Raw genomic sequence first — 250927 nt, 5'->3', positions numbered from 1 at the left:
TTTTCAGTAAAGAGTAAATATATTTCAACCGAACATTGAAAAGATCGTAATAAATTTCAGAAACCTGAGTTTATTGAAAAATATTAGAAAATATATTGGTAAAAATAGTGGTAAAAATATGGTAAGGAAATTTCTTACCTCCATGGTTGAGGCAGTCTCGAGCTATCCAGGTCTGCGTGCTCCTTCCTTCTAGCGCACTGTATAATTTTAGCATTTTTATTACTTCGAAATCTGTCAGACCAGTATCCTCATTGTTAGCAAGGAAAAAGGTGTAAATCAGTTGGTACCACTTCGAGAATGTATGGTAAAATCCAAATGCTTCCAATTGAAAATATTGCAGAACTTGGATTGTTGTGAAGTAATGCTCTTTTTGTGGCAGCTCATAGACATACAAATGTCACACTGCATGCAACTGTATCTGTGTACTCGCATTAGTTTACTTTTGGATTTTAACTGTACCATCGTAACTCCATACATTAGCGAAATGCGTATGTTGGGGGAGCAGGATCATGGCTGTTAAAACTGAATTATTTTGTTCACGATTTCTTTAAAAAATGGGTTGCAAACAGTACTGACATTCTTTACTGAACGTTAATTGCAGATTTTTCATTTTTGTCTCATTGCAATAATAAAAACTATAGGATTACTTTTGTTTGCGACAAGTACGAAACTTCAGATTTGCCTGAATTAATATTGTATATTATATGGTTTCCAAAGGTGAGGCTTCTATTAATCACGATTGACTGACCATGAAATTATTTCAAGTGTGAAATTATTCCCCTTGATGGATTCAGGTACTGAGCCTGATAATGTGGAAGAAAAAATTACTTTTGATGAAGGTTTAGCATTAGGCCGGCAGTATCAAATTTCTGGAAACTATTTTGCAACACATTGGAAAATAGTAATGAAAAAGAAAATTTTAAAACAATAGAAATGCTAATCAAAACGTAATCATTTAAATAACATTGGTGTGTTTATTTAATATTTAAAAATACGAATTTATAATATTAAATAATCTATTAGTTGGTTTTGTAATGTGCAATTAATTTAGCGCTGGATCTTGGATTTTTCTGAGGTGGGGCAAAAACTTAAAACTGCCGCCCTTGCCCAATCTCCTTAAGTTTCTCTAACAGGTTTTAATTTCTTAAGCACAGAAATAGGTAGGCTTTGAGATTAAAACGTAAAACCCAACTTATACTAAGAAATTCTTTGTGCTATTTTTTTTTTTTTTTTTTTTTTAAATATAAAGGAAAGATGCATACTAAAAGTTATGTTTTTAAAAAGCCGCTCGACTCCTCGTAGAGGAGCCGCCTTTCTGGTATGCTTAGCTTCGGATTCAAGCATGAGTGCTCCTAATCCCCAAGGCCTCACCACTATTCGTTTTCCCGCTCTAAGGTGATCAGCCGTTCCGTATTCATTGCACATAGGTTAGCTTATTTGAATATGGCAAAGCCACGCACAAGGGTTATCTGCCTAAGAGGACGGATGCTTTCGTGCAGAACTATTTAAGGGAAACTTGCTTCTATTCACGTTACAGGTGAGAGAAACCAACCATGCAGCCAGCCTGTTCGCCTACATTTCAATCTAGGCCAGGTCGGATTACCAGTATTCAGTGGTTTGAACCACTCGGCCACTGGTGAGGTCATTTATTCATTTCTGTGTGTTCCGCAATCAGGAAAGGGAGGGATGCCCCGTAGAGAACTTTTTAATGGAAACTGGCTTTTACCCACATCATACATAGGGAAAACGTCCATGCAGCCAGCCCGTTGGCCGGTACTCCGACCGAACTACCAGTGTTTAGCGCCCTTTACCGCTCGGTCGCTAATGCGGCCATTTCTACAGAATATGCAATTGAATTTTTTCATCTAAGAAAAAGATTAGCATTCGTACTTCCTGTCTTGTTTTTCATGCTTCTTATTACTGTCAATTATCTTAGGATATCTGTTCTTTTTATGACTCCTGTTGTGCTAGAACGTGATATAAAAAAAATCAACATTAATTTAATTGCAAGCTGCACTTTTTCATGTCCAACATTGTGCTACAAATGTCTAGAGTAATTTACAGTTAAATATAAGAGTTCTAAAAACACGTTTTACGGAATAACCGTAAAACGCTACAGTCTCTCAGTCCACATTATGTCGAGTTTGCGGGACTCTACAGTAACATCCTAGTTATTCTTCTTTTTAAGCTTTCAAATAACGCGATCGTGTCGTAAGAAAAAAAAAAAGAGATGTGTTAAAACCTCTTTTGCCATAAAGTTTAATTTTTTTGTAATACAAAATAAGTTGATTATCAAAGATATATTGATTAAATAGTTGCTTTCTTTTTAAGCGGAATGAATGCCGTCAAGATAGAAAGGAAAAAATTGTGAACTGCTATTTTCTCAAACTTATTTGTAGCAATTATATCATCAATATATTTAAAAATGTAGGTAAATTAATTTTTTATTAACTTGATTAAGAGATTTTTGGAAGTGAAATTCCTTTGTGAAAAAGGAGATTGCAAATTTGTTTTGTAAAGGTCGAACACGTAGGACCATGTTTTATTTGTTGAAAAACTGAATGTAGTTACCAAAAAGTGCGCAATTAAGATGAATTTTCGATTAGTCTTCTGTAATAACTGTGAGAATTTCAGGAAAAGCTTATGAGTTACGACTGTTGTAGATTTTTGTTAATGAAAGAGATACAGATTTTCAAAATCGCAAAATTCACCTCTTTTGCTTCAACAGTTTTAAGTGCAGAAAGAACTGGAACTCTCTTGTTAATAATCCAATTGTAACGATGCTCTTTATTAAAAAATTTTGTAAGCTTGACAGCAAAACTGCAATCTGTTGCCTTTTTGTAGTTACTAGTACCATTGGCGATAAAACGGAATTTAACTGGTGTTTAATGAGATTTGGGTAAGGCATACCGGTTTGAAAATTTGTTGCAGTCTGTAACGGCTGAGATTTTAATCTTCGGTGAAATGCTTTGAACTTGTTCACAGTTGAAGAGACGCTGGAATTTATCTTTCTGTAAGCATGTTAGTTAAGTTCTTTTTCAATAAGTGAGACTTTTTTTTTTTTTTTTTTTTTTTTTTTTTTTTTTTTTGAAGTGATACTGAAAATTTTTATTAGCTTTGTCAACATTAGTCAATTTATTTGATAAGATATTCAGAAAATTGATTCTGATATTCATGTTCTTCTGAAAACAGATATTTTCCATTCTAAAAATGTAGTAGTGAGAGGATTAATTTTACAATTAGTATAAACAATAAATTCAATCAAGTCTTTTTCAATCGAGCTGAGGCAACACTTTTTTTAATTTTGTAAACTGGTCTAAATTTAATGTCAAATTTCACAAGCTGTCCTCCTAAGCTTTGTAAGCCATTATTAGTCTTTAATTATATTCATATTCCCTGTAATAATATGACTATGGTGTTTATGAACAAAAGGAAGATTTTTACATAAATGATGGCATTAGGATCTAAATTATGGGGATTAATTATAGATTTGCTTAAAGTTTTGTATATTTAAAACAGAGCACTGCTTTGTAATTGGGGCTAGGAGCAGATGCTGATGCAACCTGAACATTTTGCCAAATTTAATTCTCTCGCAAACAGGATGAAGAAAGTTAATTTTGCAGTATACTTTGTAAACCATTATTTTGCTGTTTGCTAATTTATATTTACAAAAATCTATAATTAAGTCATTCGAAACCCTTTATAATCATTTTGGAAGTATTCTTGAAGTTTCAGCAAAAGTTTACTAATAAAGGTGTGAGCAGTTTTAAAATAATTTTAGTAAAAAAGGCAGTGTTAAGTAATTTTTCAAAGTTACTTTGAAGCTCTGAAGTAGCTCAATGTCCTAAAGTAAAAAAAATAATATTAGCCTCTCTATTTCCTTCTCTTTTTTCTCTTACAGTTTTATTATTAAAAAGTTTAAAATGGCTATAGGTAATAGAGTTAATTGAACTTGTAGAACTTTGTGCATATGTTTTAAGTCCATATGAATAAAGGGTTTTATGCTGTAAATTATAGAGTGTTTTTCTTATAAGTTGGAAACCATATCCAAAATTGAAATTTTAATGTTATCGAATACATGAAGCAGAAAATGCTCCAGTTTTCCTGCTGCGTGTCCGAAATTCTTAAATTTTGTAGGATGCTGATGAAATTTTTTAAATATGTGATTATTTATTCTTTGATTGACAAATTTCTTTGTTTGACATATATATAGCTTAGATTACAGTTATTTCAAATAATTTGGTAGTTTTAAAGTTTTTCAAAGAAATCACTGTTTAATTATGAGGTGTAGAATTAAAACTTAAAGTTTTTATTTAGAATTTTTACTTTCTGCTATCTCAGTTTTAGTTAAACGAGACAAAGTTAAAAGTAAAGAGGGAGCTAACCTACAATACACTTAGATTTCGTAAGGAAAACTAAAGCTTGTTTCCTGGACAGTAATAATCTTGAAAGAGAAGTCTTATTTAGGAAAGATGCGCCGAAAGCTGCACTTAATAATTTAAACAAATACTTCAAAATTAAAGTAACATTGACTAAAAAATTAATAATAAAATCAAACGCTAAAGTTGGTTAAGACTTAAATTTTATTTTTAACAAATTTAAATTAAAATTTGATTTTTTAAATAATGATTATACAATCCTAAAAATTTGAGATGTATTTAAACTGGAAATTTAGATAAATGAAACACTGTAACTAATTAAGCATACTAAACTACTTTTTTACATGGAAGAATTATCGGCCGCCTGGAATTTGGGCGTACTCAGATGGAAGTATCCGAGAAACTTGGAATAGCCCAAAGTGTCATCTCTAGACTTTGGCAACGATTCCGAAATGTTGGAAATGTTAATAGACGTTACAGTACAGGTCGCCCAGGAGTTACAACGCCGAATGATAACCAGTATTTGCCAGTAACTGAAAAAAAAAAAAAAAAAAAAAAAAAAACAGACGGAGCACAGCATCAGACCTGTCTTGTCAGCTATCTTCAGCCACGGGTACCATAGTTTCAAGGCAAACCGTGTACAAACGTTTGGGACAGATTGGTGTGTATGCTCGCAGGCCTGTCGGTTGTGTTCCGCTCACGGCAACTCACTGTCGCTAGCAGTTAGACTGGAGTAGAGAATATGCAATGTGGACATCGTTGCAGTGGGTTTCTGAGATGTTTTCCGACGAGTCGTCCAGGTTTAGCTTGCAGTCTCATTAATATCGGACTTTCATATGGAGAACTCCAGGTACCAGCTACCACCAAGACAACATCACTGAACGACAAAGTTACGGTGGTGCAGAGTTGTTGTTTGGGGGTGGAATTAGAGCTCCAGAACAGATCTGCACGTTCAGATCGAAACCAAGGCAGGCCAGATTTATCGGGACATTTTCTGAAACAACGTGTATGTTTGTTTAGGGGTACCATGGGCGCAGAATTTGTATTTATGGATGACAACGCCTGTCCTCACCGTGCAAAAATTTTAAAGGAATACTTACAATCTGAAGATATTACCCGTATAAAATGACTAGCATTCTCGCCCGACTTGAATCCGATAGAGCAGGTGTGGGATATGCTTGGCGTTATATGATATCAAGACGTTATATTTATATGTTGTCCTGATCAAGTTAGCCCTAATAGGAAAGCTGCAACGACCTTAATAAAAGCACACTGTGTGGTTGTGTAAGGATAGGTATGGTCTGAATCAGTGGTCGCCAAACTTATGAAGCTTCTGAGCTACCGTACCGTTTTTAAATGCTACTGTGAGCTACGGAAAAGAACTACCAACTCCTTTTTTAAAAAAACTTTTATTTGTTTATTGCTTATAAACTTGCATTCCTAGTAAATTTTAAATGAATTTTAATGAAATTGTATATAAAAAACTGAAATTGAATTGTAAATAAGAAAGAAACTTAAGTGTAGTCAGTAATAAATAACAAATGTAATAACTGACTTTTTTATCAGTGAGGAGGATGGAACTCTTTTTATTTTTTGTCACCCACAATTTTCTTAATGTTGGGAGAGTAGGTAGTGCCTGTCATTCGAATACAGTTGTCCAAGTACTCATGAGTTAGTCTGTTTTTGTGCCTATTTTTAATAAATTTCATACTGGAAAAAGAAACCTCATACAGATATATAGAGCTGAACATTGCCTTCACTTTGAGACAAACCTGGACCAAAATTGGGTATTTTTCTTAAGGAACAAGAGGCAAACTATTTTCATAGCTTAAAGAAAGCCCTTTTACAGATAAATCATTTTGAAAATCAATTAGTTCCAACTCCACTGCAGCAGTGTCTTTTTGTCAACATCAGCTCAGTGGAGGAATCTAGGCTAAGCAACTGAAGATGTCCTCGAACCGAAGATAGTTAACGCGATCTACCGAAGATGCCCCTGAGAGCTCCTAGTAGCTCGCGATCGACGGTTTGACGATCACTGGTCTAAATAATAAATGGTTTGCAGAATTTTTCCATTACTATGTACTTCTGTATGCACACATTTGGATGCAGCTACCTACATCTGTCTCTTGAATACATTTACAAACAGAAACAGTGTATACAGAATGGGAATTGTTAAGCTGTGAGCTGAAATTTAATGCTTTTATGAATCTTGGGTAGCTCTGCTGCAGAGAAAGAGTATTACGGTTTATATTTTGGAAGAAGAAAACTCTGCGCTGAAAGTTTCGTGCACAGAGTTTCAAGTTTCCTCATGATGCACTTTAACTTTTTATGAAATGCAGATAGTTTAACGAGAAATCTTTTGTGAGCTACCACATTTTCTGAAAGTCTGAGACGCCATATTTCTGTGAATGGGCATAATGTCTGGTAGTAGCCGAGCTCTTTGACCTCACCGCATACGCAGATAATAACGTCCACAATACTCTCTCAAAGAAGAAACCTGGGAATGGCCCATGTCCCGTTGCGAATCTCGTGAGGCGTGAGTATAGGTCCAGTCTTTCTGTTGCTGTATAAGGTTATTATATATGTTAATCAGTTCTTTATAATTTCAGCCTTTACTGTAATTTCTCCCTTTCAGTAAAGGAGAAATTACAGAAAATGAAATGAATGAGTTAGATAGTATTTAAACTGGGGTTTTGGGATTGTAAAACAGAGCATGTTTCTGGCCTGCACGTGCACGCCACGTCAAATTCCTTACAGCTCTGCTAAGTTGTAATTATTTGGCTTTGCGTGATATCGCTGCTGACATTTGAATTTTTGAATTTGATGCGCCGATAGAGTTACTGCGCCAGATTAGAGTAAGCTTTGAATTGTGTAGTCTCTGACTACTAGTCCACCTTCGAAACGGAATTTGACTGTTCCTTTAATTGCATCACCACGAGCTGTGGTTGACTTTGTTAGCTCAACAAAGTGCATTTATGTTTTAATTTCTGTTCAATAAAAAAGGTTTTTAAAACTTTTTCATGGCTTGCAGTTATTTTAAACATGGCGATAATTCATTTAACGTCTGATGGAGTTATAGTTCCAGATCAAGTAAAACCTCATAGTTGTTTTATGGAAGAATTCATGGATTCTTCTACCATGTGGGACTGTGTCCCAATCTTCCTTCCAATGAGTTAAAGCTGCCTTCCATGCAGCACGTTTAATGTTACCCTTAGGAAGAAAGATGTTAACGGAGTGCGCCTCAATATTGAAGGCTGCCCTCTTTTGCAAGAGCGTCTGCCTCCTCATTCCCCTGATATTCAACATGAGCCTTGATGCAAGAAATTGGATGGGGCGGTGCCTTGGTGCTTCGTTGGTGCAATAAATTTTGCGTTTTCGCGATGAGCGGGGACGTTTGGTACGGGCCCCTTAAGGTAAAAGTTGTTGACAGACTGTCATTGAAGAGGTTGGTGTAGCATGGCCTAAGAGCAGCTGAGTCTATTATTGCCTGCCTCAGGGCCGCTACCGTGTTTGGGTATTTAGTAACCCTTTCATGCAGATATAGCTAATATATGCTATTTAAAAAGATAGCTGCAAACCACTCGGCCTTCCAGCTTTTATCCACCTTTGTAAATGCTGATTGCATTTGTCGAATCTTGGCGCACAGGGGACATATTTGTGTATGCAATGGCCCCGCCATTGTGGTTGGCTGGACGTGTCTCCAGAACTTCTTTCTTGCGTATTCTGCAGTGTCGTACAAATTTCCCTTGTAGTAAGCTAATTTTCTCAGAAATGGGACCTTGATTATCACTGCTTCTAGGATGGAATTGAAAGTGATATTCCGCAGGTCTGAACCCGCGCATGATCTTTAAATGTTGACTAACTATTTCTCTATTGTGTACAACTATAAAGGTACGGTCTGAAAGATAACTCCCAAACACTTGCAGCAGGTTGAGACGTGTGCGCTGTTGAGAGCTTCCAGTATGGCTGGTGACCACAAGGAATCGAAGGAGATTTTCTTTGTTCTTCGTTTGGTTTGGTTTACTTGATTATAGCAATGCAAGTGACAGACACCTGCCTGAGGAGATGGATGCCTTTGTGGAGGGCTTTCTGATGGGAACTGTCTCGTAACCACATTACACTCCTCGAAAACGACCACGCAGCAGGCCATGTCGAATTACCCATGTTCGACGACTTTACTACTCAGCCGCTCGCGGGGTCTTTCTTTGTCTTTCGCTAAGTTACCTCTACTTAAGTTATAAAATGTTATACTTAAGTTATAAATGTTAATGATACTGTTAACTTTGTTGTTTGGGATTTTCATCTCTTTCGTTAAAAGATTATTAAAAGCGTAAATTTTCACGTTAAATGGACAAATTTGATGTCAAAATAAAGCCCGTCTGCTAAGACGTCTTTTGATATAATTTACAAGTGGGTCCGACTGGAATTTCTGGAGTTAGCAACATTTTTAGGATTTAGCTGTCTTTGACATGGCTGTTTAAAGCTGAGCTACGAAGAATTCAAGAAAGAGCTTAGAAATATTCCTCTGGATTTTGGAAAATCCGAAGCTGGACTAACTTTACATCTCCGAGACTTATATGGACATAGCACACTCGACAAACAGTGATTATATTGGAAATTTCATTATTTACAGTGTCATCAAGAAGCCATTGGAATAAGCATAGCTAAGTTTATTTACCTTTGATATCAATACATTTAAATTGCCTTGTTAAGCTATATTTTAATTATATATTTATTTAAAACTTAATTAATATTTACTCTTATCAATAGTTCTATAATATTATATTGTATTTGACTTTTATAATATATTGTGTATGAATAATATAATATATATAGTTTATAATATATATAGTGTATGAATGTCGGTTAGTCTGATTTAGACCATTTTTCCTCTCAATTGTTAAATTTATTTATTTGTGAATTCCTTTAATTTCAAATGTTTTAAACATCTAAGCCTTATTGGTTGCCAATTTTAAAAACAGTTTCTATATTACATCATAAAATTAATTATTTCTTAATAATATTAGTTGCCATACTGTTAAAATATTAATCTATCTTTTATTTTCATTACTTAAATTTAACCTGAATTTCAATACTAAAATGCTTTAATGTTCAACATATTCTGGTTTCAATAACAGTGTTATTGATAGTACTACAATAGTGTTATTGTGATTCTTTTCAGCATAACTGAATTTTACACCTTTGTTGCTTAATATCCCTCAATTTAATTCGAATTTTTAAAAACAATAGTAACATGATTATTTCCAACCACTTTCACACCTGTTGAGCCTAATTTCAAATTAATAACACAAAAATTTAATTTCCTTAGGATTTACATAGAGTTTTGTTTGACTTCGTTCACTTTACCACTAAAGTCTTTAATAATGATAATTTCAATAGTTTTTGCCTATTTATTGACACTGTGAGCATTCTGTCTAATAATAGTGTCTCTTTTAATGCTTTTCATTTCATTTGCACTTAATTCAATTTTTAATTTATGCTGTTATTGTGTACATATTACTTTTAAGAATTATTTATTACTCATATACTAAATTATAGTACTATTGACATAATTTTATGGCTACTTTTAATATCTCGGTCTCCCCTACTACATCCTCTCTACTTATTAGTGATATTTCAGTTTCTAATTACGGACTGTCTTCAATTCAGAAAGATCCAGATAGTTATAGTACAGAATATTTACCAAAGAGAGACACGCAGTTGAATCAATTCCTAGGTGCAGAGAACGCAAGACATAAACTGAATAAATCAGATCAGAAATTTATTACTGAAATTCTGGAGCTTTTCCATTCTGGGGTTCTTCAAAGAGACAATCAATTGACCAACAAGGCTGCTTTAGAAGCTAAGTTGGAAGCAGTGCACGGACAGTTGAATTCCCGCCAACAAACTTTGGACTTTCTGGATCAGTCTTCGTTTCCAAGGTTGCCTAATTTGGATCCTTTAGGCATCACTACATTGGAGGAACAACATAAACATGAAGTACCCTTTACACTAGTCAAGAGAAAAAAGAGAATCCCAAGGAAATTACCTTCTGAACACGTGCTTATAGTCAGCTCCAAAATCCAGGACCAGTCTCCAAAACAAATTAAAGACCACTTGGCCTCAACCTTATAACCAAATCAAATTACTGTGCCTATCATCTGATTCGACCCACCAGATCTAAGGAGCTTTTAATTCGATGTGAAAATAAGACTCATTTAGAAAAGCTTAAAACTACGTTAACTTCAAGAGAAGGTTTTAGTAATACATTAAATATTCGAGAACCTCAAACTCCAAGAAATAATATAATAATATTCGGAGTTCCCCATCACCTTAAAGCAGAGGATATCACAAAAACTCTTCAAGCGCATTTTCCTGCAGATAGCGAGAACGTTATAATACCCAGTACACACCTCTCAACTGCTCAGATACTAAAAATAATTGGATTGTCAGCCTAGAAAGAAGCTATTACAATAAAATAGGTAGCCAGGGGAGAATTTATTTTGGCTTTTCGTCTTGCTCCTAAAGACGACATATAAGGCTGGTTCGTTGCTACAATTGCCAAACATTGGGACACTAGCCACCAGTGCAAAGTAGCACCTGTATGCGTTATTTGCTCCCATACTCACGAACACTTATCAAAAATGTGTAAGGATACTCCAAGCTGTATAAACTGTAGAGTCTCAAACGAAAAAGAGGGTACTTCATACGACTGTACTCACTCGGCAAATTCAAGATCATGTCCCACGTACAGGAAAGTTTTACATCTTATTCTGCAAGCGGAACAAGTTGAGATCCTTGCTGTTATACAAAGCACAGTTTTAACTCATTAAAAATTTACCAATGCAACTTACAATGCTCCTCTGCTGCCACAAGCCTTGCTTTTCAGCATCTGCTCGAATAGAACACCCCAATAGCTCTCTTACAAGAACCATATCTTAATTTGGATTCTCTTCCCATAGGCTCTACTTTGCGTAATAAAATCTTTTTATCCAAAACTAAACAAGCGGCCGTAGTCTATAACGGTCCTTTGACACCAGTCCAATGGAGATCCACAAATCATACCATTTCAATAGTTTTAGAGTCATTGGAAGGTCCTATTTTATTCACCAGTGTTTTTTTTCCTCCAAGTATAAACATAGAAGAATTGCTTTTTGAACTAGACTTTATAAATCATAACCCATTTTGCAATATTTTAATAGGAGATTTTAATGCGTCGAGCACCTTATGAGGTGCAGAAAACGAATAGATCTGTCCCACTAATAGACTTCATCGGCTCCAGTCATCTCTGTATTATTAACCACACAGACTCACCTCCTACCTTTGACACAATCAGAGCTAAAGGTGGGCCGGACACGACTTTGATGTCTCTCTCCACATCCAATTTAATACAAGACTGGACAGTCAGTGATGTACCCACCCTCAATGATCACTGAGCAATAATCTATAGTCTTTCATCCAAAACAATTACTCTTCATAAACTAAGATTTAAGACGCAGTATGGAGGTTTAAATAAACTCAGAGGCTTTCTAGGATCTAGCTTAAGCTAGATCTTTTGATTAATAATTTGGGAACTTGCTATATACAATATGACCTCGAAATTGTCTATGAAGAGATAATAGGAACAATTCAAAGTGCCTGTAAAGAAAACATTTAAACTAAGGAAATTCCAATCGCACAAGGTACCTCCTGGTGGAACGAAAATCTTTCCAAACAACATAGCAAACTCAGAAAATTGAAAAGACAGGCTTAATCTGAAGCATCCTTGACACACAAGAGACTACTCTTTCAAAATTATAAAAAACATCAAGCAATCTATAAACGCGCCACTAGAAAAGCAAAAGAGGATTCTTGGAAAAAATACTGTACTTCCACCAAAGATATTTACCGCTCAGCATTTCACATTGCTATTAATAAAGTCTTTAAACCAAATCTGATCCCTGCGGAAATCAACCCCGCGGCAAAATTCACTCAAGAAAATTTACATATGATATTGAACGGCCTTTTTAAATCGGACAGTAGTGAAGAAGATTCTATTGCACAATTGGCATTAAGAAATTCATTTACTCACTTCAATCCTTCCTTTTCGCCTTCAGAATATCTACCAACACTATTAGAAATCAGTAGAATTGTTAAAAATCTAAATTTGAAAAAGGCTCCAGTACCAGATGGAATAGATAACAGAATAATTAAGATGCTTTTGGAAATCTCTCCTAGATTGATCCACACATTAATGCAAACTTGTTGGAAGATGCAATACTTCCTGAAAAGCTCTAAAGTAGCAGAAGTTGCACTGTTTCATAAGACTGGTAAAAATCCACACCTCATAACTTCTTATAGACCAATCTGTTTAATCTCAGGTTTTGGAAAATTATTGGAAAGGATTATACTAGAAAGATTGCAATATCACCTCTTACAAAATGACATCCTGAATAAATCACAATTTGGATTTTGAGAGGCAAATTGACGGAATTGGCTATATCGAAATTTATGGAAATAGTATGCAGAAATAAAGATAATAAACAGCATTCACTGGTTGTTAGCCTTAATATCCAAGGGGCATTCGACTCATTATGGTGGCCGGACATAATTAATACTCTGGTCACCATGATATTTCCCTCTGATCTTATTTCACTAATACGAAGTTACTTAAGTGATAGAGTTGTTCAAATTACGCTTGAATCTGGACTTATATATATAAATTTACAGAGGGGATGGCCGCAGGAATCATGTCTAGGACCAATTTTGTGGATCTTAGTTGCAAAGATACGTTGTTGAATAAATTTAATAACAATGCTCGCTGTGACTTGATAGCATCTGCGGACGACTTTTTATTAATAGTCAAAGGCCGCTCAAAATTGGAATCAGTAGCACAACAGCAATAAGTAATTGGGCAAGAGAACACAAAATCACCATTTCCTCTTCAAAAACGCAAGCTCTACTTATTGGGGCTGAACGACCACTAAGGAGGAAACCGTCAATAAAATTTCAGGGCATATCAATCAAATTTACACACAATTTAAAGTATCTAGGAGTATTTATTTATTTATTTATCACCACTTAGCAGGCTTCTGACCTAAGGTGTATACCAAGCAGAATAGTGCCTGCTCAGCAGGAGATCAAGTACAATCTAGCAGTCGCCACTACTAGGGTAGGGCTGTACATATTTTTTAACAAAATCAGACTACATGCAGTAGCAGTATTTCAAAAACAAAGATAACTTGCATTCATATCCTACATATAATTCAGGATTATAAGTTGGTACTTAATGTAATAAAAAGAAAGTTGCTGAATAAATTTTAAAAATACTTAATATAATAAAAAAAATAAAATAAATTAAGGGAAAAAATAAAAATAAAAATTAAAATAAATACAGAAAAAGTAATATAAATAAAATGAATAAATATATGTAAATAAATAAACGTAAATATAAATAAAAAATAAATAAATGAATGTATAAAAATTAAAAAAAGGATTATACAACGATTACTTAGCTATTTGATGAGTACGAATGCCGCTATTGTATGAGTACTTAACTAGTTGATGATTGTGGATATCTTTCTTTACAGAATTGTAATATTTTAGTCAGTTTAATAAGATCTCCCTTAGTTTTTAATAGGTGTGAAGTCTATTGTTCCCAGTATTGATCAGATGGCTTGGTCAAGTGAAAAGGTTTCGTAAGACAACAGGAAAAGGCATAATGATCCGGAGTTCCCTGCTGGCCACATTCACAAAAGTCCAGTTCTGTAATACCAAATCGATAAAGATATGTTATGAAAAGTTCATGGCCTGAAAGAAAGGTTGTCAATGCAGAAGAATATGTAAGCATCTTATAAGGTATTTCTCCCACTTCCCTAGCGTGCCTTCGTGGTGTAACGGTAGCACGCTGGGCCGGTATTCCAGAGGTCCGTGGTTCGATTCCCGGCGAAGGCGGTTGCTAATTTTTTATCTCTCCAGCTTCCCAAAAATCCTAATGACTCTACAAGTGGCGCCTGAACTAAAAAAAGTGTTGTGGATGATGATTCTCTGCACCCAGGATTTGGCGACTAGGTCCCCTAAAACCCTAGTCGCCCTTTAAAAAGAGGAGTATATAAGGTATTTCTCCCACTTTCCTAGCGTCCTTGGTGGTGTGGTGGTTCTGCACGCTGGGCCGGTATCCAGAGGTCCGTGGTTCGATTCCCGGCGAAGGCGTTTGCTCATTTTTCATATTTCTCGCTTCCAATTAACCTAATGACTCTACCATCTTATTAGAGACATGGGGACAAAAACGGAAAGTCCGTCTTCCCGTTGTTGCAATATTCCATCTGGATTGCCAGTGATTCATTAAGTGCTTATAAGTAATCCTTTTAAGATAAGAACTTGGCAAGGGCAAGGGATGTTCCGCCAAGTTAATGCGAGTTGCTGCTTGCTTGGCAAGTTCGTCTGCAAGCTCATTGCCAACTATGCCCGTATGTGCTGGAACCCAGGATAACCGTGGACGAAATTCTGACATTATGTTGAGAAGTAATTTTTGTATTTCTGTCACTAACGGATTTCTGGAATTTATACCACCAATTGCCTCCAAACTAGATAGAGAGTCACAGCAAGTATGAGATTGTGCATCGAATCTAGAGGAGAGTTGAATAGCTTTCTTTATTGCTGTCAATTCAGCTTGGAATATTGAGTTATGATCACTTAATCTTCTTTTCCAAGCGTGTTTCACAATATCATTTAGCAATACACACAGACCACAGCCTGTGCCTACTTCAGTACGCGAACCATCTGTGTAAATAAATGGCGATCCCGTTAATTGGCAACTGAGGAGATCTAGAGGAAATATAAGAATCTAGATCACTATAGGAAGGGTGGCAAAGATAATCTGAATTTTTAGTCTCGTAGTCTGAAGCTGAAAAGGGAATATTCCGTACAGTGATATGTTTTTCAGTCGTAATATACAGGAATTTATTGCTTCTCGCTCAGTCAGGTCGAGAGGAGGAATACATTTTTGTATATTTGCTTGCAGAGCTGCTGTCGAAGTTGTGCGGTACCCTTTACTGATTAATAGAAGGGGCATTCTTTTTATGGAGAGAAGTTGACGGCGTTCATGTTTAGTTATAGAAGTTGCCCAGACACCAGCACAGTACAAAATGATTCTTTCTGTGACTGTATGATACCAAATTTTTAGTAAGGAAGAAGAGACACCCCAGGTTTTAGCCGTGGTCCGCATCATGTTATTATTCAAAATTCCAATTCGATTCTTAATATTTTTCAGGTGCGGCAGCCAAGAAAATCTGGAGTCAATTGTGAGACTTAGATACTTTACTTGTTGAACTACCTTAATAGAAGTGCTATACAATTTAATTGTGGGCTTTCATTTAAGAGGGGCTACAGCTCCAATTGTCATAGCTTGAGTCTTAGAAACTGAAATGGTAATTTTGTAATCTCTACCCCAGTTGCTGATCTTATCAAGGCAATATTGTATTGTTGATTGTAGTTTTGATTTCCCGTTTACAATAAGAATAAAGTCATCTGCATATGCTATGATAGAACAATTTTATGTATTTTTGAACTTCTTGAAGTAATGTGTGTGTGTGTGTGTGATTATGGCAAAGCCTCGAGGGCTATCTGCCTAAGAGGAGGGATGCCTTCGTGGAGAGCTTTCTAAGGGAAACTGGCTCGTATACACGTTACACATGGGGAAAACCACGAAAACGCCCATGCAGCCAGCCCGTTCGCGGGATTCGAACCTCGGACCGAACTACCAGTGTTCAGCGACTTTACCGCTCGGCCGCTGGTGGGCTCTTGAAGTAATGAATTTGCGACCACTGTCCATAAGACAGGACCTAAACATGAGCTCTGAGGGCATCCTCGATGCAATATTTGTGCAACAATTTCAGAGTCTAGAGTAACTTGAATAGAGAGGTCTTGAAGATAGCTTTTTATGAGGTCTACGAGATCTCCTGGACACTCTATAGTGACCAAGGCATCAAGGATGTCTGGCCACCACAGAGAGTCAAAGGCTCCTTGAATATCTAAGCTAATAATGAGAGAGTGAAGATTCTTTTCTCTGTTGGCTCGAATAACTGAAAGAAGACTCGAAATTGCCTGTTATGTTGATTTGCCTCTAAGAAAACCAAATTGCGATGGGTCCAGAACATTATTACGAAATAAGAAGTATTGTAATCTACCCAGGATAACGCGTTCCAGAAGTTTCCCAAAAGCTGGGAGAAGATATATAGGACGATAAGAAGATGCTTGGACAGGATCCTTGCCTTTCTTGTGAAATAATACCACTTCTGCTCTTTTTGTATGTAAAGGGAAGTGTCGGGGTCTCCAACATGTATTTATAAATAATACAATAAGGTCCGGAGCAATTTTAAAAAGCATTTGAATGATAGCATTATCTATGCTATCGGGCTCTGGGGCCTTTTTCGGTTTAAGGTGTTTTATTATCTTTGTCAATTCAGATTTATTTGGAGGAGGTTCAGTAGACTGCCTATGTGAAACATAGTTATTAAATTTGGCTCTCAGTTTTGATTGCTGTGCTGTGTCATCAGCTGGTGGATCATTCTTGAAAAGGGAAGAAAGAACGAATTTTATTGTATCTATTGGTGACTCAGCCATTGGGAGCCTTTCTGCTGGTAGAACTGTGGGCCTGAAGATCTTATCTGTGGCGATTTTGAAAGCTGTCCCGTAGGTGTTCACTGTTTTTGTGCAAAATTGCAGCCAGGAATCTTGCTTGGCAGATGCAGTTTTTCGTTTAAAAGCAGCTTGTGATTTTTTATAGTTAACAAATAGGTCACGACGAATAGCAGGGTCACTTGTTGCTTGTGCTTGTCTTCTGAGTTTTCCTAAATTTCTGCGATCCGTAGATAAGGTATCAGACCACCAAGAAATACCAGTACGTGTGTGAGTCTTTTTTATTCGGAATGTTTGTCGACATGCTATCTTACAGCATGCTATCAGTTGGCTGTAGACGTTGTCTGTAGCTGTATTGCATACTCTAAGATTCTCGGTGAGTGTGTATATAAAAGGAAGAAAGTGCCTCTTTAGTTTTGTACTTCCACCATAGAAAGTTTTGAAGCGTGTTTTGAAAATTGCAGTGAGGGTGGCATGGAAACTAAAAGTAATAGCATTATGATCACGTAAAGTTATAAAGTCATGGACTGTCCAATCTTATATTAGCGGTGTTAGGTTAATAGTTGAAAGTGTGAGGTCCGGCCAGCCTTTTGCACGAAGAGTATCAAGAGTCGGTGGAGAATCAGTAGAATTTAGAATCACCAAGTGATTAGATTCAATGAAATCTATTAGTAGAGCTGATCTTGAGTTTCCTGATGTAGCACCCCATAGCGAGCTTGATGCATTGAAGTCTTCTCCTAAGATGTAATTTTTGAATGAGCATAGTTTAAGGTAATCTAGTTCAAATAGTAAGGAATCGATATTTTCACTGGGTGGAAAATAAGCAGAAACGATCAGAAAGCAACCTTCTGCTGTATCCAAGGCTGTAGAGATGATATGTTCGGTTGTTTTCCATACCATGGGAGATAAGGAGCCATTGTAGACTATTGCAGCCAATTTATTGTGAGAGAGAAAGATCCTGTTACTAGAAGTAGAACCAATTAGTCTGTTATTTTTAGTAGTATATGGTTCTTGAAACAGGCTTATGTCCGTTTCCAATTCAAACTGCTTCTGAATCATATGATTTGTTGCAACTATGGATCTTTGTAAGCTACACTGTAGAAATTTCAGGCTTTTGAAACTATGAAGAGAAGTAGAACTTAATTCTGATTGAGGTTCCTCAATAGTTGCTGCAGTTCCCTTTTTAAGTCGGGCATAACTTGGAATTAGCCGAGTGACTGCAATCAAAATGGGTACCTTTATTTAGGTTAGGGTATCTAGGACTATTAATCAACTTCCGCCTCTCTTGGATCCCTCACCTTAAATACATCAAAAATAGAGTCAATATCTCTTGAACCAAAACATGAAGAGAACAGCAGCAAGCACGTGGGGAGTTTCTTCCAAAATTTTGAAAAATTGGTACACCACAGTAGTTGAGAAAATAATAGGATACTGTTCAAGCATATGGGCCTCTTCCATTACTACTCATGAAAGAAGACTGCTACTATCACTACAAAGGTCATTCCTCCTACAAATAAGTAGAGATTATAGGGCGACTTCCACGTTTTAACAGGATTACCTCCAATAGGTCTTGTTATGGAAGAGAAGCAACAATAGCCTGTGTTTTACGACTACATTCATCAACAGTCTTGTGGGGCAAGACCTATCATTTTTCGGATTTTGAACACAAAGACCATAACTATCTCTGTCACCCAGCAAATAATGACCTTGATTACAATATCCACCTCAATAATGTTCATACAAATAATTGTCCAATACAAATTTACACGGATGACTCCCATGTGGACTCTGGTACAGGAAGTGGATTGTGTGTCTTTGGGGATAATTTGCTTTTACACACATGGAGACGAAGACTAAACGTAAATAATTCTATTTATCAGGCAGAATTGCTAGCAATAAAGAAAGCTGTTAACATATCTCAACATATGCAATACTAAACACATATAATCTCAGACTCTTTTTCCAGTCTAATAGCCTTAAAGAACAATAAAACAAGAATCCCATGGTTTATAAGATCCAGAAATTATTACTGAGTTTTCCTATTCTGCTTCGTCCTATTGTCTCATGGACACCAGCCCATGTAGGTACAGTGGGGAATGAGTTGGCTGATTCTATGTAAGCAAAAGCTGCAGCCATGGGAGTTGATCTCTCAGAATTTCCTCTTCCTCACTCGTACCTTAAATGATGTACTATGAACGATCTAATGATTATCTGGTAAGAGCGCTGGTTTTCTTCCTCTACTGGTCGAAGGACTTTTAAATTCATACCAAAAGTGACTAATCGCCTAATAACGGGAGCATCTGCAATTACCACCATTTTGTCTGGACATGGTCCTTATCCATCCTATCTCCATAGATTTGTATTAAAAGACAATGATAACTGTGCTTGCGGGATAACTGGAACCCCAGACCAGTACGCATTTCATTGCATACTGACAAATAATTATCATCTTATTGAGCCAGAAGATCAATTTTTACCTCATTGGACAAATAAGATTGTTTCCAACATTATTGATAGGAATAAGCTTTTTAAATTATTTCATATTTGTACAGACTTAAACTCTTTCTCAGTGACTATTGAGGACAATAGATAAAGATAATATTTTGATACGTACTCATTATTCAAGGATCTCATTTAAATATGCTTATCTATAATTCTCTTAATTAATTTCTTCACTTCAGTGATATTATTATTAATTGTCATTCCATTAAAATGTAAACAAGGTATAAACTGAATTGTTATGACCTGTATTTGTAATATGTACTGTAAAATACACAACTTAGTAGTTGTAAAAGCAACATAGCAAATGTATTTTATTACTATCATAGTGTTATTTACCCAATGTAATATTATATAACATTAATAATATATTGTGAAGTGTATAATGTTATATATAGTATAAGGATTGACTATATTGGGCTTTGCAAATTGTAAACTTAATTATGTATTATATTTTTCAAAATTCAATTTCTAAATCATATACAAATGTCAAATGCAAATGTTCATTTTGTATGAGTTGTTGTATATGTCAAATTTTAGGTTCGAAATGGAGTGTGGAAATGGAGTTTTAGGTCAAATGCAAATGTGCCTTCTGTGAAACTTTATTATGAAATTAAACTTTATTATTTATGTATATATCAAAATTTTAGTTTAAAATTGTATATTTATGCTGATATTTTCATATAATGTTTCTTAATAATATTGTACAATAGTTTGTAATACTTTATTATATGTAAAAATTTAACTTCAGCATTATTTTTAAATAGTACATTTTTTAATAATTTAGAATCAGTTTAATTTTAATAATTAATATTTTGGTGTTTCCTAATTATGGTATTATGTAATAATGAAAAAATAAGAAATATTATATTATTGTCTGAAGTAATACAGAGATTAAATTGAAATGAAAACTGCTCACCTGATCTGCCGGCCCTAGCTACGGCATTTGTTTCCATTTAGATAGATTAAATTAATTAAGATGTGTTCATTTTTTATAGTTTCGTATGAATAAATCCAAAAGTACTTCGACCGCGTAATAATTATAATTTCTAATCGGCCAGTAGTCCTGTCAAAGCTGCACACGCCTGTTGTAGGTCATAAAGCTCTATCAGCTGTTTATGACGCAGCTGGTAAGAAAGCACAGAAGTTGGGTCATTGTAGTGGAATCACCGCAAAGAAATTGAAAACAAATATCATCTGTCAGTTTTCTACTTTCGTAGAATTTCCGTCCTCGCATATTGACTTAAATGTGAGACAGAAGTACAAAGAATTGTGCGAAGAAACTTCCCACAATGCAGTGCTCACTGTGTTTGAAGTAGAAAATGGAAACCGAAGGAGAAAACTAACCTCCACTGGTGTGTAGGGCTATGGAATGCGATGAAGGCAAAAGAACATTCCTTTCATCATCTGGATGTCCATTCATGTCGCAAGATAAATCTTGGAGCCGTGGACCGGAAAGGAAAAATTACAGGAAACTGGATTTTTACGTAAAAAACTACGAAATTACGACTTCTGTGGGTCGTCTAGAAAATGACGTCAAAGCTAATGTCAAATTCTTCAGGGGTAAGGAAACACAGCGTAGTTTTTTTTTTAATATATAATTTTTAAACCTCTTTCATTTGAAATATGTAGTCAGTCAGTATTTATCTTGTTCTTAAGTTTCTAAAACAAAAAGTTTTCTAGTCAGCTGTCGGTAATTAAGTATTCAGCCACTGATTAGATAGGAGACTATTAAACGGATTCAAAGTTGTCGAAAATCGTTATTAAAAGCAAATAATTGGCATATGTTTACTTATTTGCTCCCTTTATATACAAGCTTTATTTAAATCTCATTCATTAATATTTTTTTCATTTCACCGTGATTGATAAATAATGTCTACGTTCATGATTTCTCATTAACAATCAGATAAAATATTAATCTACGATCAGAAATATATTATTATGTCAAATCGATTTTTAAAATGAGGTTTAGCTTGGAAGTGAGATGACGTTTTATGTAATTTTATTTTTTAACTTACATAAATGCATTTATTATATTAAAAATCTCATCTAAAAATTGTGAGTTAGTGGATGGTCATTCACTCTGTACGAATAACATTTCGGTTCTAATTTTACTGGCCAACGCTCAAATTTATAATTGACAATTTTCTTACAACAAAACCGGAATAATAGTTGTAAGAAAAAACAATATTTTAGATCTGATTAAATTAGAAAATATAAGTTCTTGTGGCCCCTTTTTTATAAATTTGTAATTATTAATAAATATGTTATACATTGCTGATTAATAAATGCGCAATGTACACTGCTGGCCACCCAAATTGCAACACCAAGAAAGACATGACATATCACAACAAAATTTATTTAGTAGATAACATGTTGACCAAGTATCAAATGATTAAATTTATAGACTTCTGTGAAGTGTGGTTCCTTCCAGAATCAGTAGCCAAATTAGGCGCCATTGTTGGAGATCACCGCTGCCACACGCCTCGGCATTGATTTAAAATGACTTTGGATGTGTTCTTGGGGTACAGCAGACCAAGCAGCTTCCACACGTTGCCAAAGTTGATCTGGTGTGGCAGCTTGGGATGTAATCTGGGTCAATCTTTCAGCAACTATGGACCACATGTTTTCTATCGGCGAAAGATCCGGAGAGCGAACCGGCTAGGGAAGCAATTCAATGTGGCGATTGACGAAGAACCCTTGGACAATGCGTGCCACATGTGGTCGCGCATTATCCTGTTGAAATATGGCTGTGGGCAAGCCCTGAAGGTAAGGAAGGACAACTGGCTCCAACACCTCAGAGATGTAGCGCTGGCTGTTTAAAGTACCGGCAATGCTTACTAGAGGAGTGCAAGAGTGATATTCAATACCGCCCCATACCATAATACCCAGTGCAGGACCAGTGTGGCGTTGCATAACGCAGCTGTTCAGCATCCTCTCTCCACAGTGTCTCCAGACTCGAATCCGACCATCGTGGTGTTGCAGACAGAAACGTGACTCGTCATTAAAGACAAGTTCATTTCATTCTCATTTCATTCTGCCGTCCATATCCTTCTGTCATTGCATGATTGGCGGCGGAGACGTCTGTGGTTCTGCGTCAAGGGTAGACGAAGCAATGAACGTCTTGCGGGCAGACTACTCTGCTGTAAACGGCGTCGAATGGTACGCGCAGACACTGGATAATGCATTACAGACTGAATGTACTGTGCTATGGTTCGTGATGTGACTGAGCGATCCGTCACTGCCATGCGCACAATGTTCCTGTCATCACGTGAAGTGGTGCACTGAGGTGGACCCTCCTGCATCCAACGGTCACATATCCGCATTATAGTTGTTTGGTTTCGTCCAACACGACTACCGATTTCCCTGAAAGATAATCCACACTCTCGGTAGGCCACTATCTTTCCTCTGTCGAACTCGGATACTTGATCAAACGATGATCGCTGTTTACTACGAAGCATAATTGATATTTTTTTTTTTTTTTTTTTTTGAAAAACCACAAGAAAAACACATTTGCCGAACTTGAAATCGTCGAAAACTCCAAGCCTTAAATAGCGCTTTAGCGCGTGATGTGCGTCTGCGCTGAAATTCTAATCATTTGCATATCTCACCTCCACTAATGCATGTTGTAAATTTCATGTTATTTACATGCTTCCTTCAGGGTGTTGCACTTACGGTGGCCATGAGTGTATTAGCACTCACTGCGATTTGGCTGTTGAGGTTTTAATTAAAACTAATAACTATATTATATAATGTAACAGATCATAATTAGCTCGGTTTCAGAGAATATAATGAAATAAAAATTCTTCACAATTAATTTTAAAGAAAATATAAACCGTATAAATGAAATGGAGTGCTTTGTAGTGACAATTAATTTGAAATCATTATTCTAGCACTATCTGGTATGGAACTTCATTTATTTTTAAAATTAAGTTTCTAGTTTATCTTTTGTGGTTAGTAATTAAAACGCTGAATAGATATAGAATTCATTTTAATGAGAATATTTTATATGAAATATGTGAAAAATTTGATTTTATCTCTAAATTTTGGGGAATTTTGAATTCTGTGAAAATCATAAAGGTGAGCACAAAATTCAGTCGATTCCTAGTCGTCGAACTTTTTGTGTTGATATTAAAAAAAGAAATTAATATGGTACAAATCACTTCTGAGAGATTTTAATTGTTTATTAATTTGACTTCGCCATTGCTGTTCTCTATGTGTACAACTTTGTATCGTACTTTGTATAACGCCAGCAATCTGATGTAGGGCCATATATAGAAAAAAGGCGTTTTAAAAGAGCGAGGCATGGGAAAATTCACCTACGATGACGTGGAATTTTAAGTAAAATCATGTTAATAGCGTATGTTTGATAGATGACATTGATAAAAAATAAAATGCTTTTTGATTCCTTACAGGCAATTAGTATAATAATTATTTGGTTTCCTATTGATGAAATCAAAAGGCAATATTCAATCAAAATACTTATCTAAATTTAAATTTACTATTTTTAGTCGGGGCGGGTATTAGGAGATTGTGCCGTAACAAAGGGATTCCAGTAGTGTAGTTATAACTGGTTTGATTTGTTTAATTCCATGGCCTACTTCACTCAAAGTGAATTATGAATTAATGTATCGAATTCCCTCATGCTATTTATTGTTATAGTGTTTATAGTGTAGATCTGACAATAAATGTACTAGAAAAGTAAAGATTTATAACAGGTATTAGGGCGAAAATGGTAGAGGTGGTCATTCTAGAGAGAGGAAAAATAAACAAAAGGGCAAAGTATGTATATGTACAATGCAGCATACAGTATAACCTGTGCGCAGTTTTTCTATTAACTTTCGCACTATTTATAATGTTATTCAAAAAGAAGAAGTAAGAAGGCACTGTTTTATTTGAAAAATTCTTTAATTAAATTATGTATACTTAAAAATGTTTGAGATTTAAAGTTAATAAACTTAGAATTATTTATATATTATTAAATTTAAATGATGTTCAAGAAATAACACGAGAGTGTTCAGATTTGGAAGGAATATGACAAATGATAGAAACATGATCCGTTTGATCCTTTTCTGGATTCTGTCGACAAACAAAACATCCTAGAGAGAAATTCTAAACAAAGAGAGTGGAATAATCAGTGGCCGAGTGGATAGGATCGCTGAATACTGGTAACTCAATCAGGTTTCATATACCGGCAAAAAGACTGGTTGCATGGGTAACCCGAATACAGGCCACTTGCCCTTAGAAAACACTCCCCGAAATCCTTCCTTCTCTTAGGTGGACAACCCACTATGGGATTTGTTGTAATCCAATAAACCCAATTTTATTTAAAGAAAAATAATATTAAATTCCCTCTAAGATGATAGCGAATACATATGGAAAATTTGCTATCTGATCTCTATGCTTAAGATTCCAGTTTAACAGCTGAAACAGTTTTCAGGCAAAAAGTTACGATATATCTACAAGTTAAGAATTTAATGCATAGAAAATTAAGAAACAAAATATAAAATTATATGTTTAAAATGAGCGGTTAATGCTCATTTTAAACGATTATGCGAGCAATGCCACAGACTAAAACGGACTTGCTATGATATCATTCCATCATGTATTAGCGTCGAATGGAGACTTTCGCATTTATTTAATGAAGAAGATATTTACTTATTCAAGTCTTAGATGTTTAAAAATTTCACTGAATCTATTACAAACGAAACTTGCAAAAATATTTTTTGAAAGTGAAGTGGCGATTTTCTGTCTTTCCAGGGCTCAAACGTTTCGTAGAGAAACAATATCAGCTTCCTTCGAAGCGTTAAAATTGATTAGATCTCATTCCGAAGTTTATATTTTGTAGGATTTACAAGCTGCGCATGATAAGATTACATACGCAGGCCCGGATGGAACTAGGTGTGATTGAAAAGAATACGCAAAATGAATTCCAAAGAGAACAAGTGCTAATTGCACCTTTACGAAATATTATTCTGAAATACCAACAGGTACAGAAAACGAAATTCTGAGCAAACAAGCAAAAGATTCGACACCTCATTCGGGGAAGGGAAAGGATGAGTCTAAAGCAACACATAATAACAACACTGCTTAGAAGTGAGGGACGACACTTGTAGCAGTTCCTCATTTCAATCAAGAGTCAAGAGTGGACGTAGATCTGTAATGTAGTGATAACTGGATTGAAATATGCATGGTGCTACAGAATCGAAATGTTATCAGCATACTGTGCAGATGTAGTCTACGTAGGTTGAATACAGTATGTCGGTCACATGACTATTAAATAAAATAGGACAAATAACGTGTCCTATATCACAACAGCTAAAATAGCATGGCGTGTTATGTGTGTTTCTAACTTAAATGATAAAGTTTCTGTCTTTTAGGTTTAAAATAGTTTTCGGTTAAATAATGCTTGTGACAATCCCCGAAAAGCTCAGGAGCGTTGGTAGATCAGAGCATCCAGCCACATAAGACCGAAAGCATTTTCTGCATTTTTGAAGTTTGTTTGCTTAACTGAACATTAACTGAACACCAGCTAAACACTATCTGCCTAAGAAGGACTTCATGAAAGCCTTTTTAAGGGAAATTGGCTCGCATTTACATGAGGAAAACCATGAAAAAAATCCATGGAGCCATCCACGATTCGAAACCGGGTTGCAAAACCACTGTTCAACGGTTTAATCCATACGGCCACTGGGTAGAGCTATATCTGTGAAGTGAGTATTGGTCATGAGTTTTGTTTGCAGTTCCTTCAAAATATTCTCGAAGACCTGGCAATGTTAAGAAATAATGTTAAAGAAATTATAGTTGATTTCTGACTCTAAACTGTGAATGAATAATTTTCCCTACAAAATAGAGCAAATACTTTATAATTGTATAGTTAATAATCTTGGTAGTCGATAAAAGTAAATGACAAATATGTAGCTATGGACTTTTATAATAAAATATAATTTATATATTATTATAAAAGTAAATAATATATAATTTATATATTACTATAAAAGTAAATAACATATAATTCATATATTATTATATTATAATAATATATAAATTATGTATTATTTATATATTATTATATTATAATAATATATAAATTATGTATTATTTATAGCTATATAATTTATACTGATGCTGAATAGAAGTTTTGATTGTAGTGCGATTCAATCAAAAGGTGGGATTGATGTTGCTTCCACGGTTGCTTGTTTACACGTGCATGACGTTCAAACACATAAGTTTCTTTTCTATGTATGGCAATCTCTTTTGTTGTTCTATTAAAAATAATAGTTAGCCATGAGAGGTTTGACTTTCTATATGCTTGAATAAATTTGTATAATTAAAAGGAGGAGTCCTCAAATTAACCAAAATTTACACGCAGCAAGACAGCCTTAACAGCCTGCCAGATTTCATTTTGAACGTGATTGTTTAAAACTGCATACATTACATTAGTGATGAAATATGGCAACCTGTTGATTTCCTATTCGAATCGGGGAAAGATGCCTGTAATTTTAGCTAGTTCGACGATACTTTTTAAATAGATTTCTTAGCATCTTGTTGGTAGGACGGGGGATTTCCTTGGATTTAGTTTGCAGTTGCAGCTAAGAGCTTCCAATGGAACGGTAGGCGAAATGTTGTTGGTAAGTGGTGGTGTAGAGAAACAGGGGTATTAAATATTTTGCATGAGAGTGTTATATTATTTATGAGAAAGTGTAATCGATATTCATCAGCAACAATATCCGTCTGCACGAAGCTGGAACTGCACGACGATATTTAGGCAATTTATTGGAAATTATCTGTTCTTTTTCCCAGCAACTTTTGTCCTCAAACCTTGCATCGACGGAATTTCCCGTCTTTATTTTTCTGTGAACTTCAATATATCAATGAACTTCGTTGTAACGGAACATTTCTGAAAAAGAAATCGTTTTGTAAAATTTTGTATTTTTGTGTTAAATTTTGGGCTGCTTCGTGCTTCCATTCATGCTTTACTTCAAAGAATAATATTTTCGTATGAAATGTCTTAGATAACAGAATAAGAAGTTAAAATGTATTTATATTTCGATGTTTAACCAAAGTACCGCTTAGACTGTATAGTGGTTAGTGACGCTGACAAAAAATACAAATAGAACTGGCTTTAAATCCCGGAGAAGGCTTTGGTATTTGTAAGCGCATAGTGTCTGTGCTGCAAGGAGGCACTCAAAACACAGAGAGCCAAGAGTCCTTGCGATTGATTGGTGATAAGGTAAGAGAGGTGGCAAACTCTCGGAGAAGCAAACCAAGTGTTGTCCTCCATCAGAATTCGGACAGAGCTTAACGGTTAACAAGGCCCGGCGATCTTGCTTCAACCTGTACCTGCCCGTGGCCTTCGAGATTAGATGGCCTGGTCAGCTGCAGAATCACGTGATTTGACGTCACGTAAGGCGTCTGAACTTTCACCCTTCGCACTGCATTGTGTGGACACTGCAAGCGAAGACTTCTTATTACGTTGATTGCGTGCTGTATTTTTTTATTATTCGTGTCTTTTTTATTGCTAAATTTAAGTAATGTTGTTAAGGATATTTTCGTTCTTAAATTGAGATTACTAGTTAACTTATTTGTTAACAAGAATAACGATCGACATCTATGTAGAGCTGTCTTCATCATACCTGCACGATGTTGCGTTCCAGCATGCAAATCCAATTACGATTTCACCAATGAATAAGTATTCAAATTTCAAAAAGATACGGTAAAACGGGATTTATGGATCAAAAAAATTCCAAGGAAAATTTTTATTCCAAGTGATCGCAGCGTTGTGTGTGAAAAACATTTTCGAAAAGATGATATTATTCGCTATGATTATTTACCAACAAACGAAGGTACTTTTATTCAGATGTGCAGAGGGCATCCTAAATTAAATAACGATGCTTACCCATGCAGTTTTTCTGGTTGTCCAAAATACTTATCTGAAAGTCCAACCCCTCAGAGGATGAGCAGGGAGGAAAAAAGAACTAAGATGGAGAAGCATATTTTTAATGAATTTTTGAGAAAGGACAAAATAGCATCATTTGAGGATTTTTCTTCTATGTTACCGAATAAGTTAAATATTTCAGATACTTCAAATATTATTTTACACAAATCTGCTGCTGGTATTTATATTTTATTGCTCAGTTTTCATCCACATCCTAAAATTGAGAAAAGTATCTTTGTATCACTTCATATGGATATAGCAGTTTATCTAGGACATGAAGTTGTTCCAGTTAAAAGTAAAGAAGAACCAGTAAAGAAGTTGAACAGCATTCTTTACTGGTCAAACTTACCGAGATATATGTACAAAACATTAACATGTTTGATGTTCATGAAACTTGTTTAATGTGTGGAATTCCCTTTTCTAGCAGATTAAAAAAAAATAATGAGCACCATTTCAAATATTTGTTTAAACAATTATACTAAAGTTCTTCAAAATAATATGCATACAAAAATCGATGAAAGAAAACTTAAAAAAGTCAAGAATACGTGGTGAAACGATATGAGTATGTAAATGACATTGTTTTATTTTTTAAAAATAGTGTATGATGCAGTTCAAATATATTTTCAATAATGTATCTTTTACATTTAAATTTATTAATCCTTTTGCTGTTTCCTTATTATTTGATAATACTTCATAATTTTTCAAAATAAATTATCAATTGCGATTAATTATTGCTTCAGTATACTAGTACAGCTTGCACAGTATTTGCTAATTAGACAGAAATGATGGTTTGTTCTATGTATAGTTGTTTTGCGGTTTTCGTTGGCAAATTTATTGATTTTACGCTTTCGCGAAACATTATATGGATGGCTTTTATTTGTAAATATATTATTTATTATGCATCTACATATAAGTAATAATGTAAATATTATTATAATTATTGCTATAGATAACATATAAATATACGAAAATTATTCGTTTTCTGTAATGGTGCAGCAAAATTGTAATTTATTTAATTTAAAAATTGGGGATTTAAATTTTTTCTGTGGCTTTTGAACTGCTATTCATTTTACTAGATAGTAATTTAAATGAATTAAAAATGCATTTGCATAATGTTTGGAAGCTCTGAAATATTTATAGTTTTAAGGAAAAATAATTTTTTATGTCTTTTAATTTGCTAAATTATATTTACTTTTGTTAGTGAATTATTTATATTTCTAAATCTTTTCATTCCTTTCATTCCTCTCCTTCTCAAACTGTAAAGACATTTTTATGTTCATAAATAACAGCCTTTTTATTTACTTATTCCAAAACTTTCTTTTTTGAGTGTATCCTAACAAATTATTACAATACAGTGTAAAAAAAATGCACAAGATAACCTAAAACATGGCATAGAAAATTTCGTTAATATTTCTTAAAAAATAATATTTATTAAGTTATTAATCTTAACTGCAAATGAATATACGACCTTTTATATACGTTTTCCAGTCAAGTCTCTGGAAATTTAATTATTATGCATTATTAAAAACAAAACACTCTAAACATCGAACGAAACGCTCGTATTCAAATCTGAAGCAAAGAAAGTCACGGAAGGATCGGACGCCTTTCGTGACGTCACTCGTAGCTAACCAGGCCATGTTATCTCGAAGGCCACGACCTGCCTCAGCAAAGCAGATGAAGTGAAAAATCTTCTGTTTCGATTTTCACTCCGTGATAGAACAACCTGTGTTTCGGAGATTCAACTGAATGTTATGGTTTAGATAATTACAGGTTAAGTTTTTTTTTTTTTTTTTTTTTTTTTGTCACATTGACAAAATGTCTGTGAAGTTCAACCCTGTTTTAGTTTCTGCTATCATTACTAATATTTTGAATTCTCTTAATTATACAATTTTAAAGTTCTTTTTTGAATTTGGCGGTACTTATTGACATTATATAACAGAAACTGAAAAAAAATTGCATAGCTTTTTTTAGTTCCAAATCACACCCTGAAATTTGTATAGTGCTACATTTTTTCTATGAAGCTGTGCGCATGCAATGAGCCTCCAAGACAAGCTCATGACAAGATTTTGCAAAACAGCAGTAAAAATACGATTTTAATTTCTTTGTAATACCATAGTCAACACTTGTTTTTTAGCAGAACCATTTAGGTTTTCTATGCGTTATGATATTGCTAAGTATGCTAAGTAATTAAAGTACTTCTCTGTTTGAGTCTAAAAACTAGAAGAAATGATGGGTATTCCTATAAAAAAACCTATCTTTTGTGATGAGGGCAATGCTATTTAAACATTTATCTTGTTTAAAAAAGAAATCACACAACTTTTAGAGAATATCTTTAAGACCAAGTGTTCACTAGACTAAAATTTTAGTGAATACGTTTAGTGAATATTTGCTTTTAAAGCACAATAAACAGAATCTTTCAACAAATAAAAATGCATAATAATAGCGTCTAACATGAACTGAATAAAGCTAATATAAATATTGCAAAAATTGTACCATTAACGATATTTTGGAAAAATGAAGGAAAAAGGTTTTTTAGGAATTCTTTGAGCATTTCATCTTTACTGCAACCCACTTTCACATACTAACCCTAAATGAATTCCCCGTTAAACTTTGATTGTTTTTATAACGAAAGATTTGATAAGGATGCTCAGAGTTCAGCATATTCTATCGGAAACGATGATCTTGCTTCTCTGAAGCCGCATCCATATTTTCTGTAAATTTATCAGTGAAAGCAAAGAAAAGTACTTTAAGGGACATTCAGCATCCCGTTTGCGGAAGTTTTTGGTTAATCTTTCCCAAGTTCTACATCCTTTCTTATCTTGCGCAAATTAGTTAATACTGAATAAGCTACAGCAACACAATTATCGGTTTTCCTTTCGAAGTGAATTTATTGTGGAATGATTTTTCTTTACCTATAATGTCCAAAGGAAGTAGTTTAGAAAAAAATCAAGGCAGCTTTTTGAAACAATTAATTGTAAGAAGTTCTCTTAAGTTCTGGCTCAAACACTGGAAGATTTGGGAATGCATGTTTATTTATTGTTAATTAAATGAATAAATTTAAATGTCTGGCAAGGTTTTACGAATACCTAATAAGAAAGCCAATACAAAGGTGTATCAATACAAAGGATTTGCAAGTACCTAATAAGGAAACCAATACAAAGGTAAAGGATTTGCAAGTACCTAATAGGAAAACCAATAAAAAGGTTAAAAGCTTCAAAAGTAACTGTAGATTGAGCATTTACAACTTAAAATGACTGCATAATTGATGGACGGTCATCAGTTATCCACAGATGATATGCAAAGATTCTCTCTTTCAGGTAACACTGGAAGTAGACCGCACCTGTCAAATCTGAAAAGCATAACGGCCATGCTGAATAGCTAAAGCGAGAGATCAGAAGTCTCAGAAATGCCTTTTGAAGTACAGCCGTACTTGTGTTTGCCTTCAAATCATTTTGTTAGAACCAATATGTATCCATCAGTTGTCTTGCCCGTAGTTCTGGCGATCTTCATAGTTTAGTCTCAATACTGGCAGAGCGTCTGTCATAGTCTATCATAAACTGAGCTTCTGTTATAGAGCGTATTTGATTGAAAGCTTCCACAGCAGCAGACCGCAAGTGTATCTGCCACTAGTCCATGGTATACTAATTGCCTGACTCTAGTTACACATGGATGTAGCTATGCCGCACATAAGCACGTGCATTCTGGCAAGGCTGCCATCTCAAACTGGTAGATAAAATATGCAGCATATTGTACGTAACTGGACCGAGGAGTTTGTTTATAACTCTACGTAAACGATTAGGAATTGTATTTTACTGAGTGTCTTAAAATATTGTCTTAGAAATCCAGGTAGATTTTATTAAAGATGACACACTTTTACATGCAAATGTTTGTAAGAGAATTAAAAGTTAAATATATGTATATTTAAAAATTATCCAATATTTTTCAGAACGAACATGAGAGCCTGACACCCAAGCAAACAAATATAAATATCATTTCAAGCAAAAGGCAACGTGGACACCCAAATTAATTTATGGTAGACATTGGTTAAGAAATTCTATATTAAGAAGTAGACCGATATAAAAATATTTATTTCATTTGCTGTCGTTTCCAGTAGTCTCATAGAAGTAAACTTGTGAAATGTTCCCCATTTCAGAAGTTTCGAAGCAATCTACGAGGAAACGGTTTAAATTGGTTCTATCTGTAAAAAAAAATTGTTCACTGAGCATTCCTTGCATTAATAGCTAAAATTTTACAACTATTAAGTAAATTTACACTTTTTCCTAAATTCTTTTGAGTGAACTGGGCAGTTATAATATATCCTTTGTTGATACGATTGCGAAAAACTATCAAACACCATTCTACGAATTCAATCAAAAATAACAGCAACTTCCAGGAGCTTCTAATAGACTTGATTCTCGTAAGCACCTGTTACTGCTCTTCTATGAAACAGTTTTTCGCAAGGGAATTCCAGTTTACTTATAAACTAAGTAAAACATATCCAGTCACTTACATTGGAAGTTTCGCTCCATTTCTTTAAATTTTTCTTTAATTCTAATTTATCATAATATAAAATATTGTGAGAATCTGAGAAATTATTTGACGAAAGGTTGTTTACACATTATACAAAAAGGAACTTATCTAAATGAGATTTAGTTTCCGCATTTCTTTACCAATGAAATTAAGAGCAATTACTCCTAAATTATGGGTTACTACAACGCACTTATGAATTTAATTATGAAAACTTTATGTAAATCTAATTTTTGTTATTAGTAATAAATAATTGTATATTTATCTGGTTATAGTTAATTTATTACTACATTACGTTAATGTGAGATTCTCATTCTCTCCTTCTTCATTTCAGAGGAACTTACATGTGCGTTGTTTTATAAACTATGATTAAGATCATAAAATGAATGGCAAGGAAGGCTTATCTGCTTAAGGGATGCCTTTGTAGAGGATTTTTAAAGGAAAACTGGCTGATAAGCTGTCATGTAGTCAGCAAGTTCTCGGCATTCGAACCTGCATCGAACTGCCAGTGTTCAGTAATTTTACCGCTCGTTTCCTGTTGGACATTTTATAAATTAAGGCCGCGTTACTGAATAGTTTGTAAATTACTGACGAAAAGTATTACAGAGAAGGAAACTAGAGACAGGCAATTAGTATACCATGGAGTGGTACGAATGACTTCAAAATACTTAAGCTCGCAAAATCATCTTTAAAACGTTATTTATTGTGTTCCGACTTCCTTAGTAAGCAAAGGCGTTTTTAAAAGATTACATTTTCATACCATTTTTCACATAAATAATCTTTCTAAATATTTTAAGAGCTATAAATATTTAGTTGCAGAACTATTTGAAACTGAAAGGTGTGAAAGGACTGTGAAAGTTTTAAAATTTATTTGAAATTGTTTTTCAAGTTATATAGCTGTATGTAATTAGATTAAAATGGCTTTTTAATATATAAAATAATTATTTTATTTAGAGAAAAGCATTTAAATTATTTAGAGTTGCAACCGTCTACAGTCTCGCAAAAACCGATTCACTAATTAACATATTCTGCAATAAAATTTTGTTGAGAATGAAATTTTAAATGTCATAAATGAAACTAATATACATACGGAGAGCAAAACAGCTGAAAAAGGTAGTTGAAACAAATATTTAACTTCTAGAGACATTAGGTTACTTTTTTAGAAGCAGGATTCATGAGAAATAAGCAACGCCTTCGCCGAAAATCGAACCGCGGACCTCTGGATTCGCGCCCAGCGTGCAGACCACCACACCACGAAGGCACGTTAAGAAGGCGGGAGAAATACCTTATATAATTCCCCTTTTAAAGGGCGACTAGGGTTTTTAAATATAGTCCAAAACCTGCTACATCAGGTACGAAGTCCATTGGCCAGTTAGGTAGGAAAAATAAAAACTTGGCTAAATATGGAGAAAAAAGTAATAATTAAATAATATATAAATGCTCTACCATTTTGAATAGTGATGGATAGTGCGAAGTCTTTTATGTTTTTGCTCTATGACGTAGTCATAACTGCCTAATTTGCTAATAATTTCCTTGCTGTGTTTGTCACATTTGAGGAAGAAGTTATGCGTTTCTGAGTCCGTTGGTTTAATCTTTAGATTATTATGTAAAGTGGAGTTTCTTACGAACCAGGGAGAGTTGGCTATGATTCTTAAGGCTTTATTTTGGATTCTATGTATTTTTAATTTGTTCGTTCGAGCGGTAGCCGTCCAGGCGGGAGAAGCATAAAGTAAGATAGGTTTTATGGCCTATAAATATAAAACTCTTTTAGTTGAGATGCTAAGAGATGAGTGCCTGCCAATTAATGCATAAACACTTCCGAAAGCTTTGATTGCTTTTTCGCAGATATAATTAATATGATTTTGGAATGTTAATTTTCTGTCTAAGTGAACACCCAGATATTTGACTGAGGTGCCATGTGATATTTCAATATTATTAAGCCTCATATTTTAAGAGGCTTTCTGGTGGGGTGTTTCTGAAAATAAACAACAGTAGATTTTTCAGCGTTAATTTTGATCTTCCAGGTTTCAAACCATGGGTAAATGTTATCGAGGACTGCTTGAAGTTTGGAGATAGCTTTATCAGGATTCAAGGATTTGCTTAAAATCACCGTGTTATCGGCATAGCATGCGATGAGGGCAGGCTTCTTTAAGATAATTCGGGATATCGTTGATATACATATTGAAGAGCACAGGTGCTAAAATACTACCTTGTGCTACTCCTGTGGTGATGTTTTTGATATCAGTTAAGGAATCCTTAATTTTAACTTGGAAGGTGCATGACTGAAGATAACTGGCAATGAGAAGTATGACTTTTGGTGGAAAATTATAACTCATTAATTTAATGAGAGGGCCTGGATGCCAAACTCTGTCAAAGGCTTTTCCTATGTCGATGAAGATTCCCACGACAGTCTCCTTTTTGTTAAAACTTTCCGCGATATGTTCTACTATAGAGGTTACTTGCTGTATAGTGGAGAACCCATGTCTGAATCCAGACTGATGATCTCTAATAATGTTATGATCTTCTATGAAGGTCTGTTGATGATGAGACGTTCAAATAAGTTTCTTAAAGCTGATTGTAAGCTGATTGGACAGTAATCTGAAGTTTCAAAACCATTCTTCTCAGGCTTCTTCAGTACAAAAATAATGGCGTGTTTCCAGTTGCGTGGAAATAGATTTAATCTTAAGCAGGAATTAAAGATATTTGTGATTTAAACAATTCCTCTTCTGGAACGTTCCATGAGTGCTTTATTAAAGATGGTGTAGAAACCTGCTGTTTTTCTAGAATTTAATTCAGTAAATAAAGATTTAATTTCATTAGGAGAGGTAAGATGGTTTCTTTTATCTTGATGGGCGGAGAGAAAGTCGGCACATGACTACAGATGAGCGAATCGTTTGGGTTGTAGAACTAATTGACGGCAAACTGCTTTTCATACGTATCGGAAAATTTATTAGCAATATCTAAAGGTTTGTTAATTATTATATTGTTGTTTTTAGTAGGACTAATTTCCGAATTATTTTTCTTCAAGGCCGTTGCAACTTTCCATATGAAGTGGTGGATGTGCGAAAGGTTACTAATAAAATCTTGCCAGCTAGAATCTTTATAATCCGCCTTTAGTTTTTTGAGCTGCCTGGATGCTTGATTCAGGCGAAGTTTGTCATTAGGATTTTGCCTTCTCTGTAATTTTATTTTTGATATGAACAGGTAACGTAAATTTATGTACGAAAACCAGAGATCTAGAGTTGTTAATGACCGATAAAATATTGTTGTTAAGTACTTCTATTGCAGTTTCAGTTTCATTGCAACCTTTGACATTATTATTCATAGAAATATTGTTATCGAGAATGTGGTTGACAGTTAATTTTGCTATGTAAAGGTGGTAATTCATGGCCAAGTTCCTGGAGCGTATATCTAATGGGAAGATGATCTGAATTGAGTGCATTATCAACACTGAGATAAAGCTTAATTTTAGAAGTAATAAGTATATCCAAAATATCAGGATTAAAGGATGGGTTGCTAAAATAGTGGGTAGGCTCCGTAGGAGCATGAATTCTGATATCGTTAAATCAGCTGTAGTTATATAAGTTAATTCCATTCTGATTTGTTCTTCTGGAGCGCCAAGAAGGATGTTTACAGTTAAAATTTCCAGTAAATTTTTCAAAATTATAATCTTCGGGGGTTTCTTTCCCATTTATATTTGAATTAGTTTTCGTACGAGAGTTACTTGAATTTTTAGGAGGTGCCGCGGCAGCAGTGGCGTATGATTGGCTGTTAGCTTAGTTGAATTATTTTTGATTAGCTCCGAGAAGCCGACAGAAGTCTTGCGGATAGGTGCCTCTTCATTTTCTGTTATCTTCGAACAATCAACGCTGCATTCCGGATGAAGCCCTTTGCAGAGTATACAAGTAGCAGCTATGGTTTTTACCATTTTTAATGAGACACTCTACAGTTTTATGAGAATCCAAGCATCTAACACAACGCAGGGGGTTGTGGCAAGCTCTCTGAGTGTCGCCGTATCTCTAACAGTTGAAGCACTGCGTGGGATCCGACCTTGCTCTTATAAGATACAATTCGCACACATATATCTAAAATTTTGCATAGTTTCCCTATACCTTTTCCTGCGTCTGTACTCGGAGCGTCTGTGTAAAAGGTGGATAGATTTATCAAAATGCCATCATGCATTCTTTGTATTTGTTTGCAGAGCAATATAGAAATATTTTGAGGCTCTATATCTTCCTTTACTTCATCGGCCGTGAAAACAGATTATAAGCCTTTTATAATTATTCTTAGACACTTGTCCGAGCTTAGAAGAAAAGTATGAAACAGAATTGCTTCCCTTTGAAGCTCATCTTGTAGTTTTCGATAATCGTTGACATCAAATACTTTAATTTTGAGGTTTTTGCCCTCAACCTTTCCTTCAACCTTGTCTATTTTAAAATTTTCTTTTATCTCTTTTGTCAGATCCTTCCAATTAATGTTAGGTTGGGTGATTACTAAAGGGGGAATTTTCCTTGCGTATTTTTTCGGTTGTTGGAAGGGAGACTTATTTTTAGAAGCAGAATCAGTTTCCTCCATGTTATTTTCATCTAAGTGTTCCTTGTTTGAGAGGGAATCGAATTTAGTGCTTGTTTTAAGGGGGAGGGAATTCATCTTCTGATGAATTATTCCTTTTTCTTAATCGTTTGCGAGGGGCCTGAAGCCAATCTGAATTGTCTGAATCAGTGTTAGTTTTAGTTTGTGAAACTGTTATGCTTTCGACTTTACGCCTAATTCATTCAGTGTTAGGATTCAATAATACAGAGTTGTAATAATCATTAAGTTGCATTCTTAATGAGCGAAGCATTCGTTCTTGTTCCTCTGCAGGAACTCCATTATTTTTCTCATTAATTAGGTGATTTAAAACAGCGATTTCTTTTTCGAGCGTTAATTCTTTATCCATAGTCCTAAGCTAGACATTCAAATTCTTTTTCATACCGTCAGCCATGACAAGCAAGAGTCAATAGATCTTAAATGCTCTTTCAGCTAGCGTCGTTGCATCGCGAAAAAAAAGCAAACGAACATACTCACTCAATATTCAAGGTTTCTGAGCCAAAGCTTCACGTTCCCGCCTTTTACGAGCAATTACTGCAAATACGCAGGTAGAAATTTAAAAAAAAAAAAAAAAAAAGTAGAATCACGTGTATGACTCTCAAGTACTGAAGTACTCGAAACTCGTGCTGTCATAGCCATGTTTCTTTCAAGAAACTGCGATACGCGATACTGTTATTCTGGGCTATACTGCCTAAGCAGTACTTCTCAAAGCAATTACAGAGTTCCTAACGGAACCTTGGAATGAATGGTACATTGCGGAAAAAAATATGGGACCAGCTCCATGTTTTCCGTTCTACTGGTCGGATTGACGAAACTCAAATTGCGTTTTTCATGTCTCGAAAGCGCGACTTAGGATATGCATTAGATTTACAGTGAGAATTCTTTAACACGAAACTGACGGGACTGAAATATTTTTTCGTGTTAAAAGAATTTCATGTTAAAGGATATTGTAAAATTCAACAAAATTAAGATTACATTATATATATATATATATATATATATATATATATATATATATGCATGTATTTAATAAAAATCAATAAAACAAAACCATCTACAAAAACTTAATTTAATGCAAAATTGTCAAGATTTTTGAAAAACAAAACATTTATTGAGTTTTTGGAAAATCTGATTTTTTCCCCCTTTTTTTTAGCATCAAATTGTCAACAAATTGTTCGATGTCATCCCTTTTGTTATTCATTTCACCATTGGAACGTGCATCTAAATAACTACGCATACTTTTCATGATGTTCCTCATTTCGGATGACGGGGGAACAGAAGCAGCATCATTCATTTCATTTGGAATCTGCATCAATGATATTTTTTGAGCTTTGAACAAAGTACAAAATGTCTTTGTCTGCCGTAATTGCAGCTGTACACACATTATCATCATCTAGTGCAACGAATTCTTCCGATGATACAGTAGAACAGCCCAATAATACAGAAACTTTCTCAAACATTTCATTAAGTGCCGGTTCAGTTTCAATATCCTCTTTCTCGATTTCTTATGGCGCGAAACAAACTCACTGATTTTTACACACACTGCTATATACCGATCACCGAATTCCAAAACCAACTGATGAGAGATGAGATCTTTGTTTTTGTGTGGCGTTTGTAGGGGTGGAGAGTTGAAGTAACTTAGATAAACAAAACTGACTCGTGTCACAGGCTATTCCCAGGGTATTTTAAAGCCAAGTTATCTTCCATTCTACGGCACATATGAAACTATATATCTTTCATTCCACACCCCTCTTAAATCTCGCCTGCGTGGCTGGTGTTTTCCGTATTTTGTTCATTCGCAGAAGGGAAATCTTTTCGTGTTAAACGATTTTCGTTTCGTGTTAAAAGGGGAAAAAATGCATGAAAATACATAGTTGTTTGTCGGGCCGTTGTTATTTCGTGTTAACCGATATTTCGTCTTAAGCGTTTTCGCGTTAAACGTATTTCACTGTATACATAGCATTGTTTTAATATAGTTATTTTGACATAAAATCTGACTTTTTCTGAAATGACATGCCATTTATTATTATTATTATTTTTTTTTTTTCGATTCTAGGACTCAAATTATGCCAAATTGCCAAGTTTTGTAAAAATCGCACGAGGAGTTATTAAAAAATTAGCTCTCAAAATTTTAGCTCCTCAATGTTAATTGAATTCGGTATATTTTCTTAATATCTTTTTTTTACTAAACTTATTTTATTCCTCCTTTCACATTTCGAAATTTAGGTTCATTCCAAATAAAATTCGTCCATTTTTTTTTTTTTTTTTTTTTTTTGTGATTTACATTTAAAATTTCTATATTTTATAAGTAATTTTTATAAATTTTTCGAAAAACATTTTGAATTATAACCTGTAAAATTTTTATCATCATCTTAAAGTAGATGTATTTCTAGGTACATCTGCAAAAAATTAGAATTTTTTATTCAAAATTTTCTAAGATATACATGAATTTACTTTTTGGCGCGTTTTGAAATTTGGCATGTTTGTTATAAGCGATAATAACACCATTTACGCACTTTGTTAAAATTATTTCAAAGTATGAAAGATGACTTTTTATTTTCCGCTTGTCTGCAATGAAAAAAAGGAAAGGAAAATAAGTTGCTGTAAATTAAGAAGTTCGCCAAGTTAATTATTTCTTGGCGCAAACTGAGAAAAATTTTCCTAAAATTTTGAGTTTCTGCATAAATTTCGCTCCAAATTTTACAAAATTCAATATTTAGGCATAATTGGAGTCGTGGAATCGAAATATGGAAACAAATCAGCATGCCAATTGAGAAAAAGTCCGATTTTGTGTTCAAATACCTATATTAGAACAATGCTATATATATAAATCTAATATATATCCTAAGTCCCGCTTTCGATACATGAAAAACACAATTTGAATTTCGTCAGTCGGCCCGGTAGAACGGGAGATATAGAACTGTCCCTTTTTACTTCCTTGTACGAAGTAAAAAGGAAGTATTGTAATCGCGAAAAGTTTCAGGCAGCATATTTCAACGAAAATATCCCATTTTGACCTCTTTCAAATGTAATTTAACGATGTACTTCCGTGATATATGTACGTAAGGACAGAATAAAATACTCTTTTCCTCCAAAAAAATTATAAAACTGCTTTAAAATGAATTCTGAAGAGAATTTTTCGTGGCGTCTGTACGAACGTATGTACGTACGCACGTACTTACATACGTACGTATCTCGCATAACTCAAAAACGAGTAGCCTCAGAACGTTGAGATTTTGTATATAGGACTGCTATAACATGTAGATGTGCACCTCGTATTTTGGTTGCAATCGGCCGCACCAAACGTATATAAATATATTTATATATATCCACTCTGTTACCCGGCTCAGTGATCTCAGTTTCTTTACTCTTATATGTTTGTAAATTGTACATTTTTTGCTTTAAAAATGATTGAATTATGTTGTTCTTATCTTCCGGTTAAGGTTTTTATGTCTTTAGTAAATCTGTATGCAATACTTTTAGAATTATCAACAATTTTATAATTGTTTAAGTGCCGCTAAGCCTAATAATGTTTTTGATGGCGGCCCTTTGCTCTTGTTTACATTTGAAACAGCAGGATAGCGGATTTGTTGCCAATATAGAGAAACTTAGCTTCGCAACAACAAAGATAACGCCTTCATTTATTATTTAAATCATGCTTAATCTTTTCTGGAATTTTTTCGAGGAAATAAGCCTTTAAGATTGACTTCGTAATTTTTAATACAGATATTTTGAGTTTTTATGTATTTTTGCCTTGTCGCGAAGTGAAAACTGAATTAATTGAATGAGAAATACTCAATCGTCTGTGAAAAACTGTTTCTTTTTTGTTTTGTTTGCTTAATTTCTTTTATACATCGTTCTAGCTTTATTATAGTATTTGAATAGAACATGTGGCAACGATTAGATAATTCTTTAAATGATATAAATTTTGTGCATTCTGAGTTATAATACGAACGAAATATAATACTGTTAAGTGAACCTAGCGCCAGAGTGTCGCTATGGTAAACAAAGTGAATTTTAAAGAATGCATTTATTCTATTGTGGTTTATGCGGTGTCGGCGAAATAGGTTTAATTCAATCTAATAAGTTGAAATGAAATGCAAGAAAAAATGCGTATAATTTAATATTCCGTACAAGGAAGTCATGTGGTGTACACATTAGATTTTGTTTTCGCAGTGAACATGAAATGTGTCCGTCGTAGGAGGTCTTGGATGGTGAGAAGAAGAGAAGAGGCGCTTTGCTTCTGTAGCAGCTAGCTACGTCACACGTCTGGTGCCATCTATAGCACCAGGAGAAAATTCAGGTGAGTGGCGGGGAAGATGAGTGTTTTTCAACTGTGAGAGTAGCATCAACTTCCAGGTGACGGTGTCCAATCCACGCAACACAACAGAAAGGAAATATCCAATATTTAAGAATTTATATCATGGAACCTAAGAGACAGTTCGGCGATGAGTAGGTGAGCTATGAAACCGCATGTCAGGTCTCTTGTCGTAAAAAATATGCAGAAAGAAGCATGAAAAATCGTCCACTAAGATTTTATAATTTAGGAGTGCAGCGAAGCAATAGTATTGGCTGCTATTTTGTCGAATTTGGCATTAAGCTTGTTTAGGTATTTCATTATCGTGTCAATTTTCAAATCATGGTGCAGATTTTCATTTTGTATAAAGTAAAGGCCACTAGTGATAATACGAAACAGTTTGTTTTGTAGACTCGCAATTTTCAGTTCATTTTCTTTCGCGCTTCCCAGACTGGTGACCTGTAAGTAAAGATCAGGCGGATGATAACCTTATAAAGTCGTAACTTACGGGCAAGATCGGGTCTTAAGTCACTTGAGCTCTCTCAAGATCCAAAAGCCCTCAGCTCAAGTACGCTACGAGTTAATTTGCATTCTGGTGAGAAAGATTAAAATCATAATAACTGGTTAGTTTAACATAGGAATTTTACAAGATACGAGTTAAAACCCAGCTAATAATACCACAGTTAATTTTTCAGAACATATTTTTTGTTTGCAGAAATGAAAGCAGCGGTACCTGTTTTAATCAAACAAAATGAAGATGTGAAAACGTAAGCAAGATATCTTTCTATCTTCATTTTCTAACTGAAAACTTTATTTCATTATACGAGTCGTATTTGAGTATTCATTATATCGTATTTGAGTAAGTTAAAAGAAGCGGTTATAACTTTTGTAACACTTAGTATCCAAATAAAGTATAAATTCCACAAAAATTTCATCAGAAGTGTCTAATTTTAGATAATTAGTTATTTCTGGACACTGAGAGGAAGTTGCTTCAAGTTTAAATCTTTTAAAATTATTCACTTTCTTAAATTTACTGGAACATATAACTTATACTGGGGAAGTTGCATTAAGAATAACTTGATGCTGTCACGATATCTGGCAGAATTAAAATATTACGTAAGGTCTTCATTTGATGGAAAGGTATTTAGAACTTGGCTATTCTTTCTAAATAAAAAAATTAAACAATCAAGAAAATTTTGAAAAAAAAAAAAAAAAAAAAAAAAAAATGGCGATTAAGGGAAAAAATACAGAAATTATTTCAAAATTAGAATAGTATTTTTTACGTTACTGTTTATACTATTTCAGAGTTATTTTTCGGTTTTTAAAAAGATTTTTGAGGATTTATTTATTTTTATTTAACCAGTTATTTTATGTTAATAATTTTACACTCTTTCTTCTTTTTCGTTTTCTTGCCAGAATGCAAATTTTAGCTCTCGCGTATTCAAATGCGGTATAAAGAGCTAGTGTTTAAAGGAAGATTTTTAGATGGTTGAATCAGAGCATGTTCCGTCTGCTGATGGCCACGTTACTAGTTGAATCTCAGCGACAGCTGTCTGTCTGCGGCGTTGCATTATTCTTGCCATCAGAGCTTGTCACGCCGTTTTTAGGTTTGAGCCAAGTTACGCATTATTCATTCTGTGTAGCCTTTGGCTAACTTACGACTTAGTTTAAATTTGAATTCATTAGTTTTGAGTTACGCTATAAATGTTGGCTGTTTTTGTGAGTACAAGAAGTGTCTTCTGTTAAGTTACTGAGTTTCAATAAAAAGGTCTTTTACACACTTCTTACGTTCTCTGTCGTCTTACTGAACATAGCCATAAGTCGCTGAGTTTCAACTTGAATCTTGAATTAGTTTATGCTTCCAAAGAAAGTCATACAGATACTTTTCGATTTTTTTAAAAATTTATACGGCGCATTATAACCCTTAAGGTTGTGCGCCAGAAAACCCGTCACCACCATAATTTAAAACTGCAAATCATTACTTGTAAAATTTTTCTGAAAATGTAAGTCTAGGGTTAAACAAATTGTGAAATGAATATTTTGATTTAAGAACATTAACCACTAATGAAAGTACAACTATAGTTAATTCAGCTGTATCTAGGGGCATGTATTTACCTCTTTGCCTCAGGTGAAAAAGTATCTAGACATTGGGCTGCTTTTAAGTGTAATTGTTTTAGAGCTTACATAACTTTACATTTATTGGATGATTAAATAGTTTTATACATGCCGACCCAAAGCTAGAAAAACACCATATGTTTCGCAGAACAAATCTCTAAGAATTACTTACTGAACTGAACAAAAATTTTTCATATTCAGACAATTATACTTTTACAATACTAAGACAAGGCGCTTACTGATAGACCAGTGGCTGAATTCTAAAGCGTAAAATACTGGTAATAGAATACCAAACAACTGATTGGCTTCGTTTGATATATTTGATTATGACAAAGCACGTGAGAGCTATCTGCCTACGGACATAGATGCCTTTTGTGGAGGACTTTCTAAGAGAAACATGTATTGAATCTACGTTACATACAAGGAAAACCACGAAAATGTCCTTCGCCTGGAATAGGACCCGATCAAAGTACCAGTGTTCCGCGACTTTACCTCTCGGCTACTTGTGGATTTTCCACATAACGGACTGACTCAATGAGATTTTCGTTGTTTTTTCTGCGTGCAAAGTAAAAAACAAACAGATTCTTTTTCAAAAAGTTCTTCCTAAAGGCATCTGTCCCCATAGATCATTACTTTATTTCAAAACTTTCAGAAATTATCTACATTATGCAAATAAATATATAAAATAGTGATAGTTTAAATTTTGCTTATATTATTTCGATAAGCCTGCCAGAATTTTGTTTGTTGTTTCAAATACGCATGCCAAATATTCCCACACATGTGTGTATACCTTTAATATAAAGCCAACAAATATCGCTTCGAAGCTGATTTTCAAGATACGTTGCTAGTTTCAGGTAATTTTAATTTTTATTACTTTTACGCTTTCATTTTGAGTACAACTTATGCATCCGTTGATAAAATAAGATAAATATTTCTTTAATGCCACAAGGGGTTATCTTCCTGTTGTAATCTAGAGCTTCTGTGTGTTTGCGACAAAATATCTGTGCTAGTAAGAAGGAGATTTTCTTACTCAATTGGTTCGTTTGAAGAAGTGTAATCTGTGAAATCATTCGCTAAAGACGATCCGTCAAATGTAAATATTACGAGCTCTTGAAAGCTCTGTCGGTCCACCGCGCTGACAGATGATAAGAAACTCACCCAACTTTTCAAGTGATTTTGCTTCGGCCGTTGTTCGATTTCGGTGTACTGAGATGAACGTGTGAAAATGTGCCGTGTGCAGAAGTGTCACATTTTGTTAAGGAAAACCAAATCGTCAGTTTTTTCCCTGCAATATATGCGTACATTTTGATCTGTGACAGAAGCTCAAAGTTCACAAGGTATTTTTAGTTACTTTTATTTATTTAGAGAAACTTCCAACAATTTTTGATACCATCTACTTTTAGAATTTCAGAAAATCATAAAGACTGGAAGGAATTCTTATGTAGGTAGCTGAAAATTTTCAGTTTGAAGATTATTTTTTAATCATTACACTTTTCTTGTATAATAAACCGATATTTTAAATTATCATTTAATTAAATATATGCCAGCAAACTCAAAGGCTCTTCCTAAAATACCTTTAATTGATCTTAAGAAAACATAAAACTGTATTGCGTATAATCAAAATTTTCGATTATAACAGTATTTTTACCTTTAATATGACTATTTAATATTCCTTCTGCATCGCTTAAACTGAAAAATTATGTACAGCTATTTCAATGAGTTAAAGCTCTGAAAAATTACCCTGGCAATGAAGGCTTTACATAAATATTGAATCTTGTATTGTATTGCATTGATGAATATTTTGTTACCTTATTTTTTATAATCTACGTTTGTATGATGCTACAGATTTAGATTTTAATGTGGTTTGGCAAAGCATTAAAATAATCTGATGTCTAGTACGGTATTTTGGCCAAAACCAGAACGTGATTTTCATTTTGCTAGCAATGTATTTTTACAAATTATTTTTCATTTTCGTGTCTCTGTTACTTGAGAACTTTTATATCAAAATTTGCTGCTTATCTATTTTTCCATCTTATATTTGAGAAGGTTTTAGTTTTAGCTGCAGTTTTCAGTTACGCCTTTAGTTTTGAGCAGTTTTTAGTTGCAAAATATTACGCAGTGATTTATGTTACATATCAAATTGTGTCCGAGCTCTAGTAGGTAGATGCTCTAAATTTTAAGTTTCTGCAAGTTCTCTTGTGTATAAAAATCAAGAATATGGATTTAAACATTTCTGAATTTGCTTTTGTTTGCATACTTTTAGTTGGCACTTATTATAACGGACTACGAATGTTTGTTTATATCAACCAAATTTCAACTAATGTTTAGTAGTCAGAATAATAATAACGCAACCAGGGAACTAGCATTGCTTGGGGTAGTACCTTGACAAATTTATAGGGCGTAAATCCGTTACACTTCATGTATTTTGATTGGTGTGTCCATGACGAAAATATCTAATATACAATTGCAATTTAAAAATATATAAATTTATCTGTGAATAAATGTTCGCCTAAGTTTGAAGTTTAAACATCGCCGTTTCTGATTTCATGAAATTAAATTTCACTTTTTTTCCCCCTGCAATATATATCAGATCTAATATTTTATTTTTAAGGAAAAAAAATTGAAAGTAATTTGGTGGGATTATTTGCATTCTGTTGGAGTACTGTATAATTTAAGTAAGCGCACTCACTGCTTTTAACATAAATACGAGATAATTTCCCTCAGAAAATATGCATCCCACCCTCTGGGAGGATAGCTCTCGTGAACTTTCCTTTAATCAATTAACTAACCCACCAAATTGTTTTCGGTTTTGGAACAATATATGAAGAAGATTTTTTGTTTTTACATTATGCTGAGAATGAAGTCCATCAGTGACTGAGAAAACACAAATGAACATAGATAACTATCCACCAGGCGATTGAATGAAATGGAGGCCTACAAATTATGTGATTTTTCCCACACACCGTGAATATTAACTGGTTTTCATTAGAAAGTCTCCAAATAGACATTCCTGCCAACATAGGGCCTTCAATTTGCTATGTACCTAAATTGATTCCTATTATGACGAAACATTACGCTCGTTTTACTGATGACAAAATTTCACAAAGTCCCGTTAAATAAAATAAAATACGATAGGAAAAATAACTTAAGTTTTATGAAATGTGATATAAATATTTTTTTTTAATCCGCTTCTTCAAAAGCACACTAATGTTATCTGAAATCCACGGAGTGGTTAAATTTCCTAAACGCTAGTAGTTCTAAGTTCTGCGATAAAACGTACCGGCTATATTAGGTTTTGATGATTTTATCGTATGTAATGTAAATATGGATCATATTTCCTTAAAATATCCTCCACGAATGTATACCTGTATGTACATAGTCTTAGCGGGCTTTGCTATAATCAAATAATTTAGTCTATCTATCGTAACCTGAGCCAAATGCTCAAACTAAACAGGAAAGAAGCATTTGTAAGGTGTTTCTTATTCAATAGTTCTTATTTCAATAGTTATCAAAATATGAATAAGATAAATTTTAAAAGGTACCTCATTTGGTGGATTGTGCTTCCAGATATGAGCGGTTAAGAAAATGTATGTATAGAAGTTTGCGAGTTGTTTTAAAAGATTTTGTTTTAACTTGCTTTGACTGAATTTTATTAAAAGCATTAAAAGGTCGCAGTTTTCTGTGAAAAATACAAACCTTTAATACTGGAATTAATGACAACTTATATAAAACTCATTCTACTAAAATGAATTATTAAATACTTATGGCATTCAAGGGAAAAAAATGTATATTCATTTGATACTTACGTATTAACCCGTCGACCGGGAAACTATCGCCAAGCAAAGCGATTTAGCGCCATTTATGGATAAGTGTGTCATAATAACAGAATCATAACAGCTGACCTTTCGACTGATTCTAGATAACGCAGCTGTAACTATATATATGCACACGTTTGGTACCGCCGATTGCAGCGAAAGGAAAGGTGCATAACTAGATGTTATAGGTCTCGTCTACAAAATTTCAACGTTCTACGGCTAATCGGTTTTGAGTTATGCTTGATTCGTACATATGTACGTACAGACATCAAGAAAAAGATCCCTTTTGAATCCGTTTTAAATCTATTTTTACAATCCGTTTTGGACAAAAAAAGTCTTTTATTCTGACCGTACCTACAGATGTCACACAAACAAATCGTCCAGATGAATTCGGAAGTGGTCAAAATAGATATTTAAGTTGAAATTTAATAACCGAACGTTTTCGCGATTGCAATAATTTTGCGTAAAAATGACTGGTACTTGTGTAATATCCCGGCGACCACGAAATTTGGCTACGGGTCGAACCTTGAAAGTTGGTGGAAATACAGTCAAATTTGAGCCAATGGTTTATGCGGAATTCTGAAGAAATTGACCCTTCTTTATTTAATAAATAGTGCCTATTCGACCTGCTATGTTTTTGAGCTTCGTAAAAAGATTTTCAACAAGTTCTACCATTTTGTTAGAAACTTCGATTTTATAAACTCGATACGTAACGTAACTCGTACCATTATAAACTCGAATGATATATTAATAAACTCGATAACTTCGATAAACTCCCCGCAAGTCGAATATAAATGTATTACTGTTTTGTCAGCCATATTCGGCTAAACAGTGCCCATTAAAATATTTTTTTAATAGTAGAATCATGACTTTGAAAATAATCCACTGCCTGTTATTCTGTAGAAGTCAGGTAAAAAATGTTAAAATTTTTTCAAAATGCAGTAAAAATACGGCAATAACAATTTATATCCTTATTCGTAAAAACAGGTTAGGTTATTTAATTACGGCAAAGCCTCGAGGGCTATCTGCCTAAAGGGACGGATGCCTTCGTGGAGGACTTTCTAAGGGAAACTGGCTCGTATACACGTTACACATGGGGAAAACCACGAAAACGCCCATGCAGCCAGCCCGTTCGCGGGATTCGAACCTTGGACCGAACTACCAGGGTTTAGCGACTTTACCGCTCGGCCGCTGGTGAGCGCCATATTCGTAAAAACAAAAAGCTGGCTTATCGTTAATCAGATATACTATATAAAGGCAGGGTCCGGACGTTAAAGACAGGTATGAGAGTGAGAAACAATTGAGGATACACCTTACTTTTACTTGATAAATCCAACTTTCAATCGAAATAACACATTAACTAGAAGTGAAAACGTACTTTTATTCTTAGACATAACAAAAGGTTTAATTAGCAGTAAAAATATAGAAAAATCTAAAATAAAAATTTTCAGAGGCATTTCAAATAAACATAAGCAGATTTTTACCTCAAAAGAAGAAAAAAAATTGAAGAGACACCAATGAAATTTTCGTTTAACTACCACTAGATTTTATTTCTGCTTGCTACTATCATAATCTAAGTTTGGGCAATTTTATCTCACACTTTTTCGACTGTTATTTTTGTCTTTTGAAGTTGGTTATGTGAATTTAAAGTCGCAATTTTAAATGGAAAAATGACTCCTCGGAGAGAGACCAGTATTGATGTAAGAAAATTTATGTTAAGTTTATTCAAGAAAGGAAAATCTTATCGTGAAATAGCTGAAATTGTCGGTAGAAGCCACTCGTGTGTACAGAAAATCATTGGAAGATTTAAAAACGATGGATTAATTGAAAATAAAAGTGGAAGAGGAAGGAAAAGTATTCTGAGTGATGTAGCCAAAAGGGAAATTTTGAAACATACCAAGATTGATCCTAAACTAAGTACAGTCAAACTAGCTGCAGAAACTTCTCGAATAATGTGCAGAAGTGTAAGTATTGAAACTGTGAGAAATGTGATTAGACATGCTGGATACAGCAGTCGAGTAGCTAGAAAGAAACCATTTATAAGCTTACAAAATCAGAAAAAGCGTTTGGAGTTTGTAAAAACTCATCAATTGAAGACAGATAACTTTTGGAAGAAAGTTATATTTAGTGATGAAAGTAAATTCAATATTTTTGGAAGGGATGGTCGTCGTACCGTTTGGAGAAAGCCGAACACCGCTTTGGATCCAAAAAATTTACGTCCTACAGTTAAACATGGTAGTGGCTCCGTCATGGTTTGGGGTTGTATGGCTACAAATGGGGTAGGAAATTTAGTTTTTATAGATGGCATAATGGATCATAAGCTTTATATAGATATACTCCAATCTTAAAGAAAGTGCAAAAAAATTGGGTTTAGATGGAAATTTTATATTCCAGCACGACAACGACCCCAAACACATGGCACATAATGTCAAAATGTGGTGTCTTTTTCATTGTAACCAGCAATTGAAAACACCCCCACAGTCCCCTGACATCAATGCCATGGAAAATTTGTGGGCCACACTCGAAACAGCGGTCCAAAACCACCAAATTAGGAACAAAGCCCATTTAAAGAAGTGTTACAAGAAGAATGGGATAAAATATCTCCAGATACAACCAAAAAACTGGTCGAATCGGTACCAAGACGTTTGGAGGACATTCTAAAAGCCCAAAGGGTATGCAACCAAATATTGAGCCCACCAGCAGCCGAGCGGTAAAAGCCGCTGAACACTGGTAGTTCGTTCCGGGGTTCGAGTCCCGGCGAACGGGCTGGCTGCATGGGCGTTTTCGTGGTTTTCCCCATGTGTAACGTGGATACGAGCCAGTTTTCCTTAAAAAGACCTCCACGGGGCATCCCTCCCTTTCCGTGTAGTGCCTAAGGGCGGAGCACGTAATAAATAAAAAATAAATAAAAAACCAAATATTGACACTTTCTTTGTATGTGATATATCACAAAAATTTCATTGGTGTATCCTTAATTTTTTGAGGTAAAGATCTGCCTATGTTTATTTCAAATACTAGTGAAATTTTTAATTTTAGATATTTTTTGTTGACTTTCGTTATTTTTACTGTAAATTAACCCTTTTGTTACGTGTGAAAATAAAAACACGTTTTCTCTTCTAATTAATGTGTTCTTTCCATTGAAAGTTGGATTTATCAAGTGAAAGTAAGGTGTATCCTCAATTGTTTGAGCGACTGTATATCCCTTACAGGTAAGGCCTTAAAGTCCGTAGCTTTAAAGACCGGACCCGGCCTTTATTTTCGCAATCGTTGGTCGCAGTCATATACTACTTCCAATTATAGAAGTGCGTTAGACGAGAAAAATATTCATGTTTTGGCAGTGTTAAATTAAAATAAAGGAAAGAAGATTAATTTTCGACGAATAGCAAAATCTAACTTTTAATGCGGTCTCCCAGTTCCCATACTTAGATTTGAGGAAGTTTTATACTTGTTATGAAAAAAAAATAAAAATATAAGAAGTTTGATTCCCGTACGACAAAAATTGACCGGAATTTTTAATTTCAAAAGTTTCACTTTTTAATGTCATTTTCAACTTGCCTTGGGGAATCGTTAATTAAGTTAGAATAATTCGAGGAAATAAGTTTAACTGATGTGCAACTAAAAATGTGTATAATTTTACAGGCCATTCAAGGAAGTCATGTGGGGATGATGATGATCAGATTTTTAGTTTGAATGATCAACTAATAAAAAAGGCAAGTAGAATTCAAAAGAAAACAATTTTTTTGAATTGTGAAAGCAAAAAGTGAAAGAAATTTGATAATTTAGTATATAGCAGTTTTATATAATTAAAAAGGTTTTCCATCTGAAAGAAATAGTAAGTGCGTATTTTCCCGGCATATTTATTGTATATACTGCCGATAACATTGAATTGATTATGCGTATAGCATCCTTTCTTGCATCATTTTCATTCACTAGCAATTTATAATCAGTTTGCAGGAAATCTAAGTCTTCATACACAAGTTTAGAAACTAAAAAACATTTTGAACTTTTGAAAAATTGAAAAAATTTGAATTTGAATGGAAGTGATTAAAAAGTAATCTAAAAATTATCAATGCCAAAACATATAGCGAAATGCAGACTTTTATTAAGCTTAACTGAATAATAGGAGAAAATAAAGCTTAACTGAATAATAGGAGAAAATAAAATTACTAGAATCAAAGTACTTGACAAAAGAACTATGGATACTAAAAATTTAATATGATTATATAATCTCAGGTGATGGTTCAGACAATGGCTGACTGATAAAAGTAGCTGAGAACTCGTAGTATTGTCCTGCATTTGATTTCTGGTTACGAAATTACTTAACTCTGGAGTGTTTCTCATACGTAATCATGAATGTTAGCCGGTTTCTCGCAGAAAGTCCTGCATTCAAGTGTCCCGCGTTACACAGATATAAGTTGTTTTGTGCTAAGTTTATAGTAACTTTGTGTTTTGACATACGCGTAATTACTAATCGAACTTTCGTCCGCCTTGCACGAAGACATCTCTTTCTTTGCGCTGATGATCTTCAATTGTTTTGATATCATTCACCGTCAAAAAAGAGAGGCGGGTTTGATGATTCATTGTCATGCAAATACTCATGAAGAATGGAAAGAGAACTGGTGGAAGGAAAGTTGTGTCATATTGTGAGTCTTTGCTCAGATAGGGATCAACCAAGCCGACGCAAATTTGTTTTTATTATTTCTGTATGATATAAGAAAGTATTTGAAATATTCTGAAATTTTATGAGAAAATTTTGCAATTCAGTTGTAGTTAAAAGAACCCAAAATTTTGCAAGAGTTCAAAATGACCAGTTCCATTACATCAAAGTAGTTGGCTTAAAAATGTTGAGAAAGAAAGATATAATAGGAGAACAAATTTATGAAAATAATCATCTGTATATTTCTGTGAAAGTCGAAAAAGTTTATAAAAGTAATCTGTTTTGAAAATGAGTAAAAATACTCGAGTAAAAATACTCATTATAGAAACTACCGAGCTATTCAATTTGGCGCGCTTCATAGTTCTTGTACTTAAGGACCTCAAGTCATGAAAATCTAGATTGAGCACACATGGGGGAGAGGGAGGGAGAATGCAGTGTTACGGTACACACATTTTGAAGTTAAGCCAATTTTCTTTTTATTTAATTCACATGAAACTAAAAGAATGCCTCGATGATACTTTGCCTTGGATGGGAAACAGAAAAGTTATACTTTTTTTACATATTCCTCATACTGTTTGTGATACTTTTAAACAAGCAGAACTCATTAACGATGCACTTTTAAAATACATATAATTCTTTTTTTAACATTTCTTAATAGTCTGGGTAACTGCCGAGTTTCTTAAAAGCACTGGTATCAAATTTTGAATTCCAGACACTTTAAAAAAACCATCAACACTATGACCGTAGTGAGTCCAAAAATTGAGAATACATCAAACTTTTTATTGATAAATGTAATTTTTAAAGCAAATAAATAATTATTAAAAAGTACAAACCTATTTTTATATCGTAATCTTGATGAATTTCATTTCCGACCCAGAAAAGTGAAAGTTAAAATTCTTGAAAATAAAATTTCGTGTAGCATTTAAACTAAACATTAACAGAATTTTGAAGGGCGGGGAACTAAATACACTAAAAAACTTTCTTTCATAAATATATAAGGGCTAATATTTTGTTGCATGTCAGTTAGCATTTATTATTTATTCCGAATGTCGTAGGATAGACTAAGCTAAATTTTTACGTGCATCTGAAGATATTTTATTCCACTTCTCTTGCAGAGCACATGCAACATTATCTTTACTTGTTATTTTATTAAGCTGTATGTTGAGAGCGTGGACCACAGATTTTCAGTGACGCTGGTTGTCAGGAGACTTAAGGTTTGGTTTATTTAATTACGGCAAAGCACACTAGGGCTATCTGCCTAAAGGGAGGGATGCCTTCGTGGAGAACTTTCCAAGGGAAACTGGCTCGTATACACGTTACACATGGGAAAAACCACGAAAAAAGCCCATGCAGCCAGCCCGTTCGCGGGATTCAGGAGACTTAAGAAGAGTATATAGTTGCGGCTTACTGTGATAACGATAACATTTTCATTTGGGGTCATTCTTTTGTTGAAATGTTAAATTTTCCGTAAACTTAATAGTTCTTTCCTTTAGTTTTAGTATATCTAAATATTTTATGTGGTTCATAATACAACCAATGAAAACAAGCTTCCCAAATCCATTTGCGTCCATACCATAACAGATCCACCTATATGTTTTGCCGTTGGATATACGTTTTTGAGACTAACAAAAATGGTCTTCCAACCTTCAACTCTCAATATATATACATGAATCTACTCATATAGGAGTACATAATAGTAAAAAAATATAGCTGCTAATATTTTATACATAACCAAGGGAAAGATGTTGAAAACGGAGATGTTGATCGCCGAAGGTATTTGATTCCTTTCAGTCCAACTTGATTCCTTTCAGTCCAACTTGATTCCTTTCAGTATTTCTCTTTGGGTATCTGTGTGCAGGATTTCTTTTCTTTCTCTTCTACTTTTATTTCCGACCATTCCCTCCCTTTTGTACTTTCCAATTATTTTCTGAACGCACGTATGACTTCGTTCTGTAATTTTAATGATTTTAAGATAAGATTTTACCATTCTTTGATAAACCTAAAGCGAACGTTCCCACATCAGTATTGGATTTTCTTCCAGGTTTCATATTATCTTCAAAATCAGATTAAAGTATAACAAACAGGCTGTGTCGAGAAATAAATAATAATGATACGAATTTTTCTTTAAGTTCACAGCTGAAAAAATATCCGTAATTAAGCGCTTCTTTCGGGAAAATATTCTTAATTTTTTATCGTAAAATTTGTTTGATAACATTCTTTAATTTCATAAATTATCGATTGTAGTCTAATGTTTTTACTTTTAAATTTCGTGAACTAAATGCCTGCCTTTACATATTATAGCTTTGCTTGAAATTTGCTAAATTAAATATAAAATATTGCAAAAAAAACTGTATTCTTAGTTTCTGGACTCTCTGTACAGCTTCTATGTTATGTTAAACTGATAAGAATCCATCTACTTTTACTACTCTTATTTTAAATAAAGCAATTTTTAATGAATTTTAAAATTACCTGTTTTGCCGTTTTTAGTCTTCTTGCAATCTATTATTTTTCAGTTTTCATTTCTTCGTACTGTATATTATAAAGTTATTTAAAAAAATGTGTGCTACTCGCAGGTTTATTTTGACGTTTATCATTTAATTTTACCTGAAGTTGGAAGGAAATCTAATTTTGAGGGGGAAGAGAATCTGCTTTATTTAGAATGAACTTTTAATAATTTGAAATTTTGGTTTTCCCACATTTGCATAATTGCTTTACTCAACTAAATTGGCATAACTGGCCATTAAGACTAAGCGAAAATTCTGTCTAAAGCTGCAAAATGTTGAGTTAAAATTTTCTTTACTCTTTGTGAACACGAGTTTTAAATTAAGTTTTAAGGAGATGCTTAAAATACTCAAGGGCAGACTTATTAGAATTGATCAAGATAAGAAGTTAAAAGAAACTGAAGAATGAAATACCCCATGTTATAACCTGGAAGATCCACGAACTTGATTTATGTACCGAATAATATACCATTGTATACTTTGCATGTAAGCAGCTATTGCATTCATTGGTTGGCACAGAGATTTTGGCTCTAAAAGACTTTGATCAGAACTTAAATACGTAAATGTTCGATTAGCTGTAAAGCGAAATCACCTTCCACTCGAAGATAACTGCGCTTAACACCAAGGTCACGTAAATTGTTTGTATCTTAGATAACATAACGGCAAGCAGGCGAGAAAAAAAAAATTCTGCAAATGTTTGATAGAAGAATGAAGTTCATTTTGGATCTTTGTTTTTTTTTTTTTTTTTTTTTTTTTTTTTTTTTTTTTTGGCCTATATTCACAATAGATGTATTCTAAAAATTTTAAATATGTAATAAACAGTTTTATTAAACTGCAAAGAGTTAACAGGATTTGCCGCTAGTTTTATCTTTCTAAAACGATATGCTTTCTTTCGGTGTTTTGAAATGTTCCGACAGTTTTCATATCGTTCTTTAGATAATATTCTAAATGCTACGTGTTTGCAGACTATTGAAGTGCGATAAAGGAAGATATTAGTAATCCTGTTTTCTTTCAAAGTATACACCTTGGAAGTTTGTGGATAGTTAAACTACAGGGTGTTCAGTGGGTTTATATTTATTAGATTACGGCAAAGCACTCGAGGGCTATCTGCCTTAAGGGAGGGATGCCTTCGTGGAGGACTTTTTAAGAGAAACTGGCTCATATACAAGTTAAACATGGGAAAAATCACGGGTGTTCAGTGGGACAAATGTCTAGTGTAATGGTGAGACAACCTGCTGAAAAATACAGCTATGGGCAAATGTGATTAATCAATGTATCGAGGTGGAGTCTAACTGTTGCTGTTTGTTCATGGAAGAAAAATGATCCTAAAATTTTGTCATGCAGCATTCCCTACCAAACATTCACTTTCGGGCTGTCCCGTTTCAGCTCTTCCTTGTAACACGAGGATCTTCTGATCCCTGAATCCTCACATTATGTATTAATTAAACAAACACAAATTGTTAGGGTCTGATGTTCGGCGTTTGGTTTTCTCCGCACATATTGTCGTCCATCACTACCGAAATTGTTAAACTTCCATTCGTTGGAGAAAATAACTGCGTTCCAAAACTCATCTGATAAATTAACATGGGATTTTGTAAAATCTAACATCTTTCTCCTGTTTATTTCTGAAATAAAAGGTTTTTTCCTCGTTGTCCTTCCATAATAACGTCCTTCAGGTATAACATTCCGTGTAGTCTGTACATTGAAAGTTTTATGTTAAGTATTAGCAACATTTTTGGCTAACTAGAATGCACTTACTTTAGGGGTTTTCCTAACCTCTTTGATAATGCCCGTTTTCCCTTGCAGAAAATATTCGAGGCTATCCACTCGTAATGTTATTTTCCGTCGATCCTATCTCGTTGAACATTTTTACAACACTTATAAGAGTAAATCAACTTATGATCAGTTGTATTCCTATAGCACAGTAAGTTAAACCCTCAGTTCTGAGGTGAATAGTCATGTTTTTAACATTAGCATCCAAACAAGTTCGACTTCGAAGCCATTTTATCATAGTATTAGCAAAATAAAACGTTTTAAAAGTTTAAAAATGTTTAAAACGTTTAAAAAACGTTTTAAAAGTTTTGAAGTAGCACTATAGACTTTATACTAACAGGGTTTCTCATCAGTTTAAACACGTGACCTCAATGTAACAAAATTTGCATAGCAGTTAGAACTTTGCCAGATATATTTTGACATGCAAATTTACATTTTTGCTGAATATTTTGCGTAAAAAGCATATTAAAATGAAAGTTTGATACAAATTTGTGTGTTTATTAACTCCTTTGTTCGCTATGTCCAATTAAAATTTTCATAGCTAATATGATCAATTGTAGTAGCTAGCTGTAATTATATAGCTAGCTACTATACCATATCAGCTACATTTGCTAGCTAATATGATCAGTTATAGGCAATTGCCAATACTTTTATCTACTGTATGTACTACTAACAGGACAATTAATACTGAAGTTCTTTGACAGAAGTATAGTATTTTACATTCCTAGTTGCAAAAATCTAGTAGTTGGAAGCTATTCATCGCCATATTGAATATACAGGTGACAAGTAACGGTAGACAGGACGCCAGTACTTTGCCTTTAATTTTATTACGCAGGTGAATGAGTGAGTGAGTGAGTGCACCGCTATGATGGCTTCCGACCACGGACATGAACCAAACGGAATTATATACCATCACGGCGGGGAAGACTCCAGAGTAACAAGGTTGAATATTATAAACTAATAACAGTTTTTACATATTGTTAACTACAAGGCACTAAGCGTTATTCTGGTTATCTGCTTTAAGTTCTGAACTTTTGAAACATTATAATATTATCCACGGTTGTTTCTGCTTAGGCAGTGTCCTGAGATTTTCTCTATTTTATCAAGGGCTATTCTGTTTTTGAGTGTGTTAGTCGTCCACATTGCCGAGGCACAGTCCGCTGGTTTCTTCAAGTGCCAGGTTCTTGTATGTACACAATGGAAGTAATAATGGTCCGTGTCGCCTTCCTCTCCGCATTCGCAGAAAGGAGTATCCCTAAGTCTGAATCTTTTCAGGTATACTGGGAATGGTCCATGACCTGTCAAGAACTGTGTTAGGCTAGCACAGTGGGTCTTTATTTCCATGTTAACTTTTGGCAGTAAGCGAAATGTCCTTCGTCCTACCTCTGCCTCTGTCCATCTACTTTGCCAATTTTGTAGCAGACTTGTCAAAGTTGTTCGCTTAATATGAGACCAAGGAAGTTTAGTTGGTCTTTCTAATATATCCGTGCAGTTGGCTGCCTGCTTGGCCAGTAGGTCAGCGGCTTCATTGCCTTGAATCCCTGTGTGAGCGGGAACCCATTTTAAAGTGGGTCTTTGCGAAATAGGCATTGTCAGAAGCTGTTTCTGAATTCTGTATACCAATGGACTCCGGCTGTTTTGACTTGCGATAGCCGCCAGACTTGATGCCGAATCACTGAGTATGGAGAATTTCTCCTGTTGACATGTGTTCGCATATCTAATTGCAGCACTGATAGCTAGAAGCTCTGCTTGGTATACCGAGTTGTTCGAGCCTAATTTCCTTTTCCACTCGAATGTTACAACTCCATTTTCTGGTCTACAGAAGGCGCTGCCCGTGCCGTTCTCAGTTTTGGAGCCATCTGTGAAAAGGTTATTACTGTACCTCTGAATTGGTTGGTCGTTTATACTGATACCGTCAGAGAGATTGAATGCTGCTGGATGAAAGTTATTGCAGTTGTTTTGCTCCTCGTAGTCCGAGTGGTGATAATTATGACCCCAGAGTGTTGAAGTTTGACCCAGCCTGGTAACCCTTACGATAGCTGCCTCCCTTTCTACTATCAAATCTAGGGGAGGAATTCCTGCTAGTTGTTGCAGGGCTAGTGTTGACGTGGTACGGTAGGCCCTGCATACTTGAAGTAGCTGCTGTCTCTGAATAGAGAGCAGGGATCTTTTCATATGAGAGGTAAGTTCGCCACCCCAGATTGCTGCTCCATAAGTTATTACTCTTTCTGTAATGGTTCTATGCCAAATTTTTAGTAGCTTAGATGAGATACCCCATTTATGTGAAGTCATGCGTCTCATAATGTTGCTTAGGATGCTAATTCGAGTCTTAAGATTCCTGACATGTGGCATCCAAGATAGTCTGTTGTCGAGTAATAGCTCAAGATATTTCAATTGGGGGAAACATTTTACCGGCATCCCATGGAGTTTAATGCTTGGGTTGCGTCTTAGCTGCCTGCTGCGTCCTATGAGCAAAGCTTTAGTTTTCTCTGCCGAAATCTGAAGCTTATGTGCTCTGGCCCATTGGGAGAACAGATCAAGACAGTATTGCGATCTCATTTCGAGGTTACTCCTTCCTGCCACAACTAGCATAAAATCGTCCGCATAGGCTATGATTCGAGCGTATTCTACGCTCTCAAACTGACGAAATGCCGAGTTTACCACTATATTCCACAGTGTTGGTCCAAGGCATGACCCCTGTGGGCATCCTCTAAATACATTTTTGACATAAATGCCGCTGTCTGATGTCACTTGTACACTTCGATCTTGAAGGTACGAGCGAAGGATGGTAATAATGGCTGTTGGGCACGCCATGTTGTGCAGCAAATTTATTACGTCTGGCCACCATAGGGAGTCAAAGGCTCCCTTGATGTCAATGGCTATTGCCAGTGAGTGCAAATTGTTATCCTTGTTCTGTTTGATAGTGGCCATTAAGTCTTTTATGGCATGTTCAGTTGAGTTGCCCATTCGGAATCCATATTGGTTGGGATGCAGGGCGTTGTTCCTTTGCAGGAAGAAGTCCAATCTGTAAAGAATTACTCTTTCCAATACCTTACCGAGCGCTGGCAGTAGACAGACTGGCCTGTAAGATGTAGGTTCTGCCGGAGTTTTGCCTGATTTTAGGAACAACGCCACTTCTGCCAACTTCATATTTTTAGGAAAGTACTGATGTTTCCAGCAAGCTGAAATGACCGCAAGGAATAGTTTTGGGAATTCCCGGTGTATCTCTCTAATGATGATATTATCAATTCCATCCGGACCTGGAGCTTTTTTGGGTGCCAGAGTACGTATGATGTTATCCACTTCCATTTGCGTAGGAGGGAGTTCGTCTCTTCTGGTAACTTGGCGAAATTTCATACTGTAGGTTTTTCTCGCTTCCTCTTGCTCCTCTAAGAAATCCTCTTCATCATCATCAGGAAAAACTGCATTTATGATCTCACTGATTACTTCGATGTTGGATGAGGCAGTGCTATTCACCATAGGCGAAAGGGTCGTAGGACGAAACACCTTGTTACATGTTATCTTTTGAGTAGGTCCAAAGGCTTTAGTGACATTACTACAGTAAGTTCTCCATGAGATTAACTTGGCCTCTTTAATTTTTCTTTTATATAAAGCTCTGGCTTTATTGTATGTTATCATTTTGAGTTGCCGTAGATATGGATCTACCGTGGATTGTGCTTTTCTGCGAAGTGCTCGAACTCTGCTCCTCTCTGTGTTAAGCTCTGGTGACCACCAGGATATCGAATGTTTTGCCTTTACAGATTTCAAACGATATGCTTTGTGGGCAGCTTGCACTATTTTTGTAATTAGTAAGTCGTAGAGATTATCTAAGGAGTTTCTGTCCTGGCAGTTGTTGAAATCTTTGATAAATTTCTCTACATGCGCTCGAATGTGTAACGGAATGTAAAACGGAATGTCCTCCAAATGCCGTTTTGAATCTTTTCTTTATTATGTAGTCTATAGGAGTATCCAGCCTGTAAGTAATAATTTTGTGATCACTGAGTGACGGCAGGTCACTCACTGTCCAATCTTGTATGTACGGAGTTGTATTGGGAGTTGATATTGTTAGATCTGGCCACCCTCGAGCTCTAGATGTTTCAAAGGTAGGCGGTGAGTCCTGAGCGTTGATGACACGTTTCCCGCTATGCTAGAATACGCCTCAAACTGTAGTTTGACAAGGAATGCAAAGGAGTAATAGTGAGTGTAATAGTAAAAAAAAAGCGTATTACTATGGAGGTGTGCTGTGCAACCAAAGAACTTATAGAATTCACGTTCTTTGGTGCAAGTGCATAAAAAGAGGAATTTTGTAACATCACATAGATCTTATCTGTGTTAGAAATATCTATCTAGAGATTCGTTCGGTGAACCTTCTAAGGGAACCTAACTGATATTTGCGTTATAATGAGGGAAACTATGACTAACTTCTATGGATACAGATTATGAAGTTGTTTAAGCGGTCCAAAAGGGGAACTTCATAACCTGAATAAGAAAAATTAAGCCTCTGAGGACTTATGATTTTGATGAGCTTGCAGATGAAACTCCGAGAACTGTCAAGGAAATGAGGTAAAGTGGTAGACCATTGTCTCCAAATGCTGCATGGAAGCCAATATGGAAAGGGACGAGAGATAAGAGTGACGCCACACGTAAAGCGAAATACAAAGTAAAAGATGTAAAATGAATATAAACAATACAAGTAATGCAAGCAAAATAAGTTATACAGTTATTAGTAGCTCGTGAATTCGAAAATGCTACAGTAACTGAAAAGAAGTATATTTAAGGAAATAAGTAGAAGTCGACAATCCAAGCTAGGTTACGCAAATGCGGTCTTTCTCAGCATATAGATAACAAATGGTTTGACAAAAGTACCTTCTCGAATGATTTGGTAATTTAGGTCATCTGAAAAATTTTCAGCATCATTTTTTGCAGCTAAATCCAGTGTTGAAGAAACTCTGATTAAGCTTAGAAATGTGGTTCCAATATAGAGTCTGTTTTCAAAGAATCATTGAAAAGTTTGTTTCCAATCGGGTAATGAGCATTTACTTATCTTCTCAGAAACTTATTCTATACTATCTGAAGTTTGTGGAAGTCCGCATCTGAGGCTGAGGACCAGGTCGAAAATGCATGGTATAGAATTGGCCTTATAATGGATAGGTAAATCCTTCTTTTCTTGTTGAGAGGCAGCCTAATTTTCGAGAAGTATGGAAAGTTGGTTGGCGATATCGAAGGCTTTTTCTATGACGAACTTAAAATGATTGGTTAATGTGAGTCCATGGCCATAACTGTATGATAACCCTACAGGTAGCTTAACATTATCTAAACGGTTCAGAACTTTCCCAAATATATAAATAACTTCTTGCAGTCGTGTGAGAAAGGAGTCCGGGGTGAACTATCAGTATTTTGTGCTTTCAGCCATTCGACTACCGATATGCCCTTTGCTGATGCTAATGAAATACCCTCATTAACTTTCCATGAGTTAAAATATTTGCTTTAACCCCATCAGAATTAATGATCAGTAGATTGTCGCACGACCATAAACCTGAATAGTTAACTTATTTAATTATGTGGATTTAACTATGAAACTTATGAAGAAATACTTTATTGCTGTTATTAGAATATTAATCAAACTCAACGTTTCGTCATTTTGAGCTGCTACATATTATTAGCAAGATCTATCAAACTTAAAATCTCGTTATTCTGAGGTGATACTGTAAAAATACTTAGAATCAGATAGAAAAACGAGATTTAAATTATCATACTTAATTAAAACTCCAAATGAAGACACTATTTCAATTTAATGAAATGCTTTGTGGTTGTAATTTTAAAGTTTTTCGGTTTCTATAGGTTAGAAATGCTGCTAGTTGTAAAAGAGAATTAGGGATAGTTTATAATAAGTTACTGCTTGGAGAAATACCTTATGTAATGTTTCAAGAACTTAGTTTCATTGATCACAAAGCTCAACTTTAATCTGCATTCACAGTTCTAGAGAGTAAGCATGATTTTTTTAAATTCGGTATTATCAAATATAAGAACATTATTGTATCAAATATAATATTATAAGAAGTGTTTACGTTACGAATCAAAGTTTAAACTGAGTGTGTCAGAAGTTATTTTAACAGAAAGTGCAATGTTCTTATTAACGCAAGGTTCTGAAAATTAAATGTTCAAAAGCTAACTAAAAACCCATAATATTTTAAGATGTAAAAGAGGTGGTTACAGTTTGCGGAATAGATCGTTTCCTAGAAAAATAGAAAGCAGACACCAGTGTATGTAAATTTATACTTTTCGGTACTTTCTGATGATCCGTAATCCGTTTTCAACATTCGATACAACTGCAGTGTTTTTATAGCACTTTTCGAGCTATACCCGATAGTCGATATGACATTTTATTGATATGGCAAACCGGGCATACGGATACGACTACATAACCTGTTTATGTATACGTGGATTTACATTCTCTACATTCGAAACAGTATCCACTGGCTGTGAAACTATAAATATCTGCCGTTTGGTTTAATTTCTTAGCGAACTTACAAAGGCGCCAATGAGTTAGCGATTTTTCACGAGTATGATCAGAATGTACCGAATTTTCATTCATATTTTGAACTACATGTAGTAATGCATTTTTGTCTACGTAATAAAGTGAAATCATTTTAATATATATATTCTTATCATTTTAAAATATATATTCTTAATGATATCTGATAATTTTTGATTAAAAAATTAAGTTTCATTAGTATAACTGAAACATGTTTATATATTATGTGCTTTGCCTATTGTATTTAATAAGGAGCTCTACTATAAGTAGTAAAAGGGAAAACTTAATAATGAAATTCTTATAACATACAGATTGCAGTGGTTTATGTGTATCATTCGTTTTTAATTTTACTTTAAGCAGTAATTATTTTTGAATTTATTTAAGCAGTAGTTATTTTGAAATTTAATTAATAACAATGGCATTTTTACATTAAAAAAGGGGATTTTTTAAAAAAATTTCTTTAGGGCTTTAATTCAGCAAGTTTCGGTTCGTAGAATTCGCAATTTTAGTAGTATTTTTAGCTTATGTAGGTAGGTACGAATAAATATTTCTCATTATTAAAAAAATATTAAATTTCGATATTTTAAGAGTTTCTCTCAAATAAAAATACTCTGAAGTACTTTCTCCCGTTATTTTTGGATTTTACTCTTCAGCTACGGAAAGATGCTCATAATAAGCTGCAGCCCTTGCTTTGTAAAGACAGCTGTGTTATGAAACAAACAGAATGATCTAGAGATTTTAGTAAATAGCTCATGATACTATTTGTTCTTCAAAAATGCTTTGAGACTGTTAGAATGATATCGGGAAGTTCTTTTGTATTTACTTCACTGAACGAGTCTTATCACTGCGATGAAACTTTATTGTGTAGCTAAAATTTTTATCAGCCCAAACAATCCTCAGTTTGTCATTGGTTGCAAATTTTGCTGATTGCGTAAAGGCGATGATGTTATTTTGGCTAATCTTTGGAATATGGTAACAGGTAGTTTGGCGACATTTTGGTAAGGCGATAGCTAGTACTTTAGCAGCGTACATGGATAAAGTCAAGAGTGTGCGCAATGCCATTTTTGTGCAATTCTGGGATGTTTTTTTAAGTGAAAATAGGTCGACGTGTACATGGATACCGTGTATGCGCAATTCTTAACAACGCGGCAAGCAATTTGCGATTCTGCACATTCTCCCAATTTCACACCTAATCTTCGTCGTGATTAAGCACTTTTGTTCCATAAAAGTTCTAGCATAAGCGTAATTCGGCTAGCAGATTGTTGGAAAAAAATGTTGAGTTAAAAAAAAAATATGCCTTTACTTCGTGAAAACAAAATGGCGTCCAAACAAAAACTAGCAGGTTGCTGTAGCAGGGTTGGCAGCCAAATTTTCGCCAAAAAATCGCCAAGTTACCATAATCCAAAGATTAACCGTTATTTTCGTAATAAAAATAATAAATTGAAATTAGTTTTTGTGCATAATTTTTAATATTTTAATTTTATTAATGGCAAGTGAGAATCAGTCGGCGCCGCTGTCGTGCAAATGTCTAGCGAGTGCCTTTATGCAGTGACGATGTTAATGGGGAGACTGCTTATGGTTAACACTTAAAATGAAGTATTGTTAACATAATAATATGAAAAACGAAATAAATTACATTTCATCTTTCAATTTGTCTAAATGTGCAAACATTTTGTGCTTTGTTAAAACCCACACTCAAACATATTTACTGAAGAACGATACATACATACATTTATGTTATAAAAAAAGTAACACTGCAAGCTAAGCGAAATAATTCACAGCCATTTGATAGCAAATATATTGCTTAACACTATTTATTACCTTAAAATTAAGAATACATTAATTTACGCATCTAATAAGTTTGCACCGAATAAGTTGTTGTTAGCATCGTTTACGACAAGTTTCAAACTGTGATTACAACAGGGCACAAAAAATGCTTTAGGATCGATATCTAGGGATATATGCAAATTATTTTCTGCACACCGCTATGCTGTTGCCAATGATGTAGCTTAGTTTCAACCGGCGATGCTACATTTTTTCCAAAAGTTTGCAAAAACTGCAGTTCATGCATAAGATCTATACTATTTATATCACTTTGATTTTTATCAGTTAATGCTTTTTGCAGCTTTTGGCATAAGTTGAGCTGATCTTGCAAATATATGTGAACGAAAATACTTGATGCTGATGCGTATATAAGGGTAGACGCCAGTGCCATAGACTCGTTCGACAAATTGCTTAATCCTTATTTTGTGTCTATTGTTGCAATCGTAATAATTTGTACAACATTTACCTTTTTTGCGATTTTGTTTGGTGATTGCTTGTTGTTATTGTTATTCGACATTAAAAAAGGTAAGTGCAGTTACATATTATGCTAAACTTGGGTTAGTTTTTCAGAAAAGCGACGATTTTGAGTATAATTACTCTATTTTATTTTTTTTCCACGAACCATTTGTTTAATAAACTAAAAATTACCTTTCGAGAAGAAAGGATTGACATATTTACGGAGTACCACTGAATTTAAAATATATGAATATGAGATCTGAAGAGAAGTAAAAATTACTAGGTTATTCTGAAATTAAAAATTGTCATTTTCCGATTCTTAGCTGTATGGAAAACCGAAGAAAAATGTTTCGTTATGTCATTACGTCTTAAATACATACTTTAAATTTGATTTATTTATTTTAATAAACAAAAGAGTATCTCGACATCCTTGAATTATTTGGTGTTTATCTAATAGTTCCTATATTTTCCCAGCAATGGTTTTAAGATATACTCAGTTTTTCAGAAGTAAGGTAAAATATTTCCAACAGTGACTTTCTCAGTGTTTTTAAGTAGAAGTGTTTTACGTAAGTTCTTATGATAGTTATTTTCTACTTTAAATTTTACTTCCACATTTTATGTCTTCATTTTTCCCCAAGTGTCGGAAGAAAAACAGAAAAATACGAGTACTATCTGGGTACCAGAATTGAATGAAGAAAAAGCAAGCGTGAGACTTAATAAACCAGAACTTTAAAATTACACAATTTTTCTAAAACAAAGAGAATACACAAGCTGACGCTATTAGCATAAGTTGTCCATCAATGTCGTCAGCTACCACTGAAAGTACCAAAAGAACCTGATAATCAGAAAGAGTTAGTGTTTTCACGCTGAAATTACCTTCAACTTCAATGCAGCCGGTCGAAAAAAACAGAAGAAATACTAGTGACATCTATAAGCTGTAGATATACATTTGTGCCTGATGATTCCGGATTATGCCGAAATCCATTATTGCTATCCCAAGTTCAAGCCTTAATAGAAAATGGTTCTGGGTATTATCAAAAGCCTGGTTTCCAGTTTGAGTTTCCCAAAAGACAAAAATGGACGTAAATATTTTTAGATGTAATTTTGTCGAATCTTGCCAAACAACGAAAGAGTTCAAAGGGATTGGTTGCTAAATTCTGCTGAAACGAATTCTGCTTATTATTTTTGTTGGAAAATTTTTAACAGTTTCAGCAACGTAAAATTAAGTAATTCTGAATTTAATGACTGGAACCACTCCAATGAGCCCTTAAAACTTCATGAAAAATATAAAATACATTTCCGGAATCTATACCTTCGGTCCGATTTCTTAGAACGATTATGAAAGAATAAACCAGTTGATATGGAATCTCAAAATTTAATAAAAAAGAGACTAAGCATTAGCGCGATGTTATTGAAAGAATTATCTATGCCATTCAGTTTTTAGCCAAACAAAACTTAGCCTTCCGTGTGTCTAGTAACAGGCATCAGCATCACGTATTTTCAAGTTCAAATAAGACAGAAAAGAACACCAGAGACGAACTCATGCCCCTGATTATAACCTTTCGGTCAAATAAGACATTATGCTAGGAGGAAGGGGCACTAAGACACGAGAAGTTTGTGGTTGCGCAGTTAAACCTCCAATCCCTAGAGGCGATCTAAAAGGCCGCTAACCTATCGGTCGAACCAAAGAGCTAAGACTAAGCTGAGTCGATAGGAATACTCAGCAACTCGCATTCCACGCCCCGTCCTGGAGGGATGGTAAAAACATCTGCCATCAACAGAGGCCAAACCCCCAGACAGCAGAATAAAGTCACTTAAACACTGCCAGACAGACCGGGCTACCAATCCGGTCTGCTAACATCCGGCCCTAACGTCATGGTATATAGACGTCTGCTTTTGGCGCCCCCAGGGGGAACCAATGAAGGATATGAATATGCAGTTTTGAGGCTCCAGGCGCCCACTGGAAACCTCAAGCAGTTTAAAGGCTCTCTGAATTCGCTAACTCCACCGACGGGGGTGTTTCGCCCCGGACAAACATGAATATCAGACTATATAGCTCCACTACAACCAACAGAACGGACAAGACAGTACCATATGGTCTCTGTCGAGTCTACAAACAAAAAAACCAACAAAACAAACCAAACAAAAAATGTCATTAAATACTAATGTAAGACTTGTTGCTCTTACCATCGCAACCGTAATACTAAGGTTGGAAATCACTTACCGTATTATAAAATTTAGTTTTACATAATGCTTATGACAAGCTTCTCAAACAAATTATTAAAATTTTGTAAGATAAAATAAGATTTATATACGTTCTTGCAAACAAAAACTTTCTAGATATACGTTCTTATAAACCTGATTTTTATAACAATTTATCAGTTTCAACTTTCCTGTACAATTATTTTTTTCTAATTTTGAAGTATTATGTAAATGTATGTTTTTTCGAATAAGCAAATTAAATTTGCAGTATTTCTATTAACTTCGGTTACTCGTTGTAAATCACATTATATTGAATGCTGCCCTATGGGAAAACCCAAATTTTGTATAATTTTCAGTGTTCCCTCCCTTCATTAAATGCTACAACTGATTCATTTGCACCTATATAAGCAATTATTTGCCCTAAGCTGCTTCTTTTGTGACATAATTTTCATACATTAGAATAAAAAGATTCATTGGAGTCCATGTTCTACCGTCAAGGCAAATTTAAGAAATTGGATTCTGATAGACATTTAAAATTTTTAAAATTAAATTAAAAAAATTACTATGTTAAAAAAGGAAAAACATTGCACATAGCATTTAAGTTATGATGAGTATGACATGAATTAGAAGCATAAAAAATTGACATGATAGCAGACATAGGGCATTTAAATCAAAAACCATGGAGTGAAGTTCATATTTTCTTTTATAACTTCATAAATAATTGTCATAAGGAAGAATAAATTGCTCTGTCCAGTACAATAAAACTCTAGAAACTTATTCTTTTAACCATTTTAAAGGTGTAGTGTCCCCTTAATAATTTCTTTGATTTACAACAAATTATACAAACTCTAAACTTGGTAGTGGAATTGATTCACATAACGCGTTGACGGGGATTTCCTGCTTTAAAAGATTTGTTAATATTTTAGTTCTAATTGACTTACGAAGGTAATATTAATAGGTAAAGTATCTGCATAAAATAGTGAAAACATTCTTGGCATTTTATTCTGATACGGCGTTTCTCTTTCTTATTTTAATGCGATTACTCTTAAATTAATTTACATTTCCTTTCCGTCAGCTTAGTACGCTTTTCTGACCCATTAAGTACCTATCACATATGCTTCCGTTACGTGGGAGTGGCGAGCGGTAAAGTCGCTGAACACTGGTAGTTCGGTCCGAGGTTCGAATCCCACGAACGGGCTGGCTGTATGGGTGTTTTCGTGGTTTTCCCCATGTGTAACGTGTATACGAGCCAGTTTCCCTTAGAAAGTCCTCCACGAAGGCAGATAGCCCTAGTGTGCTTTGCCATAATTAAATACACCAACGTGGGAGTGGACGTCGAAATGGACATTTCTCAGAACCCGCACATTACCAGGAAACCCACATAGCTAGGTTACCCATTTTCACTTACTACAAAGACTTGAACGCCAAACAGTAATCGATTATCTCTCAGATAGGGCTCGCATGACCCTTCAGAAGCAGAAATTTTGTCTGATTACTTGATCTCTATGCGAGACAGAGCTGCAGATGGTACATTTTCAGCGAGGTTTCAAAATATCCCGCGTAGCCGGGACATGGTTTCCGTAGCTAGGCGGCCCGTCTAGCAGGGAGTGATAATCCCTTTAGCCACCTACGTCTCCTCTTCTCTCAGCTCACCGAATGAATTCGGTGTATATCATAATTCGAATATCGTTATTAACCTCCTATCGCAGTTAAAAACGATATTCGGTATCCATCTAATCACGGATATCTTTATTAATTTTTGTATGCTCTTTCAACTGTTCTTTTCGCCATCGACGCAACAGTTGAACCTGGATAAGAAGAATGATCGTTCAACTTTTTCTTTCCAGCCGATAATTGGGCAGCCAACCACTGGGTTCAGTTATCTTTTCGTACAGAAAGCCCCATTGTTGGAACTACTATTTCATAATTTAACGCGCTTATGCCATGCACGCCGGCTCATACAAATCAAATATGTATAGCTAAAGATGGAAATCTGATGATCATTTAATTGTCATTAAGTTTCCATCTACTAGTTATAATCGTTAAATGTCTAGCGAGGAAGGCACCATGCAAAATACTCAGGTAACTCAGTTCTGTACATTATTTACATGCACTGAAGGAAACAAAATAGTTAATACAATGTACACGGATATACTATTATAAAGATACTAAAACTATTATAAACACACAAATTGTAGCAGAATACACAGTGATGAGATCTGGGCGTGGTAATAAGTACATAAATGCTTCTAAATCAATACAGTTAAAAGTAAGGCATAAAGTTACCTATAACATAATTGGGTAAAAGAACAATGTATTGGTACAACATTAACAAGAGAAGTATATTTATAGCGGTAAATCGTACAACAAATCGATACATTAATGCATAACTGCAAAAAAAGTTAAAATTATGTATAATAAATAATACAGGGATATAAAACACAATGTAAATCCTCCATTTGAAGAGGGAAGAGTACATAAGAATACACAAATATGCATAGCTCCAGGCTCTTTGTTTGGGAATTATTCCAGACTGTCAGCTATACTCTTAACAATGGCAGTACAATGTCTTATGCGACTGAGCGCATATTTATTTTTGCTGGTATTCCTGTCCCATGCTTGTTGGTGGATGATGGAGTGTCCTTTTCAAATAAGTGTTTTGTATACGGCAGTCGAATAAATCCACAGATGCAAAGGTCCGTTGTTTCGTTACCCAAAATTCCAGTTTTGACCGGTACTAACTGAAGCTTTGTCCTCAGACTTTCAGGAAGCGATCGTTCAAGTGATTTAATCTCAGTGTAATGAAAGTAGTAACTATGATGAAAAACTTTAATATAATTTGACGTAATTAAGTTAATTTTGTTTTTGTACAATTCGGCTTCAAACCGCTTGCGTAAAAGGCCAGTATCATTTCCTATCACATTAAACAGAGTAATTGCCGAATAGTTTGTGCTCACAGTTCGATAGGGCTATTGAACATTGGAAATTCATCTGGAACTTATTTTGCGGCAAACAGGCTGCTTGCTTTTGGATTCGCAATTTTTTTTAGAGTTAAATTACGAGTTAGTTTACCTTACGAAGTTCTCTGCAAAATCCTTCTCGTGTGTAATGTAAATACGAATCATTTTTCCTTAGAGTTCTTCTCGAAGGCATTCCTCTCATTAGTTCGCTGGCCTTTGTCGTAACACGAATAATCTAATTCATTCTTATCTTCCGTGTCATCATCCTTGCTCTAATAGTTAGCCCTCGAGTGTTTTACCAAATCAATTAATCAACTTATAAGATATTTCGCTTAAAAAATACAACTTAGTCTTATGACGTTTTAAAAAAAAAGCTCTCGCTACAGTAATAAATAACAGTGTATTAGACACTTTTGGTTTTGCTCTCGGTTTTTGAAGTGTTTTTACTTAATATTATCATTTAGTATATTGATGGAGCTTAATTCATCAATCATCTTGATTGATTCACTAATGATGAAATTTTCTTGGATATGTTTATGAGAAATCTCATTTAGTGCATAAATGATAAATTACAAATATTGCGCAGAAGATCGAAAACGTTTCTATAATATGTTTTTGAAATAAAGGTAAACTATTTTTGGTAAGCCATGGAAGACGTTGTTATGTATACCAGATACAAGCACTGTATGATTAATTTTCAAAAGCTGATACGATCTGAAAAAAACCTTTGAACTTATCAATTCGGAAGCACTTGTATCTTCTCGAAACATATTTCACCGCAAACACTTATCGCTATCACTGACGCCACAGCAGGCAGACATACTTAATTTTTCACATAAAGCATTCAAACTTGTTTCATTTCTCTATTATATAACAGTTAAAATGTGATGAATAGATTAGTTAAGTGTACTAATACTTTTACAATATATTAAAACAATAAGTATTTTTATTTGAATTTCATTATCAATTTGTAGAGATGTAACATTCTGCTGCTTAAAATTGTCAATTACGATCGAAGTGCAGAAACCGCGAAACAGATCTAAACTACGAGATGTGCGAGGAACAATGCTTTCGCTCTTTATAGACCAAATGGAATCGTTTTAAATACGTGAATATGTGCCAAAGTCCTCCGTGAAAGTATCCCGTTTTAGGAAGGTAGCCCACGTCCGCTTTAATATAAACTGTTGAAACACATATAAGGTTAGTTAGTTAGTTCTAAGCACTGGTCCCCATAGGTGGTTGTCCCCTCATAGCCCCCTCATAGCCATATGGCGCTGTTCTCATAGCCATATGGTGGTGTCCCCTCATATGGCTATGAGGACACAGGCCAAGACACAAAGCATAACCAAAAAAAGTTAACACAACGGAAAATAACCTTAATAAACATCTAGTAATGAGTTGAGATCATACAATCGCACAAAACGAACATAAAAGCTATATATATATATATATTAAAAAAATGTAAAGCAGATACATACATTCCAAACACTCTCGGTGAAATAGTATATAGATGTGTCGTTTTCATTTCTGTGTTTTTTCCTAAGTTTAAAATCTTTATAAGTTTTACTTTCAATTAGTTATTATTATTCAAATCTTTATATTATCAAAATTCATCTTAAATTTATAAGTTACTTCAATTATTTCTGTTTTCAGTATGACTTTCTGCTTTGTTATATCTCGATACCAATATTCTTCTCATTCTCATTCACAGTTTGCATAATATCTCTTGCAAACATTCTAAACAATTTATAGTTACTAAATAAATCCTCAAACTTCGCAAATTTATATTTTCCTCTCACACTTCCAGTTAGGCAACAGTCCTCGACGAAATACTTTGAATCGCCGAATTTATTACAAACTTTACATATATCATTTTCCTGGAGGGGGAACCTTTTTAAATAAGCAGGGAACCTTCCATGTGCAGTGAGAATTTGATTGACATCTGAATCTCCTAAAATTCGCATTTTTTTTTTTTTTTTTTTTTTGCTAATTTTTAAACATTTTAGATAGTTTTTGTTTCTTTCAGAGATATCCTACAAATTTTTCCAGTCTCTAATAAGGTTGTCTTATATTATAGTACATGTCTTCTTTTTCGAATCTTGAATAGAAACCTTTTCGGTTCCAATCCCCAGGGCGGTATCTTTCGCTAGAGCATACGCTCTCTCATTCCCATAATGATTAGCATGAGCTTTGATTCAATGTAAATTCATAATATGCTTCTTTCGTAGTTCTAAATATATATGCTTGATTTCATTAACAATATTATTCTTTTGAAAGGGGCGGGAGAGCGCCATAAGAGCAGATAAGGCATCTGAGTATAAATTAATGTAATACCCCACGGATAATTTCTTGATCCAGGATAAAGGCCATTTTAATTGCCAACAATTCTGCTTGATAAACTGAATTTCTTGGTTTTAAAATAAACGTTTTGTGGTTGATCTTTAGATTATGGTAACTTGGCGATTTTTTGGCGAAAATTTGGCGACCAACTCTCCTACAGCAACCCTCTATTTTTTTTTCCCCGCCGCCATTTTGTCTTCACGCTTCCAACAATCTACTAGCCGAATTACACTTATGCTAGAAATTTTATCTAACAAAACTGCTTAATCATGACAAATATTCACTGCAAAATTGGGAAAAAGTGCACAATACCATACTCCTTACGCGTTTTTCAAAATAACACATACACATAAACCATGTACACGTCGACTTATTTTTACTTAAAAAAACATCCCAGAATTACACAAAAATGGCATTGCGCACACTCTTCACTACATCCATGTACACTTCTTTTTTCTCATAAATTAGAAAAATTTCACGAAAATGCATGATAATTTTCTGAATCTTTAAACCCGGTAAAAAGAACATATATGAAATTACCTGATCGCGAAAAAGTATATACCCTTTCCAAATATGAACATTTCCACATATAAAATAAATAAAATATCCAAAAACTTTTACCTCTAAATCATCTATTATATTATAAACGTCACCAACGAATTCATACCGCAAGCATTACTACTTAAAAAAAAGTCCATGGAAATAATTTAAATACTTGTCAAATATTTAAATTATTTCCATGCACGTTTACTTCAACTAAAACGTATACCAAATTCCTACAAACATAAAATTCACAAAATAATATCATTTAATTAAAATATCACTAAACCATGTACACGTCGACTTATTTTTACTTAAAAAAAAAAAAATCCCAGAATTGCGCAAAAATGGCATTGCGCACACTCTTTACCATATCCATGTACACTCCTTTTTTCTCATAAATTAGAAAAATTTCACGAAAATGCATGACAATTTTCTGAATCTTTAAACCCGTTAAAAAGAACATATATGAAATTACCTAATAACGAAAAAGTATATACCCTTTCCAAATATGAACATTTCCACGCATAAAATAAATAAAATATCCAAAAACTTTTACCTCTAAATTATCTATTATATTATAAACGTTACCAACGAATTCATACCGCAAACATTACAAATACTTAGTGTCAAATATTTAAATTATTTCCATGCACGTTTACTTCAACTAAAACGTATACCAAATTCCTACAAACATAAAATTCACAAAATAACTATCATTTAATTAAAATATAATTAAATTGAAAAACACTACTTAAAATATAAATAAGCACATACATTAAATTAATAGAAATTAGCTTACAATCCTAATTACTTTAAATTAAATCATTGCTAATAACAATTTTCCCAATAATACCAAATTACTTTACTTCCACCTTACATTTAGAACAATGCATAAAAATAATATCCTCAAATAATTAAAAATACTAACTTACCTAATCTTCTTCAGAATCTTGATTACGTGTCCAATAAACTTTTCTTATTGCTTCCGCTAAATAAAAAGCAAGCGTATGTGCGCCTGTTTCAGGATCTTTAAAATCATACTTATAGTTCACAGCAAGGTACCAGGTAAAATAAATAACTTAATAAAACATCTTTACTTCTATCTCGCACAACTTTAAAGAAACACTTATTAGTACCCCTTTCAATCCCACTAAATACCCATTTCGAATTCACTTTAGTTAGGGCCATGGGATCCAAAAATTAACGAACACTGTTTCACACAACACAGAATAAAGCCAAATACAAAATTTCCAGATTTTTTCCCGATTCCCCCCTTTTCCGATTAAAGAACCGTAATTCGTCCATTAATATCACATGACACATCCCATGATCTCTCATTTCCCTCACACAAAATAATGCGTAACCTTTATCGCCTCCAAAATGTTGCCAAACTACCAGTTACCATATTCTAAAGATCAGCCCGTTTTGTAATCAATTTCAATACCGTGGAAAAATACAACGAAGGCACAGACGACGTTCTCCGCAAACCCCTGATCCATCTGTATAAATTTCAATTTCTCCAGCTGAAATATAGTCTTTATCGTAGGATATACCGTAATATTTCGGTAGGATGGCTTGATCTCAAATCATGTTCAAAAAAAGCCCGCTGGTAATTGCTTTATCTTCACAGACTATTTTCTGTTTTAATATTATATTTCAGATAAAATTTGTCATAAGTAAATTTAAATTGTGAGAAAGGCGGTACACCAGCGAGTAAGCACGCAACGTTTGTCGAGACTGTTCTAAATGATCTTGTAATTCCAGTGTCCAGGCCCATTGCAATGAGTCTAATTTCTGCCTTGTCTTAGTTCCCCTGCTCGATCACCCCATGCGATAATACTATAAAGAACTTTCGGTATAATAACATTTTTGTAAATATCCCTGAGGGTAGAGCTTTTGTCAGAAAGAGTGATCGGAGTAAAAGTATTTTTATATAATAATTTAAAATTTTTTCTATCTTTCGTTGTATAGACTTAAAATGCTCTATAAAATTCAACTTATCATCGATCACTACACCCAGGTATTTAAATGCATTCACAAATTTTATTCTTTTTTGATCATATTTCAATCTGGGGGTTCTGACATTTCTCCTTCCCCGAGGGAAAACATAACCATTTGTTTTTTCAATAATAAATCCTATATTTTGCTCAGTACTCCATTTTTTAAAAAAATTTTCAAGCAGGTTAAAAGTAGCCTGTATTTTTCCAAGGGAGTCTTCTGTAATAGTTACCATAATATCATCGGCATAACAGGTAATATTCGTATCAGGTACATTTTCACATATAAGGTATTTCTCCCGCTTTCTTAGCATGCCTTCGTGGTGTGGTCAGCACACTTGGAGCGTATTCGAGAGGTCCCTGGTTCGATTCCCGGCGAGGGCGTTGCTCATGTTTCACATCTCCTGCATCCCAAAAATATAATGGTTCTACAGTGGCGCCCGAACTAAAAAAAGGTGGTGGATGATGATTCTCCACGGCCGGGATTTGGCGACTGGGTCCTCTAATCCCCAGTCGCCCTTTAAAAGGGGGAGTATATAAGGGATTTCTCCCGCCTTCTTAGCATGCCTTCGTGGTGTAATGACCAGCACACTCGGCGCGTATTCGAGAGGTCCGAGCCCTGGCGAGAACATTGTCCATTTTTCATGTCTCCTGCTTCAAAATAACATAATGTCTCTACACTCAAATAAAATAATTAAAACAGTTGATAAAATTTCTTTCTGAGCATGTTTTTAACAAATGATATGTATTTTAATGCAATTATAAATATTTATTTAATTTAATATTTTTTCAATAGTATTCATTACCAAAAAATTATAATTTTTCAGTAAAATAATTTCTAATCTTACAAATAGAAATACTTGAAATTAAAAGCAACTGCTTTAAATAATTTAACCTCAGCCATTGCAATTAACCAATACACCTCTTTTTGTATAATCTTACACTTTGGTATATTGCTATATTTTGTAGCCTTTCATTCTTAGTGTGGACAACAATCCGCATTTATCCGAGATAGGATTACGTAACAAAAACAATTTTTTCAATCACTTTTCAATTTCACAGCTGCACTCAAAATACCGTTCCATTCTTTTTCATCTTTATTTGCAATCTGTCCATCCTTTCCATACTCTCCAGCTGTTTTCTCGAATCAAGAATGTTTTCGCTCTGTACTGTTAGCAATATGATGAAGATGTTTGCCTTTTATAATGATCTTATTAAAATGAGTACACTTACACCAGCACTGTTTTCTTTTCAAGATCTCATTTTGACGCTTTTAATTTTCGTTTATTAATTTCTTTTTTTTAATTTTTATGAAGTATATCGAAAATAGTTTTTCAAATATAAGTAGTGTTTCCTGAACATTGATAAAAATTTAACTTCTCTCACTTGAGTTTTAAAACTACTGAAGTTTAAAAACTAAAGTTTAGATTTTTTGTCCCATTCTAGGTTTTTGACATTAAAATTTATTAAATACTTTAGAATCCTCTGAATAATCGCATATAAACTATTATTTTTATGTTATTTTTTAACATAAGTTTACAACAGACATTCAAGTACATTCAACAAATTTTTTTTAATGTCCGTTGCTTTCAGTTTATTGAATTAGACATGAAATTTTGTACACAACAGCATCTGTCCGCAGCTTTTGGAGCCACTGCATACATAATGGCCAAATGGATAAAGCTGCTGAAAACTGGTAGTTCGATTCGGGTTCAAATCTCGGCAAACTGAATGACTGCATGAAAATTTTCATAGTTCTATCTATGTGTAACGTGAATATGTGGCAGTTATCCTATAGAAAGGCGCCCCATTAAATGATCTTTCCTTTCTGCAGAAAATCCTTGCGTGTTTTGTCATAATGTATTATTGTAATCTATTATTAGAGTTTTATCATATCGGTTGAATAACAATACATAATGCGCTCATAAACACTGTTACCCGTAGGGGGGGGAACACGACTGTATGAAATGCTTCATATGGATCGAAATCTCGATAGTGGAGGGGTCAATCTGAATATTAACCCACATCATTTTTCAATGTGTTTAAGAATAATGTTGGATAATTAGCGTATATATTGATTCATCAGTGTTCTTTCATTATACAGTATTTTAGTGTTAATGATATAAAAATCTGATTCATAAGGAAATTTAATTCTATAAAATTTAAAAAATAAAAATGTATTGGGAATTATTTAGAATTTAACTCCCGTATATTACTTCGAATTTAAGCCGCATTTTTTTTTATACAGATTTTCAAGACGTAAAATTAGGGTGAGTTTTAATAAAGATACAGGAACTCCTGAGAGAAGAGCTTACAGTTAATTGCATACAATACATTAAAATCTTGATCATGAAAGTACGTTTGGCTGCGAAAACAGGGCATTTAACGCGACCCTGAGATGTCTTCCACGGAAAATCTTAATTTTTGAAGGACTGATTACTTACAATTAGGAATCCGATTGGATGAGTCATCCATCAACATAAACGAGCAACATTTGCTTTTTAAGAGTACCCAAACTGTGTCATTTGCATTATGGCAGTCACCTACTTTGGTGACGTTTTGATGCGATGCATAGAGATGAAGAAAGAAATATTTTCTCATTAGGTACTAAATTGAATACGTGCAACAGCTGTGACCTTTTTTCATATTTCCTTATGACCTGCTTATTCTTCCAAAATAGTTCCTTCTTGCCAATATTTTTTACCTATGATATATTTAAAGTTATCGAGGTATTTGTCGGAGAAAGATTTTTTTCTTTCAAGCGCTATCACTAACACGTAATAAAGATTAGAGCTGATGATAAATTTCACTCTGCTTTTTCTCTTTAAAAGAAAGTTATGAGATAAGCGAGAAACTAAAAGCTTCTAGTTTGATTTATCTTCATTTTTTTGTTGTTGTTGTTAGTCCTTTGACAAATGTGTTTACGTACAGGCGGTGTTGACAACAAAAATTTGTTTCAGCAATAATTATATACGTATGATTTAATTAAATGTGTATGCATTAAAAGCATTCCTCGAATGAGTATCCTTTTCCATCTTGCAAAGTTAATCAAATATTTAATCCGGTAAAAGCCTTATCTTATTTAAATATATTTCACAACGTCTTTTATCTTGAATGAACATTGAATGTCTATTAACATGCTTAGAATTTTAAGTGATAGTGATATAAAGTATTCATCAAAAGTAAATGTAGTAATACTGCACATATTCTATAAATTTGTTCGTGTTTTCAATAATTATTTATACAAAATCAACTGAAATGTTGACTTGAACTGTTTTATATAATGCCAGTTTGAGATAGTAATTTATAGAGCTTACTGTTATTTAATATAAAATGAAAAATTTCATTTACAGCTTCGTTCTGAACTTCTTGTGAAATAAATAGAATTACTTACTTGGTAAAAGGATAAGTTACTCTTCTGAATCATTTTAATATATTTGCCTTAGGTACTCATTGTCCACTTGCATTTTAATGCATGTGCTTGTATTTTAAGTAATAAGAGCACTCTCTTTTAAAAAAATTCGGATCTTTTCCGTTATAGGATAACATATGCCCTTTTCTCCTCCCTTCCCCCTGCCCACCAGCGGCCGAGTGGTAAAGTCGTTGGACATTGTTAGTTCGGTCTGAGGTTCGAATCTCGCGAACGGGCTGCATATTTCACAAGTGCATATCAGCGTAGCCACTGAGGGAGGGGTTTCGAAAATGGACCAATGAGCTTCTATTGTTCTTGTGGTGTGGTGTGGTGTATTTAATTATGGCAAAGCACACTAGGGCTATCTGCCTAAGAGGAGGGATGCCTTTCGTGGAGGACTTTCTAAGGGAAACTGGCTCGTATACACGTTACACATGGGGAAAACCACGAAAACGCCCATGCAGCCAGCCCGTTCGTGGGATTCGAAACTCGGACCGAACTACCAGTGTTCAGCGACTTTACCGCTCGGCCGCTGGTGGGCTCTATTGTTCTTGTGACGCTAAATCTAGGTGCAAGTGAACGTATGTTGTTTACGTTTTAATTTGCATTTGTTTCGCAGTTATAAATTTATAGCGTAATAGTAGAAAATCTCATAGCGCTTTCGTTTTATGAGTTTAATTAATCGCTGACATTTCACTCTCGCGATTTTTATCACGCATTAATATTTGGATTGATGTTCAAGGCATATTATCTCTCTTTACATAGAGAAAATGATTCAAGCTACAATTAGCTTCGAATATTATGCATTTACTAACCTGTGGATTAAGAGAATTCAAGTGTATAGTTCTTTTTTTAATTGAGCTGAGGAGGACTGGAAGTGTTACAATGAATCTAATGTTTTCTACTTCAGTGCTTGCATTCCTTTGATTTATAAAGTGTAAGATTCAGAATACATATTCTGTATGATCTGGTTATATCCATTGTTAACGTTAAAAATTATATATGAATGAATTGAATATATTCGTTGTGAATAAGATAAATTCATTCTGTTTGCTGAATATTTTTTGTGTAGACGGTGCATTTAAGAATGAGCAGTTATTAAATGTGAAATTTAACAAGCTAAATGTATACGAATCCAAATTAGTAAAGTTCACTTTGAATAAAATTCTGCATTGGCTATTATTATAGAACATCTTTTTTATATGGACTGCAATAATAAGTGCTGACATCTCTCTCTCTCTCTCTCTCTCTCTATATATATATATATATATATAATTGGTATAAATATTTTTCTCTCTTCGCATAGTTTTATGTAAAGATAGCATTTGGGCTCAGATGTTTATCACATATTTCTTTATCTTATTTATCACTTATTAAGTATCATTTCACATGGATATTTTTGCGGAGTATCCTACATGTGTTTGTGTTTATTTCAAATTCTTTCAATCAGGTAGTAAAATCTTCACAATTGCTTACATTTGATTTAACTTCGCAATGAAAATTTTCAGAAGAAATCGACGATGCTTTAATAATTTTGTAGAGAAAATTGCGTGGCAGAATATTTTCAACCACCTTGTTTAAATCTTAAAGCACGCGAAAGGTCATGTGACATGACAGAAATATTACTGGATGCCCACTGGTCCATCCTAGAAGCCACTTCCTCGGTGGCTACACAGATGTGCACTTGTGAAATATGCGAACGGGCTGGCTACATTGGCATTTTCATGGTTTTCCCCATGTTTAACGTGTATACGAGCCAGTTCCCCTTAAACGACCTCCATAAAGGCATCCCTTCCCAGTGCTTAAATTGCACCGGAGCCCGGCTCCGATACTTCTCAATTTTTAAGATAAAATATAATTCTAGCCGGAGCGCACCGGAGCCCTAAATAAGATGAGCTCCGGTACTTCTTTTTATAAAACTGAACGACAATTTCAAGGGAAAAAAAATAGAATTCCTAACGTTTTAATTAAACAATAAGCAGACTTTGCAATACTCTATTTCCCTAGAAATACGAGCTCATGAGAACACGAGACGTTGAAGTAAATTCCCCTCACTCGCATGCGGGAACCTTTCACTTTAAGAAGGGCAATTAATTTGGGGAGTTTGTCTATGAACGCGTAAATTTCTCGCCATGCCATCGTATCTAGTGTATTGTTATCGATGGTTACAGTTAGTTATCCTCGCAGGAAGGAAAATTTGTGTTCTTAAATGTGCGTTAAGTGAGAGCGAGTACAATAAGAGTGATGTACTGAGATAAACTGCTCAAGCACGTCCTATACATCGTCTTCCTACGGTATCCACTAATGTAACCAAGTAAGGGTGGGGCGAAAAGCTTAACCAGCAATTTTACTTTCATCCTTAGGAGGCAGATTCAGGACTCATTTTACCATTGACACACATCCGCTTGATGGCTATAATTATATCAGCAAAGAGCCGCGGTCAAAGAAAACGTTCTCTCTCACCAAGATTCCCCTCATTTTTTGTTTCCACCCACTCATACCCTCATTATCTGAATTTTCATCAGCTATATTTTAAGTATATTTAATTTTTGTGATGATAAAAGAACTCCGCCCCCCTACGATCAGAGCTTAAATTGCGCTCACCGGATCCCTGCTCCGATGCTTCTTAGTTTTTGTAATTAAATGGTAATTCTAGCCGGAGCGCCCTAAAATAAAAAGGTTGCGGCACTTCTTTTATGTAACTGAATAACAGTTTCAGTAGAAATTTTATCTCGAAAATTTTATTTTTAGCAATAAAATTATATTAAAAATCGCTTATTAAATTTTAATTTATCTCTTTACATTCAAATCAATTTTAATTATTTAATAATTATTTAATAATTATTGATTAAATAACAATTTATAAACATTAATTAAATAGCTATTAATTGATTTGACTGTTTAATTAACTGTTTAATTTTAAAATTATTAATGAGTTTAATAGTCATTTTATTTATTTATTTACTCTTGTTCCTTTTTGCTGACGGTCTTCCCTAGGGCTCCGGCACTTCTAATCTTAGAAATTAAGCCCTGTCCCTTCCTTTAGGCAGATAGTCCTTGAAGCTTTGCTATAATCACATAAACCAAACCAAACCTCCCACCAAAAGAAGATACATGCACCATCTTAATACTTCCACCAAGATAACGTATTCTGAATTTGAATCACAAGCACTTTTTATTATATGTACTTCTAAAATTAAAAAAAAAAAAATACAGTTTTTACTTTATGTGCTTCTAAATTTAAAAACAAAATGCAGCTTTTACGTTATGTGCTTCTAAATTAGAAAAGCCATTTGAATATTTTTTATGTATTGCTTTTGTTGCGATGAAATGTGATTGAATTAGATACACATCCTCTTTTTTAAACACAAAACTTGTATTAAATAATTGCACAATATAAGTATAAACAAGAAAATGACATATAAAACTTGCAAATGCGAGAACAGAACAAAAATAATGAAAAAAAAGACAGCATTCCAGCTGCCTTGCGAATGTGATCGGCTGAGTCCGACAGTTCAACTGAATTAATTTTGAATTAATGTTCTTTGGCATACTGCTAAAAGCGAAACAGAGTCAGGTTTAGTTGTTCTGTTCTGGTGCACCGATATAGTTTTATTTCCAATAATTTCAATGTTTAATCGAAAGCGCATCTTTAGGTTTTCAACAAAATCGCAATCTAGGGAATTTAAGCTGATTCGGAAGTGCGAAAAATACCGTTGATTCTACATGTTCAAAAAGAGGGCTATTAATTTAAAGTTAAATTATATATTACAGCTAAATATCTTATAAAAGAAAAAATATAGTTTCTAGTCACCAAAGGCAAATTTTCTTTCAGAAATCGCCATGCTTTCAGAAATCTTTTCTTTCGACAGGCCGGCCCACCAACGGCAACGGCCGAGCGGTAAAGTTGCTGAACACTGGTAATTCGGTCTGAGGTTAGAATCCTGGAGAACGGGTTGGCTGCTTGGATGTAACGTGTATGCGAGCCAGTTTCCCTTTGAGAGTCGTCCGTCGTCCACGGAGGCATCCCTTCCCTTACACAGATAGTCCTCGAGTGCTTTGCCATCATTAAATTAATAAAATTAAATCTGGACAAAGAAATGCTTCTTTTACAAACTATTGCCGTCTGCCCTTTGAAATTAATTATAATCAAATTATTTATGCTTTATGTACAGGATGTAACGGAATTGATGATCACAACTCCAAGGGGTGACAAAAGTAGTAAAAGCAAAAATTTTTTAACACAATATGTGCTGGAATGTTAAATATGAACTCGAAGGCGCAGCGAGTACAAAAATTATGGAGGGCGAAAAGCCATTTTAATCAAGAATCTTTAAGAAATAGGGTTTTACAAGAATTGTTCAAATGAATGACCACAAACTGCAATGCGTGCATCCCAGAACGAGACAGAATTATTGGCGTGCATATTATGTACCAATAGCTGCGAGGTTATTTCTGGCGAGTCAGGAGAATCCGTTCGCATCTTATAAACGAGATATAAATTAAGTTCTCAGCTACAACTGCAATGATGCTTTACAAGGTTATTTGATTTAACCCTACAATACAGTGCGCGCTTCTAATGCTAGATATGAGGGAAGAGGACATGAGACAATACCAATTAAATTTCTGATAGAATGATAGCCGTCAACTTTATTTTATTTGTACTCTAAATTTAGTTTATAGTCAGTGTATTCATTAACACGTTAAGTATGTACTAATTCTATATCGCTTAAATCATTACGGTATGATATATCTTTTTGCAATAAAAAACATGACTTCCAGATTTCTTTATTCTGGACTAATTTTCAAAGATTCAATTTCCATCAGTTTTAGACATCTTTGTATTTTAAGTTACTACCTATTGGCAACTTTACCTGTTCTGGTGTATCTTTCGTCTTTTTATTCGTAATTTTACATTTTCGTTCCATCGGTCTGTCCTAACAGATTTTCAAAAATGCATTTTGAAAGTTTGGAAAGTAGACAAATATCGATGTATCATAAAAGCTCGTTATTTTCTAGAACTGTTTCACTATTTGCGCATAGAATATTAGAAGCTAAGTTTTTCACTGTTATGTGTTTCCGTGAGCAGACTTAAATATAAATTATATATTTCTAAAAGTAATATTTCTAGGTTAGAAAACCTTCATTGTAAGGCATCCTCTTCTGAGGCAGATAAGCTTTGCCATAATCAATTACTAATATGCTCTAACTTCTGCTTTAAATAGATAATTTGACCATTTTGACAAATAATATTGCATAACTGTTCCTTTCAGTGTAAAAAATGGTTAAAACCAAATGAAATTGTATTATTGAGATATTTGAATACTTTTATTTCACGAACCTTCATATTTCTACTATGAATTGAAGTTATAGCGAAAATGTGTTCGAATTCTTATAACTCTTCTCTCTTACACTGCTTTTTTTTTTTTTTTTTTTTTTTTTTTCTTTTTGCACAGAAAGAAAAAATAAACCCAGTTATAAAAGAAAACTCATTTGGAATGGATAGGCCACTTTTTTCAGGTAGTTTGTAAATATTTGGCTGACTCTCGAGTGATTATTCCTTTACGTTTATTTTTTCTAGTACTGATGTTTTTTCAAATATTTGTATATATTGTTTCCTAAATACAGATGGAAGGAAAAACACCATTTTATGAATAATTATTAGTGCTTGAATATAGAAAAACACTTCATAGCTTATCTGCTATGGTCAGCAAAGGCTTCATGAAATGCTTTCTAAGATGAATTAAATAGTTATGCTGCACATAAGGAAAAGAGCGAAAACCTCATGCAGCCCCGAAAATCCCGTTCAGTTAGGAAATAGACTTTATTATGGGAATGAAATTTACAAATTTTTAAGTTCGATTTTAAATGGCTGATAACTCAAGATAGCAGAATTCTTTTATACCGTAACTAGCCACTATGCGGCCAGCCTTCGTCTGACTTTTAAATGTACCGAAAAAATGCCTAAAGGGAACACCAAACATTAAATTTAAAAACTGCACAGAAATTTACTCTGCAGAATAACTTTATAATAAACTGCAAATTTTAATAAAAATGTATTACATATAAAAAATTACAATGAAATAAGTAATATCTCTTAATACAAATATTAATTATCCTAACAAATAAATTAATCATCTTGCCGTTTCCTTCTCTCAACAAACGTCCATTATCCAAGAGAAACATTAAATTAAAAAACTGCACAGAATTATCGCCCTCATTTTTCCGAGTGACAACAGCGCTGATGTCAGCAACAATGGCAACAGTTATATATTAAAAATGAGAATTATCGCCCTCATTTTTCCGAGTGACAACAGCGCTGATATCAGCAACAATGGCAACAGTTATATATCAGCAACAATGGCGCGCCATTTTTGCTGATATAATTAGAGAGAATTATCGATTCGATGCGATTTCATCAATAAACATAAAAAAAAAAAAAAACTCGTTCGAATTTTGAAAAAAAATCCCTTTGAGGTGCACTGGCTCTTGTCTAGATGCACCTTATATGTACCAAATTTCGAACCGTGGGTCTATTAGCTTACGCGCAGCACGAAAGAAGGACACGCAGACAGACTGTTCCTTTTATTATATGTAGAGATAAGACTTTTTTAGAAATTTCTTGTTATAAGAACATAAATAAGGAAAACGTTATGGAATCTGCTCCGCCACTTAACTTTTAATAATACACCGCATAATTTAAAATAAAAATATTGTTAGTTTACTTTTAATACATTGCATAATTTAAAATTAATACATTTATTAAATACTGTTTTCTAAAATAGGTTTTATTACTGCATTAGCAACAATATTCCATTATTAAAATTTTTTTTCAGTAAGGGAGAGTATCTGATACTGAGATTGAATTAAGAAAATACTTTTATTCTCCATCTATTATTAAGGTATAAACAAAACGCTAATAAATACAATTTTCAGACATTCAAAGTAATAATTCTCAAATGAAATTATGCTTTTCAAATTATATTTCTTTGATTACAGGAAAGGCTATTTCGACTTTGGAACCTGATCGTTATTTCACAGAAGACATGAATAATAAAGAAAGCGAAAGGATCCCCCTGTAAGCACTTTTATTTCATAAAATATTTTGATAAATGTATATTTATACTGTTACAAAGAATATTTGGATGCGTAATTAATAAAAATTTTTAATTATGAAAGATATTTTTAGCAGTATGAACCTGAATAAAACCTATTTGGAAGTACACAATTCTACAAAAATTCGTTATCGTATGAAAACATTTAACAAAATTCACTAAGTTATTATTAGAATTAAACTAGTTTCAGGTTGAATTTCTAAATCAAAGTATTCGGATACCCGACAAAGATGAGCTAAAATTTTTATTTCGTTTTATATTAAATTACTTAGATCTTAGTTAGCGTTACCTTACTTTCATGTTGTCTAACTTTATTAGGAATTAAATCTATTAATATTTGCAAAACATATCATTCATCACAAGCATTGAGTTATCAAAATGTAGGGGCCGCGCACATAAAACTTATTCGTTCTAATAAATCTGCTTAAACTAATGCTGTAAGAGTGTTGTACTTGCAAAAGTTGCAGTACAGTTAAAAAGGGCAGCGTCCGTTGATCCCTCTATGCACTGATGCTCTTTTCGGCACTCAGCTATCGAAAACTATTAAATATAATTTTCAGAGGTTTACAACATTGGTTACTGAATTACATTTACACATTGCTAATACATACTTTTACCTTGCAGTGAGTTAATTTTTAGTGCATGTTACTTATGCAATAGCTCAATTGAAATTGAATTTTTTATGTATTCAGTAGTCAGTATATTCAGTTACAAACTCGACGTGCGCAAAATATATTCAGTAGTGCATTGCAGGTTAGTGGTGTATTTCTATAGTGGACAGATATGAAGCAGTGTACTTTTTTTACACGTTGGAAGTGCATTTACAGAGTACTCATTGCATGGTGTATGTTTCTGGGTGATGATGATCAGGAATGATCTTTATATGCGAGTAATGAGTTACAATACATACTGTCTAGCTTTGGTCGTATAAGTTGTTTGAAATGTCATTGATTTTATTTGACATTTTTATTGCTCTTGGGTGCGTTGTATGTTCTCGGTAAACATGGAACTCGGCGTTTTCACATCATGCGCTGCACCTCACGAGAAATGGTGATTTCGTATTTGATGGCATTCAAATAATATGAGAGGTGACCTGGTCCACCGCATGCTGAATTCATGTTGTTTTTGAATCCAAACCTGTACAGGGGGAGATGCAGTGTTTCTTATATAGCTGCGCGGTTCCTGACCACATTTTGAACAACACTATCGATTTTGGGGCGATGAAACATGTTTTTTTTTTTTTTTAACCAAATTTTAAGTTGGATCATTGCGTTTTTAGTTCCGGTGCCACGAGCGGAATGTAGGTCCACCAGCAACTGAATAGTTGCCGAACACTGGTAGTTCAGTCCAAGGTTCGAATTCCGGCGAACAGTCTGACTGCATGGGCGTTTTCATGGTTTTCCCCATGCGTAGGGTGTGCGCCGAAAACATCGCGGAGAAAACAACGCAAGGAGAAAACGTCGTGGTACAAAATATCGTGGGAGAAAGAAAGCGGTTTAAAAACTTCGCAGTTTAAAAGCATCGTCGTCGAAAATATCATGGTAAAAAATAAAGCACCTATAAATCATCGCATGAAGATAACATTGCACACATGCTTTTTTCAGGTTTTAAAAGCTGTAAATGTATTTTCGCATAATGTTTGGTAGCGCAAGAAGGAAAGCGAGATATTTTTACCTTTTTATTTTATAGTTTGGAATAAACTAAATTTTTGCTGAAAATTAAGAAGGAAATTTAGGAAGGAGCATTTAAAAATTTAAATTTAATAGAAAATGAATGAAACAGCACTTTAGAGAATTTTAAATTATTAGTTAATTAACAAAGATCATTACTAAATTAATCTTTTATAAAGTTTTACTTATAATATTTCATGAAAAATACAGTATAAAAATGTTTAAAAAAAGGAAGATAAATAACTGTGTGAGGTTACCTCTATAAAAGGTGCTTAGTTAATTATCAAATTACTTTCTTTCACGTTCGTTAATCTGATATTGTTTTGATGAAAATTATATATTCTTTAGTTTCCGTTTATTCTTCAAGTGCCGTTAACATTTCTTCCGCTTCCAAATCTTTATGCGAATATGCATTTACAACTTTTAAAACCTGAGAAAAGAATATGTCAGATGATTTGTAGGTGCTTTATTTTTTACCACGATAATTTCGACGACGATGTTTTTAAACTGCGAAGTTTTTAAACCGCTTTATTTTCGACAGCGATATTTTGTACCGCGATGTTTTCTCTTTGCTTTCTTTTCTCCTACGATGTTTTGTGTACGCCTTGCGTTTATTATTATTATTATTTTTTGCGATGTTTTTGCCATGAAGTTTTCGGCTTTAACTCCTTTTTTGAATATCTGAGATCTTGATTTAATATTAATTCTGTGGACAACTTACGTATAGAACCTGGATGGAGGGACCTGGATGTAGCCGAGTGATTAAGACTACTAATCTCTGATAGTTCAATCCCTGCTCAAATCCCAATGAACAAGCTGTCTACATGGGTATTTTCGCAGGTTTCTTGATGTGTAACGTAAATACGAGCCAAATTCCCTTTAAAACAAATCTTCCATGAAGACATTCTTTCCCTTTCTAATGTCATTTTCCACAGTTTATTCAGTTCAATCTCAGTTGTGATGAAGAGGAGAAAAAGCAGCACACCATGCAGACGCTAATTCGGCTATACACACTTTAATCATTACATTGAATATATTTATGTTGTTTTAAGAGAGGAGTCTTTTTCCGATGTTTATGAGATTAGATGTCATACATGTAGAGAAAGTAATTATAAATGATTGTTTACTGTTGTATTGACCAAATTACAGAACTATACGCACAAAATAGCAATACCTTGTTGTCGCATCATTCACGAATATAAAACAACTAAAACTTTATTGAACTTGAAATTATAGTATGATGCAGAAATCATTTAAAATTTTTCCTGTTCGTGAACTGGAAGGATTGCCAACGGATTGATCACGAACGCTGTCTGATCCACCGGGTTGCATTCATAAATTCTTATTCTGAATAACCTGCCTGACAGAGAAAATGCCACATAATTAAAAATCAAATGCACTGGCATGCATATTTCTGTGGAAGTGTACACATAATACAAATGATTGCATTTTCAAGCTAATAAGACGATTAGTACACTTAATATAAGCATCCAAGCTGAAAATTTCCAGCCCCCTCACGGCTATAATGCGGAGATTTTTTGCTACTTCCAAATGTAAAGGACAAAGAAATTAGGTAATCTGAATATGGTGAAACACACAAAAGTAATCTGCCAGAGAAGAGAGATGCCTTTTTGGAAGACAGAACAAACTTGCTTTTATTAAATTACACATAAGAATACAAGGTAATACTTATAAAACATTCTATTTTTATCTGCAAATGGACAAGTTCACTGGGGCTTCTTGGAGGGCCTTAATGCTGTTAGTAATTCTTTGGGCGTCATATTACGGAGGAAACGAAGGTTGTTGTCATAATTATAGGTCGGATTTGGCAGCAATGACCCAAAAAAGACTGCAACGGCATAGAGGTCAAAAGCAATGACAAGGACGTTAGGGGACAATAATCATCATTATATGACGTAACGTCGTACCTGCCCCACTGTAAAAAACTAGACATTTTGCCAAGTGTTATCACAGGTCCCAGATCAACGCGGATAGTTTCGCAAAAATTACCTGACGAGGAGCTGGTATCCAGTCTTCCTTTACGAAAGTCGTAAAAGCTTGATGGTGTCGCAGTAGAGTTGCATGGATACCGAAGGAAACACTATAGTACTTAGCATCAAATCTCCCTTTTCCATTTATTCAAATAATCGGCGATGATTATTTTTCCAAATCATCGGCAAGTGTGGAGATGAAGTGGTGATCACCATTTTCGAGAGGCACACGGTCCGTCAATGGAGAATGTTTTTTTTTTTTTTTTTTCTTTCTTATTACGTGCCCACCCTTAAGCACTAGACGGAAAGGGAAGGATGCCTCCTGGAGGTTCTTTTAAGGGAAACTGGCTCGTATCCACGTTACACATGGGGAAAACCACGAAAACGCCCATGCAGCCAGCCCGTTCGCCGGGACTCGAACCCCGGACCGAACTACCAGTGTTCAGCGGCTTTTATTTTTTTTGTTCGGCCGCTGGTGGGCCCAAAGTAATGGTTTAGAGTGTCATTAGTGCTAAAAGCCATTCATCTCTAATGTGTAATACATACACATTGATGGGTACCCACTTTATTGAGAACATACTGCGGCTCCATCTTCCGTATTTTCAGGGCACTCCAAAGCCATTTTTCAACAAAATATCGCTCGGCCATGCACTATTGCCCTAAGCCTGAATGGACTGCAGTTTGCAAGTGCTCCTTCGGTAATTTCTATCTCTCATCGCTCACTAACTAAGCATTTGTGGAACATCATCTCCTCCTTCGCGAAACGAAAATGTACTGGAGGATCACATCAGCAACGCATAGTGCACAATATTACAGGGTATGTTTCGGATATTCATTGGTTAGATGCAATGACGTGTTTAAAAATGGATTGCCGGGAATGGCCATGCAGTATCTTATTTATGCCTTGCATGTCAAGTGTCGTATTAGCTATAGTATATCTTCGAAAATAAAATTACTTTTTAAGTGATGGATAATCTATCTATAATCTTGATTATTTGTTTGTTAAAGTTTGATCTGTTGCTAACAATTTTTTTCATGATGACGCATTTTCGTGTTAGGCGGTATAGTTGTTTATCTGATCACGAATTAGTGTTAATAATGTTTATTTAGCAACCATTTTCAATGAAGAAGCTGCGCTATTGAAGGCATTTTTGGATAACTCGACGAACATTTTATTACATTGAATAACGATATTACTTTGAACAAAAATAAATCAATTTACTTTTCGAAAATATTTCCCTGTAACAGAAATAATCTATAATACCGGAAACATCGCCCCTTGATTTCGAAATATTTTCGGTATTAGTTATTTTTGGAATTATGATGGTGAATAAATTAGCTAATAGGAAACATGACATTTTGTCATTTGTGTGCGTTTTTTAATTTCAGGACTTTAAGTGATAATCATTCAGGTACTTATGAATCTTTTGTGTCGCGAGACAACTCTATTATCTATTGCTGCCATGGTAATGCCGCAGATGAATGCTGCAATAACGTGAACGGTAAATTGCCAGATATGTCCCCAAACTCCAGACGAGAAAGCATTTTGGTAAGCTCTTGAAAATTCCGTCTTTCATTGCAATAAAATTTACAGTTTTTATTTGATGATTATGTGACTGGTTGTTTTATCACCTTACTAGACAGATTCTCATTGCCATGATGAAAACGAGGTAGGAGTCGATAAAGTTGCTCGACGTCGATTAGTGCTAGCTAGTGTTCTTTGTTTGCTTTTCATGGTAGGCGAAGCCGTTGGTAAGTCCTTTTAATGCTTTTAGTTTCTGTATATCTAATTCATGAGATATCTGTTCTAAAACATTGTTTTGTTGTGCATTTAGGTGGCATTTTAGCAAACTCGTTGGCCATCGCCACAGATGCTGCGCATTTACTAACGGATTTCGCAAGTTTCATGATAAGTTTGATGGCCATATGGGTAGCATCAAGACCAGCAACTAAGCGTATGAGCTTCGGATGGTACAGAGCTGGTAATATGATATTCTGAAGGTTTTTTTTTTTTTTTTTAATGTAACAATTGCATTTACGTTTCGGATTTGCATGATATGCTTATTTTATAACATGCATTATATGGATTTAGCATCGCATATTATATAGCATTAAGTAATGTTTCTATTGCCTTTTATGTGTATTACCATTATACCTGGAAAGCATCTGTGAGGCAATTCTGAGCCAATTACTGACGAAACAATGTAATAATGTCTCTTTAATTTACAGGAATTACAATTCTTAAACCTTGACTTTAAAAATCAAATTCATTAATTTTTAAATCTTAATTATTATTTAGTCCTTTCCGTAGGTAATTCCAAAAACTTAGAATACACCAACATTTCAATTGCAAATACAACTTTCAAAGTAAATAAGATTTACTGCTAAGTGAAAATATTTTTTTTACACATAATGGATAACGTAATAGATAGGTTTGTGACAATTATGCAGAACTGAAAAGCAATTCTTTAAAACTGAAGCAAATTAAACCTTTTAAATAAACAACTTCAGTTTTTTTATCTAAATATGTTAAAAATTCTGGAATCATTTTAATTATTTCAAAGATGAAAGAAAGCCATTCAATTGCTTAATATTTTAGCCCCGATAAAACTTCAGATTTCATAGCACTAAATTCATTAAGATAGTATTTTATTTGTGTATGAGTGTATATTATGCCATTCTTCTTGCAGTATTGTTTCAAATGACATTTAATAATGATTTTGGTAACCTCGAAGTGGACGAATGGTTGAGACCGCTGAATATTTCGTAGTTCATCTTGGCTTCGAACCCAGCCAAATGAGTTAGCTGCATGCTTGGTTTTTTGTGGTTTTTCCATGTGTAATATAAATGCGAGCCACTTTCCCTTTCAAAGTCATCCACGAAGGCATCCTCCGCCTTCAGCAGATAACCATAGTGAGTTTTGCCATATTCCAATAATCATGATTTTGTGCTTTTATACATATTTTTAATTTAGACGACTAAATAACATTGCTAGGATAGTCTAGGAACTGGAAAGGGTTTGAATAGTTCCTGCTTACATTTGTAATTGAAACTTTGTGCTCCATTTCGTCATCTTATTGGAATATGAAATTTCCCTCAGAGCCGAACATGATAGCACATCCTCTGATGTTTATGTTCATCGTATCGAAATAAATCGCACTGTTCGTGATGGATACACGCTTTCATATTTTGCTTGCGACTATACATCCTTGTGCGGATCACAAGGGGCAAGTGCTAGATCAATGAATGCTGGTACCCAGGTTCAGATCCCAGCGAGCAGGCTAGTTGCATGGAAGGTTTCATAGATTTTTCCCATGTGTAACGTGAATAGGAGCCAGTTTCCCTTAAAAATTCCTCCACGAAGGTATTTCTTCCCTTAGGCAGATAACCTTCGTATGCTTTATCATAATCCAAATAACTTAACCTCATGTATCCTCGCGCCACCTCTTGTCATCCTACTCTGAAATTAAATAACTTGGTTAAATAACTGCTTTCGGTTATCTTCAGACAATCGACATTTATCTTTACAAACAGTATTAAATTCCATCTCGTGCGCTAAGAGTTATTCTATTTCTAATATTTTGTATTTTTAGGGGGCTTAGCAACGTCTAAAACTTTATATCTGTATATTACATCCATATATTATCAAAACTGTTTCACATTTGCCGTGGCCTGCTAGATCATCGGACATGAATCCCATAGAGCATGTGTGGGATATGTTGGGATGAGGTCGTCGGGGGGCATGTTGGGACAAGTCGCGGTGTGCTGCAAGAACCCATCAAAGACACTATTAACAGCTTACCTTCCATTTCAGCTGGAGAATATCGTACCATTATTAGCGTGATGTTTCCATTGTACACTCTTCCAACCCATTCGGTCTTTAATACATGTGATCGTGATTTCATGTTCGTAATACGTGTAACGTGTATTTTTATATGTCTTTGCTATGTGATCTAATAAAGCCACACCAACCTCACTCATATACATGTGCGTGTGTATATACAGGGTGTTTCACTATCACATTTTAGAACTTCTAGCAGGGATAAGGTGCACCCGATGATTCGGAATCATATTAGCAATGCAGGGTCGGAAATACTTTCCTGACGCGATGGTGTACACAGAAACATCAGACATTAAAAGACGCCAGTTAAGTTAATATTCGTCTTAATAATAAATTTAAATGAACAAAAGTAACTTAAAAGAATGCTCGAAGTTTCGTCCTCCGACTTCATTGCACGCCTCGCATCTACGGCGCATGAAATTCCAAATATTCCGGAATAATCAAGACATATCTCAAATTTTCCCGGCAGCTACTGCGATTCGTGTAACCAGCTTCTCGGCGTTGTCAACTAAGGTGTCATAAACCAGTGTCTTCATATGCCCCCGTGGAAAGAAAACAAGACATGATTGGTCCGATGATTGAGCAGGCCAACATACTGGACCATCACTACCGATCCACTGTTGGCCAAATCTTGGTGGATTCGGACGTTATGGCTGAAATGGGCAGTTGCCCCCTCGTGTTGCAACCACATTGTCTGTCGCATCGATGCAGAAATCTTTTCTTCATTTAAAAGCTGTTGCATGACTTGCTGCTGAAAGTTTGAGTAGTTACAACCGGTTAGACGAAAAGGCAACAGGCAAGGTCCGATGAGGTTCCCCCACAATGCCGGCCCAAATATTAACCGAAAACCGACCTCTTCGCTGCAGGACGTCTTGTTGTATGAGGGTTCTCTTCCGCCCAGAGATGGTAGCACACTTTTCAAGATAACCATTGTACAAAAGAAATACGAGGTGCATAATCGCTCGGTTGAAGTGCATGGATACTCTGCACGTGATATGGATCAATTTCGTTTTCTCTCAGAATTCGAAACTTGAACGGGAAACCCCAACTGCGTGGACTAAATTTCGCGTACTCAAACGTGGAGTCCCCACAACCTGATATAGAACATTCTCCTCGATTGTTCGGAGTCCGTGTTGATCATGCCGGATTCATGGCAGCTCTTTGAAAGGAACCTGTCTCCGGTGCAGCATTGCAAAGAAATCACTGGGTGTACACCTCATTGCAAGCGCTGTGAGGTTGGCCCACTACAATCTGCAGCCCTGTATGCATGTCGGCTAACTCTGCGTTCTTGTATAGGCTAACTCTGCGTCCTTACGATTTCTTGCAAGAACTCTCGGAACTTTCGTGCAACATCATCTAACGCTTCAGAATTCTATACGTTTCTATAACATTGCAATACGATTCCGGGTAGTTAGGATGCACAATACTCCTCCTAGAAGTTCTGAAATGTGGTACTGAGGCACCCTGTATATATCTACATACATACGTGTGTGTATTTGATTACACGCTTGCAGGCATCATTTTTGGAATTAATAAAAATTAAAAATGATCCTCTCCAGAAACTTGCTCCATACCTGATAAATTCCTTTTGAACTGGAAGCTTCATTACATACTGTAAGTATCGCTTTGCTCCGTTCATGCTGTCGTGGTGTAAATGATTAATATAATCAGTTAACAGTGGAAAATTCTGTCCCTGTTTCAAGCAATTTTTATTACTTTTAAATGATAGTCCTTTCATTTTCGTGCATTTCTAATTAGTCTAATTGTAGAATTACGTTTTTGTTTAAATTTCTAGACAACCTGCTAAGAGTGTAACATGAATTATAGTTTTTGAATATTGTAATTATTGGAATACAACGATATTCTAGAAATAGACTGCTTAAGCTGCCATTATTTACATAAATCATTCATTAAAAAGAAAAAATGTTTTATCACATAAAGGAAAATGTTTTGGAGAAAGCGAAAGAAGTTCATTCATATGTTATCAAGCATTCTTTGTTATTTATGATTAATTCATTTTTTCTACACTTTTTCCACAGAGGTGATTGGAGCTCTGACGTCTGTGCTCTTAATATGGGTGGTTACGGGTGTCCTTGTATATATGGCAGCTCAGAGAATAATAAATGAAGAGTATGAAATTGATGCTGAAATAATGCTTATTACAGCGGCTGTTGGCGTTGGCGTTAATGTAATGTAAGTAATCCATATGGCTTTTCACATCCTTTTTTTATGATAAAAACCGTCTGAGTGACATTAAATTTAAATAAAATAAAAGCTTTTTTAGAACATAATATTACTGTAAGAAATGTCTGCAATGGAATATCCGATTTTCAGGCTGTTGCGTTATGCAAACAAGAAATTTATCATCCACGCGAAATGGCAAGTTTCGCCGATGTAGGAGACATAAGACTTTTTTTCCCTCATAAATTGGTATAAAGCTGATTCTCAAAGAATTGCCTTTCGATGTGGAATTTTTCCTCTCGGATTTTTTACTTGTAGTTTCTTTACAACCGAGCAATTAAAAAGCAATAAATGGCTTTCTTGATAACTATTTTATTTTTTAATAATACATCAAATTGGTGTGATTTATAATAATTTAATTGATATAATATACCCAAATAATATACTCAAATAATTACTAATGTCGAAGGTGTGAAATGAAAACACTGACTGAAAGCAAATATTGCTAACCGCAACTGATAAGTAAAATAAAAAATAATGAAACCCATAAATAAATGCATGTAAATTAATATACATCTTTATTTACCGTGCCTTAGTTATTACTTTATTTGTTTATCATATACCTTTGTTTATCATTTTGAATTTTCATTTCAAGAATTGATCAACTAGGGGCTTCAAAAATAGCATTTTGAAATTCTTGAAAATTGCAAAATGGTGCTGCATCCCCAAATGTTACATTTTAAACAGTTTTATCTGCTTATTTATAGCTTTTTATTAGATTTTTTATTTCTTCTCCGAGTAGATTCACATTTTTGTTTCAAAGAATACTTCGAGCTCAACATTGGTTGACCTTCCTTGCGAGTTATTTCACAGGATGATTGATATATTGCGTGAACATAATTATGTCAAATGTATGAACGCTAAATATGTTTCAAGGCAGATCTTTCCCATAATTAATTTACAACAAAAATATCTGAAATTCAATCAAGATTTCCACAGTGTACTTAAATTTTTGAAATATATTTTTTAATTATCGTGTTTTTGTTAGACACGTTTAGAGCTTATTCTTTCTTTTTCGTTTTGCATTACGCTTCCAGGGCATTTTTTATTTAAGGGAGCTGGCAATTGTTGCTTATATCTGAGGCATAAAAGATCTTTAGTTTATTATCCAAGTGACCTGGCAATTAGCCAGTTCTTAGAGATGTCGCCACTCGAAGTGGCATAAGATCTTAAACTTTCAAATTAAAATAATGCATTTCTTAACTGAGCGATTTAAAAACAATACACACAGTTTTTAATATTTTCTTTTACTTTATTTTTTATGATATATATGATGTAATTTATAACACAGTTAATTCATGAAATACATAATATAGCAGCTAACAATTTTCATGTGCATTTCAACTATTTTAATAAAATCAAGATGTTTTCTAACACTGTGTATTGCTTATTTCAACACAGAATAATCGCTTGCTCGCCGCCTAGCATTCAATATTTATTTGTGTAATCGTTTTAACAACAACTTAAGATGATTAAAAAAGTTTAAAAAATAAAGCCATGAGTATAATAGTTAGTCTCCTGTGAGTTTGTTAAAACTATCTTTTTAGCAAAGCCTGATTTTTCTGCTAGCATGATGTTTAGGGGCGGTTGATTGTACAATCAATTAAAATCCGAAACAAGGCATGGACATTTGTGACTGTAGTCTGTTGATGAATTGGGGGCAATTAAAATCTCTTGATACGAAAGCTTTCTCGAAACGTTGGTGTAGAGGAAACGAGTACGGAACCCTTGAGTACATTGGATACTCTCGGACAAAACTGGGAGGAAGTTTAGGTAAATAACCTTTATGTATTTTTGCTTAAACTAAATCTTGTATTAGGAAAGTATCGATAAAAATGCTGTTGTTTCCGGTAAACTAGACTACATTGGACTATTATTATTTTGATTTAATTACGCCATTGCTATATAATTGTCAAAATTTAATGTTAAAGTTTAAAATATGAAGAATTACCCTTTTCCGAAACTAAAAATGTGTTTGAAAGAATTATATTCCAGTTAAGAGAGAATGGTCAGTTTTATATAGTAAAATGTTTCATCCCTCCTCTTCCTTCCTAACCAATATATATAATGACTTATACAGATTTATAGACATTGGTATTTCACCTGTACAGAATTTATTGAAGTCCCCGTATCGCTACACTGGAGAGCCACGGACAACAATATCAGTGTAGCTGTGGTATTAGCTGCTGCGGTCTTGTCAACACTGCTTTCTTGACTAATATGTTGAAGGGCATTCTTCTTTACACATCTTTCAAATGTGGTTAATACCTCAGCTTCATGATAAAAGAATCGTTGATCATGTATGGGTACAGCATGACTAGGCTCTATCCCATCTTGCTTTTCATGTGTGCGATTTCGTTGACGAATAATTTCCAGTGCACTGGATCGGATGTTTTTCTTAAACATCTTTATCTCCATTGAAACGGCCGGCAGAAGGCCTGGATCTTTCAGCACCAGACAATTCATTGTGCAGAATAATTAAGCATGTTTTCCAACGTCGGTACAGGACAGATGAAGAACTGCGCTAATCTGTGAATGAAGCTTCTCAAAGATAACGGCTCGGATGCTTCGCAACGTATCAAGGACATGGAAACGCATACATTTGTGTGTACTGCACAATGGAGCAAGTACCGATCCACTGGATGCATAGTTCATATATATATATCAATAAAATATTCTGAATAATCTGAAATTAGTACTTACGCATTAACACAACCACCCTAATATAATCTAGCAATTTTTTTCAGATGAAAAGATGAAAGTTACTTATCGGGTGCAAGTTGGTGTTTTCGCGACTTTTTTTTTTTTTTTTTTTTTTTTAAGATCCCAAGCTGTTGATATTTATCATAAACCGGCAAACTTCATATATAAATATATATATATGTAAAATATAAAAAATAGAACAGCTTTGCTCTATGCGAACAAGCAACCTCTAATTAACTTTTCGCAATTTCAGATCTTTTCCCTAGACCAGTATTTTCCAGAACATTCGAGCCTATTACGTAACCGCTTCTATAAATAGAGAATTCGCGCCATTTTGCGTCAGAGAGAGAGATCGCATTCTTCCTCTGCTGCTAAGATCTGTGCCGCTGCTCTTCTGCCTTTTCTCTGTTAGAATATTATGACTCACTGAAATTAATTTATATAGTAAAGAATGATAATAATATGCCTGAGAATTGAATATAAAGATGTGGAATCAAAACAAGTAATTTCTGTGTCGTCCTTGGATTGAAAAGCTTCACTTATGTGCCCGTCTGCCAAAATATTATATATATATAATGTAAGCATGTATATGTAATAAAAGCACAAGTAAGAACACTGAGATGTAGAAGCGTAGCAATGTTGTTTAGCGTTAGATTCATATTAAAGAGGAAAAAGTCGAGACGGATTAATTTCTTTTTATTTAAATTCATATTTGTGGACACAATTCATTTGGCACTCCAATCCTGCGCATTTCCAGAACATTTATGTTTTTGACACTATGGCGATAGCAACGAGCATACAGAAACATCCACGCAGCGTAGAAGTTAAAGCGAAACGGAACGCATCAGTTCAGAAGACGAAGGGAGTCAAAAGTTTTGGTTTACAATTATTTGATTGTGCAAGAGGTTTCTGCATAGAGCGTTACGTAGGATTGCATTATTAATTTGAATGACTTAGTTTAAACTTAATAAGGGCTATTTTTAAGACGAAGAGAGGAAGTCCCCAAATTCGATAAAAGAGGTTATAGCCAATTATTCAGCAATTCAAATTTTAATTATTAAATACGGACTATACGATACAAAAAAATATTTTCCGCAAAATCATTCGATAATTTTATGTTCTGATCTCCCCGTGCATACAGCCCTCTGTTTCCGCTTAAAAATTAGAGAAACTCACAAACCCGGCATCTTCCGCATTGTTAATAGGTTGCCTACCAGACGCATATCATTATTCCCCCTTTAGCGAATTTGTAATAAAAATACTGTATTCCTGCAGAAATTTTACTACAATTTCTTCTATTGCTGAAAAAATCCACGACCGAATATTTTAAAATTGAATCTCGGGCAACAATAAAAAAAAAAAAAAAAAAAAAAAAAAAAAGAGAGAGAATCACGACTTGTCTGTAAAAGACCTTTCGAACATGGATCAGAAAGAACGTTTAAGAAAATGGCGACGTTGTTTGGCTGAAAGATTGTAACGAGCCAAGTTTCCTAAAGAATGTTTATGCGCATGGTTGCCTGCCAGAGTTTGGCACGTTATGGCAATTTTGCGATTTCTACCAAGGTGGTTACGATAATACTTAAATACACTAAAATTATACTGATACTGCATTTTCTGATACTGAAGTCTCGGAGTACGATAACTTCCAGGACATATGGTAAGTTTATTTCCCTAGGACAAACCAACTGGTTGCAAGATTTCTTTCCCTGCGTGTACCATAGACAAAAGTTTCCTTTCCTAAGTTTTCCACAATAGCATTCTTTTCTTCAGGCAGACAGCCCTCTAATGCTTTGCTTTAATGAATTAATCTCATCTTTGACTGTGGAATAAATTTTAGTTTATTTCTTAAAATAAACTAAAATTTTAAAATCTCTTTAAGATTCTAAAATTTTTTCAAACTTTGTAACGTACCTGAATGTCGTCCTAATTGATATTACAATCACCAGAAACTGGCTACCATTCAAAAGGCTCGAGGTCGAAACCTGGATGAAACAAGGAGGTTCTCAAAGTATTTCTTTCCATTTGGGCGCGCCCACCAGCGGCTGAGCGGTAAAGTCGCTGAACACTGGTAGTTCGGTCCGAGGTTCGAATCCCGCGAACGGGCTGGCTGCATGGACGTTTTCGTGGTTTTCCCCATGTGTAACGTGTATATGAGCCAGTTTCCGTTAGAAAGTCCTCCACGAAGGCATCCCTTCCCTTAGGCAGATAGCCCTAGTGTGCTTTGCCATAATTAAATAAACCAAACCAAACCACTTGGCCGCACCCCAGATCATTTACTTAGTTTGGTGCATCTTAGGCAGCGTCTGTATGATGGAAGGCTGATACACAATTTTATTGTGTATTTGTTTTGTTTATCGATTAAACATCTGAAAAAAATAGTATGAATTGCTTCGAGCTTACTTCGTATATTTTGACATTTTAATACAATAATAAAATTCAAATTTAAATTCACAATCGACTTCACTTAATAAAATTGTCGATTAATTGAAGGGACTAGTTTATTCTACTCAAATCCTAAAATTTCACTAAACACACTAACTATAGTCTCTTTGCTTGTTAGAGGCAGCCATTCGTTTAATTATACTATCCGTCTGATCAACGAAATACTTTTCATTGGAAAACTCTAATTTTTCTGCATCTAGGAAAGTTACAAAAGGAGTTACATAAGTAATTACAATTAATTTAACATTTACTCATAATAGACCCTTTTCGGTACGATTTGAAGTAACTCATCTTCATTTCCAATAAATTATATAGTTGATAATACTCGCAGTAGTAAAAAATGGAACCTTTTCTTCCATTTCAAAAAATATTCTCCGCTTGAATGCATAAACTCTTTATAGCAAACGCATTATTATGTAGTCATGAGAATATGCGATAGAGAGGAACTCGATGATTTATCACACCCCTTCGCTGTTAACAATGTAGTTATTAGATAATAACATACAGGGTGTCCCAGAAAATGTACTGCATTACATGGTGTATTAGGAAAACTGGTACCGGAAAATGTCTTTATTATTATTACGGACTCCGGCACTATACAGAAAGGGAGAATGGCCCGTGGAGGACTTTACTTTTTAAAGGGAACACGCTCGTATCCACATTACACATGGGGAAAATCACGAAAATGCCCATGCAGCCAAGCCAACACAGTCTCGAAGAATAAGGCGTGAGCACGAGCAGCTAAGTGGTCAGTGACGTCACAATCAGAAGACAGACTCGAGGCAGCCTAAAATGTCTCCCATAAGCTCAGCCCCCCCTATTTTCTATGATTTGCGCGGTTGTACTGAGCTTTCGCTTTCTAAATTCGAATTCTGCCATGCATTTAGAGCCTAATTTTTATCAAAATTTCTGAAAACTTGAGGGAAGTTGATCAGGAATTGTGAACAATTAAAAATATAAATACTGTGTGTAGATTTTGTTTTCTCCAAATGCTTTGGACATTTGGGTCTCAAACAGTATGTGTGTAATTTAAATAAAATATTAAAATACGTGCTAAATAATAAAAACATTAATTTTAATTAATGATGGGTATTCATATAGTTTAAATAATAAGTATATCACAAAAATTAATGAAACAAACAGTGAGAAAATTGCTGATTTGAAAGCGTGATACTACGAGAAACTAGCATGAAAGAGCAATAAGTACTTTAACAGTATTTTCTTTTCTTTATGACGTATATTTTTCATTTATATATTTCGGAGTAAAGAGATTAAAGAATTTTACTGGGAAAATGCAAAATCAAACACTAAATTTGTTTAATTCAGAAAATGCAAAATGTCTTAAACAGTAAATATGTTAAAAAGTTTATTCTAAATCTGGATTTTTAACAGAAGATACTTTGAGGAATTTTTCTAGAATAATGAAACTGCCACTTCAACTGCAAAACAAATCAAACTGGAACTCTCACTACGCAAGATTTCTGTAAGAAAAATGAAGAAATTAAATTATATAGGCAAAAATGGGCATTATTTTGATATATTCATATAAGAGTTTGCAGTATATCACTTAAAATTCGTAATTTTACTGTTGGTGATCCGTTAATCCCTTTTTTGATTTAGTGCTTTTTTTTTTTTTTTTTTTTTTTTTGATAAATTCGCTTTTTGTTTCATTTAGGAAAAGTTAATCTTTAAACGAAGAACGCGATACACTTGCGAATAACTTAAAACAGAAAATTAAATTATAATCAAGCAGAAAACTCTTACTGAATCTGTTAGATGTCAATTACTCTTATAATGCAGTAAAAATTCTTTCTTCCGACTATGAACGATTCTTTATAAAAGCACAAAATCAGAGATATTTAATTTGTTCAACTACTATTAATCAGTTAATTTCTTCAGAACTGTTTAATCATTTAGACATACGTTTATCAGGGCATTATGCTGCAGACGTTATTAAAAAAAACTGTTTGGGTTTGTTCAAATAGTTAAAAAATTATTTTTGTAGAAGAAATGATGTAATTAAAAAGAACTCTAAAAATCGGAGAGTTCAAATTTTTAAAAATGTCAGCATATTCCTTAACTTAACCATAATGGCCGCATAACGCTATCTTTGATTAACTACTTTGAACTCACTTAAACATATTATTGTAATGGACGCAAATTTAATGCTTTACTGTATTTTACATATTTCTTTCCTGTTTATTTTTTATTTATTAATCCAAAGGGACAATTTGCTCAAAAGGACTATTAATTTAGATTTTGCATTCTGCGTTGATTCACTTTTTAAAATGTTGCCACCAAATATTAGAGCCCTGTATTATATTTAAAGAAATTAAATAACGAAGAATCTGCATAAATGTATGCATGTTTTTGCATTGTGATAAAACAACTGTACCTAGACAACAACAACTGTTGTAAAACCACTGTATCAAATTTTAATTAACGTACGTTTCTACACGAATACAGGCATGTGGAGGCCCAAATTTGGAATTTGTTTTATTATCTATTTCATATTTTGTAAAACTTTAACGAATTTTTTATTAAGAAACTCAGCGATTTCAAAGCGAGCAGTAGGAACGGTGTACTAAAAAAAAAAAAAAAAAAAAAAAAAAAAAAAAGAAAAAAAAGAAAAGTAATAATCTCCAGCGCGCGAGACTGGGTATTGGAAATTTTAAATATATGGTATAAGGTATTTCTCCCGCCTTCTTAGCATGCCCTCGTGGTGTAATGGTCAGCACGCGCGGCGCGTATTCGAGAGGTCAGTGGTTCGAGTCTCGGCGAGGGCATTGCTCATTTTCCATCCCTCCTGCTTCGAAATAACCTAATGTCTCTACAGTGGCGCACGAACTAAAAAAGGGTGGTTGGTGATGATTTTCCTCCACCAGGTTTTGGCGATTGTGCCCCTAATCCCCAGTCGCCCTTTAAAAGGGGGAGTATATGAGGTATTTCCCCCGCCTTTTTAGCATGCCTTCGTGGTGTAGTGGTCAGCACGCGTTCGGCGTGTATTCGAGAGATCCGTGGTTAGTCCCGACGAGGGCATTGTTCATTTTCAATCTCCCCTGCTTCGAAATAAAGTAATGTCTCTGCAATGCTCATTTTAAAATCATATTTCGATATTGCAGATGAGCTGAACTTTATAGTTTAAATGCGAAGAACGTGATATTTAATAAATAAAGGTAACACACAAAACGTTAAAAAAAAAGCCACTCTGGGCGTAATGTAATTATATTTTTATTTATCTATTTGTTTCCTGTATAGTTTGTTTTGTTAATATCTTGTACCGTTTGTCTTGTAAAGTTTTTTTTTTTTTTAATTTCTTGCGTAATTCTAAATTTGTTAATTTTTTGCATGACTTTATTTCTCACAATTTTTTTTTTTTTTTTTACTTATCCTGACTGTGTTACTTAGATTTTCCATCCTGTATTTAAGGAAATGATCAGTAATATATTTACATTTATGAATACATATACAATTTATTCCCTTATAGTAGTTAAGACATCTGTATTATAAGTGCATGAAAATACTGCAAAGGTTTTTTTACTATTATAATTATTTACTATTATAAGCATATTCAAGGACCAAAAGTGGCAGAAAAGACATTATTCAAGAATATAACATTTTGATGAATTTATTAAAATACATTAACGGAATGGATATGAATTTAGTTTTTTTCCCTTTTTATAGTATATTTTTTGAATGAAAGTTTCATTTCATTTATTTCTTAAATTACTTTTTTTTTTCGTGAATTTTGCCTTCGTCTTGTAATTTCTGATAATTTTTAATAATTATTTTATTTCACGCAATCGATTATTTAAAAATGATTTAAGTATTTTGGTATATACTGACAAAAATTGATATTTAGTTACCTATTTAATTTGACATAAAAAATTACTTACCTTTGATAACAAACTATTTTTTATTATTTTTATAGAGTGTACCGGTGTATCCATTTTTAAGCTCTGAAAAGTATCACGATTTTTTTCAAAAATAAACATTTTTCAACTGGAGCAAGGTTTTATTCCCCAGCGAAAAAATTTTCACCGCCTTTCAAATAGCTTCACTTAGTTGCGCACTGACATGTGAACTGTCATAAAATTTTTATCTTTCTTACATCAATTTTCAGATGAATTATACTAATAAATTTTTTTGGCTTTATAACCTGTAGCTAAATTGATTTACATTTCAGAATGGGAGTTGCCCTTCAGGCTGGTGGCGTATCTCACGGTCACAGCCACGGTGGATCTGAAACGAAAAAGCACGGCCATCAGCATGAAGCATCCGGGAAAGACAATATAAACGTCCGTGCTGCATTTATACATGTCATCGGCGATTTTATCCAAAGTCTTGGCGTACTTATTGCTGCACTTGTCATTTATTATAAGGTACGCATGAAGTGAATTCAGTATTTTTAGTCTTACTCTAGAAGTATATTTTGATGTTTCATGATATGCAGTTGATTTCTGCCTTTAGTATTGCTGAGGCTATTTATGATGCATCAGTCTTGACTAAAGTGAATTGAAAAGCAGCCTGTCCAATTTAATAAATTTTAAGTTTGTTTCCCTCTACCAACGAAGGAGCCAACCTTATTGATGTTAATACGTTTTTAGCACTAGATCGATCTAGGAAACATATCTGGTGTTCCTCTTATTTATGAGTCTCAGTGCTGTATTATTCAAATGCAGAATAAAAAAATTTCTATTGGAAGGCATATTTCTAAGCAGATTGCCTTCGAGTGTTTTGCTGCAATTAAGTAGTATTCCAACCATATTAAAATAAGAGGAAAAGTGAACTTATTAGAATTCCAAGTGGAAGTGGATGTGATACCAATTTTTACTTCTATTAGAGGAAAGTTTAAATGGAAGCTCTCGTGGAGTATAACTTTAATACCAGAGGTTGCATTTTTTTCAGGAGCTTGAAATTATTTCAAATTTTATTTAAATTAGCATAGAATGGAGTTTGAATTTGCAGCGGCGTATTAGACGTACTGACTTCAAACACTGAGAATTATAGCATATAAATAGGAGATTTATGAAGCTAACAGCTTGAACTCGTCTGGCTAATGTGGCTCGTCTGGCTGTTACCAATACAGCAGGTATTTCTGATGTACGAAGTCGTATCTGGGTGACATAAATATATCAAGAAAAATGAACTTCGTTCCTTCGTTGTAATCGCAGTAAGAGATAATTAACCAGAAAGGATTCTAAAGAACTCTTATCCAAAAAAATTAAAACAATGCTATTTAAGTTTTCGCAGACTTTTGATAGTCTCCAGACTTCGTGTTTTCTAAAGAAATGCAACCCTACTACTGGCCGAGTGGTTAAGACTGCTGAATACTGGGAGTTCGACCCTAAGCCAACGAGCTATCTGCATGGCTGGCTTTCGTGGTTTTGCCTTGTGTAATGTGAATAGGAGCTAGTTCTTCTTAGAAAATTTTCCACGAAGGCATCTCTTCCCTTGGACAGATAGCGCTTTTTATGTCATGTCATTCAATTAACCTAACCTAAACTTTTGGAAGAACTATGTTTTGGGAGTTTTAAAAACTCGAATAATACACACTGCAAACTATGCCTCTTTCATCGATGAATCAAACTTCATTACTTTTTCCCCTTTTAGTAGAGATTATACGTGGAAAAGTCTTCAAAGGCATATAATGCGGACTCCAGAATGAAGCATTAATGTGAATTGGTGATGGCTTGCGTCACAGTATCGTAAAAATCTCTCAGAACACGGATTGTTTCTGACATCCATATCGCTGCCAATGAATATCGATGTATTCTAAAAGGACTAATTAACCTAGTTCTCAAACGCATTCCAAAGGAGGTGTCATGTATCAGAATGCAAGTTCACATTGCAAAGATAATGATAAAGTAATATGGAGAAAAATGAATTCGTTGACTTTAATACGTACATCTACTATGTCCTGCACAATCTTCTGATTCCAAAACCATTGAACGTGCTTGGGATATGCTAGAGAACAACTTGAAACCAACGTGTTCCACTTCCATCATCATGAAGTGGAATAACCGCTGGAAGAGCAAAGGCTAAAATTACTGTTAATGATTGTGCAACTTGCATCGGTCATTTTTAAGAACACTCGTTTCAATATCGGCCACCAAGAGACCTTCTTAATAAAGTATTATATTCTAGGTATAAGTGTTTCAGATATTTTCATGATTTCTTTATCATTATAAAGGGAATCGCATCAGTTCCTTGGATTAGCTAATGTTTAGATGAGAAATATGACCTTTTCGTGAAGAATCTGGCTCTTATCAACATGAAAAAAAATGTCATTTATATCCCAAACCGTTTCATAAATATGTCGAGATCTTTCTCTATCCGTGCCTCAAATATTTACTTAAAATTCCGCCGCTAAGATAGATTAAATTTATTAATCTCAAACACAGTACACACAAAATTCATAGCAAACTTATCTGATAGCCGTTGAAAAGGAAATCGCTGCTAATATTTTCCGAAAGAAGAAAGACTGTTGATTTGAGTTGTAATCAGGAGACGAATTGAGAAATTTGAGGGATCATAAGTATTTTGGTACTTCACCAATATAACACTTGCTTCAGTTTACTGATCCTAAGCCAAAAGTCGCATGGAAGCTGCCTATATGCAATAAACTACATCTCGATTTGACTAAGCGCACGGAAGTAAATAAAATAGATGCGCGAATATCCAACGAAAACGCAAAATTTATGGTCTTGCTTTTAGTATGAATACCTCAGTAAAATTAATAAAAAGTAAGCAAAAGTTACAAAGTAAGTTAAGATTAAGTTATGTACAAAATATAACAACAGAATTTTAAATTAAAATTTATTGTAGGTAATTAAAATTCATTTTAGGTGAGGAATTGTTCAAAAAAGAAATGTGATATTAAAATCTACGTATCTTTACAAAAACAAAAACAAAAAAACACTCCAAATTTCTTTCTCCATTTAAGGTTGGATATTCCGTTAAAAATATAATGCTTGTTATTAAATTTGGCCTTTTGTGTTTGTAATAAAGTTGTGGTTTTGCTGAAACACGTAAATAAAAATAAAGCACGCAATAAAAGCTCATCAAAATAAGTTTTAATTTTACTAGACTTGCACAATGTTTGATATTATTGATGCAAACAGGGCAGGCAGAGTATCGGGTATCTAGAATCCGTATAGACAATTGAATTTCCAGGTATTTGGAATCCGATGATTGCAATACTATCGTAAATAATTTGAAAACTGTTTACTCTGTGCAAATGGATTCCAGTTTTCGAAAATATCTTCACAGTTTTATGTGACAACGGGTAGATCGCATTCGACTGCACATTAGTGCAAAGTCTTGCCTTTTTAAGACAGTTACTGATAGTTTGTGCCTTTACTGATGTTACTTTATTTGAATCTCAAGCAAATTGGGACTACTAAACTACTTCAGTTTCAAAAAAGATTCCTTGAAAAATTTAGAATTGAAAAAAGTTATTTTTGTGAGTTTTCTAGAGAGTTTTCTTATTTTTTCTTTTGAAAAAAAACTCGCTAAATAAAAAATCATAAATCTAGATTTGCTAAATCAAGATTTTGACGGTTTATATGTTTTACATTATAAGTTCATATATATATATATATATAATACATACTGCTTCTCAGGATGTGGGTGTTTTAATACATTTTCATGTAACAAAAACCTAACCTTTCAATGCAAAGAAATGCACCCATCTCCTGCAGTAGAGAACAGTTTTGATGAACAGGAAGAGCTCTAATCATTTCTGAAGCCAGGACAAAGTCAACTTGTCTAATATTACGCATGATTTAAATTTTGTGAACTAATGTCATTGCTTTTCATACTGAAGACCCTAGGTAGGGTTGAGGTATTAGTAAAATTTTATTCTATAAATATCACTCTATTTTTGTTACAATATAAATTTTGTTGTAATTTCTCGTATAAATAACATGAATATATCTTATATTCATAGTTCTTCCTATTTATTACATGTTTTTATGAGAACTCCTTTCAACATGGGAAAATATTAACTCATACAGACGTAGTCTCTAAACCAGAACCAGAGTTTGAAGAATGTCATTAAACCGATATCCAAACTGAATTTTGGGGACTAAATTTGTAATTAGTTCAAGAGTTATAACTAATCTTTTAATTAGAATGCCATCTTAATTTTTTTTCATTGCCAAGTACTAAAGAGTCCATCAAGCATGCAGGAAATAAATTAAAATTTTATATTAATTTTGATATGCTACGTTGTATGATCTAATTGATTTAATTCATTCATTTACAATTACATAGTTATAAGTTAAATAATTAAAAGTTACTTGTTATTCTTAAAAATAAATTTAATGTTGCTTTGCTTACTGTGCAGAAAAGTAGCGTCACAATGAATTTACGGGTTATAATTTGTAAAAAAAGAAAGTTTTATCAAAAGTAGATTATTTCAAAACATGTGTTTGGTGGAATAATGGTGGAAGCAATAACTCCTCAGAAAACTCAAAATTATGATGTTCAAGGTTATACGAGTAAATAAGAAGCCATAACTAATTTAAAAAGCTGTACTTCATAAAAAATAATTAATATTTTAAGAAATAAGCCCCAAAAAAATCAAATAATCCACTTTACAATGCACAGTCATTAATCTATACACTGATGAGGATTTTTCCTGAAAGCGTCAGATTTGGAATATTTAGCGAAAAACAATAATTTTTTTTTAGCGCACAGAAATTTTTAACTCTGAAATATGTAATGTATTGGCTAACATCCCGATAAACAGCACAGCAAGGAGTACGTTAAAATTTATTACATGACAATGTATTGAAAATATAAGTATCTCTAGTTGTCTCAACAAGTCCCATTTGGAAAGGGACCCATTTGGAATGCATATTCAAAATAACCTTAGTATAAATTGGCACAAAACTCAATTTTTAAACAAATTTAAGTATTAAGTTTTATAGCCAAATTTAAGTATTTGTATCAGTATGCTAGAAATAAATTACTGAAAAAGTTTTCATTGCCGTTTATAGAAAGAATACGCTATAGTGGATCCCATTTGCACGTTTTTCTTCTCCATCCTAGTGCTTATTACAACCTTTGCCATTTTAAGGGAGACTCTCAATGTGTTGATGGAAGGTGAGTGAAATTTATTTCTGATTATGTGCTTGCTTATTTCCATATTTAAAGTATTTCTATCGTTAGATTAATGCATGTGAAAACTTTCATTCACTACAGGTATGCCTAAAGGGATGAATTTCCAAGAAGTGATGAAGCTTATTTACACAATACCAGGTGTGGTGAAAGTGCACAATCTAAGAATTTGGTCTCTAAGTATGGATAAAACAGCTCTGTCTGCTCACCTTGTTATCGGTAAGCAAAACGTAAAACATGTCTCACATTTCCCTTTACCTTTGTATTTTTTCCCTGGGATTCATTTCACGTGCCTGTGATTTCGGCTCTTTTACAAATAGCGGTAAAACTTTGTGCTTCATAAAATTTTAAATATTTTTGTAAAATAAAAAAAAAAATATCGAACGGTATATAATTAACATCTAGCATTATTAAAAGAAAATCTAACTCCAAAAATATATGTATATCTAATTTTACAATAAAACGTTACGTTTTTTAGAACGATGTTACATGTTTTCAGGACAGAAAGAACTTCTTAAATTAAGCATTTCGAGAAGCCCAATTTGGCTAAAAGTGCCATAAAAATTACATTACAGAGTTTACGGACCAGATTTGAAAATGTGAACAAACGCCGAGATTCCTATCAAATCCATGAATTTTATTTACTTCAAGCTTCTTGTCCCCTCCCCCTCGCACAATATTTTCAGTTTGTTAGTTTGCAACAAGCTTCTGTGGAATTTTTATTATATCAATTTATTGCTTTGTATTTCATTTTGGAAAGGGAAGTCTATTATGAAATCAGTAAGTTATAAACCCCTTTTATTTTTAACACAAACTACTACTGGATTTTTTTTTAATGGCCGGGCGCTTTATTTAATAACTATTAGCCTTGCGCCACTACATGGGCCGGAAGGATTGGCCATTGCATTATGGAAGCATCTAATAGGTGACCACCGTTGCCTCGTATGAAGGGACGGACAGTTACAACCATGCCTTCTCCAGGATTCGAACCCGAGCCCATTGCTACGGCAGTAAGGGGCACTAATCACTATACCAGCTGGGCGGCACTACTACTGGATGTTGCACCAATTAGTGGAAAGTTAGATAAGATAGATGAGCAGTGATAGTTTGACCTGGTATTAAATCATGGCGAACTGTTTGGTTGTTTTGGGTATTCGCTATTTTCGTCTCGTAACATGACTAACAGTCTCTCATAAATTTTCGCATGCCGTGCTTATTTGTCCACTTGTGCACGATATAGTCCTCCCTGAAGGCATCCCCCGGTAACCTTGAATGTGCTTTGCCACCGTGATCAGTTAACCATCCAGTATGTGAAGTAATCTGTGCTGCAATTATTATATCATGAATTGAATTAGCTATTAATTATTGTGATCATACTAGTTTTGAATGGTATCCTGTTATAAAATAATGTAACGTTTATCCTTCTACTGGCACAGTTTTGTTTACAGAAGACGGACTCGAAACAATAAGGAATTAAATACAAAACATACTTTTTACAAGCACTAGGTAAAATGAAACATGGAACAAGCAGATCGGCCTCCCCTCTTTAAAAAATTATCTTTTAACAAAAATTTATTTTCCAAAGATTTCTAGGTTTCAGATGTAACAGAATGTCCTAGTGATAAAGAACAGAAAATTCCTTAAAACTTGTCAAATGATACTTCTCAACAATAATTATTTAATACCTTACTTATAGAGAAGGTAATAATTTTGCCAGGCGAACGGAGGAATATCTAGGAAGAAAAATTATTAAAGACTACTACTTCTGAAAATTAATAATTTTATTTAGCTTAAAATGTATATTTAAATAAAGTTTGCGAACTGTTATAAATGCTTTCGACATTCCTGTAGCTGAAAACGTGAACAGATATTGTACAATAAACAAATATTATCCTATCATTATTTGAAGCATTTTCGATTGATGTAAGCTATCATAGTAATCATGATGTTCAGTCGGCATAAACGTTTCATATCCCGAAGATGTATTTTGCTACTGAAAATAGAATAAGAGCAAAGTAAATGTGTTTTTAATATTCCAACATGTTTGGTTATTTGAGTATGGCAATGCACACGAGGGCCCTCTACTTAATAGTGGAATGCCTTCGTGAAGACTTTCTAAGGAAAACTGGCTCGTATTCACATTAGGAAAATCACAAAAACCAAGCATGCAGCCAGCCTGTTTGCTTGGAATCTAACTCGAGTCGAACTCCCAATGTTCAGCGGTCTTAACCGCTTTTCAACTGTTGCCCAACATGTTGGGAATTAGGTGTTTGCCATTTTGAGGAAGTTGTGAGTTTCACTGTTTGCTATATCCATTGCGAAATACTGCGCAGTTATATAAAGGAACAGTATGAAACTATCACAGACATTATTTCTGCACTCCTCCCCCTTTTGTGTGTATGTGTCAAAAAGGCACTGACAGAAGATGAATGAATGGAATAAATCATTCTCATTTTAGTTTTTGAACATATCTGCATTCAACTACATGCTCGACTTTCCTTTGCTTGGAAACAATTTCACCTTGATGAGTTAAATTGATTCTCGCCAAATAAACTGAAATCCTTATCTCACTGTTCCACTAGCGACTGAGTGGTTAAAACCGTTGAATACAGTTACTTCGACCCTAGGCGAACGCATTGACTGCAGGGTTTTCCCCATGTGTAGCGTGAATATATAAGCCCATTTTCCCTTATGAAGTCTTCCATGAAGGCATCCTTAGGTAGATAGCCCTCGCGTGCTTTGCCATATTTAAATTCATCTTAATATATCACACTGTTTATTTGTTTCCTTATACGAAGCAGGATCCTTATACGTCCCAGATAGGAAACCAGAGTTGTTATAATTCGACCATCTTAAACGCAACCTTGGCTGGCATTCTGCCAAAACACATAGAATCGTCCAAAAGGGGCGTTAGTTTTGTTCCGCGAGGTAAGAGGTCACCTGAAAGTTCTCTCTTCGCTGGAAAAAGGGAAAGTCCCCATATCATCGGGTGACGCTGTCGTCAATTGTCTTTCGCGCCTTTGGGTTTTTTTTTCCTTTTAATTACAGAAATAAATGCCAAGATTAGCATTGCTTTGCAACCCAGAAACCAATAATGTTAATTTTTTTAAATTATTTATGAATTTTATATGAACAATCTGTATTTCATTGCTTATTTTCAAAGATAAGGTCACTAAAAATCATGGAGCTATATTCTTTAGCGAAAGTATTCTTTTTGTAGTGAAAAAGGAAACCGTGCAATAGATTTCCAGGGTATCAACATAGGTTACTTAAAAGCAATTTTGTTTCCTTATGTCTGTGCCGTTTTAACACCGTGGAAAAAAACGGGTGGTGGGAAGAACAGAAAAAATCCCTACGATATGATTTCACTCTGAGTCCATCCACCCTATTTTGAGAATAAATCAGTCCAAATGGCGCATGCTCAGTGTCGCGGCTAAGGCGGTCGAACTATACTAATTTCACTTGTCTGGATGTAATCAGATCAAGCCCATAAATCATTATCGTGGCAAGGAGTACAAGACTGCGTCTGTCGTTATCCAGAGCCTTGAACACCATACAGATGACAGTCCGACTTATACTCAGTTCAGCCTTAATTTTGAAGAGCACCCAGGGTGGGCGGACAAGGCTCTCCCTCCCCTCTTCTTCACGTACCACTGCTTCTCGAAAGGACTTTCGGCACTTCACATATTTTGAGTGACCCATGCTGCAGAGACTCTAATCCATACCTTCTCCGAGACTCGAACCCTTCAGTACGGCAAGCAGCCTCGCTAACAACTTTCCCGTCTGGGGCGGCTAGGAAAGCACAGCAACTTCTGTTAATGAACTCGCGTAATTGAGTCTTGATCCTTCTTACTAGAAAAGTAACATTAATAACAGTTTCATTTCGAAAATGCAAGCAAGTTAATTTTCTAGTTATTTCCTCGAATTATCTTAGCAGATATGGATTGTATTTAATTTATATTATAAATTAGTATTATATTAGTGTGCGATATTAATATTCTATTCTTTAACTAAATTAAATTCGTATAGTTCAAAGGCCTTTCAGAATGAATTTTAATGCAGTTAGACTTCACAGTAGTTCCTAATCGTAAACAATCAATAACAGTGCACAGTGAATCGATGTGCCAGAAATGGCACCTGCTTAGTATGATGAAAAAATAATACTAATTAATTTTATTCTAATTTTTTTCTTCACGCAATTTACCGTAAATTTAGAGTCGTTATTATCATGACACGAATAAAAATTCTTCTTAAATTGTAAATAATATTTTATTTATTCTTTTACAAAAATGCTTCCCTTCCTTTTCTTGTGTGATTCTTTTAAGATATATTGCACATCAATTAACCAATCAACTTCCGTTAATGAGACATTGATTCATAAGTTAAAAGTGATTTATAGTAATAGCAGTAAAAATTTCTGAATTTGGGCATTTACCAATAAATATTAAATCCTTTCTAAGATTTTTGATGCAGTTAGACTTCACAGTAGTTCCTAATCGTAAACAATCAATGACAGTGCACAGTGAATTGATGTGCTAGAAATGGCATCTGCTTAATATGATGAACAAATAATATTAATTAATTTTCTACTAAAATTTTTCTTCACGCAATTTACCGTAAATTTAGAGTCGTTATTACCATGACACGAATGAAAATCCTTCTTAAATTATAAATAACATTTTATTTTTCTACAAAAACTTCTCCCTTCCTTTTATTGTGTGATTCTTTTAAGATCTATTGCACATCAATTAACCAATCAACTTCCATTCATGAGACATTGATTCGTAGGTTAAAAGTGATTAATTGTAATAGCAGTGAAAATTTCTGAATTTTGGTATTTAATCCTTCTTAAGATTTATTTCCGAATTCAATACTAAAATAGAAATCTGGGAGTTTATTTATGCAGAACGTGTTGAACAATATTGTCGAAAATGCTGTGTACACAAGCAAACCTTTGTCATAATTGAAAATTAACCATTTTCATTGTTGAATCGCAATGTGCTGCGATCAAGAGCAGAGCTAAAAAGTCTCAAAAGATCATTCAGCTATTAATGTAAATTATTTCAGTTTAAATATGTTGTAATAAGTGCTTTTACTTTATATAAATGCGGAAACTTACTTTTAACTTTAATTTCTAAAATTAGTTACCATGGGTTATCCGGAAAAGTGTTATACAAAATGCCTTAATCCGAATTTTTTCGGATTAGTGGAATTCTACTTACTTCACAAGTGTTAATAAAATTTAATTAAAATAAGAATTAAGAAGATTAAAAAGCTGAATCAAAATAAGTCGGAAGCTTAAAAAATAGAATTAAAACAAGAGCACAGAAACTGGACTAAAATATAAAATCTTAAAATCATAGGAGAAAAATGTTTGAATTTTAACAAATTCAGATATTCTTATTAATTCGAATTCGTTCTGGTATCGCTTAAAACATTTTGGATAACGGAATTATTTAATTGTAGATTGATGTTAAAACTTTATATTTTTCATTTATAGCATCAGGGGAAAATCCGATTACTATTTTAAAGAAGGCATCGAGCATCATTAGAAGAGATCTAGGTGTCTTTGATTTGACGCTGCAAGTGGAGGAATACAGAGAAGACATGCAGGACTGCACTAAATGCAAAGAACCAAAAGACTGAAGAACTTATGTGTGTTTTTGCTGGTGGCAAACACGCATTTTATTCAGAAAATATGGAAAAATTAATGAAATGTGCCGCATAAAATTTATATACGATATCGGCGCTTTTCTCAAACACGCTATTACTCTTCCCGTGCATTCTGGGAATATGACTCTTTACTCTGCAAAGAAGGAAAAGAAGAAAACCCTTCGAATTGTATTTTTAAAGACCCCATTAAAAAAGTTAAGTAAAAGTGAACGCAATTTTCTTATGAAATAAGAAAATGTATTTAGTCATCGTTGTAGCCTAGAAATTGTGAAAGGCTTAGATTTGAGCTCTTATCATACATAAAAAACTAGTCTAAAGATCTCGCTCTACATTGTTAGTAACAGTACCGTCCAGAAATATGCATTAATAAAAACTGCAGGTCTTTTGCATAATTTTAAATGCTTTAACTTGCCAAACAGTTTATGCAGGGAAATGTTGCTCTAAAATCTAAAATGTGATAAAAGATTTGTCATAAAATAGAAATAGGTTTATTATCTGTAACTTTCTGCAATAAAAAGAGATTTTGTAAATTTAAATCAAATATTCAACCTTTCATAAAAATCTCTCAAATTCTAAATATCAAATGTCTGGAGATTCCTTCTGTAATTTTAAATTGCAATGATAATATACAGTTCATTTGTTCGTCTTAGTATGGTATAAATATCACTTATTAGCTTAACATGTACGAACAAATGAACTATATATTATCATTACAATTTAAAATTACAGAAGGAATCTCCAGACATTTGATATTTAGAATTTTAGAGATTTTTATGAAAGGTTGAATATTTGATTTAAATTTACAAAATCTCTTAAAATATTAATATGTAGAATATTTTCGTAAATTTGGTTTACGCCAAATAATTTTCATTAAATTACGTTGCAATTAGTATTAGAAAGATCCCATGTACCTATTTAATGTATTTTATTATGTGTCTTAATTTTATGATTATCTTTGTTACTTACACATTTTATGAGGATTTAGAATAAGATTTATTCGGGGATGTTTGAAGTTATTTTGGCTGAAATGAAGAGAACATAATTTAATAGCGCATACGCATTTAAAAATTTCTGTCTTTACTTCTTTATATAAGTATGGTATTTAAGTCTGGTAAACTTATTGTAATAGACGATTAAATTTATTTTTCAAGTTATTCAGCTACTTGCCTTCTTTCCTAAACAATGATACATTTTTTCCTGATATCTAATTGTACGTTTCTTAACGAATGTTCAAAAGATATTCTAGTCTTAGCATGAGTAGATGTTAGCTACTCATATTAATACTGGTTAACATATGTTTGTTTTAGTTACTGACATACGTAAGTATCACAAATAAATGTTAAAGCAATTATGAATAAAAGATATTCCATTTGATGCATATTGTTACTGCCTTTTTCTATGAATTGAAATTTTCAAGTTTAAATAAATTAGACAGTTGCGTTAAATTATTTTTAACATTTTACCTGATCTCTGTCTGTGTTTATTAATTAATTATGCTGACTGTCTTAACAGTATTGTGTTTTAAAATTTAACTGCTCTTTTTTATTGCATTAAAATAATGAAAACATCTCAAAGGTACGGATATAGATTATTTTAAAGTTTGAATGTTGCAGGATACCCAACATGAATTCCGACGAGGTAAGTGACGAACATAACAGGTTCAATTTATTTTTACTTCAGACGTAACAAAATGTGAATATTCTACATGTGAAGATGGATGATGAACGCACAAACATATGCGACCATGGGAAACAGTTCATTTAACGATTCTTGTGCCATAGAAAAACTGGTGGTAGCCTTGTTGACGATAACTTTACAGCGTTAAAAGAAACAGATCACGGAGAGTAAATAGCTTGGCAAGTGAAGAGAAAAGACATCTTGAAATTTTCCCATCTGTGCTGAGCTTCTTGATTGCTATCTTAAAATTTAAATGGCAATATAAGCTAATAAACGATTTTCTTTAAACTTTCGGGGAGTAGTAACAGGCTATTGTGTTCTTAAACGCTATAAGGGCTATGGTATTCTGCCTCCTTATGCACCCCAACAGTGGCCGAAATACTACACTGGTTATCATAAATTAAGCAGAAACACAAAAAATCACGATTACTGAAAAAGTTAGATGTAGAATTTTATGAAACTTACCCATAGTATATACAACACGTAGTTAGGCATCAAATAACATAAAAAGAAATTACCAGACAATTATGGTAGTATAGAAATTAGCACATGTATAAAATGAACAAATCGAAGGTGTCAGTTTGCTGTAGGAAAAGTACCTGCAATATGAAATATGATCGCCTCTAGAAGCAATACAGCAATGTGTGATGCTTTCAATTATGCGGTCTATCAGTTCCATAGGAAGCAAAATCCATTGCTCTTGCAAGCGTGGCAAGGATCTCGGGGGGGGGGCGGACTGAGAGCAGCTAGACGTCTCGCTAAAGCATCCCAAACGTTCTCGATAGGATTCAAGTCCGGGGATCGAGCTGGCCACTCCATGCCCATAATTGTTTCCTGTTGGAAGATAATCATCTACGATACGAGCCCTGTGTGATCTTGCGTTGTCGTCCTGTAACAGGAAAGCATTACCTATTGCCCCGGCACATGGGCGCATACAAGCATCAAGGATATCTTCTTCATAAACCGGAGCATTCACGATTTCCGTTGGAAAGACATGGAGGTCTGTGCGTCCACCCAAAAAGATGCTACCCCAAACACAGACACTGCCTCTTACGTATGCATCTCTTTCACGGATGTTTGATGGCTGATAACGGGTTCCAGGTTCTCTCCATTCAAATAACGCCTAGTATCTCTTTCTAGACTAAACCTGAACTCATCCGTATAATGAAAAGCCCTCCATTGATCAGGCGTCCAGTGAACATGTTGTCGTGCCCATTGCAAACGGTCCCTCCTAGGGCGTGACGTGAGCGGCACGCGAATGGCTGGTCGCCTCGCCTACAGACCACCTTCGTGAAGCCTTCTACGCACTGTTGACATTGACACCAGCCTTCCGGTGGCTGCAGCAACGGAGGATCTAAGAAGAGTCGGACTAGCGGTTCTATTCCTGCGTGCACAAAATGTCAAATATCAGTCATCGGCGCTCGTCGTAGCAGTTGGCTGTGCTTGGCTGAACCTCCTAGACGCCGAATCTGTGGTTTGAAATTGCCTCCAAAGTCTGAACCACAGAAGGACTCGCATTTGGCCATCTGGTCACTTCTGTTTGACTTTGTCCTGCCTCTAGTCTCTAAATGGCTCTCCATCGTAGTTCAAGCAGGCAAATGATGCTTGGAAGTCATTGTTACGAATTGGCTATCTCAGATTTCTGATGTCACTATCATAGTGAAATATGTCAGCTTGCTCTCAAACATGGACTTTTATGCTCCTCGTAGATGACGTATTCCGAGTGCAGCGCCACTAACTTGCATATTCCAGGTTTACTTAGCTACTCTTATTTGGCAACATATTCAAATTTGACACGGTTTGGCTTATTTTTGAGGGAGTTATCCCTATTTTTGTGATTTTTCCTTAATTTATGATAGCCAGTGTAGTTCCGCTGAACCGAAATACTAGACCGCTGAATACTAGTTCAACCCGGCTCGAATCCAGGCGAACGGACTGGCTGAGTGGTTGACTTTGTGTAATGTGAAAACCACCCATTTCGCATAAGTTCTTCATGAAGGCATTCTTCCCCTTAGGCAGATAGCCCTCAAATACTACTTTGTCATTGGTAAATACCTAACATAACCTGCAAAATGCTTCAAATCGTAGATCTGTAGAATGCAACTTTTCCCCACTATGCGTTTCACTTTCAGGTCTACAAATGGCCGAATATAAATGCCACAGAAAACGGTTGTACGCTACAGGAAGTTGGTACGCTACAGGAAGGAGCTAGCGCAATACAAAAAGCAAATCAAGGCAGCGAAACAAGAGTCATGGCGTAAGCACTGCAGTAACATGCAAGCAACCTATGGTACATTACAGAAAATGGCCACAAATAAGGTTTTTTCAACCCCTACAACTTACCGCTAAAGTAAAACAAGATGCAAAAGACCAGATGGAATTTGATTTCGTAACTCACAGAGAAATAAGGCAGAAGTTTAATAGGAAAAGCTGGAAAAGCAGCAATAGAGATATTACTCTTCCTTCAGACCACGAAGTTCATAATATCATCAAAGCCTTAGCAGACAAAAAAGCACCAGGTCCCAATGGCATAGATAATATCATTGTTAAAGAAATTCACAAAGAATTCCCAGGTTTGTTTCCAAAACTATGCAGAGCCTGCTGGCGACTCGGCCACTTCCCTAGAAGCATGAAACTAGCCGATATTGCACTCTTTCACAAGCAGGGCAAAGATACGTCAGATCCGGCATCTTATAGGCCCATAAGCTTACTGCCTTCAATCAGTAAGATTTTAGAAAAAGTAATTCTGCAACGCCTTAATTTCCACATGTGCAGGAACAAGTCTATAAACGAAAAACAATATGGCTTCTGCGCAGGAAAGTCCACAGATAATGCCTTAAAACAACTGCTAGATAACATAGAGCAGAACAAGGACAACAATATGGACACACTGGTTATTTCGTTGGACATCAATGGGGCATTCGACTCGTTGTGGTGGCCAGACGTAGTCGAATGCCTAGACATCATCAAATGCCCAAAGGAAATCCTGAATCTTATACGCAGCTACTTGCAGGATCGTTGGATACAGGTTACAACGGACAATGATGTACTCAAAGTCAAGTTGGAAAGAGGCTGTCCCCAGGGTTCCTGCTTGGGGCCTACACTTTGGAATCTTGTAGGGAGCACAGCCTTTGATCTCTGTGACCAACAGCAAGGAGTGGGTATCCAGACGTACGCAGACGACTTTTTATTGGTCATTTCTGGTAGCACGGACATTAGGTTAAAGGCAAAAAACGCAATCAATACTTTTAGAAACTGAGCAAATCAGCACAAATTAAACATCTCAGCAGATAAAACTAAACAACTGTTTCTATGTAAGCATGGAGCGCAAAATAGGATTCCCAACATTAAGCTAAATGGAGTCTCTATAAAAAAGGTCACTGACCTTAAATATCTAGGTATTATATTTAACAATAGGCTTTCCTGAGTACCACATATTAAAGAGCTTAAGCAGAAAATAAATCAACTTGGTAATTCCATGGTTAGAACATCAGGACCTTATTGGGGCACTCCAATCACTATGCTCAAAAGTTGGTACAGAACAATCTCAGAAAAGATCATATTATATGGGGCTGCTATATGGGGAAGGAAGCTTCTCACCATACAAAGAATGCAACTTTTGATCATATGCAAAGGTTATAGAACATCCCCAACTGCGGCACTGCAAGTGCTGGCGGGTATCCCTCCACTGGACCTTCTAGTGGAGAGAGAATCACTATTAGTAAGGACATTGCGCCTAGAAAATAACGTCTCTCTGTGGCAAAAGACATTCTACCATACAGACTATGAGAAGCGGAAGCCGATCATGCTTGGACACCCTGCAGATACTGATTTATCGCACACAATATACATGCAATACACGCCGCCAAATGAGAAGGCATTTGCTATTTATACAGATGGCTCAAAGACGGAAAAAGGCACAGGCTGCGCCTACTGTGTACTGCAAGAAGTGGTTAAAACTTAGGAAAGACGACTGGCAGACAAAAATACCGTCTTTTAGGCAGAGCTTCTTGCATTAAAAGCAGCCATCAATTTGGCAAAATATCAATTAGAATTAAAGGTCAACGTATATAGCGACTCTGCCTCAAGTTTGGAGTCCATCCGAGGGCACAAGACAAGGAATCCTTTGGTGCAAGATATTCAGAAAATTCTTCTAAGTATCCCACCAGATGACAGACCTATCCTGATCTGGGTTCCAGCTCATTATTACTGGCAGTATTCCTGGCAACGAAGCGGCGGACCTGCTTGCGAAATCTGCTGCCAATGACTCCAGTAGATTGAAAAACGCAGTAAGTGTTCCGCAGTCCTATTTAAAAAAAAAACCACGCTCAATAGCCTTTTACAAGAATGGCAGAAAAGATGGGAAAGGGAAAGCACAGGGAGGAGAACCTACAAGTTCTTTCCAAAAGTCACGTGCTCAGTTAATACATAAAGCGGAGCACAAACTCAATTCTACACTGGCCATGGTCCCTTCCCACATTATCTTAAGAGATTCGGCATACGAGCATCAGATTTGTGTGAATGTGGTGTGGTAGGTGATGCAGATCACTTCCTCTTCAACTGCCCACAAACCGATAAACTGCATTTAAAAATGCCAAGCAGTGAATACTGGCCGCAATGGGCGGAGAATACCCGCGGCAACAAACAGACGAAAACTAAAATAGAGGAGGTAATCAGGCTTTGCTCAGCAAGATACTAAGAAATTCTTCCCCTCTCTTGAGAAGTGTAGCTTCGCAGCATAATATTAATAGCAATTGAAAATACTACATCAACTGAATATCAACACTAGGAAAATAGCTCACCCCGTAGAATAATAACAGGACTGTAAGAGCAAAACTATTGTAATGTAAGCATATTACTGTCCAGTTTGTATGTACTTGATAAAAATAATATTGTAAAGCAGTTTAAATGACATTGAAAATCCAGTCAATGTGTAAATGAATTACAAGTTTACTTTGATTATCCCAGTAAAAGTATTGTAAATATGAATTCAGATAATGTTTAAATGTACACATAGCTGTCATGATTTTATGTATCTATCATATGTAACTTGTACAAGACAATGATTGTAATCAACATATCTATGCTTATACACAGGCCTTGTATGCCCATGTAATATTTATATGTATATTTTTACACGGAGGAAATTTTCCCTTCTGCCAGGATGACTATTAACACTGTAAGACTTTTACAACAAAGTCAGGTCAGTGGTTATCTCAGGCGGCGCTCAGTATCCAATTCTATGCGTGGTATGCCAGGAAACCACGAAAACGCCCATAAAGCTATCTCATCCTCTGAGATTTGAGCGCGAGGCAAGTTGTCGGCATTCCAGTTCTCTTACCATTTAAAGAAAAGACACGCGAATTTTTTCTTTCTTTTCCAAAAAAAAAAAAAAAAAGAATACTATTTGTTATTTTTCAACAACCAATCGGCTAACAGAATCGAATCCTCCGTCATCGACCATCATTTGTAGTTTCCCTTTTACACGGTAACTCCAAAATGAGCCGTAGTGATCGGCTGTTTAATATTATGTGATAATGCAGAAAAATTGCTCTAAAGATTTGTTCTTGCAAAACGTTTTGAATGTGTGATATGACCTTTAAGCACTCGACCGTTGTTCGATTATAACAATAGATGGACTATTCTACAGCTGTACCTGTTGTTTTGTAGGTTTTCTAAGCTCTTCCAAGGCCACAGACGTCAAGGTTATTAATCATCCTACCACGTCTAAAGACGTCCTGATGTTTTCTTGTATGGCTGCACGTACGATCTCACTTTCATTTGCAGAAGAATGCTTGAAATTGCGCCTTTCTTTCTTTTTAAAGTTGTCTTCCACTGTGCGAGCCAAGGAGGTTAGCATAGTCTTTTCTAACCTCCTTGGTGAGAGCTAACTTCTCGTGTTTTGCATCATGGACCTTATAAGAAATAGACTAACCCAAATGACTTTTCTCCCTCTTCTGACGCATTCCCGGCTGTCACCTTCATCACATCCGGAGAAGTAGGGACAACTTGCAGAAACTTACAATGGTTGGCTATTGCAGTTGGTATAATTGTCAAGAAAAAGCTGGTTGTAGCCCCTCATTTCACAAATTAGAATTTCTCCATATTTTTATTTTTGAAATTGAGATTCATTTTTAAAAATTTAGCATACTTATCAAACATAATTAACGTTCTAAATAATTATAAAGCTATTGCATGCTTTCAGGGCTGGATATTTTTTCAGCTTTTCCTATGCTGTAAGGAAATTTGTAACTACTTCTTTTAGAAAATAATATTTTTAATTTGAACTAATAAAAAATTTCAAACAAGCAATTTTCTCTTGCACTTTTTATGCTTTTTATTGGTGTAAATAAGTAAAAAGTACTACAATATTTAAAAACGAATTTTTGAAAGTTTTGTTTAAAATTCTAAATTGGGCTGCTTTTTTAAAATTATAGATGAATATTATAGCACAATTTCTATAAAGGAATTTTATTTCAATTATATTTCATAATACATCATAGTGATAAACACTTTTGACTCCTTAATAATTTTTATACATTTAATTCTAATATTAAAATTGTATTTAACCGTAATAATTAATTTTGCTTGTATTTTATAGTGATTATTTTTTAAATTTATTTTAGTTCTACATAAGATTTTTTTTATTTACTGTTAATTTAATTTATTATCCCAAAAAGGCTGTTAGTTTCGAAGCGGCATTTTCTGCTGTTTTAGTATAAATGTCCGTCTCTCCTTGCAAATTGTTGTTACCAAACATTATCGCCCTGTATTATATTTAAAGAAATTAAATAATGAAGAATCTGCATGAATACATGTATGTTTCTCGCACTGTGACAAAAACGACAGTATCCTGAGCCATCAAATTTTGAATAATGTAATCCTCCACCCGAACATGGGCATCTGAACGGCTGAATTTCGGATTTGTTTTAATCTATTTCATATTTTGTAAAACTTTAACGAATTTTTGATTAACAAACTCAACGAGTTCAGACAGAGCACTGTTCGGAAAATAACAGTTTTATCTCCAGTGCGGAAATTCTAAAGATATGCTGTTTTCAAATGTATGTGGTTTACGGACGAAGAACATGATATTCAATAAATATAGGTAACACACAAAACGTTAAAGAAAGGTTCCTTTTGAGCGTAATATAAAATCGGAATGCTTCTAGATTTTATTTTACCTCCAACCCCTTCATTACACTCAGAAAATTTTATGCTCCGAATTCTATAATAATATAAATATTCCACTTTAATGTTAATAAGTTAATGATGATATAATCAAATAAATGATTGTTTTGTAATGTTATTATAGTTTTGAAAATCACTGCCTGAAAATGGGCATTAAATTTTTTAAAAAAAGTTATCAGATCTTGTTTAATTTTACCTTATTTATTTCAAAGCATCAGGTACTATCAATCTTATTTAATTTTACGTTATTTGTAAGCAAAATTAAATTCATAAATTTTGTGCTTAGAGTTTTTACTGTTTTACCAAAGTAAAGATGTTTGTACAAGAATTACGCGTGAAAAAAATGCGCGCAATGCACTAAAAAGTGCCTGAATGAGATATATTAAATCCTATTTGGAAAAAACTGTGGCTTTCATAATCTCATCACTGTCCAACGTATCACATTTAATAATTAAAAAGAGTTATGTGATACAAACACCATAGGTTTCAGTGTTAAAGTAAACCAGATCATCCCTACTCTTTCTTGCCGACATGTGGGTGACGCGCGCCCCACCCACCGGGTTAGTCTATGTCTTATAAGGTCCATGTTTTACATGCCCTAACGTAATCTCTGACGTCATGGTGCTGATGTTTGCCCATGCAGCCTTCTTTTACTGAGCTATTTACTACTGTACTGATCTCAAAAACTCTTTTCAACGATTTTGTGTTTATATGTTGAAAGTTTTACACACTAGTGTATATATGCAATATAAAATAGTTCTTTATATTGTGCATAAAATGATCTATTGTATACTATAGATTGAGGTGAAAAAGAACAGCTTAAGCAAAGCCTCCTGACCAAACAATGAAAATAGCCTCGGTATTTGGGTTATTGAGAGCTACTGGTATGCAGAATACAAGGGATATTGTTAATATTAATTTTCAGTTTATCTCATCGAATGTATAAGTTTGTGGCACTTGTGATTTAAGTTTTACTGAAAGTTAGTTAATTTTCTCCCTATGTGTCCTGTCACGATACTCGCTGATATATGCGGCAGGGTTTAAAATTTATCTTAACTGAAAGCCTACCAGAATTCGTCCCGTACTACTGCCGTCCAGATGCTCGCAGACTAGAAATTTAGAGCCATTGTAGATATGGAGGAGTTCAGCAAGTATTAGAAATTAAGCTAGTTCCTATCTAATCCAAAGTGATACTACTCTTTGATCTTAGCCAATAGGCCGTGGAAGATCAGAGTACGTTTTGGTTGTTAAAATCACGTTTTAAACTTTAGCATGCCTTCCAGTCGTTGTTATTGAAGTCGACGAGACGTCACATAGTTTGTTTGTAATTTTTGATTATATTAATAGGAAGTTGAGACTTATGACGTTTTGGTGTTAGTTTTAACTTCGAGTCTTGGTAGTTAAGTGGTAACAGAGGTGATAACTCGCTAACAGTTTTATAAACTGGGAAGTTAAATAAATTGTTTTACTTTGCCATTAATATACACTTAAATTTATAATTATTTAATCCTTTCTGATGAGAAAAAAAATGAAGTGTTATAATACTTAATTTAGGAGCTTTAAAGAATGGAATTTCCGCTTTCGTAATCAATAAATTGAGAATTTAAATGTTAGATTATACTTATAAATCATACCAGTGCATAAAAAATGCTTCCACTGTTGAGTTTCTTTGCAAAACTGGTTTATGCTTAAATGAATGCAGATTCAGCTATGCACTTAAAATTTGATTTTAGGTCATAATTTGTTATAATTGTTAAGTTCCAAAAACCGTATGTGTAGGCAATAATTTGTCAAAGTTTTAATGATAAAATTTTAGAAATTGCCTTTAAAAACAATTATAATAAGGCGATAAATAATATTTCACTAAGCACAAAGGTGACAGAACGAAAAATCTTAAGAGGTCTAATCGCATCAAGGGGAAAAATAAAACCATATTGTATTTCCAATACAGGTATCATTATCCTACATAAACTGCCTTAATAGTTTAATATTTAATTATTGTGGTCCATTATCTATGACTGGTTATCTATACCATACTTTTGTTTAAATACTAATTAAATTTGTGTTCAGTTTGCTATATACAAATTCTAAATATATATTGAGAAATTAATAAGTTTTACTCGTATAGTATTGGTTTATTTATAAAGACTTCGAAGTGTAAATGGAAGGTAACCAAAGAATAAATAATGGAAAACGTCATGCTATGTCTCAATATTGTTGATATATTTGTTGATTAAATATATACTAAATTTTACTGTGATTTCGTAGAATTAAAATTCCATATAGACGCAAAGTGCAAAGAACTGAACACCGTAGCGGGAAAAAAAAGCTATTTTACTAGATCTTTTTTACTTCCTGAATACACAGCGGAAATATGGTTTGGTGTGCATATTTACGACAGAAGCTGCTGGAGAATACTTAAAAGTATGTCAGGCGCACAAAGTTAAATTGTCCGTAAGAACTACAAGCTTTCGGTGAATAAAACGGTTTACTCTTAAATTCGATTATAATTGTGATCCAATTAAGTATTACTTTGTATTGAAATTTTTCGTAAATAATTATAAGGAAGTTATAAACACAAGGAATAAAAAAATATTTATTATGCAATATGTATATCAATCTCTCTCTATATATATACACACACATACACGCACATGTTAAATCTTGCGCACTGAAAATGCCTTTACACTTAAATGATGCACAATATAAAACTGCAATATTTTTCCATTATGTAATATCCACACATAAACTATGACAATGAAAATATATCACTGATGAGGGATCAATCAACAATAAAGTAATGGTGAATTAGTTTTCAGAATGTTCTCTTAAAAGCAAGTATTAAAGAAGTGCATAGAAGAACTGCAGAAAAATATATGTATGATTATGAGATCTTGTACTAACTGATAGTTGAAAAATCTAAATTATCACAATCAGTCTGGAATTTAAAGTTCTTCAAAAACTGTAGCAAGGAGAATTCTTTACATATTGAAAGAAATTTATATCATTAATAGCTTTAGTTTCCTGAGTGCTTAAAAAGTCATTTTTTTACAACACGTACTGCATTTGGAAAAAACATATTATGTAAAATATAAACAAATGTTACATTATTTTGATTTGAAACAATTTTTTGGTTACGTGCTTGCTAAAAGTGAGGAATATAGTTTTCTAATGGCATTTAAATGAAATAAATAGAGTTGTGGGCGGACTGGCCGGAATTCAAATAATAGATATTCTGAGAATATTATTTGAAAAGTAGTGAAATCCCAAATGAAAATATTTACAAAATTCTTATTGGAGATGAAAAATGATTTTTCAGGTGCACTACTACAAGGAAATTACAAGTTTAGTGGAGTAGGAACATAGAAATGTATTTCAAATACAGAACTTAAAGATGTACCTCATATAAATTTTGTTGATAAACCAGGAAATTCTATTCATTATGTGTGAAAAATAATTTAATGCAAAATAAATGTAGACCCCGTGTTTTGTACAATTGCTAGAACTTTGCATGATAGCAACATATAATTTATGAACAAACACATGAACATTTAAATTATTTTACGTCAAGAAAAATATAGTTATGCTTATTTTTCATTACATTATATAAGACTTTGCATCATATTTGATTAAGATATATACTTTTTAATGACTAACCTGCACAATATTTTCAAAGACTAAAAGTAATAGGTTGAAACAGAAAGATGAATGCTTCATTTTTGTAGCGTTACGGTGTCCTAAGTAATGCATTCGTTAGGCATTTCTTGGTTTAAACTGCAAGTGCATGCTATTCTTTTTATCTGCTTGCATTTGAGATAGCTAAAGCAGAATCTCCAGTGGATTTTAAACCACGAACTTCCATACCTTAACCGGGATTTAAGCTGTAGCTGGCTTAGTTAGAACGCTAATCACCGTTTCCATTTGTGAAGCAGTTTTAGTCAAAGGATTGACAAATACAAACCACTCAGAGAATGTTGAAGTACAGACGTTTTTCTCTCCTATCCAGCAAAACCCATTTTAAATGTTTCAGTAAAAATTTTAAAATGCCGTAATAAGCATTTAAATTCTTACAATAGCAGTTTAAAATTATTATATTTCTGACGAAATGATGGGGAAACTCAAGATGCCAATAAAATAATCGTCAGTTGAAACTTATCAGACATATATACAATTCATCACAAATGCACACTTGGGGAATTTAATTATTAGTCCAGCACATAAATTTGTTGACCTTTAGGACTTGCAACAGTAGCCTTGCAGTAAATTTCTTTAGAATGGAACCAGCTGTAAGTATTGTCAAAGACCAAAATATCTGTTAAAGAAAAATCAAAATTAGTTCGTTTAACAATATACAACAAAACATAGATAATTATTACATAATGCTTTGGTACAGTATAATAGCCTCAAAGCAGGGGTGTAACCACAGTAAAGATGAAACACAGTAAAGATGAAAATGATTCCCCTAGCTATGAAAACCGCAGTGGTTTATATTTCACTTTAATGCGTTTGGGATTTTTTCAGATTTAACGAATTATAGCGTATTTGTACTGCTGGCTAGATGGAGTCGGTTTTATATTCAGCTAACAGAACTGTTTTCCCACGACTCAATCATTCTTTTCCCGACTATCGATCAGCTAAACTGTTGAAGATCGAAACTTATCCGTTAGCAATTAGCGTCAAAATCTAACTTGTGATAACTAAACTTGACATAAGGGCAATCAAATTTCTTTTGTTCATTAGTTAGAGGGTCTGTGAATTTAAATACAAATCACTTCTTCAATACATGGAAAGGGATTAAAACCATACCTTCGTATAAAATCTGGAATTGAATTTAGAACGGGGCAGAGAAGCTGAAAATAAGAATCACTTCCTTTTTTGAAGAAAAAAAAAATAGGTGCTTCATTTATTTTCAAAAATAGCCTTTTTCTCAAAAATTCCTTTAACATTGTAAGAAGACATTATAATTCGTGATGTCCAGCTTCAGGCTTTCTGGATGCATTATCAAAAATATGGCTTCTGCTTTTACTTTTACCCTGTATGGGGCGAGAATGTTGAAAATCTTGTTATTTCAAACTTTTTTGCTCCACTATATTTTTTCCGTGGGGAGATTTTTAAGGCTGTTTGTTCTAAACGGCAAAATAACAAAGTTTGCTTGTAAGCACTATTCGTTTTTCTTATCCATAAAATCTAAAATAATTTTTGTTTACATTCAATATATATTTTCTAAACCAGAGTAATGATGGCAATATGCATTTAATAAATGGTATAATTGTGCAGTTATTTAAGCTCGATGCATGAAATACTGTTATAAAATATACACTCTGAATGGAAAGACTGAAAGAGATGTTATCTTAAGGATATCTTGCCCAGTACCTCGAGTGAGGCTGACCTGAGAAAGCCTAAAGTGAGGTGTAAGTATGTTATTCACTTTTAATTCCACAGGCGATTAAGATAAGCCTGAGTCACTATAACATAGGCAGAGCATTCTAACACTCACTTCCTTCATTTTGTGAGAGAAAAACAGTATTAGAAGGAATTATAATCCCTTTGAAGGAGGCCCTTAAACTCGGGTCTTATGTCTTAGTCTGTGATCAGGTCCTGCTTATCTGCTAATGCTGTGATCCATTACGAGAAAGTAAGTAATGAAAAATTTATCTTCATTTATAATGGAAAGCACATATTTTTGAGAGAAAATTTACTTAAGGATTCATGAAATGTTATCCATGAAAAAATTCACAAATACGTATTTTAGATTAACTTACATGTTCCTGGACGATCACATTGGTACATTCCTGCTTCTGTAGCCATATGAGTGTCTATTCTTTGTTCAGGAATTAATTCTTTGGGTGTGCAATCATTACTATTGCTCTCCTTGCGCAAAAGTACAAAACCAATGTCTCGATTTTCAGTTTCAAATTCCCATTCAATCAATGAACCTGCTTCTTCAACGTTCAGTTCTATACATACTTTGGAGAGACGGGCTACAGATAGTTTCTTAACTCCTGGTTGGCTACTTAGGCGATTAGAGCTCTTGGTCATATAATACTCTTCAGGAACCAAACATCCATGCTTTACCTGTGGAGAGGAAATGATAAAATAAACAAGGTAACTTAAGTGCGTGGAATTTTTGTTGCTCTGTTTTAAGTACATAACTTATTATTTGGGAAAAGTTAAATAAAAAAGAACTTCGGAATAAAAAAATTATATCAGTAATTTCCATTGCATCTTTTATTATCATTTCTCCTCTTTAAATACATTTCTTGTGGAAGGAAAAATTAAATTTATTGTTAAATTTGAAATTAAATCTCTAATAGTATGTTTCAAAATGCATGCACTACAAAACATGTGTCAAACGACTATTTCAGTTTAAGAAATTATTTAAGGTATGTACCGCTATAGCAATGTGTTCACAATTGATGGATTTCGTTTCCAATGAGAAAAAGCCCATCTATTCTGTCATTTCCTGTGGGAGTCTCCCTGAGTGGAAGAGGAAGTTCTAAACTGGGAGTTTGCATCTGACTTTCCTCCTGTTTTTGTTTACTCGTCAAACAGAAGAAAAGAATGATTTAAGGCTAGCTAGTGTACTTCTGCACAGACATTTCAGTCTGTAAATTGTATGACATTGTTCCCAAGATGTTGAAAACGAAATTATATTGTTATATTAAATTAAAAACTCAAAAGAACAACCTGTCATACTTTTTTCCATCGGAAGGTTAAGCTATTACAGTAGTACAGATCACACAACACTTTTCAGTTACAATGCTAGAATCTCTCAGTTCTACTATAGAGCAGGAAAGGGAAAGAAGAAAATAATTCCATGCCCAAATTAATTTAAAAAACAGTATTCTTACGATCAAATTTATAAGAACTTTAGAATCATAAGCAAAATGCTTGAAGACAGTGTATATAAATTGCTAAGGAATGAAATGTTTTCAAATATAGATTTCCAAAAACTGATTTTTAAACAGACGAATTTAGTGATCTCATTGTAAAAATACAACTGAAAATTCGAAATTTTGCTGTCAATCGAAATTCAGTTTTGTACGGCATATAAGATTAATATTCTGAGAGCCCATCGCTTACGTTATAGATTTTATGAATTTTTCCAATCAACTATTCATACAGCAATTCAGTTTTTCTAAAATTTCTTTAGAATAATTAGGGAAAACATACAAATTATAAGTCCCTTCCCCCGACATAACCAAAAAATATTTTTTAGTTATGTCGGGTTTCGTATATTTTTACTAATCAGTTTCATATAACTAAAAGGACTACAATCAACTGTTTAAGATTTGCTTAGCTGTGCAATATTTTGAAATATTCTGTATAATTTTGATGACTTGGCATAGTATATATAGCAGCTAGTAAACAGTGGAATAAAGCGAGATCTCTAGTTCTGCACTTCATGTGTTAAAAACATGTGCTATTACTTACTATAGTATTGCACATTGTGTTTCCATCATGATCTGTGCGGTCTCCTCCCAAGAAAGCAGGCAAAACCTCGGGATCAATAGTCTTCAACAATTCGTTTTTCCAGCCATCTGAAATGAAACTTAATGTAATGATTGAAATCAAAACAAAACATAAATTTCTGTGATGTCACCAGTTACACATGTTCAGATTACTTTCACTCGGTTCAGATCCACTCGGCCTGATATCTATTCCTCGATGATTATTTCGGGAGGGGACTTAACACAGGCATCCAACAGAATCATTAGATAATAACATTTAGCATATTTAGATAACTGACGATTATCCTTCACTTCTTTTAGGTGTACATATAAGGTATTGCGTAAAGAGTTAAATTTTAAATATTACAAACTTTTAACCAACCAACATATCTTTCAAGGTATTAATTTATTTAAAGTAATTATTTAAATTTTATTTCCCTTTTTTCTAACAAAAGTTTATTGCACTGGCTACTTAAAATTCGGATTATTTCTATGACAATTTGACACTTTCGAAAATCTTGCCAATCTGAATTTGAATTGACCTCAGCATGTGAAAATGCTTTGTGTATTTCCCGCATTTAACTCACTTGATTGAATTATTTCATTATTATGGATTAAATTTATTTAAGTTTGTTTTACATTTTTTTTACACTTGCACCGTATGCTAAATCAGTAGCTATTTTGCGTTGCATTTTTGGTTGATATTAAACCACATTCTTCGTTTTTAGGCGTTATTTGGCTGGATTACATGAATGAATTGATTAACTACCTCATTTTATTTCACGCCTACAAAACTATAGTTTTAATTTTTTTGCTACATTGAATTATTTATTTAGTAATTCAGCTTCATAAATGTTCCGTTATGTATTATCTCATGATACTAACCCCCCTGAAGAGATATGATAAGATATGTAACACCTTGGTTTAGTTTTTGAATTACTTTGATTAATTTTTGTGTTTTATAGTTTTAAATATCTTACTTTTTTCTACTTTTTACGTTTCAGTATTATAAAGATTATAAGATGTATATTATATTAATATACATCTTAATATATATATATATATATAAATTAAGAGATATTATAAATTTATTTATTGAATCTATATATATATTTAAAGAAGAAAGCCTGTGTGTTTGTTAGCTAATAACTCAGTCACTACTATAGCTAAACTTTCTACCTTTCCTTTATGAGTCCTAGTAAAGGTTGACGTGCACTTTTTCCAAGAAAAAAAAAAAAAAAGGCTAAAATCAGAGATATTAATTAAAAACTCTAAAAAAGCTAATTTTTGCCCGCATTTTTCCGAGTGGCAACAGTGCTGATATCAGCAACAATGGCAACAGGGATATGTCAGCAACAATGGCTGTGTGCCACTGTTGCTGATAGTGAGAGAGAGTTTATTTTTTGGTCGAAATTTTTGTATAGGTTCCATATCGCATCAGACTGAAAAATGTATGACTATGAATCGTATTTTTTTTGCTCAAAATAATTATGTATTTGTTTTTATTTTTGCTGAACCAAATGGGAATTCTATATGTCCTATGAGTATATACAGTATACCATATGATTCTATGATTACGTAATCAGTTGTGGTACATGTTTTGAATATTACTTTGTTTCTTTGGCTTTTTTTGCGCATTACAATGACCCATATTCCTTATGATGTGCAATATGCTAATATACGAACTTAAAAATGTTGCCATGAGTAAAATAATACATTACTCTCAATCTTACTTAACTGACATCTGGTACTTCCGCTAGTGTATATATATACACACACTAGCGGAAGTACCAGATTATATCTATCTATATATATTATATCAGAAGGTAAAAGCTATGGCTTGAAAATTCTTGCAGGAAGGTTTTGCATTAATAATTAATATCATTAACATTAATTTATGATTTTTTTTAAGTTTTACGAAACAAACATTAACATAATTGATTTTTACTTTAATTACTCATTTTCACTCCGTGGTAGAAAATACAAAATTTTCATTTAATATTTATTTGGTGTGAAGACTTTTCACAATATCTGGAAGACGAAATTAATGATTTGTAGTCTCAAGCAAAAATCGCATTAATAAGGACAAGTGACTTTTTTCTAGTATGTTTTTGTTGAGAATTTAAGCTGCTAGGTGAGGGGAAGAAGGCAGAAGCAAAGCCTATCTTTTATTGGAATCTTTTGCCTATTTGTAACTTAGTATCAGGAAGGTAGTAGACCCAACAATAAAATATGCTTAATGAATTAATAACAGGAAGTACACCATTCAAAATTTACAAAATTTTGTTTTTCTGTGGACCTGATAGTCTTTAGCAGTTATCTTGTTGCTTACTGGTTCCATCATACTCTAGTTTCATAGTTTTTAATAATTTTTTTATCACTTTAATTCCAGAGAAGGAGATTCTAGCTTTTTACCAGTGAAATAAAAACGTGTAAGTATTTTCAAATTAAATTCGAATTCAACATTTAATGAAACCTTTCAACATTTAATAAAAGTGACTTTTTTTTTGACTTGCTATCCATTACTGCACGATTATAACAACAAAAAAAAAAAAAAAAAAAAAATGTTTTTTCATCAGTTCACAAAATTCATGCGGTTAACGGGAGAGGGGTAAAGCTTATTTAAAAGGTGAATCTTATAAAATGTACAATAAAAATGAGTTTATTTTAACTCACCTCTGCCATAAATGGTAATTTTTTTCAGCGTTGCACCGGACAGTAAGGGTTTGATGATCGAAAATGCAATGGAGAAGTATACTGAAGCTGAAATAGGAAATATGCAGCTCAAAATTAATATAATTTGTAACTGATAACTGCTTGTATTGTATTACCAAGAGAATAATCAATAAATCTGAAGCAAAAACATCTCTTGTATATGTGAGAAGGAAAGGAATAATATTAAAAATTTAAAAAAAAAAAAAACTTGTAACTATTAAAAAGCAAAATATTAAGGATCTGGTTTATGTAAATAATGCAACCATCAGCTATAAAATTATACGTGAAACATATCTACATGGTTCATAAATTGAATTCATAAGTTCATAAGACAACTGGTAGATTGTAAGCTGGGCACACGTTCTGAATTATGTAATATTGTTGCAAGCATCTTTTAATAATTACACTAACGATGAAAGTATTATTAATTTATTCATCAGAAAGTATAAATTAAACATATTTTAAATAATATCAATCAAATATAACGGGTGGCCATAATTAAACTGACAGTGCTCACAGTGTTCTGTAGCGCGATCTATTTGCGAGAATGACGCCACATTTTGTAGGAAGATTAAACAAGACGGGGGAGGAAGGATTCCGCGAAAAAAAAATTAGTTCCAAAAGTCACCGCTAAGGGAATATTTGGCGCTGTGTAATAGAAAATAGTGTTAACAAATGCAAATCAATACGGAAATTACTTTTTATTTTGCATTCAAATGAGGTTCAATGTGGCTGCCGTTGTTGAAAACCACATATTGCATTTTGTGCACAGTATGCACAACAGCAGAAAGTAACATGTCTGCAGGAATCTTCCGCACAGTCCGTGATATGTTATCCTTCAACGTAGCCAGGTCCTGGACCACTCCTTGATAGACCTTGGACTTAAGGTAACCCCATAGCTAGAAGTCGCATGGGGTAAGATTAGGCTACCGAGGTGGCCATGCAGTTGTAAAGTAGCGGCTAATGACTCTTTCTCTTGTGAATTTCTGTCGTAGCATCTGTTGCACCCGTACAGCAACGTGTGAAGGGGTTCCATCTTGCATGAAAATGATTTCCCCCAGGAATTGTCTTTGCTGAAGTGCCGGAACGACAAAGCTATTCACCATGTGGCGATATTTCTCTCCGGTAACAGAACAGGTTTCCGGTCCTGTCGGGGTAATGTTCTCATAGAAGAATGAACCTACGATAAATTCCGCTGTGAAACCACACCAAACAGTTACCTTTGGTGAATGTAAGGGAATTGCTGTGACTGCATGTGGTGATTTGTCATCCCAAGTTCGGCAGTTCTGGGTATTCACAGTTCCATTCAGGTAAAAGTGGGGCTCGTCTCCCCTTAAGATCATCCATCACGGCCAAGCATCATCCACCTCCATTCTGGCAAGAAAGGTGAGAGCAAAAGTCAATCGCTTATCATGGTCGGGGTACAGTAACTCCTGTACACGGCTGATCTTGTACGGATAGAAGTTGATAATCTTTGGTAAGATTTTCCATACCTTACTGTAAGGCATATCTATAATAAAAGGTAATTTTATTCCGTATTAATTTGCATTTGTTAACACTCTATTTTCTATTACACAGCGCCAAATATTCCCCTAGCGGTGAATTTTGGAACTAATTTTTTTTTTTTTTTTTCGTGGAATCCTTCGTCCCCCGTCTTGTTTATTCTTCCTACAAAATGTGGCGTCATTCTCGCAAATAGATCGCGCTACAGAACACTGTGAGCACTGTCAGTTTAATTATGGCCACCCGGTATTTTTAAGAAGTTAAAGTATAAATTATTGAGAAATACATTTCTTGTTTTGAAATTGCTCAGTTTACAAACCAACTACATGTATAATTTGAAACCTAAATTAACGATTCTTTACATCATCGAAAAACAATACCCTAAGCTTTTTGACTAATTATTTCATACTAAACTATTTGAGAAACCAGGTGGAAGATTTTATCGAAATATATTATTATATGAAATGACAGCTTTTTTCAGCTGCATGGATGATACATACTCTGGAAGCGCAACGAACTTTACCGGCCTAAAAAATCAGAAATATGAAATTAGAAGTTTGCAACTTCAAAATCTTGCAAGTAAATCTAGCCTCTTCACGAAAAATCAATAGCGAAAAGGATACTTCAGAACTTTCACAAACCTAATGACTGCTTTTCTCAACGCATTTTAGATATCTCAACGTACTTTAAACTCATCAATTTTATTCACATTTATAAAGAAACTATTTTACATAAGTTCTCTAAATGTATAATTAGTCTCTAAATGTATATCTAAATGCATTTCTCTAAATGTATAATTAGTTGAATGTAAAACCTTGAACGAGATACAAAAGATTTAGAAACTAAATACGAAAATTAAAAGTAAAAAGGCATAGTTATAAATTAAGTAATGAAATAATAATTATTTTCAGACTTACCATTTATTATGTAAGCAGCTTTTAATCTTTCCGGATAATTTGCTTCATACTGCACAAATAATGCAATTAAAGTCTCTAATGCTGTAAAAGATATTAAGAGGAAGCATTGCTTGAATAATTATTGCATTTACATTTATTAATTACAATAAAAACTATTATTCTTATTAGTTCCAAGACTGTTTTTGGATAATTTTTTGTAGTTCAGCATTTCTTTACTGTTTAATGTTTCACATCTATGTTATTTTACGCGACGATAATTTTCTATTAAGTTAATAACACGCGGTTTTAACACAATGGTTTAAAAACACGGATAATACATAAAATTTATAAAACTTTACGTTGCTTGCAGTTTCCTCGAACTCAGTTATGCTTTGTAGTTAGTACCATTATTTCAAGTGGCAATTGCAGCACATAACACAGAATATGAATTTCTTGATTGAGAAAAAAGCAGTAAATTTAAAAACGCTTACGACAAAAAGAGAATACAAGTCGTATAAGTCACAAGGTGATGACCAAAGGGAAAAATTTCAGGAGCTTCTATATGAATCCACACGAGGCTGACTTTATATGAAAAATAAATTCACCAAATATTGAAACTAAATATTTTATTTTAGTTCAGCAATTTATTGTTTTCAAAGTATTCCATTTTTAAAATATTTTTAACATTTAGTCCATTACAACAAACGTAGAACCCTCACACGAATTTTATTTTCGAGAATAAATATACTTATATTAAATTGATAAACAACAGATGGCATCATTTCAAAAAAAAATGTCAAAATTATTTTTATTTTATTTCATTTTATTTTTGTTAAATTTAGTTGTTGAAGAATTTTTTAAACCCTAGTTAAAGTAATAATTGAAGCGATTGACAACAGATGGCGCCAGACGTATATTCGTTCGTAGACGTAAGTTACTTTTGAAAAAGCGCCCTGAAATTTAGAATCTTCTGAAAATCCTACAGGCACGGCCTGATAACGGCTTGAGCCGACACAGTGGAGTAGCTAGGGTGGGGCAAGGGGGGACATCTGTCCCCGGGCGCAGCATCCAAGGGGCGCAAAATTAATGCTACAAATTTTAGAATGAAATGTTTTCCATTCTTGGAACACAGAAAGGGGCGCAAAATCTTTAGTTGTCCCCGGGAGCTTAAAAACCTTAGCTACGCCTCTGAGCCGACAAGCCCTAGACGTAAGATTCACAGATTTGAAGGCTCGTTAAACCCATTCTGGATTTTTCATAAACCTGTTTTTCTCTTATGAAAATAAAGAAAGGTGGCATCGGGGCGTCACCGTCGAGATCACCTACCTCGATTGGGACGATCGGTGGTGTTCAAGGAATGCTGTGGTTGCGACCCGATTTTCTTAATCGAACTCCACCTATACGCTACAGATTTTCCATTTATATTTAATTTTAAGCGTTAAACAGAGAATTTCTCAAGAATTTTACTGTATTGCAATTAAACTGAACATTCCCTGAAAGGAAATACTAATACATGTCGTGAACCTAAAATCTCGAACGTTCAGTAGAAATGTGTTCTAACTATAGTTATTTGAAATATGCGCATGGCAAGTGCCGAGGAGCATGATTATCGATGCCCCTTGGGATTTCTGGCAAGTTATAGACACTACGTGCGCCAGTGAATAATGTTGGCGTGAAATGGAAAGATGAAGAGAATTAGAAACCTTGAACCTTGATCAAGAAAGCCAAAATAATTGATAAACAGGGAACACCGAAACCTACCGCGTGTGGTCAAGGCAACCCGGCAAGCTTCGTTAGAAAACGTGGTAACAGATTTTTGACTTGTACCGGTATCGTTTTCGTATCATTAGGTAACACTGATACCGGTATTCGTATCATTAAGTCGAGATGGTTTTTTCCATTTGGCATAGCCGCCAACATTTTTAGTAAATTATCGAATTTCTCAGTTCTCTAATATTCACATTTATTAAAGAAAACTATTAAGTAAAATATTTCTCAGCAATTAAATGAAATTTATTCAATAAATAAAACTTAAAATTGTATGAATTCCGTTCCCCCCTAGTGTTTATCAGAATAATTTTTCTCGTTAAATTTTATTTAATTTGAATTGCCTTCATCTGCTGTACACAATCTGTAGAACTTTTTATGAAGATTTAACCGATGCTTAATCAGTTAATATCTGTATTTATTTTTTTAAAATCGATAAATGATACATCATTAAATTATCTCCTCAATATTATATACATTAATTATTAACTTTATATTCTTCGTATTAAAAGCATTTTGACAAAAGTTTTTTTCCTCCTACTGAGGATTTTCTCTGTATAAAAATATGAGAAAATAACAAAGTATCGGCAAAAGAACATAAAATTAAGAATGCCTAATTAAATAATGTATACTGTCCTCCAAAAGTTAAGGAACAATATGTTTTTTAAAGCTCATCGTTACAAAAATTGCAGTAATTTTTGTAATGGTGTATTGTGAATACGGCAAAGCACACTAGGGCTATCTGCCTAAGGGAAGGGGGGCCTTCGTGGAGGACTTTCTAAGGCTGCCATCACACTTCGGTTTGTTTAGGAAGAACAACTGTTTGGAACAATTTTTCTGCTTTGTCAGAGCAGCCAATCACCACAGCTCGCTTTGGGATGAACACAGGGGAAACTGGTATTCCATTACAAGATAACAGCATTCGGCGCTGATAGCTGATTGGTTGAAAACGAAACACTTGCAACTTTTTTCGAAAGAAAGGAAAAAGTCGCAAGTCTTTCTTTCAATAGTAAACCAGGCAGAAAAATTGTCCGAAACAGTTGTTCGTGTGAAACAAACGCCGTGTGATATGGGCCTTAGGGAAACTGGCTCGTATACACGTTACACATGGGGAAAACCGCGAAAACGCCCATGCAGCCAGCCCGTTCGAGGGATTCGAACCTCGGACCGAACTACCAGTGGTCAGCGATTTTACCGCTCGGCCGCTGGTGGGCCCATATAAGACATGAATTTAAATTCTCTCTCCATTACAAAAAGGCCCACCAGCGGCCGAGCGGTAAAATCTCTGAACACTGGTTCGAGGTTCGGTCCGAGGTTCGAATCCCGGGAACGGGCTGTCTACATGGGCGTTTTCGTGGTTTTCCCCGTATGTAACGTGTATACGAGTCAGTTTTCTTTAAAAAATCCTCCACGAAGGCATCACTCTCGTTAGGCAGATAGCCCTAGTGTGCTCTGCCGTATTCTCAATAAATAAAACCAAACCACGTTTTACATGCACGTTAGTAACGATGTTTAAGAAAATATTTGCAAAAAGAATGGCTACCACTTTTATTTTATACACATTAACACATATAGGAGCGGGAAGAAAAAAATGCCAAAATTGTAAGTTTTGTTCACAGGTGTTGATCTTCAATTGTTATTAGCAGTTTCGTTGAGAATGTCCAGGAGCAGTCGATTGCTCGATTCGTTGAGGTGGCGGGCGATCGGATGGATGGAAATAGATATGTCACAAGCTGATGCTGCTAGACTTCTTCCCTCGTGGTCCACCGACTATGGAATCAGTTTGTATGCGAGGATTCTGTGTCTAAAAGACATGTTTCAGGCAGACCAAGAGTTAAACACCTGCGGGAGACCGTTATTTAGCTTTTTCGGCCCGAAGAAGAGCAATATTACTATGCCTATCACGGCATATAATTTAGTAGTAACAGAAACAAGAATTTCAGCTACTGCAGTGCGCAGATGCCTGCACAATACGGGTCTGTATGCAAGACTACCAGTAGTTTGTGTCCTCTGGACCCGAGGACACAGATGCACCAGTTTATATTGGGTAAGAGAAGAAGTCTCCTGGACCATTTAACAACGGGCATCTGTTCTCCGTTTGTACAAGCCCAGGATCACAATGGAGAGTATTTCAGGTCGTCAGCTGATCTGGAGGAAACCAACGCACCAAATACTACCAATTCCACATTGTCGAAAGACACAGTTAAAGAAGTTGTGGAGTAATGGTTTGAGCTGGGATCTCTCTTGGTGATCACATTGACTTGCATGTGTTCCATGACCAGTGTGAGATATCGAGTCGAGATGCTTCATCAATATGTCCGCTCATATGCCACTGTTATTGATCCTGGATTTCTTCTGATGGACGACAATGCGCTACTATACCGAGTTCGGGTTGCTGAAGAATATCTTGAGGGTCACAATGTGGAGTGGATGGAACGGCCAGCTCAATCCCCAGGTCAAAGTCCGATACAACATTTTTGGGACTACCTTGGGAGACAAGGTTGTTGCTTTAAGTCTTCCTCCAAGGTCGTTGGATGAGCTTAAACAAGAATTATTCCATGTCTGAACGTTGCTTCCGATTTGACTGACCGACAATTTAATTGACAACATAGAACGCCACTGCCGCCAATGCATGGCAGCTAGAAATGAACATATATTTTTTTATTAGAACCCATTTGTGCAATGTTACCACCACATTTTCCTCAAAAACGGTGATGTACTATTTCTGCTAGACTGAATTTCTCTGCCAAGAGTGCAATTTTATTTTGTAACTCATGTTTGTGTTGAACTTTAGAAACAATCCATATCGATTCATTAAAGAACTGTTTAATAAACATATCCTCTAAATTCCTTGTTTCTATGTTGCTTCATTCTCAAATTAGACACGAAAAACATGCTGTCCTTTAACTTTTGAAGGGTAGTGTATTTTACATCAGAATCATATTATAAATCATTCAGTTACGCGAATCGTGCATTATAAAGTAAATTTAAGTGGATTTGGAAGTCCTCTTGTACCTTCTTCACTTCTAAGAGCAAAGTTCCTAGTTCAAAGAAGACTCCCAGTTTCTCACGTTTCGACTTTGTAAGCTATGACTTGGATTACATGCTCCATTTTTAGCACATAATCCAAAATGTTAAAAGCTTAAAAAAACAAAAAACAAACAAACAAAAAAAAAAAAAAAAAAAAAAAAAAAATGTTAAAAAATTAAGTGAAAACTTTCATATTTTATATTATGCCAAAAGCTACTTCCCCCCCTTTTTTTACGTTTTGTGTGTTACTTTTATTTATTAAACATCCGTTCTTCGCACTTAAAACACATAAAATTCAATTCAACCGCAATATCACGAAATATTTAAAAACAGCATAACTTTAGAATCTCCATTAGACAGTGTCGCGCGCTGGAGGTAAAAGTGTTTTTATTTCGTACAGTGTTGCCATTGCTAGCTTTGAAATCGTTGAGTTTGTTAATCAAAAAATCCGTTAAAGTTTTACAGAATACGAAATATATAATAAAACAAATTCGAAATTCAAAATTCGAGCGTCCACATGTTTGAGTGGAAGTATACGTTATTCAAAATTTGATGGCTCTAGGTACCGTCGTTTCTTCACAATGTGAGAAACATAGCTAAATTCATGCAGATTCTTCATTATTGAATTTCTTTAAATATAAAACAGAGCGATAATATTTGGTGATAAAAATTAAAAAATGATTCTCTGTTTATAGCAAAACACCACAAAATGCCGTTTTGAGACTGCTAGCTAGACCTTTTGGGCTACCGTATGTTTGTGCTTGAAAAAAAAAAAAAAAAAAAAAACCTATTTGTTTATCTACATCAAATTTCACTTAAGACAAACATACAGAGGATGATATGGGGCCAAAAATAAGGAAAAAATAGTTTTCTCACTTGGTTTATGAGTTGCCTTAGCAAAAGTGTAACCATCGAAGTTGAAGATATATGTCCACTGTTGTACTGGCTTCCCTATCTGAAACATTAAGAACTAGAGTTCACTTACAGTTATATAGTAAAATAGTTAAAAGAATTTAAAAATAAATAAACTGTTACTCAGTTTTGATAACTCCTTCAGTTTTTATCAGTCGGGTCATTTTTCACTTTTAATTCTCTAAAACTGAATATGACTCGAGAAAAAGGAATAACTTTACATATTACTTAGTTTTATTTTTATGGTATTGAAATATAATTTATGAGTTTTATTCCTATCGAACATACTTATTATACATTTTCTTAAGCTAAAAAAAGTAGCTTGTTATGAATTTGGAAGAGCTTATATAATATCATTGGAGATACAGGTGTCTAAAACTCGACATAAAAACTGAGCGGAGACAGAGAACATCGTTAACAATCACATTCACGCAGGAAAGCACGAATAAAAACGGAGAAGTAAAGCTGTACGTCAGCGTTTCCGTTTAAGAAAAGAAACAGGTTTGTCTTATTGAGATTACGGCAAAGCAAACTACGGATATCTGCCTAAGGGAATGGATGCCTTTGTGGAGGATATTCTAAGGGAGACTGGCTCGTTACACATGACACATGGACTCAACGGAAACATCTATGCACCCAGCTTATTTGGATGGAATCGAACCCAGGTCGGAACAACCAATGCTCAGCGACTTTACTGCTCGGCCGCTGATGGGCTTGAAACGAAACAGGCTGCACGTTATTGAACATGGTAGCATGCGACTTATATTAACGAAATTAGAACTCTTCATTAACAAGCTGCTGAAACTCCAAAAGCTTCGATCATATCATATTTTTTTTTCTTATTCATAGATAGATAGAGAGTTAAAATAGGTATAGATTATATGCAATAATGTTTCAATATTTAGTAAAATTAACTATTATGCAAGAGAGGGCGTCGGATTTTTTTCTTGTAAAGGGGGCGATGGTCCAGAAAAGGTTGGGGACCTCTGAGCTAAATAATTATATCCTTTATGTGAGAGATCCTCAAGGTCATCTTGTACGAAACTCATTGCATCTGACATGGACTTCACGGCAAGAATTCCCATCGGTGCTGCTAAATTCACGAAACTCCCACTTATCATTAAAAATATTCTGCAATCACTGTGAATGGTACGAACTTTGAATACCTCTTACGAAACTGTATTCTGTGTCACTCGGTTTTCCTACTATTAAAATCGCTTTGCGCTGTTTTTTGTTTGCTTTCTTGTTGTACCTTTGTGCTTTCTATCTCCTAAGGGTATCCTGTTCGACCGTTCTTTCATGTATGAATATAATTCACATCGACATTCTCTATCCCCCTCTTAAAATTTATACATGTAGTTTTGAGATACCCCGTGTTACACAGAATGTGGAAAATATTGTTAGAGTAAACATATTTCGGGACAAAATTCAATAACTGACTATTTTAAAAAAAATGAGTTAAATTATTATAATATATTATTATTAAATAATATTTACTTTTTTTTTCGGATTTTCTAAACTAGGATATACGTAGCACACGAAGAAGCATAATTCGCTAATAACTAGAACCTGTGTTTTAGGTAGTCTAGCTGCTGGTGCGGATGGCCAGCTTTCTAAATAATACAATTAACACCACAAATGATTTACAAATTTTAAGACAACGGAAACTAAATAAAAAAACGTACTGCTTGAATTAATTACTTTCTTTTTGCTTAAATGTTGCTCTAAACAACGTGAAAAAATTATAAGCATTTGTTTTTGCTTCTATAATACTCGTAAGTAAGTAAATTTTCCGTTTCTGCAGAGACCGCTAATCAGTGGCTTAGTTTCTGTGGTACAGAAAATTGCAAATACTTTCCTTATACATAATTTAAATAGTCCAGCCTGAAAGAAACTTATCGTATTTAGATATTAATTCTGATCGCACTGGACGCTGGTAGTTCGTTTCGGTTTCTGGCAACTGAATTAGATGACTGCATGCGGTTTTCGTGTTTTTTCCCGTGTGTAGCGTGAATGCGAGTGAGCTTCCTGTAGAAAATGCTACGCGAAATAATTCTTCCTGCAGGAGGTAGCCCATGAGTAATGTATAGTAATAAATAACCTAAAATATGGCTAAAAATTCGACGATGCTTGATAGCAATCGAATGTCGGTTGTATGAAGATACTCGCAATTGAGATCCAGGTAATATCTTAATTTGATTTTGAAATCTGGAACACGTTCTCTCTTCTCTCCACAATGTTTATAAAAGGCGGAGGCACATTGTTCCTGTCAGCTTTAATTGAAGTTGCATTAGGGAGTTTGCTAAACCGGTGAGCAGGTTTCAAAGCTTGCAGACTTGAATTAGCATTTCCTGTCTTCAAGGAGGCCCACCAGAGGCCGAGCGGTAAAGTCGCTGAAAACTAGTAGTTCGGTCCGAGGTTTGAATCCTACGAACGGGCTGGTTGTATGTGCGTTTTCGGGTTTTCCCCATCTTTAACGTGCATATGATTCATTTTCCCTTAGAAAGTCCTCTACAAAGGTATCCCTTCCGTTAGGTAGATAGCCCTCGAGGCGTTGCCGTAATCACACAAAACAAAAAACAAAACAAAAAAACCTGTCTTCATGTTCTGTATTATTGCATAGCAGCAAAGATTTTGTGTCTGTTTTGGAACGATTACTATGGACTGATTGCTTTGTGATCATATAACATAATAGCTTTTGAATTTACGGTCCGCTGGTTATATTGATCTATATTGAGCTACTGAAAATATTTTTTAAAAAATTTTTTAATCAAATTTGCAGTTTTTTTTAAAGAGATAATGTTGCATGCAATGACAGTTTAGCAATTGCAATAAGCAAATATCTGCAGAATAAGATCAAAGTAAATAGTAAAGGTAAACGCCTGCAAATCACTTGCATGCATAATTTGCATCTTATGACTAATATTGCGAAAAAGGTAAGCATTTACACAGAAAACGTTGCTTTAGAACATAAAATTAAGTTTACAAGCGGTATAAATTTCCCCTTAAAATTAGAACTAAAAGACAAGCCACGTGATATATTACGAACTTTGTATTTAATAAATAAAGACAAAAATAAATACAGACTCACTTTCTTAGATTGCTCTTTCATTGCTGCTACATCTTCTTCAAAACATTGTATTATTCCTCTGATACATTCATTTCTTTTAACAGACTTTAGAATTCCTGTTTAAAATAATACTGCATTTTTATAATGCACGGCGTGAAAGAAGTTTTAAATCAAATAAAGTTATTTTTTTTACAAAACACATTTGTACAAATAGAGAGACGTCCTTATAATGTAGGAAAACTGACTGAAACTTTTTAATATTGACTATCCTGCCACTAATAACGAGAAATGTTTTTTAAATTTTCACTTTACATAAAAAGAAGCTGTTATAGATCCGTAATTAAAAGGATAATTGAAATAACAATCTTTATTAACTTATAAAGCTAATTCTTACATAAAATTGCTTACAAAATGTGATATGTTTTATCCGAGTATTATTATTTTTTCCTTTTTTTGTGTGGTCTTACTGCAGATTTTATAACTGTCCTATATTTTGTTTGCTGTTAAATTATCGTAATAGTTAATATGACAGAAAATTAGTACTTTCAAGTTTACAAATATTAATTCCGTATATTTTCATTCACTGCTATTTTTATTTGTCCAGTACTCATAGTAGTAATTTTATACGACAATGGCACTTAGCATTAATTTTTTAATAACTTTTAAGCAATGAGAAAACTGAAATCTTTTCAATAAATGCAAAAGGAAAATACTTAAGAATTTCAATGAAATTTTCCATCCAGTCGTAAGCAATAAGCATGAAGCACAAGAAATCGGTCATATGTAAGCTATTTATGCATAGGTTAATAGTGTTAATTTCCGAATACATTAGATAGGTCTCAATTCAAGATAACTCAATAACATTTTTGGCCGTGATCTTACAGACAGCATTAAGCACAGCATGCGTTTACTGAATATACCTTTGGAATCCATGTTTCCAAACGCGAAATATCGTACCGGGCATCCATCTTTATCGAAGCCGATTCTAGTGAAAGGAAGATACTTGATCGCTACCTAAGGGAGATAAAATTAAGAATTTTGTCAGTATACAGATTGCCTTCCGCAGCTGAAAATTCAAATGAAAACAATTTAAATCATTAAGTAAGTTTAAATAAAAGTTGATCCATGAGCTAGTAATTTGCTACGGGGTTGTGGTTGAAGATAGTTTAGGAAAATTTTAGCAGGGAAATTAAGCTGAGTTTCAGTTAGAATTACAAGTAGGTTTAATGCACTTACCTTAAAAAAAGGGGGGAAATGTCATCAAATTAAGCCCAGGATTTAAAGGATACACAGGATAAATTAATTGGAAATTCTAGCATATTCTAAATCAGTTATACTTGAATTTCGAAAAGAAGACTTTCCTTCTTTTACGTAATTTTGTAACGAAACCACGTTAAAGTTGTTTCATTCTTGACAAATGTGGCATCTTTTATTGAAACAATATGGCGAAGAGGTTATGAAAACTGGGCTTTCGGTAAAAGTTTCATGTTTGATAATTGATGCAATAAATACTCGGGTACAGGACCATTTGGCCGTAAATATCGAGTCATCAATTGGAATCTTAATGTTCATAATTTTCAACCAAGCAAGTACATCCATCAGATCACTGACAGACTTTCAACAACATTCTCCTCTCAAAACTTCTCTAAAATCTCTAAAGCTTTTTTCTTTCGAGTAATATCAGATTTGTTCTCATGTTAGAAGTTCCAATATTAGGAAGTTCATTTCTGATTTTTGGAAATTGATCACTATCATCATTTTTTCCCTCTGGGAACTGGAGGTAGCCTTTAAAATATGCTATATATTACCCATTACTGTTTGCACACTTGGGCTTTACGATAGCTTGAAGCATACTGTTTAGCTTGAAGTTCAATAATCCCCTTTATATTTGAAGCAAAAGATAACAGGTCTTAAAATAAATATATAATTTACTCACACACACTTGGGAATATCATTTATTGCTGTATTATGATAAACTTTCAAACTTTGATCTAACAAAAAGTCAAGTTAAACAAGTACTCAGAATTTATTAGAAAATAAGCTAATCAATCATTTCTAAATCTCAGTTTATGGTAAGTCAATCAGATTTTGCTATGCTCTGTCTTCATATGAATAATGGCAAAAATTATTATAATTCGGAAAATTTGGCTGAAGGTAAAATTTCTATTAATTTATAAAGATGATCTAAAATAGCAAATTTAGTGAAGTTGCATAAGCTGCATATAAAATTCTTAAAGGAAGGAAAACCTAGCACGATCAAAATTTATTCCAGTCTTTAAAAATTCCAAATTTCATCAAAGGAGCAAAATTTCTCAGATGACATAACTGGATTCCAAACGACGTATAAGATTTCATTGAAAATCGGAGTTTTTAAATTGAAAAATCTCTTTAAAGTTCATGAAAGAAAATGATCAGTTCAAAACACAGAATTGTAAAAGGGTTACTAGTCTTAGCAAAAATCTACTGATATTAAATTAAACGTTTCTGAAATTCATTTGGAGTTCAGAATTCCTTCAAATAGTATGTACGTTCAAAGTTCCTCAACTATAACTGCGCAGGTATAAAATAGGACGTTCTTATAAACATGTATTCAAAAAGCTTAAAGGCTTTCGTTAATTACACCCTCGCGCATGTCATGGTCGAGAATCGGTGAAACACCGGAATATTTTGCTGGAACCAGGGCTTAATTTCTAAAATTAGATGTGCCGGAGCCCTATGGAAGACAGTCACCAAAGAGGAACAAAAGTAAATAAATAAAAAAATGACTATTAAGATCATTAATAATTTTAAAATAATAATTTTAAAAGTAAATAGTTAAATATTACGAAATTAATTAATTTTAATAATTAATATTTGCCAATTATTATCTAAATAATGATTATTTAATTAAATAAAATTAATTATTATAGTTAAATACTTAATTAAAGTAATTAAATGATTAAAATTAAATAAAATGGAAAGAAATAAATTAAAATTTAATAAGCGATTTGTAATATAATTTTATTGCAAAAAATAAAATTTTCGAGATAAATTTCTACTGAAATTGTTGTTTAGTTACATAGAAGAAGTACCTGAGCCTTCTGATTCAGGGCTCCGGTGCGCCCCGGCTAGAATTAAGATTTATCCCAAAAAACTAAGAAGTACCGGAGCAGGCCTCCGGTGGGCTCCGGCGCAATTTTAGCTCTGGCTGGAACAGCTTACTTTCAACGAAGGATATCCCTTCTGAATCTAACGTCTTGAGGAAAAGTAAGTGATGATGCAACCCACAGCATAGACTTGATGACACAACATAGACTTGAGACAACATGATGTATGGAGCATATGGACTCAGCGTGTTACAAACATGTGATTGTACTCACTTTGTTTAAAAATATATGTTAAGAACTTAAGTTATTCACATTCTGAATTACTACTCACGCTAAATAACGAGCGCCGCAAATTAGCACAAAAGATAATCTTAATCTGAGATATTGGGTAAAAATGTAAACATCCATTCGGTCACATACAGAAAATAGTATTAGTCGGCAGCAGTCGAGAGGCAAATGCAGAATTAATTGTTAGTGTTTGAAGGTGGGGGTGCAGATAAAAGCATGTTCTTTTTAACTCGCACCAGCCGTGGGGATATGGAATGGAGGGAGCAGATAAGAGTAAGCTTTCCATTTCCTTCTTTTGTTGCATGAGGGAACTTAAGCAGGCAGGATGGTTTTTGCGCAATATTTACCGCAATTCTTGATTTCCTGAGTTCCGATCCACTCTCGTACTTGATCTCGGATATGGCAGAGGATTCGATTTGGCCATTTTTCTTGGAATAAAAAGTCGACTAAAATTAGTCACATTATTTTCTATTATAAGGAGTAATTTGTTTTTATAACAGTATTAACTTAGAATTTAAAATAAATTAAAAAAAAAAAACTCTTTCTAAGAACGCATTCTTTCCGAATCTAGAATAAAATGGTTCTCATAAAAAGTCAAGAAAATCTACGGTTAATATAAAACATTAGGGTATGATTTTAGTTTTATTTCTAATATTTATGCTGAGCTGTTCAAAAAAGCATTTTTAGATTTTCATCTTTACATAAAAAGTCTACTTCGTTTACTAAATTTATAATGATTAAAGAAAACCGTTCATCATGTGAATTTTATTAAATTTATTACCGCCAGTTTGCTTTACGCGCATTTTTGCTGTACTTCAAATTGCTCTTCATGTTGAAGATGGCAGCTATTTTCCATGAAAATATAATTGGTTAAATATGGTAAAGTAAGCATTGCACTATATCGCCCTAGGTTGATTTCTTCCGGGGGTATTTTGTACATCAGTCAAAGCATTTAGTAATTTGTAATCAACTAAAACGTTAAATTGACAAATTTAATAGAATTTTGCTTATCGCAACAAAACGACGCAATCTAAATTTAGAGCCTTCTTCTAAACATTATTTCGCAGATTTGATTATAAAGAAATATCTGCTATTTGCATTCACACTGCAGTAAAAACATTGTAATTCAAATAATGAAAATCCTTCTTAATTCATAATAATAATCTCACATGATACTGAAATTTTTGCTACTGAAAGTGCTTTGCAGAAGTAAGAATAAAAAATTTACACTTAGTTCCATCTGCATTATTTAGACTGAATCATTTTACTTGAAACCATTTTATCCGCTTTTTTTTTTTTTTTAAATTTTATTCGTTATTTTAAAAGTAAATTAGTATGTGTTTTTCTCGGTACCCTATAAACATCATTTGTTCCATTTCACAAAATTGAATGAAGAAAGTTTTTTATTCAGTTTCTTTTAAAAATAAGTTTACATTTGTTTCATTGCAAAGAAATTACAATAATAACAAGCTAATAATAATAAATAATAAACTAATAATAATAAAAGTAATAATAGTTTCAACTGTACTACATTCTTTTATTTATATTGCCCTGTAAGGATTATGTTAATTTTATTAACAGTTAAATTTTGAGTTAAACTTTCTTTCCTATCCCTTCTTAATTTCAACTTACCACTTCCAGCCAGAACGTAGTTTTAGAATCACGTTTGAATACAAATTGAGGAAGAGCGGTATTTAACCGCGAAGTTCTACTGTCTTAAGCAGAGAGAACCAGAGATTCTGGCTAGCACACGTCTGCCTTTTTAGGCTACTCTCTCATAAGATATTACCTCAGCCGTACTTTAGGCCCTTAATAGCTTCGCAGTCAATTAGCGTTTAAGGGGACAACTTCGTTAGAATCTTAATAGATTCGGCTATATCTTTTTAGTTAAGATTAATTAAGTTTTAATTCTTAGTTTCTAAGTTCAAGCCCTAGTGTCGGCTTTATTGTAAAACTCCAAGACGGAGTTCTGTTAAATCTCATTTAAGTAATAAAGAGTCTTTAACTCTTTCCAAGTTTTAATTATTGTCTCACGAACTCAAGCGATTATTCGCTTCTAGTTCTTATTCTTTACATTCAACTGTAACTTAAGGTACACAGTGCAGAATCTTACAGCCACATTAAATATTTTAGTGCAGTTTGAATCATAGTTACGATTAAACTATATTGTTTTTGGGCATTGGTTATGAAAATTTGATGAGACATCCAAAATTTATTCATCTACTTTCTAAGTTAAATTTTACTGCAGAAAATCTGGAAAATATTATTTATTTAAAAGTAAAATTACATTGTGAAGTACAATATACAACATATACACATGAATTAAATTTTAAGAATAAGTATTCCATAAATAAAGTTTAAGTATAGGTTTTCCCACTATTTGATATTTTAATTAAATGGTTGATTAATTAGTCAAAATTATAGTTTTTGTTAAGGAAAATGAATGCTGAATTATATATATAAACCCATTTAAATAACAGGAAAATATCCGGACTTCAGCTGTTAGAAAACAACAGCTAAAGTTTTCATTTAACCTTAATTCTGTTAATCAGATTTTTTAATTAACTTCAGCTTTTTATTCCAGTGAAAAATATAAATATTTATCGATTGAGAACCAGAAAATACAGAAATTTAAACTCCATGTATAGCTCAGATTTGATTTGAAGTATATGGACGATAAGTTCTTTAAAACGTTTTCTTAACTACAGCATCAGAATTCCAAATATGCAAAATAATTAGGACAACAGTGAATCTTCAAAAAATTCGGATGCTTTTAATTATCTTTTATTTTGCGGAAAATCTTTTATTGCGAAAAATTATCTTTTATTTTTAATTACTTTTTAAGTACATATTTACGCAATGAGAATGAGATGGTTTTATTTCAACATTTTTTGCCACTTTAATTTAAAAAAAAAAAAAAAGATTATACACCTAAACATCTTATTTCCATAAACCAAAATATTTCCTACACCGACAAAATAAAATAGTGAAATTATTTTCTTATCTTCTTAAGAGCAAAATCTATATTTATTTTACGTAAAATAAGATAATGAAACTTAGTTTTCATTTATATAGATTCTGTAATAAGAGTGCAATTTTATTTTTGTTTGTACTGTACAAGAATTAAGCAAAGAAATCACCTTTTGTTTACTAAAATCAAAACTCCTAACTAAGTTCTGTTTATTTAGAACCAAATTAATACTTGTATCTTATTAACATAAAATAGTTAAATTCTAAAATTAATATAATGTCACGTTATTAAATTTTTTTCCTTTCCAAAATTTATGATTTGAACGAAAAAAAAAATCTTAGTTGAGCTGTTTTGCTGCGAAAATTGGAAGAGCAAGCGAGTCGGATAACTTGAATTTCAGATATGTTTAAATTTAATCTACATGAAATTTATATCACCAGGAGGAGTTCTAGTATACTAGCAGAGTTGTAAATAAAGATTAAAAATGTAATTTTAGTTTAAAACAAGTCAAATTTTTATATTAACAATAGTTCCTTTCAATACAATTTCATAAGAAACAATTTACGCCCTTTTATTACTAAAATTACTAATAATACTTCTTATAATTTAGATTCGTGTTGCACATCACTTTCTACATATACCACAAACTACAGAAACATAGATAATAAAAAACTTACTTTGGCTGGGGCAAAATCCGTTATGATATTATCAATCTGATTTGCTTTTCTCCACGCGAGATGCTAAAGAACGGAAAGTATAATCAGTATTTATTTTTTTCCGCTTCCTATGCATTTTTAATAGTTCATTCGCTATTATTTTTTAAATGCAAGGCTATATATTGAAATCAAGGGAAATATTCAAGTGTCATATATCAATCTTCCAACATAATGGTTTCATGTATTCAATTAATATGTAAACTATAGTATATAAAAGGCAAGATGTAAATCAGTTTACGAATAATAAAATTCTCCTGCATTAGGTTCATATACAAGTTGTCTTGTTTTGATTAATTAACATTTAATTAGAATAAAGATTTATATTGATTTAAAAATAAAGTCTGCTTGAACACCTCTCTAAGCAGTAAGGACTCTTCTGCTCTGTTTACTAGCGTATTTTAATTTTACTTTTTTTGTCTGTCATCCAGAAAGCGCAGAAAATTTCATGCTTACATAAATTACAATCTTTTACTTTAAAAAGAAGTTTGCTTTATTTAATCTGAAGTGATAACTAAACATTGGGACTTAATTTTGTAATCTGAAGTAACTTGAGCCAATTCTTTACAATGTTATATGTTAAAATAAACGCACTGCTTTGCATTTTGTAATGACATTTTCAAACATGGAAAACTACGATTTGATATGAGCAAAAATGATCTTAATGAATTTAGTTTCCTAATAAATAAATTGTTTAGGTAATAATTTGCCCATTGGAATGAAGTGTTATCAAAAGAGTATTAGCACGTATTACTAACTTTTGTTTAAAACAGCAGATTAAAAGTTATTTGCCAAGGTTTACATTAAAATGTTATTTTTATCAAACTTAATACATAAGCCAAAAATACATTTAAATTACTAAACTCTTGAAAATTCATAAATACCACTTACATTCCTAAGCATATCTTCTGCTAAATTCACATTGAAATCTCGAGCTGTAAAAGAAATTGCAATAGTTAGAATAAAATACATTCCACTTTAAATAAAATTTTACTAGTGATATAAAACATGATTATGTTCCAAGAAATGCTATTCATCTTCAGGAGAACTTTTACCATTTTCAATTTAACCGTTACTGTAATGATAATGTCACATCAGGTTTTACATCAAAGTACTGATTTTAATACTGAAAGATCTGTTAATTATATGCACGTGTAACTAGCATCGTCGGCATGGAAGCTTATAAAATACTTTTCCATGTGCCGCTCAAGTATATGCTACAAATGATACAATAAAGGCATTCCTGGGTATTCTTCTGGAGAGGCACTTATTTCGGCAGGCTTCTTAAGGTATTGAGGGTACGTAAAAAACGTCGATCGCAATGGTCCGTGCTATCTATCATGGTGGTTTCCAGAATATGAGTTTCGACCTAATAGTGGGTTGGGGGACAGTTTTCGTTGGATCACATAAAATTTTGAAAAACTTTTCTTATTTTACAATAGCACTAATCTATTTATAATTATTTTAATTGCATTAATCATATATGTTCGCATTTAATTATTTCATTATTATTTCACAGTAACTATGCACTTGTGAATCGCGAGCCTACAAAATGGCCGTAGAACAGTGCAATATGATGACAGAAAATATGCACTAGCACAATGTAGATAAAACTGGGTTATTACCGAAGCTGTGCACTGGATTATTATGGAGGTTGTATGATAAAGTCTCGCTGAAAAGCTTTCAGAAGAATAAAGACCTGTAAAGGCCCGTCTACACTAGTGCAACTTACAGACCAAGAAACGTATGCGAACTTGAAGACTGCGTTTTGACAGAACTAGTTTCTTGTGCGGAGGAAACATTTCGCTTTGGAAATTTTGAATAGCATTATCTCCTAGATTGCTTATTTGTTTTATGCAATAAATACTTACACTTTTACCTCAAAGAGAGCGATTGCTGCATTTTCCCTTTTATATAATCTAGCTTGCGCGCGTTTCTAGGGCTTAAAGTTCTGCTAGTGTAAAAGGGCCTAAATTTTGATGACCTGTACAAATGCTGCTGCAAGTAGTATCATTGGTCTTCTTTGTCATGGTGGTAAAAATGGTATCCTTCTTCCCTTCATGGTAGGAGCAAAGTAGGCTAGTCAGTAGTAGCGAAACATTGCAATTCAAGGTGTTTTAAATGTAAAAAAATCCGCCTATCCATTACTGGCTGCAAAAGAATGCATGAATGGATTAAGACACTTTTTTTTTCAAAGATTGTTTTCATTGAAAAGGGAGAGTCAAGTGCTGTGTGGTTTTAAAACACTTCCCACATTCGACATCTCGTATTTAATAACTCATACGAAGAAGGTAAGCGTTAGTGATGAGAAGACGCAGATTTGGAAGGATGCGGATAATTCCCTTCCCGCTGTTCTCTCTCACTTTCTTGATGACAACGAAATCAAGTATGTACCGAAATAGGACTGGGCCATATTATTTTATTACAACAAAGCATTTCAGATTAGCTATTTAAGAGAAAGAATGCCTTCGTGAAGGACTTGTTTAAGGAAATTGACGAGTATTATGCTAGATTTGGGGAAACTGAGGCATGAGAAAGTTAAAGATGAGGACGATGACACGCAAGCAAGAACGTTACGTAGATGAAAAGTTGATTAAGAATTATAAGCTTAAAATATTTTCACAGCAATATTCTTATCTATGTCTGCACAACATTTTACAAAATATCGTTGTATACAGGATGAAATTTTAAAGCTTTGAAGACCCTCTTATAAGCAGACAGATATTTAAACTTTTGTTATGACATCACATTAATATATTCACAGCAATTATGTGATAGTATACGTATTATAATTTTTAAATGTTGTTTAAATTCACTTTTATGAAACGTAAATTATGTTTTTAATTTTACAGTTTTAAATTTTATGTTATGTTTTTAATTATGGTCGGCACATCAAAAATATGACTAATTAATTTCTACTACAACTTTGACAATTTGAATACATTGTTATTGTATGGATTTGCATCTTATAAACAAGAATGGATCAAATTTATTTGAACGGATGCACAAGTACTATATAATTTGGTCTTAATATATTATATTTATATCTTATTTCATTAAGTTTCATAACTACCATTTGCCACAAATTATTTATGTTTTTCGTCTTGCAAATAACTTAAAATCATTGCTTCTATACAACAAGAGTTTTTGCTGAGAAGTTTGCGATGATGAGCGTTACTTTTTGGTTCTATATAATTTATCATGCAGTTATTGCCCATAAATAAAATTATTCCTTTTTGAGTGGAAAATGGCGTCTGCTTAAATTTTTATAATAAATTAAGATATCAAAATTTAGCAGAAAGTTCTCTTCAGCATTAATTTACAAAAGAAATGATTATGTTTACTAAAGTTTTAAATACGTTTTTTCTTTCACTGAAAAGCTTAAAAATTTCGCAGATAAGTTTTCCTTCGCAACCGATATCTGCTAAACATTGCGCTATACACTACTCTATATGTTTGCGAAACATACGTCCATAAAACTATTAGTTTACTTTCAAGAAATAAACACTTCCTTAAATCTTTGGTTTCCCCTTCCCCCTGTTTTAAAGTCGAATTCTTAAGTTTGTCAAAAGGTCCTTTCTTCGCCTTAATCTAAGAAAAATTTAATAATAACCACAGAACGATACAAAAAGAGATCGATAACCTTTTTATTTAACCATTTGAACCCGATTATCTTCAAAAATTTTTGGTCAATAAATTTCATTTTTTAGTTTAATTTAAACGAATGAAATTCGTCTAGAACCGGATATAGGCTACTTAAAAAGTCCGAAGAGCACATATCGGATATCGCAATCATCATAACAATACTGCGCTATTTTTTCCTCTTTTTAATCTTTCATTCTCTCACTTTTGTATTCACGTAAACAACAAAAATATTTTCCCTGCTTGAAGAACTTTCGAGAAAGCCTTGAAACTTTTCTGAAAAATGCTCCAAGGCCTAGAAAGAAATGAAGTACGGTTTTCGAATATGGGCGTCCTCTGCTTTTTGACAGTTCATTTCTCTACAATCCACTATTTATATTCTTTTCATCTATATCTGGGAATCATAGATTATATGAGTAATCTACTCTTTAGAAATGTTCATTTAACTTGTTTGCTTAAGGAGAAATTTCTAATTTACATAGTTTTCTAGATATGATATTCTACGTATTTTACACATACACACACACACACACATATATATATATATTGCGAGATCTACAAGTTGGTCAACTTTTAATTTAGTTTGGTCAACTTTATTTAAAATGTCATATCTGGAATTTAAATTATCTTTACAGCTTCAGCTATTTTTTCTCTCTCCTTTTATATATATATTGTTTTGTACATATTTTCTCTAGTTTTATTAAAATGCTATTCAGTTTTGTCACGCATTTGTAAGGGATAATACAAAATGTTTCAAAAAGATTTCAGGGCTAAATATATTTTGAATAGTTAGTCGAAACCCGTGGTACCATTTTAAGAAATATGTGAAATAAGGTAGGCCTACAGACTGCAGTAACCTCACTTATATATCCTTCTAAAATATGTATTAAATTTTTATAGCAGCCCGTTAGATGAGAAAAAGGGTCAATGAGAAATTTTTTCTGCAGCCGAATTAGTTGGAGACGGAGATTTTATACAGAAAAGGTCAAAATTATCCGAAAGTTAATTAAAATTTTCCCTGAAATTAAGTAAAATTTTAGCGGAATGTGGGGCTATATTTCTACATGTGTTAAGCCTTTCAGATGCAAATTTCTAAAATATAACTTTTCCATCAGGTATTCCCATTTGTAGAAATGTTAAAATCCGAGGTTCTGTATTCAAAAAAATTCATTTTCGCATTGCTCATAAATTTCCATTCTTTCACTCGTGTGAAAGTAATTAAAAAGAAATGAATGATTCTTTTTCCTCTCCCCAGAACCGGTTTTGCGTATAATAAACCGAAATGTAAGAAACGGCTTATTAACTGAGAAGTTTTTTTAGAAGGCTTTTTTGAAACATTAAATTTCGCGTATCTTTTCTGAAAAATGTTACGTGGCCAAAATTAACGTTATCTGGAACTCTTGGTTGACTCATTTCCTAAACTTAAACTGCTGATCGACGACCAGCTGCTCGAGAGATATTTATTCTGAAAACATTTCTAAAACTTTCTGTAGTGTGTTATTTACATTTCTGTGTAGAGAATGTATATTTTCAAGTTAAAATAACGACCTATTTTCAATAGTGCTGCGATCCCTAATCTGTTGAATAAGTAGGAGACGTCTTTGGTGTTTCCTATTTGCCTTTGACATAATTTTACAAAATTATGTACCACATATTCTTATCAGACAACGGTAAAGTGCATTAAAAACTGTCTTATGAAACTAAAAAATAAAAGGCACTTTAATACGCCTTTATTTCATCAACGAGGACAAATACGGTGATAAAAAAATTATAGAAACTAGACCTTTAGAGTCGATTTCAAGTATAAAAGCTAAATTACTTTGAATGCTAAGCGATGTCTTTCTTCTTCAGAAGCAAATTTTTCTGCCAAATGAAGAGAGGTTTTTCTTAGATGTCATCTTAACGGTATCTTCTTAGTGCACAAGAAAGAGGTAAAAATACAGATAGTCAATCTCCACGGACGGATTTTACGACTCCGTAAAACGAATTGCACGGATAAAAGTTTTCCCTCACCCCTTCAGACACCTCAGGTGTCTTCCAATTTTCCGAAGATATCTAACAAATTTCTTCCCATTAAAAAATTTGTGGGATTACTACTAAATCTTACTTTTCGAAGCCAAATATTAGTCAAAATGCGTAAAAGAGAAATATAACCACGAAAATAAAATTACAAAATACAAGAAATAAAATATATTAAGAAAATAGAAGTAACAATTAATAAGCAAACTAATAACTGGAATAACAATAATAAACGCGAGATCTAGCAAAGAAAATAAAAGGTATTAGTAAACACAAACCTTGGCACTAGAAACATATTTTATTAATTACAATGATAGGGCAAATGTTTACAGTATTATAAATTAGATAATTATAAAGTATGTAATTTGGTTCTTGATATGTGTACATATTATTCAACTTGGAATTGCCGCCGAGCGGACAACACACAACTGCCTATGAGGAACATTACTGACCAGCCATAATTATAAAGTATATGAATTAGATTTCTCATAAATTACATCTGTTAAAGGTATCATCAATCTGACATCTTTCCTTTGAAATAAATATAGTTAAGTAGCGTGTAATTAGTTTTAGTACCGAAGTATGAAAAACTGTGTCAGAAAGTATTTGTTAAGTTTTGCAGTCGGCACATCGATAAGACTTCCTTAATTAAACTTCCTGCAGCTGGTACACGCCCCATCTTAAACAGAGATCACATTGTTTGCCTTTTGAAACACAATGAATATTTTCTTCTGAAATCAACGACAGATGAAGACTATTTAGTAATCTTAAAACTGATGAGCATCGCTTTCATTGTGACCTAATAGTAGTCGCACATGATTCCACTTTTCACAAAGCTAACAAATCATTTTATTTGAAACGATACCGTTGATGATTCTAAACGACACTATTTAAATTTAGTTTAAAAATATCATAAAATATAGTTAAAAGTGGTAAATTATTTAACTTATAGTTATAATAATAAGTTTTTTAATCTTCTTTTATGATCAACGCTGCGTTATTCAGTCACAGTATTATCTTTAATACTATATATTGAGATAATTTTTCAAAAATAATCTAAATTTTTTAGTTCTGGAAACTTCCTACAATTTTCGTTCATAAAAAGCAGGTTATACGATTTGACTGTATTCAGAATGGATTCTCTCCCTCTATGAATACGTTACTTAGATTTTCTACTTACCGCTGATAAAATTTGTTTAGGTGACGTAAGAAATCTGATGAACTAGAATCATGCTGCTTTTTCAGGCACTTAAGATCTTGGGGATAGACTAACACTTTAACACAGCATATTATAGTAACAGAGTTTGGATTCCAAAAATTAGAAGTAAGGGAACACTGTAGAAAGGCTGTCAGAAAAGGTTTGAAAAAGTTCCGTCCCCCCCATCACAAATATACACACGCGCGCACGAAATTCAGCAAGATGAGGTCAAAGAATTTTCAAGAAGAATGTAGCGAAAGCTGTCTGGTTGGATTACTGAATGAAAGAACAAGGTAGGAAAAAAGTTAATGTGTACGTCTAGCTAAAGCAAACCGATTTGTAAAGCGGAGAGAAGTCAAGGTCAGCTAAAATGCTTGAGAACTAGTTACAAACATTAGCCAGGGACGAGATAATGGTGTATTTCTGAAGCAGAATTGTTAACTGATACACTGTTATCCAACATCCGTCAACAGAAGATCAAAAGAGTGAAACAAATCCATAATGAAAACTAAAAAGATCACAAGGTTGAAAAGTAAAACTGTTTCTTTTTCCGACTAATAATATAAAACTGTAAGTATTCCGAAACACTTTTCTTTTAAACCTTGCACCGAATTCAAATTTTTATATTAAAACATATGGTTTAAAATTTCTACCGAATTTCAAAATGGCCTTATTTTACCCCATTATTTTATTGCGATTTGTGTTAGCTTTTTCTGGCTGTTGTATATATTTAGTCTGCTAAACTGAATAGTAAAAACATAGCCCGATAAAATGACTGTAATAAAAATATTGTATAAAGAATTCATACTTCATTCATTTATCATTTATTGTTGTCACCTGCTTTTCTGTGAAGTCTCTGGATTTTCGCGATATAACACCGAACTGTGATTTACAAACATATTAAAATTCTCGTAACCTTGGTATCTTTTTGTCATTTTTTTAACGTCTTGCTAAAAGTGATCTTTTTGCTCTTCATTTACCTTTTTTTTTTTTTTTTTTTTTTAATTGCATCTTTTTTTTTTTTTTTTTTTTTTTTTTTTTTGATAATATAAGAGAAGTTAAGAACTGAAATGTTACAACTATCGAACAAGCTAGACTTTAATTTTTGTAATGAATCATCAACTATGGCGAGATTCAGATTTCTTATTGTTATTTATAAAATATGTAATGAATTCTTCAGGACAACTCAAGCTTTGTTTATATCATTCAGAGCAAGTTTAAGATTTCCTTTACTTTTCTAATGTGTAGTCTAATGAAAATATTTTTTTCCGATAGGAAAGAGCAAGATCTGATGTTTTTCACAGAGGTATTTAGTAAATGATCGATACATTTTATTGATGTTTTCACAGAATTTAACGAGACCCAGTTTTATGTAAAAACTACGTAAAATAATTTTTTCCTTGGCAACAAAATTTGACATGCTGAGATGTTAACAAAATTTCCCGATGTTTTGCTTCCAGTGTAGCCTTTTTGCTTTGTACTGTCACTCAAACATGATGAATGGGAAATTAGTATAGCTACCTGCTATAGAAGAAAAATACACAATATTTTTTCTAAAAATCTTCTATTCATGATTTTTGTATTTTATATAGTAAAGACTGATTTGATATCTTCATAACGTTGTATGGAGATGTATAGAATGGCCTGCAGAGGCAATATGTTCCCATCATTGGAGGGAAAGACCGCTTTAAAAGTTAGAATTTAATAATTTGTAATAAAACTAGTAGTAAATTCTGAATGCATTCCCCATCCATCCAATTTTTTCATTTATTTTTGTAACTAATTTAAATTTTGTACTATAATTACAACATGAAAATGTAAGCGTGCCTAGTGTACGATTTTTAAAAAAGATTGCCAAAAATTGATCCGTGATACAAAATTTTCAATGTCATTTTTTAATTCAGCTTCCAAAATGGCATTAACAGCAGCTAAAATCTTGAGAAATGCTTTTAAACTGAAGCAATTATTTGTATATATTACGAGCAGTATTCCTATTTTCTTTTCATTCTTTCTTCTTTTTCTCCTTTTCTAGCTCAAGGAAAGGATAGTTGTACTTTAGCAATTTAAGTAAAGGTGAAGTTGCAACTACTGTTAGCATTAATAGAAAGAATAACTAAATCAAAAACAAAGTAACATAAGAAAGTAGATACTACGAGGGTAAGTTCAAAAATAAGTTTCCCCTGCCGACTGTGGTCAGAGTTGTGTATGAAAGTCAAAAAATAGAATGAGACATTAAAGATATGACATACCTTTATTTTATTATTCTCGTACGAGTACGTTGAGACAGTTGTCATATTGCTTGATAAGCTTCAAAAAGTCCTCCAGGAAAAAATCAGGGCTTTGCATATGGAAGAAGTGTTGAACGGCTTGTTTCACTTCAGTATTGCTTCCAAAACGCCTTTCCCCGAGATTTTTCTCCAAAGCCGGAAACAGATGGAAGTCGCTCGGTGCGAGATCATGACTGGAAGGTGGATGACATGATTAGAGCGAACCGGTGTATCACCATCGATGAAGTAGCGGAAGAACTTGGAATCTCACATGAGCGAGCTCAAAACATCATCCACGACATTCTTCGATACAGAAAAGTGTAAGCACGATGGGTGCCCCGACAATTGACCTCGACACACAAGGAACAACGCATGGGGGTCAGCTTGGAACATCTCGTGTGTTATCATGAAGATGGCAATGACTTTCTGTTTCGGATTGTGACGGGGGATGAAACGTGGGTCCACCATTTCACGCCAGAATCGAAGGTCGCATCTATGGAGTGGAAACATCCGTCATCACCTGTCCGAAAGAAGTTCAAGACAACTCCCTCTGCAGGTAAAGTGCTCCTCACAGTTTTCTGGGACGCCCAAGGAGTTTTGTTGCTGGACTTTTTGGAGGTTGGAACCATCAATGCTACGCGCTACTGTGACACTCTGTCAAAATTGAAAGAGGCGATTCGGAAAAAGCGGCCTGGCCTTCTCACATCTGGCGTTCTGCTGTTGGATGACAATGCCAGACCACATTCGGCGACGACAAGGCAAAACCATATTGCAACTCTTGGTTGGGAGCGCCTACACCATCCGCCATACAGTCCTGATCTCGCACCAAGCGACTTCCATCTGTTTCTAGCTTTGAAGAAAAATCTCGGGGGAAGGCGCTTTGGAAGCAATACTGAAGTGAAACAAGCCCTTCAACCCTTCTTCCATATGCAAAGCCCTGATTTTTTCCTGGAGGGCTTTTTGAAGCTTATCAAGCGATATGACAAATGTCTCATTCTATTTTTTGACTTTCATACACAACTCTGACCACAGTCGACAGGGGAAACTTATTGTTCAACTTACCTACGTATGTCCAATTTGTATTGCATTAGCATACAAGTAAAATTTGAGTACGAACTAAAATTAGCTTCAATCTTTATATTGAGAGACGAAAAAAATTCTGAAGAATAAGAAATTTTAAGTAATACGAATATATAAAATTAGCTTACCCTTAAATAGAGTTGAGCTTGTTAAATAATTTCAATATTAAGTTTTTGTTCTCTAATTTGCCCGCCTTCACTAGTTTTACCATGATTTCTTACTCTCTGTAACGCGAGGTAAGAAAATAACAATGAAATAGTGATAACGAATATTGACAAAAAAAACTGGTCTTATTTGTAGTCATCTATAACTACGTAAGATTTCAGTAATTATGAGGAAAAGTATTAACATTTGAGTATATTTCCGAATTTACACTTTTTTTCCAGTAGGAAAGTTTTATGAAAAGAAAAAGAGAGTCGAACGAATTTTGCAGGACAGAAGGGAAAAAGAAAAGATTTAATAAAGTTTTAATCACATTGGATGCAATTACTCATGGTCCTATTTTATACCCCAATTTCCTGCCATGTAAATGTCTTTTTACGGGAATCTAGATACCTTTTTTCCTGTTGACTATAATTTTTAAAAATGATCATTTTTTGACGTACGACCTATTGTAGCAAGAACGACCATATGTTCTTTCCCTGTGATATTAGGTTATCCTTTAATTTATATTAATTAATGTGATAAAATAAGCACACTAATAAGGTATGCATTCATTTACCTCTAAGAAAGCGGAGATACAAATAAAAATCATCCTTCATTTCTGGATTCACTTCATCAACAATTCTGCTTTTCAGCTGGGGAGGAGAAAAAGAAAGAAAACCGTTAGTAAATGTAAATAAAATATATATCCACTTAAATTCATTTCATAGGAATAAATAAAAAAACTATATAAATTAAAAAATATAAAAAAGTCCAGTTTTACTTACATCTCTTCTTTATTTTAAATACTCGATCATCGAAAAGAGCATTCAAAGATAATTCTTCAAGAAAGAATCAACTGTATTTTCCTCTGCATTCTACATAGACACATAATGGTTTTTCTTCAAGCGATTTTGACCCAGGTAAAATGCACGGTAGTTAAATGTTAAGACACATAATAATACTCGTATGTATACATGTTAAGGTGTTTCGCCGTGTTTATGAACATCATTCATATTGTTTGTATGTACTGAATAGGTACAGCGGATGTTTTGGGAAAAACTGTATAATGCAGTTTATAAAGGGAATAAGTATGAATTTCTGAAGAAGTCTGAAGGAAGAAAAGATAAAGTAAAACGTTACAATATCAGGTTCGAGAATAAATTCGAAACCATTAGTTGCACTTCGAATCAGTGCAGTAGCTGGTTTTCTTTAGGAACCCCTCTATTCATAAAACTTTGGTCACTAGTCCACCATTATTTAACTCTTCTCTATTTGCTTACATGTAATGATCACAATTTATCTTTTTACTTGATGCTTAGAGTATCATATTTAGGAACGTAAGACTCAATTAGAAGACATAAAACTACCACAATTAGAAAATGCTGCGATAATTCGAACACTCCTGAACTGTTCCTGGAATTCTGCATAGATTTAGATTACGTTTCTCAATCGGTATTTTAATCAGTTTTTCAGAAAGAAATCTGTTATAATCGTGAATTTTTATTCTGGTTTACTGAGCTACCCCCAACATAATACTAAAAGACACATTTTGGATCTCCGATTAAAAAGTTGTGCATGGGAATTAAAATTTCTAACTTGTTTACAGCGTACTGCGTGTTTCTAGGAAATGATGCGAGTTGCTTGGTGTTTTGCAGCCTTTTAGAACAAGAAATACACAAGTATTAGTGAAGCAATTCGGATTACTGATTACGCATTCCTCGACGGGCCTTTGATAATACGCAGTTTCGTTTTCGAGTGTATCTGGAGGCAAATAATGGTACAATTTTAGTAACTTATGTGAATAAGGCTACATTCTCAAGCGCTTCCGTACGTTAAACGCACATTTCTTGGTTAAATAAATTGCAAATTATGACCGATTCTTTCGGGAGAATTACACAGTAAAACGCTTTACATTATAAAGACTGCGCCCACCAGCGGCCGAGCGGTAAAAGCCGCTGAACACTGGTAGTTCGTTCCGGGGTTCGAGTCCCGGCGAACGGGCTGGCTGCATGGGCGTTTTCGTGGTTTTCCCCATCTGTAACGTGGATACGAGCCAGTTTCCCTTAAAAAGACCTCCACGGGGCATCCCTCCCTTTCCGTGTAGTGCCTAAGGGCGGAGCACGTAATAAATAAAAATTATAAAGACTGCTATACTTTTTCTTAATATTTGTGTCAAAACTGCGAGAAGACTGTGGATCTGATTAAATTATTATGTCAAATCAATAAAAAGAATGTTTGTAATATAAAGGTTCAACGCCAAGTAATAAAAACAACATAATTGTGGTGAATTTAAGCACCCAATAGCGGGCAAGAACTTATAAAGGTGATATTGAAATCCAAATATTTCTTTAAAAACCTAAATAAATAGATAATAAATAGTGACAAATAAATCAATTTTAATCACTTTAAAATCAGCCCTCATATTTGAGTAGTGAAACATCTAGAAGGTAAAAAAAAGGTTCATTCTATCAAAACAGCTTTTTTTAAATTTTATTTATTTATTTATTTGTAATTTTAATACAATGTCGTTAATGCAAAATTTCGTTGCAATATTCATATAAATTTTAATTAAAAAGTAAAGTAAGGCACATTCTTTCCAGTATTGCACTGTAGACAAGCACCTGATGTATAGCAGCATAAATGTCCTGCATGAATTACGCCAAAGGTTTAGAAAGTGATTTGTAAGATACATTATCAATTATCAAAGAGATATTAAAAATATAGGGTAAGAGTATTAAACTCGCTTAATGGTTTTAAATCGTTCAGTTTATTACTCTTACTGGCTATCTTATTTTGCAATTTGAAACATAAATTAAAAAAGATTATTATTAGCTCTGAGCGCTGGCAATTTACCTGGTTTCATGAACGATTTGTGCTGTTGGAACGCAATTCAAAGGCGTGAAAATATGGAAAAACTGTAGATGTTGCTAACACCTACGTATAAAGTTCGAATGCTGTCGTCTTTTACCTACTCCGCCATATACTGATATGAAAAGTAGAAAAGCATTAGTGCAACCAAATAATAATCAGTTAAATTGTTTTAAATAATGAGAATTTTCTTTTCCTTTTCTGACTGACAATAAAATTCCGGCTATTGGAAGTAAACTTTAAGTCGAAATTACTAACAAATCTGTATGTTAAATAATATTTTGTTACTCATTGCTGCAAACATGAAATTTGCAACTTGCCAGTCTTCTTAAAATAAGCAAGTATGCAATACACATAAAAGAGTGCACACATTTTTCTACGTACTTACCCTCCCCCCCAAAAAAAGCGCTCACACAACAAGAAAACAAGCATCTAAAACAACATAAAACTATGCTACCTCGGGGTCTACATTTGTTATTACTCGTGCTAAACAGATATTCACGGATACCTCGTACTTTAGTCTTTGTGCCGGTATAAAGAACAGCTTCTTCACTTTTAAATAGCACAAAACACGTTCCTTACAACACGTTAAAAAAAAAAAAAAAAAAAAAAAAAATGGGAATGACGTAAAAAAACCGCTATTATTTCGTGCTCGGATTCAACGATGGTAAATCATTATTTGACGGGTCACTACTGTTGGTGTCAGACAACATCGTAGTGTAGGAAAAAAAAAAAAAAAAAAAAAAGAAATAGATTTTAAAACAACTGTTAATAAAAGCAAAACATCGAAAATGACCTTCAAATTAATATTCCGTCCGCGTGCAAATTTGTGGCAATATGTTGTGAAGCTGTATTGGGGCGTGAAACATTTCATTCCTCTTTTGTCTTAGAATGCCGTACTAGCCTCTTTAATTCAGAATTATCATGACATGCCATTTTACAATTTTCTCTCCTCTAAACTCAGTTTACAGTAAGTGCCGTTCATGTAGAGCTCATGTGATAAATTTAAGGGTACTCACGCAAGTTTCTTAAAATGCAATAAAATTTTTCTCATTTAAAATATTTAAAGGCTACTACAGCAAGGAAAACAAAAAGTTAAATACTTTTGCAACACGATTTTATGGCAAAATAAGCAGTTCCATTTACTTATTTTAATGGACCTTGAAGAGCACACTTAAATACTTAAAAAAAAAAAAAAAAAAAAAATATCTGTTCTAAGGAGCTGGAATAGGAATTTTACACCAAGGAGATATCATTTATAAAAGAAACGTATTTAGAATTTTGTTCTTTAAAAATTCCTTGCTAATAATTGTACAGGTGATACAGTTATATTTCTCTTAATTCCTTTAAGAAGGAAAATGTCGCAAACAACTGTTTTATGCTTAAATGTTTTTTAGCTAACTCACATACAAAATTAATATTTATTAAAATGCGTTATATTGAGAAATTATCAAGAAAAGCATATATTCACGATTTTGGATAATGACATTTTATGCAGAAAATAAAATACGCAAGGCAAATTATCAAAAGTTTCTGGTAAGGAGACAAGGGATATCAGAAGAAGCAGAGGGATTTTGAACAGAGGAAACGAAACGGAAAAGAATGATTTGGTCAAATTTTAAATATAAAGTGGGGGACAGCAGTAAGAAACACTTCGTATAGTTCAGTTGTTTGCAGCATTAGTCTCTAACTTAAGTAACTATGCAATATGTACAAACAATAATTTTCGATTTAACAAGAAATAAGTATCATCTAGTTAAAGTAGATGATACTTGTTGTTTTAATGTAGTTTAGTTTTTAATTTCTAAACACAGTTTTATTCGTAAATCGGGTGTTCAGTCGGATACCACGTTTTCAGAACAGGAAGTCTGGTTACATTTACTGTACAGTAATCAGAGATTATTAAGCGGCAGCAGTAAAACTGACCTTGTCATTAAAATGCACTGTAGAGACTAAGAAATTCATCTTATACGAAAAGTTATTCGATTAGTAGTCCTTCATCAGACTTAAAAAACCTGTATTTTGTTTATTACACGTCTATCGTATTTTCTAAGACATTGAAAAGTATCCCCTCTGCCTTCTTTATGACTTTGTTTAAGTTCGTGTGTTTTCGCTGTCTATTTTGACAGCCGCTACTCGTAATGTGGGGGTTTGAATGTTTTCTTCGAGAATGATCAAAAGTTTCAATGTATGAGATGCTTGTTTCTTTCTGAATTATTTAATCAGTTATGCCACGCTTCTGACGAGTCTGTGATCTCATCGTGCTTCCTTTAGCTTCACATCGGGCTAATGCAGATCAATCCACTGATTTCAGTCGTTAACCTTTTGTGATGTTTCATTTACTGCGTAAATTATTTTTTTTTAAACGAATTATCTCTATTAGATGAATTATACTCTACTGGACAAAGAGAATTATTATTTCTCCATTAGCTATCAAAATCTATCATATATAGAACTTAAAAGGAAAAATATGAGTATAGTAAACATGGAGACGTACACCTTGAAATCTTCATTTTTATGCACATAGATGCAAGTCCTAACTGCAACTTTTTGTCCTAAATATTTAATATTGAAAAGATAAATGTGCAACGATTACGTTACTTAAGCCATTATCTTACGGTATGATTTGTACTTGTAATTCTACTTTTCGTTAACTCTCACCAGGATGTGAATGAGGTACTTGTATGTAAGAATAGAGTTTGAGAGTTCTGACAGCGACGTTGACTGTTATTATATTTTCTCACTCAGTTCTGATGGTTAAGCTATCCGGCGTTAGCCTTTTTGCTAGCAGAATCACTCGAATTTAATTAGAAGGGAGCCAAAGTTTGTTAGGCTTCTGCACCATGAATTTCCATCATTAATTTACTTTGAACTCTCAATATCCATTTTATGCTATCCTGAAATTCCCCAAGCAGCAAAAATTGATTTGTAAGCACAAGCAGTGCATTCTTAAGTTGTTTAAATAAAAAGGTTTATTTAAGCCTTCTTCTCGAACTCATAGACGAAGTCCCTGATGATAGTCTCAGTAAAAGGGACCAAATTAAGCTAAACAAACTGCAATCTCTGATTGTCGGTATTTGGAAACTGGTAGTGCTTGCAGCAAGAACACCCCCAGAATCAATTTCACAAGACTGGAACACTATAGCTTGTTACTTTAAACTAGGCTTTTTAAGCTCTTAGCAACACTCTCCTCATTTACGATTGTAAAGCAGAAAGAAAATTTATCAGCGCACAGAAGAAATCAGGAGATTTTGAGCAAGTTAGAGGACTCGACCTTTTTTCCTCGGCATTCGTTGTCATGGTTATTTGGTTTTGGGGGAAAGAAGTGCTTTTTAACTGCCTATTTTGAAGTAACAGACTATAATACCGGAAATGATTTTTATGACATCACTCTTGTGTATTATGTTCCTTCTGTCTTCTTTGGTAATATAAGGCATATGTGGCATGAAGAAAAATTCTTTCTGATTCCCTTTATATCAACAGGAATTCTGTTCAGTAATTGGAATTGCATTAAATAACTTTTGAATTTCCGTTTCCAAAACACGCAGTTCACTTTTTGTTTCAAATCTGCCTCTGCTACTATGCGGCAATCCTTTCCCCCACTAGTGCCATCATTAATAATCAGAAGTTTTTCTTTTTATACTGTAAGGAGATTATATCTCTGAGTTTTACAACTTATCCCATTATCTACCACATTATGAAATATTTAATAATTTTTCATACAGATTTTTTCTGTTACCTTTCTTCTTTTAGAAAAGATAACGGCTGAAAAATTGTCACCTTCCAAGAATTTAATTACCTAGATTATTAGTTTAGTTAGTATTTTAAAGTACTATCAATATTCTACGTGCACAAAATTACTGACAAAAATTTAATATATTGTAAGAATTCAATAATTTTTATATCGTAAATGTCTTAAAAAATATTCATTGAGATTAAAAAGAGACACTACATGCTGTACATTTTGAATATGCTTTAGACCAGCGGTTCTCAACCTTTTGACTAACGCGTACCACCTAAATAAAAATTGAAAATTTTTAGTACCACCACTATTTTCCAATGATTATTTTTCAATTTCTCAATAGAAATATTTAAAACTATATATATTTTGCCATTTGCACACCTGTTGGCTGTTTGTATTAAAGATGCACTCATAAAAAATATTAGATTACAAATTGGTTACCACTTTAATTATCTTCCCATCATAGATTTTAATTTAAGTTATAATACTTTAATTCTAAAATTTAGTGCGAAACTTGGGCCTGTTTAAGAGAGATCAGTTTCTTTATGTCTGGTCTTATTTCAGTTAGCTTTAAATGTAAATTAGGATCCGCTTTTAATTTTGTTCTGCATTTATTTTTAAAATATGACATGGAAGATAATCCTTATTTACACAAATAGGTTGTGCAAAAAAGCAATAAAAATTTAATAGCCTTATTTGAAATGCCTTTAAATTCTTTTTTCGATTCAGCCAAAATTTGCAAGTGTCGTTTTTTTTTAATCTTCAATTAGAGTTTGATCCCAGGAAATTTCTATCAATTGTTCTTTTTCTTCACGAGATAAAATTTCAGGTACGTTTGAACAAAATGGATTTCTATTCGTTTTCATAGTCCTCAGTAAAGTACGTGCTGAAATTATTTATCAATGAATTTTTAATGTCAGATGCTAATTCTTCTTTTATTTTACAATTATTTTACAATTATAAAACTTTCTAAATGTGGTGAAAAGTCTAAAATATTATTATCCAATTCTTTCACTATTAGCTCGAGTTCTTTTTATAATTGCATTTATTTAATTTCTAATGGTAAACAAATTAAAATTTTGTCCTTGTAATCCTAAATTTACCTCATTTAACTTTCCCTAAATTTCAGCTAAATACGCTAAAACGCGCCAGCCATAATTCACTAAATAAACAATTTTATTCAAATTATCGCCTGTAAATCATCACTTTTTCGATCAGTAATCCTAGCCATTTTTCGATTTTCAAAAATCTAGGTTTGTTTTATTATTTTTTCACAAATATTTAAAAGCAAAATATACTACGAACTCTTCAAAAACAAACGACGATATTCTCAAATCGCGTAGAAAAGTAAGGAATACAAAACAACAAGAAGGCAAAATACCTACTGTTAGAGACAAATAATTCGAAATAAAAAAATTGTTTCTAATTGAAACAGAGCAATATGAACGCGGAAATGGTGGCGACATAGAGTGTAGTCATTCTAATAAATCGATCAATTCTAAAAGAATTAATGAGATACTATTATCTTTTTATAGGATCATATTTTTATTTCCTATTAAATACAACATTTCTATAACTCCTTTTAAAAACATCATTTATGACAAATTTTGTTATATCTATGACTAAAAGAATATTTGCGAAAATATTTTGCTAAAGTCCTTGAACTCAGATCGCAGAAATTTACGAGTGTTAGAGAAAAAAACTTTAACAGGATGTTGGAGTATTTAATTTTTGAATTTAATAGTTAAAAATACTTTGTTCCTTTGCGTACCACCTATTTTTTCTCTTCCGTACCACCAGTGGTACACGTATCACCGGTTGAGAACCGCTGCTTTAGACTGTATTTCATTTTGTGAACAAAGCTCATAACCTAAATTTTCTACAAATGTCGGCTATTGATATCCTTTGTTCTGAAGCTGAATACCATTAGAAACCAGAAAAATCCTTTCATCTTTTGGAGACACGATATTTTCGTGTCTGTGACCTGTCCTTCTGCTTAAATTACGCTATATATTCGTTTAATAAATTTAGAATAATCAGTCAGTCACACTAAAAGGCGGAAAGAAATTCTGTTATTTTATTATACGCTATGCTCGAATGCATAAAGCATATTTCTAGCATAATCAAAATAAAATTTAAATAAATAATTAAAGTAGTCTATGCCATTACAGTTTTGACTTCCTATCTTTACATTATATCATACGCAACATGTCGGATTTCTCACCATCATCCACAAGTGTACGACTAGTGCTGTTATGTCAATTTTTGTGCCATTTTTCTTCTTTCTACAGATTGCATTGCATTTTATTCAGTGATAATTAGAAATGAAAGTTATCGTTCCTTTATCTTTCCACTAGATTATATCATATAATGATATCATTTGTCGATTTCTCTTTTTAAACTGAAGGAGGAAAAAATACAGTTTTAAAGATTTCATATTAATATCTCTCAATTTTTTCCTTTTCTGCTCCACAAAAAGCAAACTATAATGGCTACCAAATTTGAAAAATTGCTATCTTTGACAATTCGAGCTGCACGGTCTAATGACCAACGAACTTACAAACTGAAATGCTATTTATACCTCAGTATTTTTGCATTAAACTCTCATCAAATTTAAGTTAAAAATATCCCAGAATGGCTGACTTGAAAGTGTCTCTGAGTTCTAAAATAAAGACGTAACTGAATAAATCAGCAAACCTTGCCTTCTGTTGCTATTTAGTGACGATCAAAGAAGTATAAAGTATTGACCCATTAGAAATTCATGGGCAGATGATATTTAATGGGACCATAAAAGCAAGCAGCACTTATAAGTATCATCAGGTTGAGTAAAGAGTTATGAAGGATAAATCCGATTTATTGTGCCCTTTAAACATATAGCATATAGCTTATAAAACATATAGCTTTATAAATCTGATGCACTGCAAAAGTTCATCACAAGATAGATCTTTCTTCACGCTTTGTCTATAAGGCAACAAAAAGAGTAAAAACTCAACAACGATAATAATTATGCTAAGCTTCCATCGATTCGAAATCTAAAAAAAAATTAATTTGCGTAAAATCTTTTTAATAAAGGGAGGCCTCTTTCAAGTCGTTTTACGTAAAAAAAATAAATACTTTACATTACAAAATTAATCATGAAATCTTTAAATTAAAATTCTTTACATTACAAAATTATTCATGAAAGCTAATTTTTGCTTTATTAGTTTTAGAAAGCAGGTTAAAATGGCAATGATCCTGTAATAGAAATTTTTGATTAGGTAGTAGGGGACCATTAGAGGGTGAAACGGCATGATTTTAAACAGACAATGAGAAGAGAAAACGATTGTTTGGAACATCATCCTTTTATCCGCTATTGACTAATCATTGCATTAAACGACATTCAGATATCTAATAAACTCTACTAGTCCAGAACCTAAAGTTTTTTGCTACAACGGAAACTCAATATAAAAGAAAATTTGTACGAAATAAAAATAAATAAATAAAGCAGAAAAAGGCGAAAAAAGGAAAATGCTAAATAAAGCTTATGCAATTTTTTGGTAAATACCTCAGTTCGAAAGAGATTTTTGCCTCCCTCTTCTTTGTCAAAAGACATTTTACTCATCATATAGAGGCCTACCAGCGGCCGAGCGGTAAAGTCGCTGCACACTGGTAGTTCGGTCCGAGGTTCGAATCCCGCGAACGGGCTGGCTGCATGGGCGTTTTCGTGGTTTTCCCCATGTGTAACGTGTATACGAGCCAGTTTCCCTTAGAAAGTCCTCCACGAAGGCATCCCTCCCCTTAGGCAGATAGCCCTAGTGTGCTTTGCCATAATTAAATACACCACCACACCTACACCATCATATAGAATAATCAATATTTTCTTTCAAAACAGGGCCATCCTTTTAATATCCCCAAATCAATGCTTAATAATTATGCCGGAAACTTCAGTCCGCCTGCAAACCTAAGCAAGACATCAATGTTTACAATAGCTGAAATTTTTATCAGCGTGACATGGGAAACAGCATGGAATAACATGTGCTCCAACCAGCTAATCGTATATAAACATTAAATGAAATGACCTTGAACTACTCTATTGTTATCAAACGAGTTCTCTGATGGCGGGGGAGCTAAAATTCTAGAATAAATGCCTCGGTAAAAATAACTGTTGTTATAAAATTACGTAATTAGACGTTCGCTGAAAGATTTATTTATTATTATCAAACTAAATTACATATAAATGGTTGCGCAAGGTTCTCCGGTTTTTACAGTACTATTTACGGAGTTTTTTATGTCCTTCAATTTTCATTTTCTCAGACATGCATCCAGTCGGGCACAGAATGCATGTGATTAAGGCTCGTTGTCGATCAATTTGTGAAAATTGTTTCCAACAAATTTTATGATTTTACTATTTATAAGAATTAATTTAACAAAATATGCTAAAAGTGATGAATAAATAATTCTAGTGTTTTTCTTGTATGTAAGATTATATGCAATTAGGATATTAAATGTAATCAAACCTCATTCAAAGGTCATCCTGGGGACCAGGAAAAGTAAACTATGATCCGGAATTGTAAGAATAAGCCATTTTCGATACAAATTGAGAAAACATTTAAATAAGAAAAACAAAATGATAAATAAGTGAATTAAGCATTAGATATGTACTTTAAAAAAGCATTTATATGAAGGGACAGTTTCAGATGATAAATAATCATAGAAAAATAACCTTGAAACTGATGTTTAATTTCTAGAAAAATATTTCTGTTGATATTTCTATTTATTAATTCCTGATTCTACAAACATTTTTGTTTGATGCTGTTTTCTCAATAGACAGTAAGGCCCTTTTAATGAACCTAAACTCTTCAAAAGTCATTTTCTGTGAGTACTTTGTGAAAATTTTCTCACAATCACATCTGAAAATCCTATCCTTGTATTCCCAAAGAGTAATATGCTAAACCTCTGTTGGGATCTCGGGCGAGAATATGGTAAAGTATGAAAAGTTTATTTCTCCTCTCGACACCAAGCGATGAAAGTACAGTAGGAGCTGCAAATGGAACACGAAAAGCACGTATACCTTCTTCTTTAGGCACATGGCTAATTCACATTAGTTTTCTTGACAGATGCTAACAGAATTGATGGATTTTTCAAGGGGTTTAAGAATATAGTTGCAGACTTGGAGGAAGGGATTCTGTTTTCCTTCAGTAGAATGAATAACTTTTATTCACATTGAGAATCTGAATGTGGACAGCTGGCGTCAGCATCTCACTTTTACTTAACAACCATTATATGCAATAAATTGATAAACTGTTTAGTATTGTAAATAGGAATAGTCCGACCAGTTTCTAACTCACCAAACAAATTTGACCTAAAACGTTCACTGATTTATTATCCAATGACATGATCAAAAAGTCTGACCGTGAATAAAATAACTAATCTAAGTAACTATAACTATAATTTTTCTACTGTAAAGAAAAAACTTAAATAAATAAAAATATAAGCTTTACAGATGACTTTAGGGAGGTAAATCGAGAGCTTTTTTTTTTTTTTTCCTTTTTTTCATATTTGTTGGGTATATGTTATTTTTAGAAGTTTTACGTTAAGTTTATTGTATGATATGATTTGATGGGGATATTGTAAAATGCGCCAAAAAGAGTTAAAGGGAAACAAATATATATTTAGTACTTTTCTTTTATATGTAGTTTAAATGTAGTATCTTTTTTTTTTTTCTTTTTTTTTTCCGATTTTGCGTTGGAACTCTACAAATGGCGTACAACTTTTCAAATCGTTGCCACCAAATACTATCGCCCTGTATTATATTTAAAGAAATTAAATAACGAAGAATCTGCATAAATGTATATATGTTTCTCGCATTGTGATAAAACAACGGTACCTACAGCTATCTAATTTCAAATGACGTAATCTTACTGAGAATATGGGCATCTCAAAGCCCAAATTTGAAATTTGGAATTTGTTTTATTATCGATTTCATATTTTGTAAAACTTTAACGAATTTTTGAGTAACAAATTCAACGATTTAAAAGCGAGAAATAGCAACACTACGAAAAAAAAAAAAAAAAAAAAACACCCTTTTTATCTCTAGCGCACGGAACTGTGTATCCGAAATTCTAAAGATATGCTCATTTTAAAATTATTTTGCAACATTGCTATTGAACTGAGTTTTATGGTTTAGTGCAAAGAACATGATATTTAATAAATAAAGGTAACTACAAGACGTTAAAAAACGCCCCTTTGGACGTAATTTAAAATCTGAAACGTTTCAGATTTTATTTATTTTATTTATTTATTAATCTTTGTATAAGTTGGTTATAAAGTACTTTATTGGGTGGTTACTCTAACAGTCAGTGCTTAATTGCAGCTGGGGCTGATGGATTCCCGTCTTCAGTCATGTGTAAGAAAAGTCATAATTTTTCTGATTGCACCAGAGCCTTTGTTCAGTTGAATTCCATTTTTTTTTCTTTCACATTTGAAAAATTTTATAGTATAAAATTCTGTAACCATGAAGTACGAAGATGTTGGAAGATATTTTTAAAGCAATCACTTGAGATGAGATAAGAAATAATAAAATAAAAAAAATAAAAGAGAAAGAAAAAAAATGACGCGTCAAGCTTCAGCAGGATTGCCTAAACTTAACAAGCTATTTTTGACAAACATGGTTTTTAAAATAAGAAGCAAGTTTGATAGTTAATCGATAAAATCTTCACATTCAAGCAATTTTGCCGGCTAGTTTTATTTTCAATTCTAAAACTGAAACTAAATTTAATCTTGAAATTTATTCTTAAATATATATTAAAATATTCAGATAAAAAAATTAGGCTGTGATCACATTAAACGAAATTAAATTTATTAAAAAATATTTGCATGTGCCCTGTCTTCCGTGTTATGTTTTATTCTTAATTTATATTCTTGCCTTTCCCATTATTTTAAAGTAAAATTTCTTAATTTAAAAACTTGTTTCTTTTAATTCAGTACTGTAATTATTTCCCATATTTTATTTCACTACTATATTTTTAATGAATATTTCTGTTTGCTATCCCAGTTTAAGCGCCGCCAGTGTTGATTTTGCAAGGGAAATCCTGAGTTTAATAAATACCTAACACTGCTTAAAAGATTACCTTATCATTTATAGTAATGGTTTTTCTTAGAATTAAAGATTTGACAATTTTTAAAATCGTTCCCGCCCTCCATATTTTACATCAAAGCCAGCATAAACTTACATAGACGTTTATATCACAGGAATGAGGCCTCAGAATAGCATCATTTAAATATTCTTGATTAATATGTCTCTATAATATCTGATCATCACATTTTCCCTTTAAGCTACAGAGAAGAAATTTTTCAGTCGTATATTTAATTTTTATGTATTGTGAGCTGAAAAACCTACATAGTTAAAAAAGTCCCGCTAATATAACATAATTCACTTACTACAGCAAACATGCATAGTAGTCCACGGTGTAGTATCCCAGTCATCAAAAGATGCAAATGGTAAAATTTAAATTTCGTTACTATAATTTCAACAATAATAAATAATTTTTCAAGTCAAGAAAATTCCTTACAAAGAGCTTTACACTCATTCCTCCCATTTTCTTATTTTTTTCAGAAAATTAAACAATTTAGTACGGTTTTATGCTTAAAATTAACCCATTTATCTTATTATTTTGGCTATACTATCCCTTCTACTTTCGTCATCTCCCATTAGGTTGCAATTAGTAATGCATATTAGAGCAGAGTTCTTAAAGTTAGTAGAGAAACGGACGCTGATCGTCCCTCTGCTATTTTCACCTAGCTTTTGCGATGCTTGTAAATTGACTTAAATCGGCTTTAGCCTTTGCTAACCGTGTTTACTCCCGTGGGTCGAGGGTTTAAGCCAAAACTTAATATGTTTTGAGAATTTTCTTATTTTAAAATATACGAGACTTATTGTGACGTTTGTGTTCTGTTAAACCTGCAAGCCGTGGAGTCTTCCACTGTTACACGAGCTGTATAAATCATCAGATTGAAGGTCTAACAAAAATGTTTGTAATTTTAAACCTATTTTCGGATTGGGCGCTGCTTTGTTGAAGGAATAGGAACGGGACGACAAGTCGCTAGGTTGTTTTTAAGGAAACAGCATTTAATGTTTTAAATAGTTAGGTTCCGTACAATTTATATTTTATCTGTATATTACAAATGTGCAGTGGACTGTTTTTCAAACTTTTAATAACGTTTATTATTTAAACTTACATCCATTTGCAAATTACAGGAAAATAAGACTGAGGATTTGCTGCATTAATTTGCTTACTTGTTCAGAGTATCAATTTAACATCTAACTCAACTTTCATATTTCAAATAAAGTAACCAAAATACCAAACAGATACTAACTATCGCATTGATATGCAGACTTTTAAAGAACAAAAAGGTTGTAAACAAGCACCATGCACAAAACTTAAGATCATCACTAGTAAGGACTACAAAAATATAATTTACCACATCAAGAGCTTCTTTCTGCTTCGGAGTCAACTCGTCCATAAGACTCATGATCAATTCTATATGTTGATAATAAATACCTGGAAAAAAAAGGGAGGAGAATATAAGTTTGTTTTAAGCATCTAGAGAAAGAAAAATCACTACAGCACAAACGTTTATGCTATATTCTTATGTGACATAGTTCATTTCCTAGACTTAATCTGAATGGTTTTAAGACACAGATAAAGATTTTCTAAAAATACAGCAGCTTGCAAAGTGAAGTCCATTTTATCCAAGTACATTTCAGAGCCATCTAGTTGGTTCAAACTTCAGTTCTAAATCAGAGCCGATTAATTGGAAATTTAGACGAAGGATTGCTTCTTTTTTCAGTTCAAAGAAATGTGGCTGCTTAGGTTATAATTACTTGATTACAGCGAAGTACACTGCCGAAGGAAAGGGATGCTTTCGTGGAAGACGTTTTAAGGGAAATTCGCTCGTACTCACGTCACACACACACACACACACACACACACAAAAAAAAAAAAAAAAAAAAAAAAAAAAGCATAAAAGCTTTTATTTAACCAGTGTGTTCGTCGGGGTTTCAACCCGGATAGAAAAATCAGTGTTCAGCATTCTTTCCGCACTGCCGGTGTAAGCTATGAATCTTGTCTAATGAGTAAACTTCTCTTTCAATTAATATGGCATAAATCTTTATTGGGACTGTGACATTGTAATTTTTTTATTACATTTCTTTCTTTCTTCCTTTAGTATACCTACTTGTTTTTAATGCTTAAATTCTTTTACATTGCTTTCCGTAAATGGATTTCAAATTATGAGTCAATTCAATAATGGGTGGAAAGAGTGTAAAATGGGATAAACCAATACACTCATTTGAGCATTCCTTTTTGTTAATATATTCATTTAAAATTCGTTCATATTTCAAACCTGAAATATACATTATGCATATGTTGTTTCTAACGATAGCATCTGAATAAGTCTAATTCGCAAAAGATGCTCATTAATTATTTTAAACGAAATCCATTACAAAATCCATTACGAAATCCGAAATTCCTTTCGTAAGCTTACAATGTACAACTAATATTTGCTTGAAGGATAGAGAAAAACTCGAAATTGTTTAATAAAAATTAGGAGCCGGTTAGGATCATTTAAACTTTCGCACGATATTTACTATATGCAAGCAATTCAAGCTTTAGTGTCCAGTTTTTTAAAAAATTACACGAAATTTGTGACTTGCAAAATTCTTGGAATGAACAATGAAACATTTCATGAAAATTACAATAATTTAAATTTGTGTAACTGCAGTTCGGAAGCATTAGGTTGTAGGGATTTATATTTATTTTAACTAATAATTTTAAATTTTATTTGAAACTTTCATATAAGCCTTCATTCCCCTAATTGTCAGTGCCAGAATAGTTAAATGTTCTAGCGCGCATGAACGAATGCATATTTCCTATTTCGAAGGAAGTAGTTAAAAGCCGAGTTTCGGTAGGAGAAAAGGAAGAGTTAGGCTCTAGCTGCCGTTTCTACCGTAGGTACGTTTGTTTATTGCTGGTTCAAGTGGCTTAATTGCATTGCTTTGCTGCCACTAGCTTAGAAGGGGTTTGAGGTTACTGGAATCTCGCTGAGACCTGTAGGCTAGTTTTATCACTTGTTAACATTTCAACTTCTAGTTTCAATTATCTGACTTTCAGTTACCGCCCAAGTAGGCGAAGTTTGTTAGCGTCAAGTCGACGCATTGTAATTCTTAAAGAGTTAATAAAGGGTACGTGAGCCCTTCTGCTGTGTAGTTTCCTGCTACTCCAGTATACAAATAGACGTTAACCCACCTGGACTTTACGAGGTTTCCAATGTAAGTTTTAAATTCATACTTTTGTTGTATATTCAGATGTTACATACACAAGATACATAGAAGTACATGATCATATTTCATTATTTTCCATAACTTTTTCATTTAATTACTGTTCTTTGAAGTACTTTTCTAAATTTCATAGCATCACAAATTTGAAAAAAAAAAAGTGATTATAGCTTTTTAATTGAATATTTAATATCTGTTCCTCTAATGAAATAAATTATTAACCATGCAACTCTCTTTTTTGCGACAATTTTATGATTGTAGCATTCGTACTTGTTCTCCCTCTCTTATTCACTCATACTTAACGCTTCTCAGTTTAACGCAAGTTTATTTTTCCTAACTCTACATTATGTTTTCACAATCTAATTCTTCCTAGACCCAAAATGTTGTTACATTTTAAAAACGTACGCAAAGCCGCAAAGCGGTTTAATGAAAAGCAATATTAGATAAGAAAAATAATTTGAATGTCAATCGCAGAACTTTGTCTACTTTTCTATAACGTCATCAAGAATCTTTCAAAGAAAATTTTGCAATAGCAATAGCAACAATTTATCAGCTAAAAGCTGTTCTATATTATTTACTTAATTGAATTCTTCCTATTCTGTTGCTTGCGAAGGCGCCATCCGTACATGACCTTCAAACTGTTTGACATACACGTATATGCTAAACGTTTCACGTCATACATAAACCGAGGACGGGGGGAGGAGGAGGGAGAAAAAACTTCGGTTTTTGTTTGTAAAAATGTTAAGGATACTTACTGAAATTCAAAGTTACATATTGCTGACTTCTTTTTTTGTTTTTTTGTTTTTTTTTTTGTTTTATTATGTAACATTTTGCGAGTTCTATGATTTGACAGTTAAATAAGGAAAACCATAGAATTATGAACAGTATATTTTCTAAGAAGGAAAGCGGGTATTTGTTTTTGCACGTTTCCGGTATTTCGTGTCTGTATGAAATTACGTTGAAAAGGAGAAGAAAATGTCGAAATTAATTATCTCCAGATCATTTTTCAAAAGGAAAACAAAATGTTTTTATTTAAACTTTATAATTCGCTTCGTGGTAAATATGACGTCAATGGAACTAAAAACATAAAAGCCTAAATGTTTCATTTTCTGTACATGAAAGCATTTTGAAGCGAAGTCATGCATCTCGAGTCACCTGAATAAAGGAAAATCTACCAGTGAATTATTATAATAAGAATTGATTGCGTACATGAAATTGCGCTATTTTGCATATTTCTACAATATACTGAAAGTAATATTTCTGTAATGAGAAAGCTAAGTCACTTGAGGAGCTTAGCAAACTTATCGTTTCTGATAACAATGAGAACAATAGAATTACCCTTGTAACAAAAGAAACATTTTATTCCATTTGTAATTTTACTGAACTCTGTCATCATATTTATCATTAACCAGACATTGACCTCAGTAAGCTTTGCTGCGCTTTAAAGCTTACATTAATGCATTATTATTTTTTCTCTTTTTTAATCGAATGGCTGGTTATGCTGGGTTACTTAAATATGGCAAAGCACAGACAGGACTATCTGCATAAGGGATGAATGAATGGAGGGCTTTCTAAGAGAAACTGACTTATATTCACGTTAACACATGAGAAGAACCACGGAAACCTACCATGCAGCCAACCCATTCACCTGGCTACGAACCCAGGTTGGACTTAAGCAGTCTTTAACCACTCGGCCACAATCCAATGGTTGGACACTTGCTCGAAAACAGTTGCCGCCAGTGGGCTACTCTGCTGTATATTTAGCCATCTCATCATCGAAAATGTTGTCCACCGCAAGCTCTTAGACCGATACTGCATTCGCGCGAAAGAGAGAATACATACATACAACCAAGCATTTTTCAGGATTCGAATTTATACCGAATTTACATTTTTCGAATTTATATTTTTTTTTCGAATTTCGGTATATTTTTTCCGAATAAATCGAATTTATATATTTATTTTATATTTATATACTTATTTTTATATTTCCAGGGCAATAAGACTGCTGAGTACTTCAGCCAGAGTTCAAACGGCAGGGAAAGGGCTGGCCGCAGAGAAGTTTTCATGGTTTTCCCCAACTATTCCGTTTTTACATTTTTCATCTAACTTGTGAAAGTAAGTGACGTCAAAGTTGGGAAAAACCAAGCTTTATTTGAAAACTAACCTTGTTTTAATGCATAGCTAACATCAGTATAAACCAGTTACCCTGAGGAAACCCTCCACTAAAATACCCTTCACCTCAGATAGATAAGCTTACGTGTTTCGCCTTAATTAACTAACCAATCAGCTTATTTTAAATGTATAAACTTACGACCACAGAATCTGGTCTTGAGACGAGTCTCCACTTTGTATATGTTATCGTGAAAGAAAGAAATTGGAGAATGTCGACTTTCACCGGAGAATATCAACATTCACCAAATACGTCTGTGAAAGATAGAATATTGTACTACATTCTTGTACATTCGGACCCTCACCAGTGTATGTCGACAATCACAGATATGCTCTGGTGAAAGTCGAAAAGAGAGGTCATAAAGAGCCATAATAGTTTAAGTTGTTGCAATAAATAAGATTTGAATCACATAATTTAGTAAGTTTTTTATTACTGTTATTTTATTTTCTCATTTAGAACGTACTGTATAATTAAGTAAGTTTTTAACTTATATTATTTTCCTTTCTCATTTTGAATGTATTGTGTGTTTTAGGTTCTTATGTTCTTAAGTTCTTATTTCAAGTTTCAAGTACGCTTATTCGCGACTGAATTACGGAGAAAAAAATATAATATTGTTATATGTTCAACATTCACCATTAGTACATAGTGAATGTCGACATTGACCGGTGTAAGTCAGAAATAAGAGTATTTGGAAAATATTTTGGACATACACCAAAACACTATGTGAATGTTGACATTCACCGGTGAAAGTCGACATTCTCCAGATTTCGGTGTTTCACCGTAACATATATATTATGTTATTCTTTAAAATATTTTGCTGTTTTATATTTAAATGATCTGGAATGCTTATATTAAAGCAACCTAAATAAACGGCGTTGTGCAAAACAAGATAATAAAAACTGTGCGAATACAAAAATTTACGCATACCCTAGAAGACCAAAAATATGTTTATCTTAAAACTTTCTATCTCTAAGAAATGAAAATATTTTTCAACTATTTCCATTGCTTCAGCATTTAGAGATTCTCAGCTTCCCGTATAGTTTCTCAGAGAGAAAATGTATAACCGGTCCGTGAGAGGTCAGATTTATATCGATGCGGGATTTGAATTTCCTAATCAAGGCTTTTCTTGGGTTACTCATGTTGTGTGAAGATTTGCATTGCCCTGAAGGAACGCCTCCGATTGATCAATACAAGCTGCATTTAGAGCAGCATATCATGACCTAATGCAGTTGTGCCAAATAAACATATTTTGTAATAGTCCGGCCAGGAGGTAGGGACTCAGAATAGGTAATACTATAGAATAGGTATACACATTTATAGGAATTCCTTTCCTATAAATGTGTAGAAATGTATTTTTTTCTATGAATATCTTTCCTTCCACTCAGAGAAAAAAAGTCAACGAAAGGTTAAAAAATGACTTCTGAACATTTCACACAAGGAAAGAATAAAGACAAATAAATTAAGCTTCTGAATATTTTAGGACAGAAATTCATGTCGAGTATGATTATTCAAACTTAACCTGTTTCTCCCACTTGATGCATATGCAGTTAATTACTTAATGCACACAATTATTTTTTTTTCCCATTCCGCCTGTGTATTTCATTAAAAGACGAATTAAATTCATTAAGATGAAAACTTTCAGTCTGTTATTATAAATATTGGTCTCTTATTTTTAATTAATGCATTACCCAAATAATTCCTTACTAAAAAGTTTCCACATAATTTTTAAGTTATTCTTTTACCTTGTTTCTCTGAGTGCCATATAAACGTGAGCTATTATTATGTAATTAACGTTTTATTAATAATTAAATTTAAATCTTTGATAAATGAATGCATATTACTTTGAAAATATTGAAACATTTGGAAATATGAAGCATTTTCAGAAATTTTTAAGTTACTTTTCACAGCAGCTTTAACACGAAATAATGAGATTAATTGTAAATGGGAAATGACATTTTTAAAATCTTGGGAATTAAACATTATTCCTGAAACATTTTGTAAGTATTATGTTAATTTTGTTAACAGTTCAATTTTGAGTTAAACTTCCTTTCCTATCGCTTCTTAATTTCAACTTACCATTTCCGGCCAGAACGTAGTTTTAGAATCAAGTTTGAGAATCGAGGAAGATCGGTATTTAACCGATCGGTATTTTGAGTCAATCGAGGAAGATCGGTATTTAACCGCGAAGTTCTACTGTTTTAGTCAGAGAGAACCAGAGATTCTGGCTAGCACGCGTTCGCCTTTTTAGGCTACTCATTATTAAGCTATTATTACGCTCGGCCCTTGATAGCTTCGCAGTCAATTAGCGTTAAGGGGCCAACTCCGTTAGAGTCTTGACAGCTTCGGCTATATCTGTTTAGTTAAGTTTTAATTCTTAATTTCCTTAGTTCAAGCCCGAGTGTCGGCTTTATTGTAAACTCCAAGCCGGAGTTCTGTTAAATCTTATTGGAATAAAGGGTCTTTTAACCCTTTCCAAGTTTAATTATTGTCTCACGAACTCAAGCGATTATTCGCTTACGAGTTCTTAAGATTCTTCACATTCAACTGTAACTTAAGCACACACTACAGAATTTTTATAATTTTCACACCATTCTAAGATTTTTAAATATTGAGAAGACTTCAAATTTCATTCAAATGTGAAATAAGTCTGTTATTAGGTTTTTTTTTTTTTTTTTTTTTTTTTTTTTTTGGTGAAAAGTACTACTAACAGACATTCAACGAACAACGAATCTGAGAAATTTATGGACCATGTTCCATATTTGTTTCAATGGTGAGAAGATGGTAAAGAAAATTTAACAAATGTCTTGACATTGTTCATAATGAATACTGCAACGACTGTGGTGAAAGATGACAGAAAATATGTCCACAAACAGCTATCTACAGAAAAATTCACAAAAACTAGTACTTCCTTGTCTCATTTCTTTCTCCGTTATTTTCCATGAATATCAAGAGTACTTCTTCACCGAACTGTCAGAAATTTCGAAACTGAATTATTAATAATTCTACTGTCCCTGTGTCCCAAAAGTCCTCTCTGAAGAACACAAGAAAATTCGCCATTCACAAATTCTTCGCTCTCTATTTCGTGAAGGTGACGAATTCTTAATCCCATCAGTAAAGTCGACAAGACATGGATATCTCATGCAGTTCCAAGAATGAAATATCAATCCATGGATGCCTCTAAAATTCCAAATGACCTTGAAATTGAAAATCCAGCTAGGGATTTCAACAAAAAGATTATACATATTTTGTTTTAAGACCGACATAAAACTTTTATTATGATATTTTTGTCTTGGGATAAAATGATAAACTTAGAAGTTTACTGTGAAACTCTGTAAAAATTACACCAAACACTTCAAATAAGAAGGGTGGAATGCTTACTCAAAATATGGTACTTCTTTCAAACAATGCTTCGCCGCTCACCGCTGTTAAAACTGAGTCCTTCAGTAAGTTATTTGGCAGCAAGCAAATGAACTGGTCTTCCCGACAGTTCAAAGTCCGTACCAACTGAAAGTTGCATATGTAAGTAGGATTTTAGTTTGCCTAGTTAATCACAGAAGCAAATTAAAACGCTATTTGTAGAGGAACTTCGACGTATCGGTATCGGCAACTTTGTGACAATTGCTTTTTTTCAAGTTAAAAACTGATCTTCAGAACAAAAACCGGTGCGTTTATGCCTGGGTACTGTTGTGGTGGTTTCTGGCTTGTCGAACACTGTGGGCAAGATTCCGGTACCTTTAGTATAGGGCATCTCTAAGAAGGATCCTTGTGACTTTTACTAGTTTCTCGTCGAAAAAACGATTCAGGAGAAAAGATGCTAAAAGTTGAAGTGCGGAGTGGTTAAATGAATGGATAACAGTTTTGTAAATGAAGGTTAGAAAAATCAAAAACTACGACTACGGTAAATGAAATCTGGATTTCATTCTATTCGAATGCCCCACGTAAAGTAAGAAATGTAAACTAATCTTCTTCGGCATTAAATTGGTATATTCCTTGCGAAATTATGAAAAGGAAACAAATCATGCTACTCGTAGTACGAAATAAGTGAAATATTCAATAGTCTTTAATATGCGGGATTAGACAAATGATGAATGAATGGATAACAGTTTTGTAAATGAAGGTTAGAAAAATCAAAAACTACGACTACGGTAAATGAAATCTGGATTTCATTCTGTTCGAATGCCCCACGTAAAGTAAGAAATGTAAACTAATCTTCTTCGGCATTAAATTGGTATATTCCTTGCGAAATTATGAAAAGGAAACAAATCATGCTACTCGTAGTACGAAATAAGTGAAATATTCAACAGTCTTTAATATGCGGGATTAGACAAATACTTTAAAAATTTTTATTTAATTTGTTTGCAAAAATAATTTTTATTTTCCGAATGAAAAATATAAGTATTTATTTAAATACTATGATAATTTCTTGGGAAACATACCAGATCTGAGAAAATATGTATTAAAAAGATTAAATTCTAGATAATAAGTATTTTCCTAATAAATATTATTACAAAAGTGTCAACATAAATGAAGATTTGAGATGCAGTAAATTAACTGTATTTTAATTCACGTTATGTTTTTAATTGCTAGGATCTTGTATATAATACACACACACACACACACACACGCATATATATATATATATATATATATATATAAGTGCATATATAAAGTGATAACTTAATAACTGTCACAGAATTCCAGTTCATGGAATAGGCAGCTCTGTCTTAAGCCAGAGAAGGTTAATATTGTCACTGGAAAGACATCTCTCTTTCCATTTCTATTTTATTTATTTAATTATGGCACAGGGCATAAGGGCTATCTGCCTAACAGGAGAAATGCCTTCGTGGAGGGCTTTTTAAGGTAAACTGGCTCGTATACACGTTACACATGGGAAAACTATGAAACCGTCCAGGCAGCCAGCCCGTTCGCAGAATTCGAACCCTGGTCGAACTACCAGTGCTCAGCGGGCTTTTCGTTTCTAGTCAACGTTACGTTACTGAGCAACTATTGTCGACGATCCTGACATGGTTTGGTTTATTTCTTCATTTAATTATCACAAAGCACATGAGGGCTATCTGCCTAAGGAGAGGGATGCCTTCATGAAGGACTTTCTAAGGGAAACTATCTCGTATACACGTTACACATGGGGAAAAACCACGAAAACGTTCATGCAGCCAGCCCGTTCGCGGGATTCGAACCTCGGACCGAATTACCAGTGTTCAGCGACTTTACCGCTCGGCCGCTGGTGTAGGCAAGGTTCTGACATGAATTGCCTTTCCACGTAACATACGATATTTTAATTATCATCCCATTTGCAGTCTAAAAGGCATTGCCATTCGACTTTGAATAAAATATTAATTCATCTGTCAATAAAATAAGTACGCTGTTGAAACAACTGAACGCAAAATATGTACTTCTTTAATGATTTATATTTAATCTCTACTTGATGTTATTTATCATACAGCAAATAAATGTGATATAAGATATATCCAATTTATAATTCTTGCAGGCGTTTTTTCCATTATTGTAAATAATAAAAAAACATTGCTAAAGCCATGCATTTCTTTCTTTGCGTACTTCGAGCGCACTCAACCAGTGAGCTTTACTTTATACATAATTGCGGTCTTTCGTTGATTCTCAAAGCATGCTTTTTATGTTTCATAAAAAATTTTTAATCCGTTAAACTTTTAATTGCAGTTTTATATTCATAACGAAGCTTATGCAGAACGAAGGAAAATTTGAGTAAATTAAACATTAATTTATTCCAAAACTGAATTATAAGTTCAATACATGCCGTGAAGTAATTCTCGAAATAACCGAATAAGTTCTGTAACTCAGAATTTTGCTGTAGGGAAAGAAATTTTCAACACTTTAGCGACTGAGCATTGCTTTCGATTCAAATCAATTACCCAGCACTAACTTTAAGAAATGCCGCGGTCTACATACAGCACTTAGAATCCCGTATTTGGTAATAGTAATATAAAAATGGCGGAAGAGGGTTTATCTTAGAGTTGCAAAATACAGTCATGAATAGCATGTGCAGCTATATTTTTCTAGCTACTGTTAACAAATACTTAAAGTTCGAAACAAAATATGATTATATGTAAACATATGATTGCAAAATTAAAAGTTGTCTAACGCTGTCTCGTAAGTACGAGGTCACGTTTCACGTGTTAATTCGATTTACCCCTTAAGCTAACAAGTCAGAAAGTAAAATATGGAAAGCAGAAGTTAGGATACAGCGTAAAAAAAATGCATAGACCTCTTTACTAAATAGATGTTTAGTTGTGAGCGCTGATTGCAGAAAATGATGTGAATTTAATAAATTCTATTATTAATTTTTTATACTTCTCAGTCAGTTTGCAAACATAGTGACACTGAACCTGTAGAAGTATTCACAATACATGTACATTTTATTACCCAAATGCACTGTGGAAAGGAGACTGATTCTGCAACATTTTTTTAAATATTATTAATAGCATTAGTTACCTCATTTATCTGAAGTAGAGGATGATGTAACTAAGCTAACTAAAATGATGTAATTAACATGTTTATTATCATAAAACAATGAAAATGTTTATCATGGAATATTAGAAAAATACAAAGAAACTTACATTTCCTATATATTAATCTGGAAGAAAAATTGCAAATATAATTAAGCGTGGATTGGGATATTTTCAAACGCTTCAAAGAAAAGAATTCAATAGTCTTTTGGTTTTCTCTGACTGCACAGCAAAAGATGAGCAGAAAGCTTTTAAGTTAAAAACTAGACCATCATTGGGTAGGCCAGTATTTCTATTGGCGTTCCCGGCAATGAATCATTAGACATTAGTTATATGCCTGTAGGCTGTCGATATGTATGATAGTTTTCTTCATTGTTAATGTGGTTGTTGATCGGAAAGTAAAACAAATCCGTCTCAGGTCAATATAGAGGGGACGAAGCACTGAGTATAACCTCGCTGTGGCTAAACTGGTAGAACGAGGACCTCAGGCATTCTCTGGTGAAAAAAAGACGAACTTTTAGTTCGAATGCACCAGAAATTGAGAGTCACCTTGAAGGTTAGAGCGTCAGTTGTATGTTGCTATGAGCGAAACATAAATTCTAGTCGTTAAAAAAATTTTTAGAGACGCTCCTCCTAATATTGTTTCGAGTGGTTATGGTTGGGAAAAAAAATGAGAAACTTAGGAGTGATCGCAGTTTTTACGTTCTGTTCGCGTTTTTCTAGTAACTCGTCATCTCCCCTTCTATTTCTATTTGTTCAATTCAATGAACGATAAAAATGAATATTAAAAATATTTTTTTTTTGTTTTTAACTTTTAATTGACGTCTAAAATTAATACTGGTTATCTTTGGTTAATCATATATCTGTTTTATTTTAATGACAATTTTATTTGATTATCCTCTGTTAATTATTATGGTGTTTAAAGGGATTAATTATGCGTCAAACACCCATCAAAATTTATTTATGTAAAACACGTAATAATTTATATTATTATATAGCAAAATAATATAATAATAATAGTAATAAAAAGCAAACCTCTCTCTCATAACAAAAAAAGGGGGGGAACTTTATATGTGCTCGTGTATATATATTGAATATGCATATTTATATATATATATATAATTCGAAAGAGATGTGTATATTTTTGATTGATTTTTTGACACTAATACGAACACGTGTGATACATTTTATAATTATTTTATAATTATTTTGTAGCTATAAATCACTAAAATCTTACTATAAAACACTGAAGGTTGTATGATAATTGCAATGAAAAATATAAAATTTATTAAGACTATTCAAGAGAAAATTGTCTAGACATTGCTTAGGATAGTAAAGAATGTAGAGTTTTTACAACTAAAAATAAAATAAAACATAACGGAGTCATTTTAAGAAAGCGTTAGAAAGTGAAAAAATATTACTTGAGCTTATAATTTCAGCTATTTTCTTTTAAAAGAAATTGCATAAAAGGTACGAGTAAGTTCTATTCCAAATTTTCTTTCAAAAGAGATACTGCTAGCTAAAATTTACTAATACTGAATTAGAAAAGTTACAAATTTACGAGAAAATGTAAAATTCATAACTTAAGATTTTTATGAAACAGCTGACTCAAACAATTTAAGAAAACTGAAACAATAAGATTCTTTTGAGATATTGTAATTATTTTTTTAATAATTTGTCACTGAGCCTCAGAAATAATTATTCACATACGCAATATTGTACAATGCTCTGATATTATTTCATAAAAAGCCAAAGACTGGCAATTAGTCTCTTAATTTTCATTCAATTGATCTAATCAGCTGTGAGGATCAAAAGAACATTATATTGTGAAAACAATACAAAATTTGCTTACCATGAAAGACAGTTAAGCATGTTGTTTTAGTTTTTGATTGTACTGGCATAGTGTAACATGGGAGGTCCGTAAGAAAATAAACTGAAGCCAATATAGACTCAAAAAAGAACTTAGCTTGAATCAGTTTTAGGATTGTCCGCGTATGACCTCTTTTTTGTCTACTGTGAAATTGGAACACGGCTTGAAGAGCGTCGGTCAAGGTGAACTCAATAAAATTGTTAACTAATGACCTAGGCGTTAATAGATGCTGGCATAAATAAGCACAGCCAAGTGAAGGCATGAATTTAGAGTGATCTTTGTCAATCTCATTCTCCTTGCAAATGAATCATCTTGGCTAAGGAATATGAATGCCTTTCCTATGTCAAAATTACAGGAGGCTAGAGGTTTAATTCGTCCCAGGAACTGAATTACTTGTAACCTTTTTAAAAATACAATTGACATTACTTCTAACGTAAAAGAGCGGTAACATTGTAGTACCTCATGCCCCCAGATGCAGAAATATTTTAAATTTTATAATATTGCAATGATATTTTTTTTTTCAAAACTTAATCTTTCACTTTTAAGGGAATATTTTTTCAGTCTTTCGTACATAATTCTAATACGTATTTCGTACCTTTCTTCGGCCCACCAGCGGCCGAGCGGTAAAGACGCTGAACACTGGTAGTTCGGTCTGAGGTTCGAATCCTGCGAACGGGCTGGCTGCATGGGCGTTTTCGTGGGTTTCCCCATGTGTAACGTGTATACGAGCCAGTTTCCCTTAGAAAGTCCTCCACGAAAGGCATCCCTCTCTTTAGGCAGATAGCCCTCGTGTGCTTTGCCATAATTAAATACACACACCAATACACACACCGTACCTTTGTTCGTACCGTCAAAGAAGCGCTGAGAAAGAAAAACGATTAGAACAGTAAAAGAGGCGCATTTACTTTCTGCTTAACGAAGTGTATTAATACGTAGCCAGTCATTAGGATCAATCAGTAACTCGATTTGCTATGTACTTTTTTGAGTTTGGGAGTTATGTTGCCGTTTCTTTCATACCTTTCCAGAAATTTACATACACACCGATTTTTCTAACTTTAAAATTTCTATCGCATTTAATAACTATCTTGAAAGTGTATTAAGCATTAATTTGTAGTTTAAATTGTACTTACAGTAACAATCGTTAATGCTACACTGAACATTCAAACAGTGGCTTTCATATTTTAAATACTGAAGGAATAAAAATGTAAGATAAATCAAAAGTCCTTTAAGTCATAAAACGTACAATATAAAAAGTCTTAACATCGTTAAATTTAAAGAAAAGGAAATATTTACTTGGAAGCTTCATATGAGAAAAATAGCTTCAAACTCTATATGAGAATTTAAAGTAAGTTTTTTTATTTGTTTGCTTTTCGAGCAGATATATGTAGCTTAACGTGTTGAAAAAATAAAATTGTTTCCCCCTATCTTAAGCCAAAAAAATAAGTAAATAAATAAATAAATAAATAAACTCTACATCTCACTCTAGCTTCTTTTAACGGCCTAATCTACTATTAATGCTACTCACACCTCACTCATTCATGGTTAGAGATAAATCAGGAAAGGTTTGAAATGATTCCTGCACGTTTACTTAGAGGTCGAAATAAAGATTTACAGTTGTTGAAAAGGAAGTAAAATGTACAGCCATCTCGAAAGATAAGGCTTTTTGGCCTCCGGTAAGAAGATGACCTTTTACCACTCTCAGAACTGAACGCAAAAATACTTAGGATTAATTTTCATAATCGGGCAGTTCTCTTATATAAATCGCTGATAATAACAAAACCCTTTGGACAAGAAATGCATAAAAATTCATTTCAATTAAGAAAAGATCTCCAAATTACGCAGCAGCATTTTATAGAATTATATTTAAAAAATTAAGTTCTTTTATCATAATTGGAAAGAAGGAAAAAAAAAAAAAACCTGGAAATTCTGTACTTGTTCACTACGTTTTGAATTTATAATTGTGAAGATTACTGAAATACACTATGAGGGAGCAAATTATTACAATAAAACTTTCGGACAAATGAAATTAAAAGTCTTCGACCACTATTAATTCCTGGATTAGCTATTATTAATTATTGACTATTATTAACTGCTGGAGATAACCCGGTTAAATTGTGTGAAAGATATGCTTTGCAATGAGTATGAACGCTTCAGTTGTCACATAATATTTCAGAGGATATTTGACGTAAGACATTAAATAATCAGTTCACAGAAAAAAGGAAAAAAAAATGCTTTTCATTCACAGTAAGTAGTCAAACAGAAATAAAATGCAAAAGACCTAATCAAGTTGAGGAGATATGCAAGTGGGGTTTCGAGATAATTTTTGAATCATGTATTTTGAAACAAATTATCTGCCCTTGAAACATTAGACGTAAGTCAGAAATGTAATAGGCTTTTAGTTCTAGGGTTTCTTACGCAAGACGTCAGGCTGTTTTCCGCTTTTGTTAACTTCTTAATTTACGTTCGGAGACGCAAGTTGCGTAATACGACATTTTACGGAATTTCTTATTCTAATTTCTATTAGAGCTTCTATATACGCACTTTTTCTTTCCCTATGTTTCCAAAAAGTTAATTCATTTTCAAGAGCTCATGCATAATAGCAGGTTAAAAGAGACTATACTGTATTACGTTTGTCATTCTGAAAAAAAAAAAAAAAAAAATGTCGGATGTATAAACTTAGTTCTTACTTGTTTTTTAATGTCTTAAAACTAATGGATTACGCAATTTCTTTAACTCGTGAGGTAAACAGTTGATTTTTCCTTCCCAAGACCTTTTTTTTTTTTTTTTTTTTTTTTTTTTTTTTTCATTTCTAAGATTTAAAAATTTGGAAGAGGTTGGGGAATGAATCCCCCAAAAGACGACTTTAATCAGATAAATATTTAAGTTAAAATTCATTCTGATATATATTGAAAAATTTTGGTTTACGTGTTCTTGACATATTCTAAGAATTTAACACTTGGTGTACCGCATGTTAAAAACTCTGGGTCACAAAATTTGTAAACTAACAGCCACTTAAGATCACACTCTACTTCCAAATTTAAGGTTTTTGTGGTTGAACCTTTGTTACACCCTGCGTTCTAAACTGTGTGCGAAAGTAACTCATGTGGCCACATTTATATGTTGCGCAGCAATAAATGTGACTTGTATTTCGAGATCGTGGCAGTCATTTTGCAGTGCTCAATAATTTTTCATTTGTATGAAACTAAATATTGTCTATTCAATAATCATGAAAAAATATAAATAAATTTAAAAAAAAAAGAAATTAAAATAACAAAGAAATAGTTTTTCCATGATACAAAATTTAACGTACATGCACACATGGAATAAACACTGTAGTGTACATACTTGTGTTTCCAGAAAGCAGTTTGATGCTTTGGTGTTTTTTTTTTTTTTTTTTTTTTTTTCCTGGTATTCAGCAGGATAATTCGTTCCTGCTCTAGAAAGCAGTTTAGGTATCATTTAAATATCTATAAATATATTATTTATTTATCGTACATTTAATCGATATTGGATACATTTAAAACAGTGTTTAAAAATAACAATATCGATCTACATGTTAATCGATTACAATTAAAATCAATTTTGACCATTGAAGTCCGATAGTTCATTTCAATCGGTATACTCTAAGCATTAAGATCCATTTCATGTATTCATTCTGCCTTAATATAATGTAATAATGATTGAGCATCTTAAAAAGTAATACTTTCAATAAGAAAACTTTCCAGTGGGATCCTTTATATAAGGTCTTAAAATGCATTATAAGCTCCGAAAATATTTTACTTTTCTTGATTAAATTAAACGAATTAACATTCAGTTTTTTAATTTAAAATAATTTTTCAGTAATGCATTATTTGATGAGGAAATTAATGATGAGGAATTATTTGATGAGGATATTAAGCAGCATTTATGCATATCAACTTCTATAAGCACTAGAATTCTAAATTAATTTATAACGTGTTTGTTTTTGACTTCACAGTTAACTTCAATTTGTTCAGCATCATTAAGAATTTTTTTTTTGTATTGCTTTATGAATTATTAGCCAGTTGGAGGCAATTATGGTAATAAACAGTAAAATAAAACTGCTAGCTTCCTGTTACGATTCTTTATCTGTTACATGTTCAATTAACATTCAATAATAAAAAATATTATATTTATGACAGGTGTTTAATGACAGGTGACATTAATATGACAGGTGACATTAATATTTTCATTTTTACCGCCATCATTTCCGCATTTTGCTGACGCAAATAAATACAGATTGAAATTTTCTGCGTTTTCCTGTATTGATCAAATAAGGACAGCTTGCAATAAACACTTCAAAAGCACTAAAATTATGATATAATATATCCTGAAATAACCACTTTGAATGTCATTTACATTTCCCTTCATACTAATTTCATAGTGTAGGTTTCGTTTGGTTTATTTAACTATGGCCAAGCACACTAGGGCTATCTGCCTAAGGGGAGGTTTGCCTTCGTGGAGGACTTTCTAAGGGAAACTGGCTCGTATACACGTTACACATGGGAAAAACCATGAAAACGCCCATGCAGCCAGCCCGTTCGCGGGATTCGAACCTCAGACCGAACTACCAGTGTTCAGAGACTTTACCGCTTGGCCGTTGGTAGGCCCCATAGTGTAGGACTGGATTGGATTTGTTAGATTACGGCAAAGCATAGAAGAATTATCTACCTATGGGAATGGTGCCTACGTAGAGAATTTTGTGAGAGAAACTGGTTCGTATTTGCGTTACACATCGGCGAACTACAAAAACTCCCATGCAACCAGCCTGACCACTGGGATTTGAACCCTGATCGAGATACCAGGGCTTAGCGATCTTATTCCCTCGGCCGTTGGTGGGTGGTTCCGTAACTTAAGGTATCATTAAAGAATTAAATAGGTTGCTTTTAAATGCTAATGTGAGGAAAAGAATCATTTTTAGAAATATGTTCGAGTTGAGGTCGGCTACTGTTTTCAGGAACTCAGAATTAGTAATTTTTTTGTTCATGAAGAAGGAAATCATAGTTGAAGTGCAAGGGTTAAATACTGTAGTACTTTTAAGCATGTCTAAATAATAATAGTATGCTTCACTTAATTACACCTTTCATTTTAGGGTCGCTAAATTGGGCTGAGAAAGAATGTTATTAAGATTAATCTCTAATATTTTGTGCGTTACTCAAAAAAGGAGCTGCATTTCTACAGTTAATTAACTGTAGCGCAACTCTAATAACTAATATTTTAAATTTATATTGTCTATTTAAAATATAAGTTAACCGTTAAAAATTTAGAGAGAAGTAATATGTTAACGTATCAGAAAAAGCATTTATAAATTATCATCTAAAAGAATTCAAAAGGCGTTAAAGCTGCTAATAACTGGCAACAAGAATTGGTGTAACATGCATATAGTATTTGCAAGACAACAGTTTCAAAGTTTAATTCGAAATTCCTTCTTCGGCTGCGGCGGGAACAAAAATGACAACAGAGAAACGTGCTTACACGATAACAACGAACAATCTTTCTCGAATCTTTTATCCTTTATTATCGTGTAAGCACGTTTCTCAGTCGTCATTTTCACACCTTCAGCTGAAGAAAGAGGCTCTTTTTTTACCTTCAAAACTACAGTCATGAAAATTTATCGATTCTTGTTGTTTTTTATTAGTATTTTTACCAGTTGTTCTTCGGCGCATTCTTTCTGCTATAACTGAGAAGAATTTAGATTTTATTAACAACATTTGAATCTAGATATTGAAATTTTTAACTTAAATTACACACAATCACCTCATTCGATCATTCATGGTCACATCTTCTGGCATCCTTGACCTTAGCTTAGGATAATTATTTTCTGTGGCTTTTCCAGATGAATGCTCTCCTTAGCTTATTTAGCGTGACTTCTATATGCATACCCAGAGCAATTTAGTTTGCTTCCATTCGGTTGAAATAGAGCAATATACAATTTCTGAAGTCAAATTTTGTAAATATGTTATTTGAAATTAAGATACTTTATTTTCATCCACTTTCTCACGAATAATCGAAATTTGTGCGAGGAAACAATGCCTGACAAACGAGAATGTCCAAGAACCATTATTTAGCTTAAACATTCTTTTAAATGCCGATCAATGAAGATAAGGGAGCAAGAGATTTTGGATTAAGTTAAAGAAACATAAGACATTCTTACATAGAAAACTGGCTGAAACATCCCTTTTATCATTTATAGTTAAATGATAAAAGCGTGTTCTTTTATTTATTCGAAAAATAACTAAAAATACTGACCTATTTTAGTTAATTTTTTTTTTTTTTTTTTTTTTTTTTTTTTTTAAGATAACCAATGCGTTTTGCTCGAGAAATCTGTAATTTAAGTCTTTACCACTTTTGCCGGAATTTTACTCGCACAGAAGGAATTTTTGTTGAGTTGGGGGGGGGATAATTTTTTCTTTTGTTAGTTTAGCGGAATTTTGCTAAGAACGTGAGATTTTTATTCAAGCTAAAAAAATAAATAAAAAACTACGTTAAAAAAAAGTGTCCTTTATACTTAAATGGTGAATTATTTTAATACGATTGTTATGTGTACGAGATGGTTGTTCTATTCTGTTATAATAAACGTTTCACTAATTTGAGTAATACATAATTTACTTTGAGATAAATCCCATTCAAAACGTTCGTTCCACATGGAAAAACTGAATAAGGTTTAAATTACCGGCGGTTTATTCACTTGATTGGACCAAAAGATGAGGTAAACTTAAAAATCGAAGGTCGAAGCCTAGGCCAGACACTGATTTCTACACCACTAATGTGGAAATCTGATACTTAGTTAAACTGAAAGTTATCGCTGCGCTACTTACAGAACATTAGAGATGTGTGCTCATATATTTGTATTTCACTTTTTCTGATTTTACGTTACTCAGACCTTTACAAAAGTTTTTGAATGCTACAAAATGAAACAGAAATCACTGATTTTTTTGTAAGGGGGGAAAAATATTTTTTTTTTTTGGTGTGTGTGTGTGTGTGTGTGTGTTTTGAAATTCTAAAATACGTAGTCAATCACACGAAAATATAATGGAATTGTTTTAAGTTTTTAAATGCAGAAATAAAATATAAAAAATGAGACGGTTTTATTTTATGATGATCTGAGTTTTTAATTATGACTCTAATTTCCTTCATGAATTGTAAGAAATTGCGATACTGGTATTTTAAGAAGCACAGTGAAGTCTTAAGTACCCGATATACCATAAAAACATATATTTATTACTATTACTTTTAACATCTACCACAGTACATTTCCTCCCCCCTTTTTTGTTATTTGTGAAGGATGTACTTTTTATCGTAATAGACCTTGTTTTTAATTTTTCAATAAAATAATTTTACTATTGCACTCAAAAAGTGATAAAATTACGTATTGGTTATGCGTAGTGATTATTATTGTGCAATGATTACGCTTTTTTTTTTTTTTTTTTTTTTTTTTTTTACGACACCAAGTTTGTAATAAAATACATTTATCTTTAATTGTGTTTGTTGTTTAACGGGTCCGTTTCGATAACCGATCTAATATTTCCGGGTAATTCGATATTGTTCATTACCTGACCATAATTCAGTCCCGTTTATATCGGATAATCGTGACTCAGCTCTATTTCAGAAGTTGTTAATATGAATTTATATCTGCATTACATTATTCAGGTAAATTGAATGAATGAAAGATTGGGATACAGGAAAAGCTGCATAAAATTTATTTATTTGTCGAAAGATTTTATAATTAAAAAAAACTTTTTAATTTATTGCATTATATATGCAAGAGGCATAAAATTAATACATTAATTAAAAACAAGTTACATTGCGCATTTTTTAATTATTTTCTACTCCCATCACTACAACTTTTTAATCACATGAAGTGCTTCTGCTGATTTAACTACTATAAAGTCTGATTGAAATATATTTTTACTTCGAAAACGATCTTCCGAAAGAGATATATGAGCGGATTTTAAGGCCCAATTTAGCTAGTCTGGGGTCCAAGACACAGTGCTCTTTCAAAAGCTCTCCCCCAACGCCATTGCGCTGATTTTTCGTGATGAAAGGAAGAGTACGAGGAATTATAGGTCTGTTTCGAACCCCTAAAATATAAGCCCTAAGTCTGAGCTTTGTTGGATTAGACGATATTTATGTATTAACGGTTAGTTGACATACCATATTCTTAAGTACAGAAATAAATTTTTGCGATACTGTCATAGTGCTTAATAAATGAAATTTTGCAATTACAAATTAAGCAATAACAAATTAAGCAAATCATGCAATTTTTAACAGTTGAATATTTTTAAGATCATTCTTGCATAATCTTTTATGTACTACTTTATCCTGAAGTAGAAATATTTTTGAAAATACTCAAAATTATACTCCACAAAATATTTTTTTTAAAGTTATCTTTTAGCAGATAGTTAAAATTTATATCAAATAACATTCTCATTTTCTCGTGAGTTGCAAAAGCTGTTCTGATAAACAATTTGCCCTCCTTGTGAAAGTAGCTCCAATATTTGAGTACCAAATTTTGAGACAGGTTCCTGTGATGCAAAGTTTCAGTTGCCAGTTTATAAAATAAAATGAAAGGTACACACACGATATTGTACGACTGCTCAAAATGTCAAGCATTCAAAATTTAAAAATTATTTGTAATATTACAATTTATATTAATGCTACCTCGATGTTCAAAATTAGATCGAAATACATTAATATCCTTAAAAATAAAATACAAAGGTTCTGAATGCAAAATTCCTCTCTTTCCCATGTATGTGTAAAAAATTTACTTCTAACTCTCTTGAGCAGTTACTGTCAAATAAAACTAATAAATATTGGGTAGTAAATGACTGAGACGTTTTTGTTATGTACTTTGATTACAGTTTGGTGTCCAAATGCAAGTTGTAGCTGCAATCTCAAATTTTTTCTTCTAAGAGCTATTTCTGTTCTTTCCCTTAATTCGCTGAACACTGGTAGTTCGGTCTGAGGTTCGAATCCCGCGAACGGGCTGGCTGCGTGGGCGTTTTCGTGGTTTTCCCCATGTGTAACGCGTATACGAGCCAGTTTCCCTAAGAAAGTTCTCCACGAAGGCATCCCTCCCATCAGATAGCACCCGAGGCTTTGTCATAATCACACAAGCCAAAAGACTAGTTCTAAAGGTTTCAAAGCACACAGGAGTCGAAGTCGTTTCCCGAGCAGTTAGTTTGATGAGAAAAATGTCATTCGTGTTGTTGACAGAGTTGCTGTTTATAACTGATTGTTGGATATATACTACTAATCACTCCTACAATATTTAATGAACTATAGAACATTGCCAAATAGTTACTCTGAGTGTGAGGTACAAATCTCGCATCTGTAATTCTAAACTCAGTAAGATTTGATTTCTATTCTTATGTTGCTATTATCATTATCGTCATTATAATTAATTATTTCAAGATCTTATGAAAGATGCGAATAATTTTTGAAGCTTAATGTCGGTCAGTCACTTCTTCGTGTGCTTTTGTGACCATGCAATTTATTAACTGCAATTTTGAGAATTCAAATACAATATCGTGATTTAAGGTCTCAATAAATGGAAAAGATGCAAAGGTCTTTACTAAGCATGGGTATTAGCTTTAAAAATCCTTGTAACGCAGATGGTTGGCTAAATGTTAAGGAAAAGAATTTCAATTGATAGAAGCTCTCCAAATATTACTTTCTGCACCGATGGGAAGCAGATAAAACTTATCATTAGGTAACATTTAACTGAAAAAAAAATCTGACAAAAAAACATTTAAGGAAAGGAAACAAGAGTTAAGTTAAAAGAAAGTTTTCTGAGAGACTAGAAGTTTGTGTTTAATATTACATATCACATGCATTATACTGTGCATAAAGACCTTCCTATTAGAGATCTATGGAACAATTAAATAATGTAAAACTAATTACGATTAGTAAACAAAATATTTAAAACCAATTTTAATAAAATATTATTTAAAGACATATTAATTAGAAATACATTGAATACAAGATACGGATATCTTGTCCAGACCGTTAATATTTATAATTAAAAAAGAAAGTTATTGAAGTTTCAAAAATTCTGATTCCTAGTGTATGAAAGAAAGAAAGAAAAAAAAAAGAGTGCAACACGGCTTAAAACCGAAGTTGCATTTCGGAGTATTTTTAGCTTCGATTTCGCTGCCTGGAAACAAGAAACTATATCTGATGAGTACTTTTTTTTAGGTTCTCTTCATTTACCACATTTATCAGATTTTAGATTTTAAGGATTATAACAAACTAAGGTTAAAAGAGTACGGTTTCTTGAACTCGCTATCTATTCTTTCACTTACGAGCCACGACGTTTTTCTGGCCATTGGAAACGAAATTTATTTCTTGATATATATAATTTTTTTTTTCCGCATCTAGTTCTTGTTTGGAAAACTTAACTAGAAGAATTCTTAAACACACTTTGTGACACATTAAGTCGTTTGAAATTTAATTCTAAATGTACGATTTAAATATTTTCAAATCCAGTAAAATATCACATTAATATTATTTTATAATTCAAAAATTCACTAATTAAATACGATACTTCTAAAGTATGATAAATACTGCTTTTACCACTTTTATAATTTATATTATAATATAAATTTGTAATTAATCTAATTTTGTAATCTATATTATAATGTATATTACACACATACTAATGTTCAAAATAGATTTTATGTTTAGATTAAATCGGGACCAGCCTTATTGCATCTTGCGCTCTGGGTGAACATTATTTTCGGCTCCTTTCGTCATGAAGCAAAAAATCGGAAATCATTATGGAATGTTTCTCAAAAGATACTTTTTAGGGTTCTAAAAAATTTCTTACTATTCAATGCATCTCCTTACTTTGTCGTACCGCTACTATATTTAATAAGTCGTAATTTCCATTAATGCATGATGGGGCGAGTGTCTAATTAAGGATATTTTTATTAGCAAAGAGAGATAGTAGCTAAAACAATTTACTGAACGATTACATAATTTAGTATGAAGAATGATTTCAGGAATGAAAGATTAGTGAAACCAATGAAAATCCAAATGAACAATTACAGAAATTTAGACAGAGAATCCTTCCAAACCAACGCGTCTCAGTAGGTGTCCGAGAAATAAATCCTGATTCTTTATTCGACCTATTATAGCAGACGAATAGCCAGCCCCGAATCTAGGGGTGGGCAAGCCGGGGTCTGTGCCCCGGGCGGCAACTTCTGAGGGCGGCAAATTCAAGCGTCACGCTAGGTCGTATTTGGAATGTTGTCAAATTTTGATAAGACATTTATCAAGGTTAAGATTAAAAGTTCCATTAGAAGAGAAAATGGAGACTTTTTCTTGAAACTAGGTAATAAAGATAAAGTAGTTAGGCTTGAAAGTGCTATTGAAGAAAAAGAAAATTTGAGGACGCATGTTAAACCAAAGAGGCGTAGATTTATTAAACCGAAAATTTTTGTTTATGGTGTGGGGAGATCTTTAAGAATGAAGAGCTTAGTAGATGTCTTGAAACGTAACTGTGTATGTAATGCCTAATGTGGTAGATATTTGTTTGATATTCCTGCGAAAGACTGGGTAAGACACTCCATCGTGTTTTTTCTGTTGATTCTGTTTGTCAAAGGGAAATGTTGGAAGAGCAGCGTCAGGCAATTGGATGGCGTACATTCTCTACGAGATTATTTTTGAGACCAAGACAGTGTAACAATGCTTGGCATACGGTCACTTTAAGAGATTTTGTAAAGATTAAGTCCATTGTGCTGAATGTGCTTTAAATCATCTTGCGACTGTTTGCAAGAGTAAAGATAAAGGTAGGAAAAGTGTTAACTCTGTGGTTTTTAATCAGAAGTATGGTATAGAATTGAAACATGATTACAGTGTGTTTGATAAGAGCTGTTCCTCTTTAAAGAGAGAAATTGAATTTATTAGAGGTCACGTAGACTTTGATTTTAAAGAATGAGTAGTATGATATAATAATTTTTATGAATTTTAGCATGTATGTACTCATTGGTTTTGATATTTTATATAATTACATTTTAGCAGCTGTGTTTTCATTTATGTGTATATTTTTTATTTTCACATGATTTTATTATATAAATTTATTTGTATGATTATTTTAAGTATCAACTTAAACCACTGTGCCTTAGCTGCTACCCAGCTCTCTGTTCTCCAAAATGTCCTTGGTGTTATTCCTGATCTGATCTTACTGTAGGAGTTCTATTGGGTTAAGACTAGATCACCAAATTTGAAATTTCAAGGCAAAAGAATCCAATTTGTCGATAATATGAAATATTTAGGTGTTATGATTGATAACAAATTAAATTTTATAGAACATTTTAAGTTGATACAAAGACGATCTGATCTGATTTTATTAAATTATGGAAGAACTTTTTCAGATGAGATTTTAGCCTTGAAATCCTCCATTCTGAGAAAGATTTACTTAAATATTGTACTCCCAATCATCATGTATGGAACTGGAGTCTGGGGATCCAGGGAAGGGAAACTGGTTAGATTACGGATGAAGTTAGTATTCAAAGAGCTTGGGCTTTAGCTTTAACCCGTTGTCTTAGAATGGTGCCTACCGAGGCCGTCTTTGTGTTGGCTGGCCTGTCGCCTCTCTCAATTTTATACGAACTTTATTATGAGAATTTTTTATTTAGAACTGGACGAATGGAATTGAAAATGTATGAAGATTATTTGCTTACAAAGAATGTTTTTGAAAAAAAAAATTAATATTCATTTAATACATCCTTCCAATAGATTTGGTTTTGTTTTCGATAAAAGTAATCCAACTGCTGATGTATTTGATATTAATAATACAGATGGTTCTGTTTTCGGGGGGGGGGCGTAGTAGTTGTCTTTTTTTTTTTTTTATTGCTATGAAATTGAGGTGGATTGTAGAACGTTTAAGTTGAACACATATATATAATTCAATTTTCCAAGCAGAAAGGGAAGAGTTCAAACAAGCCTTATTGTGAATTAAAAATACCTTGTTTATACTTACGTCTGTAAATATTTACACTGACTGCCTGTCACTTTTCCATGCTCTCTCCCGCCCAGACAATTTCAATCCATTATTTGTCGAAATTAAGAGTCATTTAGAAACTTCGAGTTCATATTTAACTACATTGGGTTAAAGCCCATATAGGCTTTATTGGTAATGAGAGGGCCTACAGCCTGGCCAAGCAGGCAGTAACAGGTTCGAAGAAAATTCCTATTCGAAGAGCAAGAGTTTTACGTTAACAAATAGAAAATACAGTGTTTCTCTTCACCTAAAAACAAAGGATTTATGGAACTAATTAAAATCACGAATAAGATGAAATGTGTGAACAATATTGACGTTAATCAGATTTTAACAGAACATGGTAGATTTCGTTCTATTTCAACCGATTTAATCTGCAGGAAAATAAATATGCAATAATTGTCAGGTTGATGGTAATCCTAGGCATTTTGTGGTTGATTGTAGTTTAACAGCCCTTATTAGACAAATTTTTAACATTACTGATTTTAATGCAAGTACCATTAATTTGAAAGTTTTTTAATCATATACCATTGCTCTAATGAAGTTTATTAATGAAAATAGGCGCTTGTAGGAATCTTCTGTTAAAAATTGAATTCTGTATTTATATGGGTTTTAGATATCTGTGGTGTTCTATGTTGTGATTTTGTGTTTATGGGGTTTGCTTATAATTTTGTGTTAGATGTGCTTACTTATTTTTAATTTAGTATCTTTGTTGTTTGGGGGCGGTTGGATTGCTGGCTGCCCTCATTTGTGGAAAGACGGGGCTCCTTCTTTTCAGCTATGGGGACACTCGTGTGCAGGTGGGCTGAAGATAGCCTCCAATTCTTACAACATTGGTAGCTTTAAAGCCAGGTTTAAAATCTCTTTTAAGAATATTTATAATTAATTACTTGGAAACCTTTTAATGGAACAAACAGTTAAAAGTAAAGTACACCCGAATATGACTCTAAGGATAAGATCAGAGAGAGAACAATAGAGGGACTCCAGGCGTCACTGACAATATCAGATGACCCTGTCCCTCTGCCAACCCAACATGTAATTTTATTACAAAGGTACTCCGTAAACGGTCTTCGGTCCCTGTAAGCGCAGGTTAGAATCCCGTGAATTAGCTGGCTGCATGGGTGTTTCCGTCGTTTCGCTCATGCGTAACTTGCATATGAGCCAATTACTCTTAGAAAGTCCTCAACAAAGGCATCTTTTCTCCTAGGCAGGTAGTTCTCTTATGTTTTGCCATAAGTAAAGAAACTAAACGATTAGTTATGTATATTTCTTTTATAGCAAAAATAGCATATAAAGAATTTCTTTATTTACATTTTGTAATGTATTTACATTTTATCTCAAAACCTACCTATTTCCATGTTCATTTGAAAAATTAAAATTTGTTAGAGAAACTTAAAGGAAAATGGGTGAGGGCGGCAGTTTTAAGTTTTTGCCCCGCCTAGGAAAAATGCTAAATCCGGCGCTGCGAATAGCACTAAGTGCTAGTAAATTAAGTAAAACGATGAGAGGATTAAATATTTTTTGACTCATCAAACTGTATCTCTCGTTTTGTAACTCATGAAATTAATTTCTCAAGTTACGTTTTGTAACTTAAGAAAGAGTTCTTTGTTCGAATGAAATGGAAATCAAATTCTTTATATTTATTGCTATAGTTTAATCTGTTCTACTGTATTTTTAAAATTTTTTGCTTAATAATAATACTGTTTAATCTACTGCTCATTAACTGCATTATTTGATTTGTTTATTAGTATATTCTAGAATAAATTTCTTTACTTCAAGTAAAAATATTTTTTAACTTCACCAAACTTTAGATAAATTTGATTTTTGTGTAGTTGATCTAGCTTACAGCCAGTGCTTTAATTTCAGTAGGTATCTCAGAGCCTCAGTTCCAGTATTTTTTTATGTCTGTCAAAATCGATTTTTCTATAGCGGTATATAAAAATCCTTTTTCAAATGAGTTCCGGTTCTTTATTTTTATGCTTGAATAATTAACTATCACTCAGAACTTGGTTACTGAAACAAATTTTTAAGAGGTAATCACAATAAAAATGTTCTAATAAGAAGCTAAGAAAACTTTATAATTCTGTAGTTCAAAGTATAAATAAAAGAAAGTGTATTTCCTAAAACAAGTGTATTATTACATTCACTAAAATTTATTATCTAATTTTCTATGGCACACTAAAATAGACCTTAAATTTAATTTTTGACGAATTTAAAATGAAATACTGATTTTGAAGATTTAAATAAAATATGTACACTGAAATTATGGTAAACTAATGGAAATATTCGTATTTCTTCCATCATCGTACAACTTTTAATTCCTTTCTTTCACCTCCATTAATTTCTAATTTAAAATTTTATTTTAAAATATTCCAGAATTTAAATCACATTTCTTATTTAACACCATTTATTTCACTACCGTTTTTAATCAGCGTTTCTGATTACTTTTTTACTTAGCAATCCTGCACTTATTATTTTGGAAACTAAAGTCTAACTTTCACATTCAAAAGTAGGCATGAAACTGAGAATGCCTGAAAGCAAGTCATCTGCTTTACCAACGACATACAGGTAACATTATACGAGTAAAAGTATGAGATAGATAAATCCATCCGACGAGGCACGGGAACAAGAAGATAAGTATGCAGATTATAATTTGATGAATGTAGATCTTAGTTTATTTACGATCTTAGATGTTAACACTGATACCATCAATACTATTTTTACCGACAAATGCCTCAACAGAACTAAAGAGCTTACAAATCAACGTTGAAATAAAAGAATTGTCTTTACACAGCACAAGTTTGTTAGCTGATTACAATGAATAGGAGCATATAATGGGAAAAGTACATTCTGCAGGACATTTGTCATAGATTATTAATGCCCAAATCAAAATGTTTCTCAAAGAGCGAGAACCATTTAATAATTTTTAGTAATCAGACATATTTCTTGTGAAATTATGGCCATAGAGCTAAGAATTCAATCGTGAAACAGTAAACATAGAATAAAAGAATCTTCTCCCATTGAATTCTATAAAAATTTCATGTTGAAATTGACTTACCTTCCATATCTGAAGAGGTTACCAAGTGGAAGGAAAAAAAAAATGGTCAAAACTTGAGTGCTATTCCTAAATCCCACGTCACTTTTTTCAGTATCACAAACTTCGTCCCCACACTACAAACTGTATAAGGCTAACCTGGATTCAGGTTTTTATTGAGCTCTAACCTGTGGAAACTTTCGAACTGAAAGGTTTCCTGAAGGTTGGAATTTTAACACGTAAGATATTTTCTTCTCCAATGAAGAGGCGACGGATGATCACACGGGGACCTGGTTGAGACGGGGGAGTGATTCCCTTAGGGTTAACCTTCGTAGAAGGTCAAGAGGAATAGTGTCGGACAGCACGTAAACGCAAACATTGCACCAGTGCAAGGGGGGGGAACAGAGGTTTTGGTACGATAATAAGCTTTTTTGCTCTTTCTTTTCTTCTGCGTATTAATGCTTAAAAAATTTTTGTATTCAACTTTACATAATCGGAAAATGTCATATTTCAGAACAAAGTGGTTTTACCCCCTCCTTTGAAATAAAAAGAGCTCTCTTCTTAATTTTTAAAATTAGAAGACCGGGAACCTTTTAGAAGTGCGTCATGAAAGCTAAACAAAGTTTAATAAATAAAGAAATAAAAGAATAATTAAATTAAATAAAATCTGAGAAATTAATGAAAAATCGATACATTAAGTTAGATTAATAATAATTTAAAGTATCGAAGCTCACCTAATTACGGAATCCGACTGGAATTACGATTTTACTCGAAGCCTAAGAAGTAACGAAGCCATTCTTCGCCTTAATTTAAGCACTGGTCTTAACTTTTATCTTGAATTTGCTTTAAACTGTTAAATGGCTTACCGGTGATTATGTTATAATGCAGATGGAATAAAAAATGCCTTCGGTATAGAATTTTAAAGAATACATTGGCACATTGATTGAAAACGGAAATGGGGTTTTATAAGGAGTATATAATTATTAACAATAATAATATACTCTTCCAGACCTTTATATCATTTTTTATTCGAGGCATTTACTAAAAGCAAATAATAAATGAAATTCTAGTCACTTTAAACTAAACTAACAATGATGAAAGAAGAAGAAATTCTATCAAATATCTGTACATTGAGGAAGTAAAATATTTTAGCTAATTCAAACACTAATTTTGAAATTTAATGTTTAAGATGCATTTGCTACATCAACATTTTAATTGAAAAAATCCGACTAAGCTTTTTATTAATTTAAAAGATTATTTACTTTCTCACAGGATATAAATACACAGTCCGTGCACTGCTTCTTTGTTGGAAAAAGGACACTAACAAATTCTTAATGAATATAGTAATATGAGTCTTGTGTAGATACGCAGCTCGTCAAATTTCTCTCATCTCAGGGTATGTAATAAATATCAAACTCGAGTTTCCGCTTAGGTATGGTGCCTCTGCTTTGGAATATGTTGATGTTTTATTCCTTCATTAATTTTTTGATCAGTCGTTCCATCTGGCCTTATTACATTAACTAAATGGGATAGTTTGGTATCGTGTAGAAAGGTTGGTTATATGTCATTGTTTGCAGAAGACCTATTAATCATTCCATTTCCCTTTCGAGAGAATTATAGTACATCGGCTGGTATTATAACTCAAAATGAAAAAAATTAAAAAATTAAGAAAACTAATTTTGAGGCCACATTTAGAAATATTTCATTAAAGAATTTAGGGAGGAAAGTCGATTAAAATTAATGACCATAGGATTTTCCATTCAATCATTGCGATCAAATATGCTATAAACCATTTAAAATGCGAGGGACAATCAACATTCCATATTTTAATAGGGAATACAAAATACCTTTAATGTTTTTCTACAATCCAATGTATTGCTACTTTCTAATACATTTTGATTGCCCACCAGTGGTCGAGTGGTAAAAGCTGCTGAAAACTGGCAGTTGGGTCCGAGGTTCGAGTCCCGGCGAACGCAATGGCTGCGTGGGCATTTTCATGGCTTTCTCCATGCATAACGCGGATATCAATCAGTTTCCCTTAAAAAGTCCTACACGGAGCATCCCTCCTTTTCCATGTAGTGCCAAACAGCGGAAAACGTAATAAATAAAATTTAAAAAGTATATTTTAAACTTATTTCTTACAGAGTAGCGGGCTGTAATACAGAGAATTCAAGAGTGTAAAAACAGAAGACTCTCATATTTTACATTAACATATTCACACTAATTTTCTACATTTTGGGTCCAATGCATAGCATATTTTGTAATTTGTAGCAACTAATTAATGTGGAAGTATCTCGGTTAGAATAATTTTATTCATGTGAAGTTTTAATAAATTTTCCAGATTGTTTACAAGGTAAAGTGGTTTCTAATTGCTCATAAAGTCTTTGATCTCTTGGCACATTTTCTCTTGGCAGTTGAAGCTGCAAATATCCTGCCCCTCTTCCAAAATAAATAAATAAATAAATAAATAAATTTTAAAAAAATCAGACTTGAACTTGAGAACTCTGTTTTCTGATTCTATTAAAGAAGCTTGAGAATTGGATTGGATTACTTGGACTCGGAAAAGCACTCGAGGGAGATATGCCTCGTGGAGGACTTTCTAAGATAAACTAGCTAATATTCGCGTTACACTTAGGAAAAAACATGAAAATTTCCATGCAAGTAGTTTATTTACTGAGATCTGAACATAGAGTGAATTACCAGTGTTCAGCAATTTTGCTGCTTCGCCACTGGTGAAAATGGAAATGACAGATTTCAGATTTTTTTAAAATTAAATTTTAAAATTGGAAGCACCTGCAAATCATAAACCTCATAAGTTAACATTGAAGAAGCCTGAAACATAAACCTTTTAAGTTAATTCTTCTCTTACATAACCTTGCGTTATAAAATGTATATTGCATACATTATAAATACGTTTAAAATAAGCTCATTAAAACTAAAGTGGAAGATAATAAATTGCGGGGTATTACTGGCCTTAAGTAAACCCTTTTTTATAAACAATAAGGTGCTAAGATGAATGCAATTGGTTGGAAGAGAGTTGTTTTGAGTAAATTTATTTTTAAGAATTATCTTCTAGGATTTGGTTAGTTTATTATTAAAAAGATTGATAAAGTAAAATATTAAGATGCAAGTAGGATTGATGAAATATTTTTAATAATAGAAGGAAAACATAATGTTACTTAATGAATGGGGTGTGAGGTATTAAGATCATTAAGTACAAAATTCAAGACCAAATGTAAAATTTAATTTTTCAAAGTGATATACACTGCGGAAAAAAAAATTGGACAGTTCTATATCTCCCGTTCTACTGAGCCGATTGACAAAATTCAAATTGCGTTTTTCATGTCTCGAAAGCACGACTTAGGATACATATTAGATTTATATATAGCATTGTTCTAACACAGGTATTTTGAAACAAAATCGGACTTTTTCGGAAATAACATACCAATATTTTTCCATATTTCGAGTCTAGGACTCAAATTGTGCCTAGATATTAAATTTTGTAAAATTTGGGGCGAAATTTACGGAGAAATTCAAAAATTTACCTTGGCGAATTTTTCTAAGTTTGCGCCAAGAAATAATTCACTTGGCAAAGTTCTTAATTTACAGCAACCTATTTTCTTTTTCTTTTTTTCATTGCAGACGAGCGGGAAAAAGTCATCGTTCATACTTTCAAATAATTTTAACAAAGTGCGTAAACCCCATTTGGCGTTATTATCGCTTATAACAAATATGCCAAATTTCAAAACTCCCCAAAATGTATATTCATGTATATCTTAGAAAATTTTGAATAAAAACTTTAATTTTTTGCAGGTACGCTTAGAAATACGTCTACTTTAAGATGGTCAAATTTTTATAGATTATAATTCAAAAACGTTTTTGAAAAATTATAAAAATTACTTAAATATACAAATTTTAAACATAAATCAGGAAAAATGGATAAATTTTATTTGGAATGAACCTGAATTTCGAAATGTGAAAGGAAAAATCAAATAAGTTTAATAAAAAAAAGAGAGATTATTAAATATATATCAAACTCAATTAACGTTGAGGAGTTAAAATTTTGAGAGCTAATTTTTTAAAAATTACTCATGCGATTTTTACAAAACTTGGTAGTTTGGCGTAATTTGAGTCGTAGAATGGAAATATGGAAAAAAATGCCATGCTATTTCAGAAAAAGTCCGATTTTGTGTCAAAATACCTATATCAGAACGATGCTATATATAAATCTAATACATATCATAAGTCGAGCTTTCGAGACGTGAAAAACGCAAGTTGAATTTCGTCAATCGGCCCAGCAGAACGGGATATAGAACTGTCCCCCCGCCCTTTCTTTCTTTCTTTCTTTCTTTTTCTTTTTCTTTTTTTTTTTTTTTTTTCGCAGTGTACTTATTAAGCTTTTAATAATGCAAAATGCTATCAGAAATTTTATGAAAGCATAAATGCAACGGAACCTGGATCTGTCATTCCCGAAATGATAATTTTCCGGGATATATTCGTCATTTCTGGTCCCGAACGAAATTTTGTAGGAATAATGTTATTTATTCCTACATCCACTATTGATCCAACTTATAATTTTTGGCATGTTAATCGCTTGCAAATACCGTTCACGCTACAGTATTCCGCAGATGTTTTGTTTAGACCTTCTCTTTGAACAGTTAATCTAACAACACAGTGACGCAGTAATACTTCGTAGGTGACCTTCAGCTCTCATTTTACAGTATTAGCTTTATTTAGGAGTCTTACTTTATTGTAAGTTGCAATATGTTTATTTCAGTTAGTTTTCAGGGATATCAGGGTTAGTTTCCAGTTTAAGTTTATAAGAAGTACCGTGGAAGAAGATGAAACAGATAAAAATGGACTGGAGCTTGACCAGAACTTAAAATACTTTGTAAAAAATTACTGTGAGAAGTGGATGCAACGTGGACCAGGAAAACATTCCAAGTCTGGGATAGTCTTATTTTCAATTTTGAGAAAATTTACCCAAGAAACTATAACGCTTTTACGTTAACTAATCAATTATGATTTTGATCTTTACTTTAAGTTCTTTCGGTATTCCTCACCAGAATGCAAATAAGTTTTTAGTGTAATTAAACTGAGAGTTTGGGGATCATAGCCAGAGAGAGTCAAAGTTTCTGGCACTCGCGCTGTTCTGTTAGATTTTTCCAATTGTATCTAAATGCAGTTATCTCAGCTTTTGCATTCTCTCGCACCTGTTACTTTAAACTTTTGCGCCGGTAAATTATTTCAACCAGCTTGTTATTTAGTATTTGACTGTGTAATCTCAGAGTACTTTGTCAACGTTTAAATTTAAGTATCTGACATTGTTTTAATTCACATTGCCACAAACAGCCCTTTATGTTGAAAGTTCAGTTTAATAAAAAGGTTGTTGAAACCTTTGCAATTTGTCGTACTATTTCAGACATAGTGATAACTGCTACATGTCTTGTAAGGTTGCAGGACTCAACTTCAATTTCAACTGTAGTGTAATCTTATAAAATAAAGTTCAACGTACCATTTCTTAGTTAACAGGTAGCTTTTTTCAATGCAGTGCACTAATGTTGAAATTAATACATGTTATTGTAATAAGTTACTTATTTACAATATATAATAGTGTCTAAGTTTAACCATTGTTTTTCTTCAATCTCCTTTCAAAACGAATGATCGAGATTCTTCAGTTGTTAGGAAACGGTGAATCCTCATTGAAATGACGCTTAAGAATTGGATACAGGTCAGCTTTCTCTGACTAACAATTTCTGAATTTACCTAATCTTAGTTGTTTTAAGTATATTATAATCTACTTTTGTTATAATATGCAGAATTTGTTTTAAAAGCGAACACGTTAATACAAGCAAGTACTTAATATAGAATATGGAAACATCTTTCAGACTTGTCCCTAAGCTGAAAAATAAACTTCTGATGTTCCCTGGAAAACTAAGCTTTCCTTGAAATGAGCTAAAGGAAATAACTGAAAAAGATAAGCATATTTTATCGTATATTATGCCATTTGCGTTTCAAATTACATTTCAGGCCCTCGGTTCTTTAATAAGAATACTAGTTTCCTGTATGTGGTTTGGTTTGGCAAAGTTGCTGCTTATTTAATAAAAATATGCAAAAATAAAAACTGCAGAATAAGCGAAAGAGGAAAATTAAAGTTTATTGCATAATAATACTGCAAAAGCATTTTTTTAAAGAAAGAAGTTACAGTTGATGTCCAAATTATACCATTAATTTGTATTATCGAGTAAAAAGTTTCCTTAAAAAAAGCCTTTTTTTTTTTTTTTTTTTTTTTTTTTTTTTGTTAGTCCAATAACTTCTTGTTTTATTTTTAAATAAGAGGATAAGTAGGGGATTATCTTTTCTTTCTCACTTCACTTGGCAATTATTTGCCTATTAGTCAGACAATAATAAAGAGTCCATTTAGTAATGATTGCACTGAATGTGAAATTATAGCTGAAATAATGAACATTAAAAAATCATTATGTAGAGCGTCATCTCTATGAAACATTAAAAAATGTCATTATACTGGTTATGCATTATAGTTCATGCACTTCAAGAAATATTTGTGCAATACTTATAAGGTATTTCTCCCACTTCCCTAGCGTACGGTGTAACGGTAGCACGCTGGGCCGGTATTCCAGAGGTCCGTGGTTTCGATTCGCGGCGAAGGCGGTTGCATATTTTTCATCTTTTCTGCTTCGAATTAACCTAATGACTCTACATGCTATAAAATGTAAAATCAGTTGAGTATCGCTTACTGTTTTAAATTATATTACCTATATATTATATTACTTATATTTCAGCGGTTTTTTTTTTTTTTTTTTTTTTCTTTCGAAATGTGATGCAAAATCATGACAGCGTTTTAATATGATCATTAGAGAGACGCAGGCAGACACTTTCTGAATCATAATTAAGAAATGGAACTTAATCGTAGTAAAATTGGAATTAAGCTCCTTGAAACTCACCCTAAAGAATTGTATTTAACGAAATCTAAATTTAGGTAAGCTCCTAATTATCCTTTTTACCTTTCTCTGAATGGAGAAGATCACCATTTTCACAGCTCCGTTATAAACTCGCTGGTATTGGTGTCTCAAACCACTGGCAGATGAAAGAATATTGCGCTGTAGTTTCTCGTACATAAACACAGAAACGCTGTTTCAGCTTACTCAATCGCGACTATATACCCATTTCATAACATATCTCTATAAAATTTCAAAATAATAGGAATACAGTTGAAAAATTTACACTCCTCAGTAAAACTGTTAATTTTATGGAATTAATTTTAGGAAGAATTTTGTAAGCATGCAGTGTCCGGAAAGCTACAAAATAACTCCCTTCTGTTACTGTGTAACTTTGCTCTTGTCTGTCTAGCTTTGATTTCGCGGACATAGAATGGTTCGCATAATTATCTCGCACTAAGAAAACTAAAGATTTTTTTTTTTTTCTATATCGCGTCTTCTCAGTTTAAGAATTTCATAGGGCTAACGAACATAACACAGACATTCTTAATTAGCATTTCTCAATCTTGGTGAGTGGACTTCAAGTGGTCCTCGAAGCCTGTCTTTGTAGTTATAAAAGATTTCCAAAAAGAACAAAAATAAAATTCAAATTAACTGCGTATACCACTATAGATGGAAATCTCAGAGTTGGAAACTACACATGGCAATCGTCAATCCCTTTTTCTTCCAAGACTGGCTATTTATGAAATTTATTACCGGTTACCCTACCTATGAAATTCCCATTCTAGTCTTAGCAAGAAAAGAGGGATTTTAAGCACTATGAGGTAAACGGTACTGTTCTGTTATCAGGACCGGATACAGAAATGTATGCATGTAGGTAGGGATGTATGTGTTCATGTATGTATGTATATATGTAAGCACGAATGTATGTGTGCATATAGACATATATGCACACACATACATTCATACATTTCTGAATCTGGTCCCGATAACAGAGCAATAACCTTTCAACCCGATAACCTTTCAAACATAGAACAGTTATGTAAGAAACAACAGACTTATCTATCGCATTCATGTGAATACTAACATGTATTAAATTTTTAGAATGATTGATAGAAGATGAAGATTATCCAAACTCTATAACCTTAAATTATTAACAACAAATACAAGTTTTCTTCTTAACTGAATACTAATATGAAATTAAACGAATTTTAATTAATTATATTTTTAAAATTTAAGTACTATAGTGGTTGTAACATACGCTAAAAAAATGTCTTTCGAAGGCGTCAAGAATAAAATGTCCATAGAATTTTCTAATTCATAAACGTAGTATCCACCTGAAACATTTTAAAAAACGCTGATCTTAATAGTTCATTCATTTCAGCTAACAACTCATGAAGTGACTATCTGATAGACAGTGATTTGAACATTTGTATTCTTCAGTACATGTGCCGCTCCTCAAAATGAAACAAATTCTTTAAAATTGTTACCTGCTAATTCAAAATCTTTACAATAAGAAGTTCTTACTAACTTAAAAGATCATTCACATGGATTTTTATGGTCTTACAAGGGCAGCTAAATCAACATATTTTTTAAACACTTCAGTCACTTAATTGATCTGAAAAATAAACAGCTAATTGATGCCACAAAATCAGCAAGATTGTTGGCACTGGTTTTGGTTTGGTTTATTTAATTACGGCAAAGCACACTAGGGCTATCTGCCTAAGGGGAGAGATGCCTTCGTGGAGGACTTAAGGAAAACTGGCTCGTATACACGATTGTTGGCACTGAAAATGACGTAATTCCACTATTCATGTTTTTATTAACATTTGAAATAGTATCAGGAAAATATAGCTTTTTGCCAATTAAACATAATAGAACTTATTTTAGGGAAATTAATTATGGTGCCGTCAAGCTGGTTCGTATACTGAATTATCTCATTCATTTTATAAATCTTATTCTCAGAATATATGGTTTAATAAATTTTTAACGTCATTTCTATATATTTTCCTTATACTTGTGCATTTAGAGTTAAAAAAAAGTAACGAAATGAAAAGGTTAGTCGGTAGATTTTTCGGTGTTTCTATTAGATACAATGCTAAAAATCTTATGTCGACCACCACTTGACTTCCATATACGACCTATTGAATTACACACATTTTTCCTGCACTTTATTTAAACTTATTTCCTCGAATATTCTAACTTGAAAAACCGGTCCCTCAAGGCAAATTTGAATATGACATCAAAAGTTGCAAATTTTGAAATTAAGTATCCCGGTCAATTTTTGTCATGCTAGAGTCAAACTTCTTACAAGTTTTTTTTTTTTTTTTCGGGGGAGGGTGTACTGTTCTATTATTGGGACCGGATCCTGAAACGCATGAATGTATGCACGTTTTATGTATACATGTGCAAATATGTATATATGTATACACACACATATATTTGTACTTACATATAGGCCAAAATAGGCTAGAGGGCAAAAGTATATGCAGAAAAATTTACAGTTTAAATATAAAATATATAAATCTTTAATTCTAACAAAACATCCTTTCTTACCATCCTTTCGGTTTCAGATAAGCTTATCATAACTTCTAGTTTACAATATATAACGACAGCCTTTTTAAGAAAAACATAATAAATTGCGAAGGAATTTATTTTCTATAAGTACTTGTATAAGTAAAATTATTTCATAATTTAAGTAATTAATTTATATACAAATATTTTTGCTTCTATTTATTTGATTAAGTATTATATTACCTAAAACTTGTTTTGATACGTTGGAGTGTCAATTAATTAGTTTAATTCTTTTAAATTTAAAATACCTTCTTTCTTCAAAAAGTTTTATTATGGTTAATGATTTGAAAATCGAGGTAAACTATTTCTCGTTCACTTGCATTGGTCTTATTAATTTGTAAACACGAAGGGTAGATTTGGACTTTTTCTATGGACCCGAAATTATAACATCCCCCTATATATGTATGTATTCTTTTCAAAGACCTTACAGCTCGTTAACTGAAGACTTTATAATATTTTCTTAATAGCTAATTTTCATTATTTCATCTACTTTCAGCCAGAATTAGTTTGATCGAAGTTCTAACGTTTAAAACAAGTCGCCATTTTGTCTTCAAAACCGCCTTGCAAGATTCACCCGAAGCTTTTCCCGCTTATGTTAAACAATACCACACGAATGGACGGAGATTTTTTTTTTTTTTTTCAGCCTAGTATTCCCCAAATACGTATTCGCCAAATACATATTTCGCCAAATGCAATTTCGCCTTTTGTATTCCTTGCACCACGTGCTTCTTTCCATCCATCTCGGGCCCACCAGCGGCCGAGCGGTAAGGTCGCTGAACACTGGTAGTTCGGTCCGAGGTTCGAATCCCGCAAACGGGCTGGCTGCATGGGTGTTTTCGTGATTTTCCCCATGTGTAACGTGTATACGAGCCAGTTTCCCTTAGAAAGTCCTCCACGAAGGCATCCCTCCCCTTAGGCAGATAGCCCTAGTGTGCTTTGCCATAATTAAATACACCACCACACCTCCATCCATCTCTTTTCAACAATTGTAATAATTTCTAGTTCTAGCAACCCTGTTCTATCGAGTTTTAAACAAAGAATTTTGGCATCCCGCCTTTTCATGTGAATTTCTATTAAGAAAATTAACACCATTTTGAGAAAAATCAACCCGGACTTCAATAGTAAGTTATTTTTCAACTTTTAAAATTTAATGTTTTATTTTTAACACGCTTAGTTTAAGTTTGCAGCTCCAAAAAGAATAAGATTTCGTTATTACTTATTTAAAAATTAACAATTTTAAGAGCTTAAAAAGATTACAACTTCAAGTTTACAAGACAGCTCTTTTTTAATTGTAAGTTTGATTACTCGTAAACTGTTTCATAATTTATATGAATAACGTTTCCGGTATATTTATGTACAGTTCTATTAGTTTCTCTTAGGTTACTATAATTTATATATTTAAATTTAAATTTTGTTTATTTTGTTCATTTTTCTTTAATTTGGTATATTTTTATATTTACTGTAATTTTAATTCAAAGATCAAGGAATAGCATGTAGGGGTGGCTCTTTAATAGGTGTAAGACTATTCAGAAATAATATTTCAAAAAGGAAATTAATTTACAACGGCTTTTGGGTCATGCAGTGTCGACAGGAAATAAACGTATTGTCCAGCAAGCATTAATTGACCCGGATTAATGTTTTAAACACTTACTCCTTGGCAGGTTATGTATGAAGCATTATAATTTATTTTTTCAGTTATTCTTTAATTTTAATGATTATACCACCGTTTAAACAAATTTTAACTTCCCTTACAAAAAGTTTAGATATCCAACTTTGAGTACAATTAATGGTACTATTCCGTTTTGAGGACCGTAAATAATTGTAGCGAAAATGTATGCGCAAAAGCGCCAAATCTAGCGTACGCGCTGATTTCACATTGCGTAAGTTTATATACTAGTTCTATATTTCTTAAGACGCCATTGAAATACTAGTTTAATTTTTAAATCCTTTTTTGATATCCTATGGATTTAACAATTTGCGAATTGCCCATGACGAAAAGTCTGCAATAGAACTTTTTCAAAGAAAAGGCATCATTCATTATAGAAAATTATTTTTGAACAACATGAAATTATGCTTTAGCGATAACTCGGTTGCGAAATGGCGATGCAGGAATCCATTCAGTTATTTTTAGCCTTTTATTATATTGGATTATTAGGATTGGATTATTTAATTATGGCAAAGCACACGAGGGATATCTGCCTAAAAGGAGGGATAGCCTTCGTGGAGGACTTTCTAAGGGAACTCGTATACACGTTACACATGGGGAAAACCACGAAAACGCCCATGCAGCCAGCCCGTTCGCGGGATTCGAACCTCCGACCGAACTACCAGTGTTCAGCGTCTTTACCACTCGGCCGCTGGTGGACCCCTTTTTTATATAAATTATAATAATGATCTGAAATAGTTATTTACTCTTATGCTTCCATTCAGTTATGTTTATCCTTTTTTATACAAATTATAATAATAAAAAAGCATTATATGAAATTAACCTTTCATATAAATTAAAACAATAATCTTTAGATAGTTATTTACTATTATACTTCCTTTCTTGCGTTACGGTTGCCGCAATTATTTTTGGCAGCACTGGCATCAACAATAGTTTGGCGACTTTTTTACGGTCCTCAAAACGGAATAGTACCCAATTAATTTTCGTTTTTAATATTACGACATCGTAAATTTGCCTTATATCGTTTTCCTCAGATAGGATAATCATAATAGCTATTCCTTTTAAACTCAATCTCTCTCTCTCTCTATATATATATACAATTTTGGTACTGCCGATTGCAATAAAAAAGGGAAGTGTATAATTCGATACTGTAGCAATTCCATATAAAAAATTTCAGCGTTCTACGGCTAATCGTTTTTTGAGTTATGTGAGATACAGACATCACGAACAAAATCCCTTTTAAATCTATTTTACAATCCGTTTTGGAAAAAATAGACCTTTATTGTGTGCAGACATCACGCAAGGATTCGGGAACGGTCAAAATGGATATTTTTGTTGAAATATGAAACTCAAAATTTTTCTCAGTTACAATACTTCGTACAAGGAAGTAAAAAAGGGAACTTCCTATACTCGGATAATAACTTCTAAATAAAGGTACAGGAAAACAAATCCACTGAATAGTTCCATATAAAATGTCCTGTATTAAATGCACATCATGTTCTTCTAAGTAATTTTTGCAGAGGAGGGAATTTAATACTATTACATAATATTTATACTCTTTTATAAGAGCGTATATATTTCATTTCACAAGCAAAGTACGCAGACCAGTGAGAACAGCAGCATGGAAAGCTGATATAATTTTTGGGCGACATCTCGGCTTACTTTAGAATCTAAAATTTAGACTAATGTTAACAATAAGTGTTTTATTTTGCTTCATATAATTTTAAACTTATCGTATAATTTTAAAAAATGAATAAATGAAAAATTGCTTTTTACCTATTCATGATATTTACTTCACTAAACAAATTATGTCTAATATAGAAAAGCTTTAAAAACATTGTTGCGTTTTTCTGACACCAGTTGTTACTTTATTTTATTCCTTCACGTTCGTACGGGGTTCGTAGATTTGGAGTGAGTAACGACGACACTTGATGAAGTATCGAAACACACTTTATTTAGCCAATATTAATCAGGGCAGCTCCAAAGTCACTTTTTACAGTCGTCGAAGATCTACTATACACTCGCTGGAACAATCAGCGACGCAGCCTTCAGGTTATCAGACTTATCACGGTGGAGACAGCTTCACTGCAAAGCACCAGAGCACTCTGCTTGGTCGCTCTCGGAACTCCACGAACTCTCTAGACCAGTGTTTCCCAACCTTTTTTGTGCTATGCCCCACCTAATCCTCTCTAAAATTTTTAAGCTCCCCTTAGCATATACAAAATTTTTAATATTTAAAAATTGAAATTTTCACGAACGAAACTTCAATGATAGCTTTTAGGAAGAAATGACTACGAAATTTTGTGAGCAAACACAGTAAGTGAACTTTCAAAACATGGAGCACTGAAATTCAAGAAAAAACTCATTTTAGTGAAAGTTTTTATTTTAAGTATTAGTAATTTTTATTATTTAAATTTAGCGAGTTCCTTGCGCTTGATACTTGCTGCAAAGAAATTTTATGTCAGATTCCAATTTAGATAACTTGAATCTCAAGTCTCCCGGTTTCATTATATCCAACCGATTTTTTTAGCAGCAAATTATTTATAGCACTAAATCCGCATTTAGAAAAATATGAAGATGGAAACGGTAACAATAGTTCTCTTGCAAATTTTGTTGCATTTGGATATCTGATTCTGATTTCCTCAGAAAGCTATGTCACCGTTCCTTTTATATTAAATAAAGTTTTAATTGACTCATCATTTTGCATTTCTGCGAGTTCTTCTTTTTACTGCATATTTTAAATATCAGCCAAATCCACTAGCATTGGCTGTATCATCCAAGTTGGAAAATCAATTTAAGTTATAAAATCTTTTAAATCAGCCGATAAAATTTTCAGATGATCGACAATAACAAGTATAGCGGTAGTCACGTCACATTTTTGGAGCCAATGAGACTTTTCAAAATTTTTGTGGTAAATAGTATATGACTGACATAATTCAACAAAGATAATGAAACCAAATATCTTCCTTTTGCATCATAAGTTTTATTTGCTCCTTGAAGTTGTTTACTTAATATATTTAATTTTTTAAAGATATCGGCTAAATAACTCGCAATTGCCTTGTTATCATCCGTTAACGGATTTTTCATTTCAGGTTTGTTGCTTAAAAAATAACTAAGAGTATCAAATAGTTCCATAAATCTTTCCAAGCAGTTCCCTTTCGACAGCCTTATTACTTCAGTGTGAAGTACATGTCTCATATAGTCTTCATTTTTTTTCTTCATAAAATAACTTGAAAAGATGTTCACATTTGGCCCTAGCTTTAATAGCAGTGATACACTTTATAACTGAATTTAGTACTTCATTTAGAACAGGTGAATTGTTTTTACCTACCAGGTTTTCTCTATGAATAACACAATGCGCAAGAAGCATTTTTGGATTCTCATCTTTTATCAATTTTAAGCAACCCTTTTTCTTATTCCGTGCTTTATTTTATTTTTCAACCATCATATTAGGAGCACCATCTGCAGTACAAGATGTATTATATTTTTTATTGGTATATTTTTTATATCTACGTAATTTTTTAGCTTACTATAAATATCTTTGGAGGTAGTGATGCTTTCTAATGATTTACAGAACATTTCTTCGGCAAAATCCCCTTTATGAATATATCTTACACAAGTTGCAAATACGGCTTCACTGTCTCTCAAAGTTGGTTCATCCATCTGCACCGAAAATTTTCTTGTTTTCAGCTTTTCAACAAGTTGTATTTCAATATCCTCATTTAATCTTTCTTCTGCAAACAGTATTGTTATTTAGTGACATAGCTTTAACGTCTTTGTCATTTTTTTTCTAGAACAGTTATAAATGCTGATATTGATGGTTTGATTAAATTCTACCCTATAGTACGGCTTTTCCCAGATTAAGCGATAAGTAATGAAATTTGATAAATAGCCTCAAGAGCACGATTAACAGTTGCATTATGAGCAGTAAATAGACATTTTAATATTACTCTTTTTTCAAAAATTTTTCTTAAAGTGTGAAAATAATTCGAATGTGATTTAATACCAGCATTATGTTTCGGCTTCAAATGTGCCTCAAGACGACCTAGTTTCATTGATTTGTTGGTCAGGCATTATTGGCATAAAAGGACAAAAGTTGACCGTTTATGGACCGGCTATGAAACCAAATTTTAAATATGGCTCCGAATACCGACGAACGTTTTTTCTTGCTTGCACCCCTCATTTCACTAAGGGCTGAAAGAAATAAATATAAGATCAATATAAACAAAGCTGAAAGCAGCTACTGTTGCCATTCAAGGAAAAAATAATATACCGGTTGCCATTCCTACAGTAAAAAATAAAATAAATTCGTTGGCTGAAATGTGCGAGAAACGTCTGGAAAGCATACTAAGTCAGTTATTTAAACGCCTTTAAAAGCGTTTAAATGTCCATGTCTACAGCGAGAATTCTTTATAAAATATTTAAAATGCACCGCAATTTAAAAACTTTTTCACGTATACATCACTTACATTTTTCTTTATTTTGGGAAATAAAAAATGAAATTTCAAAAAATTTTGACTTCATGAAACATATTTAGAACGTCCTTTGTCCCGTTTGAATGTCCTTTGGGTGGCTTGGCAAACGCGGTCAACAGCAGGAGACTGACGTTAATTACGGAAGGAGAAAGTGAACGGCTGTGTCGGGGATCATAAGGGGAGATATATTTAAAAAAAAAGTGTTTTTAGGTCTCATTCAGTATCAGTATATCAGTATATCATTAACGTAATTAATGAAATCCATTTGAAACCAAAATAGGATTTGCATTAGTAAATTATAGTTAAGAATAATGGCCCCCATTGTTCTGATTATTACTGGAATAATTTAAAGATTAAATCCGATAGTATCTTAAGATGTTTTTGCAGTTGGAAAAACAAGAATATAACTCATTTTGATTCACCTTTCTTTTCTTTATGAATGACGAATATCTGTTTGCCATACACGTGATCAAATAGGGAATAAGTGTTTAATCCGTAAAATTATAATTATTGATTAACATTTCCTATAACTACTTCTAATTGAGGCTTTCTAAGAGCAACCCCCTTAATTTTGACTTTCAGCTTTTAATTTTAGACTTAAATATGAGCATAGAATCTACCTTTAAATAATGGGATTTTTTTTAAACACTGTGGCATGAGAGTGCCTAGTAATAATAGTTTTAGCGTCGCTAAGAATCATTTTCTGGATTCTCATATTGATTTTTTTCCTAAAAATATTAAAAGCTGCAATTGACGAGTATGAGCAATGCATAATACATACATATATAACGTAAGCATACCATAAAGAAAATGAACCCCCAACAAAAGCTGATCGACTGCTATTGAACTCTAAAGAGGGGTTTATCAGAGGGAAAATGGCAATTAAAATAAATTAAAATTCCATTTAATTGATTTTAATTATTTATTTATTGTATCGATTTATTACTTATTGTAATGGATTGGAATATTTGAATATGAATTAGCTGACTACTTAAGAAAAATATTATGACTGCGAGAATCGGAAAAAAAAACATTTCTTGAATATTTACTTTCTTATAGAATGCAGATGAATTCATTTTTACTCAACGAAAATCAAAATTTAGTAGCTAATTAATCTGTCCTGTATCGAGCACTTTAGTTCAGTGATCCGTATTAATGTGCGCTTTTTTTTTTTTAAATTAAATGCTTCAAGAATAATTAGAAAAGGGCATAATTCTCTTCTTACCCTTAAATTCTTCAATAAAAAAACTGCATTTTCAGCTATAACCAAATGAAATAATTTTCTAAATATAATTCAGTGTAGAAAAAAAATAAGATACATAAAGAGCTAGGAAATGGAATCAGCGTTGCGATTCTCTTTAAGAAATATGGTGAAGCTTAGCAAAAAGTCTACGAAGTGAAGTAATTCCGTAGAATATTTTCTCTTTATGATTAAATTGCACTTTATAAACGACATGTAAATACTATTTAATGTATATGTGTGGATGTGTGTGTGTGTGGCTCACTAGCGGCTGAGCTGTAAAATCGTTGAACTCTGGCAGGTCGATCCGGGGTTCGAATCCGGATCGACGGGGATGGCTGTATTGGCGTTTTCGAGGTTTTCCCCACGTGTAACGTGCATAAGAGTCAGTTTTGCTTAGAAAGTTCTCCACGAGGCACCCTTACCCTTAGGCAAATAACCGTCGAATGCTTTGCTATAATCAAACAAACCAGACCAAACAATAGATATATAAATAAGTAGCTTAAAAAACTGCTATATTTTACGTATACTTATCAAGTAGTATTTCAATATATATAATGATTAAAAGAAAGGAAAAGTCGGATCCTAACTGATTATATATAATGTAATCCCTATGAAGACCCTAACAATTCTTTCTCACTTAAAGTCGTAACCCAAAAAGAGAATAAATTAAACTTCAGATACGTATACAATACTGAATCTAATACAAAAAATACAAAATATAAAAATAAATTATATATGTACGAAACCTAACTAACTATTTATATTGATATTACGTAAATATAGGTATGGTAATGAACATTGTATAATAAAGATATTTTATACCTTGTTCTATATTTGATTCCATTTATATATACCTATACATAGATATATATAATTTAAGGATTCCATTTAAGGATTATAGTAGTAGTTAATACTACTACATATAAAACACAAAAGTGCATCAATAATGTATTTTTCAGTATTATTTAACTTCATTCTTAAGAATTTTCTGCAATCTAGTTTGCGTTATTTTATTCATAAATCTCAAATAAAAACAGCTATTGTTTATATGTCATTAGAAAATTAATCAAAAAGCAGATGTAACAACAATGTAATTGAGAAACAGTCCTTAGCCGTGAAAAGGTTGAAAGCTATTCGGTTATGACTATTATCTCACATACTCAGCTACTTCGCATACATGGAACATAGCATTCGAAATGAAAAACTCAATATTTACTACAAATTCATTCGTGTAACAAATATCTGTCTTTCTACACCTATGGCTTTAAAAAAAGATGTTATTTATCTTACATTTTATCATTAAGTAATACATTTTCATTGTACAAAATTGCATTCATTCGAAGAATTCAATTTGTATTTTCCTCTGTATAAAACTGATTGTAGAGAAGTTAGATGTTTAAACGACCCCCAAGACCACGAGCAAGATTATTCTCTACTTTTCAGCCCCCCTGAGAAAAAAGGGGTTCTAAATTTACGACCTGACCGCATATGAGGGTATTTCGTCCTTTGTCCTCTTAAATTCTGGACGAGTCCATTTTTGCATTGCCCCCTTGTGGAGCGTGGGCCCCACGTTGGGAAACACGGCTCTAGACTCTCCACGCTACAACTCGCAATGCACTCGACGATACACAAGGGTATAGCTCTCGACTCTTCGGTTCAGTCGTTCCGGAAGCTCAAAACGCTCTCTCGACGATGCACTAACCGCGACAGACTATGAAACTCTTTTTGGTGCACTCGACGACCCACTCGGTACTCGCTGCCCGGCTGTCAACTCGATCTAGTGGTTAGCGATGCTGGCAGGGATTGACTCGCTAGACGAGACACCAACTCGATACTAACTATCTCGCACTCTAGACGAGGCACACTCTCCCTCCCTGACTGCGGAACAGCAGGGTTTATATAGCTTTCGGCTTGTGTTCGAGAACATTCTGGGCTAAGCCGGTAAGAATTCGTTCCAGAAGGTTCTCCATCCGTCTATGGCATATCGCCAATTTCGTCGCTAAACGTCGCCAAATGGGCGATTTCTCGCCAAATGAGGCAACCCATTCTAATTAATGCTTTTTTAGAAGTCCACTTGTTTTCGTTTCATTGCGATTACACAGAAAGGCGCGGCTAAAATTTCAGCTGCTTTTGTAGTCTGTTAAGATTTGAAATAAGTTTTTAATTTTACTTTTGTTGCTGCTTGTCAGTACTGGAGCCGTTTTGCAATTAGTAAGCTTTATACATGTATATACTTTTCTCGAATTGCCGCTTTGAACAATATAGTGATTAGTGTGGGGCTGACCACTATACCAGCAGGTATAGTAGCTCTCCGGGGCTCAAAACTTGGCTGCCGAATCGCTGGGCTCCGGAAGAAGCCTTGGGTGTTCGTAATTCTCACACCATGCAAACCGAAAGCGTGTGAGGCTATACTGGAGAATTCTGTGCTGTCCCCCCCGAGGCAACAACTTGCTACTGATTCATTAGTTCCAAAATGGCAATTAACCCCTTCACAAAGAGAAAGTCCGCCTTGGTAGATCTAGTGGTTAGCGATGCTGGCTGCCGTATCGATGGATACAAGTTTGAATCTCAGAGAAAGTTTGGATGTTTGTAAGCGTAAAATTTCTTTGCGGCATAGGAAAAGTTAAAACACATGACGACTCAAAAGATCTTTCGAGTGGTTTGCTGGTAGGAAAAGAAGGGTAGGATGCCCTTAGAACTATCCCTCCGGGAATTCTCCTTCAAAATTGGGATCGAACTGAACAAATTCGTATTGTCATCTGTTAGGTGCTCAAGGTTCAAGAAACAATTGACAGAATCCTGCGGCCCTTGCTACGATAAAATTCGTAGACCTGTTCTGATATCATCAGACAAAGGAGAAAAGGCATAACAATGTTTCTCGAGCGTGATACTTTATGCAAGAGTCCTTAATTCCAAGAGCACCATTATGAGCTCAAAGGTTGTTTAAATGCAACTCTTTCTGTCATGAATTATGTAATACTTCTAACAGTGTTTACATTTATAAAATACCTTATTAAAGCTGTGAAAGTTTATGAAGTATGGAAAATAAGTAAGGAAAAATATGAAGTATAAAAGTAGGCTAAACAGAAATATACGGTGTTCTCTTTGACTTGAAATATGTAATACAGTAAATCCTAGTTAATATGAATCCCAAATGACCGAAAAATCAAAAATCGAGTTCGTGTTAATAAGTATTCAAATTTTATTTTTGGAATAGTTTTTTTCCCTACATATTAACCATTTGCAGAATATAGGTACATACGTACTACAGTGTATACGTTGTCGCAGAAAACAGTACAGTATTACATTAATTATTGTACTGTTAAACTAAAAAATATTATTTGCAGAAAATCAGTTTCTGGTAAAAAATTCCAGTATATTGCGCTCTGGCACGAGGGAATAAATCTACTTGGTCTGCCAGCTGTACTTATGGCTTCCATAAAACTATTGGTTATTTCGTATGTCGCAGCAAAATGTTCTAAAGCAGCGGTTCTCAACCTTTTGACTAATGCGTACCATCTAAACAAAAATTGAAAACCTTTAGTATCACCACTACAAAGTACTACTACCACCATCACTCCTGAACAAAGCTCAGATAGCATAAACTTACTAGTGTTAGAGAAAAAACGTAATCAGGATGTTGGGGTTTTAATTTTTGAATTTAATAGTTAAAAATACTTTGCTTCTTTGGGTACCATCTATTTTTCTCTTGCGTACCACCAGTTGAGAACCCCTGTTCTAAAGTATTGAAGGCGTTAAGACTTCCTGGAGGATGGACAGAATGAAATTATCCTTCTCACTTTCTTCTGATGACATTTCTTTCACTTCAAACACGACTGCTTCTACATCAGATTCCACTGGAGCAATATTGTCATCTGCATTAATAAATTCTTAAACCAGTATATTGCGTATACTGGTTTACTGGTAATTTTAGCAATTAAAAATTTTCTTCCTTTTCGCTGGAAGTCAGTTGTACTATTTTCACAACCATTACGATGTAGGCTGGTAATAACGTTAAGTTGAAAATCGGTATTTCTAAGTTTCATTGTAAAGTTTTTGAAATGATAGTATACAGGATATGGAGCTAACCCCTTATTAAATGAAATGCAAATTTGTTAATAAGGTCGAGTTCCCAGATTGATAATGCCATTAACATACTGAAGTTTGATTTTATCGAGGGATATTACTGAAAATATTTAGGAAAATAAAACAATCGCAAATACGCATACACACGTATATATGATTATCATTCAATGCAAATAGCTGGATGTTTTGCAGGAAACGAACATAGTGAAGGAAGAATTTTTAAATCTTGACTTAAATGATTTTAATCTTGACTTTTAATGATATAGTCATAGATTTGCGTTGGATAACATAAACAGACTTTGAAAGAAATTTTTCTTCTTGCACCAGTAATTTGACTAAGCACTATACTCCTTATTTTCAAGGTTCTTTGGACGTAAATTTGAATATGATTATGTTTCGCAACGGCGATAATTATTTAAAATATTTTTGCTGAAGTGGACGCTCGGTTTTAATTAAATAAATGACGAATTTCCTGCTTAATTTCCTTATTTTAATTTAGATCAGATCACTCCAGAAAATAAATTAATTTTTGTTTAGTCACTTTCTTTGCTATGTATTGTAATGTTATTAGCAGCACTTACGGCAAAGTTCGGGAAAACTGCAATTAATTTCGATTAAAAGAACAGAGAAAACTTTTTTCAACTTGGCCTGATTTTCTACATTTTCCCAGTGCATAAAGCATATCAACTATTATTATCGCTTTGTTTTCTACGTAGGAATGGAATTATAATGACTGTAAAAGTTTTCGTTGCAGAAATTAACTGAACCACTGTATAACATTTATAGTAATAAAAAACAGTTGAATGAAAAAAGCTGAAACTGGAGACATCGGTTATAAAAAAAATATAATACAACGTAATTTTCGTTTTAAGTATGCTCAGCTTCCTCAATCTGACAGATGTCCGAAGCCATAGAAAAACGAAAGGGCTTGTTATCTATGTTTTAAAAAAAAGGATTTGGGCTTCATATACGAGTCTTGCTGACCAAGACTTTTTATAAATTGTTCTATTCGGCTTGTGTTTGAGGAAATGTTGAAATTTCTACATTTTCATAGCAAATTGGCTATTTAGAAAATTTAGCGTAAATAAATGAAATTGGAATGTAATGGAAATAATACAGAGGAATTAAAAAAAGAATTTGAGAATAAGTGGTAAATAGAGAAAAAAATGGTGCAGTTAGTCTTTCGTCTGGCGTCTTATTCGCAACCTTTCTTTATACACTGGTGTGCAAAAATTAAGGACGAAGTCGAAAAATTAGTATATCAGCTGAACGAAGAGGCAGAGCGGACAGAAAGACCAATCAGGAGATTAAGTAAGGTGATGTACGGTAGCACATGCGCAGATATGCAGGTAGACGTAATGGGGGAGTGTCTGAGTAGTATAAAGCATGTTGTCGGTGTAAGATCAGTATTTCTGGCAAAGAGATTACACGCCGTATAGCAGTTAAAATCACACCGAGTTGCTGCCTCAGCGAGAAATGGCGAATAATCTATCTGTTAGACGACATCTGGGTGCTTTTACCCGAGGTCGAATAATTGGGAAGTTGAAGGAAGGCCTCAGTGTGACAAGTGTGGCTGCAGAGTTCGGAATTGCTCACAGCATCGTTTCACGACTTTGGAGACAATTTCAAACTACAGGAACAGCTATCCGGGGGTTTAGTAGTGGTCGTCCTCGAGGAACCACACCCGCAGATGACCGGCATATTGCCTTACTTGCCAGAAGAAACAGGCGGCAGACAGCGGGAGAAATCGCTAGACACACGACACAGGCGACTGAACGACCGATATCACGTTTTACCGTGGCCAGAAGACTGCACGGTGGTGGTCTGTTTACACGACGCCCTGTACGGTGTGTACCTCTAACGCCTGCCCATCGGAGAAGGCGTTCTCTGTGATGCCCGGAACACCGGAATTGGAGAGACAATGAATGGAGCAGAGTACTCTTTACAGATGAGAACAGATTCAGTCTGAGTAGCGATTCTCATCGCATACTCATCTGAAGAGAGCGGGGAAGCCGCAATCATCCCTCGAACATCATTGAAAGGAACAGGTATGGAGGTGGCGGTGTTCTCGTTTGGGGAGGCATCATGCTTGGTAGTCGTACAGACCTTCACATCTTCGACGCAGGTTCAGTCAACGGGACCCGTTATTGTAACGAGATTCTTTTTATTGCGTCTTTTTAGAGGCGCTATGGGTCCGCAGTTCCTTTTCATGGACGACAATGCACCATGTCATCGCACAGTAGCTGCCGAACAGCTCTTAGAGAGTGAGGATATTGAACGTATGGATTGGCCGGCACGATCTCCGGATCTCAATCCCATCGAGCATGTATGGGATTTTCTAGGCAGACGCTTGGCAGCTCGTACCTTACCACCAGTAACGATTCCGGAGCTTCGATTGGCGCTGCAAGACGAATAGGCAGCAATGCCTCAACAAATCATTGACACCCTCATTCTCAGCATGGGCAGACGCTGTGAAACCTGCCTAGCAGTCAGGGGAGATCATATCCCCTATTAAAGACCGGATGTTTCTTGCTGGACACCCATCACAGGGATGTTTCGGCCTTCAGTCGCATTGCGCTCCATACTACTTTTTCAATAGAGCTTCTTTTATCCCTTTGATTTCTCTTTTAGTAAGTGTTGCTTTCATTACTCATGTCCTTACGTATTGGGGATCTTACGGTATTAAATGTGTTGATATGGAAAGCTTTTGCACAAAGTTATCGTCTCGTCCTTAATTTTTGCACACCAGTGTATATTTAAGCTCTTGTTCTTCCAAGTACTGATGATTCTTCACATTAATTCACACTCATCGAGAGAAATTTTATGCATTATTCTTTGATTTTTAATGACCTAATAAGGTCATATGTCATTATAACAATTACATATAATAAGAATAATTTCGAAAAATACTTAAATTCTTTTTATTGATTTGTACTGATTACAAAAAATATCAAATTGTATTTCGTGATAATTTAATTACGCGTGTAAAAGATTAAGTATTTTTTTTACGAAAATGAAGCGAAATATGTAAAGGCTTTATGAAACCAGAATAAATATTTCCCGATGAATAAAATGAGCACAATGTGTAGAATAATAACACGTATTCTTTAATGTCTTGTATGTTATAACTATATCAAAAATGAGTTTTAAATTTTATTGAGCAACGAAATTTCAAGATCACGAATTTCTCTTTATTTAATTAATGTAAAAATGGTTGCAAGGAAAATGTATTTCACGAAGAATATATCATGAAGACTCTCATCGGCATCCAAACGGTTGAATTTGAAATGAAATTTGACTAGTTTTATCCTTCGAAGAAGTTCTTGAAAATGCTCTTTCAGTGTAAATTTATATCCAATCTATACTAGAAGAATCCGTCATAGATTATTGCAATTCAGATTTATTTGAGTTTTCTATGATAAATTCTTTTAATACAGTTTGCAAGATAGGGGCAAAAGTCTTAACTGTAATACGAACTAGTGACTTAATATTAAAACCAAATTAATCTTTTTCATTCTCTTTCAGGCAGAACTTGAACTTATGTCAATGTCTGCTAATGACAGACTATTGACACACTGAACATTACCAAAAGAATTTTCTGCCATGAGAAAATGAGTGATAAATACATATCCATTATGTTATTTAATAATCGATATTTATTTTATTTTTAATTCTTCAAAATTTAATTTTACGTAAAGGACCTTTCTTATTCGTACTGTGTACTCTTCAAGCTATGTTTGACCATTACCTATATGCGTGTTTATTCGTATTCTAATGCAACTAATTCTAATACAGTCTCTATTATACAGTTATTTACAGTTCTAGATAAATTCTTCATATTGTTACGTACGTACGGGTTCGTAATGTATTGAATGAACACAGAGCCGATGAAAACTCAATGAAGTTTATTTTTTCAGAAAGACTTTACATCTGTGGAATTTTCCACCCAAAATTCTTACAGCTCCTCTCGGTATGACAGAGCACAATCAATAGCTACTAATTCAAACTACTAAGAACCTCAAAAGCATAAGCTTGCACAGTAATCTCTCAGTACAAGGAACACTCAATACTTTGAGCTAAACTCTGAACTAAACTGAAAACTGATGCTCTCTCCAGTCTTATATATTTCCTCAATTCCCCCCCCCCCCCGAGAAATTTCCAGTACCTTCGATTCCTCGAAATCGCTGGAAGGAATACACAGTTACAGTTACATAGGGCGGATAAAGTTACAGTTACATCGTAAATAGGACAAGTTGGTTACACAGAGATCGAACCAAAATGTCGCCAAGGAAAACAATTCAAATTTATATTAATTTGCTATCTGATAATCTAAAGTTTGTTATTTGCAAGACAATTTTTTTGGCTACAATTGGTAAGTCAAACACATTGATACTATTAAATACAAACTATTAAATTTTCAGACTGACGTTTAATTCAAATAATTCTAATATATTTAATTAATCATTAAATAACTGACTTTAATTTAAATTAAAAATAAACAAATTAATAAAACTTTCTAAGTTGGCAGAGAAAGCTATCCAAGTGGTACACCAGAATAAATGACACCTTAGTCTCTTTATGTTACTTGTTAAATTTTTTTTACAAACATAAATAAAAATACACATGTTTGTACATAAATAATTATAAACGACTTTATTTCCTATTGCAACTTGATGGCATTTCAGTTCGGATAAAGTTCAAAGCCTTGGAGAAAAATTACTAGAAATTACTTTCCTCACGGATGGTAGACGCTTGTGCGTTAATCGGATTATTTTCTTATTAATTTTTGACTGTGGGGAAAAAAACTGTTTACATATAAATGTATTCACAAAGCGATTATTCATAGCTTGAAAGTTCGTAACTGAGCGTATTTATTTTTTGACAAGTGCAAAAATCTGTACCTTGAGATCTTTAAGTAAGATTTATAGCACACTACAAATTAATTAGCTCTTTATAGACACTTTTGGAGTGTTATTCATGTTCTTTTCTAATGATAACGAAAATTATGCAAAGTCGGAATTCAAATAATTAAAACCTCGAAATCTTTGCAATACCGTATATGTAGCAAATATGTTATTGAAATGTATTCGAAGGCCCCATAAAACATCTTCGGGGGCCGCCAGTTTGAGATCACTGGCTTAAATGACTCATGCAAAATCGTCAGGGAAAATGTATTTTTATATAGTATACAGTCCTATTAAGATACTGGAACCGTTCATACAGAGCTCTCTCAGAAGCACTCAATGCCCACTTGCCTCCGTTTACGTGAGAGAAAAGAGAGTTTTGATCAGATATTAGGATGATTTGGGAGATCTTCTAATACCTAAGGTCTTAGTCCCGCCCTTGTGAGCCCAGTCAAAAATCAAATTCTGGGTTTACTTTGAAATTAACCTGTATAGATTTAAACTTTATTGCGTTCGGAAGCAAGCTACTTAAAAGCAATAATATAAGCAGCCACACATATTTCTGAAAGTAAGTGGAGAAATGATTTTGTTTATTCCAAATTGCATCAATATTACACTTTATTTCACAAGAAAGACGCAAGAGAGTTTTCACTGTATTCGTATTTATTTATTTTAGCTTTTTTACTTGCTTCTAGAATAAGCTGAATAACCTTGATTAGTCATGCTATACCCTTCTTCTTCATTAAATTAACCGAGTTTTTATTCCGTAAAAAGAAACTGTCAGTTTTTATTACATTCGTTAAGAGAAACTGTCGCAGGTAATCACGTTGCGTAAAGATTATTAAGATACCTCCTGTGAATATGGATGCATAGGCATGCTGTTTCCGTTTCCTTTTTCATGATGTGAGTGAAATATTCACACGAGGTTGAAAACCGGATAATTTTCCTGTAGCTTTAAAAAAAAATAACAAAATAATAAATAAAGCTATGAGAATTATCTTTATTTGCATTCACCATTATCGGTCAGATATCGGTTTCTGAAAGAAACATTACATTACAGTGGGTTACGTAATCAAAAATGAAGTTTTATATATATATATATATATATATATATATATATATATATATATAATAAGTTCATAAATGCAAACTACATAACATATCGGATTAATCATGCGTCTTATATAGATATTTTGTGCCCACCAGCGACCGAGCGGTAACGTCGCTGAACACTGGTAGTTCGGTCTGAGGTTCGAATCCCGCGAAAGGGCTGGCTACATGGGTGTTTTCGTGGTTTTCCCCATGTGTAACGTGTATGCGAGCCAGTTTCTCTTAAAAAGTCCTCCACGAAGACATCCCTCCCCTTAGGCAGATAGCCCTTGAGGCTTTGTTGTAATTAACTAACCTAACCTTTCCGTATGCTAAAAATAGATTAAACTAGTAGAAAAGATCCTAAATTCAGAGAAGCAGTTGAAATAATACTTTAACGCACTTAAAAAAATCTTATGGTTGTCTAAATAAATGTACTTTTTCAAGTAAGATGAACTGACTACAAGCCTTTCATCCAGTCAGGTTAGGTTATTTGAATATGGCAAAGCACACAGCGACTTCGCAGATGACTTTTTAAGGAAAACTGACTGGTATTCAAAGTTCACATCGGAAAAACCACGAAAATCAACCAATGCAGCCAGATGATTCGGCTGAGTTAGAACCGAGGTAGAATTACCAGTATTCAGTGGTCCTAGCCACTCGGTCTTTTAACTAAAAATTCTCGAATTTAAAATAGCTATTCCGTAAGAAGCGCTTACTAACTGAATGAAGACATAGTAACCCAGCCAACACAAGAAGAAAGCATAAATTTCCCCCCCCCCCCCAAAATGTCAAATGCGACAGCATATGGGGCCATCCAGTAGCAAATATGCAAAAAGTTACAACTTTTATCAACAGGGTTCAAATGATGTGATGGTAAAAAGGCACTACAGTTTATTTCTCAAAAGGAACAAAATCATTCGGAAATGCTAATATAAAGCAGCAAACCATATCTGTGACTGAAATGTCACGGAAATTGAAGCCAATCGGATAAATAAATTTTTGAGTAAAAAAATTACAAAAAATTAACTTCTAAAAATTGGCTGTATTAGTATAGCTTTGCAGTACTGCTAATGTATAATATTATAGATTTTGGAAATGTGGATAATCAGCTGTGCGGTTGCTGAAAATCGAACAGTGGATTTCCCATTTGGTAGCTGGATCTACTCCATCGCAAAGACACGCGTGGGAGGAATGCCTTACTTCTTACATAATGAACTGAAAAAGTAATCTTAAATATGTGTTTAATATTTCTTTAACCTTCATCTGTATGTTTAGCCGCAATTTTTAGAAATTGTATAAATTAGGAAAACTCACTGTTTTTATTTTTAAAAAAATATAACATCAAAAGCCGAGCTATAATTTGATTATTTAGAGGTGATACTTAAAAGTAGAGGTTAAGTAAAAAGAAACGCTTTGTTCTTGGTTTTAATAGGAAGTTTCGTTAAAATATACTGAATCTGTATTCCGAGTACGGTATAAGGAAAGAAGAAATTATATGTAATAATATTTTTTCCCATAAAATTTGACTTTGAATTCCTTATTTCCAATTCTCTTGTATCTGATTATGTTTATTTTCCCGCTTTGGAAAACACAACATTACTTCCTTCTAAAATACATGACAACAAAGACTCGTCAACAATAAAAGTCATTACAATTTATTTCTTCTAACTGATTGCATAATCAAGATAATAGGATATTTAATAAGGAGCATTTTCATGCGAGGTCCTTACTGTCCTTACTGTAAAGCTTTCTCCCCATATAAAAGCGTAATAGGCAATTCAGCTGTAGAAAGTCCATATAATAATTTTACATTAAAAAAAAAAAAAAAAAAATGCAGCATTATTTTCCCCTTTTTTCGTGCGTATCCTACTCAGCATTGGGCCTATATGCTTCTTGTTTTTTTATTAAGGGTAGTTAGTAGCTGCTTTTTAAATAATTCCCATGCATATTAACTTAGAACAATGACAATTACAATTTAAAAATGAACTTCACATTAAATTAAAACACAGAACTGAAATACAGCGATTCCAAATAATAATTTTCATCGAAATATTAAAAAAAAAAAAAAAAAAAAAAAAAAAGAAACCCTTGCTCCTATAAATAATTTATAACCCACCTGTTTGCGAAATACATTCAATTACTGTAGTAGTTTTGTTAAGTGTGTGTGTGTGTGATTATGGCAAAGCCTCGAGGGCTATCTGCCTAAGAGGAGGGATGCCTTCGTGGAGGACTTTCTAAGGGAAACTGGCTCGTATACACGTTACACATAGGGAGAACTACCAAAACGCCCATGCAGCCAGCCCGTTCGCGGGATTCGAACCTCGGACCGAACTACCAGTGTTCTGCGATTTTACCGCTCGGCCGCTGGTGAGCGTAGTTCTGTTAAGAGCTGTTATTTGCGGCAATATAAAATGCATTTTTATCGTATCGTTATCAAAAGCATCCATTTAAAAGCCCAAACGTATGAACAAAATACAAATATCAAGTGAGATGGTTTCGTTTATTAAATCGTACAGAATTAAATTATTAATAGAGATTATCCTGTAGAAAAAAGAAGAAAAGAACCTATTGAAACCATTTTTTCCTTTTTTACTATATATATTATTACATATATTAAATATATTTCATTTTACTATACTATTTTTTCAAGAATAATAAAGAAATTTTTTTACTACTATTCGATTTGGCAATAATATCTCAAGATTTCTAAAAAATTCATTAACTTAACGGAACTGCTACCTTCATAATGAATTCTTTATAGTACGTCACTTTAATTCATCTTACTTTAATCTCACTAATTGGATTAAAACTCAACTTATGATGAATTCACCCAACCCAGGATTTGGTGATTGGGTCCTCTAAAAACCCCAATCGCCCTTTAAAAGGAGAAGTATATAAGGTATTTCTCCCGCCTTCTTGTCGAGACTTCGTGGTATGGTTGTCTGCACACTGGGTCGGTATTCCAGAGGTCCGCGGTTCAATTCCCGGAAAAGGCTTTGTTAATTTTTCATCTTTCCTACTTCCAAAAACTGTTTTTTACTAAAACGATAGACATTGCCAAATGTTTTGGTTGGGGAAAACCCACATACGGTTCATTTCGTGAGATCAAACATTCAAAACATCTGTATTTGTGCAATCTTTCTGGAACAGTTTCAGTTTGGCTTAAACTCAAATTGCCAGTTTGGCATCATACTTCTTACTCGAGTAAAAGACGAAAAACCTTCGCATTTATTAATTATTGTTAATTGAACGGGAGTTGGTTGGTTCCCCTTGAAAAGCCAACCAAATTCCGATCAATGACGATAATTATTTAGTTTATTAATTTTCATTTCTTAAAGCTTTCATTTCTATTTTTCATGATTAAAATTCAAGTTCCTTTTAAAAATATTATTTTTGGGATTTAGTTTCAATGCTTCTGGGTTACTTTATTCAGATAAATTCTATTAACTTTATATTAGGCGATAATATACTCAATATTACTTTAGTAAATGAATTATTATTATATTACTTTGCAGCTATTGCGCAAGTATTAGGAAATTTATTACAATTTCAATGAATTTCAGTTAGTTAATTCAATCTTTGTTGAAAATAATATATATATAATTTAGCATTAGAAAACTTTTTAATACCATCTCCAAGTAACAGAAATTCAATTAAAACAATAAATTATTATAATAAATAAATGTTTCTATACAGTATTTTAAATTAGTATTTCTAGACTTCTATTGCAGTAAAAACCATAAAAAAGTAAAAAGAAAAATCCTGAATCGCAAAAATACCAAAATCAAAAGTAAACATTTTAAGTATGGACGAGTATATATATATTTATGTATTATTTCACTACCATAAATTACTTCACCCAAGTCTTACCGACTTATATTATTCAAAGCCCCGCTGCCGCTAAGAATTTTTCGAAAACACTACTCTTCTGAGTCAGACACGAAGAGAACACTTTGCCGACTCCCCACTAGAAAGAACGTAAGTTAATTAATACTTTTTCTGGCCTTTATATCTTCATGTGCATTCACTTGTCTAATTATATTTTTAATTTTTATATTATTTTTGATTTGTTTTTACAAAGTTTGCATTATTTATCTTATATTTTGTAACCTTCTAATGTTTATTTCAACTTTATACTTTGAATTCTATTTCATAATGGCAATTTCCAATGTTTAATGTTTACAAATAATATTGAACTCAAATGCATAAACACGAGGGTGTCGGAGGACGGTTACTCGAGTTTTTTCGAAATTCACTGCAGAAATTGCTTTTCACTCAAAATTGAATTGGCCAAAATGCTTCATAGGAATAAGTTCTTTGAATATCAGTATTGGTTCATAACCCCTTCTATTTACGGAAATATTTGGCCTGACTTGAATTGCCGGTTCGGTTTAGCCTTATTGCTCGAGTAAAGACGAAACAAATTCGTACTTATTTATTAATTACTTTGCTTAGTTACTTTGCTTTAAAGTTAAAGATTCTGAAAAATTAATACTTATTTTGAAGCATTATATTCGTTTCATAAATTAAACTTATATTTTAGTACATAAGCTGGAACAGTTACACTGGACTTGATGAAATACCTTTCAATGCACAAAATTTTAAAGGGCGAATACTCTTTTACTCACTTTACAAGCATCATACTGTTCAAAGCGTGTTAGCGCATTTTTCATTATCACTCTTGGGAGGGAAAGTAAAAAAACAGAAGTGACCAGTGATTTAATGAAACGCTTTGGAGGTGACATTTGTTTATATTTCGGAAACGCTTGTTCGTGGTTGTCCCACAGAAGAAAGTTGAACCCTCAAAAAAGTTCCAATGCCTGAAAGTTATCCACATATCCTGAAGCACATCACATCCGTTACAGTAAATTTAGTTCCGCCATCTGTTATTCTAAAACGAATAGTCTATCTGAAAACGCAACTCTCGAAAAGTCTTCAACAAAGGTAGTAAGACAGTATTCGTGTTTTATAACGTGAACACGAGTCAGTTTCATTTAGAAAGTCCTCCACAAAGTATCCCCCTTAGCCATAGCCGTCGTACGCTTTGCTATACTGGAGATAACAAACCAAGTCCGGGTGTTCCACTTCTGTACTTAAAACATTGAGCCCTATTTAAAAGAATAAGTTCTTGCATCTAGGGACGAACAAAAATATTTTTTTTAATTCATTAAAATTTTAAAAAAGAATTTTTTTTTTAAACTGCACTCTGTTAGGGACAAGAACTAAGTTACAATCAATGAAACTCGGCATGTGTCGTTCGATTAAATAAGTAAATTATTAGAATTTTGGAGCAAACAGACATTTTATTAAGAAATGACGATAATGAAAAGATTATACTTTGTTAATCTTCCTTGGCAGCTGTACTATAAGCCGATATTCGCGATGTGACGTAGAGTCAGTCAAGCTACTTAAATTCTGCAAATGGTCAGCTAATTCAGTGATGTTAATTACAACTGCAATTGCCTTTCCGGCATGTATAAGGTGTGCTGTATTGGGGATACTTACGGGAACATAGATGACCATGGAAGGGTATTACATCCTTATAAAATACTGATGAAAAAAATCACGCAGCATATGAACAGGAGCTGTCTTTTTAAGTAATTTCATCTGCTTGATGGGGAAGACAGTACAAGCGACTGTAGAATATCTTAAATGTAAACATGAGCAGTCAGATTACCTTACAACACAAATACAGGAAATTGACTGTTCCCAGAGCTGTCACACCAGATGCGGTTATCAGTTTAAAAATATTAATACACTGTAATGCTTAATTAATACCGCATTCAAAAGAAAACACATGTCATATTAATGCCAAGCATTTTTAATGTTAAAGTATTTGTGTTTATTATTTGTTTACGTAAAATATACTAATAGTTAACTCGCGAAAGCTATGTTATATTTATTCTTTGAGAATTATGTATTTTGTTTCTAATACAATTTGCTAAGTAGCAAATAGATGGCCATTTGGCCAGCTAGTAGCGAGGTTAAAGCATATGTTGCGATTATTATTGCATATTATGGGCTTTGCGATGTGTATTCATTTTCATATTTTTGATAGTGTTCAACATATGTTGAAAATATTAAAAACGTCACTGAAAACTAATTTTGGTGAGCATGTTGCTTGTCGTCGTGTAAAGTGTTTCAATTAATTTGAAGTATATTTCTTAGAATTTAAAATATAAGGAAATGTTTTACTGAAAGTGGAATTCAAAACGGCATTTTAAATTTCTTCTGTATGTAACTTTACAGCTGATCTCGACGTTGCACCACCAGCAACATTAAAAAAAAAAAAAAAAAAAAAAAAAAAAAAAAAAAAAAAAAATTCAAATAACTCGTGTTTATTGTTCCAGGAACTATTCAGAAGCATGAAAAATGATTCTGCGGCTAGGGGGCCAAAGTACATCTCATATTGTACCTCAAATGTACCACCTTAGCATAGCAGCTGCTAATAACTACAGGCTGTCCACCTGCACAGCAGATTCTGATAACCTCAAGACGGTCCCATACCTGCAACTGCGTTTGAGAACATAAGTGGAATTTTTTTAGGCGTCGAATTTCATATTAACAGGAAGATTATTCAAATTTACAATTCAGAGCTTCAAAGCAACTCATTCAAATGGTTGCAATAAGTTAGAAAAGCTGTTTGTTGCAGAATTAGATAATTGAAAACGTATTGAAAGAGCATTTCTTCAAAATCATAAAGCGTGCTTTATGGAGCACGCAACATTATTCATTCAATGTCAGCCAGTTCTTTTATAATTGATCTGAAGACTACTTTGTTCCGCCTGAGATCTTGTTACGTGTAAAGTTACGTTAGGTCCCAGTGATAACGGATGAAATAAACGTCATTCATTTTCCCTAAGTATTTAAGTAAACAATTTGCTCGTAAAATAAAGGTATATTGGGAATAACAATCAGCTTAAACGAGATGTATGACCGAGAGAAAATTCTGAGTAGTTTTTATCATTTCAATGACAACGTGTTCGCGAATGTGAAGAACTAGAATATCACGTTGAATCTCTAGATTGCACATACGAGGAAGAAAAACGATAACGTCTAACTACAAGGAAGGAACTCTAACGCCTACATTATTACATCACAATAAAGAAGGTTATTTCAGCATGATCTCTCCATAATTTACATCATTATGTTAGACTTATCTGTTTTTGAACGTTTATGTCATTTTACTGAAATGTCTGGGTATTATTTAGCTATGTCTAGGTGTTATTTAGCTATGTCTGGGTATTATTTAGCTATGTCTGGGTATTATTTAGCTTTCTGAGATCTAAGGAACTGATGTATAAATAAAAACTATCCTTTTATTCAATTTTATAATTGCGATCTACTGTTTTAAGATCAAACATTTCCTTGGAAGTATATCATGAATATTACTTTTGTATTCCAGCTATACTGCATTAAAGAAGTAAAAAAAATTTCGTTCAGGTAGTGGGAGTTCATTGTGAGATTTAAAGTAGTGTCTTATAAAGAAACCTGCAGTTTGAGGTATATGAATGTAGAGATGTATATGAGTTTTGAACTTCTTTAAAATAATTTTAATTGAAAAACACTGCATAAGAAACTTTCAAACTGTGTTTTCACAGATAAGATTTAACCAACCACTTTGTGGAGTAGGTCAGAGATACAAGAGGATATTAGTATTTTTCCCAGATTTGAAACAATTCACAAACCAAAAAAGAGCAAAAATACTATCCGAAAGAATTCAGGTTTTAATAATCTCCCAAAAGGGATCGATTAAAAAAACATTAATAAAAATAAATTATTAAAAAATAAATCATATTGAGGTTTAAATAGATCGATGTTTTAATTTTTTTTTCAACTTTCAACAAGTTCAGTATAATTTTCAAAGATCAGTAGAGGTTATCAATAGACACTATCCAGGAACAGCAACGAAACATTTTATGGGATGTTAGATGAATATGGATTTAGACTAACATGGGAACATTACATACCTTCTGTACATTTAAAAAAGGAAAAATATGTAATGTAATTCTATAAAAATATTTAATGTTTTTAATTAGATATATCATGAATTAAATGCATCTTTATTTAAATCAATCAGATTAAAAAAATAATATTCTTAAGAACTGCATCTATACCTTTTTTTATAGTTTAATTAATAACAAACAGATTAAATATGAAAGAATACTATCATACGTTTTTACGAATGGCAACAGATTCGAATGAAACAGTGAAACAACGCAAAATCGTATTCCCAGACTAATAACTCTTTTGACTCTTAACTCCAGACTTAATAACTATTCTAACTTACTTAATGCGCCTTCGTGCCCTGTGAAGGGAATAGTAAGATAGCAATACACCTTGCTTAGTTTAGCTAAATGGTATTCGGATTCAAATCATCGAAAAGAACTGCTATTTAATTCAAATAAAATAATTCTTCAGTATTCAGAGTGAATTGATAATTATTTGGTATTCAATTTGAATTATCAAATATGAACTGGTTGGGATACGATTGCATTAATGCTCCTATTTTTCGTAATTTATAAAATCACAATCTCAAATTTTAAATTTTCTACCCCAAAGTGGTACTGGACATGACAATACAGCTCTTCTGGTGATTTCGTTCTGCTGAAATAATGAAAAGGAATAGATGTATAATTCGCGTAAATGTTTTCAACTGGCAGGAATAATAACTCCCTCAAGTTTGCTAAGAGTAATTTGATTGATGTTGATTTCATTCTGCTGAAATAATGAAAAGGAATATATGTATAATTCGAGTAAATGTTTTCAACTGGCAGTAACAATAACTGCCTCAAGAGTGCTTGTTAAGGAAATGGGAATATAAAATTTATTAACTATTTTACTTATCAAATGCCTGGCTATTAACCAACAGGTCATTAGGCAACGAACTCTCCAATATTTCTGCACAATACAATCCAAACTCTTAAGTGCAGAGCATAAGTAAAGATGAGCAGCGTTCATGACTTGTCCAGAATCACACAAAGTACATAAAGATGAGACAGCCAGATTAAAACGAAACAAATGAGCACCAAGGTAGTCATGTTTAGCCAATAGTCTAAATTCAGCCACAGCAGTAGTACGAGGAGAGTCAAAGACACAGACGGCTTTTAATACCACTCTCCATGATTTATTTTCAGTAGCACTAGCAACAGCCATACGAAAGGATTTTTTATAAATCCTATTGATTTCCAGTTTAGCAAAGTGAAGTCTCTGGGACACCTTTGAAGAATAGCCGTATCTTTTTTTTTTTTTTTTTTTTTTTTTTGCGAAGAGGTCCGCCATCTCATTTCTCCAAAGGCCACAATGTGATGGCACCCACTGGAAAGCAACCTTTGTCTAAATTCTACTCAACAGCTCCCTGCAGCTCTAGACACGAGCACTTTGTTTTCCTAGGTTATCTGCTAAGACCCGCAGAGCAGAACTTGAGTCCGATAAAATTAAAGCCTTATCAAGAGGAGAGAGACGGGCAGAAAGCTATTAAAGGGCTAAATAGGTGGCCTCGACTTCACCTTCAAAATGGGTTTTATGAGAACTGACATGTAGGTAAAAGGAAAAAAGATCACAGAAGCGCCAGCACCAGCGCCCTGGGTGTAATCCAAAAGGGAACTATCAGTGTAAATATGAAGCCACTCACCAGGACGATAGCAAGTACTAATGGTTCCCAAAGCTATGGAACGAAGATCAGTTGTACACAGGTCGTTTTCTCTCACATTCTTAAGTCCAATCTGACATCGAGAACCATAAACTCCAGTGGATTTATATGAGTTAACAATTCATTGGCCTTAACGTTAATAGCATTATATTGAGCGTTGTCCTGGACGTATAGAATGAAGCCCTTCTGAGTCTTTAGATTACGTACTCTGTTAAAATAGTATTCACAGCCAAAAAGAAATATTCAGGAGTCTGGTAAGTCTATTATAAAGGATAGCTGCATTCCGAACCCGGTTAGTCATTGGCTATAGGTCACAAAGCAAATGCATAGCGAGTATGGGAGTAGTTTTAACACCTCCAGTGATCAAGAGTAGAGCCTGGGTTTGGAAAATATCAAGCATATCCAAGACTCTATCCGAGGCAGAGACCAGCACTTCATTGCAATAATTTAAAACCGGCTGGACATAAGTCTTAAGTGTTAAGGGTAGCTCTGACACATCGCCATTTAGCACCAGCTAGTCTCTTAAGAATGGGAAATCTCTTCCTGGCTTTTGAGATGACGTATTCAACATGCTTAGTCCATTTCAATTTGTTATCAAAGATGCAAGTTGAAACATCAGTATACTGCAAGGGAATTTATTAACTATTACTGCATTCATTTCAACCTTAACAACATCTCAAAGATGGCAAAATATTTCATATATGATGCATTCCTTTCTCTGCTTTCCTTGCTGTGTTTTTAAGGATTAAGTTATTATGGTTTCAATACATTTTACTTGTATTCTGCGATTTATCTTTTGTTTTACTTTTATGATATGACACCCTGCTTTGACACAAACCCCCTCATATGATTTCATGCTACCGAACTCAGTAAAGGTAAGTCTTCTCTTTTGACTTTATAACCCTCATAGCTTAAACCGTGTTGCTAAGTTCCTGCATATAAAGGTCCGTTATGCAAGGCTATGTTTTTAGACAACAAGTTATCGCATAGTCCCCTTTTGAAATATAGCGCAGCTTAAATAATAACCAAACTGAAACTTTATTACAATGAAGTGAGCAACAGAAACTCAATAGAAGGTACTCCTGGCAGGTCCAATGTACAATTTAAAAGCTATAATTCAACAAATCAAGTTTATGAGACACGAGCGCCTAGAACTGCAGTTAACTATCCAGTTAAACAGTTATAAATTTATAATTTACTACCTACCATCTAAGTCTTCGTTCACATTTCTAGTTCAGATAATAAAACTCAACTGACAGCTAGGATATGAAAAGAGTAATTATAATAATTCATTTTGATGCATGGGAGTTTAAAATCATTGTCAGATGCATTTAACAAATAGTATTTACAATTTCTGCTAACTCCCCTCCCCAATTAGCTAATTTACATCTTTTGGGATGAGTTATTGTGCACACAAAATCGAAAGCAACATGAAAAAATAAAAATAAAAATTAATTGGATAAGAACTTGGAACCAAACGTTAAAATTTTATCTCTGTTCATTTAACTTCTTAATACTATGAATTAAATTATGTTTTCTATTACAGTAATTATTATTTAAATTAAAATATTAAATGATTGATTTACTACAAACGCATTAAAAATAATTGAATGCTATCGTTGTTTCCCCATTACTGAAACTTTGTTTACGCACTTTTCACAGTGTCAAAACCAGTTATGGTTCATGAAGTACAAAGTAGTAAGCTGCATTATCCGTTGCATAATTTGTTTAAGTTGATGTAATGCACGAAATACTAGTTTCGAATCAATAAACAGCTAACTTGGCTTCTGCTATTTGCGTTCAATGACGTAATAAACTTTTGGGGAAGAGCTCAAATAGTGCATACAGTGAAGTTATTTGTATTACATGCTTCGTGAACAAAATTACTTCTAATGCAATGGAAAAACTCATTCATGAATGAATTTGAACGATAGTAATGCTTGAATGGTGGATACGCAGAGATTAAAAAGTTACAATAATAACTGAACTTGAATTTCCTTTACTATTTTTTTCTAATTATGAGTCCAGGCAGTAAGGAAGTTATCCGAGGTAATCATATATAGAATTTTTAAAAAAAAAAAAAAAAAAAAAAAAAAAAAAAAAAAAAAAAAAAGGCTACTTGAGTACTTTCTTTAAGTGCTAATATACGCCACTTAAATAGTTTGAAAAAAAAAGTTTAAATTTATCTAGACATAAACTGAAGCATTTATTAACAAAGGTGTATTAAGTAAAGCATAAATTAATGTATTATGGCGTTTTACTTCATGCAACTGTATACAGGCTATCAAAATTTTAGGAGCGAAAAATCAGAAAAATCAATTAGTGACTTCGCGGGTTTTCAATCGTACCATGGACCTTTCAGTTCTTAACTAGGTGTATTACACTATTTATGCTACCGGGCAGCACATAGGGGTTACGCGGAACTGCCTTATATTTTATAGGAGCAAATACATCGCACAATATTGCTGGAGAACGAATATTCATTATGGAATGCTAAGGGAAAACTGCAGGGTGATTATAAATGACTCAGTGGGTTTTAAAACACTGTATTTTTAAAAAAAATAAACAAACATGCATCAAATAATGACACATGGCAATAAACGTTAAGCAGCCAACAGTTTTGTTCATATAAATTTGTAATGTGGCTTCCCTGGGTCATACAACACACGTCTATGCAGTATTCCAGTTCAGTCCACATTTACGTTATTAATGGTCATGAACGCACTGGTAATGCAAGCCTTGAGCTCAACCAAAATTTCCGGCAGTGAGGACATGTAAACAGAATCTTTAACATGCCGCAAAGAAAGAAATCTCAAACTACGAGGTCTGGAGACCGCGAAGTCCAGGGTAACAACCGTTAAGTCACCTTCAGCGCATTGCCCAAAGGAAGCGATGTGGGAGTTCTTCGTTGAGGTAGTAACGCGAATTTTAAAACTGAATTATAAACTTGGATATTTAAAACTTGAATAGTTAAAGTTTATTTACTTGCATCTTTCACCATTCCCTGTGTAATATGTTTTGAAATATGGTATTTAAAAGACCGATGAATCATTTAAAATCACCTTGTACATCTTCCAAACCAAGTAGTAGTGACATTCACTGTAGCATGTAACAAAATTTATTTCCCGAATAGTTACATTTTTTGAAATAATATTAGCTGTTTCTACTGCTCCGGAAAGAAGATACTTTCCAGCTTATAAGTCATATAAGAAATTCAGAGTCTGAATCTCGATTAAATGGACTTGCTTTACTATCCACTTGACGGAATATCCATGTGAATGACTGAGAAACATTTTAAAAGTTATTAAACTTTAAGTTTTATTATAAAACTTTGATTTATCTTTGCAAATTCTTTTAAATAAATAACAAAAAACAATAAACGAAAAAAAGTTCGAAAACAATAAACAAGTAGCTTCACATAGCCTCAGCGGAGAAGTTTTCAAGGGTTTTGACCAACAGTATTTGTTTTTGTGGCTTTCCTGTACGATGTCTGTGAACAGGTGTACTGCCTAAGCATTCAACGGTTTTTCCTATTGCTTTTTCAAGTATAAAAGCTCTGAATAAGCTTTAATAAATTAAAAAAAACTTTTTAGAAAGTTATGAGACAATCATTGCCATGGTAAATGCCTTTTTTCTAAATTAAAAAAAATGGAAACAAATTTTAGCAATAAAAATTTTAATTAAAAGTCTGAAAAACAATTGAATGTTCATTCGGAATCTAAGGGAAACTTTCACAAAATTGTCAGTGATTGAAAACGCGTGATAGTGCCAATGACTACTTTGAAGTAGACAAGGATAGTGGAATCTGCACAAAAAGTGCGCATGCTAAGTTTTAAACACAGTTGGTTTTAAGTTTTGGACATGCTAAAACACATGGACATTTTAAGCAACATATGGACATTTTAAGACGTTTTAAGCAAAATTTATTAATCAATCATATCTACATCACAGTCAACTTTAATTCAAAATTTCCAAAGGCCTCTCGATTTAAAAGCATAATTTTAGAATCTTTATTGAATGAATACATTATTGTTCAACAAAATTCCCTCAATATGTCAATTTCAGCAATTTGACAACTAAATTTCTTCATAACTTAGCTACTAGTGTAACAAAATTAATTAAAAAATTAAATTTATTTCAGTAGCATTTTAAATATATCATTTATTTGAAATTATTATGAAAATTGAAGCATTCTATGAATACTTTATGAATTACGGTACATAAATATGTCTTATTTTTTGTTTATTTTAAACAAATTTCCTGTCATTGTTATAGAGTATTCCATGCTCTATTGTCTCTTGTCTTCTCCGAAAACAAAAGTCTATGTGTAATCCTACCACTAGCTGACGTAAACTGTCAGAAGTTCTGAATCTTCTCTAGTTTTCAGCATCTTCAGTTAGGTAAACATTGCAAATTCGCTCCGTGACTTTATTGGTCTTGTTGGGGGTCATAATGTAGTTCGTCTTAAAAACTTAAGTTAGAAAGCTTTTATCAATAAAATAGGTTGCAAAATTATGGAAATACTTATATATAATTTGATTATGTGCAACTTGATATGATTTTATTTAAAACCTTGTTAATACAGTTATTATAATCCAAATTCTATTTAAAAAATATTAACTTACTTTTTCTCTATCATAGTCAAATACTACATCCATATCATGTGCTTGATTTCTAACTCTGATAACCTTGATTTCTTACTACGAAGATAACCTTGACAGCATTTCGCACTCATAGTCGAGAAAATTCTCTGATCCAGTGAAGACATGATACGTTTCGTAAATAAAAAGAAGAGTTCAAAACTTAATACTAATGAGATACTCCTGAGAGAGTTCGCGTGTACGTAGATCGTTTCAAAGAATGAATGCAGTTGCTGTCGGATGAAATAAAATGAACTGGAATATCTACGGGAACCCACAGTTCTGCTAATGCAAAAGGAGGAAAAATTATAATAGTACAATCTCAGCAGTTTTCTAAGTCGTAATGACACTTCTGAATTTTCGAGCATTTCAACTCAAATATTCGTGAAGATATCCAGGAAGCATTTGGGAAAGTCGCTTTAGTATTTCTGTAAACAGAAGTCAAATGCAATGCTTAACTTACAGTGTGATAATTGCATGTGATAATTTCGAATCTATCATAATTGCCTAAAATTCTATGGTAAACCACCAAAAATGGTTTACAAAACCAGTTATTTCCTCTGAAAAAACTAGAAAAATGACTTTTCGCAATTCTAAGCATAATATATTTGGTAAATGTGAGGTATAACACAAAATATTTTAAATGCTAATTTGCTCATAATAGTGCAAATTTCCCCAAAAATGCTACTAGATTTTTAGATTTTTAGAGCTGCTAAAATTTTTCTATCTTCTTAAAGCCTAAAATATTTTTTTAAAAAAGAAAAAGCATTACCTTTATAAGTATTAAAAACATACTATAAGCAGATATTCTGCTTCTGTGTAAAGCTCGTAGCAAATCTTCTTGAAAAATGAAGGACAAATTACTTTTAAACTTATGAAAGAATAGAAATTTGACATTCCTTTCATATTTTTTACACTTCTCGTTCACTTATATTCATTTTTTTAGTTGATCAGGAAAACAGGACATCTGCATCATGCTGCGCCCTTATTTAAAAATGGAAAACGAAGTTTCGATTAAAAAAAAAAGAGAAAGTCCAGCGATTATCATTTCTTATCTGGTTCTTACCAAGATAAGAAGATATTAGAATATTTTTAAATGCAGAACAGACTTTTGAGGTGATTGGTAATTGTTAAAATTAACTATTTTTAATCTTAGTAAACAGTACCTTTTTGACGAATCTAATCTAAATTGTAACAACATTTTCAAGATTTTGTAGTTTTAACTATTAGTTATAAGATCGATTTTCTTTCTTATACTTTTCGTAAGATTTCTGCTTATATATAAAAGCTATTTCTTATTTATAGAAACTTTTAATTAACTGTGAAAAGGCGGAACAGAAATTCTTTTAATTTTCAAATTAAAGATCAATAAAAAAAATAATGTCTTTGAATTACCAAATACTATAATAAATTCTGACTGGAAAAATAAAATATTAAAATTCCAATTAGAAAATCTTTTCCAATTTAATTCCTGTAAATTTCAATAAAGTGATGGGTAAAAACAAATAAATAAATAAATAAAACGTGATAATTAAAATCAAAAGCTCATAAAAGTTTATTTAAATATGTTTCTCTTCTTCATGAGTGATTACTAGTCATATATTTTTAATAAGCTCGTAATATTAAGGCTTTCTCATTTAACACGGCTATGGCTCTCAGATTACTCTCTCACCTTTTGTTTTTCATTAGCTTTAAATTAAAAAATCTAACAAAATAAACTTTAAATAGCTTTTTTTAAGCACGGAATTAAAATTTACCTTTCATTATAATATAATTTTATATGCTTTAGAGTTTCAGCGAAACTGAAAAAGCGCATTACCTAAATAAAATGCATCTTTACAGAAATTTATTACTTATGAAAAAAACGCGTAAGAAAAATCAACCGAGAGCTGTATACCCGTTTTAAGAAAGATTTTAAGAGCAAACAAATATTAGCTACATTTATTAAACGTTTCAAGGTAACAAATAACGAATGACCTGCTATATTTATATTCGAAAGAAAAATCATTATCAAGTAACAAAATCTCACCTCAAAATTAACAAAACTTCATGTTTCACAGCTAATTCAACTTCGAGAAATATGCTATTTACAGAAATAGTATTTCCAGCCTACAATAACTTTCAGAATTAAAAAGCAAATAGTTAATAAATTAAAAAAACTCTTTAAAAACAGAAAAAAAGTACCCTGCGAAATTAAGAGTATTAAAATAAACATGCGCCACAAAGCGAAAATCAAAATATTATATAAATATCAATTTCTTCTGTCATCGTTCGTAAATCTGAATCAAAATGAATACGATATCAGTACTCACAGCTTTTCTCTTTAGCTAGAGGAGAGCTCCGAGTTGCGTCAGCGAAGATGCTCCTTCAGCGTTTCAACGTTCAAGAGCGCAAGTTTCGATTTAACAGTACTAACTGCTCGCGGGAACTTTATAAACCGGCGAGCGGCGCAGTAATTGCCAATCTGAGCATTGACCGTGAAGTCTTATCCACCGGTCTGAACCGTTTTCGCGTACAATCGTGTCCGGTTTTTCCTTCTTTAGTTTATCGTGCCTTCTTTCTTATTTTCATTTTTATCACCATCAGATGCGAGTAAATTCCTCGCATTTTCCTATCCTACATCATTTAGCTGTCGCTTGTCCAGCTGGAAGATGAACTATACGGAGTGCTAGCAAGAGTGGATATCTTTCGAATCTATTGTTTTTTTTTTTTT

At 33.3% G+C, this 250927-nt stretch overlaps 2 protein-coding genes across 13 annotated transcripts; one reads left to right on the top strand and one right to left on the bottom strand.

Moving 5' to 3' along the window:
• The first annotated feature begins 20797 nt into the window (after nucleotides 1-20797).
• On the top strand, nucleotides 20798-117154 carry LOC118188598 (proton-coupled zinc antiporter SLC30A2-like). 9 transcript variants are annotated; one of them, XM_035359074.2, is made up of 12 exons: nucleotides 20798-21059; nucleotides 51418-51488; nucleotides 84435-84498; nucleotides 85978-86056; nucleotides 91144-91303; nucleotides 91395-91506; nucleotides 91590-91736; nucleotides 95635-95788; nucleotides 105168-105363; nucleotides 109987-110092; nucleotides 110192-110326; nucleotides 115608-117154. In XM_035359074.2, the coding sequence occupies exons 1-12, from the start codon at nucleotides 20864-20866 to the stop codon at nucleotides 115751-115753; spliced, it is 1566 nt and encodes a 521-aa protein (XP_035214965.1). In that variant the 5' UTR covers nucleotides 20798-20863; the 3' UTR covers nucleotides 115754-117154. The 9 variants fall into 9 exon arrangements, with proteins under 9 accessions (XP_035214965.1, XP_085663380.1, XP_035214966.1 ...); XM_085807254.1 differs by having other exon boundaries at nucleotides 84435-84501; XM_085807256.1 differs by lacking the exon at nucleotides 20798-21059 and adding an exon at nucleotides 45055-45300 and having other exon boundaries at nucleotides 84435-84501.
• Nucleotides 117155-127230: 10076 nt separating this feature from the next.
• Nucleotides 127231-250681, bottom strand: LOC118188599 (SEC14-like protein 2). 4 transcript variants are annotated; one of them, XM_035359080.2, is made up of 14 exons: nucleotides 250527-250681; nucleotides 178471-178550; nucleotides 163978-164053; nucleotides 153942-153985; nucleotides 153015-153077; nucleotides 149714-149794; nucleotides 146913-147006; nucleotides 146014-146108; nucleotides 142887-142965; nucleotides 137235-137315; nucleotides 134776-134862; nucleotides 132083-132189; nucleotides 130411-130723; nucleotides 127231-128960 (listed from the first exon to the last, which is right to left on the bottom strand). In XM_035359080.2, exons 2-14 carry the CDS (start codon nucleotides 178519-178521, stop codon nucleotides 128854-128856), a joined length of 1278 nt encoding a protein of 425 aa, XP_035214971.1. In that variant the 5' UTR covers nucleotides 178522-178550; nucleotides 250527-250681; the 3' UTR covers nucleotides 127231-128853. The 4 variants fall into 4 exon arrangements, with proteins under 4 accessions (XP_035214971.1, XP_085663385.1, XP_035214970.2 ...); XM_085807259.1 differs by lacking the exon at nucleotides 250527-250681 and adding an exon at nucleotides 206948-207083; XM_035359079.2 differs by lacking the exon at nucleotides 250527-250681 and adding an exon at nucleotides 190851-190915.
• Between the last annotated feature and the right edge of the window lie 246 nt (nucleotides 250682-250927).

Source organism: Stegodyphus dumicola, chromosome X1, assembly GCF_044657685.1.
Source record: "Stegodyphus dumicola isolate Sdum_Otavi_A_Nest chromosome X1, ASM4465768v1".
Classification (NCBI taxonomy): Eukaryota; Metazoa; Arthropoda; class Arachnida; order Araneae; family Eresidae; genus Stegodyphus; species Stegodyphus dumicola.
Note: the sequence above shows the minus strand (reverse complement) of the source record. Positions and strands in the feature narration are given on the sequence as shown.

Coding starts and splice junctions, on each gene's coding strand:
- LOC118188598 (XM_085807254.1), top strand. CDS start 20,864: ATGGAATGCGATGAAGGCAAAAGAACATTCCTTTCATCATCTGGATGT. Junction 95,789..105,167: donor GGCGTTGGCGTTAATGTAAT/GTAAGTAATCCA, acceptor TTTACATTTCAG/AATGGGAGTTGCCCTTCAGG. Junction 110,327..115,607: donor GTCTGCTCACCTTGTTATCG/GTAAGCAAAACG, acceptor TTTCATTTATAG/CATCAGGGGAAAATCCGATT.
- LOC118188599 (XM_035359079.2), bottom strand. CDS start 190,899: ATGCCAGTACAATCAAAAACTAAAACAACATGCTTAACTGTCTTTCAT. Junction 153,986..163,977: donor GTATCTCCGCTTTCTTAGAG/GTAAATGAATGC, acceptor TTTCTTTTACAG/CTCGAGATTTCAATGTGAAT. Junction 147,007..149,713: donor TCAGGAAATCAAGAATTGCG/GTAAATATTGCG, acceptor TATCTCCCTTAG/GTAGCGATCAAGTATCTTCC.